We start from the raw sequence: 225,930 nt of genomic DNA, 5'->3' as shown, positions 1-225,930 counted from the left end.
TATAAGCCCCTGACTTTTTCTCTTCCCCGGAACACTCCTTCCGTTTTAATCAAATCTGTGTCTTCCGAATTGCAATTCTTACGACGCCAAATATACTCTTTTCTTATCTTCTTTCTTCGTTTCGTTGGTTGACGGTGGAAAACAGAGGAAAATGCTTTTGACTTCTGTGGTCTTTCTCATCAGTTGCTTCGTTCACCAACCACACACCAAGCCTGATCTGTGAGGAGTACTCAGTCTGTTGCCCTGATCCATGAGACGAAGGAAGGGCCAGGGCACCTAACCATGGTTGGGGCGGGAGGCACCCTTGCATAGTAAGCTGCTGATGTTCCTTCCCTACTATTGGCTCTCATAAAGGCCCCCTGTGGCAGCTAAAGCTAACAGAGGTCTTCAACAAAATGCTGACCTTCCTTCATCCACTAGACACACAGTGGATAGAGCCACCTTCCTTTGCTTCTTTCCTGCCTCCCTCCTGCCTTTGCCTGGGCTGGGCACCTAACCCTGAGGCTTTGCTTTTCTTCGTGGGTTGGTGTGTTGTTAAAAACAAGATACAAGCTCAGAATGGAGTCGCTTATGCTAAGCCTCATGTCACCAAACTGAGACTTAATTACAGTTTCGGCTCTCCCAGAAACAGAATCTTAAACCGTCACTCAGGAATCACCGGAACAGCACTGGTTAGGTAATCTACCTGAGAGACCCCTGCAGTCCCCTAAAGGAAAGTAACGTGGCAATAACCAACCCCCTTTTTTGCTGATATAACTTTCTTGTTCCTGTCCCTTTCTGCCTGTAAAAGTCATTTTGTTTAGCTCCTTGAAGCTCCTTCCTTTCTGCTAGATTGGGTGCTGCCTGGTTCCAATTGATTTTTGCTCAAATAAATTCTTATGCCTCAGTTTATCTTTTAACAGTGCGTATAAAGTATAAAATGCCTGCCCACCTTAACAAATTCAAATAGGATGCAAGTGCAGGAAGTAAACACTGAAAAGCACCACTCACAAAACTGCACACCTAATCCTACTCCTCAGGGCCTTGCTGGTGTTTATATTTCCAGATCTAGATCTTTTACACAGCACTATGAAGAGTTTTACATTTAAGTGGGTTCACACTAGACTTGTTTTCTCATTATTTTGCTTCCTTAACAATATGTCACAAACATTATTTCTATGGGATCATGGGAACGCCCCTGCTAATCTGTACTCTATTTAGGTAAGACCTGATACGAACATGTATAACTAGATTGAAGAACATGTTTGGTTGGAAGCACAAGTTGTCTCCACCTAAAAGTCAGCCACATTACACCTCGCTCAGATATCTGCAAATGTCTGTATCAACAGTTTAAAGCAACAATTCTACCCCATCCTCTCATCAAAGGAGGGTACTCTCTGGCCATTTAAATAAATCCAAAGTGATATACCTGCAAATATAAGCAGTATGTTTTGTGCTCCAGTTGGAGTGAGTGGTCTGACAGTCTGAGGGACTCTCTGCCCACAACAGAAGTGCCACAGGGGAACCGGCGGTCACTTCTCCAGCATGACAGAGAGGAGGAATCAAAACCTCTCTCTGCAGGTCCACACTCAGCCTCAAAACCTCTCTTTGCAGGTCCACACTCAGCCTGGGCCCTGCAAACCCAGTGATCCTGAAATATCACTGACCAACACCTTCGCTTTCTTCTACACAGCCAGCCACTTTCTGCCAGGTGCCTCCCACCCTCCCAGGAAAGGGGGAGAGGGCAGGGCAGCATCAGGTAGGGTTCTCACCAGTCACACACTGCCCAGGAGAACCACACCTCATGATAATATGGGCCTAATGTGTTATTTACCAAAGTTTATGTTTATTAACATAAATCAATCAACTTGTTTATGTTAATACCCAGTTTCCTCATCCATGCAGGCAAACAGCAGGTCTGTACACAGCTGGTGGAGGTGTTTTCATGCTGCTGTCAAGGGGTAGCAGAATGGAAGCAGCTGATAACATAAAAACTAAATGGAGAAAGGGGAGATTGGACAGGTAGACAGCTGGATGGAAGGACAATGTCCAGAAGAGAGAAAGGGCCCCCTTCCTGTGATGCTTTAGGGGCAGGAGGTGAGGGCGGAGAGCCTGGGGTGGGGGAACACCAGGCAGGTCTAAACAGCTCATGTCACAGGGCAGGAGCCTCAAGCAGCTGGAGCAGCTCCAGTAGTTTGCTCTGTCAGCATCCAGGGACGGCAAAAGTGCCGAGGCTGCAGGGGTAGTACGTGGCTGGCTGCGCTCATGGCTCTCCAGCTGCTCTCCCTCCTAGAACCCACCGGTCTGCTAACATAGGATCACCTGCCCTCTGGGCTACAGAGGAGCCACATTCTGGGCTGCCACTGTGGACACAAGCCACTGACCCTAGAAGGGTTAACCAGCCCAAAACTGGGAGGTTCTAGTCCTGGCTCCAGACCCATCAGGGGTGCCAAAAAGCAAAAAAGAAACAAGAAACAAGAGCTAATAAATTGTGAGTCAAAATGAGGCAAAAACACAATTTAAACATTAAAATTTGCTTTAATTTATATAAACAAAAGGAAAGGGCTTCCCAGGTGGCATAGTGGGTAAGAATCCGCCCTGGTCCAGGAAGATCCCACATGCCGCAGAGCAACTAAGCCCATGGGCCACAACTACTGAGCCTGTGCTCTAGAGCCCATGCTCCACAACAAGAGAAGCCACCGCAATGAGAAGCCCGCGCACTGCAATGAAGAGTAGCCCCCACTCTCCGCAACTAGAGAAAGCCCACGTGCAGCAACAAAAACCTAACGTAGCCAAAAATAAATAAAAACAGACAAACAAAAAAACACAAAAGGAAGTGCACTACTTAAATAATAATTCATCTGGGTCCTCTTGGATAATACAAAATTCTTCCACGGGAGTCTGATGATTTTGAGGCCAGCAACTCTTCTCACATGTGTAAATTAGAATGGTTCCGAATTCCACAGAAAGACCTGAAAAATACAACATATTCAGGATTCCAGCAAAGAGAAAACTCATGAGATACACTCAATATTCAAAGTTTGCCCTGTTTAGGGAAAGCATCTTAGGAACTTGTGTAGAAATCAGCGATTTTTAGAACATGGCTGCTTTCAGCTGCCGATGCTGGCCTTCAGCTGCAACATCTCCAGCCTCCAGCCAACCCTGCTCACTTCAGACTGGTCCCCACAATCTGAATTGGCTCTGGCCAGTCCATCCTGTTGCTAAAGGCAGTGGTTTTTGTATACTGACAGACTCCCTCAGTTTGTCTCACGTCTGAAGTCAAGGGGAGATTCTGTCAGCAACCAAAGACCTCTGTTCAGTCCTGAATGGCAGGTTTTTCTTCCAATTCCAGGGCTTGTTCCTGTACTTGGTGCTCCTAAGTGTATAGTCATACCACCCCTTAGATTGTCTAGTTGGTGAATATATTGTGCAGTGTTAAGTACATCACACCCTCAAAGCTGTTTGCCCATTTTGTCTTTATTTCAAAAATCTGAACAAATGGCTAGCATATACTTGAACTCTTGGTGAAATTTAAATGTTAATAAAATAGTATACCCATCAAAAAAAAAAAAAAAATTCAAAGTTTGCTTAGTGGATAGAGCCCAGACTCTGGAACAAGATTGCTTGAGTTTAAACCACAGCTCTACCACCCTGAGCAAGCAATTTCACCTCTATGTTATAATGACTATATTTATCATGATGATAAGATTGCTGTAAGGAGGAGTAAATAAGCCAATACATGTAAGGTACTTAGAACAGAGCCTGGCACATCTTAAGTGTTAACTGTTAAACAAAAAGGTTAAGCAATTAGAAGATAATACAAAGGAAGGAAAAAGATGGCTCAATATCAGGATAATTGGCGTTGCCACAGGGAGTGATTCTACCTTACACACTGAAAAAATAATTACTTAAAGCAAAAACAGTGCTCACTAGTTTTCAGTCACAATACAGTTGCAGTATTCCTATAAAAAGTGACTGCTGATTGCAAAAATAACACAGATTTATCAGTAAAATATACTATTTTTTTAAAAAATGTTTATTTATTTATGTGGCTGCATTGGGTCTTAGTTGCGGCATGTGAGATCTTTAGTTGTGGCATGCAAACTCTTAGATGCGGCATGTGGGATCTACTTCCCTGACCAGGGACCGAACTCAGGCCCCCTGCATTGGGAGCACAGAGTCCCAGCCACTGGACCACCAGGGAAGTCCCAGTAAAATATACTTTGAAAATAAACAAAAAATCTCAATTAGACTTCAATACAAATGTCTAGACTATCTGACATTGAAGACCATTTTAAAATACGTCACACTGACAGAACACTACCTCCAAGAAAGGATACAGGCAAAAAGTAGAAAATAAATCCTAAGAATTTATAGAAGTTTATTGATGGATGGAGCCACGAAGAATGTCATCAAGAGAACATGAGCAACAAGAACTCCTGCTGAAATCAGAACAGGAGAACAGGAGTCAAAAGGAGGAGCTGGGCAACTGGTTTGCAGCAGCAAAAGAAAAATACTTTTTAAAAATGCAGACAGCAATAATGGAAAGAAAATCAAAGACAGTACAAAGAAAGGCCAAAATAGAGCTGATTTTGAAAAAATAATGTGGTGAATTTGAGATAATTCCCAACTAGAATGGGCAACAGGCAGTTTTCAGAGGGCATTAGAAAGCTGAAACTCAGTACTAGTAACCACCAGGAGGGGCAAGAAGGAGGTGTAAGAAATTAGATAGAATAAAACACCAAGTAGCTGAGTATTATACATGAGTCCAGAGACCTGCCACATTTGGGGGATGAGGGAAGGGGAGGAGAAAGACACAGAATATGGAGATCAAAACAGTCCCATTACACATCCAATGAAAAACATCAGAAACCACAAGAAACAGAAAAGACAGGTGAAACTTAATTACAGGTAGAAAAGAAAGGCTTGAGAGAATCTCAATGAATGTAGAGGGAAAGGGAAAAGCATGCATTTGAGAGGAGAAAGGTGACCAAAGCAACTGGTGTTGCTTCCGTAGAAAAGCTACAAATTCAATAGAAAAGATACCCAGAAATAAAAAGGAAGAAAAACTAAATATATAGGTCGGAAGACCTATCCTGTCCCACAATAAAAGGATTACAGAACAATTGGACGGCAAGACATATGTTAGTTCAGTGCCCGGACTTCATAAACAAAGAAAATTCTACAGGCATCCTAGCATAAATGTTAGTTACAAAGGTGGCGGGTGGGGGAAATTAGTCCACCCTCAGACTTCTACAAAGCAACATTCAATGCCAAAACGTACTTCCTGGTGAGACGCAGCCATGGGAGATGACAGGAGGTACCAGATAAAAGGACTGGCGGGGCTCTCACTGTTGACAGCATGGGCGATTACAAAGTTTTGAAGAAAGAAAGTGGGGCTTTAGAACTTTATACATAAGTTGTCCTTCAAATATAAAGGCAAACCAGCACACACATTCTAAAGTAAGAACAACACCTACGAGCCCTCTTTGAGGCTATTACTTGATAGATTCCAGCTAGGAGAGAACAGTCAAAATAAAGAATTCATAGGCTAAACAGCTGTGAGAATTATGGCTATAGAATACAGACTTATAAACCTTGATAAAGCAAAAATGATACTAAAATATTTGGAGATGGAGTAGGGTATACATTTCCTTATCTATTATAGTAAAGGAGCCAAATGCATACTATTCAAAATTATAATACGGAATGAATATAATTCTCTTAATTTCAAAGGATCTTTTAGAAACTAGGGCCTCTTGAATAAAGAACCCGTTACCTAGAAACTTCCCTGGTGGCACAGTGGTTAAGAATCTGCCTGCCAATGCAGGGGACACGGGTTCGAGCCCTGCTCTGGGAAGATCCCACAGGCCACGGAGCAACTAAGCCCGTGCACCACAACTACTGAGCCCACGTGCCACAACTAGAGACCCTGTGTGCTACAACTACAGAGCCCATGCATTCTGGAGCCCACGCGCAGCAACTACTGAGCCCACGTGCCACAAGAGAGAAGCCCATGCACCGCAACAAAGATCCCGAGTGCCGCAACTAAGACCCGATGCAGCCAAAAAATAAATATTAAAAAAAAATTTTTTTTCCTCCATTAAACCTAATTGTTATAATTATCACTTTGCTGTCATAATTGTTGTTCCTGTCATCCTTATAAGGATCACCAAAGGCATTATGAGTTTGTGCAGCTGCTTACACGGTGTTTTTCTTAATTAAAATATGATTCCCATGCCATAAAATTTACCATTTTAAAGCTACAGTTCATTGGTTTTTAGCATATTCACATAGTTATACAAACATCTCCACTATCAGATTCCAGAACATTTTCATCACCCCAAAAAGACACCCCAGGCCCATACCCGTTAGCAGTCACTCCCCATTCTCTCCTGCCTCCAGGTACAAGCAACCACTAATCTTCTGTTTCAATGGATTTGCCTATTATGGACATTTCATATAAATGAAATCATATAATTTTTAGCCTTTTGTGTCTGGCTTCTTTCACTTAGCATAATGTTTTCAAGGCACAACTATTTGTAGCACATTTATCATGTCGTACTTCCTTTCTTTTCATGGCAGAATAATACTCATTGGAGACACCACATTTTGTTTGTACACTGATTTGTTGATGAACATTTCAGCTACTTCCACTTTTTGGGTATTTTGAATAATGCTGATACGAGCATTTGTATACAGGTTTTGGTGTACATATGTTTTCAATTCTTTTGGGTGGAATTGCTAGGTTACAAAATGACGTTTTTAACAATAATATTTGCAAAAGTTTTCCAAAATTTTGTACCAGATTTTGCAAAAGATGCCGGGACATCAACAACCTCCTATGCGGCTGATGGCAACAGAAACTGGTAGATACCTACCATGCAACAATTTGCTAACATGACTTAAATAATACTTGTATACACAGCTATTAAAAAGAACTCAAGGGCTTCCCTGGTGGCGCAATGGTTGAGAATCTGCCTGCCAATGCAGGGGACACGGGTTCGAGCCCTGGTCTGGGAAGATCCCACATGCCGCGGAGCAACTAGGCCTGTGAGCCACAATTACTGAGCCTGCGCGTCTGGAGCCTGTGCTCCGCAACAAGAGAGGCCGCGATGGTGAGAGGCCCGCGTACCGCGATGAAGAGTGGCTCCCACTTGCCGCAACTAGAGAAAGCCCTCGCATAGAAACGAAGACCCAACACAGCCATAAATAAATAAATAAATAAATAAATAAAATTAAAAAAAAAAAAACAAACAAACATGGAGCTGGATCTTAAAAAAAAAAAAAAAAAAAAAGAACTCAAAGGGACTTCCCTGATGGCACAGTGGTTAAGAATCTGCCTGCCAATGCAGGGTTCACGGGTTCAAGCCCTACTCTGGGAAGATCCCACATGCCACGGAGCAACTAAGCCCATGTGCCACAACTACTGAGCCTGCGCTCTACAGCCCGTAAGCCATAACTTCTGAGCCCACGTGCCACAGTTACCGAGGCCTGTGCACCTAGAGCCCATGCTCCACAACAAAAGAAGCCACCGCAATGAGAAGCCCGCACACCATAACGAAGAGTAGCCCCCGCTCGCCACAACTAGAGAAAGTCCACACACAGCAACGAAGACCCAACGTGGTCAAAATAAATAATTAAATAAATTTGTTAAAAAAAAAAAAAAAAGAATGCAAAAAAATAGGATTAGACAGGCACTTTTTCAACCTGATGAGAGCATTTACAAAAAACTTACAGTTAACAAGTTAACAAGTTACCTAACGATTAAAGACTGACTGCTTTACTCCTATGATCAGAAATATGACAAGGATGTCTGCTCTCATATTTACATTCAACATTGTACTGAGGTTCTAGTCAGTGCAGTAGGCAAAAAGAAAAAGAAGAAGAAAAGAAAAGAAAAAGAAAAGAAAGACAGCCAGCTAAGGAAAGGAAGAAGTAACCGTCTTCATCCCCAAACAATATGATTGTCTATGTTCAAAACCTGATGTAGTCAACAAAATAATCAATAGAACAGTTGCAGGGCACAAGATCAGTATACAAAAATCAACTGTGGAAATAATGTCAAGGAACATGGCAGAGTAGGAACCTCTAGGAATCTGACCTTCCACTAAAGCAGCTACTGAGCTGGAAGAACTATCTGAAACTATCTATGTTGGAACTCTGGAGTCTAGTGAAACACTTCATCATCTAGTAAGAGCTCGATTAAGACACTGGTAAGTTTTAGAGATTTCCCTTCTTTCATTTAGCAACTAGCTCCAAGACCATATCCAAGAAGCTCAACAAACTTCAAGCAGCAAAAACTCAAGAGATCCACACCAGACACACGGTAGTCAAATGTTAAATTGACAAACTGTTAAAACTCAAAGACAAAAGGGTAACTTTGAAAGCAGCAAGACAGAAGTAACTAGTTACATATAAGATAGCCTCAATAAGATTTAACAGTTGATTTCTCAGAAACCATGAAAGCCAGGAGGCAACAGGATGACACATTTCGTCCTAAAAGACTGTAAATAAAGAATTATGTATCTGTCAAAACTATCTTTCAAAATTGAAGGAGAATTAAGATATTACCAGATTTTTTTTTTTTTTTTTTTTTTAAAGCTGAGGGAGTTCATAACAGTAGATTTGCCCTGTGAGAAATGCTAGGGGCTTCTCTGCTGGCACAGTGGTTAAGAATCCACCTGCCAATGCAAGGTACATGGGTTCGATCCCTGGCCTGGGAAGATCTCACATGCCGCGGAGCAACTAAGCCCATGTGCCACAACTACTGAGCCTGCGCTCTAGAGCCCGTGAACCACAACTACTGAGCCCGCGTGCCACAACTACTGAAGCCTGCACACGTAGAGTGCATGCTCTGCAATAAGAGAAGACACTGCAATGAGAAGCCCGTGCACCACAATGAAGGGTAGCCCCCACTCACTGCAACTAGAGAAGGCCCATGCGCAGCAACAAAGACCCAACACATAGCCAAAAATAAAAACAAATAAATAAATAAATAAATTTATATATATAAAAAAAAGAAATGCTAAAAGGAGTTCTCCAGGTTGAAATTAAAGGATACTAGACAGTAACTCAAAAACAGGAAAAATAAAAAACTTCATAAAGGACAGCTTTATTATACTTCTGGTTTAGTTTGTAACTTCTTTCTCCTATACAATTTAACAAGCAAATGCATAAAATAGTAATTATGAATCTATGTTAAGAGACATACAAGGTATAAAGATATAATCTGTGATGTTAACAATATAAAAGGAAAAGAATAGAGGTGTATATAGAAGTAGAAGTGTTTGTATAATATTGAAAGAAAGTTGGTATTATTCAAACTAGGTTGCTAAAATTTTAAGACGTTAATTGCAAAGTAATCACTAAGTAAAATACCAAAAAATACAGTAAGTTCCCTACATATGAACCTTCAAGTTGTGAACTTTCAAAGATGCGAATATGTGTTCCATCAACATCAGGCGTGAGTGAAATTGCAGATTGCCCTCCATTTCCTATTGCTGACGATCCTTCAGCTCTACTATCTCCCACCTCCTCTCCCTCCTCCAGTCAGTATCTCCTCTTGCCTGGTCACTAAATGCCAGCCTCTATATGCCAGCTGTTGTACTGTACTACTGTACTTTTCAAGGTACTGTAAGATTTTAAATGTTTTCTTTATTTTTTGTGTTTGTTTGTTTTTTATGTATTATTTTTGTGAAAAGTATTACAAACCTATTACAGTATAGTACTATATAGCAGATTGTGTTAGTTGGGTATCTAGGCTAACTTTGTTGGACTTACGAACAAGTTGGACTTACAAACATGCTCTCAGAAAGGAGCTCATTCGTATGTAGGAGACTTACTGTATACACACAATGTAAGAAGGGAATCTAAATGGTATACTACAAAAAAATCACCTAAATACCAAAAAAAAGGCAATAATGGAAGAACTGAGGAACAAAAATATTATAAGACATACAGAAAATAGCTAAATGGCTGAAGTAAATCCTTTATCAGTAATGACATTAAATGTACATGGATTAAACTTTCCTATTTAAAAAAAAGCATTGACAGATAGGATATAACAAAATAATAAAATAAGACTAATCTATACACTATTAGAAATACTCTCTTTAGATAATAGGGACATAAAGAGGATGAAAGCAAAAGGATAGAAAAAGATATTCTAGGCAAACAGTAACTAAAAGAGAGCTAGGTTGGCTATCTTATTGTTAGACAAAACTTCAAATAAAAAAATGGTTACAAGAGACAAACAGGGACATTATGTGTTGATAAAAGGTTCAATAGGGCAAGAAAATATAATAATTATAAACATATAAGCTTCTATGTGCAGAGACCCTAAATATGTGAAGCAAAAATTGACAGATTTAAAGAGAGAAATAGACAGTGCTACAATAATACTTGACATCAATAACTCACTTATAATAATAAATAAAACAACCAGACAGAAGATCAATAAGGAAACAGAAGGTTTGACAATGCAATAGTTTGACAACTGGAACTAACAGACACATACAGAACACCCCACTTAACACCACATTCTTTTCAAGTGTACATAGAACATCTCTGGGATATACCATAAGTCTCAATTAATTGAAGAAGACTTACCTCATACTAAGTATCTTTACTGATGACAATGAAATGAAACTAGAAATCAATAACAGGACAAAAACTGGAAAATTCACAAATACGTGAAAAGTAAACAGAACACTTTTAAACAACCAATGGGTCAAAAAAGAAATCACAAAGGAAATTAGACAATACTTTGAGACAAATGAAAATGAAAGCACAACATACCAAACCTTATGAGATGCAGTGAAAGCAGTACTAAGAGGAAATTTTCAGATATAAACACACACAATAAAAACAAAGAAAGACCTCAAATCAATGACCTTAATGGTCTATACCCTAAGGAACTAGAAAAAGACCAAACTATCAAAGCCAGCAGAAGAAAGGAAAAAATAAAGGCTAGAGCAGAATTTTTTTTTTAATGGAGAATATAAAAACAATAGAGAAAAACCTACAGAACCAAAAGTTTGTTCTTTGTAAAGATCAACAAAATTGACAAATCTTTAGCTAGAATGACTAAGAAAAAGAGAAGACTCAAATTACTAAAACCAGAAATGAAAGTAGAAACATTGGGACTTCCCTGATGGCCCAGTGGTTAAGAAACTGCCTGCCAATGCAAGGGACACGGGTTCGAGCCCTGGTCCGGGAAGATCCCACATGCCGTGGAGCAACTAAGCCCATGCGCCACAACTACTGAGTCTGCGCTCTAGAGCCCTCGAGCCACAACTACTGAGCCCACGTGCTACAACTACTGAAGCCTGTGCTCCACAACAAGAGAAGCCACTGCAATGAGAAGCCCGCACACCACAACGAAGAGTAGCCCCCACTCGCTGCAACTAGAGAAAGCCCGTGTGCAGCAACGAAGACCCAACACAGCCAAAAATTAAAAAAAAAAAAAAGTATAAACATTAAGACAAATTTTATAGAAATAAAAGATTATAATAATCTTTTATGCCTATATATAATAAAAGATTATATATGAACAGTTGTATACCAACAAATTGAATAACCTAAAAGAAATGGATAAACTCCTAGAAACATGCAATCTACCAAAACTGACCCAAGAAGAAACAGAAAATTTGAATAGACCTATAGCAAGGAAATTGGATGAGTAATCAAAACCCTCCCAGTAAAGAAAAGCCTAGGAGCTTCCCCGGTGGCGCAGTGGTTAAGAATCCGCCTGCCAATGCAGGGGACACGGGTTCAAGCCCTGGTCCGGGAAGATCCCACGCCCGCACACCACAATGAAGAGTAGCCCCCACTCACCGCAACTAGAGAAAGCCTGTGCACAGCAACGAAAACCCAACACAGCCAAAGATAAATAAATAAAATAAATAAATTTATAAAGAAAAGCCAAGGACTAGAGGATATAACTAGTACATGTTACAAAACATTTAAAGAAGAATAAACACCAATCCTTCTTTAAGTCTCCCAAAAAATTGAATAGAAGGGACTACTTACTCATTCTCTGAGGCTAGTATTATCCTAATACCAAAGCCAGACAGAGATATTAAAAGAAAACTACAAACCAATATCCCTTATACGGATGCAAAAATCCTCAACAAAATACTAGCAAACCAAATCCAGGAGCTTATAAAAAGGTTTATATGCTATGATCCAATGGGATTTATCCCAAAAATGGAAAGATGTTTAAACATACCAAAATCAATATAATATACCACATTAACAGAATCCATAGAATTACCATGATCATCTCAATTGATGCAGAAAAAAAGCATTTGACAAAATTCAATACTCTGTAGTGATAAAAATCACTCAATAAACTAGGAATAGAAGGTAAATTCCTCAGTCTGAAAAAGGCCATACATATGAAAAACTCACAGCTAACTTAATACTCAATGGTGAAAAACTAAAAGCTATTCCCCTAAGACCAGGAACAAGTAAAGGATGCCTACTTTTGCAACTTCTGTTCGATACAGAAGTTCTATATAGAGCGACTGGACAAGAAAAATAAAAGGCATACAAATCAGAAAGAAGGAAGTAAAATTATCTCTACTGGGGACTTCCCAGGCGGCCAGTGGGTAAGACTCCGTGCTCCCAATGCAGGAGGCCTGGGTTTGATCCCTGGTCAGGGAACTAGATCCCACATGCATTCCACAACTAAGAGTTCACATGCCGCAACTAAGAAGCCCACATGCTGCAACTAAGAAGCCTGCATGCCGCAACTAAAGATCCTGCATGTCGCAACAAAGATACTGTGTGCTGCAACTAAGACCCAGCACAGCCAAAATAAACATTTTAAAAATAAAAAAATAAAAATTATCTCTCTTGCAGATGATCTGATCTTTTTTTTCCAAGAATGCTTGTTTTTTTAAATTTATTTCTTTTTAATTTACTTACTTACTTACTTATTTATTTTTGGCTGCATTGGGTCTTTGTTGCTGTGCGTGGGCTTTCTCTATTTGCAGCGAGTAGGAGCTACTCTTTTTTTTCTTTCTTTTTTTTTAATTTTATTGTTTATTTTTTTGGCTGCATTGGGTCTTCATCGCTGCACGTGGGCTTTCTCTAGTTGCGGCAAGCGGGGGCTACTCTTCATTGCAGTGCACAGGCTTCTCATTGCGGTGGCTTCTCTTGTTGCAGAGCATGGGCTCTAGGCACACGGGCTTCAGTAGTTGAAGCGCGCGGGCTTCAGTAGTTACGGCACATGGGCTCTAGAGTGCAGGCTCAGTAGTTGTGGTGCACGGGCTTAGTTACTCCGCAGCATGTGGGATCTTCCCAGACCACGGATTGAACCCGTGTCCTCTGTGTTGACAGGCGGATTCTTAACCACTGCACCACCAGGGAAATCTGACAGGGGGCTACTCTTCGTTGCGGTGCATGGGCTTCTCATTGAGGTGGCTTTTCTTGTTGAGGAGCACGGGCTCTGGGCGCGCAGGCCTCAGTAGCTGCAGCATGTGGGCCCTACAGTGCACGGGCTTCAGTAGTTGTGGCACGCAGGCTCTAGAGTGCAGGCTCAGAAGTTGTGGCGCACGGGCTTAGTTGCTCCACAGCATGTGGGATCTTCCCGGACCAGGGCTCGAACCCGTGTCCCCTGCATTGGCAGGTGGATTCTTAACCACTGTGCCACCAGGGAAATCCCAAGAATGCTTGTTTTTATTTTGTCTTTGTCTCCATGCTTACATTTCCACGCTAACAGATCAAAGTCAAATTATCTGCAACTCAAATATTCATATTAGAATAATGATAACAGAATTTCTGACCACAAAGATTCAGTGTTTCATCTTGATGTTTTCTAATCAGAATTGTTTAAAAAATACCTAGAACTCACCAGTTCCTAGGATAGTTACCAGAAAGTGACAAATTTTTTTTTTTTTTTTGGCTGCACCCCACAGCATGCAGAACTTCCCCAAGGAGGGATCAAACCCGTGCCCTTAAGCACGGAGTCTTAACCACTGGACCACCAGGGAAGCCCCCGAAACTGACAAATTTAAAGAAACAAAAATAGTAGACAATCCTGCAAGTGATTTTAGTTGTTGCTATATTTTGTCCCAGGAACAAGTTACCTCTTAGAAAAACTACTCCAAGATCAAAGCCTGAAATGATTTTCAGTATAGTAAAAATTACGTTATTATAATGTCCATACACCTAATGATGTAGGTAAAGAGAAAAAGTGATCTCTTCTTATGTGTTTAAAGCGATTCAAAAGAAATATATAAAGGACCTAAGAAATCAGGTTAGATCTGAAATACAGTAGGGAATACAAAAAGCAAACAATTTTCCTTGTTTCTGATTGTAGAAGAGAAGTAGGCCATGGTAAACAAATATGTCACATGACAAGGTATGTTCATGTTAAGAACACTTCCATAACCACAGAAGAAAGGTTTACTGATTGTTGAAATAAAAGAGGAAATGGATATGATGTACCTTAGGTAATTACTGGTAAACTGGAAAAAGATAATGCTGACATAAAAATGCCCTCATTGCAGATATTATACGAGTGACTATGGCAGTTGTGCAAAGAGACAGAAGCCATTACTTCTCAACTGTATATGATTATGCCAAACATGTGCTTTGGTCAACTCATAATCTTAAGAGACAGAATTTCTGCTTCTAAAATTAAACCATGCTAACCTTTTAAAATATTGTACAATGAATAAACATGTTTTGTGAATTCGATGAGTAGAGGGAATATTTTCATGTCTGTTCTAAAAGTACTTTAGATACACATAAGAATACTCAATGGTCATAAAGATCAAATGTAATCAGCCACCATCCCATGTAAAATCATTACATTTAGCAAATACTAATATGTGTGTGTGTATATATATAAAATATATATTAGTAAATACAGATAATCTGATCTTATATGTAGAAAATCCTAAAGAATCCACACCAAAAAATTTGGTTTTGAACACTTGTCTCTGTTGTTTTTATATTATCCTTTAAGATCTCTGCTCTAGCCTTTATTCTTCCCTTTCTTCTGTGAGCTTTGGTTGGTTGGTCTTCTTTTTCTAGTTCCTTAAAAGGTAAACAGGTCATTGATTTGAGATTTTTCTTTGTTTTCAATGTATGTGTTTACAGCTCTAAAAATGACCCAGCAATGCCATTCCCAGGATATACCCAAAAGAACTAAAAACAGGGAGTCAAACAGACATTTGTATACCAATGTTCACAGCAGCATTACTCATAATAGCTAAAGGATGGAAACCCCATCAAGTTAAAGAATTAAAAAAATTTGTATATACATACAATGAACTATAAAAAGGAAGGAAATTTTGATACATGCTACAACATGGACAAACCCTGAAAACACTATGCTAAGTGAAATAAGCCAGACACAAAAGGACAAATGTTGTATGATTCCACTTATATGAGGTATCTGGAATAGGTAAATTCACAGAGACAGAAAGAGATAGAATAGAGGTTACCAGCAACTAGGGGAAGAGAAAATGGGGGGTTAATTCCTTTTTGGGAGTGGGGGAGTAGTTAATTCTTAATGGGTACAGATTTTCTGTTTGGGATAACAAAGAAGTTTTGGAAATAGATAGTGGTGATGGTTACATAACATTGTGAATATACTTAATGCCACTAAACTATACACTTAAGGAAATGGCTAAAATGGTAAATTTTTTTTTTTAACATCTTTGAGTATAATTGCTTTACAATGGTGTGTTAGTTTCTGCTTTATAACAAAGTAAATCAGCTATACATATACATATATCCCCATATCTCTCCCCTCTTGTGTCTCCCTCCCTCCCACCCTCCCTATCCCACCCCTCTAGGTGGTCGGTCACAAAGCACCGAGCTGATCTCCCTGTGCTATGCGGCTGCTTCCCACTAGCTATCCATTTTACATTTGGTAGTGTATATATGTCCATGTCACTCTCTCACTTTGTCCCAGCTTACCCTTCCCCCTCCCCGTGTCCTCAAGTCCATTCTCCAGTAGGTTTGCGTCTTTATTGCTGTCTTGCCCCTAGGTTCTTCATGACCACAAAATGGTAAATTTTAAGTATGTATATTTTACAACACATCTTTTAAAAAATCAATTATATTTAAATATACTAGCAGCAAACATCAGAAATTGAAATTTTTTAAATGCCATTTACAATAGCATAAAAAAGCATTTAATACTTAGAGACAAAACTGAAAAAAGATGTGCAAGACTATACATTGAAAAGTATAAGACCCTGCTGCAAGAAATTAAAGAGAACCTAAATAAATGGAAAGACATATTATGTACATGAGTTGGAAGACTCAACATTAAGATATCAATTCTCCCCACACTGATCCAGAGAATCAATGCAATCCCAATCAAAACCCCAGAATGCCTTTTACTTTTTAAAGAAATTGACAAGCTGATTCTTAAAAACACAGAAATGCAAAGGACTTCGAAGAGTCAAAATACCTTTGAAAAGGAAGAATAAAGCTGCAAGATTGACACTACAAAATTACAAATCCTACAAAGTTACAGTAGTCAAGACAGTGTGGCAGTGGTGTCAAAACAGAAAAACAGATTAATGGAACAGAATGCAGAATAGAGTACACAAATAAATTAACACATATATGGACAACCAATTTTCAACAAAGGTAAAAGATAATTCAGAGAAAGAATAACCTTATCAATAAACGGTGCTGAAACAACTGGATATTCACATGGAAAAGAATGAACTTGATCCATACCTCACACCATATATAAAAGTTAACTCAAAATGGACATAAATCTAAATGTAAAACATAAAACTAGGAAAAAACTAGTGTCCTTGGGCTAGGCAATTATTTCTTAGACAAGACATTAAAAACACGATCCATACAAGAAAAAATTAATCAATTGTCCTTCAAAATTAAAAACTGTTTTTTGAAAGGACACTGTTTAGAGAATAAAAAGACAAGTCATTTTATTCTGACTGGGGGCAGAAAAAGGAATTGTTTTCAAGTGGAGAAACCTGAAACACCAGGTGATCAAGGCTAACATCAACAGTCAATGTATAAAGATGCACCCTTGATATCATGTGTGACATGAAGAAAAAGGCACTTTACCCCTGTGATTTTCCTCTCAATAACCCATAATCTCATTCTGATTATAAGAAAAAAAAATCAGACAAATTCCAATATAGCGGCATCTTACAAAGTAAGTGACCAGTACTCCCCAAAATTGTCAAGGTCTTCAAAAATGAGGAAGTCTGAAAATCCATCACAGGCAAGAGACACAACAACTAAATGCACTGTGGTATCCAGGACAGGCTCTTGGATATCAGGTAAAAATTAAGGAAATCTAAATAAACTATGGATTTTAGTTAATAATGTATTAATACTGGTTCATTAATTGTAACAAAAGTACCATATTAATGTAAAATGTTAATAAAGGGGAAACTGGGTATGAGGTATATGGGACCTCTATGTACTATTTCTTAATTTTTCTGTAAATTGAAAGCTTCTAAAGAATAAAGTCCATACCAAAAAAACAGAAATAAAAAAAGGCAAGCCACAGACTTGGAGAAAATATTTATAAATTATATACTAAAGGACTTGTATCCAGAATAGATACAGAACTCTCAAAATTCAACAAGAAGACAAACTATCCAATTTTTAAAGAGAGAAAATGATTAGAACAGATACTTCACCAAAGAAAACATACAGTGATAAATAAACACATGAAAAGATGCTCAAAATCATTAGTTGTTAGAGAAATGTAAATTAAAACGATGTGACATCACTACACACCTGTGAGACTGGCTAAAATGAAAAAGACAGACCATATCAAGTGTTGCCAAGGATGTGCAACTCTCATGTATTGCTGGTTGGGATATAAGTGGCACAACCTCTTTGGAAGACAGTTTGGCAATGTGTTAAAAAGTGAAACACACACCTACCATACAATTCAACCATTTTTCTCCTAGGTACTTACCGAAAAGCCTATGTCCATATAAAGACTTGTACACAAATGTTCATAGTTACTTTATTTATAATAGCCCCAAATGGAAGCAACACAAGTTTCCTTAAAATAATTCTAATTTCGTTGTGGGGCAACTAAGCCCACACACCACAACTACTGAGCTCGCACGCCTCAACAAGAGAGCCCACATGCCGCAAACTACAGAGCCCACATGCTCTGGACCCCACGTTCCACAACTAGAGAGAGAAAACCCACATGCCAAACTAGAGAGAAGCCCGCACGCCTCAACGAAGATCCCACATGCCGCAACTAAGACCTGACGCAGCCAAAAGAAATAAATTTAAAAATAAAATAAATATTTAAAAAATAATAATAATTCTAATTTCCCAAGTTTTCTGTAATATGCTTATATTTTATAAGGAAACAAAAATGAAACAATAGTCTTTCATTTTTAAAATAATTTCAAATTAGTGCTAGAAACCCACAAACTCAAATAAATAAACGGTTTATTACCTAAATTAGCACTTCTGAGCATGCTGACCAGCGCTGGCATAAGCTGAAACTCAAATATCCTTCGGATTCCACAGTGACTGCAGGCTGGGAGCTCAGTGACTTCTGATGTAGGGCAGGTCAAGAAAAGTGGTTCTCCACTCCAGGAATACCTAGAGCAAGGAAATAAAGAACCGTGAATCAGGGTCACGTACAAGTCACATTCCAACATCTAAGAGCACGCTTTGCAAATTTTGTTTCTTTCTTGGAGAGTATCCGGAGCAAAACCAGAGAGCAAAGAAAATCCAAAGGCCCAGAAAACTAGCTGCAAGGTTGTGTATCATAGCAAGATATCTGAATTCTTATCAATGGTTACCAAGTCTAGATGAAGGCACTAAAGTTAACGTTGAACTGAATCTAACTAAAACTGCAACAACGCCCAGACTCAGCTCAACTGCAGATTAAAAAGACTCAGCCCCCCACGGTACTGGCCTTACAGAAGAAGGGGCATACACCCCTAAGGAATAAATATTAACTTCAGTATCTACTGTTCTTCAACATACAATTTCCAGTAAACAATTTTTTTAAGTTACTAGATATTCAAAGAAGCAGAAAAAATTGACCCATAAAGAAAGTGAATACCAGGAGATCCGCAGCCAAAATGATGGAATTATCAGACAGATTTTTTTTTTTTTAATTTTATCGAAGTATAGTTGATTTACAAAGTTGTGTTTAACTGCTGCTGTACAGCATAGTGACTCAGTTATACATATATATATTCTTTTTCATATTCTTTTCCATTATGGTTTATCACAGGATACAGAATACAGTTCCCTGTGCTATACAGTAAGACCTTAATCGAAAATACTTTTAAAACCACCACCAGGTTAGGTCTCTCACTTCAATCACTCTTGTACTTTAATATGTGCAGATTCAGTTCTTATTTCATTTTGGGGAAAATTTCCTATTTCATCTTTGAATGTTGTTTTTCATCCATTTGTTGAGTTCTCTATTTTGGACACCAATTATCCTTATAGTAGTTATATTTATCAACCTTCCATAGATATCACCTTCTCTCTAATTGCTTTGTCTTTTTCTTCTGCATTCACTAGACTTTTACAACTCTTTTCACCACGTCAGTACTTCGATTTTCACCCAAGTCTATTATTTCTAAATTTATTCAATATGTACTGTGTGGCTTGGTTTCTTTAGCAATTCAATTTCCCTTGGCATCTCATAGTTACTTCATTTTCTCAACCTTGAGCTCTTGGGTTTTACTGAATGTATTTTCTTACAAAGTTCTTCTATATCTTGAAAACTCTGCTGGGAATTATGTGTTCTCAGATTATGTTTTCTTCCAGATATGGTTCTTGGCTCATTTTTGTTTGTACTATTCATTTCTTTAATTTTACTGTCGATAATATGATTACAGGAGTGGCATGCCACTTTTCATCTAGCTCATGCTTAAAGGGGGCAACTCTGTTTAGACCACCTGTTTTCTCCAAAACGGTGTGTAGGCTTTCTTACTGATTTCCTGTCTATCTCATATCAGAGGTCTGCTCTTTTCCCCTTCTCCAAGCATATTTTTCATTTCTTCTACTTTTCTGTAGGTGAAGTGGGGTGGGGATATAGTTCTGTAAGACTAGATGCAATCTACTAGAACACCTAGGTTTCACTTTTACTTCTCAGATGGTGTAAAATGTCTTACATGTTGGGAGATCCCATTTTAATGGGGAAGAAATTGCCCTTGACCTCTTTATCATTACTGTAACTAGTCAACAACTTTTGCTTCTGAGAGGCAATTCCTAATTCCCTGCATCATCACCCCACCACACCCAGTTCTCTGGCCAACAGCCCTACAGCAGAAGATACAGATTCTTTTCCTATTTGCTTCTTTCCAGATTCAAGATTATTACTGCAATTCTCAGGATTTTGTGGGCTAATCAGTATATTTTGAAGAGATGAAAGAAGAAGGCTGTATGGTTAGAACTCACACTAAACCATTCCAGAAATTTCTCTACCTTCCTCTGTGAAAAGTAAATTAATTACAAAAATAAATATTTAAATACATGTGAGGTACCCAGAACTGTATTAGACATTTAGTGATATTATATCCTAAGCTGTCACTCTGAGTTTTATGGTATTAAGTTCCTTTCCTTATTTCAATGCTGATGGAAGGGATTTTCTTTTTAATACTTGTTTTTTTTCTATTTTATTTTTGGCTGACTTTTACCTTTTATATTCATCGTATCAGGTATTAGGGGAGAAAGACCATTTGATTTTACTCTGTCCACTTTATCTGGACCCATTTTTCCAAGTTTTCCCCATGTCATTATTTTTATATACTATAACCTGCTGGGTATGTCATTTCCTCTGAGGCCTCTCTGACATCCTACTTATAATAGCTGTGTTTTATTTTCCTCATTTATCACTTGTGGAAATCATACAACACGTCTATTTATTTTTAACCTCCCTCACTAGAAAGCTAAAGCTATAAAAACATGGACTTTGTGTCATTTCCTGCTGTACCTGCAGCATCTAAAACAGACTCAATAAATATTTGCTGGATGAATGAATATGTTCACTGAATCCTTCCAAACATGCTGTAAAGTAGGTATTAGGCCCATTTTACAGAAGAGAAAATAAAGGTAAAGTCATCTGCCCAAGGCCAAGTCTTCTAAGACCTAAACCAAGGTTCTTTTCAACCGTACCACATTTGAAAAGGTGTTGGCTCCACCAAATACCTACTATACATGGGCACTATGTTTTGCATGAGAGTTATATACTGTCCTTACCGCCAAAGAATTTACAGAAATTAGGTGATTCAGTAGACCCTTGTCCTAAGATGATGAAGAATACATAAATATGCCAGTGCTATTAAGAGATCCTAGGGAATTCCCTGGCGGTCCAGTGGTTAGGACTCTGCACTTTCACTGCCGAGGGCCTGGGTTCGATTCCTGGTTGGGGAATTAAGATCCTACAAGCCACGCAGCACGGCCAATTAAAAAAAGAAACAAAACAAAAAGATCCTAACAGATCTCTGCTTCCCCAAAACATAGCATAGTGGATTTCAAACAACAGCCAGTATTTACGTATATTTTACAGAGTATTTGCCTCATCACCTCATTTAATTCTCATAGGAATCCTATGAAATAGGTAGTTGTATCATCATCCTCACGTTAGAGATGAGGCACTGAGGATAAGAAAGGTTAAGTGACTTGCCCACGGACCCACAGGTAGAAATGGAAGACCTGGGCAATGAACTTCCAAGACCTATGATTCAATATCGTATGAGCACTTGTTACTTACTACAAAGTATTATGTCTTCAATATATGAAACTTATAAAGGAGAATGCACAGGGGAAATAAAATCAAAACTATTATAACTAACAAAGATTTAATTACAAAGATGGAAGTCAAACTGATAAGGACACACTCTGTAGTTCAAGAAAAATCAAGACCCCACACCCCAGATAACAGCCTCCTAAACCCCCATCTCAAGAAGAGCATCAACACTCACCCAATTTCACAAGCCAGAAGCTCAAAACCACTTCTGTTGCCTTCTTTTACTCTCATATCCAAGGGTGACCAAGAACTGCCATTATAAAAATATCCCACAGGAACTTCCCTGGTGGTCCAGTGGGTAAGACTCCGCACTCCCAATGCAGGGGGCCCGGGTTCCATCCCTAGTCAGGGAACTAAGATCCCACATGCATGCTGCAACTAAGAGTCTGCATGCCACAACTAAGAAGCCTGAAAGCTGCAACTAAGAGTCCACATGCTGCAACTAAGAAGCCCGCATGCTGCAACTAAGAAGCCCGCATGCTGCAACTAAGAAGCCCGCATACTGCAACTAAGAGCCCACATGCTGCAACTTAACATGCTGCAACAATGATCCTGTGGGCCGCAACTAAGACCCAGCACAGCCTAAATAAATAAATAAATAAATTTTTTTTTAAAGAAAGAAAAGAGAAAAATTATAAATATTCTATGACCCCAATTATTTTTTTTTAAAAATACACAAAACCTACTTACATGTGTGCATCCAAATGCATAAAAAATAAGTGAACTTAATAAACTAAAATCTTAGCTTCATGGTTTGAGGAATACTGTAGATTTTGGTTTTCTTGTTATACTTTCCTGTGTTTCCCAAACTAATATACATTACTTTTACAATCAAGAAAAACAATTTAAAAAAATGTGCCTTTACCTCAAAATCTGCTCCTGACAAGCAGCAATTCTCTTCATGAATTTGTAAAACATCTTATCTCCACTTTTAATTATGGTCTTCTCATATTTTTCATCACCATCACTAGAAAGACTAAAAAGAGAAGCAAAGAACACTTTTGCCTGTATATATCCAGAGAATTACAGTATTTAGAAAAGTAAACAATTTTTAAAAACTTTACCAAAGTAATATATGCACATAATGTAAATATCATATATTTACTACTTTATAATGAATATCAGTAACCCCCTGCCACCCTTCTCTCAAGCCCTGCTTCCTAGCCATTTTCAACTCTGGATAATTATTTGCAATTTAAAAAGTCATTATGTCCACTGACTCTCTCCATTTCTTTCTCCATTATGGATTATTTTCAAACACCAACACTTCTTCACACACTCCAACAGTATTCTGAAAAAGCTTACAAATGATACAGCTCTGGTAAAGAACCAGGTCAACTCTCCAAATATCCTATTGTAATTCTATTATAATAGCAAAATGATTATTCTTACTTCTTTAGAGGGTTTTCGTTTATAAAGCCTTTCAAGACCTATTCTCTCATTTAACTCCAAAAACCATATGAAGAGATACACCACCCAGATATCAGTATCACTCCCATTTTACAGGGGAGAATTGAGGCTCTGGGAGGGTCTCTGAGGTCCTAGGCCAGTTCTTGAGCCACAGCCAAGAGTCAATAAACAAATGGCATTTTTCTAACTTATCTGTCTCCGTTATACATTTAAAAACAGAAAAGTTAAAGAGATAGTAAACACATCTTGTGTAAATACTTGGTATCCCTAACTTCTGTTTGTTCATTTTCCTGAGGGTCCCTATAAACAGAACAAAGTGTTTTCAAGCTAACTCAAGGGTGGCTGGTAAGATCCCTTGTCTGTCTCCCTTTCTCATCTGAGAGGCATGAAGCAGAAAGGTCCTACACACACATGTGCTGCCTGAAAAAGTTTCCCCGGATACGAGGGTAAAACCAAAGGGTACCTACTGTGGCAGCTTCCTGACCAAATCACCTCTCACGCTCAGCAGTACACACTCTCACCTGTGGGAAAGCAACTGTTCCATATCAGTTCCCTCTCTCTGCTGATACTCCCTCAGAAGGCTCTGAGCATGATCTAGACTGACAAAGTCCCTGTAGTCATCCTCGTCAACCACACAGATGTAGTAGGGCAGGAACTGCGGCACCACAGAAGGCAAGGCCACCCCTTCCCCAGGAGGCACAGCAGGAGCAGCACCCGGCACAGCATCCTGCAGGCGGAGGTCTTGGAGCTGGGCAGTCCAGTCTCTGTCTTTGGCACTGCTGGAATCATTTCCAAAATCTGAGATAACCTGTGGTGGAGGCGCCTCCTCACTGTCACTTCCCCAGTCATCTGCACCTTCACACCAATCCTCAGCTGTGAGGCCATCTTCCTGTTTCTGGAAAAATATCCAGTGAATGTGGTTCAAGCACACTTGGGTGATCTCACCTACTCCCTTGACTTCCTGAGCCACCCATCCCTTCAGCTTCCTGAGGGAGCCTTAACACCAGCACCCCCCGTCCTCCACTCTGGCACACTCTGATTCAACTTCCTGGACCCCGTTTACTCAAAAGCATGTTGGAGGTGACAAATATTGTGTTTTCTTTTCAGGGGCACCATGGCAAATGCAATACGGTGGTTTCTTCAACATCTCTTTCAGCTGTGCTTCATGTATTGCACATGGTAAGAAAGAACTACATTTCCCAGACTCCTAAGCACCTGGGGTCCTAGGTGTGATCAGGGGGTCTGTCTGCGTCTAGAGAGAGACACAAACTTGAGACAGAGTGAAGTGGAAAGAGGGGCCATGAAGCAAAAGGTAGCTGATCTGTAGATGGAGATAGAGCAAGGCTCTGGAGTCAACAGTTCTGACAAGGGCAGCTTCCATTCACCGGAACACATCTCAGTTTCCTGACTGCAAGAGAGGTTAGCAGCTCCTTGACAGGCCAGTTCTGAGGTGTGGTTCCGGAGGTCATTCCTGGAGTCATCTCCTCCAGGCTATCCAAATAAGTTAGTAAAAACCAAATTTTAAGTCTGTCTCAGCTTTAAAAAGTCAAAGTGCTTTTCTATTATCTGCAATTGAACCCTGACAAATATAGGCAGACACCATCTTTTTATTCCCAGTATTGCTAGTACTGTGCTTGGCACACATTAAGAATTCAGTGTATATATAAAGCAACATTCACAGGCAAAGGGAAGCTGAATTTTGTTCTGCAGCTACCAACTTGCCTGATTTTTTTAATTTAATAAATTCGAGTTTTGTCGTATTAAATGTTTGTTATATACACATATACTTATCACAGTAAGTATATTTACTATAAACACACACATATATAATGATGTGTATGTACACACCCATACTTTTTTCCAAACAGAAAAATCAGTAAGCTGTGTGCTTCCATACCTTCAGTGCATAATTAAAACAACTAACAAGACGTTAAGGAAGTACCATTTTATGGTTCAAATAAAAAGCAAATTGTGGTGTGATGAACTGGGAGATTGGGATTGACATGTATACACTGATGTGTATAAAATGGATGACTAATAAAAAAAAGTAAATAAATAAAAAATAAACATAAAAAAAAGCAAAAACCATTCCAAACTATTTCAAAGAACATGGCTTAAAGTTTGTCTTAAACGAAATTCTGGAAAATACCCTCAAATTACAGCAGATCAGAATATGATAGTCACAAGCGCTTTACCTGAGCGTCCTGTGTCTCTTTCTCTCGTATTTGCAGGCACTGGGAGCGGAACACCTTCCAACTTCATAGTAAAGAAAAACTGCGGTGAGGAGTCCATCGCCGACTGCCTGCGGACTGACCAGTCCCCTCCGGGTGCGCCGGGTGCTGGCCCCCCACCCCCGCTCCCGCCCACTCGGTATAAAGTCCCGTGGGCAGATCCGGGACTTCCCCGCCTACCTGCGCGCCCTGCCGCTAGCGCACCCCGGGCGGGGGCAAGCGAACACGTGCAGGAGCCGATGAAACGGGGAGCCTTCCAGCGGGCAGTACACCTGCACGACCAGGGCAAGCGGCTGCCTGCAAAGTTCACACACTGGCCTCGGCGCTGCCACGGCGGGCAGGGCGTCCTGAAGGCAAGGGAGGCACTCAGACCCTGACTCTTACCCGAGACCTCGCCCACTCCCTCACCCCGTAGCCCTCACCAGCACCCGCCGACCCCGGCTCCGGCGCCCCACCTCACCGGAACGCCGCCCAGCTTGCTCGCGGTCCAGGCGCCCAGCCCCGTGGGGCAGCCGTGCACTGCAGTATCTCGAAGCCCGAGCAGCACCGGCTTCCGAACGGCCGCCATGACAACGAGGCACCCACGTGAAGAGGCGAACTACGGCAGCCGAGATGGTGCGCCTCTCTGTGCACGCGCACCGCCTACGCCTGCGAGACGGCCCCGCCCCCTTCAGACCGTTTCCGGGGAAACAGTTTGGAGCCCTGAGGTGAAAATCCAGGAGCGGTAAGGCTTCTTGGCTCGTAGTGCGCGCTGCTAAAGGAAGTTGGCATCCTCTACTGTGAACTAGTCTTGCCAAAAAGTTTTATCTAAAGTAAGTGGGATATGGGACTTCTCTGGCGGTCCAACGGTTAAGGCTACGCGCTTCCACTGCAGGGGGCGCGGATTGGATCCCAGATGGGGGGAACTAAGATCCCGCATGCCATTCGGTGCGTGAAAAATAAATAAATAAATAAAATAAAATAAGTTGGATAATAGTACTGTCGTTAACAAGCCCCTCCCCCCAAAAAGGAAAAAACAAAGTCCTAAATTTTTATTTATTTATTTATTTTTATTATTATTTTTAAAATTTTTATTGGAGTATAGTTGATTTACAATGTGGTTAGTTTCAGGTGTACAGCAAAGTGAATCAGTTATACATATATCCACTCTTTTTTTTTTTTTAAGATGCTTTTCTCATATAGGCCATTACAGAGTATTGAGTAGGGTTCCCTGTGCTGTACAGTAGGTTCTTATTAGTTATCTATTTTATAAATAGCAGTGTGTATATGTCAATCCCAATCTCCCAATTTATCCGTCCCCCCCAAGAAAGCCCTAAATTTTTAGAGAAGACACATCGAAATGCCTATAGATGAAATGATATATCTGGGATTTGCTACATGATGGGCAGGACTGTAGATGAAATAAAATGGGCCCTGGGTTGATAATTGTTCAAATTTGGTGTCAGGCACAGGGTGGTCTCTTATACTATTTGACTTTTATATGTTCGAAATTTTCGGTAATAAAGTTTTTTAAATGCCTGTGGCACACATAGGTGAATTTCAAAAACATCGTGCTAAGTGAAAGAAGCCAGACACAAAAGGCCACATTCTGGAAAAGGTGAACTTTTTGTAATCAAATGGATGGTTGCCAGGGTTTGGGTTTAGGGGTTTAGGGGGCAGAGATTGACCACAAAAGGTGCCAGGAACTTGTTGGGGTGATGAAAATGCTGTATATCTCACTTGTGCTTGTTACATGACTGTATACATTTGTCAAAACTCAGAACTGTACACCAAAGGAAGATGAATTTTACTATATGTAAATTATACCTCAATAAACCGGACTTAAAAAAGCATGTTGCAGAAACACTATTTCAGGCTTCATACCATGGTATGTAAAAAAAAAAAAAAAAAAAAGAAAAAGAAAGTGACTTCCCTTGTGGTCCAGTGGGTAAGATCCTGTGCTTCCAATGCAGGAGGCCCAGGTTCAATCCCTGGTCAGGGAACTAGATCCCACATGCATGCTGCAACTAAAGAGTTCGCATGCCACAACTAAGAAGTCCAAATGCCGCAACTAAGAAGCCCACATGCCACAATGAAGATCCCGCATGCAGCAACTAAGACCTGGCACAGCCAAAATAAATAAATAAATAAATATTAAAAAAAAAAAAAAAAAGGTGCCTCCTGATGTTTGGCTCCAGCCCCAGCGAGGACCTGGAGGTGAAACCAGTTTACTTCTGGTTTATCACTGCCAATCTGATGGCTTTAAAGGTGCTATGAAGTCCAGTCTTGCTGTTCACTTCAGGTCTAGCCAAAGAGGCTGGATGACTTGGTAGACACTTGTTATTTTAGCTAATGTTTCCCAGGATACATTTCTAAATTATTGCAAGAAGAAACAAACTTCAAAATTCTTCTTGAGGACTTCCCTGGCAGTCCAGTGGTTAAGATGCCACGCTTCCACTGCAGGGGGCGCCAGTGTGATCCCCGGGTCGGGAACTAATAAGATCCCATATGCCCCGTGGTGCAGCCAAAAATTAAAAAAACCAAATCTTATTCTTGCTAATACAGCAAGATTTCCTCCAACAGTTACTGAGCTTTCTCCAACGTGTCATCTGTTTACATCCTAACGTAACCTATTACAGCCTCTTGATCAAAGTGTGATTGCAGCATGAAGCCTTATTACTTAAGAGGAATGTTCAAGATGTTAACTGCTGCCCCATTCTGGAATTTCAGAAGCAATTTAACAACAAATTTGACACTGACATTATCGTGGAGTCCTTGGAACAATGTAAGGAGTGCTTGCATGTGTGAGACTTGAAGTGTCTGACTTAATTCATGATTTTGTAGGCTTTGGACCTCCTGACAAACTCACACAAATCATCAAATTGTGATACAGTTTGTATTTGAGGAAGTACAGAATGAAGATGTTGAAAGCTGCTTCAGTCTCACCTGAAGGGCTGCTTGTGATGGTTAGTTTTACGTGTCAACTTAACCGGGCTAAGGGATGCCCAGATAGCTGGTAAAACATTTTTTCTAGGATTATCTGTGAGGGCGCTTCAGAAGAGAATAGCATTTGAATCAGTAGACTGAGTGAAGATCTGCCCTCAACAATGTGGGTGGGCATCATCCAATCTGATGAGAGCTTGAAGAGAACAAAAAGGTGGAGAAAGGGTGAATTCTCTCTTCTTGAGCTGGGACATCCATCTTCTCCTGTCCTTGTACATCAGAGCTCCTGGCTCCCAAGCCTTTAGACTCTGGGCCTCCCACCAGTGGCCTCTTAGTTTTCAGGCCTTCAGACTCAAACTGAATTATAGCCCTGGCTTTCCTGAGTCTCCAGCTTGCAGACAGCGTATCGTGGGATTTCTCAGCCTCCATAATCATGTGAGCCAGCTCCCATAATAAATCTCATAAATCTGTATAGAGATACATAGACATATCCTATTGGTTCTGTTCCTCTGGAGAACTCTAATATACCGCTCAAGACTTCCAACAACTGGCAGCCACAGGATAAGTGGAAGCTGTAAGTGATGACAGTGGCAGTGATGACCAGAACAAGGCAGGGCCAAGGGACACATGGCCAACTGACGTATGACAGGTGCTCCCGCCTAAGGGAAGACATGAGACTTGGCAGCTGGCCTAGAGGAACTCAGTGGGCCCACTGCTAAAAGATCATTCATGTGAAGACAAGCTAGCCTGAGAGGGTCTGCCACCTAGAATTTTCCTCTCTACAGACTTGTGTGCTTGCTCTTTTGTAATAGAGGAAGTGCCTCTGATGGGAATATAGCTCACTTTTCATCAGCTATATTAAGAAAGGAGGTGGGGGAATTCCCTGGCAGTCCAGTGGTTAGGACTCCACGCTTCCACTGCAGGGGGCACAGGTTTGATTCCTGGCCGGGGAACTGAGATCCCATATGCCGTGAGGCGCACCCCCCCAAAAAAAAATAAGAAAGGAGGTGGGTCAGCAGGGGCTTCAACAGAGCTTGACTGTTGAAAAGCATCTTTCTATCACCTCTGCAAAAGTGGGAGAGAAGTGGGCATTCACTTTTGGAATTAAAAAAAAAACAATTTCCACTTCACCAATAGGAAGATGAGAAGTGCTGACAATTTCTATTATTTAAGTGGACATTTACACCTGTACGGTCACTTTCTACAGTCAGGGTATTCCTTTCTTTGAGCATTCATGGGCGCGGTTTGTCTTCTCTTTATAGGAAGAAAAAATACAAGTCCTGACTTTTCCCTGTTTTGAGGAAGGCATGTGGCCAAGCTAGAGGACAACTCCAATGCAGGCAGCCCAGGAGAAGACGGGGTGAAGGCCGCCCTGATGACAGGGTTGGGGGCAGCAGGGCTTTGTGAAAGGGGCAGCAGTTTCCCAGTCCAGATCATTCTGTGTCATGGTCTAGGGTGTAGGTCTGGAAAGCTCAGCCTCTAGTCTGCCCATCGATTCTGCCCATCAACTTTAAATAAAATTCATTTTCTGCTAAATTGGCCAGAAATATTATTTAGTATCTTGAATAGAAGTACATTAAATAGAAGATAAAAGGATAGTTTCTTCAAAAATCATTTTTTTCAATTGTCTATCTTATAAAAGGAAAGAATTACCCGAGCATCTGGCCAGGAGTTAGTAGTCACCCTTGACCTGGGCCAGGAATTCACCCCAAACAGACAAAATCTCAATGTGGTTTTAAAAACTATCCAGTGAACAGAAGTATACAATCCCTCCAAAGCCACAGGGGTGAGAAGTGTAAGAAGATGTAGAAAAGATTCGATTACAGAGGCCAAGTTGCCCTCGTGACTTGGATTATGCCCCACTCCACCCATTCTCTTCTCAAGGGACCGTCCTCCATTCTGGATTTGCTCACCAATTACAGTCAAGCCTCAGTCAAGGCAAATACTCCTCCTGCTGGGCACCCTAACTCCTGCAGAGAGCCCCATCTCAGGACAAAGAAGAGGCTAAGCCCACAAGCTCCTTTGTGGCATCTTTATTTTCTACCTGGTATATGAACAATGAACATAGGTCGGAAAAATCAGCTGCACTGCAACAGTTCAGCCAACTGTAAGACAGAGGGGGCCTGGACATGGAGAGGGTGAGGCTGGCTGGCAATTCCAGACCAGCTTCCCCCAAAGGGCTTGTGGTCCAAGCCCGAAACCAGAGGGTGCTCTAGGCAGGACCATGCAGTGCAGACTCTGGGCAGGAGGGAAAAGACGGACCGGTCACAACAGGGACTGCTGCCGGGCACGAGTTTATTGGCTTCTGGCCTCACGCTCCTGCTTGATGAAGTTGATCAGCCCATTGGTGGAAGAATCGTGAGAAGTCACTGGGCTGCTGCCATCAAGCTCAGGTTCAATTTTCTTAGCCAGCTGCTTTCCCAGCTCCACTCTGCCAGGGCGAGGAGAAAGAATGGTATGAGGAAGCTTCCAACATCGCTAGTGAAATCCACCAGCCAACTCACAGGCATTCCCCACCCTCCCCTTTAGCCAGCAACTCACCCCCACTGGTCAAAGCTGTTGATGTCCCAGATGATGCCCTGAACGAAGATCTTGTGCTCGTACATGGCTGTGGAGGGAGCACGTTAGGGCTCTACCAGCCCAGTCCGACCTACCCGAAGCCGGGACCTTCCCCGCTCACTTACCAATCAAGGCTCCAAGAATGAATGGTGTGAGTTTAGTGAACACAATAGAGTTGGTTGGGCGATTTCCTTCAAAGACCTTCAGAAAACACCCAGAAATGTCCCCCAGTTAGTCGTGATCCCTAACTCCTCATAAGGGAAGCACATGCCGCCCCAGAGGCTGGGATGGGCAGCTCTGTGAGGACAGCCCCTCCTACTGTGCAAGACAGGCAAGGCACTCCACGAGCCCCTGCTCTGGCCACACAACTTTATCCTTCCAATTCCAGGATGCCACCCAAAGCCCACTTCAGGAGAAGTGCTGACCTTGTGGGGCAACAGCTTCTCAACGTTCTCTGGACTCTTCCCTGCAGCCTGTAGCTCCTTCCGGGCCTCCTCTGTCGACTTCCCCCGCATCAGGGCCTCAGTCTGGGCCAAGAAGTTGGCCAGGAGGATCTGACGAGAGAGACATCGAGTACCATTTTGAAGCGCTGTCTGAGCTTCAGGCAGATGGACGAGACTGCCTGGCACTGCCCCGTCGGGGTTCGTCTCAGCAGTCGGGGTCAGGCTGCTCGCCCCGGCTCTGGAGCTTACTTGGAGCAAGGGGGGCAACAGAGCACATCTGTTGACGCTGGAAAGTAGGTAACGATGATAACTACCCTTCAAGGACTACGTACTACTTGCCGAGGGCCCTGTTAAGAACTTTACCAACATCTATTTTTTAAGATCCTGAGGGGGAGAGGCGTCATCTCTTTTCTAGTTGAGCCTCAGTTTCCTCAAGTCAACAGCACTGAATCCCAGAAGGACAGAGGGGAAGAATTAGAATTCAAACCCAGGACTCCTGAGTCCAAAGCTTGTGCCCACAGTAACCCATGCTACTCTGCACACCCAAGATAAGGCAGGATCGGTCCTCTTCAAGGACTTTGTCAGGTCAGGAGTTGGGTGGGTTTCCCCTTTGTTGCTGTGGCAGGCAAGATCCTGGCTCCCTGATCTTTGCCCCCTGCTGTTAACGCCTGTGTATATTATATCGCATGGCAAAAAGGGATTTTGCAGACGGAGCTAAGGTTACAGACCTTAAGATAGGGAGATTATCCAGGTGGGCCCAATGTAATCACATAGCCCTTAAAAATAACAGAAGAGGACGGCAAGTGAGTCAGCCAGAGAGATGCAACAGAAGAAGAGGCAGGAGAGAATCGAAGCTTCAGATGGACTCAACCCAGGCTGGCTGGTTCTGAGACCAAGAGTCAAGGGGGTTTCTAGAAGCTGAGAACGACCCCCAACTGCCAGCAAAGAAACCAGGTCTTGGTGCTACAACCATATAGAAATGGATTCTGCCAACAATCTGAATGAATGAGGAAAAGGATTTCCCCCCAGAGTCTCCAGAAGGGAACACGGTCCTACCGACACCTTGACTTCAGCCTGTGAGAACCTGAGCAGAGACCCAGGAGAGCGTGATGGGCTTGGGACCCACAGAAACCACGATAATAAATGGGTGTTGTCTTTAAGCCACTAAGTTTGTGGTGGCAGGAACAGAAAACTAGTACTGCTGACTAATGCATCAGTCTTAAGAGGTCTGGGTGTAATGTGAGCCTAAGACAGCATGAAGAGGGTCGGGATGAGGGCTTTTACCTTGTGATGCAAACCCTTCCTTATCGGGTGCTGCGTCTGAGCAGGGATGAGGAAGTCACAGGGTATCATCTTGGTACCTGCGAAGGGCACTGTGGTCACCCAGGTGCCTATCCCCACCCATGGAAACCATCCATGTGGGCTACAGGAGAACGCTGACCTCATGGAGGAGTCTTTGCTGGCGTGCCCTCCCCGTCCCCAGCAGCACTCCTGCCCAGGCCAGATGGGCCCTACCTTGGTGGATGAGCTGGTAGAAGGCATGCTGGCCATTGGTCCCTGGCTCCCCCCACACAATGGGGCCCGTCTGGTGGTCCACACGGGTGCCGGACTTGGTGATGTACTTCCCGTTGGACTCCATGTCACCCTGGAATGGGGCCAGAAACCCAGTCATCGATCTGCAAGTCTTGCTCCTTCATGCACATGCCCAAAACCAGCCTGGGATGCACCAGGCACGCCTGCCCTGCCCTGCCCTGGCCCTGTGAGATATGGGCAGGCATGATTCTTTTATGTCCCCTCACCTGGGAGGGCACAGCTCACAAGCTTTATGGCTTCGACCGCGCTGAAGCACCCATGACCAGCAGAAGGTGTATATGGAGGTCCAGGGAGGACCTCCCTAAGAGCAGAAACGGGTCACAAAATCTTCAACTGATTTCTTAATGGAGAGGCAGGCTGGAATCCAGACTGTATAGCCTTTGAGGGCCGTCACCCCAACTAGACTCTGGGCCTTGGGGAGCCTCAGCCCCTCCTCCAGTCACAGGATCCACTGGGAGAGGGGCTGCTCTAGGGGGGCTGTGGAGATTCCAGGGGCAGAGGGCTGTGAGTAGCTCAAAGAGGCACCACAGACTGGGTGTAAACCTGCTTGTCTGGAGGGACAAAGGCAGTGCAAACCATGGGGGTCCCAGGCTATGGCCCCACCCTGTCGGGTGATGTCCAAGAAAGAAGTGACCTGGCTGAGGCACATGCCCTGAGCCAAGCCAGAGCCTGACTGGCCAGGGCACCATGAGAGCCAGTCAGGCCCCTCCCACGGTCGCCAAACTCAACTGACACCCATCCTGGTTACAAAGATTCTCCACGAGGTGGGGAGCACAGGTGGGCCTTGGACATGCCCAAGGGTAATGGAGGAAAAGGCCCCTGGAGGAGCAGGAACCTGGGCACCCAGGCTCATGGGCCCCCCAGCCCAAGGCCTGGCCTGGCAGCTGGTACCTGCTGGAAGTAGGCAGCAAAGCGGTGCAGGTACTGGTCATAGGGCAGCATGGCATGCGTCTCACACCCAAAGCAGTTGATGTACCAGACGCCCAGCAGAGCCAGCAGGACGGGGGCATTCTTCTCCAGGGGCGTCGTGCGGAAGTGCTGGTCCTGAAATGAGAACAGGGTGGGTGGGGGCTGAGCAGCTTCCCAGGAGGCAAGGAGTGAGGGCGAGGGGGAGGGAGCTGGGCCAACCACAAGCTTCCAGCCAGCGCCTGGCAGAGAACACAAGCCTCAGCACTTACCATCCAGTGAGCCCCTGAGAGCAGCTGCTCGAAGTTGTCAAATCCTGCGACACAAAAGCAGCGTCAACAGAAATGGTCATGCCCTATGCCTCCTGGACGTGGACACAGCTTCTTCTGGAACCGGGGAAAGGCTGGAGGGGGAGCCAGAAGAAACAGGATCTGGGAGGACTTGGGCCTGTAGAAAGCCCCTCTAATCAGAGTCAGCCCTGAGCACTGAGGCAGCTCTAAGGCCACCTGGCGTGGAGGAGCGAGCAGGACCGCAGTGGTTGAGGGGCGGGGAGAAAGGCCAACCCACAAAGCCGCAAGGAAACTCGGCCCTTCCCACCTGACCTGAAAGAACTGTTCCAGCCAAGGGCAGAGAGGCCAGCGGCCTGTGGGAACGGGAAGGTATTCAGGGACACAAGCCCCCAGCCCGACTTCAGACTTCAACACGGTCTCCCGAGACAGAAACACAAACAGGCACACTCACCCACGTGCAGGGCAATGGAGAGTCCGATGGCTGACCACAGCGAGTAGCGGCCTCCCACCCACTAGGAGAGACAGGAAAAGGCGCTGAGGGAGGGCTGGCACACCCCGCCCCCCTCCCTCCTGCCATGGAACTTGCCCCCTGAGAACCATGCTCTGCTACAGGTGAAGCTCCGCGGCCCTGGGGCCAACCCACCTCTGGGAAGCAAGACAGCAGGCCAGGCGCCAGCAACTGTTGGGCCGACCAACAGGGCAGACTATACGAGGGACCGACCAGAGCCACGAGACTCAACAAAAGACCTTACCGTGGCTGGCCCCACCTCCTCAGACACCGACAGACCCGGCGCCTCATACCTGTGCCAGGTCCGGCCTCCCCAGGCACCAACAGACCTGGCGCCTAGCCCACCTCCTTGGACACCGACAAGTCAGAATCCCATACCTGTGTCTGGTTGTGCCTCCAAGGACACCGACAGACCCAACGACTCATACCTGCGTCCAGCCTCTTTAAACGCTAACAGACCCAGCACCTCATACCTGTGCCCACGCATACTTCCTTGAACAATGAAAGACCCAGCACCTCCTACCCGGCCTTGGCCCCTGCTCCTCAGATACTGATAAACCCAAAGTCTCATACCTGGGCCTGGCCTTGCCACTTCTGACAATGAGAGATCCAGTGCCTCATACCTGTGCCCATTCCCGACTCCTCAGGCTGTACTGACAGACCCAGCACCTCCTACCTGTGCCTAGCCCTGCTTCCTGGGACACTGACAGGCCCAGTGGCTCACACCTAGGCTTGACTGATCTTCAGCCTCAGCCCAAGACACACTGAGGCCTACCATTCACACTGTGCCTTCTCATGCCACACTGCAGACTCCACTTTACCTTCAGAATCCTCAGATCTCCAGTCACGTCTTCCTAACAACTATTTCTGGAACACCTACCATGTTCCTAGCATAGGCAATACAAACAATCCACAGGGGAGAAAGATATAAATGAAACAATCATGCCAATAAATGTGAAAATGAGATGACGTGCTTGGGAGAAAGGAAACCAAGAATAAAAGGACTCTGAGGGTGCTTGAGCCTGGATGTGAAGGATGAGTAAGTGTTACCCAGGGAAGCACAGAGGGAGGAGAAGGATTCCAGCAGCCAGAACAGCATATGCAAAGGTCCTGCAGCAAGAGCAGCCTTTCTCAACAGTGAGAGAATTAAGCCCCAAAGAAAATGCTTTGAGTGACTTAATTTCTCAATACTCCCAAGGTTGGTCCAAGGCTAGCACCCTTCTAGAGGCAAAAGAGAGATGCTAATTCATTACATCCAATGGATGCCTTGGGGCATTAAGGCATTAATTCTATCCTGAAAGCCTGATGAGACAGGCTGGGCAGGAAGAAGTGTAGCACAATCTAGAAGATGAAGGAAGGCGTGAGAACTGGAGGGTAGAAGCTGAGAGGCAAGGCTGGAGAACCAAGAAGTCTGTGGGTGAGGGGAGAATGGAAGCAGGAAACCACCTAGGAGCCCCAGTGGTTGTCCAAAGAATGATGCTACCCTGAATGGGGGCGGCAGGGATGCAGAGCACTGATTCAGGAGGTTCAATTAAAAAGGATGAATTGGAAGAATGAGAGAATCAAATGTGGCCCAGATGTTTCTGGCTTGGATAATAAGACGAATGATGGGGCTCTTTACCTAGAAAGGGTCTGGGTTTGGGGGAACCTTACCTGACTGTCACAGTCCCACAGACCACACCATGCCTGACACTGGCTCTCAGATCTCACCCAATAGACTCAAATCCAGAAACTGGCCTGAGCAGACAGCCAGCACTCAGACCAACAGATTCCAGGCTGCTGACCTTGACTGAGGTCAGGTTCTCAGACTTCACTTTTGTTCTGGGAGAGCCCAGCGAAGCTAGTGTCTGATTTGAGCCTCTGAGACCTTAAGGACCTGAGGTCCTTAGACCTCACCTTCACCTGCAGTGGGTCTCTCACACCACACCTTAGAGATGTAGCTCTGCAGTCAGTTCCACGTTCTGTGCCTCACCTGCCCCAGAGCCTCAGACCTCACCTTCTCCAACCAGGTATAATCCAATCTCTTTCCCCACTTGATTAATTCAGACCCTGCCAGCCAGACCCCAATGTGACAGACCACACCTTGGACTGGTTACAGATCCTCAAGCCTCTGCAACACCCTGAGCTCCACCCATCACACCTGACCAGGGTGCTAAGAACAGGTGGCTGACATGGCTCAGCTCATTCTACCTCTCCTACCTCAACCCAAGGGATCCGCACACCTCCCCAGGCAGACCCAGGTACACATACCTACGATGACTCTGCCTTTCCCTCGATGAGAGTCCACTCTACCCACCTGACCGTGCCTGAGCCTACCACTGAGGGTCCCACCTGTGTCTGACCCACCTTCTCAGGCCTTACCAGTCGTACCAATTACGTATTTCTAGGCTAGATCCTGCCCCATTCATTTCATCTAACAAGCCCGGGGATGCCAATTTGTACCTGAACCAGGGGGCAAAAACCCACCTAAGATCATGTTTATACCTCTGCCATGTGACCCTGATCCATGGACTCAGTGACGAAGCCAGGTCCACATAGCAGCCCTGGGTATGGATGCAATGGCTTCACCTGGGAGGTTAACTCACCTACTTGTGTTCAACTCCAGTACCTCAGACCACAGGGTTATACACCTGTCAGAGGCAGGCTCCAGACAGCTCAGCTAACGAACCGGGCTTCACATACCTGTCTGTGCCTAACCTTGACCCCTCACATCTCAACTGACAGACCCAGGCCCACCTCCCTGAGCCCAACACTCAGACTCCTCACACCTTCCCAAGGGATCCAGCTCTATCTCCATGGGCCTGATCTCGGCTCCCAGGCCTACCATGAGAGAGCCAGGTCTACCGTCTGTGTCTGACTCGGCTTTTCACATCTCACAAACAGATCCAACACTATCAACCCCTGCTTAACCTGGGCACCAACACCTCAGTAAGGAGCCTCAGACCTCATCAGATGCAAACATCTCTGCGTATCTGTGCTCAGCAGACCCCACCAAGAGATGTGGTTCTATCTACTTGTGACTAACCCCAGGCCTAACTTCTAGGACCTGGGTCAATGTACCTGAGCCGGAATCATGCTCCAAGGATTTCACCTGCAAGACCCAAGCATACATACATCTGGCCCCAAAGTCCTTGCTTGAGAGAGCCACATCCACCTACTCATGTCTAACTTAGAGGCTGCGTTATCTGCTATGAGCCCCGCAGAGTCCCGCCTATCTGCAGAAGACCCCAGTGCCGTGGGCCTGAATTGAGGCCACTCTACCAACCCAGGCTTAACCCTTGTCTTTCAGGCATCACCAAAAGACCAAGGGTACATACCTTTGCCTGAATCCAACACCTGAAAGAGCTAAGTCTACCTACCTGTGTTCAACCGTAACTCCTTAGGTCTCCTCAAGACTAAACTTGGCAGCCAGGCTTTGCCTACCTGCCTCTGACCCAGGCTGCTCACACCACATTTGCTGGGCCAGCTCTGTCTACTTGTACATGACCCTGGATCCTCAGACCATACTTAGTGGACCAACTCTGCCTACCTGTACGTGACCCTGGACCCTCAGTCCATACCTGGCAGACCAGCTCTGCCTACCCGTACATGACCCTGGACCCTCAGTCCACACCTGGCAGACCAGCTCTGCCTACCTGTACTTGACCCTGGATCCTCGGACCATACTTAGTGGACCAACTCTGCCTACCTATACTTGACCCTGGATCCTCGGACCATACCTAGTCAGACAGCTCTGCCTACCGGTACTTGACCCTGGATCCTCAGACCATACCTAGTCAGACAGCTCTGCCTACCTGTACATGACCCTGGATCCTTGGACCATACCTAGTGGACCAGCTCTGCCTACCTGTACTTGACCCTGGATCCTCGGACCATACCTAGTCAGACAGCTCTGCCTACCTGTACATGACCCTGGATCCTCAGACCTTACCTAGTGGACCAACTCTGCCTACCTGTGCTTGACCCTGGATCCTCGGACCATACCTCGTCAGACAGCTCTGCCTACCTGTACATGACCCTGGATCCTTGGACCATACCTAGTGGACCAGCTCTGCCTACCTGTGCTTGACCTTGGATCCTCAGACCATACCTAGTGGACCAGCTCTGCCTACCTGTACTTGACCCTGGATCCTCGGACCATACCTAGTCAGACAGCTCTGCCTACCTGTACATGACCCTGGATCCTCAGACCTTACCTAGTGGACCAACTCTGCCTACCTGTGCTTGACCCTGGATCCTCGGACCATACCTCGTCAGACAGCTCTGCCTACCTGTACATGACCCTGGATCCTTGGACCATACCTAGTGGACCAGCTCTGCCTACCTGTGCTTGACCTTGGATCCTCAGACCATACCTGGTGGACCAGCTCTGCCTACCTGTGCTTGACCCTGGGTCCTCGGACTACACCTAGTGGACCAGCTCTGCCTACCTGTGCTTGACCCTGGGTCCTCGGACTACACCTAGTGGACCAGCTCTGCCTACCTGTGCTTGAACCTGGATCCTTGGACCATACCTAGTCAGACAGCTCTGCCTACCTGTATTTGACCCTAGATCCCAGACCATACCTTATGGACCAGCTCTGCCTACCTGTACTTGACCCTGGGTCCTGAGACTGTACCCGGTGGACCAGCTCTGCTTACCTGTGCATGACTCTGTCTCTCCTCTGACCATAACTAGTGGACGAGCTCTGCCTCCCTGTGCTTGACTCTGGGTCCTCAGACCATACTCAATGGAACAGTTCCGCCTAGCTGTACATGACCCTGGCTCCTCAGACCATACCTAGCAGACCAGCTCTGCCTACCTGTACATGACCCTGGCTTCTTATGCTGTACCTAACAGACCAGCTCTATCTACTGGTATATGACCCTCTGTCCTCAGACCATACCTACCCAGCCAGCTCTGCTTACCTGTACATGACGCTGGATCCTTGGATCATACCTAGTGGACCAGCTCTGCCTACCTGTACATGACCCTGGATCCTTGGATCATACCTAGTGGACCAGCTCTGCCTACCTGTACTTGACCCTGGATCCTCGGACCATATCTAGTGGACCAACTCTGCCTACCAGTGCTTGAGCCTGGATCCTTGGACCATACCTAGTCAGACAGCTCTGCCTACTTGTACTTGACCCTGGATCCTTGGACCATACCTAGTCAGACAGCTCTGCCTACCGGTACTTGACCCTGGATCCTCAGACCATACCTAGTCAGACAGCTCTGCCTACCTGTACACGACCCTGGATCCTTGGACCATACCTAGTGGACCAGCTCTGCCTACCTGTGCTTGACCTTGGATCCTCAGACCATACCTGGTGGACCAGCTCTGCCTACCTGTGCTTGACCCTGGGTCATCGGACTACACCTAGTGGACCAGCTCTGCCTACCTGTGCTTGAACCTGGATCCTTGGACCATACCTAGTCAGACAGCTCTGCCTACCTGTATTTGACCCTAGATCCCAGACCATACCTTATAGACCAGCTCTGCCTACCTGTACTTGACCCTGGGTCCTGAGACTGTACCTGGTGGACCAGCTCTGCTTACCTGTGCATGACTCTGTCTCCTCTGACCATAACTAGTGGACGAGCTCTGCCTCCCTGTGCTTGACTCTGGGTCCTCAGACCATACTCAATGGAACAGTTCCGCCTAGCTGTACATGACCCTGGCTCCTCAGACCATACCTAGCAGACCAGCTCTGCCTACCTGTACATGACCCTGGCTTCTTATGCTGTACCTAACAGACCAGCTCTATCTACTGGTATATGACCCTGTGTCCTCAGACCATACCTACCCAGCCAGCTCTGCTTACCTGTACATGACCCTGAATCCTTAGAACCTAACTAGCAGAATAGCTCTGCCTACCTGTGCTTGACCCTGGGTCCTCAGTCCATACCCCGTGGACCAGCTCTGCCTACCTGTACATGACCCTGGATCCTTGGATCATACCTAGTGGACCAGCTCTGCCTACCTGTGCTTGACCCTGGATCCTCGGACCATACCTAGCCAAACAGCTCTGCCTACCTGTACATGACTCTGGATCCTTAAAACATACTTAGTAGACCCACTCTGCCTACCTGTGCTTGACCCTGGATCCTCGGACCATAGCTAGTGGACCAGCTCTTCTTACCTGTACACAACTCTGGACCTTCAGACCATACCTGAAAGGCCAGTTATGCCTACCTGTACATGACCCTGGATCCTCAGACTATACCTAGTGGGCCAGCTCTGCCTACCTGTGCTTGACCCTGGATCCTCAGACCATACCTAGCAGACCAGCTCTGCCTACCTGTACATGACCCTGGCTTCTTATGCTGTACCTAACAGACCAGCTCTATCTACTGGTATATGACCCTGTGTCCTCAGACCATACCTACCCAGCCAGCTCTGCTTACCTGTACATGACCCTGAATCCTTAGAACCTAACTAGCAGAATAGCTCTGCCTACCTGTGCTTGACCCTGGGTCCTCAGTCCATACCCCGTGGACCAGCTCTGCCTACCTGTACATGACCCTGGATCCTTGGATCATACCTAGTGGACCAGCTCTGCCTACCTGTGCTTGACCCTGGATCCTCGGACCATACCTAGCCAAACAGCTCTGCCTACCTGTACATGACTCTGGATCCTTAAAACATACTTAGTAGACCCACTCTGCCTACCTGTGCTTGACCCTGGGTCCTGAGACCATACCCAACAAACCAGTTCTGCCCACCTGTACTTGACCTTGGGTCCTTAGACTGCACTGAGGGGGCAGCTGTGCCTACCTGTACATGACCTGGCTCCTTGTGCTGTACCTAGTGGACCAGCTCTGCCTACCTGTGCTTGACCCTGGATCCTCAGACCATATCCAAAGGAACAGTTCTGCCTACCTGTACATGACCCTGGACCCTTGGTCCATACCTGGCAGACTAGCTCTGCCTACCTGTGCTTGACCTTGGATCCTCAGACCACACCTAGTGGACCAGCTCTGTATACACGTACATGACCCTGCTTCTTATGCTGTATCTAGCTGACCAGTTCAGCCTACCTGTACTTGACCCTGGATCCTGAGACTGCACCTGGTGGACCAGCTCTGCCCACCTGGCATGACCCTGGGTCCTTAGACTGCACCTAGCGGACCAGCTCTGCTTACCTGTGTGTGACTCTGTCTCCTCTGACCATAACTAGTGGACGAGCTCTGCCTACCTGTGCTTGACTCTGGGTCCTCAGACCACACCCAACAGAACAGTTCTGCCTAGCTGTACATGACCCTGGCTTCTTATGCTGTACCTAACAGACCAGCTCTGCCTACCTGTGCTTGACCCTGGGTCCTCAGACCGTACTTAGTGGACCAGCTCTGCCTACCTGTACATGACCCTGGATCCTCGGATTAAAACTAGTGGACCAACTCTACCTACCTGTGCTTGCCCCTGGATCCTCGGACCATACCTAACCAGACAGCTCTGCCTACCTGTACACAACTCTGGACCCTCAGACCATACCTGACAGACCAGCTCTGCCTACCTGTGCTTGACACCGGATCCTCAGACCATACCTAGCAGACCAGCTCTGCCTACCTGTACATGACCCTGGGTCCTGAGACTGCACCTAGTGGGCCAGCTCTACCTACCTGTACTTGACCCTGGGTCCTCAGACCATACCTAGCGGACCAGATCTGCTTACATGTGCATCACCCTGGCTCCTCAGACCATATCTAGCAGACCAGCTCTGCTTACCTGTGCTTGACCCTGGCTCCTCAGACAATACCCAGTAGACCAATTCTACCAACCTGGCACCTTACACTGTACCTAGTGGACCAGCTCTGCTTACCTCAGACCACATGTGGCAAGTCAGTTCTACCTACTTGTGATTGGCCCTGGCTTCTGAGATTGCAGCTGGACGGCCAGCTCTGCCTACCTGTGCATGACCTTGGGTCCTCAAACTGCACATGGTGAGCAACCTCTGCCTAACTATGCTTGTTCCTGGCTCCTGAGACTGCCCCGGCAGGCTAGCTCTGCTTACATGTATCTCATCTCAGCTCGCCAAAGGTCATCTAAGACATTTGGTTCTTCTTACCTGGACTTGGCTGTGACTTTTGAGATTTCACTGGACAGACCCAGGTTCCTGAACTTGCTCCACAGACTTTACCTGACAGACCCTGCTCTACCCACCTGTGCTTAACTCACCCTGACAGACCCAAGGATAAAACCTGTACCAGATGCAGACTCCACAGACCTTACCTGAGAAACTCAATTCCACATACCTGTGCCTGGCCACAACTCCTCAACTTCGTAAGACATCTCTACAAGATAGGCAGAGATGCAGTTCTACCTACCTATCCTGACCTTACCTGGGAGATGCAGATCTACTCACCTGTGCCCAGTCCCAGCTCTCAAGATCTCACCTGAGACACCTACCTCTACCCACCTGCCTTCACTTCATATTCTCAGAGATCATCTAAGAGATCCAGGTCTTTCTAGATGAACCCAACCCTGACTCCTCAGGGCTTACCTGACAGATCTGTTCTACCTACCTGTGCCTGACCTCAACTGTGGGACAGAGTTTAATGAACCTAAACATGACTTTTCAACCTACTTCTGGCTTACCTTTGGCTTTACAGATTTTACCTGAAAAACTCAGTTCTATCTAACCGTGCTGAACCTCAGCTCCTCAAATCTGGAATACAAACCAGGGACTGACCTCAGCAGCTCAGACCTTACCTGTTCAAGAACCGAAAGTACAAACCTGTATCTCACCTCAACTCCTCAAACCTTACCTGACAGACCTGCTCTGTGTACCTCAGACAGACCCAGAATTCATGAACCTTCCAGATGGATGGATGCAACGTTCCATCTCTCTGCCTGACTCCAGCTTTTCAGTCTTTTCCCAGGGGACCCAGGACCATCTCCAGGACCACCGCCCTGAGCATCACCAGAGCTGCCTGGACAACACCTGAGGACACAGTTCTGACCTGCACCAGATCGTGGATTTCCAGTCCCACCTGTCAGACTCAGCTCTGTCTCTGCCTACCTTTGGCTTCAGTGTCCTTACCTGACCAACACTCTTCTGTCCAGATGTGCCTAATCTTGGCTCCTCAGGCCTCCCCTAAGACACCTAGTTATACACACCTTGTCTGATTCCAGCTTCTGAGACCTCAAACAGACGTGGCTTTACAGACCATCCCGGCAGACCCCACTATACAAACCTAACCTGAACCGACTCTTCCCAGAGACCTGACAGATCCCTGGCTGCTCATCTCGGCCTGAGGGAAGCCTGGCGAGAGCCCACTGGTGCCAAACAGTGTCTGAGTGACTTGGGCCTCTGACACTTCTAGAGACCTTTGTCTACCGTAAGCCTCTCACACTGCACCTTAGCGACATGGCTCCTAGGTTGGTTTACCTGTCTGTTCTTCACCCGTCCTAACTCCCCAGTCCTTACCTTTTATAACCAGGTACATTCCTAACTCTTCCTCATCTGGGTACCTCATACCCCAACCCATTCAGACCCCAATGCCACTGATCACGTCTTGGGCTGGTTATGGAACCTCAGGGGCCTCTACAACACCCTGAGCTCTGCCCGTCACACCTGGTCAGGATGCTGAGACCTACGTAGGGGACTTACCTCTGTTTGCCTAATCCTGAGTTCTAAACGCCTCACTTGAGTGATCAGCCACCCACTACCTGATGCTTAATTCAGAGCCAGTCAGAGATCCCAATGTTACACCTATCCTGAACTCACAGATCCAGGTTTAAGAACATGTACCTGGGCTTTCCTGGTGGCGCAGTGGTTAAGAATCCGCCTGCCAATGCAGGCGGACACGGGTTTGAGCCCTGGTCCGGGAAGACCCCACATGCCGCGGAGCAACTAAGCCCGTGTGCCACAACTACTGAGTCTGTGCTCTAGAGCCCGTGAGCCACAACTACTGAAGCCCGCGCACCTAGAGCCCGTGCTCTGCAACAAGAGAAGCCACCAAAATGAGAAGCCCAAGCACCACAACAAAGAGTGGCCTCCGCTCGCCACAACTACAGAAAGCCCGTGTGCAGCAACGAAGACCCAATGCAGCCAAAAATAAACAAACAAATAAATAAATAAATAAAAGAACATGTACCTAATTTTGGCTCCTCAGACTCCACTTGATAGAATAAATATCTGAATTCTTCCAGAATTCACAGACCTCACCTGTACCTTTACCTGTCCTGGTGCCTCCTCTTCAGATATCACCTGTACCTGTCCTGGCTCCTCTTCAGACATCACCGGCCAAAATTAGCTCTCCAATAATGTGTGCTGACTCTGCCTGATCCCGACATACGAGGCTGCCCCATGACTGACCACAGCTGACCAGGCCTCACCACTTACACATACCTATGCCAGATTGGACTCTTCAGATCTTACCTCAGAGCCAGAGCAATATCCTTGTATCTATTCTGACTCCTCTCTCTCACCTGAGAGACCCTGGGTCCAGAAATTTTACCTGTTCCTGTCCCTGGCTCCTCAGATGTCACCTTCTCAATTCAGCAATATACATCCTTAGTGAGCCAGGCAGGTCCTTCCAGGCATGTCTGGACTGGCCCTAGAGGCCTCCACTGTGCCCACCCTGGCCACTCGGGCCTCACTAGCCAGCCCCAGCCCCATGTTCTTGTGCCCAACTGTCATTCCTAGGCCTTACCTGGGAGACCCAGGTCTGTCTCTAAGCCACACCCCAACTCATCTCTGCAGGCTGGGAGGTTACAGGCAATGACGAGCCAGGCTGCGACACAGCCCCGCTGTGCTGGGCTCCTTGGCTAGCAGGAGCCCCCACGTGTCCCTGACCACCACCTGCTCAGGCTCCAGATCCCGGGGGGGAGGAGGATGGTGCCTCCCCTCGTTTATCAGGCATGCAACATTTGTTAGAAGCTGCACAGTCTCTCTCGACCGGCGTTCCTCATCTGAGCCACAGGACGCAGAAAAGGATTTGAGTGACTCTTCTCAATTCTTCCAAGGATGGCACATAACTAGTCCCATTCTAGAAAGAAGTTAACTCATTACACACAAAAGATGCCTTAGAGCGTGAGGGCTTAATTCTCTCCCAGACTCCAGGCCTTTGGAGCTTTCAAAGGAAGTTACATCTTCAGATGCTGCCACCAAGCAGAGAGCTTCCAGTATAAAGGCCTGGAAACAGCCCCACTGGGAAAATCCCCAACTGGACGATGCTCTCTTAGGACACCTGCCGAAGTCACGTGTTAGAGCCACACCCACTGCATTCAAGGCACCCACGCCACACCCTGCACTGCATCTCTGCCCCCCAACCCTCCCTGCATTCTGCGACCCGAGCCCTTCTCACACCACGGCTGCACTCAGGCAAGCTGCAAGGAAAGCTGCTCACTGCTTGGCACCAGCTGTGGCTCTAGCAGAGATGAGTCTATGTGACCGCCTGTCACTAGAGTGGCCCACAGCTCTGCCACTCAGCAATGTCGGCTTTGCGAGCTGCCCAGCGGGGCCCCACCCAGGCCCCAGCCTGGCACCTCCCCTCTGCCACCCTCCAGCTGCCCCTGCAGCTCCTTTCCAGGCCTGCCCAGTCACACCTCCTGCCTCACCCTGCCCTTTGGCCTTTACAGATAGCGGCTGTAGTTCAGAGAAAGGTCATCACTGAGAATAACTCACAACCTCAGCTTAGCGAGGGGGACAGGGGTGGCTCCGGTTACCCCACAGTGGGTGCTGCCGGCAGGCACCCAGGGAAATGTCACCCTGGCCTTGCAAGCCTGCCCTTGGTGGGAGTGGAGCCCTCATCCTGACTGAGCAGAGCTCTTCCTGCCCCACAAGCCTCTCTGAGGGCCTCCTGGCCTTTCCCAAAGCCAGGCATGCAGCAGGTGCTCAATAAATGTTGACCTGACCTTACGGGCCCCTCATCTGAAGCTTGACTTGGCAAAGGACACATGATTCACCCACCACGGGGAAGTGCCTTTACTTACATCCCAGAACTCGAACATGTTTTGAGGGTCAATTCCAAACTCCTTCACTTTGGCCTAAAAAGTGCAAAGGGAAAGAGAAGGAAGGAAGCGTGGGTTAGCTGCACAGGAACAGGAGCTCCAGGGCATGAGGAGTCGTGCCACCACTGGGGCTGCGCTGGAGCCACCTGCCAGTCCAGGCGGGACCAGGAGCCACCCACCCCCAGAGCCAGATGCCAGGCCAGCTCACGTCCAGCACACCAGTGGCCCAGTGCTTACAAAGCCCTCCTGCTGAGAGGGGCTGCACACCCGCTCTGAGGACCTGGCCCACACACTGTTCTGCAAGAGCCACCTCCTGGACCAGACCCCCTGGGACATCGGGGAAACTGAGCCTAGAGCTGGAAACTGAGCACGGGCAGGGGCAACCTCCCAGGCCAGGAAACATACAGCCCGGACACCTGCCCAGCCCTTCCAATAGTGGGATGGTGACCGCACCCCAGGAAGCCTTCAGGGAATGAGCGATCCTATTCTATCCCCTGGGCAGACAGGGTCAGCGACCCTTGCCTAGACCCCACAGGAGACGCCCCACTGACCAGTCTGAGCTCTACCCGCAGGAGGTGGACAGTGGCACTGTGGTTGGCCAGCCTTAGGATGTCCTCCTGTCTCCCCCCACAGGCAAGTCAGCACTGCAGGCACGGGTGGGGGTGGGGGTGGGGGGGACAGAAGGAGCGGAGTCAGGAGGACCCGGGTGTGGTTCCAGCACAAAGCCCACCACACAGCAAGTGCTCAGCCGGGTCTGCCTTCCTCGCGACCCCTGCAGCACAGCCCCGCCCTGCCCGCTGACACGCCCCCGACCCTACCTTGCACAACCTGGGGCCAGGAGGAGCTGGCAGGTGGGTAACCATGTTCTAGTCCCGTGTTCTAATCCTGGCATCACCGACTCATGCAATCACTGGGTGACAAGTCACATCCCTTCATTGGGGCTTAACGTCCTTATGTGAGAAATGGGATGCATCCCCCATCCGTACCCAGCATATCCCATCTGGGGAGAGGCCAGTGGCAGAAGCCAGGGGAGGTCACATGTGTGGAATGTTGTGGGCATCAGCCAGGCCCGGGAGATGGGTGGGGTTAATGTGATCCCACTGACTGTGAGCCCCTTCCTGGAGCAGCAGAGGTTTGTCTGCCTTGCAGAAAAGGTAAGGATGGTTTGCAACTCACATCCCTCAAAGGCAACCAACCCTTTTACCCCAGCAGCTGAGCCAAGATCCCTGAACCTGTGAAACACACCTCAGCTCATGTATTCGGAAAGGCCATGACCCTGACCTGGCCCGGGCCCTCCCAGGGAGGTAGTACGGGAACCCTCATGGGCACTTACAGTGTTGGTAGATAGGGCGACAAAGTGCTTCGAGACTGCGGAAGGCTGCAAGAGATGAGGCAAGTTACACCACACCCATCCAGGGGGCCCCCCAGGGGCAGTGACCCTCCCGTCTCTGGAGAAACCAAGGCCCCGGGGGGGACCCACTGCTCCCAGTCCTCGGTTCTGAGGCTGTCGGAGGAGCCCCATGTCAAGATGGAGAGGACAGAGGGGTCAGAGGCCAGGCAGCCCAACCTACCTCACAGGCACACAAGGCCCAGGGTGCCTCCCCTGTAAAGCTGGAGGGGCCACGGGTAGAGAGGATTCCATAGGGCCAGTGGCCTTAAGGAAAGGGCCCTCAGCACTTAGAGCAGGGCCTGCCACATTTGGCTTGTCTGAGCTGGCAAAGCCAAATATCTTTTTTTTTTTTTTTCAATATTTATTTATTTTGGCTACACGGGGTCTTAGTTGCAACACGCAGGATCTTCGTTGCGGCACGCATGCGGGATCTAGTTCCCTGACCAGGGATCGAACCGGGGCCCCATGCATTGGGAGCACAGAGCCTTACCCACTGGACCATCAGGGGAGTCCCAAAGCCAAATATCTTAACCAGAAAGGCTGCCTCCTGCTGCCAACTTCAGGAGAAGTAGGGCTACAGGGCTAAGCGTGGCCACGCAGGCTGACGGGCAGGCCCACCCTGTCCTGCCCAGCCCGCACACTGCCCACTGCCCACCCAGCACTCACATCCTTGGCTGACAGGAGAAACCACTCCTTTGCTGTCTCTGCATTGGTGATGGTCTCCTGGGTGGTGAAGGTCTGCAGGCAGAGAGTACAGGAGTTGGTCCAACAGCCAAGGTCGGTACGGCCCAGAGCCAGAGCTCAGCAGCGGAGGCCGTGTGGGTGCCCAGTTACCACACGGAGCAGTGCATGCAGGTCAGTGAGTTACTCCCCATCACCTCCACCCACGTGTCCACAAAGCCACGATCAGTGGCTGTGTCTGGGGCAGGGGCCTGGAAGTCGCAACGTCATCCTGTGATTCCAGGACTTCACAGACAGAGAAAGGGGAAACGCTAGTAAGAGCTACACCCCCACCTGCCCAGAGCCCACCCTCCGCCCCCGCCACCCCACCACAGGTCAAAGGCCAGAGCATCCTCCAGGAGAGCAGCTGTGGACACACCTGGGGCTCCCTTCAGTCCAGACTAAGCTGTATCTCAGATCTCAGATGGAATTCTTAATATTTAATGTGCATGGATATGAGTAAACAGGGCATAAATGACAAAAAAACAAAACGCTTACATTATCTATCTGGGCATGGCTCTGGGATCAGAAAGGAGCAGACATTAGAGACAGATCTCTGAGAAAGATGGGAACGGTCCCAGGCTGAGCACACCTTCAGCGAAGTGAGTGGGTGGGCCTAAGATGAAGGCTCATACGGACCAGTTCAGGCTTTCATCAGGTAAACTGTTTTTGCCACCAGATAAGGAACAGTCTGAGGGCAGCTATGCCCACCCGATCCACAAAGCACGGCTCATGCAGAGCAGTTGGGAGGGTCCAGCGTCCAGGGCAGTGGCAAAGCATCCACCCCCCCCGCACCCCAGCACACACAGGGCTGGGGGTCAGGCCGGGTATGAGGGCCGTACCTTGGAGGCGATGATGAACAAGGAGGACTCAGGGTTCAGGGCGGCCAGTGTTTTGGCAACGTGGGTCCCATCGATGTTGGAGACAAACCAGACCCGGGGACCTTCTGAAGAGTATGGCTTGAGGGCTTCAGTCACCATGAGGGGTCCCTGTGGGAAGACGCAGCATCAGAAAACAAGATTCCAGGGCCCACGAGAGGTGAGAACAGCCAGGTCCCATCTCAGGAGAAACCAAGGCCCTGGATGGGACCCCTCCTCTCCCATCCCAAGGCAGCCCCTTCCTTACCAGGTCAGAGCCGCCGATGCCGATGTTGATGACATCCGTGATGGACTTGCCTGAGTACCCCTTCCATTCACCACTCCGGACACGCTGGCACAGAGCGGGGAGATGTAATCAGCCCAGACCCCTGAGTATAAACTGCTGCTCAAATGCATCTTTACTTCTGTATCCTTACACCTCAGTCCCGACTTCCAGGCCCTATCAGAGGCCTACTGAGACCCAGTGTCACATCCTTGCCACACTCAGCCCCAACTAGACCCTTTTTCTCATCATTAGTAAGCGGGGTGACATCCCCACCTCACAGCAACATTGTCAGAATCTGCAAAACAAGAGCGAACTTTCAGCAGAACCTAACATGACAGAGGCCAAGAGATGTGAAATGCCAACTATTGTGACTGGTCTGTGCCAGGGACAGAAATGACAGACATGCAGCCAAGCTCCACATGGACCCCAGGGATTCCTGCCTCCCAGTATTCACATCCCCACAGGGTCCCCCATGCTGTACAGGGCTCACTATGCACCCATTAGGATACTGCAAAAATGATGGAGTGTGACTTCAGAAGCTGGGTCATGAAAGACCATGCAGCTTCTGCCTCGCTCTCCTGGATAGCTCACTCTTGGGGAAGCCATCTACTATGTTATGAGAAGACTCAGTTGTACGAAGAAGCCAGTGTGGTGAGGAACAGAGGCCTTCTTTCAACAGCCAATGCTAACTCACCATCCATGAATAGGAACTGCCTTGGAAGAGAATCCTTGAGAACCCAGCAAACCTTCAGATAACTACAGCCCTGGCCGACATCTTGAGTACAACCACAAGAGAGACCCCCAAATCAAGACCAACCGGTTAAGCCTGAATTTCTGATCCATAGAAACTGTGTGAGATAGTAAATGTTTACTGCTATTTTAAGCCAAGTTTTGGTGGAATTTGTTATATAATGATAAATAACTAATGCAGACTTTGGTACCACAAGTAGAGTATTACCATAACAAAAATCTAAAAATATGGGTAGGGACTTCCCTGATCCAATGGATAAGACTCCGTGCTCCCAATGCAGGGGGCCCGGGTTCAATCCCTGGTTGGTCAACTAGATCCCACATGCATGCTGCAACTAAGAGTCCGCATGCCACAACTAAGAGTCCGCATGCCACAACTAAGAAGTCCACATGCCACAACTAAGATCCCACATGCCGCAACTAAAAAGATCCCACGTGCCGCAACTAAGACCCGGCAGAGCCAAAATAAATAAATAAATATTTTTAAAAAATAAAAAAATTAAAATATAGGTAAAAGCTAAAAGAACCTTGAGGAGAGTTAGTGAAAGCCTAAAAAACATTGGAAGAGACTGTTAGCAGAGGTTTAATAGTCCTCGAGGGGGCTGCTGGTATAGATTTAAAGGAATGGGAAGAAAACACTACTGAAAATTGTAGGAAAAAGAATCCTTGTTATGTACTGAAAGAAAATTTAATAACACTGTTGCCTGCATTAATGGGGAAAGTAAAAGATGTATCTATTATGATCTGGATGATCTAGCTACAGAGATTTTCAGGCTGTGTTATAGGAACTACCTGGCTTCTTACTGCTTATAATAAAATACAAGAGGAGAGAAATAAGCTTAATGAAGAACTTTTAAACAAAAAGAAGCCAGGAATCGTTGGATTTGAAAATTCCCAGCCTCTCCAGAAAATAACTGATGCTAAAATTAGGAGATGGATCTTCGGCAAAGTTCAAATCTAGGGCACTGTAAGAAAAGCTTCAAAAGGTAAAGCAGAGAATGCAGCTGTAAAATCCTTTGTTAAGACCTCAGAAAGAACTAAGGTGGTAATACAGAGAACATTTTGGCTGAAGGTAAGGCTTCCAAAAAGCTTAAAAGTACTGTCTCTGTGGTCTTAGAAGCAATTGTAGGAAAGGACTTATCTTGAAAAAATTTGTGGGTATAGCTTTTGTCTAACGGAGTGGACCCCCCCCACCCCCCAGTAAGCTCCACAGGAGACCCACAAAGTTTTTAAGATAACTGAATTGTCAGAAACACTATCAGCTTGGACTGAAAGTGACAGAGAATATTACAAAAGGAAAAGAGACCTTTGGGACTTCCCCGGTGGTCCAGTGGTTAAGACTCGCACTTCCAATGCAGGAGGGCGCAGGTTTGATCTCTGGTCTGGGAACTAAGATCCCACATGCCATGCGGCATGGCCAAAAAAATAATAATAATAAAAATAAAAAAGGAAAAGAGATCTTTAATAATTTTTATGTTTTAGGCCGTGGCGTGTATATGTGTGGTCTTAGTTCCCCAACCAGGGATCGAACCTGCGTGCTCCTGCATTGGAAGTGCAGAGCCTTAACCACTGAACCGCCAGGGAAGTCCCAGAAAAGAGATCTTTAAAAACCCACATTTCTATAGGCAGTAAGCAGGCTGAAAAAACTAGGCAATTACAAACACAGACTACCTTTCATGTAAAAAGGATGACTAAGGACAAAGCCAAAAGCCTTGAGGAACAATTCCTAGGCCTTGAGTCCTAACCAAGCAATTGCCAACACGTGTCCTGCTCAATTTCAGAACTGCTTTGGACCAACGTTTCCTGTGTGCCTTCCACTTTCCTTCCTTTTTGAAAAGGAATTATCCTATAACAGTTATCCTATGCCTATCTCACCATTGTGTGTTGGGTGTGTAAGGGATAAATAACTTGTCTACTTAATTCACATATCTTCAGATCAAAAGGAACTGTATTTAAGTTGTATTAAAGAAAATACAGATATATCTGTACCTAATTTAGATTATGAGGTTCTTCACTTCTAGCTGATATGGTAATGGCATATGGCCTTAAGAGAAAGAGAACAGGGTATTTTGCATGTGGAAGGAACATGATGAATCACTGGGAGCCAGAAGGCAGACTATGATAACCAAATTCTAAGATGGTTCCCAGCTATCCTCACCTCCTGGCACTGCATTCATGTCCTTGTGTAGTCCCTTCCCACTTTGATCAGAGTTGACCTGTACAACCAACAGGGTATTACAGAAATGAAAGAGTAACTTCTGATGCTACCTCAAGGTATTCAAAGATATTGAGGCACTCTGCCTTGCTCTCTCTTGGATCAGTCACTCTGGGAAAAATCAGCTACCTTGTCATGAGGACATTCAACCTGTAGAGAGGTCCACAAGATGAGGAACTAAAGCCTCCCAAATGTCAGCACTAATTGCTAGTGAGCCATCTTGAGAGCAGATCCTCCATCCCCCATCAAGCCTTCAGATGAATGTAACCTTGGGCCAACATCTTGACTACAACCTTATGAGACCTGAGCCCGAACCAGTCAACAGAAATGTTGACTGCTGTTTTCAGCTGCTCAATTTTGGAGTTATTTGTTACGCATCGATAGGAAACTAGTATACATGGCTTTCCCAAAACCAGTAAGACCCAGTAACTTTACTTCTTTTAGATAATAATCACCTGCCATGAGCAATTTTCCATCAATACAGAAAGAAAATAAGTTGCTCAGTTTTTCAACAATCAATCTCACCGTGAAGGGCTTCCCTGGTGGCGCAGTGGTTAAGAATCCGCCTGCCAGTGCAGGGGACCCGGGTTTGAGCCCTGGTCCGGGAAGATCCCACATGCCGCAGAGCAACCAAGCCCGTGCGCCACAACTACTGAGCCTGCGCTCTAGACCCTGCGAGCCACAACTACTGAAGCCCGCGCGCCTAGAGCCCGTGCTCCGCAACAAGAGAAGCCACCCCAATGAGAAGCCCACGCACCGCAACGAAGAGTAGCCCCCACTCGCCGCAACTAGAGAAAGCCTGCACGCAGCAACAAAGACCCAATGCAGCCAAAAATAAATAAATAAATTAATTAATTTATTTATTAAAAAAAAAAATCTCACCATGAGTTTTGTTATAATAAAGCATCCTAGAAGGGAAACTTTGTGTATCTTTACTATTACTACATATACTCTTTATTTAACCAGATGGGGGATCTTACGAAAACACACCAGTTCTGCAACTTCCTTTTTCAACTTCACAGTATATCCTGAACAGCACAGCAGGTCAATGCAACTGTAGCTCCCTAATTCCTAATGGTGCCCAGGACTACGGTTTATGAACATATACTGACTTTACTGGTCAGTCCTCTGATAAATGAGGTCAGGCTGTTTTTGGTTTTTGCCATGACAATCAAGGTCATGGTGAACATCCTCACCCAATCTTGGCAACCTTCTGAGAGCACAGCCATGGGGAGTGCTCCTTACCATGGAATTGCTGCTATTCAGCAGCTTTTTTGAACTATAAATACCCCATCAGTCTGAGTCAGGTATCCAGCAGCCAGCTATAAGGGAGGGCTTTCCTGGAAACAGCTTCCCAGACGACCAGTGCCACACACTCTCCACACGGCATGCCCGAGCACACAAGGGCTGACCAAACAGAGCACCATGCTTCCGAGACACATCAGTTCTGCCACTCACAGCAGATGTCTGGAAATGCCCAACCTTACATCCCACCCAAAGCCCATCACAAGCACCAACCACTCTTAAGGGACATTCTGGAATCCAGATTCTCATCAGGATCCCAAGCCTTCCTCACCCTGCGAAGTCCCACTCACTTGCCTGCCTAGCCTCTAGGATGGATGCCCACATCACCTCCTGCCGTTTCAGGTCTGAAGATGACCAGCCACACGTGGGGGACACTGCTCTCAGGGACCAGCTGACTAGAGCCTAGATTATCACTCCCAGAGCACGCATACAGACATGCGTAACCCACACGTACAGACATGCACACGGCCACACAAACCGTCCAGCCCACAGACATCACCCTTGTACTCCAGGCTTGAGGACATCCACCAACTCTTGCAGAATCACCGTGGGATAGACACTGAGGCAATGGCAGGTGATGTGGGGAAATCTCTAGCTGGTCTCTGAGGCAACCCCTACACCCCCACACAGGAAAAGGAAGCACAGTTGTGTGCATTAACGCTGACACAGGGACAAGCTGCATGTGTGTGTACACGTGTGCCTGTATGTGTTTCAAAGAAGAGACGACAGACATGCTAGTACATGCACAGGAAACTTTTGGAAGATTTAACAGTAAACATTATAAAAACTGCCTCTGGAGAGCTGGCTGGGGTGTGGTCAAGAAAACTTTCCGTTTTAAACCTCATCTAGCTCTAGACTAGGCAATAAGGGCACATGACTAAAGAGGTTAAAAAAAGCAAGTCTCTCCCCGACTATCCCATCCCTCGGGGGCCTCACTTTTTTTTTCAGAACTCTGTCCTGGCCAGATTGTCACCGTGAGCCCACAGGTGTTAGAGCTCAGGAAGGAGGCTGCTCTACTGCTGCCAGTGGTGGGTTCCCTGAGAACAGGGTCAGGGAAATTCCTGCCTTAGCAGAGCCTCCACGGCTAGCTGTCACAGAGACCACCGCCACCTCAGGCTGCATTGAGGGCTGGGGTCCTCTCCAAGGAGCGTGGAAGGGCGGCCCATCAGGATCCCCAGATTCCCAAATACAAGCACACACACGGCCAAGGGGAAGTCCAGCCCAGCAGCTGCATACCTGGCAGAAAGACTTCATCTTCTCCAGGACCCTGTTGACCTCTGGCATCACATCCTTGCCATCCACCAAAATGGGTGTGTTGGACCGGTTCCGAAGGGCCACGTGCAGCACTGCCCGATCCTGGGGGCGAGAGTCAGCGTGTGAGGGCCTCCACCCCAGGGCAGCCACACTCCCAGCTGGGCATGATGCAGTGTGGCCCCAAGAGTCAGCTCAGCCCCTTATCCACTGGACACGCAGGCCCTAAGGTCTGCTAGTACCATGGTCTCATACACAAAACCCACTGTGTGCTCATGGAAATAGGCGCCACTCCAGGTCCTAGAGGCAAGGCAAGGCATGTGCCACTCCCTTATGTGCTGCAGACAGTCGCAAGGGGAGGGAGACCGGAACAGGCCTGGGACAGGCCCCAACGACCCACAGATGTTCAGGGCGTGAATAGTCAAGGAACGCTGAACAGAGTGAGCAAAGGCAGACTGGTAACAACACAGGTCAGAGACAAGCAATGAATGGCTACAGAGGACCAAGGCTCATGAAGCCCAGTCTCATCTTCCTGGTTAAAGTACACGGTGTTTGTTGGCGCCTTTTGAAAAGTGTCCCTGGCCCTTTGGAAGTGGAGCAAAACAGGCAACTCAAGCTTCCCTCACCAAGCATACCATCACACCCACTACTGGAAACCAAACCAGACCCTAAGTCTGTGATAGGCTCCAGGCAGCTGGCCTTATCAAGTGAGAGCAACAGTCCCATCAAGCTGGAGGCAGCAGAGGAGTCCTTGAAAGAAACAGGTCTGAGACTCCAGGGGGACAGAAAGGGATGATCTCAGGACTCCAACGCAGGGAGAGGCTCGCTAAGGTGGAGGGCTTCATGCCACACTGCCTTCACCCTGCCCAACCTCACTCCTGTGCCACATTCTGTAGACAAATGGACTATTCCAGGAAGCCCTCCTTGATTGCAGTCTCTCAGCCTAGCCCAGGAGTGAAAGACAGGGGTGTTTGAATAGTGGCTCTGCTACTTACAGAATGACACTGGATAAGTGACTTGACCTCTGAGTTACAGGTTCCTCATGTATAAAACGAGGATAATAACACCATGAGGATGACACCCTGAGTGCTCAGTGGTTCTTATGCCTACAGGGTCCCACAGCGATTCAGGCACAGGGTGGCCGAGGCCTGGCCTTGCCACAGCTTCCTGTTGACTCCTCCCACTGAGGAGGTTGATTTTGACATGAGTCTTCTTTTCACTAACAAAACTTGTAGCAAGGATCAGAGCTACTTCTCTGAGCATGCCTTGAGAAGCCCTCTCCCTGCAGCCTTGAGAGGTGCTGTCCGCAGGCAGACACCGGGAGCCATTCCACGCTCACCAGACCTAGACTGCAGCCTTGGGGAAGACACACCCCAAGGCTGTGCAACTTGCTTGAGGAAATAGGCCTTCAGGCCCCTGGTTAAGCAAAAGCATTGCCTAAGAGGAGGGGTACAGACACAGGGTGATGTTGCTAACAGTCAGACGAACCCCAAAGGGAAGGAAGAGGCTGTGGAGGGTATACGGAGTCTGCCTGCTCACCTCGGTGAAGTTGATCTTCTCACCACTGAACATGCGTTCCCGGGCAGCCTCCACACCCCTGGACTTGGCCTGAGAAGAGAATACACTGAGGCCTGGTGCCACCCACGTTGGCCACCAAGAGTCCAAGCACAAGGCTTGGTGCAGCCCCCGGTGGGGCTGACAAATGACTGCAGACTGGTGCCCTCCCCCACTGCCTGGGAAGGGTCTGCTCAGACATCAGGCACTGAGTCCCCTGGGATGCCGGTCAGAACCTGAGCCAGGGGCAGGGGCACGGGCACAGGGGCAACTACTGAGATCCACTAAGAGGAGAAAGTAAAGATGCTCAAGGACCTGAGGACGCCAGTAGCCCAGCTCGTCCTCAACACCGTGGGTCAGGGGTCAAGCCTCCCCAAGCAGAACATTACCAGGTCCACCAGCATCTGCATCACAGCCTCCGTCACAAGGTTCTTGGAATAATCCAACAGAATATGCCCATGGTTGGTGTCGAGGTTCAAGCTGCAGAAAGATGGCAGAAGCGGCTGACCACACCCCAGCCTGCTCCCTGACCAGAGATGCTTCCAAAAAAAAAAATCCTCCCTGTGCCAAATCCAAACAAGCCTCAGGTGGCCAGCTGGCACAGTGGTGTCGTCTGTCACCCGTCCGCCCCCCAAGCTGACCTGCAGCAGCAGCACAGGGCAAGATGCAGACCCCTGGTGAGGAGCCTTTCCTCTGCTAAAACTGAGCTGGGGGATGGGAAGACAGAGCTGGGTGCGCTGCCCCTGCCTAGGCCAGGGAGTGACCATTCCCTCCCAGAGCTTCCACTCTGCGACTCAACTTACTCAGGGAAGGACCCAGATGACAGGGCTGGCCATCAGGGACTTCCAGTCTGGAGCCACAGACCTCCCCTCCCGAACCCCTGCGCCAGTGACCATTCCCGACCCCCAAGATTTTCTCCTTTTCTGGTCGTTCATGGGTCTCCGGACCTAGCCTCCTGGGCAGGAATCACGGCCCCACCTCTCCACCCTTCCATCGCGGCTCCCCGCAAATACCCCGGGCCGGTCCCACCCTGACCGCACCCCGCAGAAGGTTCCGAGCACACTCTCGGCCAGGACCGAGTGGAAGGGGGCAGCCCTTCTGGGCCTGCTGCGTCGGCGAGGGCCCTTGCTCACAACCGCAGAAGGATGGGCTGCTTCAAACGGCAGGGACTGGTGGAGGGGGAGGGGAGAGAAATGTCCCCGTGGAGGGGAAGCGGCAGAGAGGCCCAATCCTCATGACGAAGCTGCCGGGGCCCCGAGACCTCCGGCCAGCACCCGGAAACCTGCTTCAAGGAGGCGTCAAGGACGAAGCGCGGCCTTGGCCTGCGCCCAGATCCGTAGCCGGGGGCCCCCGGGGACCGCCGCCCAGCCCTCCCGACCCAGGCCCTGCACAGCCGGACCCCGCGCGCCGCATCCGGGTCCGGCACGTCCGCGCCCCGCCCCTGGCCCCGCGCGCGCACCTGAAGTGGTTAAAGCGGTCCTTGTCTCCTTCGAAAAGGCGGCGCAAGTTGAGTTTAGAGCCGTGCTCGTGGTACCATGCCTGCAGCTTCTTGAACTGCGGGTTCTGGGTGAGCGCGGCCATGGCGAGAGCGGCAGAGAACACGGACTGGGACAAGCACGGAGGAGGAAGCTGGGCGGGTAGCGCGCGGCAGGCGGAGAATAGGAGAGCGCAGCGAGCTTTATGGCGCAGGCCCCCGGTTCCGCTCCGCCCCGTCCCCGCCCCCGCCCCCGCCCTCCTCTCTGCGGTCCGCGCCCGAGGGGCAACCTGGTCCGCAGCCGAGGCTCGGGGGCCTCAGCTCGTCTCACCTTGCCACCGGCGGCCTCTTGGGCTGCTGCTTTGCCGACCTCTGCCTGGAAGTGACTGAGGAACAGAGGCAGAGCCCCGGCCTGCTTCATTAGTTCGTTCATTCACCCACTTAACCCAACTCCTTCCAACACTTCAATGTTACAGGTGCTGCGGCTATGTAGGTGACAAATAAAATATACGGCATATCAGATGCTGGTAAGTGCTACGGAGATAAGGAAAGCTGGAAAGGGTGCTGGGAATAGGGGTTGCAATTCTGAATAGAATGGTCAAGGCAAAACTCACTCATGAGGTGACATTTGAGCAAAAGCCTGAAGAAGGTGAGGAAGCAAGCCAATTGGCTATCTGGGGGAGAAGTGTTCAGGCAAAGGGAAGAGCAACTGCAAAATTCCCGAGGAGAGCATGCTTAGATGTTTCAGCAACAGCAAGAGGCAAGTGTGGCTGGAGGGGAGTCAATGAGGGGAGAGTGACAGAAGATGAGGTTACAGAGGGAAGGAAGGCAGTAAGTCATCGCGAGGACTTTGTTTTTTATTCCGAGAGAGATGGGAAGCCATTGAAAGGTTTAAGCAAAGGAGGGACATCATCGGACGTATTTTACAAAGGATCAGACCAACAGTTCAGTAGGCATGAAAGTAAGGACAACAGATAGGACGCTACAGCAATAATGCAGGCCAGGGATGAAGGTGTCAAGGTAGCAGGAGTTGGCTGTGGTGATCTAGATATATTGAGTGAAGAATTAAGAGAAAGAAAAATAACAGTCAATGATGACATCCAGTTTTTTACCCGAGTTCCTGGAAAAATGGAATTGCCATTGCATCTTGGAGAAATACAAGTTTTAGGGGGAAGATCATCATCTTGTATTTTGACATATTAAGTTTTCCAAACCTATTAGACATCTAAGTGGAAGTGTTAAGTTCGGTGTTCACGTCTCTGGAGTATGAAGAGAGACGGTTCAAGCAAGAGGAAAAACTTGGGAGTCATGAGTGAATAGGTAGCACTTGAAGTCATGAGCCTAGATGAGAGTCTGGGTGAGACGGAGTAAATATAGTCAGAGAGAAGAGGTCCAAGAACTGGGCACTCAAACTGAGCTTCTCTGTCGCCCAGTTCCCCCAGAAATGCCATCCATCTAGGAGTGTGCCCTGTCCTGCTGCAGACCCAGGCCTAGGTCTTTCTCTGGCCCACCTCTCAGTTCCATGCAGTCGCTGCCACCTCTGGCCTTGCAGATGGCTTTTCTCTCTCAGCCCAGAATTATTTGAGTTCCTAAAGATAAAGAAGGAAAAAAGAGAGCGGCCAAAGACTGAAGAAATGAATGGTCACAGGACTTTGCAGGGAACAGCCCTGTCCACAAGGCCCTTATTTAGCCAGAGTTTTGGGTCAACTGTCAACTCTGAGATTTAACTCGGCTTCCCATACCCAGCACAACCCTGACAGTTGCTGAACAGCATCTGGTCTACTAGAGTTTCTGAGAAACATTCCAGAGTTTCCCACCCAAGCAGCTGACTGCACAGAACAGCACTCCCACCCCTCGATCCTGTGTTTCAGAACAGAACTTCATCCAATAGGAAGGCCAGTCTCAGTAGCCATTACCCCATCATCCACTTGCCCTGTGATTCCTCAGATGACTCTAGCCCAGCAGTAGCCACTGACTCCCTTTTTCTACTAGGCTCTTTTTGGTGATCACAGTGGACATCTGTTCATCTGTTGTCTTTGTCTGAAACCACTACCTCTCACCCTTAGGTTTCTTCCTCTGCCTCCCTGATTGCATCAGAGATGAACGCATGACCTAAGCCCGCCAAACAGGGTTCTTTCCTGGGACCCAAAGCCAGCAGGAGAAACTCAGTTTTCTGTAGTGTTAAGCTGCCTTTCAAAAAGGACAGACCCGAGGTTCAGTCCCTGGTCTCAAGGAAAACAATGGAGAGTGTGACCTCCAGAGAGATGTCAGGGTGAACCTCATAGGGCCCAAGTTCCTGGGGCCAGGTCACCTCTGTCTGCAGCTGGAACACGAATCGAATCAGTGATTTCCCTTAGTGTTGATGTTGTTCTGAGCTGAGCTGTCATTTACAACTCCAAGTGTTTCCAAAAATGTTATGGGTGTTCACCTGCCCACTGCCACACCGTCCTCCCCAGTGTCCTCTCTCATCCACCCAAAACCCATAGGAGCAGCTTGGGTACTAAAGAGGCAGGAGGTGAGGCCTCCGATGATTACCTTTTTGAAGGTTTCATCTTCTTTTTAACACTCTATAATGTACACCTCCAGCAGTTTGGCCTCTCTGATTCCCAGTAGCTTCAACTATTCCAGATTTCCCAGATATTCTCAGATTTCCCCATAATATTTTAACATTGTACTTTGAAATTCCAGGGACTTGGGCTTCCCTGGTGGTGCAGTGGTTAAGAATCCGCCTGCCAATGCAGGGGACACGGGTTCGAGCCCTGGTCTGGGAAGATCCTACACGCTGCAGAGCAACTAAGCCTGTGCGCCACAACTACTGAGCCTGTGCTCTAAAGCCCGCGAGCCACAACTACTGAAGCCCGCGCTCCTAGAGCCTGTGCTCCGCAACAAGAGAAGCCACCGCAATGAGAAGCCCGTGCACCACAACAAAGAGTAGCCCCCACTCGCCGCAACTAGAGAAGGCCCGCCTGCAGCAACAAAGATCCAACGCAGCCAAAAATAAATAAGTAAATAAATTAATTAAAAACTATAGAGTTTTTCAATTAAAAAAAAAATTCCAGTTATGTGGATTTTCTATGTTAGCAGAAAACTAGGTTCCTATCTGGAGGACCATAACTCACAGTAGCTAAGGAGAGAAAATGCAAAAAAGGAGTAGCTCAAAGGCAAGCCATTCATCATCCAACTACTAACATGGATACTTTACTACTCCCACCAGTTTACTGTGTGCAGAGCTCTGTGCTAAATTCTCTCCCACATAACCTTCATAGCAGCCCCATGAGGGATATCCTGTTGTCCTCCCCATTTAAGACAGGTTAAGAAATCTGAAAATAGCCATTCTGCTACTAAGTAGAGAATTAACTCAAGGTTGCCCCATTCCTGAGCCCTGTCCTTAATCACAACCCTGTCCTGCTTGCCACTTCCTGACTCTTCAGCCTTGGGAAGAAGGTACAGGGAAAGTGGAGGAGCAGGCAATCCCTGCCCTCCCCATTATCCCAGTTCTGTTTTAACATCAAGTAGGCCTTTGTGATATTAAATCTGATTGACAGGGTAGAATTTTACAAGTGGAAATGGCCAAGAATGACATCTCCAACGGAAAGGACAGCAGCATGGGCAAAGACAGAGGTAGGAGAATACAACCACTGGATTAACACTGGTCCCCTTGGAGTGGATCTAAGGATCTGTGTAGGGCAGTAGGGAGAAACCCACCAGGAAAGGTGCAGTGTGTGGAAGGGATCAGACATTGGAGTGTTGGGTGGCCTCTCTAACCACATTTGGGGAGTGGAGTGGGGTCTGTAATTTGGAAAAATAGTAACTTAAGGTAATTTTATGTTGACAAACGTTGAACGTGTTTTCTACCACCGTCACCACAATGGGCACCACATGCTGTGCTAAGCCCTGTCTGCAAACCGCACAGTAAAGGGTTCAGAATCCAGGGGAAGTGAAGCTCTCGGAGGGTTATCTGCGCCCAGGCCAAGGGCTGACAATCACAACCGAAAGAAAACCTGGCTCAGAAAGTTCAACAGACTGCTCCAGTCAGTCAGGCACCTTCAAGTGCCCTCAGCAAAATGGTATGACCCGGGAGAGGAGTGGGTTGAAGGGTAGACTTAAGTCAGGCCTCAATTCAGGGCCGCTGGACAGGGGTCAGGCAGGACCTGGAGACCAGGGGATCACCAGGACAAGGGCAAAGGGAGGTTCGGGGACAGGGCGACGGCCGGAGTCTGAAGGAGGTCGGGTGTGGAGCGATACACGCCGATGGATTTTCGCGAGCCGCTCCGGGGAAGCGCACCCACCGAGGGTGCTGAGTCACGCTGACCAGGAAAGGGCAAGAAATTGCGGTTCGCCAGAGATACGGGGATCTCCTGTCACTGGCTCCACTCTCCGGAGGTGCGGCGCGCATGCGTCTATGCGCAGGGAAAGCGAGATCAGCTCAGGTAGTGCGGGGGCGGAGGTGCGCACGCGTCTGCGTGTGGGCTCGCACGTCCGGGGGTGCAAGTATGCGCATGTCCCCGCGCCGGGACGGAAGCGGAGGGCAGTCCGCGGAAGTAGCAGACGCCTCTGCCCGCACGTCTGGGATGGACGTGTGCGCACAAGTGCGCATACTCCGGGTTGGGGCGGACTGCGCGTGCGCAGACTAGGAGACCCGAGGACGCGGGAGTTAGCGCCCCCAGGAGGCTCGGAGCTCGTGCTGCGTGCTTCGTGCTGTTCGCCTATTCGGCCGAGTACTGTCGCTTCGCGATGTCGCCACAGACTTTTCCCTTTGAATCCACTGTTAGGTTTTTAAAAAGAATTTCCCCACCGCACGTGGGCAAGGGTTTCCAGCAGAAGAGAAAACTCTGTACTTAGTTGAGCTACAGAGCCCTACCCGCAGCTCCTAGCGTCAGTCCCTTCTTGCAGCTCTAGTACAAACACTGGTCATAGTGTATTCTTTCAGCCCGACGTGAGAACGGATTTATTTTAAGTCTAGTTCTATTTTTTGCGCTGTATTATAATTTGCCTCTGGCCTTAGCAACACCTCGTTTCGTCTGGCTTGTCTTGAGTTGCTTCGAGCTGTTCTGCACCCTGCACATGTCGCCATGAACGAGACTCGCTCCTTGCTCTACTGAAGGCTTGGTTCAGGTGAGAGAGACACATACCAACACACATTCCAGCGGAGTGCTAAGTGCTGTAGTGAAAAACAAAGCTGGGTGGAGGCTGGGCTCTGGCCCAAGAGAACTGGAGAGGCCCAGGCAGGTGGGTGGGGGTGTGAGGCTTCCGTGAGGTAGCAGGGGTGTACGGGACACCCTGGGGCCTGAGAAGGAAAGGCAGGAGCTAGGGGAGGACCAGGTTGATGGCAATGGAGATATAAGAACGTGGTGGAATTTAAATGTGCTTGCAGATGCACTTGTAGGACTTGCTGCTTAAGTGAGTGAGGAGAGTAAAGATGATCAAGAATGTCTTCTAGGATTTCTGCCTGAGCGCTGGGTGGATGAATAGTGGCACCTCTTACCAAGATTGGGAAAGAGGGGGTTGTCTTCCCTAAAACACTGAGTTTTACGGTCACAGACTGCATCTTCTATGCAGCCCTGGCTCCCATCCTAGCAAGGGCCTCGCCCCTAGGTGACAACAGTAAATGTTGAAATGAATGACACTCCTGAAGCAATCCTTCCTCCTCACCTAGGTCCACATCCCCAACTCAGTCCCAATATAAGCCACATCCAGTCCCCCTCACAGACAAGCAGAGGCCTGTGCCCAGCCAGCAGACCCCTGTGGAATCATAAGGCCAGCTGTTTGTGTTACTTCCAGGAGCCTGTCCCTGGAGGTTCCTCAGACTCCCACGCACATATGGTTGGGAGCCTGACAGTCATGTTGTCCACATACATGGCTTTTTGGTAATTGAGGAGCTGTCACCAGATCAGGAAGCAGATCACAAGAGGGGTCACACAGAGCACAGAGGAACGTCCTTTCACAGCACCATGGTTGGAATGCAGTGTTTCAGCTACGCTCCTAGAGCTGGATGCCCCACTCTTCCAGCATCCCCCAGGTGGAAAAGGAGGGGCACCGTCCTCATAAGGACCTCACCTACCTGTGTGTCATCCTCCATTTCTCGGCTGAGCCAAAGCCTCCAAGGACCTTCTTGGGGCTCCAGTGAACATCTGTCCTGCTTCCATCCCCACCCACCTGGCATGGAGCTGAGGCTACGGGACTCCTGTCTCCACCACTGTTGTGAATCAGAAGTCAGGGAGCAGCAGCAGGTACTAGTGTTCAATAGGAACACGTTTGAATAAAATGTGTTTTTCTGTCTAGCATTTTAATATGAACTTCCAGTGTCTTCCTTAGCATACCCATGCCACATGGCTGTTCCTAAGCAGCCTTGTCCTGAGGTGCACTTAGAAGGCTCTAGGACTAAGTCCTCATGCTCAGCTTTTAGGCATCTCAGCAGAAAGAAGCCTGAGTGGTACTTGTACGGGTAGGTTATATATTAACGCTCACTTACTCCATTATCCTAAGTTTATGAGAAAAGTTTCAATCAAATGCTGTCTTGCTGTAAATGAAAATGAACTGAAATTCCCCTGTAACCCACCCGCCTTTTGTGGTTCCCATTTTGCCATCTTTCCTTCTCCATTAGCAGGATGGCATCATTCAGTGAGACTAGTCCTTCTTGCCCCTGTGAGGTAGGGTCTGTCTGCCACACAGTGGGTCCCAGGCAGAACTGGGGGAGACCTCATCCCTGCATCTGCTCCTTGGAAAGGCTGGCTGGGCAGCTCACAAGCGCCCATGTTTGGTGGAATGTGTGTGTTGGCAGATCACAACCGAAGGAGAGAGCCTGCATCCTTCCAGGTGACCTCCTTCACCACGACATTGGCTCTGCCCACACAGAGGCCTCTTCCAGCTTTGGCCTTCGGGAAGCTAACAGGAGAGGTGTGGTAGGTTGTCCTGCTTTCTGCCCACCCACCCCAGCTCATCCTAATACCCCCAGTGGTATTACCCTTGCAAGGGCTCAGAATCAGAGGACAGGCCGACCTAAACCTACTCGGGTGCAGCTTTTCAAAGTAATGAACCAGACAGGGCTGCTGACATGGTATCTGCTGCAGTTCATTTTCAACAGAGATACAAAAATTATTAAATGTATATTTTAATAAAGCCGATAGTTATTTTACTTATAGGAGCTTTAAAAGTAAGATACAAAATGTAGAGTTCCAGTTTGGAAGCGTTGTAACTAGTCACACGAGCAACGCAGCCACGCCCGGCCACACAAAGGACACACACACTCACACATGCACACACATGCGCTTTGGCGAGACCCCTCTGCCGAGCGCAGCACCTGGAATTACCAGTGTTCAGAGCAAGGCGGTGCTGAGAACACAGCACCTACAAGGAGACCACACAAACAGCTTCACACAGTCTCATAGCCCATGGAGATGCAATCACAAAATGTCTTCCTTACTTGAGAAAAACAGATTGGAAAGTGACAATTAGCAATGTTGACGTCACCTGCGCTGGAGCATCAAGGACTGACCTCTGTCCAGGATGAGGTCTTTGGGGAGGCACTATTAAAACAAGAGTACTTCAGTATAACAGAACTTGAAACACAGGGTACTGTAGACACATTACTGAAGGATATAGAATACCTTACAAGTAAAACAGCCACGGACAACTTCAACAGAGATTAGTGCACACACTGTGACAGCTAACACAGACAAGAGCCACGCAGGGTTGGCGCAAAGCACGTGCCTGAAAAGTCTATGTACAAAATAGTTCTCTGTAAACATGGTGAGGTGACTGTTCAGAACCCACGGTGAAAGAATCATGAGTACACGTAGCAGTGGGATCCGCACGCAGCACAAAAGACAACACCCGAGGCCTGGAAACAGCCTGGCAACACAGTACTAAAAATTCAGATGGCTGGGCTCAGACACCCTAAGGGTCCTCTATAATTAGTGTGTATACGTACATATATATATTCTTTTTGGTATTTTTAAATATAAATTTACTTATATCCATAGAAAAATGAGAACATAACTGTGTTATTACAATCTTTGCTGGAAAAGCTTATATGGAGTTAGAAAGAATAAACCATTTATTAGTAGTTAACATATATTAAAATGGTTTAATGATTTAAGAAAATATAAAAAAAATATTAATACTGTCAAACTTTCATACCAGAAAATATTATGGATTTTTCTCAATTAGACTTTTTCAAAGATGAAATATGAAAAATTTAAATAAGTTTTATATAAAGAACTTCTGTAACCTCAATTAATATACAGTGGGGTATGCCTAGTCTATATAGATATATTTATTATTTCTCAATTTAAGCACCATTCAATTCTTCTGGATCCATTCTGGCTGGAAAAATATCCCTAAATCCACAGGATGGTATCTATTTAATAGCACGTTAACTGAAAATGAGGTTTTTTTTTCAAAGAAAAAACTTTTAAATTAATTCCTATCTACATCCTAATTGGTTTGTCTTGAGCCAGCTCACAATGTTACTGCAATTTCAAGTGTCTCTCTGCAGCCCCTGACCACACCTCCACGTTCTGAGACTGTGTCGAAGCTCTGGCCACGTGTGGAAGGGCCTGAGGGCCGAAGGTGTAGCTTCATCCCGCACCGGACAGCAACCAGCTGGCTCATCTCCACGCACCATCAGGGCTGTGCCTCCAACATGTTTTATGATCCTGTTTTTGTAAATCTGGTAGAGGCTGCACCCCCTGGGTGCTGCTGTGGGGTGGCAAGGGGCTGTCCACCTACAGAAAACCCAGGTGATTGCTTCTGATCACAAATATTCTATACTTTGCCCAGTTCGTATAAGCTTAAATAAAGATAGTGTTGAACAAACCTCCAGCCACTCTATTTGTTATCTTAAAATATTCAATGCATTTTAGGCAGGAGATGTTTTAACTAAAAACCTATATGAAAAATAGCTATAAAATACAGTGATTGGTGTGTGGTCATCACTCAATGTGTTAAGGAGGGGGGAGGGGAGGGTTTCAGAAGAATGGTCAGTTTTGCTCTCAGCCTTCAGGCCTGATGCCTTCCCAACACACACAGTGGGACTACAAACTTAAGAGAGCTGTGTTTCTCAAAGTGTGGCCTGTGGCCCACCTGCATCAGAATCACCAGAGGTGCTTATTAAACTCGAAGATCCCCCAGCATCTCCCTGAGGAGGGTCAGAAAACTCCATCTTCAGCTGGCCCTCCGGGCGTCTGATGCCTCCAAACTTTTGAGAAGCCAGGCCTTAAAGGCTTGGAGTTGCCAACCATCCCCATCCCCAAGGATCCCTGCCTGGGACAGGGGTGCACTGGTCCTCTGGGGGGCTGGTGCCAGCTAGTCAGCCCTGGGGTGGGGACACTGGCCCCAACAGCTCTGAGCAGGCAGGCAGGCTGGTCCTGGGTCAGTACTGGGGCAAGTAGGCCGGCCTGCGCTCAGCCTTCCCGGGGAAGGCCTTGAAGCCCTTGGGCGCTGCCTTGTGTGCTGGTGGGGGTGCGGGCTGCGGCGGGGTCTGCACGTAGGTGAAGGAGGCGGCGCTGCAGTCGCTGGTGGCGGCCCACACTGGGGACTGCAGCATCTGCATGGTGTCATTCCACTGGCTGCCAGGGCTGGCGACTGCATAGAGTGGTGCACTTGGGCCAGGCAGGGTGCTGGGTAGCGGGGAAGGGTGTTGCCAGGGGGCTTTGGGTGGCCACGTTTTGGTTTTGTTATCCTGAGAGACAGAAGAGGGTTCTTAGTGGCATTTCTGGCAACTGATCATCTTTTCCCACCTCCCCAGATCTCTGGTCCTTATTCCCACTGAGGAAACAGGGTGAGAGCCCCAGCCCTCCCCACAGTTCTGGAGCAGCACGTCTAACAGAACTCGCAACATTTCAGACAGAAATGTTCTCTGTCTGCGCCATCCAGTACAGTAGCTGCTCACTGCACATGGCCAGTGCAACTGAAGCACTCCATCTTTCTTTATATTTCAGTAATTTAAATTTAAGTAGCCACATGTAGCTAATGGCTATCATGTTAGACAGCACAGCCCCGGAGCTTCCTCTACATGTGGCTCTGAGTCAGCTGAGATGGCTAATCATTTAGACAAAAATCACAGGAAGAAAGTTGTTCACCACAAAGAACCTCTCACTGAACCACAAAGAACCCCTCATTGCTTTGAGGCCCTCTTAAAACTTAAGCTTTGGAACCTTACTCATGGTCTGTACCCATAAAGCCAGCCCTCTGTGGAGAGAGCAGGGCCCACAATACCTGGTTCACGTCCTCCACTGTGGTAAGAAGAGGCGGTGAGGGCAGCGTGCTGGTCTCCTGCTCTCCACTGCTGTGCTTCCTGAAAGAACCAAGAGCTCAGTGCAGTGGTCACCTGGCTTCCCGTCCAGCTTCTCTCCAGGGGACACCCTAGCCACTTGGCTCGGGTGTCTTCAGGCACTGGTTCTAGGTGGGGAGGCCTTGGGGCCGCTGCATGCAGGGGACTAAGGTGGGTCACCATGGAGTGGTGCACTCAGCAGCCCGTCACAGGGCTGGGCTGGGGCAGAGGTGGCAGGCATGAAGACTGGCACTGGCTGTTACAGCTGCTGAGTCCACCAACTCCAGCCTTTTGTTAATTTATTCAACACGTACAGACTGTTTACCGTGCACTAGGGATAGGTGACAAAAACAAAAGGCTGTTAATTTTACTACTAACATGAAAACATTTCTGTTATTATGTTGAATGAAAAAGGCAGGCATAGCAGGCAGAGAGCCAAGTACATCAGTCTATCAGCGCTCCTACGTGCAGACAGCAGCCTCTGCAGAGGTGGTGCTACAAGTGCCTTTCTAGACGTCTAGTCAGTCTCTCTGATTTCCTGTGCCTAAAACAGAAGTCGTCAGATCTTTCCAAGGCTCAGTCCTGCTCTTCCTACAGTCCTCCATGTCTCAGTCCATGGCACCCCCTTTCACACAGATGCTCAGGCCAAAAACTTGCGTCTCACCCTTGATTCTTCTCTCACATACCCCACTGCCAGTTTCTCACCAGTTGCTCTATCATTTTGTTCAGCTTTCTGCTCATCAGAGGCCTCCCTGACTGCCATTCAGAACACAGAAAATCCACCTTTCCCCTCATTCTCTGCCCTCATACCCTACTTTATTTTTCTTCATAGCACCTAATCCAAACTGACATATTTGGGATTTTTTTATCGGCCTTCCTTCAATAGAATATCAATTTCATGAGGAAGGGGACTTTGATTTGTTTGCTGCTGTATCACCAGTGCCTGGTACATGATGGGTGCTACTGAGTAAATGAAGGTGTCCCTCCCCCGCCCAAATTCAAATGCTAAAGCCCTAACTTCCAGTACCTCAGAATGTGACTGTATTTAGAGATAAGTTGTTTAAGCAACTAATTAAGTTAAAATGAAGTCATCAGGGTGAGCTCCAACCCAATATGATTAGGACACAGACGACACAGAGGGAAGACCATGTGAAGATACAGGGAAAAGATGGCCATCTGCAAGCAAAGGAGAGAGGCCTCAGAAGAAATCAACCCTGCTGACACCTTGATCTCAAGACTTCTAGCCTCCAGAACTACGAGAAAATAAATTCTTGTCGTTAAGTCCCCAGTCTGCGGTTCTTTGATATGGTTGCCCTGGCAAACAAATACAGTGTTTGTGAGAATTAAGTGAGAAAATGTACATGACACTTAGCCCAGGGCCTGGCACAAAGAATGCACCCTAGCTTGTATCAGCAATCACTGTCATCACCACCGTAACTGCTCTGTGCGTCCTACTCTGTGTGACTCAGGTACCCTTCCGTCTTTATCTACCTGCTCCCCATTGCTTATCCAATGAAGCCTGACCCTGTGACACGAGGGCCATGCTACGTGGCCTCCCTGTCCCCTCCAGAGCATGACTTCTGATGCCCTGGTGACCGTGCATGCTCTCTATTCCTGCCCATGTCCTTTAGACCACCACCTCTGGGCCTCTGCTTCCTCACACCCACAACAGTCTCTGCATTTCTTTCTAAACAAATTCTTCTCTTATTTCAGGGCCCATTTTAATTTTTGTGACTACTTTTGAAAACTTCAGATCTGAATATACTATGTATCTATTTTTTTCAACTTTGAAATACCATTCGGGGGTCATTTTATCCAGTTCCACCTTTGACAAAGAAATAGAGGGTCAGAGAGGGCCAGGCCCATGTTTGGAGTTGCAAAGCCTGTTGGAGAGCCCTAGGTTAGAACTTGGTTGTCCTGGTCCTGCTCCTCCCACGGAAAGGGCTGCCTCCTGTAAGGCACAGACCAGCATCAGCAGACCTTGTTCTCCACAATACTCCCTTGCCTGTCATACTGGTATTTTGGGCTACCCCTTGCATGAGGCTGTTCTACCAGCAAAAACTCAACCCAACTTTAAGTCACCACACAAGCTTCAGCAAGACAGTACTGGAAGAGGCCCGCTGCCTCTTTCACACACGGCTGACTGGGAGCGATGGGGCTACTGAACTTTGTAGAGGAATAGCTGTGGTTCACATTTACAGACCCCTCTGTCCTTTGGTTTAAAATTTTCTTCATACCTTCTCTGCTTGACAGCAGCAACGAGGTCAGGCCCTGAAAACATGGAGAACAAGCTGTCCCCATTGGCGGAGGATGTCTCGTCACTCGAGCTGGCCGAGTCTCCCTGAGCACCCGACCAGCCGCTGTGCAGGCCATCCCTGAAAGCCAAAGAGAGAAGCTGGTCCTGGGCTTCCTGAAGCCAGCCTGGACACCGGCTGGACAGCCCGAGGCCAGCCCCCACCCCCGCCCCAGCCCTAAAACAACAGTCTTTTCCCTGCGCTCATCTCACAACCCAAGAGTGGTCTCTTGTCTCTCTCCTTCCTCTAAAAACTCCTCAGAAGCCTGTGGTTTATAGATGAAATTCATTTTAGACCAAACAAAAAGCTGAGATGGTCTTCAGCTGTGCAGAGTTATTAACCAGGTAGCAATAAGAGATGTAAAAAAAATCAGTCCTCAGATGTCTTTATCATGAAAATCCACAGTTCTCTCAATACACTGAACTGAAAACCTTTGCTTTTTGTAGGCTACAAGGATCACATTCCATAAATGATACAGGTTTCATAGCCATGCTCATTTCAGCTAAAGACCATGTTAAACATGCAATTACTTCACAAACACCACCAAATAAGATCCTTGTCTAGAGCAGAAGAGCCTGTCTCAAAAATCACCGATTTATACCAATGGTGTGTTCACAGGGACACAACATGCCACTTGGCATCCTACAGTCAGTCACAAAACTCTGACCCCCTGAGGGTTTGACCATGTGCCACTCTCTCACATGGGGGCCTAGAAATGAACTGCCTGATAAGGGTGCACAAAGGCCCCATGGGGAACACCCAGGTCCCAAACTCAGCTTCTCTCCCACATTCAGCACTCACCCTTCTGCAAAGAACTCTGGGAAAGGCCAGGTCCGATGGGCATCATCCATGGGTGGCCAATGGCCCCGGGGGTTGCCGGGGCGGCGACCGTGTTGGACTTGCCGCTTCTGCTGCATTGCTTGGCTCACTCCTGCCACATAGCGTGCAAACTCGGGGTCTGAACCCACTGTGTTAAGACAAAGGGATAAACAAGATTTGGGGCCAAATTGGTCTCTTGTTTTCTTCCCTACCTTCTGAGGATGTCTTGGTGACACACACAGTGAAAAGTGGTGAGGGGCTACCAGGCTTGTGGCCCAGAGACAGCTGCAGGATTTGCCCTGCCCTGCTGCGGTGAGATGGGGATTTCAGTACGTGGGTCTGAAGATGGGGTATGGTGTGTGCATAGGGACTGTCAGGAAGGGGTATGCCTAGGACTGGGGCAGGCTGAATGTGCACAAAGACAAAACAGAGAGAACAAAAAGGTTTGCTTTAGCCATGACTAAATTTTAAAGACAAATGTTAGTTACTTTAAAACCTCCCAGGGACTTCCCTGGCAGTCCAGTGGTTAAGACTTCGCCTTCCAAGGCAGGGGGTGCGGGTTCAATCCCTGGTCAGGGAGCTAAGATCCCACACATGCCTTGGGGCCAAAAAACCAAAACATAAAACAGAAGCAATATTGTAACAAATTCAATCAAGACTTTAAAAATGGTCCACATCAATAAAAAACAAAAAACAAAAAACTTTCCAGTGTGTGGCGCTACATACTTAACAACTAAGAAAATCAGATGATGACTTCAGCCAAGAAATAACCTGAAAGCTATAAAAGCATCAGGGTCAGATAGAGAATATCTGCCCTTCCCCCTTGGGCTCAACTCTGATCCAATATTTTCCTGGATATTGAAGGCAGCCCTGCTAATTCAGTTTGAAGATAATAAGAGCGGTAACGAATAAGATAAAATTTAAAAATGCATTAAGAGGTAGATGGAAACGTATTGGACAGAACTGAGTAAGGATGTGCAGGGCAGTACAAGTAGGAGGAAAAACAGCATAGGAGAAATTCAGAGAAAGTCAAACAAAAAGATACGGTAGGAAAACATCTATAGGTCACAAACTGAATATGACTCAGCAGTGTATACTTTTTAGTTTCAAGTTGGGAAAGACACTGGGCTCAGTCCCACTCTTAGCTTTTTCTCTCAGGGAGCTGCCCTGTGTGCACTGCACAAAGCTGCCCACACCGGGTAGAGCAGGGGCTGTGTGTGCCTGTCCAAAAGGGGCACTCTGTTCTAGCTGCCCCTGCCTGAGAGGGTGCCTTCTGTAATTCATCCATCCAGAATGCCCTTTCTTAATTTGCAAAAAGGGCTATGTAGACCTTACGCCCTTGCGGTGGCATCTGCAGGAAGCTACATTAAGGACTTGAAGATCAGAAAGGAACATCCAGAAGGAAAAGACAGTAGGATTCCTAGGCTAAAGACATAAAGGCTGTTCAGGCCGCAATAGAGATCAAAGATGATAAAATTCTGCCAAACACCATTTATACTCTGGATTTAATTATAGGACTGTCAAAAAATGTACACACTGTTCATCAGCAATTGAGAAAATGTGCCATACCCACCCAGCTGGCGGTAGGCAGGTGGGCTTGCTCTTCCATAGCCGGGTGGAACTGTTTGCCCTTCCCCACGTCCCCAGGGGTTCCCCACATCCACCCACCCAAGGAGAGCAAGAACAAGAGAGCGTGAGCAGCAGCATGCGGAATTCTGAGAAGACATACGAAATGCTGGGTTCATTTAGTAGGGAATCTCCTCTTCTGGTGGTTATTTATATAAATATGTGCTACATTTACTTACAGTATTTCACAGCCCTTGTGAATGAAATATATTTTCCACTTCCATTTACCATTTGCTAAATTAGAGAAAAAAAGTAATCGATTTCTATATATTTACCTTGCATCTACCCACCTTACCAGATTCACTTACTAATTCTGGAAATTTTTTATTGAGGAGTCTTGTTTTTTTAAATTCTATTTCCAGCAAAGAGATGTGCCTTTTTTTTTTTTAAAGATTTATTGATTGATTGATTGATTGATTGATTGCTATGTTGGGTCTTCGTTTCTGTGCTAGGGCTTTCTCTAGTTGCAGCAAGCGGGGGCCACTCTTCATCGAAGTGCGCGGGCCTCTCACTATCGCGGCCTCTCTTGTTGCAGAGCACAGGCTCCAGACACGCAGGCTCAGTAGTTGTGGCTCACGGGCCTAGTTGCTCCGCGGCATGTGTAATTTTCCCAGACCAGGGATCGAACCCGTGTCCCCTGCATTAGCAGGCAGATTCTCAACCACTGCGCCACCAGGGAAGCCCAGAGATGTGCTTTTTAATCTATTCTTTTCTAAAGTTTATACCACTTATCTCCTTTGTTTTTGTCTTGCTACATTTGCCAGAAAGTTCAAGACAAAGTTACATGCTATTGGTAGTAGCAATTGCCACCCTGTCTGGGTCTTTTTTTTTTTTTTTCCTGTCTGGGTCTTGATTTGAACTGGAATGCTTTTGTTTCACTATACAAAGTACTACTTGCTACTGGTTTTTGGTAGATAAGTCTTTCATATTCAAGACATTTCCTTCTATTTATGTTTTACTTCGAGGGGTTTACTTAAGAATTGCTGGTATCTTTTACCAAATGTCTTTATAGCATCTATTGCTGTATGAGTTTTTCTCATATTGGTTGAAATGACAGATTACTGTACAGGAGCAGAGTTCCTTATACTGACCTACCTTACACTGCTGAAGTAAACCAGATATAACTCCTTTGATACACTGCTAGATTTTCTTGCATCTATCTACACTCATAAAAAGTTTTTATGGTAAAATCATGTTGGCTTCATAACTCCCTTTCCAATCTCTTCTCCTGGAATAGAACTGGGCAGGTTTTCCACTTCCTGGTGCAATTTTGGTAATGTATGTTTTATTAGGAAAAAATCCATTTTCCATTCAGTTTTCATATATGTTGTCATCACGTCATATGTGGTAATGTCTTAAAGTTCTTTTAATCTCTCCTATACCTGTAGTTATGTCTCCTTTCTCTTTCCTAATCTTGTTTCTCTTTGCTCTCTCTTAATCAGCATTATAATAAATTGGTTTCTCTATTTTATTGGTCTTCTAAAGACCCTTCTTTTAGATTTATTTACAATGTCTATTATATTTTTCTTTTAAATTTAATTAGCTTTGGCTTTTATCCTTTTTTTTAAATTGAAGTATAGTTGATTTACAATATTATGTTAGTTTCAGGTGTACAACAACTTTTATCCTTAATTCCTCTTCCTAGTTTATTTTTGTTTTGTTTCTAAATTCTTTTTCTAATTTCCTAAGATAACTCTGGTGAATCTTCACACTGTCTAGGCCAGGAAAAGCCATATTCTATGAAAGCAGGAGGGTGCCTTACTACCTTTCACTGGTTCTAGAGTTTAGGCAAAAAAGAATCACAGAACAGGTTATGTAATCAGGAAAAAAGCAGCCCACGAAGGGCCAGCCATTTTAGCTCCCATGAATGGGAGAGCCCAGATTGGAGCCCTCTTGAACTATGGGACTTTGAGCCATTCAAGTTCTCTTAGCCTCAATTCTGCCCTCTATAAAGTGAGAAAATTAGTTCCACTTACCTGATCAGACTCATTCTAACCACTGCTTCCTGCCTTTGCTGGAACTGCCCAGTACTTGCCATCAGACAGTGAGAAAGGGTCTTTAGACGGGGATTAAGTCACTGCCTCATATAAGTAAGGATGTGGTAGATGGGCCCTATGAAGTCTTTGGTGATAATATTTTAAGTTAAAACCCCAAGGTGGGGAGGTGGGGGCTCACATACCTGCAGGATCAAAAGGCAGAATTTCTCCCAACATCCCAAAGACTCCATCGCTTTGGTCACGGTTTGGCCAGGTGTTATTTCTAGGTCCCTGTGGCTTCTGTCCCAAAACCTCCGACATCATATTATCCATATAACTGCTCACCAGACCCAAGCTGTACAAGTCAGAACTGAGATCAGTTATGCCAGGCCACTGGCCAAGGGGAGACAGACCAGCTCCAATGGGCTGTGTTGGCTGCTGGGATGAGCTGTGTACCCATTTCCCAGGAGCCCGATGCTGGGGCAGGGGCTGCTGCGGTCCAACGGGTTGGAGCAGGTGTTGGTAGTACTGGACCTGGGGTTGCTGTTGCTTTGGGGACTGCTGCTGAGGTGCCAGGCCTGGCTGGGGTGTCAGAGGTGTGTGTGCCCTAGCCTGGGGAGGCCGCGGTGGAGGGGGCACTGGCAGTGACGGCTGCTGTGGCTGCATAGCTCCTGCCTTCTGCTCAGTCACCATGGCTGTGGCAGCAGAATTACGCCTTGTCACCAGTGGGGAGCCCTGATGTGACTGGCCCATGTTAAAACCCGAGAGAAAATCTATCACCTCCTGCATTTCCTGATCGGTTGGTAAGTTCATACCCTTCTCGTCCTTGCCATCATCCCCTTGCAGGAAGTTGTCATGCCTCTCCATGAGAAAACCATTGGCCATCTGATTACTGGAATTCTGAGCTGACTGTGAAGGGTCTGCAGTCCTAGGGAAATTACCAATGTTCAAAATGCTTTGTAATCTTGAATCAATATTACTGGGCATTTTGGCCTTCTCTTCTGAACACCCAGCTATGAAGATATTTTTGGAAGGGGTATTTGGAATGGAATAATTTGTGCTGCTGCTAGAGCTGGTACATGAAGCTTTCTTGGTGAACCGGGATGTCAGTTTGGAGAAGGTCTTCTGCAGGCCACCTGAAGATTTGTTTCCATTCCCAGAAGGCAAGTCAGCCTGATTTCCAAAATCACAGATCTCCCTTTGAAGCTGGATTTGTATGCAGGGTAAAGCTTGTTCCCTATTTAAAGAGAAATGCATTAAAAAAAAAGGACAAATATACAAATTGGACAATGAAATGGATCTCTTTGGTATTTAAGAAAGACTTTAAGACTAAAAAGACCTCTTTGTTTGGTATCAGGTTCATTTATTTTATAGATAAATAAACACCCAAGAGTTTTAAGAGTACATAATTTAAGCACTTACTATCTATATTTATTATAAAAAATCTACCATGTCTAACGCAGCGCTGTGAAAACTACATTAGATTTCTGGCCTGAGGATTTTAAGTGAAACCCTCTGACCGCAACACAGGAGAGCAAAAAACACAGCTAGAGTGGGATACGCAAATGGCAGAGGCCAGCTCTGTGCCTGGATGATGGGGACTGGGAGCCTGGCAGATCCAGCAGAGGGTCAACGGACAAATCCACACAGCAGAGAGGGGCGAGCGGGCAGGACCCAGGGACACTATGCAGCACTGTTGTCCTTGGAAGTATTCATAGACAGTGCCAAGAACAGACGGTTGTTACTTCCGAAGTCTTCCAAGTACTTTTTTTTTCCAGTACTGAAAGGAAGCCCTAGAGATAGAAAGGGCATGGGTAGGAGCTGGGCAGGTTATGGCTGGTGTGCCCCTGGATAAGTCACCTCACTGATCTGGGCTCATGAATGAAGACATGGGGAGGGCCCACGGGCTAGATGTTTAAGGTCTCCACTGGTTCTAAAGTTAATTCACGAAGAGATAATCTTGCAACTGTCAGCTACTTTCAGATATAAATAAATGTCATGCAAGATATAAGTAAATTTTCTAAATATTTTTCTGCTCTTAGTTCATAAGGAGAATGTGAGTTGGGTTAAAATCCTCTTGATGTACTTAACTCTGAAATGATAAAACAAATGAAGGCAAAAATGTTAACACTGGGGAATCTGGGTAAAGGGCAATTCTTTGTACTATTCTTGCAACTTTTCTGTAAGTTTGAAATTATTCCCAAAAAAAGTTGCCGAATAGTTTCCTTTCTTGCCTTATTTACTAACATACTATCAGTGACATACTCTCACATGACCCTGTAAGTGGTCACACTGTCCCTAGGTGTGGACCTGAACATGAACCAATTCAAGTGCTGGGTGGGGACACCAACCTCCCTGCCCTCCAGCGGGTGAGGTCCAGCACAGCCGTGTAGAGCACATCCACCAGACCCAGGGTCTTCTCGGGATCGAGGCTTCTCTGCAGCAGGGACATGGTAGCGGGGTCTTCTTTCAGGCACCTAGGCATGAATCGGGTTGCGTGAGTCTGGGCTGCACTTGTCCGCAAAGGTGTTTCAACAAGCAGGCCTTACACAAAAGGCCACAGCTTTTGGCACCAAATAAAAATTTGGTAATTGTAAGAACATTGAGAGGATGACAGGGCTAACACTTGTACTTTTTGCTCCACAAAAGGAGGAGGAAGCAATAGGGCCTGGGGTCTCCACAGATTTCTAACTGTCTAGAGTCTGTTTAGTAGGAAGAGAAGAGTTCGGTGGAGGGTTTGCCTTCCAAGGGCCCTAATACCCTCTCACTGTCCAACATCGGCTTCGGCCCTTATTTTCCTCTCTACCCTGCTGAGATTCTGTGCTCTGGCACAGTATGTACTCCTTTACAAACTTTTTCCATAACGTCCCACCCCTCCCTCCCGCTACAGCACTTCACACCTGTACCTAAGAAACCAAGGGTCAGTGGAGGGAAAAAATCTGTCTGCCAGCCTGGCAAACTTCAGATAAACAATAAACATGGTTTTTCCGTAAATTAATTTTTTCCCTTTCCAAGATGACTGTTTTACCTTCCCCCTCCTCAAAGCTCTGCAATCCCTACCATCTCCCATTCTTTGCTATCTCAACTCTCACTTAATTGAGAAAACACACATAAGCAGATGAGATCTATTTCAACCACCCTCACCACTAATCCCACCAGTTCACCAGTGTCTGTGCCCACACACCCTGCCTTGCCCTGCCGTCAGAGCACAAGACCTGCTCTTGCCACGGGCTGACCCTCCACCTGGGCACCACATGCGCCGTACAGCCTTGCTTTTTTCCCAAGGACCTCACTCAAGTAATCACCCCATTTCTCTCCTGTGATATTCCCTTTGGCAAACAAACCAGTATCGCCAACCACCTTCTCTTAGCCCCACATCCACTCCAGATACTGCCCCACTTCTCTGCTCCCCATTTTAACAAAATCACAGTCTCCTCCTCTTCCTTACCTCTTATTCTCCTTTCATCACACTCTGACCAGGTGTTCATCCCTATAACTCCACTAAAATAGCTTTTATCAGACAACTCAGATCTTGCCAAAGTCAAGGGTCAGTTACCTGTCTCCACTTTACTCAATCTCTCAGCAATCATGCAATGTCTCCTTCCTCCTGGATCACTGTCTTCTGCAGCCTTGGTGACCCCAACCTTGCTCAATTTTCCTCCTACCTGGCTGGCAGTTCCTTCTTGGTCTCGTCCTGCTCCTCCTTCCCCTCCCTCTGCATCGTGGCACGTTCCAGGCTTCGTCCCTTCTTCTTAGAGGACTGCACGTGGTCCTGTGGTTTTATAGACCATCCCTACAATAAAGACTCTCAAGTTGTCTTCGCCAGTCTAGACCTTTCTCCTGATCGCCACCCTCACATATCTAAATGCACCTTTGACGGCTCTCCCTGCACACCTACCAGGCAGCTCAAAGGGAGCCTGGTCAGTACAACTCTTGATCCCTCTCCTCCTGCCAAAACCACTCTGAATCCTATGACTTCCTCAGTAAGTACGCAGCACAGCTGTCTACCTACGAGTCATTGCTAGTTTTCCCCACTTCTTACATCCAGTCTATCAGCAAATCCTGCCGGCTCTTCCATGACACAATCCGAATCCAGGCACTTCCACCACCTCTCTCGTTACTGCTCTACTCCAAGACACCACCAGCACCTGCGTCTCAGGACCAGCCTCCCATCTGGTCTCCTTTTCTCCAGTCCTGTCCCTCTAAGGCCCACCCTCCACATAGCAACAGAGCCTCCTGTAGCACAAATCAGAACACACCAATCCCCTGTGCAAAACCCTCCAGTGGCAACCTATCATGGCTGAAATAAAATCCAAACCCCTCACCACAGCTCTCTGTGACCTGGCCCTCCTGACTCTCTGGCCATACCTCTCTTTGCTGTCACCTCTCCTCACCTTGTCTCAGCTATGAGGCCTTCTCACACGCCCTGAATAAGTTGGGTTTGCCCACATCTCAGGACCTTTGCTCTTGTTGACTTTGCCTGGACTGTTCCCCACTGAGAGCTGCTTCTCACCATTCAGGTCCCCACTGCCCACCCAGGGCACCTCCACCAAAAGGCCTTTTCTGAGAGGGAGAACCAGGAAGATGCCATCTGTCTGTTCCTAGGCTCTCTAGGAGTTAAATGGTGAAATCAACACTTGCAAAGCCATCCTAAGGAGGCAGCAGCACTCCCCAACATGACTTTGGCTTGAGAAGAAATATATCTGTGAGGATGTAAGCTGGCCAGCCTCAGAAACATTGGAAAAAGCGAGCAATAAGGCAAGCTCTGGACTTCCCTGGTGGCGCAGTGGTTAAGAGTCCGCCTGCCAATGCAGGGGACACGGGTTCGAGCCCTGGTCCGGGAAGATCCCACATGCCGCAGAGCAACTATAAGCCCGCGTGCCACAACTATCGAGCCTGCGCTCTAGAGCCCGTGCTCCGCAACAAGAGAAGTCACCACAATGAGAAGCCTGGGCGCACCGCAAGGAAGAGTAGCCCCCGCTCACCGCAACTAGAGAAAGCCCGCGCGCAGCAACGAAGGCCCAACGCGGCCAAAAATAAATAAATAAATGAATTTATTAAAAAAAAAAAATAAGGCAGGCTCTGCCGGTGCCCAGTCAGACCCTGGGCTCCTGGGAGAGAATCTTGGCCAGTGGACCTGGCCGAGGTTCATGCACCTGATTCTCTCAGCCTGGAATCGCTGATTACCAGGAAACACTTGTTCTATGTTCCCAAGCCAACTTCTACTTGTGATCTGGCTGGTCACATGTTTGCCCACTAGATGAGCATTTTTTGGTCATGCAGAAAGGAGTTCCTGGTGATAACAATAATTTCTCTTTCTAAAAATCAACAAATTGGCATTTTTATTTTATTCATCAGTCTTGAGAGTTGATCAATAAAACCCCCTGAAGAGACTAAATCCATTCTTTTGACAAATCACTCAGACTGGCTTAAAACCTTCTACCTGTTCTTAGATAAAATCCAAGTCCCTCAGGGACCCTGCAAGTCCTGGCTTCTATGAATCCCCGTCTTCAACACCACCTAGCATAATTCCAGCCGTGCCAGCTCACTCCTCAGGCCTTTGCATTTGCTGTTCCTTCTGCCTGGGATGCTTTCCCCAACTGCTCTCTGCATGGCAGGCTCCTCTCAAATCACATCCTTAAAGAGACCCTTCATGACTGACCTCCTCATCCAAAATAGCCTCCTCCTGCCATCTTTACCTGTTAATCTCTATCAGATGATGTCACTCTACTCTTATTCCTTATTCATACGCTTGCCAGTGCTTGCAGTTAACTCCTATGCTTATTAGCTGTCCCCTCCCCAACCCCATGCCATAACAAAGCCAGCTCTATTAGGGGCAGGGACCCTGTCTGTCTTGCTCATGATTAAATTCCCAGAGCCTAGAACAGTGTCTGTCACATATTAGGTACTCAGTAAATATTTGTTGAAAGAAAGAATGGGTGAATAACTTAAATATGACAAGTTAAAAAAATCTAAGTAAGGTTTTACTTTCTTTGGGAAAAAAAAATGTATCTGGCAGCTAGACACTTCATTTTATTAAAAGCAAAGCATATAATAAATTCTTGACTAGTTTTGCTAATAATTTCATTTTTTCCAAAGGTGGAATAAAGCAATCACTTCTTTTTGAGTTCTTCTCAACAAGCACATATTCTGTAACTTGAAACAAAAACATAAAACTTTGCATTTTTACCAAAAGTAGCCAGCAGAGGGAGCCTCTCCAAGTAATTGCAGTCTATGAGGGCTTTCAAGGAGGTGCAATGAATTACAACGGAAATCAATCATACAGGGAGAGTTGTGGAAGTAAACTGCAGGGTTAACCATTTTAGTACTAGCTGTTTATATTCACCCAATTATCCAAGAGTTGAAAATGTTTTCTTTAACATGAGAATCCTGGTTAAGTTTAATATTTTTCAATAAGAACCTGCATTAGAAAACAAATTAAGAATTCAGGAACACAAAAATCTTACAAAAAAGTGAGCTTTTAATCTACTGCTTGGGGAATTCCCTGGCAGTCAGTGGTTAGAACTCCACGCTCTCACTACCAAGGGCCTGGCCTGGGAACTAAGATCTCATAAGGCGCATGGTGCAGCCAAAAAAACAAAAAAAACAAAAAAAAAACCCCACACAATTACTGTTTGACAGGAATGAAGATATGTATATAAATTAACATTATGCATTATGCCATATTAATAATTAAATTTAGAAATTTGGGGAAGAAACTCATAAAAGGGAGATTTGGGGACATGAAGTAAACTGCCAACCCTTACTTGATATATATCAACAAATTCTAAAACTTTCGGCAGAATCTCCACTGGACCCCTCCTCACATTTCAAGAAGAAATGATTTAAATACAATTCGAATGTATTACCCAGCTACCACTTTAGTCCACATGGGCACCAATAGTGCCACTGTTCCTCACTAACTCTATCTCTTCCTACCTAAATGCTTTACACATTTTCTATATAGTTAAATATTCACTCTGATCATAATTTTAATAGCAAAAGTCTTCCAATATAGGCTTAATTTTTCTTGTTTACTAGTAAAGCTGTGATGCCGATCCTTCAGCTGAATCTGTGTGCACATCACATGGATAAATCCCTAGAGGTGGAACTGCTGAGGTCATTGCCCTTATTTTAGGCATCTGACAAATGAAACTGCCCTCCAGAAAGGCTGTGTGATTTATTCAACAACATCTGTGCCTGTTTTTGTACAGCTTGGCCCAAATCTAGTACTGTTATTCTAAAACAATTCAACTATATGATGGGCAAAATGACACTGTATTGTTTTTCTACTTTGCCTTCCTTTCTTTGGTAGGTGAGGTTACACATGTTCTTCATCTCTTTGTTGACCATGTCTCTTCTGATTTACCTGTCCATGTGCCTTGCCCATTTCTTACTGATCTGTAGGAGTTTTTGTTTGAACAGATTAAGAAGAATACTTTATTATAAGTTTACAAATATAATCAAATAATTAAAAATAAGAACAGCTCAGTCTGCCTCCAGATTTGCAGTGACACTGGGTGTGTACTGACATGAGCTCCAGATCAGCAGGGTTGTTGCTGGAAGGAGAAGAAATGGAAGAAGAGAAGAAATTCTATGTTCTGTACTCAGCTTTCAAGAAATGCTGGGTGACTTAGAGAAAATGATATATATTCTGTTCAAAAGCTGTGGACTCAGTAACACAAAAAGATAATATTGCTCATTATGACCCATGAGTATATAACATTTTAGATGCATTACTGGTCAATGAGACTATTTTTCAGACATCTTGGCTTCCTTATCGTGTACCGATAATCATGACACAGGCATTAACATACCTCCACTGACCACAAACCCACACAAGTAGTAAGACCTGTTGTGTGAGCTAGCGTACGGTTTGTCCAAAACAATGCAATCTTTCCAAAGATGTGCAAACATCAATCAGAGCTTAGGCTTGTGTTAATGTAAGAGTCACGTTACCATGTGGATGGGACTTGAACCACAATTCTGGAGCCTTCTAAACTGATTTGCGGGGCATAGGCTTCTTTATTTTCAATCTGCGCCGTATCAACTACCACCTAACAGAGAAACAAAAACAAAAATCAGCTTTCAGAGAGGAAAACGGATCATAAACAAATCAAATGCATGAGCCTATCAATGCTGAGTGACTCTGGTAGGAACTATTCCCCAGCAAGACAGATATGCAGAGGCCAGTCAGGAGCCCCACGGAGACAAAAGCAAGTAATAAAGATGACTGAAAACAGTAATACTTCAATAAACAGAAACACATTCGAGGTGCAGGAGGTAGCGAACTCTGCAATCATTTTCAGTACTTCTTCCAAATTGTAAATATGTTAATTAGGAATTACTTTGTTTCTTTTGTTTCATTCCTAAGTATTTTTTCACTTTATGCACTTGAAAGAAGTAAAAATGTCATTAAAAATCAAACCAATGCTTTAGAAAAGCCTATCTGTAATGACTGAATCCAAGCCAGAAGTGGACGAAGCTTTTTGTAAAGACCATTTTATCCTCAACCATCAATAAAAACAAAATTACTTCAGGAAAAATGAAGAACCAACCCTTTTCTCAATGATTTCCTCTTATTTGGAGAAGAGTCTGTATTTTTTATTTTCCATATTTTTTGGTCATGCCGTGCAGCTTGCGGGGCCTCAGTTCCCTGACTAGGGACTGAATCCAGGCCACAGCAGTGAAAGCACAGAGTCCTAACCACTAGACAACCAGGGAACTCCCTGGAGGAGTCTTTAATACTACACAGATGATACAGTATGCTTTGTAATTTAAAGAGTCTGACAAAGTGATGAATATATTTTCAAATAACTAAAAGAATTTTAAGAAAATAATCATAAAACACTTTAAAACCAAATCTGTAACATTTCAGAAAAGGCAAAGTCATGCAGAGTTGCTTATTAGGATTCCAAATTCAGCCTCTAATGGAGTTGATTTCCATGGCTGCAAAGAGAGTTCTCACAGCTGGTCTGCAATGTCCTTTGGAAAAGACTTCCTGTCCAAGTAATAGCCATTGTTGGAACAGGCAGGTGTTTCCTCTCTCCTCCCATCCCCAGAACAATAATCTAAAGGTTCTTTATCAGTCACAAACAAAGGTGCCCTGGGATCAAGGCAGAGGGAATTAGGAAGAAGTTTTTGCTCTCTGAATAACATGGGACTTTTTTTTAAACGATGTTTTCTCAAAATAGCCTTTGGGGGACTTCCCTGGTGGTCCAGTGGTTAAGACTCTGTGCTCCCAATGCAGGGGGCCTGGGTTCAATCTCTGGTCAGGGAACTAGATCCCACATGCATGCTGCAACTAAGAGTCTGCATGTCGCAACTAAGGATCCCGCATGTGGCAACTAAGATCTGGCACAGCCAAATAAATAAATAAATAAATAAATATTTTAAAAACTAAGCTAAATCCTTTAAAAAAAAAAAAAAAAGCCAGGGCTTCCCTGGTGGCGCAGTGGTTGAGAATCTGCCTGCCAATGCAGGGGACATGGGTTCGAGCCCTGGTCTGGGAAGATCCCACATGCCGCGGAGCAACTAGGCCTGTGAGCCACAATTACTGAGCCTGCGTGTCTGGAGCCTGTGCTCCGCAACAAGAGAGGCCGCGATAATGAGAGGCCCGCACACCGCGATGAGGAGTGGCCCCCGCTCACCGCAACTAGAGAAAGCCCTGGCACAGAAACGAAGACCCAACACAGCTAAAAATAAATAAATAAATTTTAAAAAAAGAAAAAAAAGAAAGAGAGTCTTAGCTACAAAGAAAACAGGGTTTGAATAATTAAAAAAAAAAGCCTTTGGGTCCTCCTGCCTTATTTTACACACTCCTTTCTGGAGAGCTTATTGCCATGGTTCTCCTAGTTTCAGCTAAAATGGTCTTTGGGAATATGGATCAATCTACTAAAAAGGCAGTGGGCTCCTCCATACTTCAGCAGGGGGTCTCCAGTTTAATCTTTTTCTTAGGGGTTCCTATACTAAGGAACAGATCTTAAGGGAAACGTAACTCACCACTGTGGACAGGCCCCCACCTGGCCCTCTACAAGGCAGTACCACCCTGAGCTGGGCCACCTGAGCACGCACTCACACCAAACAAAAGGACTGCATCCTCCCAACAGCTCCTTTTATGAATAAAGTAGGAATTAAAGAAACAGTTCTTTAATTTTCTAAATCTCTAATTAGCTTCCTTTAATCTCTGAAATGCTATAACTCTTCAAAAAGCAGTCATTTAATTCTAGAAAGTGGGATAAGAACATAAGGTATACGGGTCAAAGGTACCTAACAAAAACCTAGATGTTGATTTCCTGACTCCACCCAACTTTGGCAAAAGTTATTCTTCTCACGAGAGGTGAAAAGACCAAACTTACCTGAGTTGATGTTGTTATTTTATTGCATAAACAGAGAACTGGTATACAAAGTGACTGGATGGGGGCACTACTTATACCATTGCAGGAGGTGATATTTGAGCTGACATCAGGAAAATGAGAACGAGTGAGTCACATGAAGATCTGAGAGGAGTATTCTCAGGAAAAAGGAGCATCAGGGGCAAAGGCCTGAGACAGGAAGAAGCTTCGTGTGTTTGAGCAACAGAAAGACATCCACTGTGGCTCCAGAGTAGTCAGCCCAGGTGAAGGGTCCTATCAAATCGTGACTAATGTAATGGTTTCCTTAAAATCAGGAAAGCCTGAGACATCATTTTGCAACTAGGTCCCCTGCTAATACATATTATCAATCTATTAAAGAAAAAAAAAAGACTGTTTAATGCTGTTCTTCCTTTACCTTTTCTATCTGGTCTAAAACCTGCAGCAAGCAAAGCACTTTTTAAATTCTCCAATGTTTTCGCACATGTGCCCACACCACATCCTCACGTGCCTGAAACGTCCTTCTCTATTCTCTCCCCCATCCATCACACGTGCTCACTCACCAGTCCAGCTTGGCCAAACAGCAGCTGCACGGCAGTCTTGCAGGCACCCCGCCACGTGGATGGGCACACCTGGTTCAGGACTTCAGTCACAGGAAAATCGTCCCTGGGTGTGATTCCATTATAGCAGCCTGCCTCCTTGATCAGCTGTAACATTGTATGCTACAGATTGATAAAAAGAGAGTTCGCACCTCAAAATAAAGCCATACCAGGTTCTAAGACTTGTAGAAATGCATTTACAGGTACAAAATAGTCCTCAAGAGAAGACCATTTTACATACTCCCATATCATGTCATTTTAATTTCTTAAGTAATTATCGTTAATTACCTTCAAGGATTTTCTCAACCCTGTAGCGTGACCGGCTAGATATGAATACACGTGCGTTAATATACATATGTGATTTCTATTCTAGCACAAAATATAGCATCATTTAGCAATGTGCTAATGCAAACTGGTTGAGGAATTTTGAAATTCTGAATCCCTCTGAATAAGGAGACAAAATCATCTGGTAAAAGTAAATACCAATGAAAACCTCATCTTTATTTTGGATGAACAAGTGGTCAGGTATGCAGACTCTGGAAACAGACTGTATAAGCTCCAATTCCAGTCTACAACTTTCTAGCTGTGTGGCCTTGGACCTTAGTTCCTCTATCTGTCAAATGGGGAGAAGGGCAGTACCCACTTTGTGGGTGAGCATTCACTGAGACAATGCACGGGAAGCATTTGACACAATGCCTGGCACACATGATGCTCTGCAAATGGTCCTAATTACTTCAGTATTACGACAAGATTTCTCCTCTTATTTAATTTATGAAAGTCCACTGAAACATTAATCATAAACAGCCTTTTATAGTGTACTTTCAAAACCCTGTATTTTACACATTTTAAACAAAATTATGAATAAAACTAATTTGGCAAATGTCTCATTAAAAAAGTCACCCTAGGAGCTTCTGATTTGGTGAACACATGGAGGTGCTGGGACAGCGGTGCCTGGAGAGAACATGGAACCTCCAAGCCCCTTGCCCATGCCTTGCCCTAGGCATCTCTTCCATCTGGCTGTTCCTGAGTTACGTCCTCTCATAATAAACTGGTGATCCGGAACTCTCCCAACAAGTTGGGGTTCACAGCATCAGTGTACTCAGATCAAGATACTGTAAGGAGAGTATGCTGTGGCAGACGTAGCACATTACTGAAGAAGTTCATTTATGGCCGTATAACTATAAAATGGTCACAGTCACTGCCTTAAATGCCAAAGTTTCCTTGGACCCTCTCCACACACTTCCTGGATCCGCCAGCCTCTCTTCTGGCTCCAGCGACCATCTGCCTCTGAGGACCCTGGCCCTGATCCCACTTCGGGGCTCCAGACCCATACATCCAACTGCCTGCTGAACAGCTCCACTTGGACATTTCAAAAGCAACCTTAAAATCACGTCCAAAAATATATTTTATGACGACTATCCCCGAGCCTCAATAAACAGCACCAAAGCAGCTGTCCAAGCCAGAAACGTGGGCCTCATCTCCTTTCCCCTCCCTCTCACAGCCAATTAATCGCTGAGTCCTGCTTGTTATAACTTCTAGATCGCTCTTGGATGCGTCCACTCGCCTCCCATTATCACTGGATGGGGCTACGGCCAAAACCCTTCAGTGCTGCTCCCCTCCCAGCCCCAGGCCATCCTGAAGTCAGGGGGATCTTTCCGAAATGCAAACCTCATTACACGACCTGTCTTGGTGGGATGTCAGCCACCTGGGGATGGAGTCCAGCCCTCACACTGGGGGCTTTCTGGACTCTCCGGGCTGCTTTTCCAGCCTTGGCTCCTACCATGTCTCCCCTTGTTCTAGACGGTGGCCCTCAGGTCTGACTACATATTAGAATCCCCTGGACAACTTTTACAAAATACCAGAGCCCAAGCCTTACTTCAGGACAATTAAGTCCGAATCTCATTAGTGACTGTCCTGGACGGCCAAGGGGCCCCCAGCTATAGCTCTAAGGAAGATCTTCAGCTCTTGGGATGGGCTCTCACTTCCTGGCCATCTCACAGCCTCAGCCCCACCCCCATACTTATTATTCAGGTCTTTCTCTGCTTAAAGTCCTCTTCTCAAGAGTCACATCTCTTAATCCTCCAGGTGAGGCCCCCTCGTTCTGTGTTCCTATCACAACCTAGTGGGCTGTCAAATCTCCTAGCCTGGCACTAATGGATGCTCAATAAAGACCTACCAAATGGAGAAAAAAAAAAAAAAAAAAAAGTCACCCTAGTCTGCTTTTAGACACCAGTTTACTGAGGAAGGTCAATGCCTCCCGTCTTCACTTAAGTTTTGCTTTTTAGTCTAGATTCTTTACAAGCCCTCAGGTTTCCTTAAGAACTCTATTTTCAAGTTCACACCCAGGTTGCTGGAACCCCAAGGAAAGCTACCGTCTTAAGTTTCAGATTGTCGGCGGCCGACTCGTTGAAGGAGACACCCTTCAGGAAGTTCGATCCTATCTGCACGGGGACGGTGGGAAGCTCACACTGCATGGGCTGCGGCGGGGTCTGCCTCCGCCCTGTCTGCTGTGCTTCTGCCTCGCTGCAGCAGCCCTGGAAAAGGGTTGGATAGGAGAGGAGAGGTGACCCACAGCTCACCTCTCAAGACATCTGCCTCATGTGGATGGCATGAATGCCATACCACAGCTCCCAGGAGCTACCAGAAAGAAAAGCGTACCTGCAAACTGGCTTCAATCGCCTTTGGATTCAGGTGGAAACCGGCTTTCATTGCATATTCACAGTGACCTAAGCTTTCCAGAGCTATTTTATATGCCTGCAAAGAAATTGTTTTCAAGAATCAAGATTACATAGATTATAAACTGACTAGGTTCAATGAAAACAGAAATTTAAAATTTCTATAGTTATTAAAAGACATGAAGCAAACTACCATCTTATTACTCTTTCCAATTGGTTCAGCATCACGACTTTAACTCCCTCCCTTGTTTTCATCCCTTAGATATTAATGTGCCAGTTCTGAAAAACGTACTTGCAGAGCACTGTCAATCTTTATGTTCAGTTCTTTTAGCTGGTGCTCAGGAATTGCTGCACTTTGAGAACAGAAGAGCTGTTGAACTTCAATTCCTGCCAGGCGGCCATCACAGCCTCTTTCTCTTAGTCTAGATGTTGCCTGCAACAGAAATGGTGACTGGTAGGTAAAAGAGGATGTTATAGATACTAGCAAAATTAAAAAACCAGAAAACAACAATAGTAAAGCAAGAAACTATCTAAGAATTAGATATAAACCAGACATTCCGGATCGTCTGTATTACGAAGTGAGCAAGCAGTCAGAAGTTCTGAAAGACTGAATCAAGCATTGAAGAGAAAGCAAACCTGACAATAGAACTACCTTATTTAAGAAACCCCTGGGAATTCCCTGGCGGTCCAGTGGTTAGGACTCTGCACTCTCACTGCTGAGGGCCTGGATCCAATCCCTGGTCAGGGAACTAAGATCCCACAAACCACGCGGTATGCCCAAAAAAAAGAAACCCTGGAAAAAAGACTTACCTACCTGTTAGTTAGTTTATATCTATATTACATATAAATTACATACACATTAAAAATATTCACATTTTAAATTTCCCTGCTTTAAAAAGACAGATACCCTAGTATATTGGCCCTTGGAGTTTCCAGAATTAAACAATATATATATGGTTGGGTGGTCCTATACACCAAAGTAAAAAACCTCACCAATAGGAAAAGAATAGGAAAAAAACATACACTGTAACATGAAAGGAAAAACAGAACTTTTGAAATCTGCACAGAAAAATGAAATACTTATTGTTTAGTCACTAAATATGTTTATGAAGAGTACATAAGAAAAACAAGAAGAAATTTATCTGTGTCTTGTGATGAAATGTTATCTATACATATGGGTCAGGACTAGAGAATACAGAAAAATATATATTTGATTTACTAGATGGAAGGAAGGATTCAGGATGAACTGTCTTTCAATTTTTCAATGTCTATTTTTATTGCAATAACATTTGTGCAACAAATAACATTTTTTTTTTAATTTTTAATTTATTATTTATTTATTATTTTTTTTATTTTTGGCTGTGTTGGGTCTTCGTTTCTGTGTGAGGGCTTTCTCCAGTTGCGGCGAGTGGGGGCCACTCCTCATCGCGGTGCGCGGGGCCTCTCACTATCGCGGCCTCTCTTGTTGCGGAGCAGAGGCTCCAGACGCTCAGGCTCAGTAGTTGTGGCTCACGGGCCCAGTTGCTCTGCGGCATGTGGGATCTTCCCAGACCAGGGCTCGAACCCGTGTCCCCTGCATTGGCAGGCAGATTCTCAACCACTGCGCCACCAGGGAAGCCCCCCAGATAACATTTTTTAACAGTTAATTTTTGTTCTTCTAGGCCAAGGCAGGAGTTGTAATATTTACCAAAATTGCAGGACTAAAGGAAATTAACTAGCAGCTATAATGCCATACATTTCCAAAGCTCCACAAATTCTGTATGAATACCAACCATTCCCTGAACCCTAACAGTCTCACAGTTTAAAACCATTTGACTCTCTTTCTAGAACTCTTCCATTTAGTCAAATATGTAGCCCACAAGGTCTTATGTTAGATGTCTCTGGATAGACAGTGGAGCACAAAACCTGGTCCCTACCATCTTGGAGCTGACAGCTTCATGGGTCGAAAAGGCAAACAAATAAAACATTTAAAAAATATAAAATGGAGAAAAACATCCCAAGGGAAACAGAGAACTGTAACAGGGAGTGCCCGAGAAACTGAGAGATCATCATTTAGGCTGAGTTTGAGGCAGAGGAGGCAGTCAACAGAAGTGTGGGGTGGGGGTAGGACAGGCAGAGATGTCAGCAAAGGAACTAGAACCCAGTGAGCAGGGGAGAGTGGCCACAGATGAGGCTGTTGAGGAGGCAGGGGCCAGACTATGTGGGACTAGGCAGGTCATGGGGATGGGTCCACACTTTACCCTAAGGAAATGGAGAGACATGAAGGACGGCAAGACAGAAAGGGGAGAAGCAAGTCCAGCCACTGAAGCTGTCAGGGGAGAGTAATGATTCCCTGAACTAGGTTAGTGATAGTGGACACAGAAAGAAAGGGACAGATTTGCAGTCATATTTTGGAGGTAGGATCTGCAGGGCTTTCTTATGGATTGGATGTAGATGTGACAGAAAAACTGGAGGATAAATCTCAGGTTCCTTGCACAAAGGACCCAGTGTGGGATGGCACTACATGCTAGCACAGGGAAGATTTGAGGAGGAACAGCGTGTGCAGAAAGGCTAAGGGCTGAGCCATCTGAAGACCTGAGGAGGGCAGCAGCTGAATATAGGGGCCTGAGCCCACGGGGGAAGCGAACTGGGCACACACATTTGTGTGCTTGTGGCCCCAGCCCACAAGCAGTTTTTAAAGTTCCAAGAGTAGATGAAGACCCTCTAGGGGAGAGAGCACGTAGAACTCAGCCTTGAGAAACTCATATTCATAAGTTATGTTGAAGAGAAGCTAACAAAGTGGATGGAGAGGCTAGCCCAAGAGCTAAGAGGGTACCTAAGAACACCTGGTTCTCCACAAGGAGAGAGGATTTCCAGGGCTCATGTCGCTGTGAGCTGCTGAATGGAGTCATCGGGATCCTTGCATTTCTGCCAATTATTTTTGGCTACATGGAAGGCACCAGTGACCTTGACAAGACAAGGCACGTTCTTGTGTAGGAGTGGAAGCCAGATTTTAGTGAACTGAATGATACCGTTTATATAAAGTTTCATATTGTGCAAAACAATATATTTATGGATACATACATATAGAATAAAAATATAAAAATATGCATAGGAATCACAAACTCCAAAATCAAAAGAGGTTATCTCTAGAGAGAAAGGAATATGAATAAGATAGTGGAGAAGTACAAAGGGAACTCAAGAGCATTTGTAATAATATTTTCCTGTTAAAAATAAAAAGTATGAGGGCTTCCCTGGTGGCGCAGTGGTTAAGAATCTGCCTGCCAATGCAGGGGACACGGGTTCGAGCCCTGGTCCGGGAAGATCCCACATGCCACGGAGCAACCAAACCCGTGCACCACAACTACTGAGCCTGCACCCTAGAGCCTGCGAGCCACAACTACTGAGCCTGCGAGCCACAACTACTGAAGCCTGCGTGCCTAGAGCCTGTGCTCCGCAACAAGAGAAGCCACCGCAATGAGAGGCCCGTGCACCGCAACGAAGAGTAGCTCCCGCTCACTGCAACTAGAGAAAGCCCGCACGCAGCAATGAAGACCCAACGCAGCCAAATAAATAATAAAATAAATGAATTTTTAAAAAAAAAGTTAAAAATAAATAAATAAATAAATAAAAGGTATGAGGACTTCCCTGGTGATGCAGTGGTCAAGAATCCACCTGGCCAATGGAGGGGACACGGGTTTGAGCTCTGTTCGAGGAAGATCCCACATGCCGCGGAGCAACTAACCCCATGCGTCACAATTACTGAGCCTGCGCACCTAGAGCCTGTGCTCCACAAGAGAAGCCACCGCAATGAGAAGCCCCCGCTTGCCGCAACTAGAGAAAGCCCACGTGTAGCAACGAAGACCCAACGCAGCCATAAATCAATCAATCAATCAATCAATCAAACAAACAAATAAATAAATAAAATTATAAAAAGATAAAAGGTATGAAGCAAATGGGCAAAAAGTGAAGATTCGTTTGACAAAGCTAAAAGGAATATAGATGGGTATGTATGACATTTTCTATATGCTTAAAATATTTCATAATAATAATAATCTTTTTTAGAGTGAATTAAAGGTGAAGTGAACAATTCTTTCAAGAAGTTGGCTATAAAAAGAGCAGAGAAACAGGGCAGGGCAGGGAGGATTTTTATTTGTAAGCATATTTGTGTACAGGTGGGAGCATGCCGAGGAGGAGAGAAAACACAGGGTCCCACCAAAGAAGCCCTGAGGTTGGGGGCAGGGTGAGGATAGGCAGACCCTGGACAGAAGGAGAGGGTACCTCCTCTGCTATAATGAAGAGGAAGGAAGAGAAGAGGGTCTGAATGGGGGGAGGGGTGTCATTTGGGCAGACATGAAAAAGAGGGGCTGCTGCCAGGTAGATTCTATTTTCTCAGTGTGTGTGGAGTAGGGTCACTGGTTGGAAGCAAAGTAAGGAAGGCAGAAAGGCCTGGGCACACAGAAGTGGGTGAAGGGAAAGGTCAAGGCGAGGTAGTCAAAGGAGCACCAGGAGGCTTCACTTGGGCTGGATTCTCAGCACGAATGATGCCAACAGGTGGAGTAGAGAAGACCTTGAGTCAGGTATGAAGGGTGTGAATGTGAGCTGCATGATCAGGAGGTTGCAGCCAGGAGGGCCCATAGCGTTGTAAGATGAGAAGATAAAGGTGTGGACCCCACTGCCCGGCCACATGCAATGAAGTCAAGAGGTCCCACTCCCACATTCAACCCCCAATTAGCATTTCAGGGCTGCTCTAATAAACACCAAGAAAGCAAAGGGGAGTCTTTAACATGAAAGAGACCAAAACAAACAAGCAAACAGGAAAAAGAAATTGAAAAGAAATAACAATGCAGTTGAACAGCACAAAACTGAAGTAAGAAAATGAGAGAATGTACAATGTTAAAATGTTGAAAAATCATGTTTAAAAATTTGATTAAAGGAGATCTCTAAAACAAAATGAAATAGTTTGCCAATTTAATTGACGAATGATTCAAACTAAATTCAAACGAAATGTTATATAATATAAAGTCTCTTTTACTCTGCGAAATGGAACAGTAAGTCCTAGTTAAAGTCCCGTCTTGGAAGGCTTTTCTTCTGCCCTTGGAAACAAAGGAGTATTAAAATGCCAACAAGGGGTTTCCCTGGTGGCGCAGTGGTTAAGAATCCGCCTGCCAATGCAGGGGACACAGGTTCGAGCCCTGGTCCGGGAAGATCCCACATGCCGCAGAGCAACTAAGCCCATGCGCCACAACTACTGAGCCTGTGCTCTAGAGCCCGCGAGTCACAACTACCGAAGCCCACAAGCCACAACTACTGAAGCCCGCGCACCTAGAGCCCGTGCTCTGCAACAAGAGAAGCCCCCGCACCGCAAGGAAGAGTAGCCCCAGCTCGCTGCAACTAGAGAAAGCCCACACGCAGCAACCAAGACCCAATGCAGCCAAAAATAATAAATAAATAAAATAAATAAATTTATTAAAAAATAAAAAATAAAATGCCAACAAGAAATGTGTCATCGCCTACTACATCCCCACCTAGCTAGCTGGCTGACCCCTGACCCTCCATATACCCTCCAGCCTCTTCTCCCTAGTCCCTCTTCCCAGAAGCTTTGCTGCACTTCTTGTCGGATGCCAGGCCCTTCCCCTGGGCTCCTGCACACCTCCATCACGGCCCCTCAAACCTGTTTTTGTAAGACTTTTCTCCTAGGAGGTTGTGAGTAGAGGCTACTACCTCAGGGCCTGCACATGCCTGGCATGAAGTGGGCATTTACAAAGACATTCACTGTTAAATGAATGAACAAGCTAATGACAGCAGTTGAAAACTCACACTTCTACATAAAATGGCTTTTTTAAGAACCAACAGGTAAAGGCCCTCTGGAGCCTCTCCTATCTGAACAAAGGGCACCAATCTCCCCAAAGTCAGGGTTACCTCAGCAGCCCCCCGCCAGGACCGCACAGCTTCCTCCAGTTCTGGTGTGTGGCCCATGCCAGATAAGCCACCGCCACTGCTGCTGTTCTTTTTTTCTGGCACAACCACCTCGGCAAAGCAAGAGTGAGCCACTGGCTGGACCTTCTGTAACGCCTGGGTCAGAAACTGGAAATGGACCTGCACCACTGTCAAGAAGCATCGCCCCAACACCTGTGAAAACAAGAGAGCCAGGGATTTTAAGGCTATGGGTTGCTACTGCATGACCGCAATCAATTCTCAACTATCAATTTGAGTAGAGGTAACAATTAACTGGAAATCTGAAATCATATGAAGTTAAAAAGTCACCATGCTTTAGAAGGATCTGCCTTTGTTCTCACGTTTGGACCTGGGTGGCCTGATACCTAGAAATCAAGATGTTTCAACCAAATAGCAAGCCCCAAGGTTCGAATGGGCCTTCCCACTTCCCATCTAGCCTCCCTCCACTCCTGTTCTCCACTCGCCTCATCTGGACTCTGGCTCACACCAACCCTGGTTGTCTTTGAGCTCCTGCTGAACCACAGCAACCCACAATTCCAATTCTGTCCACACAGTATTCAGAGGGCAGAGTAAAAGCCAGGTGATTAAAAATCCAAAAGGTCAGTTTGACTATAAGAAGACATTCCATTGGAAATGGAATCCAAAGATACAGGTTATTTTGGTAACAGTGTATTAACATAGTTATTACATAGTTATTAACATAGCTGTATGTCATATTTCCAGTCTTACAAAACAAAGCTCACAGACCTGTCTTCTAGGAGTCAACAAAACATACTGTTAAGTCCATTTGTCAGAACAGTAGAAACCCACTCACCTGATACGTATTAGTAGTTGGCTGGTTGATGCAGTAGTCCGTTAAAGTAGAAAATTCATTAAAAAAACTACCATATACATGCTATGTTAATATATACTATTAACATGTAATTATAACATATGTACTAAAAATATACTACATACCATAAACATTTTAAGATACAAGTGTGCCTTTATCTGCCAACCTCTGGCATTGGCTAAAGCTGTTCTCTGACATTACTTGTCGTTCCCCGTTTGCTTTCTTGTGTTAACTCCAGCTACAAGGTGTTCTCTATGATTTCCTACTTCTTTTTTCTTTAAAAGACAGCAAGAATTTGCTGCTTGCAAAGCAACTTGAGCAGACACTTTCCAGATTATTGACATGTCCCCCTAATCTTTTACAGTTGTTTTAGTCATACAAAATTCAACAACAGTAACAACAAAACCTTTTTGTAACTCCTTTATCATGTTCCATAACATTCAAAACATTTTTAATGGAAGGTATTTCATATTTCATTGGCCTATACAGTGGATTACTTACTAACAAAAAATTACTTATTTTATTGAGTTTGTAATCCAACTGGAGCATAGCTGAGAGGGCCCACTAGCTGCCAGCTCTCAGGGCGCTGCCTTGGGGAGGTGGTGAAGGTTTCCATTGCCTTTTACAAGGAACTAAAATCCAACCCCACTGCCCACACTTTGGCCCAGTCCTGTTCCTCGGAGAAGCCAAAAATAAGACTCAACCTTGGACCTATCACCTCCCAGCACACATTTCAGATGATGCCCTTTTCCACCCCCACTGGGCAGAGCTCTTCTTCCTGGAGAAAGAGAGTCAGGCAAGCTCCCAGTGGTGACATTTACTCCCTCTGAATTATTTTCCCCTGTGGAAATCACCAGGACAAAACTAAAGCAAACACACAAAACTCACACCAAAGCATCCTCCTTCTATAGGGAACCATCAGAAATACAGGCTGAATTCCCACTCAAACAAACCTTCTGGGTCTCCACTCACATCTCCCTCAAAGCTCCACCCCATCAAAGATGGGGCAGAGTGAGCCACACAGAATAAGCAGACCTAGCAACCTAGGAACTTGTGCCACAAACAGAAAAAAAGAGTATTTAATTAGCATTGTACATAATATCAGCCAGCCTGAACGAAACACTCAGCATGTACTTCACCTGTGCTAAAGATTTCACACTGATTATCTCATTTAATCCTAGGAACAACCATATGAGGTCATTTCCATTTCACAAACAATAAGACTAAGGCACAGAAAGGTTATGAAACTTTGTCAAGGGGACACAACTGGATGTGGCAGAGGGGTCACTTGACTCAAGTGTCTATGCCCTTAGCCATTGTGCCCCCCTGCCTTCAACAGGCTCTACACACGTGAAGACAGCTGTGGGCTGGCAGCACTGAGACCAGACACAGGACAGCAGCTCAACCTTAACTGGCTTAGGCCAGAATGATATGGTGTCCTGAGGCTCCACACAGAGCAAACCCAGGAGGAGAAGTGAAGCTGGGTCCTCAGGCACACAAACTCTTCCTCCTCCTACTTCCTTAGCCTCTTGGCAGGCTGTGGCTGAGGGAGGAGGAGGGAGAAGTGGAGATGCCATGTGCCATTTGCTCTAGGCTCACATTCTTTCAGCTTTTGACAGATCCAACTGAGTCATTCAATCTTTCAACAGATGTGTAATTTGTGAATATCTGATATGTACAAAGCACAAAAAAGCCAGAAGATACTATAAGAAAGACAGCGAACAAGTCACTGTCCTTGTTAGGGTTATCTTCTAATGGTGGGGAACAGTTAAGTAGATATGCAAAGTCAGGGGCTACTGGAGAATGAACACTAAGGAGTGAGGTGGGAAGGAAAAGGCTCTCTGAGGAAAAGACCAAGGGAACAGATGGAGTAACCCCTCTCCCTTCTAAAGGAAAATTCTGAGAAAGGCCTCTGAAGGCCTGATGCAGGGTCCTGGGCCCAGAACAGGACATTCTCTGATAATGCTGGTCGATGCTGGGCTGGGGGTTGGGGAGGGTCCTCTTGTTGTCAAGGGCAGAATGGTGGAAGGAGGATGCTTCTGTTGCAGGAGTAAATGGGGGGAGAGATGGTGGACAGTTTTAAAAGGCGGACATTCAGAATATTGTCTCCACCACTTATTACATGCTTGACCTTGGATGAGTCATTTAATATAAATTTCTTCCGTGTATAGAAGAAATGATGCAAACAAGAGCTCAGCATTTCCCTCCCCCACCCATGAGGTATGTAGCACAAATATGGGTTGTGACAAAATATTTGTGTTGTAAACAATTCATTAAAAGCCAATCAAACCAATGGTTACACCCTGGAGCTTGGAAAAGCTTATTTATTATTTTTTGACTGTGCCACGCGGCATACAGGATCTTAGTTCCCCAACTAGGGATCGAACCCGTGCCCCCTGCAGCGGATGCATGGAGTCTTAACCACTGGACCAACAAGGAAGTCCCTGGAAAAGCTATTTAAAAAATATCTATTCTACAAGTTTACCTAAACTAACAGACGTATAAACACCACCTTTTCCAGATAGAGGACAAAGCTCAATCTCCAGCCTGCCTCTGCCCCCCTTTTCTCTACAATATCTCCTGTCTTAGCCCAGCTTCCCTCCTGTAACAGACTCCACCCTCTCCATCACAGGGATGAGCCAGTCCTTGGGGTCTTCCTGAGAAACCTGGAAAGAAATAGAGACTCTAAAGTTATGAATTTGGAAGCATGTGACCCAAGGGCTGAGGACAGCTACTTTCTCTTCACAGGGAGAACGTTTCCTGGACTGCAGGATCCAGTGAAGCTGCAGAACAGATGTGGCAAGCTGGTGGACAAATGAGTGGAGTGGTCAAAGAGAGAGACATTTTAAATGTCAATGAGTTTAAACTGTCAGTGGAGCTATAGAGTTCCACGTCTATCAACCTGGAACTTCCAGAGTTCCAGCTATCATTTACTGAGTGCTTAACCCATACCAAGCACTTGACGTGCAGTGAAGTGACTCAGGGGGGTGATAGCAATTCATCCATTTTATAGATGACAACACCGAGGCTTAGAGAAAGAAAGAACCTTGCTCCAGTGTCAAGCAGGTAATAAGTGGTGCAGTACAGATCTGATGCCAAGTCTGTCTGACTCCAAAAACTGTGTTCTAACCATCAGGCTATGCTATCTTCATATGACAAGATCCAGGATGTAGTCACGACAGTGACTAAGGATACCAAGAAGGGGAGAGGAACCCTGTGCAGGAACCCTGATGTCTCCCATACAGTGTCAGGCCCCAGTGTCAGCCCAGTTCCCTGGGCTGGAAACGGAGACTGAGAGGCACGGCTCAGTCTTCTCTAACTGTGGGAAAGGGGCTGCGACAAGAGTAAAAAGTGGGGTAGCCTGTGGCACTTCAGGGTGGCATGAGTCTCAAAGTTCATGATCTGCACAGCAGACTGCTAAGACTGGCTGCAAACAGCAATGATAAACTGGGAGAGGACACACAGGGCTTGGGAAAAGAAGCAGCTTCTCTTACCTCTAGAGGAATTCCAAACCCCAAAACATCTGTTCAGGCCTTCAGCACATCAGTCCCATTCAACAGTTATGAAGAAAGCAATCAGATTTAATCTTACCCTTGGTGTTTGTATTAGTAAAAAAAAAATCCATTCATCCAAAGGCATCCCAAGTTGATGGAATCTGGGGCAATAAGAGGCTGTTATCAGACTTGCATTAAGAGAAACATTTTGGTGTGACTTAAATTCCTCATAAAGGCCCAATTCCTGAATACAGACAATAAGCGACCTTGCCACTTCTGCCTCCAAATATCCATGGAGCATTCTGGATTACTATAAACAGCCATTGAGGATCTACTGAAATGAAACCTTGTTTTCTGGGAATCCCTGATGGCAGAGGAAAAGGGTACACGTTCACTTTCCCATTCCCCTATAAACGTACCACATGTGCTGCTAAGGGGGTTATATTCATGGATATAACCAGGAAACCTTTTCTTTTTGGTGATTTTTATATTTTATTAATTAAAGCCAATTTTAGTTTAAGGTCATCCTATTTTGAACCCTAAAAGAACACTCTTTCTACACCACCACAGTCAACTCTACCTTCCTAGAATATTTTCACAATTTTAGTTACTCCTCTTCTAGGGCCAGGGCCTGACTCAGCCCTTACTATATCTGCACGTGCTGAAATCACGAAGTGCCCAACTGCACCCCACCTGCCACACACCTTGTGATTTTCACATCAATATACACAATGTCTAAGTTCATTTTTTGCTCAACCTCACTGAACAATTCGTCTTTCTCACATCCCTGCAGAGTGAAGAACAAGTAAAAGTGTCACATATACCATACTGTCAAGCATTTCCAGGGGTTCTAGCATTTACTTCTGATCAGTTTAAAAGTCGAGAATGAATGAAATGAAGTTGATCCGGACTGGCTGCTTTTATTAGAAATTCCAAACTCATTCAGTCATTTCTCTCTCTTCAAAACTTACTTGTACCTTAAACATTACAGTTAGTTCCACGTGTTCCCAATCTTTTATTCTTATGATAATTCCAGAGTTATTACATAATGACCTAACCAACAGACCAGAATGTGATACAAAGACCTAAATGTGTCTCCAGAGAAATACAGAATGCAGTAGACCATGCCTGGACTATGGAAAGTACCTTATGGAGATTAAATTATGGCATAAAAATGTAAAAAACAAGCTTACTGAAACTAACATGTATAGTCTAACCTAAAAACTGATTAACAGTGAGTGCTTAAATATTAAAAAAAAAAAAAAAAAAAGCAACTAACAGCAATAAAAAAAGCAACTAACAAAACAACAATCTCTTTGCAGTCAGTATTAACCTAGAGCACAAAGAAGCTGCCATGCTATGTACAGGAGAAAGAACTAGTGAGGAGAGAAAGCTAACACATCCCCAAGGGTAGATGAGCCAACACCAAATGTTAATCATTTGGACAAGATTACATTCTGCCCCTAGACATGCTGCTTTACTGCTGGTAAAAATATCAACAGACACAGTTTCTGAACTCCTACTTCATGGCCCAAACACTGTGGTGCATAAAACCTTTTATACCAGTAATACATATTCATTGCAAATAAATTACGGGGAAAAGATCAGCTAAATAAAGAAATAAACAGTATCAAATATTACTAAATAGCTATAACCACTGATTACATGTTTCTGATACAGCCTACATTTGTACCTGTAGATTTTTTTTGTAAAACTAGATCATGTTGTATGTTATTTTATAGCCTGCTTTCCAAAATAAAATATATCAAAAATTTATTACATGCAACACACATAGGAAGTTATTTATTTATTTATTTATTTATTTATTTATTTATTTATCACCACACTGCTCGGCTTGCAAGATCTTAGTTCCCCATACAGGGATCTAAACCTGTGCCCCTTCAGTGGAAGCACAGAGTCCTAACAACTGGACTGCCAGGGAATTCCCAGGAAGTTGTATATTTCAGCTACATTGCTATCAATGGTAGTAACTAACAGGATAACTATAAACTATCATCCAGGACATGAAAAAGTGAAAGGCCAGTGAGGGGAACTAAGTCTATGGTAGACAAAGGAGGAATGGTTGTTATTGTTCAATAGGTACAGAGTTTCAGTTTGGGAAGATGAAAAAGTTCTGCAGATGGCTAGTGGTTGATGGTTGCAAAAAATATGAACATACTTAATGCCACTGAACTGTACACTTAAATATAGTTAAGATGGCAAAATTTATGTTATGTATAATTTACCACACACACAAAAAAGTACAAGTGCTTCTAGTCACCCCCTCTGCTACCATTCTATTCCAAGCTACAATCATCTCTTGCTTGGATTACTGTAACAGCCTCTAAACTGACCTTCCTGCTTCCTTTCAATTAGGATTAGTTTTATCTACACATTACAACAACGACAACAACAACAACAACAAATGCAGTGGTTTAAATAAGAGCAACGTTTACTTCTTTCTAAGGTAAAAATAAATCTAGGGTTAGGCAGTCCAGAGCTGGCATGGAGGCTCCCGGGTATCACAAGGAGCCCAGTTCCCATCTTTCTGCTCTTCATCCTCACACAAGGTTTACATACTGGAACTACCTCATAGTTCTAAATGGTTAAATGACCTTTAGCCATTCTGCCTGCATTCTAGATAGTAAAAAACTGGGGGGGGGGAGTGGGGAAGAAGGTAGCACCCTTTTTCCCTCTAAGGAAACTTCCCAGCAGTCTCATCCAAAACCTCTAGTTACATCTTCATGAACCAAAACTTAATTCAAGTGACCACTCCTAGCTGTAAGGGAAGCTGGGAAGTATAGTCTCTTTTCCATGCAAAATATTCCTGAAAAAACAAAAACAAACAAACAAAAAACTCTCCAGAGTTTTTGTTGTTGTTGTTTTCTGGCCGCGCCATGGCAGCTTGTGCGATCTCAGTTCCCCGACCAGGGACTGAACCCAGGGCCCCAGCAGTGAAAGCACCAAGTCCTAACCACTGGACCGCCAGGGAATTCCCCAGAGTTTTGTTATTAAGGAAGAAGGTGACACTAGATATTGGGAGGCAACTAGCAGAGTCTCCTCTCTCCCCTAGAGGCTACTTTCCACACAGGAAGTCTTATAAAACAAAAGTCAGATTATTTCACTCCCCTGCTCAAAGTCTTCCAATGGCTTTCCATTACAATCAGAAGAAAATCCAAACTCCTCATCTGTCCTACAATACCTTACATGATCTGGCCCCTGACTAGTCTCTGAACTTATTATTTCCTATCCCACCTCTCTCTACTCTTGCCACACCGACCTTCTTGCTATTCCTCAAAAACCGTGAGCACAGCTCCGGTCTCAAGTTTTTGCACCAGCCAGTTCCCACTACCTCAGGGTTTCTCAACATCACGACTACTGACACTGGGGGCCAGAGACTTCTCTGTCGTGGAGGGCGGTCCTATGCAGCGTAGGATGTTGTTAGCAGCATCCCTGCTCTCTACTCACCAGATTCCAGCAGCACTGGTTGGGAGATGCAGCCACCACAACCCCTCAGATCATACTGTTTTGAATAAAATGTCATATCCTTACTGGTAAACAGACAAACAAAAAACAAAAATTAAAATTAAAAAACAGTAGCGGGGCCTCCCTGGTGGCGCAGTGGTTGAGGGTCTGCCTGCCAATGCAGGGCACGCGGGTTCGCGCCCTGGTCTGGGAGGATCCCATATGCCGCGGAGCAACTGGGCCCGTGAGCCACAACTACTGAGGCTGCGCGTCTGGAGCCTGTGCCCCGCAACAAGAGAGGCCACGACAGTGAAAGGCCCGTGCACCGCGATGAAGAGTGGCCCCGCTTGCCGCAACTAGAGAGGGCCCTCGCACAGAAGCAAGGACCCAGCACAGCCAAAAATAAATAAATAAATAAATAAAATGCTGGCTTAACTCCTAGAGAGTTTCATTATAAAAAACAACAACAACAACAACAACAAAACCAAAAAAAAAACAGTAGAGAAATCTCTTCCTCCTAGGGTGACTTTTGAGCTGCAAAAGAGCTGCAATAGCGCTCAAATGTGGCAGTCGACAGGAGCTTTTGAGTATCCAGGCATCTGTTTTGCTGCAGGACTAAAACATAACCTCAAGGACTACAAGGAAGAGATATATCAAGACTCTACCTTCTCTAAATCAATTTGAATTAAAAATCAGAAATCTAAGAGCTTTGTGCTCCTGCAAACTTTTGCTTTTCATGATCTGGGGTCTGAGTCTTGTCACCTAATGTTCTAGACTTCATGCAGAAACACCATCTGGCCATGGGTGTTTATGTGCGGGGTAGGGGGGATGGGATATTGGTCAGAGGCAGAAAGAGAAACTGAGATCCTAAAAGATGACAAAAATTGTCCCCTAAATACATAGTGAGTCAATGAATTTCTGATTCCCTAACATGCAAGTCCAGCATCTTTTACTCTATCGTGCCTCCTCCTTCAAATCACTGCAGGTCCTCTGGTGTAACACTCGAGTTCTTCTAAATGAGTAAGATTCCTCTCACTCTAGCCCCAGCATGAAAAAAAAAAATGCCATTTTTCTGACAATCAAAGAAACTTCCAGACATTGCCAAGTGTCCCCTGAGGGAGAGCCCACCCTGACCCCATTTGCAAATGAACCACTACCTTACCTGGAGCATCCTTTCCCCTGGAATTGTACAGCTATCGCTTGACAGGCATTGCTCAAATGTCCCATCCTCAGAGAGGCCTTTCTTCTACCTCTCTTTCTTCATCATTCTTTATTTCTCTTCACAGCACCTCTCACTACCTGACATTATGTTTGTATGTGCCATTTATTTTTTCTCTGTTTCCCTACCTAGGAGTTGAGTTGGATGTGGACAGGGTCTTTGTTTTGCTCTGTTGCATTCTCATTGCCTGGCACACAGTAGACAATCCTCCTATACATATTTGTTGAAAGAAGAAAAGAAAGCAGTTGCTACTCTCCACATAAAAGCACCAAACTAGGTCAAGAGCAGCATGGTGACTGCAGAGCTGAGGGCAGGACATCATGATGTCTGCATCTATGCGCAAATGACAACTCATTCTTCCCCCCAAACTCTTCCTGCTTTCTTTCCCTGGACAGCTCTTCTGCAGCCTGCCCACAGACACCAGCTGCAACCTTGAGCTTACTTTGAGGGTGATATCACCAACAGGCATGGGGGAGATCACGACTCTTCTGGAGAGAGAAAGTCCATAAACCACGCAAGGCTTTCCTGCAAGTGACACACTCATCCCTTGAATGAAGAATCAAGTATAACATTTGTTACGCCTTGGAACTGTATGCTTATTCTTTCAAACCGAGAACCAATGTAATAATTAACGGGTATGCTGTTGAGGGAATAAAGGGTATATATAATGGAGTAAAAAGATGTATTTTCCGGATATGTTTGCATATGCATGTCTGCTGCTATCTGCACAGATACATAAAACAATTAATAGTGGTTCTGTCTGGAACTGGGATGGAGTTGGAAGAGAGAAGCATTACCTTCGGAGAAGGGACTTATGCCATTCAGAAGTGTTAGAATTTTTTACCTAAGCATGCATCATATATAAGAAAAACTAATTTGTTAAAATTAATAATCAATAGTAATATATCCAAAGTATTCCCATTAAAATGAGGACCAAAACAAAGATGCTCATTCTTTTTTTTTTTTTTTTTTTAATTAATTATTTATTTATTTATGGCTGTGTTGGGTCTTCGTTTCTGCGCGAGGGCTTTCTCTAGTTGTGGCAAGCGGGGGCCACTCTTCATCGCGGTGCGCGGGCCTCTCACTGTCGCGGCCTCTCTTGTTGCGGAGCACAGGCTCCAGACGCGCAGGCTCAGCAATTGTGGCTCACGGGCCCAGTTGCTCCGCGGCATGTGGGATCTTCCCAGACCAGGGCTCGAACCCGTGTCCCCTGCGTTAGCAGGCGGATTCTCAACCACTGTGCCACCAGGGAAGCCCAAGATGCTCATTCTTAACACTGATTGTTTTATACATTAAAACCTATGATCAGGGAGTTCCCTGGTGGCCTAGTGGTTAGGATTCTGGGCTTTCACTACCATGGCCCAGGTTCAATCCCTGTTTGGGGAAGGTCCCACAAGGTGCAGCCAAAATAAATAAATAAATAAATAAAAATTAAAAATAAAACCTATGGTCAACGCAACAAGATATATAACTACTGGAAGGGAGGAGATACATGTAGATGACATGACCATATATACAAAAATAAACCAATTGAAACATTAGAATTATTGAGTCCAGTCACATGGCAGGAGACAAGACAAAAATATAAAAATCAGTGGTGCTTCTGTTATAGAAGAAACTTTTAAATATAATTTCATTCATGACAGCAACTAAAATAAAGATTACGTAAGAATGTTAAGAATATACACAGCCACTAGAAAGGAAATTATGGAACTTTACTAAGAGACATAACAAAAGGCCTCATAGAAGACATAATAAACTGCTAAGATCCTGAAAACAAAACAATTTAGCAGGTGTATCCAGGATCATAAATATGTTCCCCATCACATCCTTTGACACGCACCAGCTGGTATTTGCAGTGTGGCCTCCCCAACATCTAGCCCCGTGCCTTTGGAAGCAGCCCTCAGGGAACCACTCCCCCTGCACTCTCAGTCTGGTGGTACCCCAGCCCCAGGAGTGGGCGCACAAGTCAGGCCTGACCAGTCGGTGCGTTAGTTTAACCTTTCTGGCCACAAGGTCCAAGGACAGGCAAGTGACCCAAGCCAAGCCAACCAGACTGAGTTCTAGAATTTTGTCAGAACCTGGGGGAAAGCAGAGGTGCTCTTTCTGCTGAGTTGTTGGCCACTCTGGCATGGAGACAGTCTGAGTCTGTTCAGCACTGTGTGAGCCCCTGGATCCAGCCCTGCCCGAAGAGCTAACTTTCTTCGGTTTCATGGAGTCAATACATTGTTTTGTTGAGAGGCAGTACAGTGCTACGGTCAAGAATTGGTACTCTATTATAGAGTCAGACTGCCTGGGTCTAAAGTCTGGATCTGCCATGAAGCTTTTGATAAGCTGTTTAACCTCTCCACACCTGTCTCTTCGTCAATAAAATGGGAATATGAATAGTACCTAACTTACAAGGTTATTAACAGAATTCAGTGAGTTAATGTGTACAGTCTCAGAACAGCGTATAGCATAAGTACTATGTAACTACCAGCTTCTTTTTGCTTTTATTGTTGTTTAAGCTGTTCTGAGTTTGGTTTCTGTCACTTGTAGCCACAGTATTTTTTTAAAAAAAAAACAAATCAATTCATATCAGTCAAAATCCCCCTTTAGGACTTCCCTGGTGGCGCAGTGGTTAACTCTGCCTGCCAATGCAGGGGACACGGGTTCGAGCCCTGGTCCGCGAAGATCCCACATGCCGTGGAGCAACTAAGCCCATATGTGCCACAACTACTGAGCCTGTGCTCTAGAGCCCGCGCGGCACAACTACTAAGCCCACACACCGCAACTACTGAAGCCCGTGCGTCTAGAGCCCGTGCTCCGCAACAACAGAAGCCACTGCAATGAGAAGCCTGCGCACCACAACCAAGAGTAGCCCCCACTCGCCGTAAGTAGAGAAAGCCCACGTGCAGCAACAAAGACCCAACGCAGACAAAAATAAATTTAAAAAAAAATCCCCCTGAAAAAAATCCCATCTCATTCTGTATAAAATCTAAACTCTTATCAGGGCCTACCAGGTTCTCTCACAGGTTAGGTAGGCGGTTCCGGTGTGGGGGCTGGGTCCCCTCACAGTGAGCTGGGTGGGGGGACACTGAGCCCACAGGCAGGCCTGAGGCTATTTTCCATCTGCATCACAGCACTGCTCACACCTATGGTCACAGTCTACTTATTTATCTGTCTTGCCCACCAGGCCTAGAGTGCTTTTTCTTTTTTTTTTACATTAATTTTTATTGGAGTATAGTTGATTTACAATGTTGTGTTAGTTTCTGCTGTATAGCAAAGTGAATCAGTTATACATATACATATATCCGCTCTTTCTCAGATTCTATTCCCATATAGGTCATTACAGAGTATTGAGTAGATAGAGTTCCCTGCACTATACAGAAGGTTCTTTTTATTTTTTTTAATTTGTTTTATTATTTTTGGCTGTGTTGGGTCTTCATTGCTGTGCACGGGCTTTCTCTAGTTGCAGCAAGCGGGTGCTACTCTTGGTTGTGGTGCGTGGGCTTCTCATTGCAGTGGCTTCTCTTGTCGTGGAGCACGGGCTCTAGGCACGTGGGCTTCAGTAGTTGTGGCATGTGGGCTCAGTAGTCGTGGCTCGTGGGCTCTAGAGTGCAGGCTCAGTAGTTGGGGCACACGGGCTTAGTTGCTCCGTGGCATGTGGGATCTTCGCGGACCAGGGCTCGAACCCGTGTCCCCTGCATTGGCAGGCAGATTCTTAACCACTGTGCCACCAGGGAAGCCCTCTTTTTCTTTCTAATTAATTTATTTTTTATACAGCAGGTTCTTATTAGTTATCTATTTTATACATATTAGTGTATATATGTCAATCCCAATCTCCCAGTTCATCCCCCCACCATCCCCCCACCCCCTGCTTTCCCTCTGTGGTGTCCGTACATTTGTTTTCTACATCTGTCTCTATTTCTGCCTTGCAAACCGGTTCATCTGTACCATTTTTCTAGATTCCACATATATGCGTTAATATACGATATTTGTTTTTCTCTTTCTGACTTACTTCACTCTGTATGACAGACTCTAGGTCCATCCACGTCTCTGCAGATGCTTTTGATAGTCCTCATTCATCTTTGCCAGCTTGCAGCCAGCTCATCTGTATTCTACCTTGGAGGGTGGGTGGTAGCAGCTACGTGAAGAAGAAAGCAGGCCAGGTGACTGGAGCCTCCTCCAGGAGCTAGTGGGGTCTCAGAAAGGATTGGGAGTGAGCAAGGACTCACAGCGGTTCCTTTACTTTCCCATGTCTGGGCACTTCGGCATTAGCTAGGTCAGAAAGGCCAGTCTCTTGGAGGGATGGACACTGCAAACAAATCCCTTGGCACAAAGACTGCACTGGCCTGGAACAGTGGAGAGGTAAAGGACACAATCCCTGTGTATGTTGGGCCCAGAAAGATTTCAGGCAAATGTCGTCTTTACAGACACTCAGATTCCTGATCTGTAAAGATGAGGAGGCTGCCAAAACAGGCTATTATCCAATTCTGTGAAATCTCAGAAGCTGACCAGTAACCATAAAAATTTAGAATAGGGGGCTTCCCTGGTGGCGCAGTGATTGAGAATCTGCCTGCCAATGCAGGGGACATGGGTTCGAGCCCTGGTCTGGGAAGATCCCACATGCCGCGGAGCAACTAGGCCTGTGAGCCACAACTACTGAGCCTGCGCGTCTGGAGCCTGTGCTCCGCAACAAGAGAGGCCACGATAGTGAGAGGCCCGCGCACCGCGCTGAAGAGTGGCCCCCGCTTGCCGCAACTAGAGAAAGCCCTTGCACAGAAACGAAGACCCAACACAGCCATAAATAAATAAATAAATAAATAAATAAATAAATAAAATAGCTTTACCTTTAAAAAAAAAAAATTTAGAATAGGAAGTAATTCAGGAAAGGTAGTCCTATGTTAAATTACATTCCATGAACTGTTTTATTTCTGTTTCATTCTAATTTGCCCATCAAACCTCATTTTTCCTTACATTCACTCAAGACTTTTTAGTAACTATGAAATGTTAAATCACATTCTCCTAAAAGAAAGCAACATTGCCATTTTAGTCACCAAAATTACGAGCACAGCATTCTTTCCCTGACTCCTACCTGCTGCTGGGGTCCTGCCTTCAAAGGTTTCTTTTCTCTATTCTCATTTTCTTCCTTGATTCACTTTTATTTTCTTCATTTTTCTGAAAAGCACCTGCCTTTCTTCTCATCACTATACCTTACTCAGTGACACTCTCTGTGATATTGTGATTTATAATAAATATATATTTTGGTATTCTTCCAAGGTTTCTGGCACACAGCTCCTAAAAACCCTTGGAATTTTCTAAGTGATAAGAGAGAGAAAGTATCTTTTGTTATTCATAACAAGCCTCTTTCAACCATACCTGAGTTTATGTCAACAAGGTGACTTTTGGAAAGCTCCTAAGGATGCGGGCTGGTTGCCAGGGGAACCAAGTTTGAAACTTTCAGACCAACCCCTCTGAAGAGGGGAAGAGGCTGGAGACAGAATCAATCACCAATGGCCAAAGATTTAATCAACCACACCTGTTTAATGAAGGCTCGAAAAAACCCAAAGGACGGGGTTCAGAGAGCTTCTGGGTTAAAGAACAGGTGGAGGTGCTGGGAGGGCAGCACGCCTGGAGAGGGCATGGAAGCCCACACCACTTCCCACATACCTTGCTTTATGCATATCTTTCATCTGGCTGTTGCTGAGTTACATCCTTTTATAATCTAGTAAGTAAAATGTTTTTCTGAGTTCTGTGAGCTGCTCTAATAAAGTAATCAAACCTGTGGGGTGGTCATGGGGACTTCTGATTTGTAGCCAGTTGGTAAGAAACATAGGTAACACCCTGGACTTGTAACTGCTGTCTAAGGGGGCAGGGTGGGGGCGCAGTCTAGTGGGACTGAGCCCTTACCTGTGGGATCTGATGCTAACTCCAGGTAAAAAACGTCAGAACTGATCCAGAATTGCTTGGTATGGGAAAAAACCCCGCCAACAAACTTATGACCAGAATGCCAGAGGTGCAGTATTCTGTGAGCAGACAGAAAACAGAGGAGTTTTCCTAAATACTTCCCTTTCTGTTAGAAGACCACTTCACACGCACAAATCACTTATGAAATGGAATCATTTATTGGGTGTTCCTGATACATTACTTCTATCATGTGGTCGAAAGTTTCTCTCTCCCTTTTTTTAAACTTGGAAAATGTCCCAATATACACAAAAACAGAATATAACAAACCCCCATGAACCCATCAAAAAGCTTCAGTAACTATCAACATTTTGCCATGTTTTTTTCATCCTTCTCCCCAACTCCACCTTTTTCTGTGGAATGTTTTGAAGCAAATCCCAATTGACCAGGACACAGTACATGTTCAAAGTTCCCAACTTATCATTTTTTTTTAAAATTAATTTTTATTGGAGTATAGTTGCTTTACAATGTTATGTTAGTTTCTACTATATAGCAAAGTGAATCAGCTATACAACTCTTGGGAACCCTGTACCAACACTGAGGCCCCGAGGTGAAACTGGAGCCCCAGAGCTGCCACGGGGTGAAGAAAGCAAGGGGAGAAGTGTCATCACTTCATCTTGCTGCCCTCCCTTCACCTTCCCTTCAGAGGATGACCTCTTTACCTGTCTGACCTCACACCTAGTGTCTCTGTTTTGCTCACTGTTTCAGCCACAATAGGCCCTCACTGCTCTTCAAACACTCAAGTTTGCTCCTGCCTCAGGAACTTTGCACTAGCTGTCCCCTCTGCCTGGAATCCTCTTTTCCTGGTTATTATTGGGGCCTACTACTTCATCTCCTTCAGTTCTTTACTCACATATCATGTTCTCAGTGATGCCTTTTCTAACTATCTTATCTAAGATCACAGCCTTCATCTATCTATGTGAAGGGAGGAATTTCTGTCTTGCTCACCGCTGTATCCTCTGTGCCTGGAACAGTCCCTGGCACAAAGTGTGCAATAAATATCTGTGGAATGAATGCATGAACCACCAGTCAATTTGATTCTTTTATTTACATTTGCACTGAAAAAGTAATTTTATTTAAGACACATGATAGATGTTTATAAAAAGAAGTTAACATCTTTGATTTTCTAATAAATAGAAAACCTAATTATGGAGTTGTCTATACTTCTTTAATATGAACTACATGTTTTACTTGCAAATGATCCTTAGTTAGGATACCAGATTTCTAGGACAAATAAAATTGAAGTAGATAAAAACAAAGAGAACTCACAGCCACTCAATTCATGTAGCCTGGCATGTTACAGGAACATTAGAATTAACACACCAATGGAGATGCCCCTAGACTTGAAAAGAAAAGATAGAAACATCAGGTCCCGTATGGTCTACCTCTAAAAAATGTTGTGGGGTGTCAAAGCTTTGTATAATGAACAAATTCAATATGGGAAACCATATTTTTCCTGAGTTCACATTTTGGCTGGACTGGCAGTTCGAGACTTACACAAAGGAATCCCCATGAAGCACTTGATTAAGATCGTATTTCTCATTTTAGACAACATTTTAGACAACATTTACAACAATGTAAACTATACATTTTCTATAAATCCAAAGGGGGGAAAATCCCACCTAAACTATCAACTGGCTTGCTCAAAGATTCCTAGCTACAGCAAGTGGACTCCAAGACATCCCCCACTCCACTTCCTTCCCTATGTACCCCCATTCTAGGTGCAAGGGAAATAGAGCAGTGACTATTAGTACAAGAGGTCCCCTAGGGCTTTTATGCTGGAAACGTCCTGGCAGTTTCTACATCAGGCAAGGTAATACTGCTGCCACCTTACAACACGAAAAGAGAAAATAACACAGAAGGGAAAGGGAGGTGCTCACCTCAAGAACCAGGAAAGAAATGAGCAGAGCAAATGTTCTAGGAGTGGCAACTTTTTCCAACTAAAAGGGTTCCAGTGAGACTAATCTGCTGTATATTTCTCTCTTTTGTTGGCTCTGTACATAATTGTGCTCTGTACTGCAGAGAAGGACTAATAACACTTTTCAAGCCATGTTGGAAGCAATAATAATAAGTGATGATGATGACAACTAACTGGGTACAGTGTTTCACACACACTAATCGCTTCTGATCTTCACCAGAACTCTGGAAGGTGGGTGGTAATTCCATTTTGTAGATGGGCAGACTGAGGCTTAGAGATGTTAGAAGATTTGCTCAAGGCCATACAGACAATAAGAAGCAGAGTCGGGGCTCTGCTGGTGGTCCAGTGGTAAAGAAGCTGCCTTCCAATGCAGGGGACACGGGTTTGATCCCTGGTCGCGGAACTAAGATCCCACATGCTGCGAGGCAACTAAGCCTGCGTGCCACAACTACCGAGTTCGCGTGCCTCAACAAGAGAGCCCACATGCTGCAAACTAGAGCCCACGTGCCCTGGAGAGAGAAAACCTGCACGCCACAACTAGAGAGAAGCTCATGTGCCGCAAAGAAAGATCCCGCATGCTGCAGCTAAGACCCGTCACAGCCAAAAAAATAAATAAAATAAAAATTAAAAAATGTAGATAATTAAAAAATAAATACAACACCTTTTTTAAAAAAAAAAAGCAGAGTCACTTTCTACTCACAACTTATTTCTCTAACAGAGAGATTATGAGGTTGAACCACCCGGGGTAAGGGGCAAAGTCACTGCTGAGTATAGACAGGACAGGACTCATGTACACCCTGCCTGCCCCAGAGCACACAGTTGGCAACTGCAGTTCCTAGACACAGGCACCAGGATCTGTCAATCAATGAGCATATCCGAAACCTGGCTGCAAGTAAGGGAGCATTAGAAGCACGCTTTGGCTACCTTCAGGGGTGGGACAGTGGAACTGGTATTTTGTCTTAGGTTTCAAATGGTCAAGCGTTTGAATACTGAATTCAGGGCTTTTCTCAACCGCAGTCCTGGGCTAAGCTCTTGAGCAGAGGTCCTTGTCTAGCCAGTCAAGTTCATCAGTGTTAGGCCACAGACTTCTTTCCCCAAGGATGAATGCTAAAGAGCTTCTCTGGGCCTTGCTGATAAAATCTTTAAAACACCAACAGGAAAAAAAAAAAAACCAAATGCCCAGCTATTCCATCTGAGTTGGTGAATATCCTGAGAGAGAGACCACGTCAGTACATAAATTCCAGAAACAACAAATACTGTTCTGTGGAAAGAGCAAAATGTTAAGTCTGCAGGCCTACATTTCACAATCACATTTTAGGATTTACTTATAAGTCAGCAGTTTGAAACCTAGAATACACTATATTCTAAAACCCATCAACAGCACTTAGTTTCCAGTTTAGCCTCTGAAAGCCTGTTTAGCCCATTATATACAAAAACATGGTAGTATTCCAGCTATCCTAATCGCATTTCAATGGGGAAAGTCAAGCCAAAATTCCAAAACACAACAATAAGAAATATTTCCCCTTCTCAGCTCAAATGGTCCATGCTGGTCCCAGGAAAGCAGAAAGGACAAGGTAGGTGCTACTGTGCCCAGTAGCTTTACTAAACCCAACTCCTCAGGGTTGGTTCATCCTTCTCTAGCTGTTCTGACCTGGGGAACAAGGGCACTTGCCCTACAGGGTTGGAGGGCAAACAGGCCTAGCTCTGTCTCCTCCAGCACCTGGAGGCATGGACTGAAGAAGAGCCCAGTAACGTTCAGGTTAAAATAACAGGCTTTGGCCTCATTTTCAAACCATTCTTGCCTGACATTCTAAATAAAGCTAAAGGTGCTTGTGTCATTGCAGGATGGGAGCTGAAACAGCTTGGGTCTAATATTGTTCAGCACATTCTGAGAGGGCAGAGGCCCTAACTGCTCTGCTGCCACATCTCTGCACAGCAGTGACCAAGCATCCTGCGGGCTGAACATGGTTCTTCACATAAAACAAACAAAAGTCAAAGCTGTACATCTGTGCCTATACACACAGTAGTCTGGAATGGCACAAACCAACCAGTTAACAGTGGTCTCCTCTGGGAAAAGGAATGGGATGGGAGAGTAGAACAGTAGTTTTAAGTTTCACTGCTTGAATTTCTTTTGAGAAGTACGTTTTTTAAAAATACGCTTTATATGTGATTTACATGTGTAATTTAAAAACTACTTTAAACTATGACAAGCCATTTTAAAAATACTTCAAAATCATAATTTCTCTGAATATATGATGTGATCATAGAAAAAATCAGAAAATAAAAATAAACTTGGATAGGTTCAAAATAGAATGAGCCAAGGAGGATATTATACATTTATACCAGCAGATTCAGCAAACTATAACTCATGGGCCAAATACAGTCCAACAGACAGGTCTACAAGGTAAAACTGGTTTCCGCATTCTTAAAGGGTTATTAAAAAAAAACAAAGAAGAATGTGAAAGAGACACATGTGGTCCACGAAGCTTAAAATTTACTTACAATTTGCCCTCTACAGAAAAAGTTTGATGATGCCTAACGCCTGATATACACCAAGACTATTGTGTCTTTTCAAAAATAGTTTCTGGGCTTCTCTGGTGGCTCAGTGGTTAAGAATCCGCCTGTCAATTCAGGCGACACGGGTTTGAGCCCTGGTCGAGGAAGATCCCACATGCTGTGGAGCAACTAAGCCCATGCGCCACAACTACCGAGCCTGCACTCTAGAGCCCACAAGCCACAACTACTGAGCCTGCGTGCTACAACTACTGAAGCCCGCGCGCCTAGAGCCTGTGCTCCACAACAAGAGAAGCCACCACAATGAAAAGCCTGCGCACCGCAATGAAAAGTAGCCCCCGTTCACCGCAACTAGAGAAAGCCTGCGCGCAGCAACAAAGACCCAAGCAGCCAAAAATAAATAAATAAAAACAAAAATAGTTTTAAATTCCTCTTATAAATGCCTTCAAAATCACAATATGCCTTTTAAACACAATAAAAAATGAGTCATAATACTTAATAGCCTAACTTTTTTTTCCCCTAAACCCACAACAGTGTAAGTTAGCTTATTCAGCTACCACAATCATCAGATTTACTTCAGAAGACTAGTGATTTCCTAAAATCAAACACAACCCCAGGATGGGGAAAGGAACATTCTCCCTCCTAGCATCCAGAAACCTAACCTCTAATGTGCTGCTAAAACGTACAAGGACACATGGAAAAATCAAACTCAGAAGAACTCTCTGAGCAGGTAAAAATAATTTAAAAAATCTAGCAGTGAAGTTAATTTAACAGATGACAGTTTAATAAATTATTTCCTAAACGAAGGAAGGAAAAACATCATCTTTATTCTGAATGAAATTTGTATTCCAATCTTACACTCTAACGTAGAGTCCTGAAAAAGGGAGAATATTTCATTTTGATTACCAAAGACCCTAAGAAATGTACTGAATAAGAATCAAATGCATCCAAATATAAACAGATGTAAATTTAGAACTGAAAAAATAACTTATCCTGTAAACATGTGTAGAACTTTCTACATTAAACCAATGGTTCTATATAATGACAATTCACAAAGAAATCTTCATAATCATATTTAGAATTCTCAGTCCCTACTATGTACTTTAACAGTAATGTTATTTGGAAATTAAGTTCCAACTTGAAAATGTAAAGAATATAAAACATAGGCTGATTTGTTTGTTTAATAATCTTCTATCTTACTTAATTTGAAATGAAAGCAATTCAGAACCTGGCATGCAAAAATTTTTTACAAGGACAGGGTATCAATGGAAAGAGGACGAAGACCATCATTTCAGTGATTTGAGAAAAAACTAAGACAAACATTCTCACTTACCTCTGGAATACATTTTCCTACCCAAGTATGACACAGAAGATACTCTACCTCAATGTCCTGGAGACTGAATTCCTTCTGATCTGTAAAGTTTGCAGCCCCGGCACTAAGTTCCATCAGCATCTTGGCGATCTCGGGCTTTATGGCTGAAGTCAGCCGACTGGCTGCTTCCATGACGTGCTCCTGCACATCTTTGAGTTGCATGGCTGCCTTGGAATAGTGAGAGTTCCTGAACACAGTGCTGAAGAGATCTGTGAGGAAAGTACTGGCACGGCAGAAGACGTTGAGGGCGTCCAGGTACTTGGAGATGCCCTGCTGGATGTCAGCAATGGGAGTGGAGTGGGGCATGGCATGGTGGCAGCTGCCTGCAGCAGTCAGACTGCCCAGGGGGGCGGTGGTGGCCGTAGATGCCAGGGGAGCACTCAGTGCTCGGCCGAGCTCAGGCATTGGGTACTGCTGGTGCTGCTGCACCTTCTGCTTGGACCCGCCAAGCAGGAAGCGCCGCTTGTAGTCCATTTTACTGTCCTGGGCACTGCAGCAATACATGCGGGAACGGGAACTGTCCCAGTGACTGCGAGAGGGTCAAGGTCCTGATTCCTTTTTTTTCCCCCCTAAAACTGTAGCTAGGTATAAAAATAGTGGAGTTCTGCAAATCTAAGTTTTAAAAAAGGCATTTCCATGAGGCAGGTAACCATGTGATCCAATGTAGTTGTGAAAAGGACAACAGGTTTATATAATTAATATTTTCAGTGTAGGCAGGACCTCTGACAAAAAATAAAAGTGTGTCCAAAATGCTATACAAGAAATGTTAGCATTCCACTCTCTTAATAAAAAGATATGCTTGCTGAGAAAAATGTTTACCTAGAATTGCTTTGCAAGAATATTTTGATACTTGTATTTACAATGGCAGAAAAATAACTTAACTTTAAAAAAGGTAATATAATGTAATATAATGTATCTTCAATATACCAGAAAAGTTAGAACCCCAAAACCCACAAGCTGATCAACAGCAATTTAAAAAGCAGTACAGAATTACTTCACACTAAGTCCTCAGTAAGGAAGATCAAATCTCTGCAGAATTTTGACAGAGCCTGCCTGCCAAATCCATTTACCTGTAAAGTGTCTTCTCAATGCGAAAAATTTCCTTTAATATCTTCTGAAAACAAGGGTTTTTTTTTTTAAAAAAAATGGCATTTATTATAAGTCCTCTCCTTCTTTTCTTTTGTTTGCTGAGGTAGCAGTTTCCTTAGAACATTAATAAGAGGTGCTTCCAGACTGGGTTGGCCCTCAATTGTAAAGTCTGAAGCAAGAATGCACAGATGTATTTGTAAGGCTTCTAAGTCATTTCCTGTAAGGGGGAAAAATAAGACAGAGTTAGGAAAGTTACAAGACAGTGAGTAATTCTGGAACATTAACTCCTGAAATGCTATTATCCACAAAGGTGGGCTCCAAATGAATATGAACTATATAAAAACCTTATAAAAGCAGGTACAATAGTGAGAGTGCAACTATGATATGACGACTGTTAGAAAATTCCTCAAGTTGTAGTACAAAAGTAATGCAACAAAAAGTTTGATTCCCCACTAACCACTCCAAAACTCAGGCTGACAAGTGACACATCAAGCAGGGCCTGGACTCATGTTTGTGTTTCCTCCTCAAAGAGCTCACAAATCCACAAGAGGATTAGAAGAGTACACAGATTAGGTGAGGGCTGTTGACAAGTAGCGCACTCACAAAACCTTAAGGGGGATTTGGAAATGGAGCAATGAACAAAGATTGAGAGAAATCAGGAAGGTTGTTATGAAGAAAATGTTACTCGGAGCTAGGCCTTGATTGTAGGATAGGTTTTGATAAGTGCAAAAGGGATGGCTGGGGCTCACCAGATGAAAGGACCACCACAGCAAAGGCCCTGAAGCAGGATGGCTTAAAGTCTGTCCAGGATACCCATCTGGGCTGAAGTGCAGCATACAGAAAGACAGAGCCTGGAGAGGTAAGTGGCTGGCAGGTTTGTAGACAGGATGCTTCTCATCCTCACCCAGGTACCAATTTCCCCTCCAGATGTTTGAAAGGAAGCCTCGGAGGGTGTGCAGGTTCTTACACCCTGGGGAAGCTTCTATAGAACCCCTGGCTCTGGATAGGTGCAAACAGCAAGGTCTGAACACCTCTGGTTGCAGTTTCTGAACCTACAATAGTAGAGTAATGTGATTCTTCCTACACAGCTACAACTAGGTTTACACTTGCCTAAACTATCTATTCTTCCAAACATAACAACAGTTCAAATATGTTTTATTGAATGATACATGCAGTCTATATTAAACTTCAATATACACGATGTCTGTATATAGTTTGGTTTACTTATTGATAACTAGGCTTTCTTTCCATTTTCCTTTTTTGATAGATAAAAATAAATATGTCATACCTTATCACTCATCACTCCTTTACGGTTCTACAATTGCATTAGGAACACAGGAAAGCAGGCAGGTTATAAGAGCAAGAGATGAGAAAAGTGTTATGGATACAAACATATACTCTAAAAGTATAGCAATCCTAACCCAGCTAGCATATAAATCCAACTAAACCAGCCACCATTTGCAGCTCTGTGTTCAAGAGAATCTTGACTCTTAAAAACTCTCATAACCTTTTCAAGAAACAAGATATCAAACAGCTATATGTAAGAAATCTGTTCCCAAATGTTCATTTTTAAAATTCATTACAATAAGGCAATCATATCTATTCCTACCCAAGTGCTCCATTGTTATCAATGTGGCTGTACAAATTCCAACGTACAAAAGAAGCACTCAGCAGGAGTGCTGAAGGACGGAAGGCTGCTCACACAGAAACTGTGTGGTCTGTGAAGGAAAACCATCACCTTGAATTGGCCACAGTGAGTGTCTTGAGCAACCCTGAGGAGAACCTTCCTTTGTTCTGTGTTGTACACTGGTGCCCCTGGCTCTGAGAGTTCACCCTCATTCCTCTGCCAGATGATCCTAGAAGGTCAAGTAAGACCCATATACTTACTAATTTTTTAAAAGTCACCATAAACATTAAACTTTTTTTCTGCTTTACATGCTTCCAAAGTTTATGTAAATGAAACTTGTAATACTTAAAAATATACTTCACCAAATTCATCTACAAATTCAATGCAATCTCTATCAAAACTTGAACTACCTTTTTTACGGTAATAGGCAAGCTGATCCTAAAAGGCATATGGAAATGCAAGGGACCCAAGACGACCAAACGAATATTGAAAAAAATATGTTGGAGGACTCACACTTCCTAATTTGAAAACGTACTGTAAAGCTATAGTAATAAAGACAGCAGAGCACTGGCGTAAGAAATGACATATATGTATCAGTGGAACGCAGTTGAGAGTTTAGAATAAACCCATACCTCTCTGGTCAACTGATTTTAGACAAGGGTGCCAAAACCATTCAGTTGGGAAAGAACAGTCTTTTCAGTAAATGGTGATGGGACAACTAGATATCCACATGCAAAAAAAAAAAAAAAAGAAAAGAATATGAACCCCTATCTTATATCATAAACAAAAATTAACTCAAAATGGATCAAAGACCTCAATGTAAGAGCTAAAACTATAAAGCTTTTATAAGAAAATACAGGGACTTGAAAATACAGGGACTTCCCTGGTGGCGCAGTGGTTAAGAATCCGCCTGCCAATGCAGGGGACACAGGTTCAAGCCCTGGTCCTGGAAGATCCCACATGCCATGGAGCAACTAAGCCCGTGTGCCACAACTACTGAGCCTGTGTTCTAGAGCTCATGAGCCACAACTACTGAGACCTTGTGCCACAACTACTAAAGCCCGCGCAACCAGAACCTGTGCTCCACAACAAGAGAAGCCACTGCAATGAGAAGCATGCACACGGCAACGAAGAGCAGCCCCTGCTCGCCACAACTAGAGAAAGCCGGCGCACAGCAACAAAGACCCAACACAGCCAAAAGTAAATAAATAAAATAAATAAAGTTAAAAAAAAAAGAAAGAAAATATAGGTGTAAATCTTTGTGATCTTAGATTAGGCAATGGTTTCTTGGACACATCTCTTTTTTTTTTGCTGCAACAGACACATATTTTTTAATGTTTCAATAATTATCTCTTCTCGCCCAGTGTTTTCAAAATTGGTTGGCCAGTCAAATTTGGACCAAGCTGAAAGGCTGTCTCAGGGTCTCTATACAATTTAAGGTCTTCTGTAACTTACAGGATTTATATTTCCAGTGATACTACTTTGTTTCTAGCTACCTGAAATGAGTTTTTACTTACATTTGAGAACTTAAGAACAATAAAAAGGCTATCACCTTATATAAACACAATCTGATTAGGTAAATCCCAGTCCAGTTCTGAGGTCAGCTATAGGGTTAGGTGGGTGTGGACAGTATCTGGGCCCCACAGTTTGACCAGTATCCCTGGGGAGTTGTTACCATAGTAAATTGTTTTAAATACGTTGCTTTTTTTTTTTTTTTTAAACCAAGTCCATCAAGTGACACAAACTCAAGTTGATAAAAGTCTTGGCCCTCAGATCCAATCTCTGTCTCCGATGGTGCAGAGGTCGGGAAATTGCACCCTGTGTCCTCAGGCTGACTCCAGACCCTCACGCCATCCTGCTCCTGCGATGGCTTCCTTTGCTGTCACTACGATCACTCCTGCTACTTCAAGGACACGGCTCCAGCAGCTTCATCACTAGGCACAATGAGATCTTCTTCACCTTTTAGTGCCCTGGACAGGGGTGTTATCCTCTGTCTTGGGGACCTCACTGCTAGTGTCCGGCTGGGCATGGCCAGTGCCAGGGTCACAGCCTGGCTTGAGGACGGCCCCCTCCATCTTGCTTTTCCTTGCCGGTCCCCTGCTCAGGACTGTGGTCGCCCTCCCCTCCTCCAGGATGGGCTGTGGGGGGGTCTCCTCCCCCACAGCTCCCTCCTCCAGCCCCTCTGTGTCTTGGCTCCTCTGTCCGGGCTCCTCCTCTTCACTGGCCACCCTCTCCTTCACCTCTGTAGGCTCTTCCGTCTGCTCTTCCGGTTTCTCCTCCATGGGGCTCCCACACCCATCCTCTGCCTCTAGGCTGGAGGCTTGGGCTGGACGCTGGCTGGCCCCCTCCTCGGAGTTCCCCATGGCCGTTTCGTGCTGCTGGGCTACCCCCGAGGCCCTTCCCTTCTCCTCCTGCTTCTCTGTCCTGCTGGGCGTCCTCCTCAGAGGAGGGGATCCTGGAGTCTTGCTCTTGGCTGGGAACACCTCGTCCCCATTCTCTTCCTTGGCACCATCCTCCTGGGAGGACTCCACGGCCCTGAGTTCCCCCAGGTCCCCACAGTCCGACTGGGGCCTTCTGAATCGCCTGGAGGGAGGGCACCTTTTTATGGAGCCCCTCGTCTGCACCTTACTGTAAGAGGGCAGATGACTGCCTTCAGGAGGCTGGTCAAAGCTGACGGGCACCTCCTCTGGCTCGCTGGCCTGAGACCACACGCCAGGGCTGCTGGGGGTAGAAAGCTGGCTGTGAAATGGTGATACCATGGCCTTGAGTCCGGGACTCTTGGGTGAGGCCCCAGGCAGCAGGGCCGCTGGATCAAAGGCTAAACTGGCCTGGAGCGTCTCGATCAGAGGCGAGCTCTTCACCTTGACTTTAGGAGGGTGGTTTGCATTGGGCGGTGACTTCTCTTCACCATTCTGGCCCAGTTCTACCCTGGGGAGGAACAGAGAGAGGGAGCAGGGCAGTTTCCTTCTTGTTGGTTTACTGGCTGGTGTCTCCTTTGCAGCGGCTGCCTGTTCCCTGAATCGCTCGGCCAGCTGGGCCACCGAGGGGGGCGCCGAGTCGTCCACACTGGCGTTGGTCTCTGCCGGCCTTTCCTCCATGTCCTCCAGGTGCCAACTCGGCAGTGGCTGCACGCGCTCACTCTGGCCAGGGCTCGTGATCCCTGCTCTCTGCTCGGCTCCCATCGGGCTGGGTTTGGCTGCAGCAGGCACAGCGCAAGTGGGCGGCTGCATGCCCGGCTTGCTGGCTGCAGAATGCCCTGGCCGCCCGGGCCCTGTGCTAGGGGAGGGGGGAGGAGGGAGGGGGGAGGAGGGAGGAGGGAGGAGGGAGGAGGGAGGAGGGAGGAGGGAGGGGAGGAGAGGGGGGAGGAGAGGGGGAGGGGGAGCTGGATATGACATCTTAAAGCACAAACAACAAAAGAAGAAATAGATAAACTGGACTTCATCAAAACTAAAAACGTTTGTGCATCAAAGGTCACTATAAAGGTGAAAAGAAAACCCACAGTATGGGCAAAAATACTGGAAAATCATATATCTTGTTAAGGGTCTAGTATCCAGAATACAAAAAGAACTCTTAAAATTCAACAATAAAATGACAAATAACCTATTAAAAGGTGGGCAAATGATACTAAAAGACATTTCTTGAAAGATATACAACTGGCCAATAAGCAAATGAAAGGATGCTCAACACGGATAGTCACTAGGGAAACACAAATAAACCACAGTAAGATACCACTTCATACACGCTGGCATGGCTACAGTAAAAACAAACAAAAAACAAAACAGAAAATAAGTGTGGGTGAGAATGTGGAGAAACTGGAACTCTCATAAATTGCTGGTGAGAATGTGAAATGATGCTGCTACTGTGAAAAGCAGTTTGGCAGTTCCGAAAAATGTTAAACAGAGAGTTGCCATTAAGACCAAGCAATTCCACTCTTAAGCATATACCCAAGAAAACTGAAAACATATATTTATATAAAAACTTGCACATGAATGTCCATAGCATCATTATTCATAATAGCCCCAAAGTGGAACAACCCAAGTCTATCAACTGATGAATGAATAAACAAAATGTGGTATAGCCATACAATGGCATATTATTCAGCCATAAAAAAGAATGAAGTGGGACTTCCCTGGTGGCTCAGTGGTTAAGAATCCGCCTGCCAATGCAGGGGACACGGGTTCGAGCCCTAGTCCGGGAGGATCCCACATGCCGCAGAGCAACTAAGGCCGTGTGCCACAACTACTGAAGCCCGTGCACCTAGAGCCCGTGCTCTGCAATGGGAGAGGCCACCGCAACGAGAGGCCCATGCACCGCAACAAAGAGTGGCCCCTGCTCGCCGCAACTAGAGAAAGCCCGCGCACAGCAACAAATACCCAATGCAGCCAAAAATAAATAAACAAATAAATAAATTTATTAAAAAAAAAAAAAGAATGAAGTATTGATAAATGCTACAGTGTGGCTGAACCTTGAAGACATTATGGTAAGAGAAAGAAGCCAGAAACAGAAGGTCATATACTGTGAGATTCCATTGATATGAAACATCCAGATAAAGCAAATCCGTAGAGACAGATAAAAGTAGATCAGTGGTTGCCAGGAGTTGAGGAGAGGAAGGGAATGGGGAGTGACTATTAATTAATACAGAGTTTCTTTCTGAGGTGATGAAGACATTCTAGAATTAGATGGTGGTGATGGTTGCACAATTTTGTTACTGTACTAAGACTCACTGAATTTCACACTTTAAAATGGTGAATTTTATGGTATGAGAATTATATATCAATTAAAAAGGAGAGAAATAGGGAAAAATATATACTACTGGCCTCCAGAAATGTCTATTTAGAATAGATGAACATCTGCTACATCTAAAAAATGATTTACTGGGTAGATGGTCAGCTCTGTGGGTGGCTGCCCACTAACCAGGGTGGTGATTATCTGGGTGTTTACTTGGAGATAATAAAATCAAGCATAGTTACTATAATTTGTGTACTTTCCTATGTGTTATTCTTCAGTGAAAGTTTAAGGAAGAAACAAAGGATTAACTAGAACAAAAAGGAGGGAAGCTTGGGTAAGGAAAGTTTCATTCCAAGTGGAACAGCATGAGGGAGGGGAAACCCAGAAGGCAGTACTGCAGAGACTACCAGATGGCTGGTTTCAATCAAATCTCCTTCCTCCTTTACAACAAGCCAGCGGGGCCAAGAATATGTGCACCGCACTACTCTGAAATGTACATGCTTACATGACTAACTGGGGTATAATAAAAAGTTCTAGATGAAAAGCCTTGGCAAACTTTAAGATTCAGATCTAATCCAAAATTATAATTTCAGTACTAAGAAGAAAGCAGCAGATTCATGAAAATAAAAACCTAAAAAGAAAGGGGAGGGAAGTAATGTCATAAAAAATGGCAGAGTAAGGACCTCCAAAAATTCTCTCCTCCATAAAAACAGTGAGAAAACTGGCCAAATTGGTCAGAATCAACTTTTTTTTTTTTAACATCTTTATTGGAGTATAATTGCTTTATAATGGTGTGTTAGTTTCTGCTTTATAACAAAGTGAATCAGCTATACATATACATACATCCCCCTATCTCTTCCCTCTTGTGTCTCCCTCCCTCGCACCCTCCCTATCCCACCCCTCTAGGTGGTCACAAAGCACTGAGCTGATCTCCCTGTGCTATGCGGCTGCTTCCCACTAGCTATCGATTTTACATTTGGTAGTGTATATATGTCCATGCCACTCTCTCACTTTGTCCCAGCTTACCCTTCTCCCTCCCCGTGTCCTCAAGTCCATTCTCTAGTAGGTCTGTGTCTTTATTCCCATCCTGCCCCTAGGTTCTTCATGACCTTTTTTTTTTTTTAGATTCCATATATATGTGTTAGCATACAGTATTTGTTTTTCTCTTTCTGACTTACTTCACTCTGTATGACAGACTCTAGGTCCATCCACCTCACTACAAATAACTCAATTTCGTTTCTTTTTATGGCTGAGTAATATTCCATTGTATATATGTGCCACATCTTCTTTATCCATTCATCTGTCGATGGACACTTAGGTTGCTTCCATGTCCTGGCTATTGTAAATAGTGCTGCAATGAACATTGTGGTACATGACTCAGAATCAACTTTTTAAAGACTCTAGAAATTAACAGGATTGAAGCAAACTGGGGAGCATTTATTCAAGAGAAATGGCTGAATCTCAGTGAGAATACAGTAGTACCCCCATCCATGGAGGATATGTTCCAAGACCCCCAGTGGATGCCTGAAACCTCGGGTAGCATATACAGCGTGGATACACTGGACAAAGGGATGATACATGTTCCAGGCGGGATGGAACAGGACAGCATGATATTTTATCATGCAACTCGGAATGGCGTGCAATTTAAAACTTATTTCTGGAATTTTCCACTTAATGTTTTCAGGCTGCACTTAACTGCAGGTAACTGAAACGGCTGAAAATGAAACTGTGGATAAGGGGGGGACTACTATAGTCAGCTTTGTAGCATTTTAACTTGATCTAGTTCCATTCCCTGCTCTCTAACTCTATGGTAACCTTGAAAAATCACAGCTGCATTTGCAGTGAAAACCAGAAGGCAGGCAGCAGAACTGGAGGGAGCAGAACTAGGTTAGAGCTCCTTCAGAGTCTCATTCCTAGAAAATTATCATTATCTAACTTATCTGCAGGTTCCCTGGAAGATCCCACTTGCAAGGATCTCTATTTGATCTGACTTGGAACTCACTTGGAGAGGGAAGAGAATCTGATTTCCAGTTGCCACATTATATCATAAAAAATGTTCAGTTTTCAATTAAAACTTAACAAGACATGCAAAGAAACAAGAAAGTATGGCCCTTACACAGGAAAGCAAACAAACAAACAAACAAGAGAAACAACTGATGAGGAAGCCCAGATGTTGGACTTACTAGACAGACTAAAATCAGCTATTTTCAATATGTTCAAAGAACTAAAGGAAACCATATCTAAAGAACTAAAGGAAGTCAACTATACTTCTATTTTTTTTAAAAAGTAAAATCATTAAAAAGAAAAAAAAAAGAACTAAAGGAACATATGAGAATGATGTCTCAGCAAATCCAGAATACTACTAAAAGAGAGAAATATTTTTAAAACAGAACCAAATAGAAATTCTGGAGTTGAAAAATACAGCTAACATAAAAAAATTAACTAAAGGCTCAACAGCAGATTTGAACAGGAATCAGTGACACTGAAGATTAACCAACTGAGATTATCCAGTCTGGGGAACAGGAAGAAAAAAGAAAAGAGTCTCAGAGACCCGTGGGACACCATCAAGCATACCAGCATCATATAATGGGATTTTCAGAAGAGGAGAGGGAGAAAGGCACAGAAAAAAAATATTTGAAGAAATAAAGGCCCCAAATTTCTCAAATTTGATAAAAAGCACATGAATCTACACATCTATGAAGCTCAACAAACTCCAAGTAGGATAAACGCAAAAAAATCAACCTAGGCATATTATAATCAAATTGTCTAAAGCCAAAGCAAGAATCTTGAAAGCAACAAGAGAAAAGCAATTCATCATGTATAGTTGATTCTCATTACTTACAGGCAGTTATAAAAAGTTGCCATGTACACTGAATTAGCAAATACTGAATCAGTACTCCTAGATCCTGTGAGCCTCTAGTCAAAACATTTTCACCAATCAATATATAACCTTGTTTTATGTGTGTTTCTGTTTAAAGACACCTTAGTTAATATTTACTGTTGATTCATTAACAGTGAACTCACAGGTAATGGCACTATAACTCATGCCTGAATGACACTCATCTAACACGTCTTTTCTCTGTTAGGTACCTCACGGCCTTCTTGGGCTTAGGAACACTAGAGAGCACTTCAGCAATACACTTAGGGGCCATTTTAAACAGTGAAACTGCCAACAAAAAGTATAAAAATGCAAAAAATGTGGCACTAAATAGACTATGAAAAGAATACTTGTTTATAGTCTGAGAGCTGAAATGAGAAGGCAGAGCGTCACCCTGTTCATCCCCAGCTGGGGGTGTGCATGTTGTGCAATTCAAATTTTTTGCCACTCTGCACATGTCTACAACTGACCACAAGAGCTCTACAAGTATTGATTTTGTGTTGCAAATAAATTTTAGCCAGTAAGCTAACCTGCAAATACAGGATCTGAGAATCGTGAGGATCAACTATATATAACACTACTTGAAACACTTGTGTTCCCAACATAATGGGATACTCCTCTTTTTAAAAATATAATATAAAAAAACATCAATCTATGAAACAAATAATCAGAGGGTTACTGACCATCTTACAAGATACAGAGGTTCCTTTAAGTACTGAACCCATGGTATATTTAATGTAACAATTCAGCAATTCCATAATGTACAACCTTTCAGGATTTCATTGTGATTTTTAAAGGTTCAAGCATATATACTTAAGGTACACTCTATGTGCCAATTTAGAAGTATATAATTTATAAAGACAAATTTATGCTTTAAGAGAACAATTACATTTGGTGAATCACATTCACTCCTTTTTTTCCCCTTCTAGAACGCATTATTTTAAAAATAAAAAATAACATTTGTAAAAGCTAAACAAGTTGAGGAGTTATTATTCATTAAATTTTTTATTTTAGTGCTAAGCTCATGGTGAAATTTTTTTATAAAAATGCCAATGGATATTACAAATGCTTAAAGAACAACTTAACAAGGTAAAATATATATTAATATCTCTTCACTGACTAGCTTGCATATAGCTGCTTCATCAAAGATGATTCCTTCAATCGAAAAGACAAACAATAACAAGTGTTGGTGAGAATGTGGAAAAATTGGAACCCTCATACATTGCTAGTAGGATTGTAAAATAGTACAGCACTTTGGAAAACAGTTTGGCAGCTCCTTAAAATAAGTATAGTGTTAGCACATGACCCAGCAATTCCACTCCAATGTATATATTCAAGAGAAATGAAAAATATAAATCCACACAAAACTCTATACATCAACATTCACAGCAGCATTATTCAAAACAGTCAAAAAATAGAAACAACCCAAATGTCTATCAACTGATGAATGAATAAACAAAATGTGGTATTGCTATACAACGGAACATTAAATATATATATTATGTACATATAAAGGAATGAAGTACTGATACATGCTAAAACATGGATGAACTTTGAAAACATTGTGCTAAGTGTGAAAGAAGCCAGACACAAGAAGCCACATATTATATGCTCCCACTGGTATGTAATACCCAGAATAGGCAGATCCATAGAAAAAGAAAGTAGATTTGTGGAATGGAGAATCACTGCTAATGGGTACAGGGTTTCTTTTTGCGGCAATGACAAGGTTCTGAAGTTAGATAATGGTGACTGTTGCACAACTCTAAATATACTAAAACACATACGGTATGTGAATTATATCTCAATAAAGCTGTTATTTTCCCTATGTAACTTCATTGCCATTTTCCTTATGTAACTTCTCATTTAACACCAAAAGGTACATAATAAAAAATAAGTTTTCGGGACTTCTCTGGTGGCGCAGTGGTTAAGAATCCGCCTGCCAATGCAGGGGACACGGGTTTGAGCTCTGGTCCGGGAAGATCCCACATGCCACGGAGCAACTAAGTCCGTGTGCCACAACTACTGAGCCTGCGCTCTAGAGCCCGCGAGCCACAACTACTGAAGTCCGTGCACCTGGAGCCCTTGCTCCGCAACAAGAGAAGCCACCGCAAGGAGAAGCCCGCTCATAGCAACAAAGAGTAGCCCCCACTCGCCGCAACTAGAGCAAGCCTGTGCGCAGCAATGAAGACCCAACGCAGCCAAAAATAAATAAATAAAATAATTAATTTAAAAATAATTAGTTTTCCAGAGATACCTTTAATGCCAGACTTAGTTTCCTTTTCACACTTCAATTAGAAATCTGGATTTAAATGCTGCTATCCCAAATCTGGGAATGTGAGTACTGAAAAGGCCCTTAAAGGTCATCTAATTTAAGCCCTTCAATTTACAGATGAGGGAAGAAAAATCTCAGGATACTAAATGTCTTGCACTAGACCGCATAGCGCCCGTATCTTGACTCTCAGAACTCTAAATATATACATAAATATTCTGTTCAGCACCATCCAGACTGACACATTAAGCTACGCTACAGGAATAAATCCTGAAAGGAGTGGCCTAACCTAAGATTTATTTTTTGCTCACATGAAGTTCAAGGCAGCCCTTCAACTTGTAGGGACATCATTGGAATTTGTGTTTTCCACAGTCACCTTAGCACAAGAAAAGAAACTCATATCGACTCTTTACTGCTTCCCACTCTAAGTGACACACATCACTTCCCATCACAGCCCTTTGCCAGAATTAGTCACATGTGCTAATGTAACCACAAGATAAACTGGGAAATGTAGGGGGACACATGGAATATTGGGTAAGCAATACAGTCGGTCACAGCTGCCCATCCAGCCCAGCTGTGGGTTGCACGGTTTTTACAAGACGGTGAAAGCAATTCTGATTCCACACAGGAGAGGCTGTTTTGCAATGTGGAGTCCCTACAGTTGCTTTCCAGAGGCCAGGTGATGCTTACATAGGCTGCTCCAGGACATGGTTCTTTGCTGAGTGTATGTGTGCAGGGTGGGGGAGTGGAAGGAGGTAGGGAGGGAAAGGTCACAGATTCCTTTGAGAAACTGTTGACAAAATACTCCATAGTCTTAACACATATCCAAAACACCAAAGTTTTCATTCAGTTTTGGATTTAGAGCCCCAGGTGAAGAACCACCTGCCGTCCACACTCCCCGTGCTTCCCTTCCCTACAGAGGAATGCTACACAAGAGCTGGAGGCAGCAGGTGACTGCTGACACAAAACACAAAACTGAGCCTCTCTTCCTGCACTTAGTGTTGGTCCAGCAATAACCAAATAGGGGAGGCCAAAGGCTCAAGCTAACGCAGTCAGGGGGCACCAAAGAGAAATATATATTGGACCCTCTGTGGGGTTTTTTTGCTTTTTTGCTTTATTTTTTAGTTTAATTTTTTGTTTATTTGTGTTTTGTTTGTTTGTTTTTTGGCTGCGCCACATTATTTGTGGGATCTTAGTTCCCCGACCAGGGATCGAACCCATGCCCCCTGAAGTGGAAGCACACAGTCCTAACCACTGGACTCCCAGGGAATTCCCACATTGAACCCTTTGTATCCATATCACTTATTACCTGTGCACCTGTATCTTTGAGGTGTGGTCCTCTGGCCGTGAGCATCAGAATTGAACTGCTAAACACCAAAGGTGCACCTGTATTAGGATGTCTGTCTATAGGCCATATCAGTGTACAGGGTGTGGTTATAATGCCCACTGAACATGTTATTAAGAATGGAAAAATTTTAAGCAATTTTTTATGAGATGTCATATTAACATTAACTTTGTTAAGACTAGGATGAAAAGAAAGAAGCCAACCAAAGCTTAAGGACTTCCTTTCCTGACATTAGAATCAGAACATCCCTTTTAATGGAATGACTATTAAAATGCTGATTCCTGGAATACAATCCAAATCTAACGAATCAATCTTTGGAGGTAGGAGCAGAGAATATGCATTTTTTACAAGATCCTCAGGTGATTCTAGATGCATGCTATAATTTGAGAATCAAACTGGTCAGCTAAAAACCTGCTAAAAGCTACAAGGATGAGGACACCTGAGCATGGACATCTGAAGTTGCTGACTATACAAACACCACTTAAGGCAACTCAGGTATTTCACCAATATTCCTATTTATCAAGAATCCAGAAAGGGACTTCCACCTCCATGTGATAAATGACTCTATTCCTTAGAACCAAGGGGCTGGTTGGAAAATTCAATGAAAACTTCTGTTTGTATCATAATTGCTTCTAACAAGACCACTCAGGTCCAACAATCAAGCCTGAGGTTCTTCTCCAGGCAGAAAGAACAAACAAGACCCTGAAGAAAACAAAAATTGGTTTTTACTTATTCTTAACAGATCTGGTGTTCCTGTGCTGACCTTTGCTGTAATCAAAACTAGACAGTGTTGAATTCAAGGAAATATCATGGAATTGAAATACCATTCAAGTTCTATCATTTCCAAATAGGATTTTGCCAAGAAACAATATGCAAAGAAGGTGGTGACATCCGTCTAAGGAGTCATCTTCATGGCAGTGATCATAATATCCCCTGACAAAATACTGATGGAAGCTCGGTGATGGGTACACATGAGATTCATCATATTATCTGCTCTACTGTTGTATATGATCAAACAGTTCTGTAATGAAAAGTTTAAAATGCACACAAACAAGTATATAAGCACCTGGATATATCCCTTTTATTTTTTTTAATAAAATTATTCTCAATACTTGTCTTATTGTTTTTTGAAAGCTTTTCCCCCATATTTATCTCCCTGAAGGGCTAAAATATGTTCAATCCATTTAAGGACATTTCTGCTGTGTATTTTCTTAAAAAGAATTTTCACTGGGAAAATATTCACCATTTATGAATCCACTATTCATGCTACATGGAAATAAATATGCATTGTGAAAGATCTCAGAAGTTAGTTGTAGCCAAGACTTGTAAGATTTAAGTACGGTATTCATAAGTTTTAATCCTGCCTAACATTCTCAAACACATGGCAGAAAAAGACATTTTAGTAGATATCACATCTTTTCAACACTACAATAATTTGCAAAAATTCTCAATAGATTAAAATTGAACTCAGACCTGATTACATCATTTAAAGCATTCCTTTCTGCATCAAAGTCAACAGGAATTTGTATTTCAAACGATAACAAAGAACATGCTTGAAACTAGACAAAAGTTAAGTATAAAAGGGTTTTCTTATACCCATAACAGATAAAAGTTTTAAAAAGTGGTCATCCTGAGAAAATTTGAAGAGCTTCCCTTTAGAGATGCAGTGGAAAAGAGAGTGGCCCTGGTGGCTGACTAACTGGGTGAGATCCTGGCTCTGCCACTTACCAGCTATGTGACTTGGGCAAGTTCTTTAACCTCTGTGTGCCTCAGTTTCATCGTCTGTAAAATAGGGATAATAACAGTAACTACTGTTATTGAGTTAAATGAGTTTATACATACAAGGCATGTAGAATAATGTCTGGCACATATTAAGCACTAATTGTTTGATGGTCTTATTATTATTATCATTCCAGTAAGTGAAAGTAACCAGGCTTTATTATCTTGCTTGTCTGGAAAAAAGTTACTGACAAACAAGAAACATCTTGTAAAGTCACCCAATCCCTAAACTGAGTAGAAATCTATGTATTCTAGGGTGGGTGGCATCACATGTTTCAGTGATGTGATAGTTATTATTTGTGAACACAGAGAACAATTTTAAATCCATTTCAGTCATTAAGCCAATAGAGAAAAAGGAGTGAAAAGCAGTCCTGTTGTCAGAAATGGTATGGCACAAAGTAGCTTCATTTCAAGACGACAGGCTAAATAAACAGGCACATATACTTACCTCCCCACCTAAGGTTTCTTTTTGGAGTGATGAAAACGTTCTGAAATTCTGGTGGTAGTTACATAACTCTACGAATACATTAAAAATCATTGAATTATACACTTTAAATGGGTGAACTGTATGGTGTGTGGCTTACATTTTAATAAAGCTGTTATTTAAAAAAAAAAAGTGAACCACTCCATAAACAACTCCTTCTTCAGAGGAAAAAAATACAGAAAATTCTGTCCTCTCTAGACAACAACAATGTAAATCTAAATATCCACCCTTTATAATCTGGGGACACTACAGGAAATTAGGGAGGTTAGGGAAGTTATTGCCCATGAAGTTCAAAGCCCAACCACTTCCATGGTGTTTTTTCGGTCAGTTCAGAATGACACAGCCATATTTAGAAATGCACTCCAAAAAAATGCTTTGAAGATTTTTATTCTCAACATTCACGAATTTAAAGTATCTATCCAGACAAGAGAAAATGCCTGTAAGATTCAGTTCTTAGTTCTCTCTCTCGTTAGGGCTCTACTCTTTTGGCTCCCCTTGTGTTACCACATTAAAAAGAGTGACATGAAAAGATGCTAGTTCTCCTTCCTTTCCTCCTGTCCCTCTGGCCATTCTTAGTTGTCTCTTTGAGCCACTCCCCATCTGACAGACCTGAAGTGCTGTGGCTCCTCAGAGCTCTATGCTGTGCCCTGTTTCTAAGATCAACATATTCTCACTGGGATGATCCCCAAATCCATTCCTCTAGCCCAGATCTTTCTCTTGGACTCCAGATCCCAAATACTCAACTGCCTAATGGACAGGCCCCCAAGTCAAATGTCCAAAACCAACTCTCCCCAGTCTTTCCATATTCCTTCCCTGTCTTGGTGAATGGCATCACCATTAACCTACTTGAACAAGCCAGAAACCTGGAGTTATCCTCTACTCCTTACTCTCCTTTATATCCAATTAATCATTTAGTCATATCCTTTCTGCCTCCTTAACATCTTGCAAGTCTTTTTCCTTCTATTTTCACTGCCAATCCAAAGTTCAAACCTTCTTTACCTCCTGCCTGAATTACAGAGGAGCCTCCTGAGTGATCTTCTAAATGCCTGGACTGCTCCTCTCTGGTTGCTGTGTGATTAATCACGCCACTCTCCTGCTTAAAATCGATTATGGCTCTCCATTACCTTCCCAACTTTCTCCCAACTTCCCCCCACCTCCCTCACCCCATTTCTGCCTAGTTCTTGCTTGTGCCATCTTTCCTCTCACCATCTACACATTCAGCTCCCTCTGCATGGAAAGCTCTCCCGGCTTACTCTCACTCCTCCTGGGTGTCTAACTGAGATGTCACCTCCTCTGGGAAGCCACCTTGACAAAGACTGAGGTAGAAGCTCCTCTGTGTGCAACCATAACAGCCTGTCTTTAGCCCTGTCTTAGCACTGTCTTTGCTGTATTGTAACGTACTGCATCACAACTGCCAGTTTCCCCTGTGTTTCTCTGCCACCTCCAACCACCAAGATCACCGAGCTCATTCAAGATATTAGAGAGTGCCAAGCACAGATGTCTGCTGAATGATTAGTTCATCCTCAGTATTTATTTAATGGTTATTTCTATACAGCATTCACACGGTCAGCCTTGCTATCCACAGAGGCAGTAGCTAAGTGCCAGATAAAAGGTTCTGCTTTGAAAAAAAAAAAAAAAAAGCTGATGACATGCGATGTTCATGCAAGTACTCCTCAACAAAACTACCACTCATTAAGTGACTACAATGTGTCAAGCATTATACCTGGAGCTTTGGATACATAATCTCATTTAATGCTCACTAGAACTGTAAAATAAAAACAACTGACATTAACCGAATGGGTACTGAGTGCCAGGCACTGTGCTATGCACCTTACATTTGTTACCTAATTTAATGCTCACAAGGACCCTGTGAGGCAGTTAAAGAGCTTGAGTGAGTTCTTCAAGTTCCTGCCACATGGGTAAGGTAGTAGTCCCCAACAGAGCTGGGTTTGGGGCCTGGGAGTCTGCCACTAGCAGCAGAGGTCTCCATCACTGCATTATTCCACCTCCGTCAATGATCTAGACCAGGACATTCTGTTTATTACCCTTAGGAGATGGTTTCAAGCTGTAGGATTCTTGGCAGGAATTGGCAGGAAGTTGAGCTGAAGCAATGAAAAGAAAGGAAAGTGGTCTCTCTTTAGAAGATCATAGCCATATGCATTGCTAATGACCCAAATTCACCTCTCCAGTCAAGACCCCTCTCTCCAGGGACTTCAAATGTTAGTCCTCCTTCCATTCCCCGGTCTTCCTCCTGCATTTACTGCCTTGGTTAAAGGCACTACCAACCCTGCACCTAAACGTTAAGGTATTATCCCAGATGGTCCCTATCTTGTTCCCTTTCCTTACAATCCCTTACATTCAGTCCTGCCAATCCTGTTCACCACAGTTCATGGTTCAATCCTGTTCACCTAGTCTCACCTGGTCTATCGCAACTGCTGCATAAATGTTGGCTATTGTTACTGTTACATCCTAAATGCCTCTCGCTCTCTCCTTTATGCCAGCACTGTTCAGCTTCCAAAGAACTAGCCTTCAGGAGCAAGCATGTAAGTCCAAGAGAGAATATCTTCTATGAGGACCAAAAGCCAAGTTTCCAGATGCTCAGGTCCCAGATCTTTCAATGAAAGCATAATAGATAGACAATAGCAAAATCTAAGTAGCACGCTAAAAATGTATGAGAATGTCAGATACTGGAATAGAAACTAATAAATAGCTCCAATCCCAAGGAACCATTCTATTTTATTCCATTTCACAAAATTAGTAAGTCAGCATTCAATCTTTTAACACAGTGGCTCTCAACAAGTGAAGATGATGCCACACACACACACACACACACACACACACAGACACAGACACAGACACACAGAAACACACACAGACATCTGCCCAGGGGACATTTAGCAATGTCTGGAAACATTTTTTGGTTGTCACAACTGGGAGAGTGCTAGTGGGTAAGGCCAGGAATGTTGCTAAATATCCTGCAATGCACAGGACAACCCCCCTGTCCACCTAAAGACAAAGAATTATCCACCCAAAAGGTAGATAGTACCGCTATTGAGCAACTCTGCTAAACAAGTTCCTTCTATATTCAAGTACCTAATACATAAAAAAGTTACTTCTTTCTGGGAAGATGATACAAACTTTCCCCATAAGTTAAGCTACAACAGGTCCATTTGAGGTATCACTGGAAAAGAGGCAGGTAAATGCTAAATACCTGGTTGAAAAAACAAATGCCGTGAGTTGGGAGGAAGAAGAGCACCATAGGGGCTGAGTCCTTGTCAAAGATCTCAGAGAGCAGATGGGCTGCTCACTTCACACGCCAAGCCTGACAGTCAAGGCCCGCCCAAATCCAGAATCACCTCTCCAGCCTTACTTGCAACAGGTCCCTTCAACCCACCTTTCGTTCCTGCCACACTGTCCATCCACAACAGCTACTTCTCCACAGCGCCACTATGTTCTATTGTTACTGCTGGAACAACCTCTCACCTACTTCACAAAAGCTCTGCCCTCCAGCTGAGAGGCACCCAATTCCCCCCAACCCCAGGCTGACAAGGACATGTCGTCATCTCAACCCAATCACCCAACCATAAGAGCATGTTCCTACGATTCCTGAAGAAGGAGGCAGTGCAAAGACAAAGGTGTAAAATGCTTTGAATGGCTTCGGCCCTAAGGCCTTGTCCTCTGCCACCTAACACCAGAGCTTAGCAGCAGCCAGCCAGGAGCCGCCTCACTTCCCGTAGTTGCTCAGTAAAAATAGGAAGTGGGGGAAGAAATTCACAAAGCAGAAACAAAAGTAATCACTGCCTAGCTTCCTGAACACAAATCACTGAGCAGGGAGGGTATCATTAAAACATCAAAACGGAAGGGAGGCATGGAGAGCCAAGGCCAGAGGAAAGGAAGTGACACTTGTGGGTCCACCAAGCCCAGACTACTTCTGTGCCCAGGAGACTGCTCCCAAAGAAAACTATGTGCAAAACTGGACACTAGTTTATAGAGAAGGTTTTCAAGGAACACTAACGCATTTTAATTTAAAGAATCATGCACAATTCCTGAAACATTAAAGTTCTATCCGAGTGAAAAAATGTCAATGAAAAAGTTTTAAGGAAGTCAAGATTAAACTACATTTTTCCTAGTCAAGAAGTGGCTGCTAAAACTCCAAATAAAACAAAACAAAAGGAAAATTACTAAATAACTGACTGGTTGACAAAATCTGAAGCCCATGCTTTCCTATACTGAGGTATGAAAACTCAAGTAGATAGAAAAAACCCTACTAAATAAAAATTCTATTCATAGAATTCTAAAAAATTCTAATCATAGCTAGAATCTATCATAGTTAAAATAAAGATGCTTCTACACCTGTGCCCACAAGCATGGCTCAACCCTGTAAGTCGTGCCTGAATGCTCCAGGCACCCAGGATGTAGAGGTTAACAGTGCTGATGTCAAGGAGCTTCTGGTCTAATGGAGGAACCAAGTGCTTCCACGTGGTGACACCTGACTGCCCCTTGTACTGACACTTGCTCTAAAACAATTTATCATCACAAAATAGGACACCCCTCTATAAAAACAAAGCAAGTTGTCATCAGCAGATTTGAAGAGCTTTTATATTTGGTAATCTACAAATAACTGATAATTTCAGTTAAGCTGAAGAAATAAATTTGCTAACCACAAAGTCAACAGAGTTGAAATTTAGTTTCAAAATAACACAGGTTAAAAACAAAATAGGCCAGGGAATTCCCTGGCGGTCCAGTGGTTAGGACTCTGCGCTTTCACTGCCAAGGGTGCGGGTTCGATTCCTGGTCAGGGAACTAAGATCCTGCAAGCTGAGCAGTGTGGCCAAAAAAAAAAAAAGAACAACAACAAAAACAAAACAAAAAACAACAACAAATTAAAAATTAGAACTTCTGAATTTTATTTGAGAAACACTCTAAGCCAAAAAAAATCTTTGTTAAACAGAAATCTTCAAAAGAAAAGGAAAAAGGGGGGGAGGGTGGTGGTCAGAGCCTTGCCAAGAAAAGGTTTATCTACAAGCAACTACCATACACCACCAAAAGGTGAACAAAGTTGGCTCCTAAACATCTGAAAAAGTTTACTCAGGTGAAACAAAGTTTTCATCTGTAAATTGAAATGGTCTCGGACCAATAAAAATTTGCACATCGGCACCTTCCCTGGCGGTCCAGGGGTTAAGACTCCGTGCTTCCAATGCAGGGGACGTGGGTTGGATTTCTGATCAGGGAACTAAGACCCCACATGCGAGTGGCGCAGCCAAAAAAAAAATAATGATAATAAAAAAATTTGCATATCAAAATGCACCCAAGCACTATGAAAACGTTTGTGACAACAAACTGTGCTGCTGAAGGAAATTTGAGTATAAATCAAGGAGTGAGAATAACTTAAAGTAAATCATTACTTTAAAGTAAAAATCACAAAACATTGATTAATTTTTCAAATCCAATTTGTTAAAAAAATTTTTTTTAATCTATACCTATTAAAAACGTGCAGTTTATTTTTGTTCCAGTGTGTTACAGCATGAAAAGGCCTTGATCTACTCAGCTCTGTTAAAGTCTGGTTTTAGCTCAGTTATCCAAAAAGTTTCCAAACTGGTAAAAAAAAAAAAAAAGCATGTTGAACTAGTTAAAACTAATGTATCCATTAGAAAGTTATTTAAGAACCCAAAGTTGTATAGTGTTACTCATTCTTAACAACTTGCACTGTGGAACCTATCCAAAACAAACCTCAAATGGGGAAAAACAAGTATTTATCAAGAAGCTTATATACAAACAGGTAAATCAAACCGTAATATGGAAGTTATTTCTCTTACTACAGAGAGGAACTATATAAACTTCAGACAAATACACTTCAGATTCAGGACCATTTCTGAAAATTTAAGGTACCCATGAAAAATTTCATCAATGGATTAATTATAGACGCTCCCTCCTCCAAGCTGGGAACATTGACTCCAATTTTGCACACCCAGCAAGCCTTTCCATCTCTCAAAAAGAACAGCAAATCAGAGTTACAGCTAGGGAGCTCATTCTTCTCCACAAACATGTCAGCAGTTCAAATATTTAGCAATGAGGATATTCAAGGAGCCTCCTGCCCATCTCACCCCCACCCCCACCGCTTCCTGAGGCAGGGAAGACAGCCCTAGAGAGCTGGCCTGCAGTGGCTCATGTTCCTACCTTGTGGGTAAGATGAAATCTCTCAATGTTGAGAGGTTATGCAGTAGTTATGGGTATGGGTTTGGGAGACAGATTGACCCTAGATATGAAATCCTGCTCTCAGTAACCATCAGTTGAATGAATGGCACTTACTAACTCTATGACCTCAGGCAAGTAGCCTGAACTCTTGTGCCTCAGTTTCTTCAGTACTGCGGTGAGGATTAAATCCATAAAGGACAGCACTCAATAAATGGAACTACTGCTCTGAAACAGGCCAGGAACCAGTCAGAAGGCGGCATTTTATCTTTTTTTAAAATTCTTCATTCTGGCCTACTATCAGTAAAAATACAAACTCCCTCTCCCCACCCCCACCCCAAATACCACACAGTTACAACAACTTTCAAAAGTATTTCTTACCTTCTTGCAGCTCTGGCCCCAACTCCCAAAGTCCTGGCAACAAACTAAAAGGAGTGCTGCCCTGTGTTCTCTAGACGGGAAGGAGGTCATGGCTCCTCCCATTTCCCTGCCTACCACTCCCTCTTGCAGCCCCAAACTAGAAAAAGAACACGGACAGTGCTAAGGAATGAATCACCTCGCTTTACAAAGCACATTACAAAGTGGCTTAAGCACAAGGACAGGCACAGTACATCCTTTCCTACCTGGAGACCCAGAGACAAGATAGGTCCTTGTGAGCTGGTGAGAGGAACCACTTTCACCTCTCCCTGCCTAGGTTACCAGCCTACGGCACTCAAGTCTGGGAGCCAGCCTTCCTCTACCTGTTCTCAGGCACATACATCCCCCTCTGGGACCTGGGAGTGGGGTAAGGGAAGACTCAGGTGTTCCCAGGTTCCCCAGTCATATGACCATCTCACTAGCACCTAATCCCAAAATCATTTTCAATAAGAAAATTCTATTTTTTTTTTTCAGGTAATATCTAGCTCTAATTCCACACTCAAAAACTTTCACATTATGATTCTTTGCAGCTACCAATTTGGAAAAGCACGTATCTGACAGTGGCCTAGACACAAGGAATAGAGTCAAAATGGCTTAAAAAAAAGAAAAAGCGATACCATCTAGGAATGAACCCTAGAAACAGACTCAGTAAATGTAGAGGCCTGCCTCCAGGATGCCCACTGGCAGCACTGACTATAAGCACCAACCTGGAAGTAACCCACATGTCCTGCATGAAGGGGTTCATTAAAAAAATTACACAGGAACATCTCACAACCACTTGAAAGTTCAAGGTAGAGCTACCACATTTCATCAAGCCTAAACTCTCGTCGCTATAAATCCCATCATTATTTTATATATGCTAAGAAAAACTCTGCCAGCTAACGATGACCTGCCATGGCACGACATATCCCAGTTTCAGGCTCCCTCAAGGCTCTTTCCCGTCTCATTTCTCGGCCTCAGTCCATCTGGGACACACATCACACCTGGAACAAGCCTCTTTGCATCTTTTCTCTCCTTTCACTTTTTCTAGAAGTTACCCATACTTAAGATCCACTGTTTCGATGACACCATCTTAGGCCCCTTTTGTTCCTATGGAGCCTTTCCTGAGCTCCTGCAGCCTCCACTGCCATTGCTCATCATTAGTTCTGTGTGTCTTCCCTTTCCAGATGAACTGTAAGCACACAGAGAGAGAGACTGGACACATCTTCACATTCACTTTGGTGTAAAACACAGGGCCATAACACTACTACCACCACCAACAAAAACCCACACCTGTCAGGAACTGTTCTAAGGACTTCACAAATATTAACTCCTTTAAGCCTCACTATAACCCCAGGAGGTAGGTACTATTACTTCACCCATTTTCAGACAGGGTAAATTGAGGTAAAGAGAGCCTATATGATTTAGAGGTTAGTGACTAGTTAAGTGGTAGAGGCAGGACTTGAACCCAAGCAGTCTGGATATAGTCCTTGCCCTTAAACTCTACGCTACATTCCCTCTCTAAGTGACTGCTATGTATATAGCAGACATTTAGATTTTAATTCCTATTACTTTTTAATTGAAAATACACATACATATGGGAACATATGTATATGTATAACTGATTCACTCTGTTATAAAGCAGAATCTAACACACCATTGTAAAGCAATTATACTCCAATAAAGATGTTAAAAAATTAAAAAAAAAAAGAAAATACACATACACAGTGGAAAAAATTCATAGTGTACAAAAGAGTATGCAAGAAAAACCTAGGTCAGTCTAACAGCCTAGATTTCTGGGGACTCATCCCAAAGGCAATCACTATTTCTTTTCTATCATTCGAGAATTGTTTTTCTGCACTTAGAAACCTATTTCATGTGTATCCCCCCTCTCTTTTTTTTTTACACAAATGGGTGCATACACACATTGTCTTGCATCTTGCCTTTTTCACCGAAATGATATTTCTCTGAGTTTGATGCATACCTGCACCTATGCTGCTTTTATTCAATTGTAAGACACATATTTTCACACTTTAACTAAAGATGATTTCATGAAGTCAGAGAATCTTGGTGGGCTTGGACTTCATCAGGAAACAGAGGTCACAAAAGGCTTTTAAACATACAGCAGATATCAAGGGTTAGCCCTGTAGCAATGTGCAGGCTGAATCGAGGGGACATCCAACATGTCATTTCTCTTATAATAGTAAATACCTACATCAGAGGGTTATTATGAGGACCAAACAAGGTATTATACACAAAGCACTTCACACCAAACCTGGCTAGCACAGTGAGTCTCAGGGATGAACATAGCACCTGACACCCTGTTATGCCCAATAAGTTAGAGACTGTTATTAATTGTATCTTCAAAAGCTGGCCCCACTTTCCAATCTCATTTCCCTCTACTCCCCTATTCATAGCTATCCACCCTTCACCCTAAATCTCCTGTAACTCACATACCTCAAACTTGCTCAGCTCTATACCTTTACAGCCATCGTGGCCCTGCCTAAAAGTCCTCTCCCCTTCCTGTGGTTCTGGACTCACTATTTCCCACAGTACTCAGCTCAAGCACAGCCTTCACCTGGCAGTCTTCCCTAACAACTGCAGCTGGATTCTCTGAACAAGCAGTTTGGAAAGAGCCTATCTGTCATGACTTCCCACCTTCTGGTTCTCAGTGCACCCAGGAGCAAGTAGGTTCAGGGGGACTGATTCAGGCTATCTAAGCTCAAAAGGTGACTGATGTATTAACCAGAAGGCCAGTCACAAAGTTTATAAATAATGATGAGAGCTAACACCTATTGAGCACTTACCGGGGGCCAGGCAGCAAAGAGGACGGTGCTACTATTTTCCCCATTCCTCGGATGGGGAACCAGAGAGGTTAGCCAGCATCCCAAGTCCAGGATCTGACCCAGGAGTCTGGATGCAGACCACTCTCAACAGGAAATCTCCATGTGAAGCCATGTTCTAATCAAAGGGCATTAGGATCATGGAAGCAAAGCAAAGGAAAGATTCTCTCCACTAGAGGCATCAACAGAGATGCACCCATCTGTTTGGAAGAGCAAAGGCCCAGTGGAGGACTGCACAGAGCTCCTCTGGCCCGGGTCCCCAGACGGTACTACAGACACATCACCCAATTCTTCTCTTGGACCCACCACCCCAATTTCCATAGACATCATCCCAACCCTCTCCTTCTAGAATCAAAATCTTTCTTCTGAGGATATAAAATTAAATTTAAGCATCTGGCCACAAACACATTCCAATCATGCCTTCCTAGGGTTATAGCTGGGTCATTTTGGTTGAACTTAAAAGTTTTCCCTGAAATTCTCAAAACTACATTTACAAAATGTCTCTTGGCTTGTATCTTTTCTACAGATAGCTGATTTAACATTTATTCTGATTTCATTCTCAGATGATCATTGATTCATTCAACAAATACTTAATTGTTCCCCAAACACTGTGTTCTAGGCCCTGGAGATAGCAGCAGTGAACAAGACAGGCAAGATCTCTAAAACCTGTCTCCTGCTTCTAGGCACTTACGATACTTGATGGCAGCTGCTTATTTGGTTTTCTTTCCTAGGCTGTGCCTTCCAGCTCTGTATTCCAATCCTCCAGTACAGTAACTGGCCTATACTGTAAATACTCCATAAATGTGAGATAACTAAATTCATGACTAAATTCATTGGGTCTCATTTTTCTAATCCAGGGTGGGATCAGATTATGTCTGAAGTCCCTCAGAGCAAAGGTATAAGTTTAAATCAAATTGTAGGAATAGAAAGCAAATGGCAATAGAACCCAAATCAAGAAGGAAGAAGAGGGAATTCCCTGGCGGTCCAATGGTTAAGACTCCTTGCTTCCACTGCAGGGGGCGGGGGTTCAATCCCTGGTTGGGGAACTAAGATCCTGTATGCCGCATGGTGCAGCCAAAAAAAAAAAAAAGAAGGAAGAAGAGTTGTGGTAAGTCAGCTGGTAAGAACTTTAGAGTCATGAAGGACAGGCCACCTTGGGAAGCAATGAAGGGCTTCATCACCTGGAGAAAGTATGGCCTCAGAAACATGTCCAGGGGTCAGTTAGAGGAAGAGAAAGAAATTACTTGCAGCAAAGTCTGAGTTGGGGTCACCGACTGGAAACAGGATGAGGGGGTGAAATGGGTCTCTACCTAGAAGTCACATGCTGGACAAGTGGGAAGGAGCATGCACTGGGGGAAAGAGGTAGAGATATTAAGCTAGGCCTTAGAAAATGCTTCCAGGCAGATGTGGGAAGAAGAGAAGCAACAAAGACAAGTGAAAAAGCACAGTCACAAAGTTAAGCTAATGATCACAATAGCTTAAGTCAAGAAGGCCAACCAAGAGGAGATGCACAACAGCAAGAAAGTGTGGCTCACCATGCCAAATACTTATGGTCTAGGTCAAGGGAAATGAGAAAGCAGCAGCCACTGCATCTATCAATTAGAGGACCCTCAGGAGGACAGTTTCATTATGGATAAAGACATTTGAAGCACAACCCCTGAAACATTCAGGCTCTTGGTGAACTTATACTAAGAGAAAATGGCATCCTGCTTTTTCTGTAACTCCAAAAAAGCAATTCCTTATTCAAACCAACATTCTCTCTCCACCTTGGAAGGTCATCATTTTCCACTAAGCAGAAAGTCACAGGAGGGAAAAGGAGAGACTGGACACTCAACTCATGTGATGCCCCAGTCCACTAGCTCTCAGAAACAATCATTTTCCTATAGACTTGTTAGACCCGCCTGACAAAAAGCTTCTGGTGTATTAGGCTTCGGGTTTTCAACAGAATAAACACTTAGTAAAATTTTCAGCAGAATCATGTGCAACTTGTTTAAAAATTTTTAAAGAGGATGCTTAAAACATGTTGTCTTCCAAAAATCCAGAGATAATTTTAGATTGAAAAATCTAGGCTTGCCAAGGGAATCTGAGAACTTTTCTATCTTGGTCTCCAATGCTAACCTACGTATTCGTGTGCAAAAATAGAGGAAGATTAGAATCTCAAATGCCAGACTGAAAAGTTGCCACAACAAACCTGAACTCTTCATATGGAGTTTGTTATCTTGTCAGCAAGATAGCAAATGAAACAGCAATAACTAAACTTTTTTTTACTTCAAAAGAAAAAAGCCTCAAACATGAAATACATCCTGGACTTGCAAAGGAAAATGATTTTTAAAAAAGATACTGTGAATGGAATTATGAAACAGCATACACAAAATCTAAATATCAAATCTGTAAGTAGTCCTTTACAAACACAAACTCAGAACTTTAGATCTAAAATATGATAAAACAGCAATTATAGTTTATTCAGTAAAGTTGGGAAAATCAACCTATTTGGAAAATAACTTCATATCTTCAACCAAAACCAAATTTTAAGTAAATTAAAAACAGCTAAAAGTAAAAATAAAACCATGAAATGAGAAACAAATATGGATGGATGTTATGAATATTGGGATGGAGAATAATTTTTGAAGTGTCAACAAAGGAAAAATAATACTATGTATTTTTTAAATGAATGTTACCTATGACCTCATTTGTAAATTTAACCCAAAACAACAATCAGACAAATCCTTTTGGCAGAATTGTCTATCTTGTGACTAATTAGAAACAATCTACATGTTAACTTGGTATATGTTGGCTTGGTTAACTTATGATATACAATGGTACATTATGAAGTCCATAAAAGTGATAATATCTGTATTTATTGATATCACCAAAATGTTAGCAATGGCTGTCACTGAGCGGTAGGCTGGTGGATGACTGTTACTTTAAAAACTATTGTCACAACACTTTTTGTGCTGTCTTGAATGTGAAGAAAGGAGAACGAATTGCTTTTATAATGGGGGTGAAAGGCGGAAACAAGCTATTTTCACATTAACTGCCCCCCCCCCAAGCTGAGTATTTATCTGGCAAAATTTGTGAGGAGAATAAACAAAATTCTTATCATGCCAACCAGGCATGCTTCTTTCCTCGCACCGCGCGGAGCAGGAAGACACACCCCTGACTCTCCGCTCGCCCCTCAGCCGTGGGTCCTTCATCCTCAGCCCCGGCCCTCCGGCGGTCCCCGCGGAACCTCCCCTGGCCTGACTGCGCCAGCGGGCTCAGCGGGGCCGGAAAATCGTGTTCCTCGGGGCCCGGCCCGGCGGGGAAGGTGCGCGCAGCCGACCGGCAGCCGCGGGGCGGCGTGAGGGCCGCGTCCCTAGACAGTCCCGGTGGACCCCGGGACCCACAGGCCGCCGTCCCTCCGATGACTGCTCCGCGGGCTTCCGGGAGCGGGTGCCGGCGCCAGCCCGACCTCCCCGGCTCCGGCGGCCCAAGGGAGCGCCCCCCGCCCTTCCTGCCCCGCGTCCGCGGGGTCCCCGCCGCGCCCCCGGTCTCAGGCACGAGCCAGGAGGCCCCTCCAGGCTTCCGTCCGGTCAGCCAGCGCTCCCAGAGCCCGGCGTCCTCCACAGCGGACGGGCAAGGGGCGGGAGCCGACGGCCCTGAGCCCTGCGGCCCCACGCGGAGCGGCGCCCCACGAGCTCGTCCAGTCGCCAGCCCCGGCCGCGGCCCACCGCCCACCCACTACCCCCTGAGCCCGCCCGCCTGCGCCAAGCAGAGCCCGCTCGCGCCCGCTCCTCACCTGCGACGCGCCCCGGCCCCCAGCTCACCGCCCGAACCGGCTGTGTACACCGGAAGTGACGTCTCCGCGCCGGCCCCGCCCCCGCCCCAGGCGGACGCCGGGTGGCTGCAGACCAAGCGGCTGGGAGCGGACCCCAACCATTCCCTGCGCGAGCGGGGCGGGGACGGCCCTGCACCCCCTTGCCTAGGGACGGAGGACCTCCAAATGGGACAGCCAGGGTGGGGGTTGAGGACCGGCGGCCAGAGCCCGCAGGGTCACCCTGGTTCTCCACTGTGACTTGGCCCCCGGGCGGGAGGGGTCAGCTGCGTCCTCACAGACTTATTATGAAAATTAATTACTGAAGAACTGAGCACTTACTAGATGCCAGGTCCTCGCAGGAGCTGTAGGAACTGGATAATGCCCTCTCCCTCATACGTTTATTCTCCAGTGGTGGAAACAATCATTGTTATAAATGCGCTTGATGATACAGTGCCAATTGCGACAAGCGGTAGGAGGGGAAAGTGGAAAAGGGAGGGAGAGTGTCCCTTGACCTAGTGAAGGAGGGTTATCAGGGAATTCTTCGCTCAGGAAAAGAGCAGGAGTTGAGGTCCTAAGAGGGAGAGGAGTGGGGAAAAGAAAAAGTTGAAGAAACAGGGAGGAAAGGACATTATGGCAGAAGTAACAGCAGGTGTCTTTGGTGGCTTTGTGTTCAAGAAACGAAGGTAGTGAGAAAGTCTTACCTGAGAGCAAGGGGTGATTTTACCATACTTGTGGGTTTAAAGGGATTACTTGGGCTCCGTTGTGGAGAAGGACTAGAGAAGCAAGAGTGGATGTAGACTTGCATGCCCATGTTCATAGCAGCATTATACATAAAAGTCAAAAAGGTGGAAGCAACCCAAGTGTCCATGGATGTATGAATGGATAAACAAAATGTGGTATATCCATACAAAGGAATATATTCAGCCTTAAAAAGGAAAGGAATTCTGACACATGCTACAAATGGATGAACCGTGAAGACATTACGCTAAGTTAAAGAAGCCAGTCACAGAAAGATATATTCTATAATTCCACTTATATGAAGTACCTAGAGTAGTCAAGTTCACAGAGACAGAAAGTAGAATGGTAGTTTCCAGGGACTGGGAGGAGGGGCGCATGGGGAGTTTGTAATTAATGGGTACAGAATTTTGGGGTGGAAAGATGGATGTGGTGATGATTGCACAACAATGTGAATGTACTTAATGCCACAAAACTGTACACTTAAAAATGGTTAAAATGGGGGACTTCCCTGGTGGTGCAGTGGTTAAGAATCTGCCTGCCAATGCAGGGAACACGGGTTTGAGCCCTGGTCTGGGAAGATCCCACATGCCGTGGAGCAACTAAGCCCGTGGGCCACGACTACTGAGACTGCGCTCTATAGCCCGTGAGCCACAACTATTGAGCCCGTGCGCCACAACTACTGAAGCCCATGCGCCTAGAGCCTGTGCTCCGCAACAAGAGAAGCCACTGCAATGAGAAGCCCGTGCACCGCAACGAAGAGTAGCCCCTGCTTGCCGCAACTAGAGAAAGACCCCACGCAGCAACGAGGACCCAATGCAGCCAAAAAAAGAAATTGGTTAAAATGGTAAATTTTGTGCATATTTTACCATGATAGATAGATAGATAGATAGATGGATGTAGAGATCGGTTAGTAGTCTATTTCAGTTGTCCAAGCAAAAGATGATCCCGATGTAAACCAGGACCTCCACATTTTTTTGTTCTTGAACATCTATCAGGAAAAGTGTTTGAATATCGTCCAGATTTATTTTACTTATAAATTATATTATATGCACTACACTACTAATATACTATTTACATAATGGAACATACATAAAAAGAATTTTAAAAGATAAGTCTTAAGTTCTAATATTTTCTTCCTCTACCCCAATAGATTGCCTTCTTACATTAGTGGCTGTGTGAATCTCATTTTGAAAGCCATTCACAGACTATGGTAGTGGCAGTGGGGAATAAAGTCAGTGGTTGAACTAGACATGGAGGGTTGGAAAGAGGAGGGAATCCTAAATCTCTCCTGGGTCTCTGGGATGAGCCATTGGAGTGGTGACACTCAGTGCTGGGAAGCTCCTGAAGACCACATCTGGAAGGGAGGAAGACAGGAAGAAGGCCATGAGTGCCGTTGTGAACATGACATCGAAGAGGAGGCATCAAGTAGGCAGTTGGGGCTGGAGGTCTGGAGCTTGGGAGAGAGATGGAGATGCCGCTGGGGCTTAGGGGGCTGTTGAAGCTGTGGGTAGGAGCTGAAGGTGGGTGTAGATTGGGGGAAGACTTTTTTGTGGTTGGTTTTTTAAGGTGGAAGAAACTTAAACATGTTTCAATGTCAGAGAGGAAGATCCAGTTGACAAAAAGAGACTGAATATACAGGAGAAAGATGATGTGATTCATCTTGTGAGGTTCTGAAAAGGCTGGAGGGGGTCTAAAATGCTTGGCCATGGGTTTACCTGAGGCTGCAGTAAAGAGTGAGGGGAGCTTGCGGACAGAGGTGTGAGGAGAGTGAGAAAGGTCTGAATGCGGAAAGGAAAAATGTGGTAGAATTTCCAAATTGTACTGAGGATCTATTTCAGGTTGATAGAGCCTTCTCTCATATTAAGTGCCTTGCCCCAGCAGCTTTCAGGTAAAAGTAAGAAGATGGAGAAAGGCTTCACCTGAGGGTTGAATAACAGAGAGAGGGGTGAGTGTTACTGACATAACAGGCTGTGGAACCCAAGCTACAGGAGAAGGGATGTGACGTGGAAGAGGACAACTGGGTTGGAGGAAGTGTCCCCGGGTACTGGTGTCATCGTACCTATGTAGGCTGGAAAAGGGATCAGAGATGATGGTACCCGGCTTCTGAGTGGGCCAAGTGTGGCTCCTGCAGTCTCAGGACAAGCCCATCTCTTTTTTTCTTTTTGGCATGCGGGATCTTGGTTCCCTGACCAGGGATCGAACCCGCCCCCCCTGCAGTGGAAGCACCGAGTCTTAGCCACTGGACCACCAGGGAAGTCCCAGGACAAGCCTATCTTTTGTTCAGAGGTTCTCCTAGCTCCTAATACAGGCCCCTCCAAGCTTCCAGTGGCCATGCCTAGAGGTACCTGATAAACACTGGATGGGGGCTTTAAAAGGGCCCCCTGGCAGGCTCTGACCTGCACACCCAAGCACCGTTGCTCACTTCACTCCAAGCTTCATGGTCCCAGAGTAATGTGCTGGAAACCACTCGTGCCTGGCACCATCTGGGCCCTTCTCTAGACTTCAGTCCAGGGCCAGGAGGTTCCGGAGACCTATTCAGCCATGCATGCAGTTTTGTTTTGTTTTTTTTAATGTTTTTGGCCGTGCTGCGTGGCATGCGGGATCTTAGTTCCCTGACCAGGGATTGAACCCGCACCCCCTGCACTGACAGCGGGGATTCTTAACCCCTGCACTGCCAGGGAAGTCCCGTGTGCACTTCCTATTGGAACTCAGTATGGACATTGCCAATCTTGGGGCCCCTTTGGTGGCGTCTGTGGTGCTCTGAGCACCAGGCTGTCTTGGACCTCTCAGACTTACCTGAGGACATCTTGTATTGTGGATATATCAAGTCTGCTTTGTGAGCACATCTATAACTATCATACCCACCTCCTAGAGGTTTGAACTATTTTCGTTCATCAAACGCACATACATATGGAGAGGAAAGGAAAAAACATCCATGTACCCACCACACAGGTTTGAGACATTTGTCACTTCATGTCACCTCTTTATTCCAAGCTCCCTTACACCAGAGTGCCAAAAAAGAGGATGGAGCCCACAGGTCTGGAGGTGGAGGCTGGACCTTCCTGGAGCCCCCACGTTCTCAGGTACAGAAGCTTTGACCCAGCTCTGCAGAGAGGTCTACGGTTGGAGACTCAACATGCACAGGGGGATCGGATGGTGCCTCAGAGACCACCAGACAAACACCTCAACTTGCCCCTCAGGAAGCCAAGAAGGCCCAGGCCAGGAAACAAGGCCTCTCCCTGAATCCACCTGCCCTCCTGTGTATTGGTTAAAGGCAAAGTTGGAGCCAGACCCCATGGAAGGGATGGGAGTCTCGGAGGTTGTTCTCTGGCAGGAGTGAGCAGAACAGGGTTTCAGGAGCTCCTCAGTGACCCAAGAGCTCTGTGTTAGTGAGATGGGCCAGAGATGCACCTTGGCCATGACCTGAGATGCCTCCCCTTGCCGAGGAAAACAAAGCCTATTTTCTACGTCTAGCTTTTATGAGGGCTCCACATTCCTAACATCAGAAGAGCGGCAGAATAGGAGCATCCCACATAGAGGGGCTCATAAGGGATTAGAGAACTGATCTTCTTAAACAGCCAAAGTTATTACTGTTGGCTTGTGTGCTCTTTATGCAGTCAAAGCCAGGGCTTCCAGGCTGGGCTTTTACCTGTTGGCTTTAGTGGGCATGTCTGAAAGAAGGGCGTTCAGGGAAGAGGTTTTCACAGCCAGCCGAGTGTTCTTGGTGGTGATGGTTGGGGGGAGGGGGTGGGCAGGGGCAATGGGGTTGAGTTTGGAGAGTAACTTTTCTCCTTTACCTTATTGGTCTCCCTTGGGCCGAATATGAAAGCTGCAAGATGGGCTGTGAGCCCCAGGAAGGGTAGCTGCATTCCAGAATCCACAGCATTTGGGAGCCAGTCTGGAGCGGGCTGGCCAGACATTCTGGGCAGAGCAGCTGGCTGGCTGCTGAGTACGGAGAGACCTGGGGCAAGGCCAGTCTAGTCTATTGGGTGGTGTGCCCCAGGCAGGAAAGGGGGTGAGGGCAGCATGGGTCATGTGCCAAAGGGGAAACTTCTGCCCCAGTCTCCAGGTGGTCTCCCTGAGGAAGTCGCTCCGCACCCCTCCCTTTCCCCGTAACCATTTGAGCATCCTGTTGTTCTTTCTCCATTTCCACCCTCCACTGGCTGGAAATGGCTGTGCTGTGGCCAAGAAGCCCTTGTCAGGCTGAGCTGTCTGCTTCTGTCTCACCCCCACCTCTCAGATCCCAGGTTGCCTTTGACCCTTCTGAGGGTCTGGGGCTGGCCAGGGCCCTGGGAGATCCCTGATGGGTGGGCTGGACCCCAGGATTCCAGGACCCTTCCCCTGCAGCCAGGACAGGATACCTGGTACCACCTTAGGGAGCACGTAAGATACGTGTAGGCAGGGGGAGCTGCTGGGGGACTCCCTGAGGGCTCTTCAGGGTGTGGTGAAGCAGAGGGGGCTGGATGTGTGTGGGGTGGGGGAGGGGGAGCTGCTGGATGCACTAGGGACCACCCTAGAGGCTGTGCATACCACAGTTGTCAGCTGTGAAGGTCTGCACAATGGAGATGGATGTTTTCCAGGACTCACAGACTGTCAGGGATCCAAGGACTTATGAGCAGGAAAGGAAGGAAAGGTGCGCTGGGGAGGGAACCAGGCAAGGTTCTGGTGCTGGCGGAGCCAGAAGGGCTGCACAGCTTGAGGTCAAGTTATCCTGAAAACCAGAGGGAGCTCCAGTCCATTCTATAGCTGACAGACAGCCAAGGTCCGGCTCTCCTCAGGTTCCAGTATGTCGACCTGCTGATGGGCACCACGCTAGCTCAGAAGGTCTACGCTGTGGTCTTGGTCCAGAAAGATGTGTCTCCCAAGCACTGCGGGAGGGTAGTTTGCGGAGTTGATTCTGTGGCCTTGTAAAGAGTTCAAACTTGAACACTTGGAGTTCTGAACAATTAAATTTATGAGCATTCCCTCAGATTTGTAAATCTACAAGGGGGCCAAGACTGAGGGGCATGAGTCCCCCACATGGGTCCATCTGGTTGAAGAAACCAGAACTCTGTCCCCTTTCCTGAGTGTGGGTGGACTCTCCTTTTGGTTATCAAAATGTAATAACCCCAACTCACTGTCACTGAAACAAGAGTGGATTTATTAGCCCAAACAAAAAGAGCACTGTGGCCACTAGAATGGCTGTCCTTGGCAGCAGTCCTGATGCCTGGGAGTAACTTACAGGCTGCCACCCTGCAGCTTGTCTGCTCCTGCTGGGCTCAGTGGGAAGGAGCGCCTCAGGGGCTGTGTTGTTTCTTCCGTTTCTTCAACACATCATGTCAGAGTCCTCCGACCCGACGACTTTGAACTTGTTTAGGCCTCCAGAGATTTTTACACGTGGTTGTCCCTAGTTGCAGTTCATTTAGGGCATCTCAAATGGGTCTTCAATTTGTAGCAAGCAGGGACAATAAAGCTGCCACTGGTTGAGCTTCCAGTGTCAATGTTGACTTGACAACCTTGGGCACTGGTCACAGAGCCTGGACTCCCTCCCAAGACATCTGGGATACTCAGCTCATGTTATTTATTTATTTATTTGGTTACGTCGGGTCTTAGTTGCAGCAGGCGGGCTACTTAGTTGAGGCTCGCCGGCTCCTTAGTTGTGGCATGCAAACTCTTAGTTGTGGCATGCATGTGGGATCTAGTTCCCGGACCAGGGATTGAACCCGGGCCCCCTGCATTGGGAGCGCAGAGTCTCAACCATTGCACCACCAGGGAAGTCCCCTCAGCTCATGTTTGATGTAGGTGCTGGATGGTAGGACCACACAGATCAGACTCCCGTTCTCAGACAGCTGGCTGCCTCCCATGTGGAATTCGGGGCACCCGGTGTTCCAGCCAGGTAGGAGAGCAGTGTGTGTGAGTGGTGAACAGTGAAAGGGGTTTCTCCCCACTCACTCCACAGGGAGAAATGGGCTCGGGGCCCAGACCTCTAGTTTTCTCACTGCTCAGCAATGTTGTGCCTAACCTTAACCCTAAGCCACACAGCTGCCAAATATTCATGCTTTCCATTTAGGGGCAAAACTGGGCAGAACCAAATAACATTTTAAAGCCAAGTTACTAGAAATATTTGAGAAAAGGCTGAGTTTATAAACTAAAATTTGGCTCTTAACCTACAATGATTTCATTGCCATGAAACATTGCTGTTAAAGTGCAAAATAATGAACCATGCTCGCTCTGCACTGCAACAAATGAGTCTGGGCAGCTCTATCCAGTTCTGAGACTACAATGAGGCTCTCAGAAGGAGCTGATGAAACTAAAAGCCACCTTTGACTTATAAGCCAACACTTATAAGAATCACCAAGGAGGGAATTCCCTGGTGATTCCAGTGGTTAGGACTTGGCGCTTTCACTGCTGGGGCCCGAAAAAAAAAAAAAAAAAAAGGAGATTGGGTTTATTGAAAGGGAGCTAGGTTGCCTTAAACATATATGGAGAACCCTGAAAGTGAAACTTTATCTCACATAAAGCCTATCAGATCAGTAAGAAGAAATGAGATTACTTCTCAAAAATCCTGTGATCTCATCAAATTAGCAGTTTCCACATCTGCATAGGCATAGTCACAGGCAAATCCAAGAGAACCATGAGTCCAGAAGCTGTCACAAGCTTGGTCTCCTCTCGGGACAGGTCTCTGGTTGTGGGGCTCTTTAAGTTGTTTGAAAGCATGAATCATGGACCTCCTCTTCCAGGAAGCCTTCTCTGAAATCCCCAACGCTATATTTTCCCAGACATGGTATTTATCTCACAGAACAGTTAAGTTTTGCCCCTCCTGGACTGTGAACTTCTATGATATTCATCTCATACCCAACTGTATCTCCAGCACTTGGCACCGCATATAGCAAACAGCAGGCATTCATAAAGTAACTTGCTCACTTATTCAACAAGTTTCTAAGCACCCACCACGGGGCCAGGCATGGTGCCAGGTTCTGGGAATGGAGTGGTGAATAAGACAAAAGTGATCCTTCCCCAAACAAAAATGACAAAAGGTAAAACATAGACATGCAAGCATAGTGAGGACATGTTGCAGTGAAGAAAAATAGTCAAGGAGAACTTAACACATTCTGGAAGGTCCTGAAAATGTAATGTTTAAACTGACATTTGAAGAATGAGAAGCAATTAGTTGGGGGAGAGACCTCCAGGTGAAAGGAATTGCAAAGGCCTTTGGAATTTGACTCATTTTGGAATTTGGAACTAAGGGAAAGCTAAGGGTAGTTCCCCAGGGACTAGATCATATAAGGCAGGCTGGGAAGGATGAAACTCTTAAGAGAAACAGGAAGTCGCTGGAGAGTTTGATGCAAAAATTTGTGTTTCCATAGCGCTGGGGTGGGGAGGGCAGAGGCAGAGGGAGTTATCAAGGCACTCAGGGGTCTCTGTGTGGTCTCAGAGGGCAGAGCAATGGAGAGAATCTAAGGTCCCCTTCCATATATCTTTTATCTTGATGTTTAATTTACATAAAATACACAGATCTTAAGTGCACAGTTCAAATTTTCACTTACGTACTGTGCCCACCACCCCAATCAAGATATAAATACTTTAGCAGGCCCTGCCTCCTCCAAATATAACTACTAATCTCCATCACCAAGGTTAGTTTTGCCTGTTTTTGAGTTTCATGTAGATGTAATCATACAGTATATACTCTTCTGTGTCTGGTTTCTTTCACTTATCATGATGTCTGTGAGATTTATTTATGTCGTGTAGAGCAAGTTTGGTTTTTTTTTCACTGTATTCCATTGATAAATATACCACTATTTAGTCATTCTACTGTTGGACATTTATTTCCAGGTTTTGGCTATTATGACTTACACTATGAGCATTCTTACATGTCTTTTGGGGGACATAAGCCAATCACTTCTACTGAGTATGTACCCAACAGTGAAACTGCTGGGTCATAAATATACATATTTAGCTTTAGTAGATCCTGCCCATTAGTTTTCCAAAATGGTTATACCGATTTACACTCCTACCATTAAAGTCTGGAACGCTCAGTTCATCCATGTCCTCACCAACACTTCACATTATGGTCGTTTTTTTTTTTTTTTTTTTTTTTTGTCTGCGCGGCTTGTGGCCTCTTAGTTCCCCAACCAGGGATCAAACCCGTGCCCCCTGCAGTGGAAGCATGGAGTCTTAACCACTGGACAGCCAGGGAAGTCCCAACATCATGGGTCTTTTATGGCATCTCATTGTGGTTTTTTTTTTTTTTTTGGCGGCACCCCTCAGCTTGGGGATATTAGTTCCCCGACTAGGGGAACTAGGGGAACCACTGAACTGCCAGGGAATTCCCTCCTTGTGGTTTTTTTGTTTTGTTTTTTTAAAATTTTTTATTTATTTATTTATGTTTGGCTGTGTTGGGTCTTCATTGCTGTGCGAGGGCTTTCTCTAATTGCGGCAAGCGGGGGCCACTCTTCATCGCGATGCGCGGACCTCTCACTATCGCGGCCTTTCTTGTTGCGGAGCACAGGCTCCAGACGCGCAGGCTCAGTAGTTGTTGCTCATGGGCCCAGTTGCTCCCCGGCATATGGGATCTTCCCAGACCGGGGCTCGAACCCGTGTCCCCTGCATTGGTAGGCAGATTCTCAACCACTGCGCCACCAGGGAAGCCCCCTCCTTGTGGTTTTAATTTGCATTTTTTGATGACAAAAAGTATTAAAAACCTTTTCATATGTTTATTAGATATTTATTAGACAGAACTTATTGTCTGTTCAAGATTTTACAAATTGAATTGTTGGTCCTTTAAAAAAACTGATTTGTAATTCTTTATATATTCTGGATTATGAGCCCTTTGATGGCTAATATTCCATAATGCAAGTATCTTCTCCCAGGCTGTGGCTCCCATTTTCACTCTCTTGATATCTTTTGATAAAACAAATTTTTAGTCTTAATGAAGTCCAATTTCTCTTTCATGGTTATCACTTTTTTTTTTTCATGGCTATCACTTTTTGTGTCTTTTTTGCCTACTCCAAGGTCTTGCATATATGCCCTTATTTTTTCTCAGAAATGTTTTGTAGTTTTGTAGTTTCCAGTGTAGAGATCTTGCACATCTTTCATTAGATTGCTAGATATTTGATTTTTTGGCGGCTACTATTATAAATGGTAATATTTTAACTTTTCATTTTCTAATGACTTGTTGCTTGTGCATAGAGACAAGCAATTTTTGTAGCTGTTGATAATTCACCTATTAATTGCAGCAGTTTGTGGATAGGTTTGGATTTTATACATACCCCACTGTGTCATGTTAAAAATGATAGTTTTCTTTTTCCCAATCTTTATACCTTTCTTTCTTTTTCGTTTCTTATTGCACTAGCTAGGACAGCCAATATAATGCTGAATATAAGTGACGCTAACTGACACCAGTCACAAGAGGAGTGTTCAACATTTCACCATTACATGTGATGCTGGTGTACATTTTTTGTAAATGTCTTTTATTAGATTAGGAAGTTCTCATCTATTCCCAATTCCCTGAGTTTTTAAAATCTCTTTTTGAAAGGCTGAAGACGGTGTGCACACCCAGTTTGTTCATGGGGGGTGTAGAGAGGATTCAATGTGAAAAGATGTCAGCCTGCTCCATTAGGTACCCTGGGGCTCATGCCAGCAATTGTTGGGATACTGCCAGCCTTTCCACCAACAGTCTCTGTGGCTCATCATTGCCAGGTCATCTGTAGTTGGCTGTTACAGACATTACTTGCACCCACTAATATTGGTTCTATACTTCCCTGCCTCCTTAAGTGAGAACAAGGGAAGTTCAAGTTGGGATAATGCAAAAATGAGCATGTCTGACAGTTCCTTTCTATTCCTGGGAAAAGAAAAAGCAGCTATCTTCTGACTGTGCTAGGAATAGACACCAGGACAGTGGCCTATCTCCGTTCAATGGAAGTCTGAAGACTGCAGGATTTCCAGATTTAAACCAAGTAGCAGCTGAAAGAAAAAAGTAAGCTGGCTTAGACACTAGGTATGCTTTGAGCATAAGTCATGACCTGGGATGATGAAAGCTGCAGAGCAAATCCATTGACAGTCTGGAAACCAGACATAGAGAGGCATCTGACCCAGGAACACATCCAGGGAGAGGATATAAGAAGTATGGACAGGCTTGGCATTTCTTGCTTTGTCAAGAAGCCCTCTAGATACTTGCAGAGAATAGGCCTGAGGTTCTGATCATTCACAACTACAGATAAACCCAGTGCCAGGTTACAGGCAGCTCCAAGGCCTAGTCCCTGCGGGAGCTGAGCTGGATCTCCATGCTGTCTGGAGCAGCAGCAGTGCTGGACGCAAATTCACTGCTGTTGAACACCAGCTCACGGCCCTGCAACTTATTTTTACATCTGTGACTCAGAGGCCTAGACCAGGACTGAGGCCTTGGGGAGAGAGAGGCCCTGCTTCGGGGTTGGCTCTTGCGAGCAGCATGGGTCTGGCTGTTTGACACCATGATCACATCCATTTCAGACCATAGTTGCAGTGATACCATTGCCAGTAGGACACAGTCTCTTGAGGCCTCCATATTAGATGCCTTCTCTAAGACACGTGATATAATCTGGCAGTCAGATTTGTATTCCCAAAAATTCATTCTGGCTACTGCATGGAAAATGAATTGGAAGAGTGTAGTATGGGTGGAGGGTGACCAACGAAGAGGCTATTACAGTAGTACAGGCAAGAGTTGATGGTGCTGGACTTCTCTGGTGGCGCAGTGGTTAAGAATCCGCCTGCCAATGCAGGGGACATGGGTTCAAGCCCTGGTCTGGGAAGATCCCACAGAGTTGCCTCAGAGCAACTAAGCCCACGTGTCACAACTACTGAGCCTGCGCTCTAGAGCCCGTGTGCTACAACTACTGAAGCCCGCGCGCCTAGAGCCCATGCTCCGCAACAAGAGAAGCCACCGCAGTGAGAGGCCTGCGCACTGCAACGAAAAGTAGCCCCAGCTCGACACAACTAGAGAAAGCCCGCGCACAGCAACAAAGACCCAACGCAGCTGGGGGGGGGGGGAGAAAAAAAAAAAGGGTTGACGGTGCTTCACACTCAAGTAGAGGCAAACAGATTTCTCATTCAAGACAGTAAACCAACTACAAATGTTTACCTTTTCCTTTAAGACTACATTAAATTGTCAGTAAATGACTAAGATGATATTTATAATATAAATAGAATTGGGCAGGGAGGAATCTGTGAGGTATTTTTCAACAAATTTCTAGATTGATTAGAGCAGATGAAAGAAGTACGGTGACCCAGGGCAGAACAGAGGGTGCTGTCGCCTGGACCACACCCGGGGGTGCTATTGTGCAGGAGGAGCCACTTGCCTGAAACTCTGAAATGCTTCAGACTCTGAAGCAGGAGGTACGACAGAGGGCAAGCGTGAGAAGGGGGCTTGGAAACAGGAAAACTAATCTAAGGTCTGTCTGCACAGCAAGCAGTGAACAGTCTTGTTTCTCACTGCAGTTAGAATGACCTATAATTAGACAACACACTCCTAGGAAAAACAAAACAAGTACAAGGAAGATTCTTTCCTGCAGGTACGGTGTTTCTGTGGATCTGGAAACATTGGCACCTCTGAACAAGCCCTCAGAGACCTCAAAGATAAAGATCACAACTTAGAGCATTTGTCAGATGACAAATCCTGGCCACACCCAGAGCTCCAGGGCAACTCTTCTGCTTCCTTCCAATAAGAGATAAGCAAGAATTGTCAGATATTTGAATAAAGTCTACTACAGGAAGTCTACTACCAAGATTAACAACCTTGGTTAAAAAAAACTAAGAAACACAAAGGTTCGATTTGATAGTCTTTTTTTTTTTTTTTACTTTATTTATTAAAAAAAATTTTTCTGGCTGCACTGTGCGGCATGCAGAATCTTAGTTCCCTGACGAGGGATCGAACCTGTGCCCCCTGCAGTGGAAGCGCAGAGTCTTAACCACTGGACCACCAGGGAAGTCCTCCTCAATTGGACAGCTTCTACATTTGAGTAAGAGGGAGATCTAGCGAAAGAACAGGGTGGGTAACATCAAAGAAATTATCTAAGAAGTAATAAGAGAAAGAGCTAAAGGAAAGATACGAATCTTTAAGTCAAAAGGGTCTACATGGGAGTTCCCTGGTGGTCTAGTGGTTAGGATTCAGCGCTTTCACTGCTGTGGCCCAGGTTCAATTCCTGGTCAGGGAACTCCCACAAGCCATGCTGCACCCCTCCCCCCCCCCACAAAAAAAAAAGAGGAAAAAACACATCATCTATCAGGGGAAAAAAATCAAATTGGCATCAGACTTAGCACCACTGCATGTAAGATGAACAGTCAGCAATTGAGCTAAGAATGATTTTTACATTTTTAAAAGGTTGTTAAATAAAAAAAAAAGAGGAAGATGTGACAGAGAACCTACTATCTGGTCCTGTATACTTTTTAAGAAAGCTCCCTAAGTAAGAATTCTAACAAGAAAATGGAAAACATAGCATCCAGGAAACTGTGACTCTAACCCAGGAGAGCAATGAAGAGAAATCCCAGGATCCTAAGTTTCCTGAAGATCTCGAAAGCAACATGTTTGTATAACCTTTCGCAGAATGGCCAAAGTTTATAGTACAATAGTCTCTAGGAAAAAAGGAGACTTCATAGACTAAATCAAATGATAGTTAACAGTTTGGAAAAACTTTATTATATGATGAAGGCAACAAATACAAGCAAAAAAGAACATTCAGAAACTCCCGGAAAATCAAAAAGCTGTAGGGAAAATAATGGTCCAAGGAAAAAGTGGTCTAAATGAGATTTGAAAATTGGTGAGCTCAAGAAGAATGGAGTAGATCCCAATTAATAGAGGATATGAGAGAGAGCACAAGAGAACAAATACACACGTGCAAGAGCCAATCAGAAATTCTACAGATGGGCTTCCCTGGTGGTCCAGTGGTTAAGGCTCCACGCTCCCAGTGAAGGGGCATGGGTTTAATCCCCGGTCAGGGAATTAAGATCCCGCATGCCGCCAGGTGCAGTCAAAAGAAAAAAAAATTATATGGAAAAATATTGTGAACAAAAACAAAACCAAGATAAAATACAGACTTCAGGATAGTGGTTTCCTTTTGGGTGAAGCAGAAATGGAATAAGGGAGTGGTAATACATAGATGCAGGTTGTTGGTAATGCTCTAATTTTTGGGTTAAGTGACAGGTTCAGTTACTCATATTATGGCTCACATATCCTTTTGCATATATGAAATGTGAAAAAGATAAAGGAAAAACAATCTAAAAATTGAAAAAAGGCAAGGTCCAGTCATGAAGCAAATTAAAATGAAACTGATGGAATCCAGAAAAAGACAATTTATTTAATCTTGATCATAGTAATATATATGTATTTTTGAAAGGTACAGTATTTATGGTTCTAGAACTGTAGAGAAGGCACATCACTTGGCTCTGTGAAGAAGAATTCTTATAAAATCATATCAGAATATTATTGGTCTTCAGCTTTTAAAGTCAACCAACATGTGAAAAAAAGGCAACTTTTAGTGGCGGGAAGAATAAAACGTTCTGTAAAAAGGAAATACAGACAGGGTTTGTACTACTTGGCTCATCCATAAAAAATATTTACTTAGTTGCAATGAGTATTACTAGCCGTAATTAAGTGTTATAGTAAGTATATTAAGAGGATACAGAGCAAGGATGTGTGAATTTCTGTGTGTGTGTATGGGGGGAATTAAGAGAGTAAATCTATATATCAGGAGGTCCGTAGTTGATAAACACATGAAAATAACAAAGTAAAGAACAGTTTACACAGGCTCTTCCTACTGACATATTAACAAAAGGGGGGACGTGGGTATGGTGCGCACACACACATACACGATCTGGAGAGGGTCACTTTCTGGAAGAATACGGATAAGCTGTTAATAGTATTTGCCTTTAAGGAAGAGAAGTTGACAAACTGTATACTATTTTGTTTCATTTGTAGTAACTATGCACAGGTATTATTGAATTAAAGAAAAACTTTTTTCCCTTAATAAAAAAAGAGCTCCTGTAAATAACCAAGAACACTAACATCAGAGGAGACAAATAAAGAATATTTATAAAAAGTTCACAGAACAGGAAATATTAATACCAAACTCATTTAACAATGTTCAACCTCCCTCAAAGTGAAATGCATGGGGTACTGAAATAACACTTTTCGTTCATCAGACCGGCAAACGTACTCAAAAGTTTGCTAATGCCGTACTGGTGATTGTATAGGGTAATAAGCACCCTGAAAAACCAGTTGAAGTGTAAATTGCCATAATCTCTATCGAAAGGGACACAGGAATATTTATTAGAATTATGAAGTTATGTCTCCAGTTATTCAGAATCTCCAGTGATTAGTTTATCTTACAGATACATTCATCTATTTGTGAAATGACTCAGGAAGGGTCATTCCAGCACTGCTCGGACTAGCAAAAATTGGAAACAACCTGGCTCCGTGTGAAGAGGGTATCTGTGGGTCTGAGGGACAGTGAGAAAAGGGAAACAGCTTTTCATTGGAAATCCTATTAAATTATTTTTGAACTGTTTGAATGCATACATTAAAGCCTCAGCCAGAGGAACAATCCACTGAGGAGACCAAACCACAAAGGCCTCTGCAGCAGATTCAGTACTGGAAGGCTAGGCCATATGTTCTAACTATCAGGGAGCAGGGAGAACCACTCCGGGTTACTGCACTGGCTTCCTAACTGGCCTTCCTACTAATTTATTCTCAACACAGCAGCCAGAGATTCTTTTTATTTTTATTTTTTAAAATTTATTTATTTATTTTAAATCCAAAGATGTGTATTTGGAAGAGATTCACTGACAATTGTAGCAGAAGTGCCAATTTTTTTTTTGGGCTGCACCTCGAGGATTGTGGGATCTTAGTTCCCTGACCAGGGACTGAACCCAGACCCACAGCAGTGAAAGTGCTGAGTCCTAACCATTGGACAACCAGGGAATTCCCCAGAGATGATGATGATTATTTTAAAAAATATTTATTTATTTTGGCTGCACCAGATCTTAGTTGCAGCACACAGGATCTTCGTTGCGGCACGCGGACTCTTAGTTGCAGCATGCAGGCTTCTTAGTTGCGGCATGCATGCGGGATCTAGTTCCTCAACCAGAGATCAAACCTGGGCCCCCTGCATTGGAAGTGTGGAGTCTTACCCAATGGACCACGAAGGAAGTCCCAGAGATTCTTTTAAAATGTAAGTCAGATTCTCACTCTTCCATTCAAAACCCTACAATTGTTTCCCATCTCGGAACAAATGACAATCATTACAGTGTACTCCACTATTCCTTCCCTGTCCAGTCTCCACTGACACTTTAACCTCATATTCTACAAGCCTCTCCTCCCTCACTCCACTCCAGCAATACTAGGTTCACTCCTGCTTCAGGGTCTTTGCAGCTAAAATTTCTTCTGCCTGAACATCCAATCAGCTTCTTGAGTCATTTCTCAAATGTCAGCTTCCTAACCTATTTTAAATTCACGCAGCAATCCACCCTCAAGCCCACACACCCTTTCTTGTCCCCCGCTTCTTGGCTTTTTCTCCATAGATCTTAAGCATCTTTTTTTTGGCCACACTACACAGCTTGCGGGATCCTAGTTCCCCGACCAGGGACTGAACCAGGGCCCCTGCAGTGAAAGCGCCGAGGCCTAACCACTAGACCATCAGGGAATTCCCTTAAGCATCTTCTTAACATACTTTATATAAATTTTACTCATTTCTCTCCTCCCAGAATACAAGCTCCAAGGTTTATTTTGTTCACTGTTGCTTACCCTGCAAATGAACTATACCTCTTCTACATAAGGGCTCAATAAAGATTTGTTGAATAAATAATTTCCCCTTTTCCACAGAAAATCAGTAAAACTAAAAACAAAAGACTAGGGGTAGCAAGGGATGATTGATTGTTAGCATGACTGAGGGCTTTCATTATAAGCCTTTGTGAGGCATTTAGATTAAAACACATGCATACACATCTCTTACCAAAATAATTAAACGTTTTAAAAATAAAAGCGGTATTAGATATATTTAGAAAGTAGAATTTGGGACTTCCCAGGGGCTTCCAATGCAAGGGACACAGGTTTGATCCCTGGTCGGGGAACTAAGCCCATGCGCCACAACTACTGAGCCCGCACACTCTGAAGCCTGTGTGCTACAACTAGGAAGAAGCCTGCGCGCCACAATGAAAGATCCCGTGTGCCACAATTAAGACCTGACGCAGCCAAAAATAAATAAATAAAATAAAATAAAAGTTAAAAAAAAAGAATTGATAGAAGTTGGTAACAGGCATGAAGCTGGTGCAGAACTGAAGATAAATGGAGTGTCAAAGGTGACTTCCACATTTCCAGCACAGTCGGGTTAGTAGATGGTGTTGCTACCTACTGGATCAAGAACATGGAAGAAAAGCAGAGGGAAGATCATCACTTCAGTTTGGGGAACGTTACATTTGAGAGGCTACTATAAGACCTTCAAGCACAGGTATCAAGAAGTCAGATCCAGGGACTTCCCTGGCGGTCCAGTGGTTAGGACTCAGCGCTTTCACTGCTGTGGCCCCAGGTTCAATCCCTGGTCGGGGAACTAAGATTCTGCAAGCCTTGCGGCTTGGCCAAAGGAAAAGTCAGATCCAGACTCAGAAAAGATCTGTGCTAGATAAGTGAATGTGAGAATAACTCCAGGTAGTTAAGGCCAGAGAGAGTATGCAGCTTAAAAAGAGGGTGGAAAAAAAAAAAGCAAACTTATCTGGCAGGAGAGATAACAAGATCACAAAGCTGGTTTTCCCAGGGTGAGGCTTTTCCAGATGTGCTGACCCCTGTGATTTCCCCAAATGTGGGAAACTCCACTGCATAATTTGTGGTAGTGTTGTGTGTGGGGAGCAGCGGGGAGAAGAGAAAAAAGCTAAAGTTGAACCCTGAGGAACACTGTTATTTCAAAATGGGGTGACTGAAGAAGCAGAATTAGGCAGACCGAGGAGCAGTAGCTAGAGAGGGTGGGAGGAAAAGCAGATGAGTATCGCAGCCAGGAGGACCAGAGTATTTTCAGAAGGGAGAGGTAGACTGTATGGAATGCTTCTGTAAAACAAGTAAGAGAGGAAAACTTTGAAAGGCTCACTGGAGATCATTAGTGACCTTACCAAGAACTGTTTTAGTGGTGTATGAAGTAGAACAAGTGGGTTAAGAAGTGAAAGGGAGATCAGGCATCTAGATAGTTCAAGAGCTAAGGAGGAACTGGTAGGATGTAGGGTTCAAGGATAATTTTCTTAAAAAAGAAGTCTGTAACATAATAAATGCTACATAGTTACAATTATAGGCATACTTCATTTTATTGTGCTTTGCAGATATTACTTTTACAAATGGGAAGTTCTGTGGCAACCCTGCATCAAGCAAGTCTATCGGCACCATTTTCCCAACAGCATTATTTTAAAATAAAGGTACAGGGCTTCCCTGGTGGCGCAGTGGTTGGGAATCTGCCTGCTAATGCAGGGGACACAGGTTTGAGCCCTGGTCTGGGAAGATCCCACGTGCCGCGGAGCAACTAGGCCCGTGAGCCACAACTGCTGAGCCTGCGCGTCTGGAGCTTGTGCTCCGCAACAAGAGAGGCTGCGATAGTGAGAGGCCCGCGCACCGCGATGAAGAGTGGCCCCCACTCGCTGCAACTAGAGAAAGCCCTCGCACAGAAATGAAGACCCAACACAGCCATAAATTAATTAATTAATTAATTAATTTTAAAAAAAGGTACATACATTGTTTTTTAGGCATAATGCTATATTATTGCACATTTAATAGACAAACGTACAGTGTAAATCTAACTTTATATATACTAGGAAAGAAAAAAATTCGTGTGACTCACTTTATTGTGATATTTGCTTTACTGGGGTCTGGATCTAAACCCGCAATATCTCCAAGTTACGTCTGTATATATAAATATATGAATACTAACACATTAATATGCTATATAATATGCTAGCATTATAATTAAATGTGAATGGAAAGGATCCTTTATCAAGGAAGAAGTTGAAGACACAAAGAGGTAATTCAGTAATGGGAATGGTGGGAGTTAGGGAGCCAGAGCACAAGCAGTTTTTTGATACGTGGTCTTTTCTCTGTTTTTAAAGGACAGCCAGGAAAAGGCTGGATGCATATGTTAGAGAGTGTGGTAATTGCCTGAGGCAGTTTCCATCCAATGTCTTCTAGTTCTCTTTGAAATGGATAGCAGGGCCATTTGCTGACTACAGAGAGGTGATTACAGAAAAGTACTAAGTTTTGCTGGCAATGTTGAGGGCCAGGAGAGAGCAGTAATCAGATTTAGAGTGGTACTAATGTAGTCAATTGTGATTCTCTCCTGCAGGACACAACCCTCTGAGTGAATACTGACCATGTGGATGGTTGGATGCTTTCAGGGTTGAAGTTTCTCTAGGCAAGAGCACAAAAAGCTCAAAGGAGGAGCAAGGGAGTTTAAGGTTATTTGTAAGATAATGATAGTTCAAGGAGTCTAGGCTGGTTGGAGATGGTGGTAGGGAAAGTAGAAGAAAGATGGAAGCTAACGAATCCAAAGTAGAAAGATTCCTGACCTGGAGATCTGCACCAAGCTAAAAGCAGTTACTGAGCAAAGGAGTGGTTAGGTCACTCTATGTGTGTATGTACTTATTTATTATTTCTTGAGCAAGCCAGTTGGGAGATCAAAGTGTAGGGTGTCTAGATCCATGATTCAGAGATGATGCAGTTGAGGTTGACGGACAAGGTCCAGGTGTGTCTACAGGTTTGGGCAGAAGGAGGTGAGAAGAAAAGGTCAGAGGGAAAGGAACAGGGGCCAGGGTGTAGGATGGGTCCAGGAAAGTTAACACAGCAGGCCTGACTCCTATCCTTTATAAAGACTGCTTACAAGTTTGGCCCTCGGCTGACATCTGGAAACTAGGATTTGAGGAGGGTTTCCATCATTCCCAGAACTGGTAAGAGTGGCTCACTGTGCCTAAACTGTACAGTCAACGTAGTGTATTTGTGCTTTACTTCTGGGAGTCTGGGATTTTAGTATGTGCCACGCAGAAGATAGCTAAATAACCAGACCCCGATCAAAACCCTGGGCCCGTGAGCCACAACTACTGAGCCTGCGCGTCTGGAGCCTGTGCTCCGCAACAGGAGAGGCTGCGACAGTGAGAGGCCCACGCACCGCGATGAAGAGTGGCCCCCGCTCGCCGCAACTAGAGAAAGCCCTCGCACAGAAACGAAGACCCAACACAGCCAAAAATAAATAAATAAAATTAAAAAAAAAAGAAAAATCCTTGGGCCCTCAGTTGCTGATGAGCTTCCCTGGTAGACAACATTCCACACATATTGGAACAATTCTTTGCTGGGGGAATGAAGTACATCCTCTGTGACACCACTTTCAAAGTCCCCTCTGAAAGTCTGAGCCTGGTTTACTCCAGACTTTGCCCATACACCCTTTCCTCAGCTCAATTTTGCTTTGCATCTTTTTGCTGTAAGAATCATAGCCATGAGCATGATTATCTTGGGGACTCCCAACACAGATGGGTAAGCCACACAGATGAAGTCAGATGGAAGGATGGAGGTATAGAGGAAGAGAAAGGAAGGAATAATTTTTTTAAGAAGATGGGAGTAATCAGGTAACCAGGAGAGTGAGAGGATCACATAAGCCTGAACGGAGTTAAGTAGGGGTTTTACCAGAAAGGCAGGGAGCAAGGACACCAAGTCTACATCCTGAACGTAGGTTTGTAGGGCAAGCAATACTCCAGTGCTGCCACTGGGAAGGGTGGTAGGTGGAGCAGCATCCTTAGGGAAAAGGCTGGGCCCACAGAGGAGGATTAACCCTGCATCTGCTTTAACATACACACCTGTGTCTACATCTATAGCACATCAGAGTTTGCTAGTACTTTTTTCTTAGTTACAAATTCCTTGCTGTCGCACACTAGTGGGGAGCAGCACCATAGCTGGGTACTACCATCTTTCACAATATTCCAAGTCCTTAAGAGGTATAAGTCAGTGTTCCTCTTACCTACTCTAACTTCAGCTTCTCTTGTGGAGGAAAAAACTGTGTCAGCATTATTTTAACAGCCAAAAGCTAGAAATGACCCAAATGCGGTATCAACAGCAGAATGGATAAATCGTGGTCTGTTAACACAATGGAATATTACACTGCAACGAAAACGAACGGTCCACAGCCAAATGCAAGAATATGGATGGATCTCACAAACACAATGTTGAGCAAAGAAGCTAAGCACAAAAGCGTATATGCTGTATAATTCCATTTATGTAAAGAACAAACACAAGCAAAAGCAATCTAAGCTGTTAGAAGTCAGGATAGTGGTTACCCTTGAGGGGGTGGGGGCTACTGGAAGGGAGTTTTAAGGGGGCTTCTGGGTACTGTTTACATAGGTAATCATGATATGTGTGCTTTTCTGTGTGCATAATCATACTTTAAAACAAAACAGTGCTACTCAATACACGAAGTGAAAAAAGCAAGTTTCACAATAGTACGTATACTATGAATCTATTTTTGCTGAAAAGCACATGCCTGTACAGAACAATGCCAGGTTGAATATATAGCCAAATAGTGTTACCAATGGTTAGCCCTGAATGGTGGGATGGTAGATTTTCTTTCTTCTTTTATCTATTTTTGAAAACCATCTTCCATACTGCCCATATCCTTTTTACAGTGTATTACTTCTACAAAAATGAAACTATACCTCATTCCTTTGTAAACTGAAATCTGCAAAGCTCCAAAACCCATTCTGGGACAAAAGAAATGCTATTAAACACTGGGGAATGGAGTAAGGGATAACTGTCACCCAACAAACCCATTAAAAGAAATTTACAAAACAATTTCAGCACAAGCAAAATCCTGAACTGCAATGTTGGGATTTGCATTCTCATCAACAATCCTGTGTGAGGCCAGCACCCGAGGATTATAAGGATTAAGTGAGTACCAGGAAAACAGAAGCACACTCCAGACATCTAGTAAACATGTTCCTGTTCTCTGTGCTGGGATGACTGTAAGCCATTCACTGGAATTCATTACAGCCTCGCCTTGGCCCAGGCTTCTCACACTTCCTCAAATTGGCATTCTTGGCTCTCCGCTCTTCCACTCCCAGGCTGCTCTTCAAGTTTAGAGGCAAAGGCAAGACTCTCTGGGCCATGAGCTCCTTGCTGGCCGCTCTCAGTTGTTTCTGTGCACCTAAACTATGAGTCACTCTATGAAAGCCTTATTATTAAACTGAAATGTGCTTTGGCCTCACAGAGCTGCTTTGTTTCTTTATAAACTACAACACAGACACCAGTGCATTTTAAAGCATTTCCCTAAAAATCAACATTATGAACTAGAATCAGATTCAGGTTGATTTTGATATGTTTATGAGCTAAACCTGAAAACATTTTTATCAGTCAGCCAAGTCTGTTAAAATACGAACCGAACTGGAATTTAAAGAACACCCATATAACGGGCACAGCTTGGCACCATCACTGAGAACAGAAACCACATTAGATTCATAGTCTCATCATGTGCTCTTGGAGCCAGATTTCAAACTGTCTCAAAAACCACAAGCTCGCTTTTACTAACCCTGGCTTTGAAGAACAGGATAAAAACTTCTGCGTCACTCCTCCTCAGGAGGGTGGTTTGACCCCAAGAGCAGGGCCTGGGACCTGCATCTTTAGCTTCCCCGTGTACACACTAGCTGACTGGCTGGCTGCTGCTGGCCTCCAAGTCTCTGCTGCTCAAAGCTACACTCTCCCTTACTTCCCTCACCTGACTAGCTCCTATGCCAAGAAGTTGTCCCAGTGTCTCTGTATTGGGAGAAGCTAAGGCAGCCTGCTCTGAGCAAATCCCCATTAAGCACACCCAGATTCAGAGATTAACGGTGCTACTTTACTTCCTTAAGTTTGATTCCGATTGTACTCATACTTGTCTTTTTTTTTTTAATGTTTTTAATTAATTATTTATTTTTTGTCTGTGTTGGATCTTCGTTTCTGTGCGAGGGCTTCCTCTAGCTGCGGCAAGCGGGGGTCACTCTTCATCGCGGTGCGTGGGCCTCTCACTATCGCGGCCTCTCTTATTGTGGAGCACAGGCTCCAGACGCGCAGGCTCAGTAGTTGTGGCTCAGGGGCTTAGTTGCTCCGCGGCATGTGGGATCTTCCCAGACCAGGGCCCGAACCCGTGTCCCCTGCATTGGCAGGCAGATTCTCAACGACTGCGCCAGCAAGGAAGCCCCTTTTTTTAAAAAAATTAATTAATTTTTATTTTTTTGGCTGTGTTGGGTCTTCGTTTCTGTGCGAGGGCTTTCTCTAGCTGCGGCAAGCGGGGGCCACTCTTCATCGCGGTGCGCGGGCCTCTCACTATTGCGGCCTCTCTTGTTGTGGAGCACAGGCTCCAGACGCGCAGGCTCAGTAGCTGTGGCTCACGGGCCTAGTCGCTCCGCAGCATGTGGGATCTTCCCAGACCAGGGCTCGAACCCGTGTCCCCTGCATTGGCAGGCAGATTCTCAACCACTGCGCCACCAGGGAAGCCCTGTCATCTTTTAAAATCACAAAGTAGGTAAACTAAGCAAACTGGTTGACATCTGAGCTCTTCTAAGAGCTCACTCACCTTCATTACTTTATTCTGTGACACTCTCCCCACTGTCACTACTTAAACCAGCTTATAGTCTCTGAATTAATAGGGCAGGGGGATCCTGTAACAATGAATCCAGACATGATTAGATGTGAGCTATTACCACAGGGCTGTGCAGAAAGAGTAGCTTTTCTTTCAGGCAGACAACCCATGGAGACAGGGACAAAAGCCATGTAAAATTGAGACACAGAAACAACCAACACACACTCATTTCCTATGTGCTAGGAACGGAGCCTCGGTACTCAAAGCAGCCTAACCCTAGAGGAAACAAGTCTCAATTTTCCTGTTTCCCCTTAGATTCTGTCCTGCAGAAATGCTCCCCTGTTCCATTTAGTTCTTTCCCACTCTTCATGCTGGAGTCACAACTTAGATATACTGAATTTGGAAGGACAGAGAAATGATAAAATAGTTCTACATGGAAACATCACCAAGGCCCTTACAAGGAGGGGGACTAGATTAGTTGAGTCAGCTGTGATGTTTTAAAATTGGCTTTCTAAACCTGGCTGATCAGAACTACCTGTGGGACTTAGGCAGATTCCCCGGTTTCACTGCAGAACTTCAGAATCAGACTCTCCAAGTGCGGGGCATGGGAATTTGTACTTAAAAAAAATGCTCCTCAGGTGATTCTGGTATGAGATTTATGAACTACTGACAGAGAACAGGATGAAATGGTAATTCCTATGTGATAATGAGTTTCCAAAATGTTGACAGTACTCCTGCAAGTAAAGTCCTTTTCCTTTTATATACCATGTAAAGATTCTTTAGTAAAGTTTTATTAAAAATTTTGGGGGAAAAATTAATTCCCCACTCATTGTCTTTCCATGTAGAGGGACTTTAGTCAGTATTTCTCAAAGTGGAAGGGTCACTGCTGCACTTTGGGCTGGATAATCAATTATGGCACCGTCTAGCATAGCACAGAACATTTACCATCCTGGCCCTTACTCTTAAATGCCAGTGGTGGTCCCGAGTCATTGTGATAACCAAAACACCTGCTTTCTCATTCCTAAATGCTCCCCGAATGTCAGTTCACTCCTGATTAAGATCCATTGAGCTGAATTAACATTCCTGACCACTCTCCCTACCCCTCACATTAAGTCGTGCTTTTGGAAGGAGAAATGGTCTATCCAAAGACAAGTTTCAGCGGAATCAGCCCTTCCCTTTTTCGCCTTTTGCACCTGCTTGCCCACAGAGGGTGCATTCTAGCCTAAGGTTTCCAGCTTGGCCTGTGCCTGGTTGGCTTAGTCTCCACACATCATGGATTGTAACTCAGGAGCTGTCTGTACTCTAGGAGGGGGAGAAAGGGCTTCCAGCTTTAAACACAACACTGTATAAATCCTAGGAAAACAAATTAATTTAGCTATTTTAGGGAATATAAACATGACCATAATTCCATTCTTACATGTTAAAGATGCCCTTCACTATACTTCTTTCTACTGTAAGAAAATATTAGTGTTTAAAGAGAAAGAACTTTGACGAACATTTTTTATTGAACAGTTTTATTCTGTCTTAGAATGAAAACCTTTTTAATATTGTAAGGTGCACTGCAGGTATGTCATGCTGCCGGTTATTACTGGGGTACCAAATGCCCTAGTCAATGACCAAGAGGGCTTGGAAAATGCATGAATTCATACTTTCAGAGCATGTAGAACTGGTATTTACAGTTTTTTTTTTTTTTTTCAAACCAGCCCAGGACATCTCAAATAGTCTACACAGGCATTGCCATAGCACTTGCTTTGATGTTCAGAATGCCTCAGAAATGTGTTCAATGCCATGATTTGTGGGTCCTCCAAAAGATTTTGTTGTTAAAATGCAAGCAAACAGTATTAAACAATATTATCTAAACTATGGCTGCCAAGTACTGGACCTTAATAATGAAACCAAATTACAAAACATTTTCTTGTAGAGCTACACAAAAGATATAAAATTAAAATTAAAATAAAAAATCTCAACCACCTTTATATACTCCAATTCTCCTACAGTGCAGTTTTCCATATCTTTATCACTACTGAATATTTTAAGGAGAAAGTTAACAAAAATCAAAATAGATAAAAGTATTTAAACTTTGGATCCCTTTATTCCACGGCCTTCATAAAAACACGAAGTGGCCAGATTTTTTTTTCCACTATAGCTTAAAATATCAAAAAGATTTACTAATAATTTTAGCAATGAACTCTATACTGAGTCATTTGTGGGTCACAGGCCTAAGGACCAGTGTTATGATATCTTATAGGTTGCCAAAATAATTTCTAACACTCTGAATCCTCTTGAAATATAATGGAAAGAGTCAAGGTATCACAACAAAATTCCAGGCATATCAGGAAGAACAGGTTAATTGACACCTAGTTTTATTGTCTTAAAAAAGGGGGGGGGTTACTTATTTGAAAATACAGCTAAGTACATTCTTATCTATGATTATTTACATTTGTATACTGAAAATATCTATTATGTGGATAAATCCTGTGATATGCCATTTGCTACAAAATAAAGTTCTTACAATGAGCATAAGTAATTTACCCTTTTTAGATAATGAAAGAATGTATCAAATCTTCATTTACGTTCCAAACATTTAAAAAAAAAATCAAAATCAACAATCTTAAGCCTGAAAAGCTATGAAAAAAAGACCCACCCATACCTCTGCTCCTCAGCACATCAACTTCTGCAAGGACACAGTATGTTTGCTGACTTTAAAATGTTTATTCTTTAAAAAATTAGTTGCTTTTTATACAGCTATACAAAGTTCTTAATGTTTCTTTGGCAATGGAATATAATGGAATTTTACAACTATATAAAAAAGTTACCTTTGCCTAAGAAACAGTATTTACTGTGTGTACATAGTTGACTGACAAAATTCTCTACCATCCAGCACCCTAATTGACGAAGTAAGCTACCTCAGAAGGGTTATTACAGGATTTCCAAAAAAAGAAAGAAAGAAAGAAAGAAAAAGAAAGATATAGACAGACACACAGACACATAGACACACAGACCCTTCCTTCTGTGGCTCAAAACAGTATCACGGCCCTATCTGCAGGCAACTCACAGTAATTGCCAAATACAATTTAGTGATAAGAAAAATCCTTTTAGTGATGAAAAAATACTTGTAAGTTCCACTGGAGTACTGCTTTAGTTTAACTATACATAAGAAATTACTTAACCTTCTGCTATTCCAAATATATTTAATGCTCATTTATTAAGATGAGCCTTCCCTCCCACCCCCAAAATTAACTGTATTGTATCTTTGAAATTAAGCAGAAAAACAAACAAACAAACAAACAAAAACCCAGTGCTGGTGACAAATATACAGCAAATTCACTTTTTCATTCTTCTCAAAGACTGAAACCAATTCTCAGGACCACGAAGAGCTAAAAATCCATCTATTTTCAAAGACTTGTTTGCAGACTATGCAGCAACTTTGTTGTCTTTCTAAAAAGGAAAAAAAAAATTAGCTCATGTTTCAAACTATTGGGGTTTATTAATAAGTATTTCTTTTAAATTTGCTTTAAGTATATTTTTCATAACCTTTAAATATATCCTCCTCTTACTTTCATGTATAAATTCGTTTCACTGATTTCCAGGAAACACTTTTTATAACTTACACACCCAGCAGTAGCTCATTATTTGTTAACTGTATTTTCCAGTTAGTAGAGGTTAAAGCAGTGGTGCTGTGGGCTTGTCCTAGCAAGAAGGCCCCCTGCTAAGATACAGGCACACCCTACTACCTTTGGTGCTGTCCTAATAATTAAAAAAAAAAATTAAGCCTTCAACATAGTAGTCAAACTCATCAAATACAACTGACAACATATTTTGGAAGAAGATAAATAAAATTCCCGAGTCTTTGATATCTTTACTAAGCAATAAAATATCCAGGCGGTAAAATAACATTTCTCTTCTCCAGTTTCATGTCAGGAGAAAGCAATGATTTGGAAATTCATTTCAAAAGGACAACATTTAAATCTGAAATAAGTTCTGAAAATCAGAGCGCTGCCTGGGAAATGTTTTTAAAGGCAACCAGGGAGAAAGCAATAAAAATCTCAAGGAGCCTCTAGCTTTCCAGTGAGATTAATCCTAAACCAAATGACTATACACAGAGCCAAGGGCTTCTTTTTTCCTCAGGACTAGTTGCTACCACGTACCTGATTTTTACTGCTGATTCTCACCCTGCCTGTTAGATATACACACTGCCTATGTTAAAAACTTAATTTTATCTGCGTATACAACACCAAACCATTTGTACAATGTTATTAAATTAGAATACAAATGGCATGGTATAAGTTGACGCAGAAAGAAATAAGCTGAAGATGATCCTGATGTCTGTCCCCCACCAATGCCAACCTTCACATGCCCTGTTTTGTTTTGTTTTTTTTTTTTACCTTTCAGAAAGCTGTATGATCAATCCAGACCTTTTAGGGTTCAAAAGCTGTGATTTTCTGAAAGGTAAAAAAAGAAAGCGAGAAAGAAAGGGAAAGAGGGAGGGAAAAGGGAGAAGGAGATAGAGAAGTAGCAGGAAGGAAAGGAGAAAATAAAAGGGGAAAGGGAGAGAGACAGTACCATGCTGAGTCATTTCAGATACCTTGTCATCTCTGAACCCTCTCTGAGGAAACACAGACTCAAATGAAAGGCAACCTGTCTCACCCACCATGGCGGCTTAACCTCCTTAGAAGCAGCATATAAAATAGGAGTGGGCCACTCTCTCATTTATCCCCAGCCTGATCTCCCAGCCCCCAAAAAAGAAAGAAAAGAAAAAGCACCATAGGACCAAACTCACCACAAGTTTATGTTTCTAACATTATCCTTAAGGAAAACTCAGAAGCCAAAGAGTAAATTTTGGCTAAGCTTATACCTAGATCAAGAGAGTTAACTCCTCTGGGTCCTTGGTTTCCTAACTATCTATTGGAGTAGGGTGGGAGAGAAGTTCTAGTTTGACTGATATTTCTAAGGAGTTCTAAAAAAATATATATGATCCTATCTTTACCCATGTTTTCATTAAACAACCAGATCTGCTTATAATGTTCATGTCAGTGGAGCATAAAGCACAAAGCTAACCCATTACATGAAGGCTGCTGCAAATGCCACTGTACTTCATCTCTGAGAAGAAGTATTAGATGCTTCAGAAGCAAGTATAATCTTTGAAGGTAAATTTCCTTTATGTAATAGTGGTCCATCACTACTTCCACCTTTAAAGGCGCCAGATGCTATGATTTAGAAGGAACAGGCTGCTGAGAAGGTCCGGGATCTAGTGGCAGACAGAAGGATCATTCAACTTTGGAATGGACAATCAATGGCTAGCCACACTGATGGACCTTCAGCCTCACTGAAGTAACTTATTCCTAATCAACATGCTAAGTACTTACTTCAAGCCCACTATGGCTCCATGCTGAGATAGGTGTTCTGGTGGAAAGAAAAGTAAAATACATATTCACTAATGCCAAGAGGCTCCCATCTAGTTGGCGATGCAGAACAAAACAAAACACATGAAATAGGGAATATAAGTATATGTAAAATGTGTGGTGATGAAAGCAGATACCACAGGAAGTCAGAAAAGGAAGAAATCAGTGGAGGAAGGAAGAGAAGTTTCTAAGGATAGAGCAAACCTTCGGCAAGATTGAAACGAAGCCCCTGTCTTTCAGCTATGTCTGTCTTCCCACTGGATTATAAATTTCAAGAAGGCTGGGACTGCATGTGTTTTGTTACCACCAATGTCCAGCATAGAGCTTGGCATATACGAAGAATTCAATATATTTGGTCAATGAATGAAGTCAGAGTTGGAATCAAGCAGTGTGTATAAAGAAATGACCATGAGTCAACTGCTTGAATCAGATAGGTTAAAGGGTAATAATAAATGAGGCTGGATATATCCAGTGGGACCCTTTCAGAGTAAAACGAGCAGGCAGTGCAATGTCACATTAGAACTTTCTAGCCATCAGCCTGAGGTCTAGTGAATCTATCACTCCTTGAAACACCCAAGCATAGGTTGAACTATCTGTCAGGGATACACTAGTGTGGATAAAGCCTCATGCAGACAACCTCTACAATGCATTCTAATTCTACAATATATATGATAGGAGTTTTAACTAAAGGCTCAAAATGGCTGAACAGTGAGACACGGCCTCAAAACGAAGGTTTGCATTAATAAGTGCATATTCTATGCACACAGTGGTTATTCAAAGGTTTACTGATGACTGCTCAGATAAAGGGAATTAATGGTCCAGTCTTAGACAACATGACAGCTAATTTTTTCAAATATATGAAAAATCATCATGAAGAAGAGTATATATATTCTGTGTATAGACAAGGGTAGAGTTAAACTAATAAGTTTAGAAGATAGAGGGAAAAAGATTTTTGTTCAAATTCTGTGTGTGTCTGTGAAATCCTAATAATTAGAGCACCCTTGGGGTGGGATGGATGCTCTTAGAAAGAGTAATAAGTTCCCAGCCTTCATAAAGGACACCAACAGAAGAGGTTTTTGGTTTGGCCAGGAGGTCACAACTCTCAGATGCTTTCCAACTCTGAGACTTTAATGGTCTTTAAAAGGTGTATCTGAAATAAAACTGTGCAAAACTGAGGGCCAGAAAGGTTTAACAACTCAACTGAGGTCATACTAGCAAAAATTACTAAAATTCTCATCAGGATCAAGGTCTAATTTAAACGTACTTTTTCTCAAACCAAGCTGACTCAATGTGGTCTTCAACAGGAGTTGCCATAGGTTCTTCAACAGGTAGCTGATATGCCTGAAGTGAGGTAAAGAGAAACTGAAGGTCTAAAGACCAATCAGTGGGTTATTATGGTAGTTGGCAGAAACGCCTCAAAGGAATGAACGTGGTGATGTGGAAATGGCCCATGATCATGGATACCTCCACAGCCTGGGAGACAAAAAGAACACCAAACTGAGATGATGGGAAAGTGAGAAGATGATGAGGACATTCTGAGGAAGGTTAAGTTGATCACAGGACACAATGCAAGTAAATATAGAAAAATATAAGTGAAAGCATACAGGGTCCAAGTTGAAAAACCGATTAGAAGCTATGAATAGACAAGCTCAGAAATGGGAGAGGGAAATTGCTGCAGGAGAGGAGAGAGGGAGAGCTCAAGCCTATGCTAGAGTGCAAACATGAACACAATGGAGCAAACTGAACATTGCAGGCAGAAGGAATGGGTAAAAAGGTCGTGAGATAGGAATAAGCTTGGCACTAAACAAGAGCAAGAAGACCCACATATCTGTAGCAGAATGAATGAAGAAAAGGGCAGTCCCACTGGCAGCAAGATCTAGAGCAAGTACTAGACCTCTCATCTGGAGAAACAGGCAGATCATGAAGCACCTTATAGGCTGTGTTGAGGAACATACGTTATTTTTATAAAGAGAAAAATAACAAAAGTGTTAAAAAATCAAAAAGCAGGAAGAAAGACTCCAAGTTGGGTGGGCAGTTATCAGTGTCAAATATTGCAGAGTAGTTAAGGGCAAATATTTGTGAAAAGGCTACTGAATTCTGTAAGCAAAGGTCACTGGCAACCTCAAGAGGAGTAACAGTGGCAAGGAAGAGGAGTTCTGTAGTTCCTAAGACACAGTCCCCTAGCTGGAATGGCCATTTTGCAAGTTAGAAGTGCTGAAGCTACATCAGGCTGCATCTACCATGGCTGGATATCCTGAGCTAATGACTTGAGGCTAATTTTCAGCAGCCTTGGCTGTGATGACACAATATCAAAGGCATCAAAATTAACAGAACAGATCCAAAAGCCACTAACAATGACCCTTCAAGAAGGATCTCAACAATGACCAGTTTTAAATATTGAATAATGAAATTCCTGCTAGTAGGTCTTTTTGTTGCTTTTCCTTTTCTTTTTATTTTTTTAATAATTTTTAAAAAAAATTTATTTTTGGCTGCTTTGGGTCTTTGTTGCTGTGCGCGGGCTTTCTCTAGTCGCAGCAAGCAGGGTCTACTCTGTTGCGGTGCGCGGGCTTCTCATTGCGGTGGTTTCTCTTGCTGCAGAGCAGGGCTCTAGGGTGTGTGGGCTTCAGTAGTTGTGGCGTGCAGGCTTAGTAGCTGTGGCTCACGGGCTTCAGCAGTTGTGGCACACAGGCTCAGTAGTTGTGGCACACGGGCTTAGTTGCTCCGCAGCATGTGGGATCTTCCCGGACCAGGGCTCGAACCCATGTCCCCTGCGCTGGCAAGTGGATTCTTAATCACTGCGCCACCAGGGAAGTCCCGGTCTTTTTGTCTCTAGCTGCCCTATGTAATTCCTAGTAGACTTCTTTATGATGGGATTTTGATCGTTTCTTTGATTATATACCTTCCTCTCCACTATCCCTAAAATTGATGACTAGGATAGTAACACTGACTTAAAGACCCCTTTAAATATGTTCTTCCTAGATTCTCTTGGTATTGAAGCATACTTTGTAATATGAAATAAAGGTGATACAATATGGCTCTTTTTTGCACTGTATAATATCTTTTAGTGATCCCCTGTGCCTCCAACAACAACAACAAAATTTTTTTAAGGAAAAGAAATTAATCCTAAGTCAGTCTCTTAATAGATTTTTGGAAGAAATTTTACCAGTCCATGAAATCTGAAACCATGGTTCTATAACAGAAAGATAAAAAAGAATATCACATTTCTATCTCTTTACTTCTTCTAACTGAAAAGAAAATAGTTAAAAAAGAATTAGATTCATTAACCAATAAGTTACTGCTCCTTAAAATTATATAAATATCCTAATCAGGTACATCCTCCACTGAAAAGTCAAATGGAAGTTATACAAATGCCCTAAAAATATTCAGCTCAAATAGATAAAAGTTTAAAACATTTTGAATTTCATACAACTGCAAGCCAACCCCAAAGCACGTAATAATACTTACCCTATATTCGAAATCTGCAAACTCCCTGCCCCCACGACCTCCTCTGAATCCACCACGAAATCCTCGAGGAGTGGCAAAGTTACCACCTCGGCCACTACCACGTCCTCGGCCACCACGGAAACCAAGACCTCCCCTGCCTCTGTACCCTCCACGGCCACGGTTTGGACGAAGTGGGATTCCAAATGTTTCTGCATTTAATCTTCTTTCTTCAGCCCAGGTTGGTCTCCGTTCTCTATTATGAGAACAAATAATCTTTAGTGTATCAAGTTTTAAAGAACATTTTCCAGCAAAACTATGCAGCACTGATTCCCAAATTAAGGCTAAGTAATTCCTAACAATCAAATAAAAATAAGCACCTTATCTAAGTCATCACAAGCTGTCCATGGCAATATGTTCCTATAATTCATGTGAAAATATGACTGGTATTAAGCTTCTTGCAAAAGCAGTTGATAATACAAAGAAACTGACAACAGCCCCAATAAATGGGATTGGCAATTGACTCTACCCTCCAATCAGCCCCAAAGGAAGAAAGGGCAAAACCAGGAAAGGAAACCCTGTCTCAGGATGTGAGGAGATGGAGGATAGATCCCTGAGTTCCTAGTATGCTCCTGGCCCAACCTCTGAACCTGACGTCTGAAGCGTCTGAATTGCTGCTGCTGGCCCACAGCCCAATCAGAGGATTCAGAAGCATCCCCATCCACGTTTAAAGTGAAGTAGAAAACTGCCACAAGGTGGCACCAAACTACAGCCAGGAGGACAATTAGGATCAGGCAGCAGAAACCCTGGAACTCCTAGGTTGTTATGTTGGATCCTTTAATTAACCAGTTTTCTGGATCCACATTTACTGCAATATAGCAGAGTGTTACTGTATCAGCAAACTTCATCTGAACTACATTGTAGAGGGGTAAAGTAAAAGGTGTTTAGATGTTAGATGAATGCCTCTATTTTTAATTACTAATTTTCAAATGTGAATGCATCCCCAAACAAAAGTATATGATTATTTATTTTTCTCAAAGAGTAATATCATTTAAAATTTTAGTATAAATTATTTTATTTTAGCAAAATAAAACATTAAACAATTGTAGTCATTAGATTTTTTTTTTTTTTTTTTGGCCACACCATGCAGCATATGGGATCTTGGTTCCCTGACCAGGGATTGACCCCGTGCCCCCTGCATTGGAAGTGTGGATTTTTAACCACTGGACTGCCAGGGCAGTCCCTAGATATTTTTAAATATTCATTAAACTTTGTGAATTTATAAGAAATCATTTCACACTTCAACCTCCTAAGAGCATAAGAGCAGCTTAAAAGACTGTACCTATTATCATCACAAGAAATATTATCAAAGAAAGATTTAGTTTTGTCATAATAGCAGTTAGGTCCAAGTGGATCTTCTTCATCTGCATTTCCTTCACTGTTTTGGGTATCAACTCCTGAGTCTCCTTTATCTTCACCATTTACAGGCTTCTCCTGTTTCTCAAGTTTATCTTCTAATGAAAAACAAGCACATACCATAAAAGTCAAGACTTGTACTAAACATCCATAATTCACAAGTCAAATAAGAGTATTTTTTGAATAGAAAAATAAAAACTCACCTTTCAATTTAAGTTTATTATGAAATTCTCTGTCGATTTCCTCCTTGTTAAATTGTGCATTTGCACTTTCAAAGTCAAAGTCTTTCTCAAATTTCATTGGACCATCTCGTCGAATACCAAATCTTCCCCTGCCACCTCGATGACCCCCACGCCCTCTCCTTGGAGCAGAAGGAGCACCTGGAACTATGTTAATAAAGAAAGAACAAGCTGGTTTAGAGCAGAAGTTATTATTGTGGTCTTTATGGTCAACAAGAGAAATGCTTACAAGTCTCTATACACATGACTATATTTGTATTTTTTAATATAAAAAAGAGATGAAGTTTCACAAACATTTAATACATAAGACTGAGAAGAGCACATATAAAATTTATAAACATGAAATTTATAAATGGCACACATGAAATTTATATCTATGGGGTTTAGGCTCATACATGCTGCTGATACAGTATACAGCCAAACAATTTGGGAGACTTCTGTACTAAATTACTTTGTTCTGCTTATATCCCTAATACCTACAAAATGTCAAATATATATTGGGTTTTCTCATAATTTAGGGAGACTTTTATGGAAAGGATCATAGAAATCAAGATGTATAGTGAGAAAAATAGATGAACATTTATCAGCACAAACTGCAAGATAACACAAAAGACAAGAAGTACATGGTCTCGGACTTCCCTGGTGGTGCAGTGGTTAAGAATCCACCTGCCAGTGCAGGGGACACGGGTGCGATCCCTGGTCCGGGAAGATCCCACATGCCGTGGAGCAACCAAGCCCGTGCGCCACAACTACTGAGCCTGTGTCTAGAGTCCGCGTGCCACAACTACTGAAGCCCGCACGCCTAGAGCCTGTGCTCCACAACAAGAGAAGCCACTGCAATGAGAAGCCCATGAACCGCAATGAAGAGCAGCCCCCGCTCACCACAACTAGAGAAAGCCCCCGTGCAGCAACGAAGACCCAACGCAGCCAAAAATAAATAAATAAATAAATTTATATATTTTTTTAAAAAGAAAAGTACATGGTCTCAACCACTCCAACCACTTCTTGCTTCAACTTTACTGTCTCCCTCTAAATGGCTCCGTATTTTTCAAGTCTTCCTGTATCTATTTTTTCTCTACCATTTAATACAATAACAAGATTTATGAGGTATGATAAAGCAATACCAAAGTAGCATAAATTATAGTGAAAACTTGAGAACCCAAATATCCAACACAAGAGGAACAGTTAAGAAGAAAAAAAATTAATATGGAATAGTATTTGATGTCAGTTAACAGAAAAATATAGAGCACAAAGCACTATGAATTCAATGATTATAATTATGTGAAACGTTTAACATATACTGACAAAGATCAGAAGTGACTACAGAGTAATAGACAGGTTTGTGCTCACTCTTCATTAAAATTTGGCAAATTGTCTAAGTTTGAGAAAACAAACCACAAAAACCCACAGCAGTATATCCAGACACTTAAATCTAGACAAGCAGGATGTTTAAATATTCAACTCTACTACTGAAAATGTCCTGGCCATAAGCCAGAAAGTACAGCACAGTATTTCTGTCTTAAATTTTGAAGGGCAGTGAGAGATACTTTTATTTACTGCTTTACATGATTTATATTTTATTTATTTTTTAAATTGAAGTATAGTTGATTTACAATGTTGTATTAGTTTCTGGTGTACAGCAAAGTGATTCAGATAGATAGACACACACACACACACCACACACACATATACATATATTCTTTTTATATTAAAATATGCAGTGCTTCACGAATTTGCATGTTATCCTTGTGCAGGAGCCATGCTAACCTTCTCTGTATCGTTCCAATTTTAGTATATGTGCTGCCAAAGCGAGCACTACTTCACACGATTTTTGAATGATGGAAGCATGGCAATAATTTTGTCTTGAGAAGAGAGGGGTTCTTTTTCCAAATTAAAAAAAGTGAAACATAGTAAACCAAACCAAAACCTCTGTAATTCTATGGTACACAGCACAAATAAAAATACGTATAGGGAATTCCCTGGCAGTCCAGTGGTTAAGACTTTGCCTTCCAATGTAGGGGGTTCGGGTTCAATCCCTGGTTGGGGAGCTAAGATTCCACATGCCTCACGGCCAAAAAAACCAAGACATAAAACAGAAGCAATATTGTGACAAATTCAATAAAGACTTAAAAAAAAAAAGTCCACATCAAAAAACAACAACAAATAAAAACATAAACATATAAAAATGTACAGAAGAAATAAAGTGTTTATACATTTAAAATTGTATCTAGCTTTCTAAAATTAAATGAAAGATCATCTTCCAATTATTATGTAATTAAGGAGATCACACACTGCTTTTATTTTTTAATTTGGAAGTGTTTATAATTATAATTTATTCTCTGCTAATAAATTTGAATAAAATGGATGGATTTGGGGGAAATGTCATAGATTACAAAACAGACAAAGAAAGTATACAATCATATTAAATCAATAATAATGAAAGAAAGTTAGAGTTCTTGAATAATTACTTCAAAAAAAAAAAAAACGGAGCCCAGAGCTTAATTTTAATGAGAAAACTTCTCAATTTTTAATGTACAGATAATTCCATTCTTTTTTAAAAAATTTATTTTATTGAAGTATAGTTGATTTACAATGCTGTGTTAACTTCTGTTGTACAGCAAAGTGATTCAGTTATATATATTCTTTTTCATATTCTTTTCCATTATGGTATATTACAGGATATTGAATATAGTTCCCGATAATTCCAATCTTTTTTTTCTTTTGGCCATGCCACGCAGCTTGCAGGATTTTAGTTCCCTGATCAGGGATTGAACCCAGGCCGTGGCAGCGAAAGCACTGAGTCCTAACCATTAGGCCACCAGGGAACTCCCAATTCCATTCTTAAAAGCACAGAAAACAATTTTATAATGCTAACATGAAACTGACACAAAAACATAAAAAAATACAAAAGATAGTACAAAAGAGAAAGCCATAAAACAATGTAAATATAAATATAGAAGTCCTACTTGCAGATAACATTCAAGAATATATCAATAGACAACTGCCTACCATCAAGTAGGGTTTATTCCAGACAAGTGATGATTAAAAAAAAAAAAAAAATCTTTTGAAATAATTAGGTTAAAAAAAAATTGAAATAAAAAGTAGAGTGGTCCTGTGTGCCTATCACCGAGCTTCCCCTCCAACAGTAACGTCTTGATTATCTATTGTACATTATCAAAAACCGGGAAAAACCAGGACACTGGCACAATATAATTAACTATACTACATCTCTCATATTCAGATTTCAACAGTTTTGGAGGTTCTCATTTTTTGGTATGTCTTTATGTACAGTTCTATGATATTTTGCTACGTATACAGATCCACAGTACCCCCACCATAAGATAAAGAACTGTTCTGTTACCACAATGAAACTCCCCTGTGCTATTCCTTTATAGTCACCAACCCTTGCTATTCATTTTTTATAGTAATTATGCATCATACATTTCAAATGTTCCCTCTATTGAAAAGCATAGGATAAGGCTTTCAGATCCAAGTAACAACTTACCTATTTGTCTCTTGCTATCATTTCTGAGTTGCTCATTTTCTGGTCTTGAAACCTTGTGAACTTCAGCTATAGAACACATAGAAAGTGACAGTTAACTTAGGACACATAATCAAAAACTTCTGGAAAGTTAGAAATGGAAAAACAAACAAACCCAGAACAAAACCAAAAATCTATATATCCCCACCAACATCACTACTTTGAGTCAAATTTGAAAGACTAAACACTCTATCAAGTTCAGTTTAAACTTTCTAGGATCATTTACATAGAGTAAATGTTTTTAATGAAAGTAAGTTGAATGGAAGATGTTGACCAGTCAATTAAGAAATAGTAAATAGCTAAAGTTCTACCTCGCCTGTGCTCTTGATTCTCTATTGCTTTTTGGCTGGTTGATGGTAAAGGCCTGGTTGATGATACAGGGCTCCTTCTCCCAACAGATGCTGGAGCAGGTAAGTGGGCCGAGGCTGTCTGCACTGCTTGTTCCATGGTTGGGCTTTTTCTCAAAGGGTCTAACTGAGGGCTTGAACGACCTGAAACGTAACCAAAAGATAAGAAACTATCCCTATCCTCTGGGGGTTTCAAAATAACCTAGACCCTAAAAAAAGGTCTAGAGTTTTACTTCTACCAATTCAAATCCTCAGCACAATTTGAATCCGTCCACTCATTAGACCAGAGTTTAAAACTGTTTATCTTTAGTGGGCTGGTCACTTGATCGGTACAAAAAATAAAATAATATAAACCCCAAAACAAACAAACAAAAAAACTCTGGTACAAAATCCCCCAGGAATATTATCAAAGATAATTTAGGCAGGTCAGATGTAGCCTTTCCCCAATAACCACAACCATCAGATTACACCGAGACTTTAGCCATTATTTCTAGAGGCTTTTTTTTTTTTTTTTAAATTGAAGTATAGCTGATTTTTTTAAAAATTTATTTATTTATTTATTTATTTTTGGCTGTGTTGGGTCTTCGTTTCTGTGCAAGGGCTTTCTCCAGTTGTGGCAAGCGGGGTCCACTCTTCATCGCGGTGCGCGGGCCTCCCACCACCGCGGCCTCTCCTGTTGCAGAGCACAGGCTCCAGACGCGCAGGCTCAGCAATTGTGGCTCACGGGCCCAGTTGCTCCGCGGCATGTGGGATCCTCCCAGACCAGGGCTCGAACCCATATCCCCTGCATTGGCAGGCAGATTCCCAACCACTGCGCCACCAGGGAAGCCCAAGGCTTTAACTTTTTTTAAAATTTATTTTTGGCTGCGTTGGGTCTTCCTTGCTGCGCGTGGGCTTTCTCTAGTTGCGGAGAGCGGGGGCTACTCTTCCTTGTGGTGCACGGTCTTCTCATTGCAGTGGCTTCTCTTGCTGCGGAGCACAGGCTCTAGGTGTGCGGGCTTCAGTAGTTGTGGCTCCAGGCTCTAGAGCACAGGCTCCGTAGTCGTGGCGCACGGGCTTAGTTGCTCCGCGGCATGTGGGATCTTCCCAGACCAGGGATCGAACCCGTGTCCCCTGCATTGGCAGGCGGATTCTTAACCACTGTGCCACCAGGGAAGTCCTAACTTTTTTAGTACTTTCTGAAGATATGTCTAAAGTGATACCCTTATATCTGTAAGTATTATCTGCATTAAATTTCTATTATAAAAGAAGTAAAGAACTAGAAAGTCAGGTGAAGTTCTTCGATTCCTCAGAGGCTTGGGTAATTAAACATCAATACTAAAAGGCCAGCAACAAATAAACCCTTCAGATAATTACACAGTAGCCATACTCACCCTTTGCTGTTTGAATGATCACTTGGCAAATTTTTGCTTAATATGGGTTTTGTACTTACAAATTCCATTTTTTCTTTCATGAGGTCAGAGCCTGGTCACAGTATGAACAGAAGAATGTAACACTGGGTGCTCCCATCATGCTTTTTGTCTCTAATGTTTGCCATAAATCTCTGCTCAAGGTGCTCTCACATCCCATGATATTGCACCAAAATAGGTTTTGCTTTAAAAAATTGTCCTCATTTTATGTAAAAAAAAAATATTCCCAAATATGCTGCAAATGTTACTACCCACCTGTGCTATCTGCACAGGCTCCAAACTGGGGAACTGGTGAGTGCTGACAGCACATTGGTTGTTGTGCACCAGGTGCTTCAGGGACTGTTTATTAGTAATACTCCCCAAATATATGGTTAACTAAAGTATGCAATTACAAATGTGTGTCACTATTTCCAGCATTAACGACAAAGTTTACTCTGCCATTAATAGAAACACTGTAATTTTCCCACTGATTATAATGGGAAATCATGGTGGTTTATATAAGTTTTGGTCTAAGAGAAAACATTTTGTAATCACTTATCACCTTATAAACAGATTTATCTGTCAAACAAGTGTTAAGATTTTGGAAAAGCCTATTGTTTAGGTAATTTTATAATAGTACATTAAATGACCTTATAAACTTACAAAACTTTACTTCATTAAGGCTTTTCTTTAAGATCCTGTGACTCACAATATTACAGAACTGCAAGTGATAGCGCAATCACAGAAAGTAATAACTCACTGCTGTGTATTTTTTTTTTTAATATTTATTTATTTGGCCGCACTGGGCATGCACGATCTTTTAGTTGCGATATGTGGGATCTAGTTCCCTGACCAGGGATCAAACCTGGGCCCCCTGAATTGGGAGCATGGAGTCTTAGCCACAGGTAGGTCTCTGCATTTTGAAAACATTTGTAATTAAAGTCTAGTACTACATCATGATGGCAATTTTGTTATAAATAGGGAAATATACGTGATACTGGACATAGTAGGAATAAACTCATGAGCTCTTTTATAATAAACACACCCCCTCGAGTTATCTTCACATTCTTATTCTTACAGTTACAAGAAAATTCTAGGTGTTAAAATTTTATAAACTTCAAAAATTTTAGTTGGTGAAATTAAAATGCAGATTCCCAGGCCTCCTCTCCCACTGTTTTATTTAAACATACTTCTTTCTTCTAATAAATATGTAATTAAATTTTTAAAAAACATTTTAATCTATTTAAAACTTATTTTAGTCTTAAGTATGAGGGAAGGATTCTAGAGTTACTTTTCCAAATGATCAGGCAGTTGTCTGTTCACAACATTTATTGGATGGATCATTTAGTAGTCTTTTTCTACTAATTTAAAAATAACATCTTTATCATATACTAATTACTTATTTATACTTGGATCTATTTCTGACTTTTGCTCTATTCATCTCTAAATTTATTCCTGTACTGCTTTATTTTATGTATACTTTATTAAGGAGGTAAGCCCTATCTCATTACTTTTATTTTTAAAACAAAAATACATGTCTAGGTATACTTGCATGCTTATTTTTAAGATAGTCTGTGTATCTGTTTATTAGGTTCTCTTACTATTCCATGTAGATTTATTGAAAGTACAGTAAATTTAATTATTATGAGAAAGTCTTCCTAATACTAAATCTTTTTATCTAGGAATCTTTTTACTAAATCTTTTTATCTAGGAATAAGATATGTTTCTTTGATTACATGTAACTTCTTTTATGTCCCTCTATTATATTTTGTATCTTTCATCATAGAGGCTGGCCATATTTCTTACTATGTATTTTATATATAATTTCGATTTCTTATCATTGTGAACATCTTCTTTTATCCCCATTAATAATCAGTGGGTTAGGTTTTAGGACATCTATTTTTTTTTTTTTTTAATTTATTTACTTTTTGGCTGCATTGGGTCTTCACTGCTGTGCGCAGGCTTTCTCTAGTTGCAGTGAGCAGGGGCTACTCTTTGCTGCGGTGCACGGGCTTCTCATTGTTGTGGCTTCTCTTACTGCGGAGCACGGGCTCTAGGCACATGGGCTTCAATAGTTGTAGCATGCGGGCTCAGCAGTTGTGGCTCGCGGGCTCTACAGCACAGGCTCAGTAGTTGTGGCTCACGGGCTTAGCTGCTCTGCGGCAGGTGGGATCTTCCTCGACCAGGGCTCAAACCCGTGTCCCCAGCACTGGCAGGCGGATTCTTAAATCACTGAGCCATGGGGGAAGCCCTAGGACACCTACTGATTTTTATACTTATTCTCTACATTTTACCTCTATCTAATTTAAGTTTCATATTAGTTCTAGTTTTTCAGTGAATTCTCAATTCCAAGTAGGAAGTCAGAATTGGCAAATAATGCTATTCTAATATTCATACCTCTTATTTCTTTTTCATGTATTTCTGACATAGCTAAAAATTCCAGAACAATGCTAAGTAGCAATGAGAAAGGGAATCCTTACTTATGATTTTAATAAGAATCCTTCTGGTGCTTCAATATTAAGGTTAATGTTGGCTATTAATTAAGCTAGCTAACATCTACTGAGCACATTCTATGTGTCAGGCATTATGCTAAGGGCACTGCATACATTTCAAAAAAATTTAACCCTTACAATAAGTCTGTTGGTTTATCAGTGAAGTCCTGTTTTATAGTATGGAAAACTAAAGCTTAAAAAGATTAAATATCTTCTCTAAGAAGGAAATCTTAAAAAAATTAACAAACCAATACATACACACACAAATATACACTTATGTTAACCCAGATGAAAGTCTGGATGTAAATATTTGTTATTTCTGGGTGGTGAGATTATAGGTATTTTTATTTTCTTCCTATGCTTAGGGTATCTCTTTTTTAAAAAATTTATTGAAGTATAGCTGATTTACAAAGTTGTGTTAATTTCTACTGTACAGCAAAGCAATTCAGTTATACATATATACATACACACATATATATTATATATATATACATTCTTTTTCATATTCTTTTCCATTATGGTTTATCACAGGGTATTGAATATAGCTTCCCGTGCTATACAGTGTGCTTAGTGTTATTTCTATTTTACCTACCAAAAATCCTTAGAATGTTAAAAAATTAAAAATTAAGTTTTTTAAAATCAATATGAATAAAAGTAACTACAACTATTTCAAAATATCTAAAGTGAGATACACAGGATTATGTTTAGCATTGGCTTGATTTTACCCTCAATTGCTTTAAAAAATACTGTCCTGATTATAATAGCATCTTTCTGAAATGACTTTACATTGTTTTAGTTAAAAGTAAACATCCATATAAAGCAATGGGCCAGTATCACCCACTTTAGCAGCAAATAAAGATAAAGAATCCTGGGACCACTGAAGGTTATGAGACTAGTTGGTGGAAAAACAGAATTAAAAAGAAATGAAACAGGATCCTTTAAGCTTATTAAAATGCAGATCTCCAAGCTCCAGTGATTCTGATGTAGCAGTTCTCAGGATCTACATTTTTAAGAAGCATTCCAGATCAGATGATTTGATTGTGGGTGGTCCACACTGAGAGCCACTGCTCTAGATTCTATGAGGATGCTAGGAAAGATGCAACAGCATAATGAATAGTTTGTTTCCTCAGCTACTATTTCAAATTCATCAAGGATAGTTCATCCTCAGTGGTGAGTCTGAGATTGACCAGTAATATTTAAGTATTATATACAAGTAATGTAATTGCTTTGTAAAAAAAAAAATGTCAAACTTAGACAATGTTCACCATTTCAGTTTTATGATCTAGGAATTATAAAAAGTCTGAACAGTGGAAGTCATTCAATAATGTACTTATTGAACAACAATTTAAAAATTTTTTTAAAGAACTAAATAGAAATTATACATGTGAGTTACAAGCTGCAAAAGCTCTTACATTCAGAGGAAGACTACTATCTATAGAAATTTAGAATGGAAAATTTTGAAGGAAAAAACAGCTTACCTTGAGATAACTGTGTTTTTAGAGATCTTGTATCCTGTGTAAAGGCAGAACCAACTGCACTACTTTGGGATAGGGCACCGCTGTTCGATGCTTCTGTTCCAAAGGATGTCAAGGAGCTTCCAGCTTTAAGAAAATTTTTTTGAATGAAAAAAATTTTTTTTTAAATTTTAAACCTTTCAATTATATAAAGTAACACAGCATTTTAATAATTGTCCCTCCCTGTAGCACCTGTGTAAATTAATAATACTGGAAATTAATGAAACTGAATCAAAAAATAATTTGAGAAATTTTTGACCATATATGAAAAGCAAGCCCATATATACTCCAGCATCTTTGGATGCAAACAATTTTTTTAACATATGCAATACTCTCCTGGATAGTTATACAGATGGGACAGCAAGGATGTACATTAGATAGAGAAGTAGCAGAAATGGTACATTCAACACCAACATTAAGGTTCAATTATCTTAACACCAAATATCTGCACAAATAGCCAAATCAGCAGACAGGTCTATGAAGAGCTTTTCCAGCATTTCCAAGGCAATGGACAATTGACTCCAGTCCATTTTAATGCCTCCCCTCAGTACAGTATTGTGGGGCTGCATTCTGCCTAAAGCAACCACAAAAAGTTCTGGTAATATGAGGAACAAAATCCCTCGAAAGGACCTTTGCTATACTAGGTTATGTCAATCTTCTTTTCTACATTTCTTCAGAATTTATGGATCAATCACTTTCCATATGCTGTGCTCTCTTCTTAATATTTAATCTACATAGGTTTTCTCTAGCAGGAACTGTTTCAATAGCCCCTCTTCCCCCACCTCTAAATCCAATATAAAAGTGGTACTGAGAATAATCTTTTATGAAACAGAAAAATAATCACATCACTACAGTGCTTAGGACTCTCTGATGGCTTTCCACTGCCCTCAAGAAAAAAGTTCAAACTATTTACCTTAGTTTATAAGGTCCTCCCCCTTATCTGCCTACCTCTTTTCTCATTACTCATTTACACCTCTCTACTCCACAACAGAAGTTTAACTATCTGCTTTTAAATTACTTGAAGATTATGATCATGTTCCTCACATCTTCTCATTTCCAAGCTAAGCAACTCTAGTTCCTTCAACAATTACTCACCTTCACATGCTCTTTAAGCCTTGCCTCTTTTGATTTCTCCTAATTTAATGAATTCTAGTTGTTCATATCTCTCTTAAAACGGGGCATCAGAACTCAGCAAAGTACCTCAGACAATAAGAATGAATGGGACTCCTTTAGAGGTGTAATCCATTCAGGCTGCAGCCCCAGCCAGCTAAGGAGAGGCCTAACATAACCTCCCACAACATCCCCAGAAATGTTGAGACTACTGCTCTCAATAATTCTGTGGGATGCTGAATCTATCCCATTATCCCTAGTATTTCTGGGTAATGACCAAGACATAAACCACTCTGATGATGTGTATTCAACCTCCATCCTGCTCTGACTCAACCTCCTACTGCTTGTGCCTGTCTCCCCCCCGCACCCACCCAACCCCATGAGCAAACTCTTCTATATCCTCCGTCTCTTTTCTGAGTTCCCGGTCATACTACACCCACCTCCCTCATGCCATTGCTGCTACTGATTTATCTCAAATTATTTTTTATGTATAGTGTGAGGCAGGGGTCACTGTTAATTTTTTCCAAATAGATATCCAGCTGCTGCAAGATCATTTGTTAAAAAGATTTCCCCTTCTATCCACAGGAAAATAAAAGTGAAATTTATAATCATCATTCACAAAAAAAAAAAAAAAAAGATTTCCCCTTCTCCATTGAACTGCACTGGCATCTTTGTCTTAAATCAGCATTTAAGTAGGTCTATTTCTGTACTCTCTATTCTTTACCCTGGTATATTTTTGTATTCTTATATCAATAATTCCCTGTTCTGAATCTTGAAATTGGGTGTATACCTCAAACTTCCTCTTTCTTCAAGAGTAGCTTGGCTATTACAGATTTTGTATTTCCATACAAATATTAGAATCAGCATGTCAATTTCTAATTTTAAAGTGTGATGGGATTTTGATCAGGATTGTGTTCAACCTGTAAACCAATTCTGGGGAAAGTGTCATCATAAAAATAATACTGAATATCCTAACCCATAAGCATGGATTAACTCTCCATTTATTTAGATTTCTAAATTCTCTCAGCAGTGTTTTGTGATTTTTATTGTAGAGCAGAGTATTCTCAACTTCAGCACTACTGACGTGTTGGGCCAGATAATTTTTTGTTGTGAGGGGTTGTCCCATGCGTTGTAGGATGTTAAGTAGCATCCCTGGCCTCTACCCATTAGATGCTAGTAGTATCCCCCAGTTGTGACAAACAAAAATATCTCCAGGCATTACCAAATGTCCCCTGAGGGAGGGGGGTAAAATGAACTCCCCTCCACTGAGAACCACATAGAGATTTTTAAATACTATCTTTTGTTATATTCATTGCTGGGTATCTGATGTTATTGGTGCTATTGTAAGCTGTGTTGCATTTTATATTTCATTTACCAATAATTTGTTCTAGATCAGCAAACTTTATCTATAAGTAGCCAGACGGTAAATAAAATATTCTAGGCTTTTCAGGCCTTATGCTCTCTGTTATAACTATACAACTCTGCCCTTGTAGTGTAAAAGTAGCCACAGACCACATGTAAATAAATGGGTATGGCTGTATTCCAGTAAAACAGGAGGCTGGTGGGATTTGGTCCACAGGCCATAGTTTGCCAAACTGTGTGTTCTGAATACAAAAATACAGTTGATTTTTGTATATTTACCATGTATTCCCTTACCATGCTAAATTCACTTATTCATTCCAGTAGCTTGAATATTCCTTTGTATTTTCTACATACACAATCATGTCACCTTCAAATAATGACATTTTTAGTTCTGCCTTTCCAATCTCTAAATCTTTTATTTATTTATTTTTTTCTTGCCTTATTGGACTGACTAGGCCACCTCTAGAACAACACTACACGAAATAAGACAATTCTTTCGCTTTATTCCTTACCTCAAGGGAAAAGCATTCATTATCCCACCATTATGTGTGTAAGCTTTTCATTTCACTGATCAGATTAGGAAATTCCCTCCTATTCCTTTGTTGTTGATAAATGGGTATTGAATTTTACCAAATGCCTGTTCTGTATCTCTTGGGATTGCAGTTTTTCTCCTTTATTCTGTTAATGTGGTAAATTACTAATGATTTTCAAATGTTAAAACATCTTTGCATTCCTGAGATGTCATTATGTAATATCCTTTTTATGAACTGCTGGCTTCCACTGCTAATACTATGTTAAGGATTTTTACATATATGTTCAGGGAAATTAGCTGTAATTTTAATTTCTTGTATTGATTTCATTTAGATACCATTTAGGTTTTGGTATCTCAGCTTGCCTTGGTTATCTGGTTAGGAAGTGTTCTTCCTTTATTCTCTCAAAGAGTTTGTGTAAGATTGGTAAAATTATTTCTTCCTTAAATGGTAGAATTTATCAGTAAAGCAAATAGTCTAGAATTTTCTTTACAGAAGATTTTAAATTAGTTTCAACTTCTTTAACAGGGTGATACTGAGATTGTACTTCCTCTTGTGTTGGTTTAGGAAAGTTGTATTTTCAAGGAATTTGTCCATTTCATCTGAGATGTCAAATCTGTTGACATAAAGTTGTTCACAATATCTTCATATTATCCTTTTAGGATCTATAGTGATGCCTACACTTTCATTCTTGATATCAATATTTGAGTCTTCTTTTTTTCCTTGTTTAGTCTTGCTAGGGGCTTATTAATTTTATGAAATTTTTCAAAGAACCAACTCCTGGCTTTGATGATATTATATATATTTTTTGACTTGTTTCTATTTCCTTGATTTCTGCTTTAAATTTTTTCTTCCTTCTAGTACTTTTGGGCTAATTTTCTTTCTTTTTTTTTAGCTTCTTAATAAGCTGACAGCTTAGAGCACTGATTTTAAAATATTCTTGTTTTCTTATATATGTATTTAAAGGTATGAAATTTCCCCTAAGCAATGCTTAAGCTCCACTCACAAATTTTGATACGTTGTACTTTATGATTATATTTAAAAATATCTTATTTCCCCTATGATTTCTTCTTTAATTCATTAGTGATTTTTGTAAGTTTGCTCAATTTCTGTTTGAGCAAACAGAAATATACAACTATTTGTATATTTTTCAAGTTGTCTTTATTAATTCCAAATTTAATTTCTTTGTGGTTTGAGAAGATACCACGTATGATTTCAATCCTTCTGAATTTAATGTAACTCGTTTTATGGACCAGGATTTGATCTATCCCATTGATTGACCAATATTTACTTAAAAGAATCTATATTCTGCAATTGTTGGTGTTGGTGTACTATTTTATAAAAGTTACATACACATTTAGGATTGTTACAGCTTCCTGATGTACCGTTATAAAGAATCCTTCTTTATCTTTGGCAGTACTCCTGATCTTTAAGCTGTTTTGTCTGATGTTAATTTTCCTAACATAGTTTTCTTGTTATTAGTGTTTGTATGGTATGTCATGCCTTTTTCTGTTCTTTAACTTTCTGTCTTTTAATTCATATCTTATAAACATCACATAGCAGGGTCTTTTTTAAAAAAATTCAGTTTGATGATCTCTGCTTTTTAATTGGAATGTTTAATTCCTTTACACATTACCAAAGTAGATATATATATATTTATTTATTTATTTATTTAGGCTGTACCAAGTGGCATGAGGGAGTTTAGTTCCCTGACCAGGGATCAAACCTGTGCCCCCTGCAGTGGAGGCAGGGAGTCCTAACCAATGGACTGCCAGGGAATTGCCCCCAAGTAGATGTTTAACAATCCTTAGTCTGTCATCCTTAACGTATGAAACACCCTCCTGGTTTATGCTAACTTTATTTATTTATTTATTTATTTTTGGCTGTGTCAGGTCTCAGGTGCAACACATGGGATCTTCATTGCGGCATGTGGGATCCTCCGCTGCAGCGTGTGGGCTCCAGAGCACGTGGGCTCTGTAGTTGTAGTGTGTGGGCTCTCTAGCTGTGGCCCGTGTGCTCAGTAGTTGCGGTGTGCGGGCTTAGTTGTCCCGCGGCATGTGACATCTTAGTTCCCCGACCAGAGATCGAACCCGTGTCCCCTGCATTGGAAGGCAGATTCTTAACCACTGGACAACCAGGGAAGTCCCTATGCTAACTTTAAAGTTCATAAGCATGTTAAGTATTCATTAAACTCAGTGATTAAAAATTAATGTGTACAAAACACTAGAGACCTAAGAGAATCACTGTCCAATATGGTTCTGCTATTTAAGCAGCTAAAATGTACCCACTGGCTGAACCCATGTTCAGCCACTATGCCTCCATCTTGCCCACAAGAGTAGTATGAGACTTAGCATGTCATGGCTGTTTTGATGCTTCAGTTTATTGTGAGATAATTAATTTTTCCTAATTAAAGTCAGTAATGACCTAATCTTTGCACATAAAAATTATTTGTGCATCATCTTAAAAAAAACAACAGTGCTTTAATTCTACGCAGTGCATCATTCCTTTCAAAGTATGAGAATATCTCTTTCTTCACAATCTTGCCAAAACAGAATATATTCAAACTTTTGGGTTTTTGTCAAATTGATAGTGAGAAATGGTGTCTTGGTGATGACTTAAGTTGTATATCTCTTATCATAAGCAAGATTTAAGCATCTTTCCATGTTTGAGCACCATTTGTATTTATTTTTTTCTGAAAAAGGCAAAGTCAGTTTCTAATCTTTACAAACTTTTCTGTTGGATTGTAGAGCTTTATTTTTAGAAGCTCTTTAGATATTCAGGATATTAACCCTTCATGATATAAATTGCAAATAAAACTATGAAAATTAAAATAGAAAAAATTCCCCCCAAACAGCAATAGTGTAATCTTGATTTATTTAAACTTTCTCTTTACATCAGAATACTAGGCACAGAAAATGAAAACAAAAGGCTTAAATTAAAATCTGGCTTAATTTGTACCAACACAAACTAATCTGAGTTAATTCCGTTTCTAAAAAACATCTGCCACCTTAATCAACGCTACAGTCTTCCTCCTCCTCGTTTAACTACTTCTAAATACTATATATAGTTCTCTCTCTATATAGTTCTTCTATATATAGTTCTTATTTCTGTGTGGTTATGTTATCTGATATATACGTAGTACCAGTTGTTTCTGTTTGTATTCATTCAATTTTTGGATTTACTTTTTTCCCATTGTTTTTTATTTTGTGAATAAGTAAAACATTTACATACTTGGAAAGTCACAACTATATAAAAAATATTCATAGAAAGGAATTAATTTTAACAAAACCTGTTAACATACTAATGAGTTTCAAGATAAACCTGAAACTGGATTTGTGATCAGTGAAATAAACTGATAAGTGATTATTTCAATGGAATTAAAAAAGATTAAGGGCTAGAGTTTGAGATTTAAAACTCTTCTTTACTGTGGAAATTTCAATAAAGGTGTACTTAAGAGCTAAAATGTACAACTATAAAAATAAACACAAAAAAATCTGATCTGATTATACCTGGCTTTTGCACATGATAGCCTTTGTCCTCCAATCATAAATAGGACTGTTATTAGCCTAGCCCTCCTATATTTTCTCCTTATAGTGTTATATATTGATACTGCTCCCTAATAATGGCATTATCTCTACTTCCCTTTTTGAAAACCCACAATGTTGGAAAAAATGCTTATTTTAAATGGATATATCTTATGTAAATTTAAAATAACATTCAATAAAATTTGGTAATTGGATATATCTAGATTTAAAAAAAATGTTAGCATTCTAAGAGATGGCCTTTATAGAACCACTAATCATTAAGGACATTAAAATAAAGTCTTTAAAATAATAGGCTACAAAAGGAACACCAAACAATATGTCTGAAAATTTGTGGTTTTATATATCTTTGTGGTAAAGACAAGGAAATTACAAAAAAGAAAGAAAAAAAAGGAAAAAAGCACAACATACCAACACCAACAGCCCCAAACTGCTGCCCAACTAATGAACTTGGACTGAATTGACTGTATGTTGGCATCCTGCCGAAAGGTCCATAGGAGCCCACTGACTGGAATGAAGAAGTAGATGAGCCTAGTGAAGACTGAAGAAAAGATCATGGGTTAATTTTCCAGGCTCTAAACAATATGTACATAATGGAAAGAAATTCGGATATTTACATTTTAAAGAAAACTATTAAATTACAACTACTAGACACAAAAGCAATTATAACAACTTGCAACACGCATTTAATGTTAAAACAGCTGAATAACCTGATTGCAGTATTTATGTACATGTGTCAATTGTACGCAATGTGATTTATAAATGCTTTTTTCTATAATGAACTCTTCCTCTGAGTTCAGTTTTACAACAGATTTAGGAAAGAACCGAAGAAAAGTTACCCGAACAAGTAAACTAACTTTGCTTAAAGAAAAAATATGAGAAAAATCAAATTTCGTTATAGTACTAAGTTTCAGTCTGGTGATGACATAAGTAAGACATCTGACTTTTGATTTTACTCTTATTTGCAATCACTTGAGGTATACTATTAAATTTACGGGAAAGAAATGCAGAAACAAACTATCCTGTACAAAACCACTTACTACTTACACTTATAAATATAGTTATTATTACGTTAAAGAGCACTTTATAAAAAGCTTCTTACTAAACCTAAAATATATATATATAAATATATATGTATATACATAAACTTTTATACATTAATTTATCTTAACATAAAATGTTTTATAATATAAATATGAAGTGTACTAACAGCCACTAGGATACAAGTTCACTGATGGCAGAACCCTGTCTGTATGTTTGCTGCTAGTGTCAGACACATGGCAGGTATTCAATAAATACTACTGAACGAATGAATCAAAAGATCAAAAGCCAAAATTTACAGTGGTTGGAAGAAGGTTTTAAAAATCATTTTGAATTGTGCTCTCTAGGTTATTCTCATTCCATAAAACTGATTGATTAAATAAGTTGTTCCCTGGAGAGTTATCAAAAGATATGAGAGTCCAGTAACATGGCTCTTCGGTGTAGGCAGCTATTTCTATGAGAATGTGTCTCTTCTCCCTCCATTTAAGAAGTTCACATTTTCTCAGGATTCTTTCAGACTTAATTCCTCAAAAGTAAGACTTAAAAAGCAGGGGATAGATAAGAGTAGAGAATTTCTCCAGTTTATGTTGCAAGAACCAAATTTATTATTTCTTAATAAAAAGCTTATCTTATATTCAGAAAAATAGTAAGTAAATGTTAAAAGGTACTTTCTCTTTTTTTTCCCATTTTAATTTTATATAGCACTTAATATTTTCTTCAGAAGAGTTCATTAGGTATTTCCTTTTAATAGCTGGAAGGCACATTCTATGCAAGATAATATTTATTTTAATAGTCAGTTTTGTGAAAACCTAAGATTTTTATCACTCACAGCATAAAAAAGAGGAAGTTAAAAAAAACCAACAAGCATATTTTACTGCAAATGACCAAAGACTTCTGACAAGAAAAAAACTTGAGAAGAAAATGGATTCAGCAGGAAAACCATATGGGGGCCACAAAGTTTTTAACCATCTATGCCTGCAACTAAAAATACTCTTTATGTTAACCTGCTTCCTCTGCTGCGATAGTAGAAATTCAGAGTTTCTATGTGCTTCCAATTAACATATAAACAGGTACTATAATGAACATCTTCTTTAATTCATAATTTACAATCGTTTAGACATCATGTGTTTCTGTTTTAAATAAAATATACAAATTTTACAATTCCTCGGGCTTCCCTGGTGGCACAGTGGTTAAGAATCCGCCTGCCAATGCAGGGGACATGGGTTCAATCCCTCGTCCGGGAAGATCCCACATGCCATGGAGCAACTAAGCCCGTGCGCCACAACTACTGAAGCCTGTGCACCTAGAGCCCGTGCTCTGCAACAAGACAAGCCACAATAATGAGAAGCCCGTGCACCGCAACGAAGAGTAGCCCCCACTCGCCGCAACTAGAGAAAACCTGCGCACAGCAACGAAGACCCAACACAGACAAAAATAAAAACAAATAAATAAATTAACTGATTAAAAAAAAACTTCTCTTAATTGAGAATACTTAGGATCGTCTTCTTTAATACTTTATTTAGGGAATTGAACGACGTATCTGTACATGTTAAAATCCTTTTCTGTTTGTGCATTGCATGTATTCTATAACAAACATATAATATATAATGTGATTTAGCATTTTTTTCGTTAAACTCAGTCATCTTACCTAAGAGTAGCCATCACCACCCTGGTTTGTAATATGAACCACGTGTGAATAATATAGTGGCATAGATCCTGGATTCTAGAGCCAGAATTCCTGGGTCTGTTCAAATTATGGGTCTACTTCAATTTCCTCACTTATAAAAATGAGGATTATAAAAAGGAGAATAACTATAATAATACCAAGCTGAGAGGGTGTTGTGAGGATTGTCCTATTGTATATGCAGTGCTTTGAATAGTGCTTCTTATAAAGTTAGATCTCAATAAATGTTAGCTATTGTAACCATTGTTGAAATCAGAAAGTATCTTTTGATAAAAATTAATTCCTCAGCTATTTCTTACTCTATTTAGTCCCAACTTATTATCTAAAGAGAAAAACCTGGATGAGAACATTATTCAGTTATTTTGGGTATCCAGGTAACTAGAAAATGGTAATAAGCTATATGAACATTTAATCGAGGAAATTTAAAAAACAAAAACAAGGAGAGGCAAAATCCAAGGCTAGTTACGTGCATGAAATTTAGTTGAACTCCAAGACAAATTTACTATGTTACCTGAACGATAGCTGGGTCCTGAGGCAAAGAACATTGTGGTTTTGGTGGCTCACAAACAGTGAGATCTTTAATATCACTCCCACGGAATATAATGTATTCAAAGACTTCATCTCGAGGTGGTATTGGACGATCTGTTGGTCTGTCTTCTGTACCAAAGGACCGAACTGGTGAGAAAACAGAGGATATGAGATACATTTCTACTCACTGTATTCAGGTAGTGCCTCTTACAATGAACCGTTTCAAGTACTAAACAGCAGTTCTTAAATGCCATCCATGAGAAAGTATTCATTAATTTGTAGTTAAGTAAATTTTTTTTTTTTAAGTGGAAAACAGAGTGGGTTTTGCATAGAGCTAAATGTGTTCAATTTAAAAGACTATTGGCAGGGCTTCTCTGGTGGCGCAGTGGTTAAGAATCTGCCTGCCAAGGCAGGGGACACGGGTTCGAGTCCTGGTTCGGGAAGATCCCACATGCTGCGTAGCAACTAAGCCCGTGCACCACAACTGCCGAGCCTGTGCTCTACAGCCCGTGAGCCACAACTACTGAAGCCCGCGTGCCTAGAGCCCGTGCTCCACAAGAGAAGCCACCACAATGAGAAGTCCGCGCATGGCAACGAAGAGTAGCCCCCGCTCACTGCAACTAGAGAGAGTCCGCGCGCATCGACGAAGACCCAACACAGCAAAAAAAAAAAAAAAGTTATCTTTAAAAAAACAAACAAACAAGACTATCGGTATTATGAGGTTGTGTTCTTCCTACATTTTTATTTACTTATATCTTTGGTGGTGGTGATAAGAGGTGTTAAAAATGTCCTTCATTGTTATTTATTTTTAATGCCCTCATTCAGCAAAATAAAAAACTGGCAACCTGTGTGATATTTCGTGTGTGTGTGTGTGTGTGTGTGTGTGTGTGTGTGTGTGTGTGTGTGTGTGTGTGTAGTAAGTGAAGATGTGAAGATTTTCCCAATCTACAAAAATCCCAAAGTTTGGGAAACTGAGCTTCGGGTTTAAGAGAAGAAAATGGAAAGAATATCTATCTTGGTGAATAGTACGTCCTCTAGAAGCCAAGGAAAGCAGCTGTCAACTATTCAGCTCCATGGGATAGCCTGAAATGCCCTAGTTACCTAAAATATATATCTCATAATTAAATCTGATTATTTTAACACTTAAGATAGCATTACTCAAAGGTGAACTGTGGACCACCTGCATCAGGGTAAGCTAGAAAGATTCTCGAATCCACTGACTCAGATTTTCTGGGAAGAGGGTACAGAAATCTGCATTTTAAACCAATTCCTCAAGAGTTTCTTATGAATACTAAAGTTTCAGGTTCACTATCTTAGAAGACTTCTGATGTTGACATCCCTATAGAAACTCCAAATAAGAAAGTTTGCAATATCAGATATTATTCATTTAAAGAGTGTCCTAGAGGAAGTAAACACCTTAACATTGTGCAAAGTTTTGAATGTATGCATTTTTCTGCAGAACTGATCCATAGCTAGATAGAAAATAAAGATTTCAGTTTAAATAATGCCTTTTTTTAAATCCTAAAAATTCTTTCTAGTACTTATGAGACTTCCAGGAAAGATGATGGCATAGTTGTAGGTTTGCAGAATATGCCTCCCTAAAAACTAAAGAAAATTAAAAAGTTAAAATATCCTTAAACCAGGAAAATACCTCAAACCTATACCGTAAAGCTTTATTAAAAACTATCATTCAGATACTGAATAAGTTAGTGCAAACCGGAAGACCAACTCCAGAATCCATATGTAGCATGCTGAGAAATTTTCCCAGGCACCCTCCAACTTGGTGGATGGGGACACAGATGTGATAAAGGAAAAGATGTAGAACGTCCTAGCTGAAGCATCCCTTCCTCTGGTGGCCGAACAATACTTTATCAGGGTGGGAGCAAGTGACAAGGTCCTACATCTTGTCCTTTAACCAAAAGGAAGGCCAAAAAGTATTAGAAAAAGCAAGACTAAGAAAATTACAAGTAGGCCAATCTCACTCCTAAACTTAGCACCATCACTATTGCCACCATACAATGCTTTATAAAGTCCCAAACCTCCAAAGTAACAGATTAGCTCATCCTGAAGCTGCAGGCAGGTGGGGTGGGGTTTAAAGGTCTTCCATCTATTTACAAAACCAAAGAGAAGCTCTACTAGGCTTTCTAAGGCATAACAAAACCATTCAAACTATACCCATGTAGTCAAAAGAAAGATGAAAAATCCATTCAGGATTAATTTTTTTTTTTTTTAAAGAAATTCACGTTCTTTTATTTATTTATTTATTTATTTATGACTGTGTTGAGTCTTCGTTTCTGTGTGAGGGCTTTCTCCAGTTGCGGCAAGTGGGGACCACTCTTCATCGCGGTGCGCAGGCCTCCCACCACCGCGGCCCCTCCTGTTGCGGAGCACAGGCCCCAGACGCGCAGGCTCAGCAATTGTGGCTCACGGGCCCAGTTGCTCCGCGGCATGTGGGATCCTCCCAGACCAGGGCTCGAACCCGTGTCCCCTGCATTGGCAGGCAGATTCTCAACCACTGCGCCACCAGGGAAGCCCCCAGGATTAATATTTATCACAGGAAACAGAAGAAAATTTCAGAAAGAACTGCTTTACATTCTCAAGAAAAATAAAACTCTTATGATCAAAATGATACTGAAAAGAAAAGGTAGCATAGTTAAGGAAAGAAAAAATAGACAAGGCAAATATAACAGCAGAACTAATAAACATATCAACAATAAAGAGAACAGTCTCTGAGAAAGACAACAGAATAAGAGAAAATATAACTAAAGATATAACAAGTATCCTGACATAAAGACCTAAATTTGATCAGGTTTCATTGTATTTCCAGGAAAAAAAAATTTAGTGCACTATAAGCCATACAGACTTATCCTTTGCTACATCAAAATAAAGAACTCACAGAAACAGTGGCATCAAAAAATAAGAGATGGACAACAAATCCATTTAAGCACATAAATATATGTGACAATTTACTAAGGTGCTAGAATAGAATGTAAATTTAATAGTTCTGAAAAAGACTACAAAGTTACAAAGTGTTGCAAAAATTAGGATGGTACCTATTTCACACAGTATTCTAACAAAAATTGGGAGATGAAAATGACAAGAAGCAGAGGAAACACAAAAGGAAATTCATAAACTAATACTCATCTTTTATAGTAGGAGTCACCTGATAAAATTTTGGGGGACGTTGATAAATTAACATATGTAGGCTTAAAAATTTGTTATTTGCAGTCCTAAAGGTAACCAACAATAGAGTTGAAAACTAAAGGCATACTTTCCAAAATATGGTATGAAGAAAACCGCTACCGGGCTTCCCTGGTGGCGCAGTGGTTAAGAGTCTGCCTGCCAAGGCAGGGGACACAGGTTCGAGCCCTGGTCCAGGAGGATCCCACATGCCACGAAGCAACTAAACCCATACGCCACAACTACTGAGCCTGAGCTCTAGAGCCCGCGAGCCACAACTACCGAGCCCTCGTGCCACAACAACTGAAGCCCACGTGCCTAGAGCTCGTGCTCCACAACAAGAGAATCCACTGCTATAAGAAGCCCACGCACCGCAATGAAGAGTAGCCCCCGCTCACCGCAACTAGAGAAAGCCGGCACAGCAACAAAGATCAATGCAGCCAAAAATAAATAAATAAAAATAAAAGTTCCCTTTAAAAAAAAAAAAAAAAAAAAGCTACCATACAGCAAAAGAGGGAAAATGAAAAAGTATGAAAACAGAGACCATGAAGAATGATTTGCACACACTAAGAGTTTGAGAAACAGGCTCTAATGATGGAAACTGATTTGATCAGATTTAATGTTTTCAACAGTTTTTTTTTTTAATTTTTATTTATTTATTTATTTATTTATGGCTGTGTTGGGTCTTCGTTTCTGTGCGAGGGCTTTCTCTAGTTGCGGCAAGCGGGGGCCACTCTTCATCACAGTGCGCGGGCCTCTCACTGTCGTGGCCTCTCTTGTTGCAGAGCACAGGCTCCAGACGCGCAGGCTCAGTAATTGTGGCTCATGGGCCTAGTTGCTCCACGGCATGTGGGATCTTCCCAGACCAAGGCTCGAACCTGTGTCCCCTGCATTGGCAGGCAGATTCTCAACCACTGCGCCACCAGGGAAGCCCAACAGACAGTTCTTGTAGCATTATAAAGAATAAGTTAATTAGAAGAGCAATCAGAAGGGAATACATGTCTGGAAGATAACAGAACAAATGAGAGGTGGTGAAGGTTGAAACCTGGACATTGAGAGTAGAAAGAGAGAAGGCTGGACAAACACAGAAAAGGTAGAAAATTACTAGTACTATTCTGCTACAAAACATTTCAATACATGAATTAGCTCACGTGCAACTGGTTAGTAAGGGACTTATGTCAGTACAGTCAAAAATCACATTGTTTCATCCCTAATTTTTTTAACCTGTTATTTTTATTTATTTATTGCACTTTAGGGGGCAGCAGCTAAACACAGAAAGCCACAGAGTAACAGTATATGATGCCCAATCACCCCAAGTTTCCTCTTGGCTCAATTTGGCTACATAATCAGTCTTATAAGTGCTTATTGCATGGTTCTCCCTGATCCTGATGCACTCTTTCATTGTCTCCAACAGCAGACTCAACTCTTTTTTATACTTTCTTCCATCAGGCTACCTTACATTTTTTTCTTTCAAGCTGGCAGATGACTTCATTGTTAGGTATACTTCACCAGCATTTTTGTTAATGCTATCATTTCGATTCATTTTCTTTTTCTTCTTTTCTTTTTTTTGGTCGCGCCACTTGGCTTGCAGGATCTTAGTTCCCTGACCAGGGACTGAACCTGGGCCCCAGTAGTGAAAGCACCAAGTCCTAACTAACCACTGGACTGCCAGGGAATTCCCTATTTTTCTTAATCGTGGTAAGAATACATAACATGAGATCTACCCTCTTAACAAAATTTTAAGTGTACATCACAGTATTGTTAATTATAAGTAGAGCTCTACAACTTTACCACCTTGCTTAACTGAAACTTTATACCCATTGAACCACAATGTATCATTTCCTCCTACCCCTAGCCCCTGGCAACCACCATCCTCCAGTATTTTTTCTTCTGTGACTTGGAAAATAAAATGAAAAAGGAAGCAGAGGGCCAGTTTGGAAATTACTGGGCAAGTGTTGGTGAAAAGGTACCTAAAGAAAGAGGTCAAAATATAACATGGTTTATCAAATGTAATTTCTTACTTAGAATTCTACAACTCTGTCCACTCTTTTTCAAAATAGACTGCTATATTATTTGTGACATCAAATAATATATTTGATATACAATAATATATTGTATATTAGGTAAATATACAATAACATTAAACATGCTATGTATGAGGCAGATTATAAAACTATTATTTTCAAAAGATTACAACTGTCTAAAATAAAAACATATATGTGAGTGACATCATGAAAGATGGTAGAGTAGGAAGCTCCAGGAATCGGTCCCTCCACCCAAACAACTATTGGGCTGGCAAACAGTCTGAATTAACCTTTTTGGAACTATGGAATCTAGTCAAATGCCTGTAGCATCCAAGGGAGCACTTAATGAAGAAAGAGGCCAGTAACCTTTGGTGAATTTTGGCATTTTGCAGAGCGGCTGGTTATTACCATTCATCATCTCCCATCTCTGTAAAGGGCAGCTTTGGGGACAGTGGCCCATGTTTCTGGTGCAGCTTGCTGATGCCAGGTGGGCAACAGGGATCCTGTCCTCCAAAAAATTAGGGCTGTATGACATGATTTGCCTGAAAATTCACTGAGGGGCCAGCACAGAGGCTGGCCATTGTTTCAACCCTCAAGGGCAGGGCACAAGTGGCTTCCCTAGTAGTGCTGGTGAAGGCATTTAGAAGAGTTAGCATATCCTTTCCCCCTCAACAACAGCAGAATGTACATTATTCTAAATGGCACATGGAACATTTTTCAGGACAGACCAAATTTTAGGCCCAAACCAACTCTCAATAAATTGAAAAGGATCGAATTTTATGAAGTATTCTCTCTGAACACAGTGGAATGAAGCTAGAAATTAATAATAGAAGGGAAACTGGAAAATTCACAAGTACGTGTGAATTAAACTGACTCTTAAAGAACCAATAAGTCAAAGAAGAAAGCACTAGGGAAATTAAGAAAAATCTGAAGACAAATGAAAAAGAAAATACCACCTGCCAAAATTAGGGGATGTAGAGAATGCCATACTCAAGCAGGAAATTTATAAATGCTATATTAAAAGAATCTCAAATCAACTTTATTAAGAAACTAGAAAAAGAGCAAACTAAACCCAAATCCAGCAGAAGGAAGGAAGGAAATTATACTGGATTAGGGCTGAGATGAACAACATAGAGAACAGAAAAACAGAATCATCAAAGCCAAAAATTGGTTCTTTGAAAAGATCAACAAAATAGACAAACCTTAAGCTAGACTAGACTGACTAAAGAAAAAGATGAGCAGATGTAACTAAAATCAGATGAAAGCAAGGACATTACTACCAACCTTATAGAGATTAAAAGACTCAGGAGAATACTGCAGACAATGTATGCCAACAAAATAGATAATCTAGACAAAAAAGAAAAATTCCCAGAAACATACAAATTACTAAAACTGACTCAAAAAGAAATAGAAAATCTCAACAGATCTTTAACAGGTCCAACAAGAGACTGGACCAGTAATCAAAAACCTCCAAACAAAGAACCAGGTCCAGTTTCACTGGTGAATTTTACTAAACATTTTAACATCAATCCTACTCAAACTCCTCCAAAAAAACAGAAGAAAAGGGAACACTTCCTAACACATTCTATGAGGCCAGCATTACCCTGATACCAAGGTCAGACAAAGATACTGTAAGAAAACTACAGACCAATATCTCTTATGAATACAGACACAAAAACCCTCAACAAAATACTGGCAGGCTGAATCCAGCAGTACATTAAAAGGACTATAAACCATGAACAACTGGGATTTTATTCTAAGAATGCAAGGGTGGTTTAACACACAAAAAAATTCAATGTAATATGCCACATTAATAGACCAAGGTAGGGGGGAACCCCACAGGTTTACTGCAATAGATGCAGGAAAAGCAGTTGTTAAATTTAACACCCTTTCATGATAAAAACACTTAGCAAACTAGGAAAAGAAGAAAACGTACTTTATATGATAAAGGGCATATATGAAAAACCCACAGCTAACATCACATTCAATGGTGAAAGACAGAAAACATTCCCCTAAGAACAGAAACAAGACAAGGATGTCCACTTTAACCACTGCTATACAACAATGTACTAGAAGTCTTAGCCGGCACAATTAGGCAAGAAAAAGAAATAAAAGGCATCCAAATAAGAAAGAAGTAAAACTCTTTTTGCAGATGACACGATTCCATATATAGAAAAGTCCATAAAATCTATTTTTAAAAAAACTACTAGAGCTAATAAATGAAGTCAGCAAAGTTACAGGTACAACATCAGCACAAAAATCAGCCGTGTTTCTACCTACCAACAATGACCAATCCTAAAAAGAAACTAAGAAAACAATCCCACTTACAACAGCATCCAAAGGAATAAAATACCTAAGAATAAATTTAACCAAGGAGGTAAAAAACTTGTACACTAACAATGACAAAATGTTGCTGAAAGAAATTGCAGACCTAAATAAACAGAAAGTCATCCCAGGTTCATGGATTAGAAGACTTAAGATTACAATGCTCCCCAAAGTGATCTACAGATTCAGTGCAGTCTCTATCAAAATTACAATGGCCTTCCCCCTTCCCCCAGAAATGGAAAAGCTAATTCTCAAATTTATATGGAACTTCAAGGGAGCCTGAATAGACAAAAGAATTTTGAAAACACTGGAGGACTCATACGTCCTGATTTCAAAAACTACTACAAAGCTACAGTAGTCAAAAATAGTGTGGTACTGGCATAATGATAGACATATAGATTTATGGGATGGAATACAGAGTCCAGAAAGAAACCCAAACATCTATGACCAATTAATTTTAGACAAGGGTCCAAGACTGTTCAACAGGGATAATAGAACAGTCTCTTCAAAAAATGTTCTGGGACAACTGGATAACCAAATGTGAAAGAATGAGGGTGAAATCGTACCTTACTCCATATACAAAAATTATCCCTAAGTGGGTGTGATATTAAGATATGGTAAGAAATACACACACACACACACACATATATATACATACATATATATATATATATGTATGTGTATATATATATATATATATATATTTATATATACATATATATATATATATATATGTCTTTGTCTCTAGCTCCTGGCCAGAGTGCCTAAAACTTCTGTAATTTCCTAAGAGACAAAGGTACTAAGAGCATCTTTTGTTCTTATGTTTGGTCTTTGACCCTGGCTTCTGACATAGAGCTCCTAAATCTCTTGGAATTTCCTGGGTGATATCAGAGCATCTTTTGTTCTAATGAGGAGACTCTTGGTGATCTCCTGCGTAGCTTCAGGAAGGGGGCTGGACATCAGAAAGACGAAGCTATGATAAGGAGCTTGAAACTTTCAGCCTCACCTCTCACCCTCTAAGGAGGGAAGAGGGACTTGAGATTGAGTTAATAATTGATCACGCCTATGTGATGAAGCCTCCATAAAAATCTGTAAACTATGGGGTTTGGAGAGCTCCCTGGTTGGTAAAGATGTGGAGGTGCTGGGTGATGTGCCTACAGAAGGCACGGAAGCTCGGCACTACTTCCCATATTTTGCCTTATACATCTCTTTCATCGAGCTGTTCCTGAGTTGTATCCTTTTATAATAAACCAGTAATCTAGTAAGTAAACTGTTTTCCTGAGTTCTGTACGCTGTTCTAGCAAATGATCAAACCAAGGAAGGGGTTGTGGAAACCCCCAATTTATAACCAGTTGGTTAAAAATACAGGTCACAAGCTGGGACTTGAGACTGGTGTGGGGAGTGGGTGGGGGGAAGTCTTATGGAACTGAGCCTTTAACCTGTGGTATCTGACACTAACTTCAGATAGACAGTGTCAGAATTGAGTTAAATTGTAGGACACCCAGTTGGTGCCCAAGGGGTTGGAGAATTGATTGATGTGGGAAACACTCCCCCCCCCCCACAATTTGGAAGCCAGAATGGAGGAGAAACACAGAATTTTTCTTTTAGTGGGTCAATGACCTAAATATAAGAGCCAAAACTATGAAAATATTAAGAGAACATAGGAGTAATCTTTATGACCCTGAATTTGACAATGGATTCTTAGATTTGACACTAAAAGCAACAGTAACAAAAGAAAAAAACAGATGAATTGGACTTCATAAAAATTAAACCCTTCATAAAAATTAAACCCCTTCTTAAACAGTATTAAGAATATTGAAAGACAGGCTATGAAATAAGAGAAATGTTTGCAAGTCATATATAAGTGCTTAATATGTAGAATATATAAAGAACTCAACAAATTGTTAAAGACAAACAATCCAATTAAAAATGAGCAAAAACTTGGAGACACTTCTCAAAAGAAGATATACAAATAGCCAACAAGCTCATGAAAAGATGTTTAATATCCTAAGTCATTATGGAAATGCAAATCAAAACCAACATGAAATACCACTTCACAACAACTAGGATGGCTTTAATAATAAAATCAGAAAATAACAAATATTGACGAGGATGTGGAGAAATAGGAATCCTTGCACACTGCTGGTAGAAATGTGAAATGGTGCAGCTGCTGTGGAAAATAGCTTGGTGGTTCCTCAAAAAACTAAACATATAACAACCAAATGACTCAGCAATTTCACTCATATATATAAAAAACCTATGTCCACACAGAAATGAATGTTTCAAGTAGCATTATTCATAATAGTCAAAAGTTGGAAACAACCCAAATGCCCATCAACAGATGAACAGATAAACAAATTGTGTTTTTTACACACACACACACACACACACACACACACACACACGAACGAGTATTATCCAGCCATAAAAAGGAACAAAATGCTGATACATGTTACAGCTAGAAAGAAGCTCCAAAGCATTATGCTAAGTGAAAGAAGACAGACACAAAAGTCACCTATTATACAATCCCTTTTACATAATATATCCAGAATAGGAAAAGCCAGAGAGACAGAAAGCAGATTAGTGGTTATTGAGGAAAGGCGGGGAAATGGGGAGGGAATTACTTAATGCGTAAGGGGTATTTTCCCAAGGTAGAGGTAGTGGTTACACAACACTGTGACTAGACTAAATGCCACTGAATCATACACTTTATAATGGTTAATTGTATGTTATATGAATTTCACATCAATAACATACACAGGGACTTCACTGGCAGTCCAGTGGTTAAGACTCTGCACTTCCACTGCAGGGGGCACGGGTTCAAGCCCTGGTCTTCCTGGTATGGAAACTAAGATCCCACATGCCACGCAGTGAGACAAAACAAAAACAAAAACAAAAAACCACACCCCCCCCCACAAATATAGCTGGTAAGAGAATACATAAAATGATAATAATAGTTGGATCAGAATGTTAAAACTAGGGGTGGTTGTCCTCTATATTCTCAACTTCATCATGTTGTTACCTTGCTTTAATAAGTATTCTAGTTTTTCTTATTCCCCAAACTAGAAAAGCCCAAATTTTAGGCCAGTGTTCAAAAGAGGGGGAAGTAGGGAAAATACTTTTTTTTTCTATTAGTCTTAAAAGAATATAATCAATTCCCCACTCTGGCTATAAATAGCAAAGATTTATTAATAAAAATGTATACCATGATACTCTTTTTTTAAAAAAGAGATAGGGTCAAAGTTCTGGCAAAATCATTTATCTAAAATATCTCTATCTCTAAATCAAGGCAAGCTCAAATATCACACTGTCAAACCTGGTTAACAGTATATTAATACCCATACCCACAGTCATAGTACATGACTACAGGGAAGAGCTATAGTGACCAAATTCCCAATACAATACCTCCATTATAAAATACCCAAGCTTTCTAAGTTTAAATGATAAATATATCCATAGTTAAGTATGGTTACCATCCTCAAAATAACATTAGTATTTTCCAAAAGCCTTAACTTTTTTTTAAAGTCTTTATTGAATTTGTTACAATATTGCTTCTGCTTTATGTTTTGGTTTTTCAGCCCCGAGGCATGTGGGATCTTAGCTCCCTGACCAGGGATTGAACCTGCACCCCCTGCAATAGAAGGCGCAGTCTTAACCACTGGACCACCAGGGAAGTCCCAAGCCTTAACTTTTGGACACAAACTAAAAATTATAAATTAGGCTCTAATACTGATTGATGAAGAAGAAAAATAAGTCTGTTGAATACTAAAATGGGAGAGCAATAAACAAAAGGTTGAATTATTCAAGAAATGTCCAAAAGTTAGTTGCGAAACTAAGGCTATGTTCAAATGGAAATCTAGAATAACATTTATACTGTAGTTTTTTTAAAAATTATTTTTTAATTAATTAATTAAATTTATTTATTTTTGGCTGCGTTAGGTCTTCGTTGCTGCGCGCGGGCTTTCTCTAGTTGCGGTGAGCAGGGGCTACTCTTTGTTGCAGTGCAAGGGCTTCTCACTGCGGTGGCTTCTCCTGTTGCAGAGCACGGGCTCTAGGCACATGGGCTTCAGTAGTTGTGGCGCACGGGCTCTAGAGCCCAGGCTCATCAGCTGTGACACATGGGCTTAGTTGCTCTGCGGCATGTGGTATCTCCCCAGACCAGGGCTCGAACCCGTGTCCCCTGCATTGGCACGCGGATTCTTAACCACTGTGCCACCAGGGAAGCCCCATGATGTAGTTTTAAAGTTAAAACTCCTGTCAAGTATCAGTTGTAAGACCTGGTCCCAGACACTTACCCAAACTTAAGTTCCAACCAAGCTCATTATTCTCCATACACGGAGCAGGTTTTCTGTCCTCTACCAAAGCTCCTCCCCACATCTGACCTATCCTAAGTTTCAGCTTGGATACTACTTGTATTCATCATGGTTCTCCACAGAAACAGAACCAACAGGATGCACGTATACAAACAGACAAAGAGAGATTTATTTTAAGAAATTGGGCTCATGTGAAAATCCAAAATGTGCAGAGTAGGCCAGCAGGCTGGAGACCTGGAGAAGAGTTGTGTTTGAGTCCAAAGGTGGTCTGCTGGCAGAATTCCTTCTTGCTCAGAGGAGGTCAGTCTTTGTTCTATTAGGGCCTTCAACTTGACTGGATGAGGCCCACCCACGTCCCACATCATGGAGAGTAAATATGCTTTACTTTAAATCCAGTAATTTAAATATTAATCTGGTTCAAAAAACACCTTCAGAAAGGTCCAGAATATCTGACCAAATATCTGGGCACTGTGGCCCAGCCAAATTGACACAACACTAGCCATCACACAACTCCACCAGTAATATTCCCAGGTGGAAGTAACACATTCTTCCTCTAAAAATCACACAGTATTCTACCATTGGATATACCTACCTCTTCTAAAAGTGAAAGATCTTCAGTACAAAGATCTGTATCTTTGCAACTACCACAGTATCTAACACAGCGCCCTACATATTGCTGACATTTGAATATTTCTTTTTTTTTTTAAACATCTTTATTGGAGTATAATTGCTTTACAATGGTGTGTTAGTTTCTGCTGCATAACAAAGTGAATCGGCTATGTGTACATATATTCCCATATCTCCTCCCTCTTGCATCTCCCTCCCACCCTCCCTATCCCACCCCTCTAGGTGGACACAAACCACCTAGCTGATCTCCCTGTGCTATGCGGCTGCTTCCCACTAGCTATCTATTTTTTTTAAATAAATTTATTTATTTATTTATTTATTTATTTTTGGCTGTGTTGGGTCTTCGTTTCTGTGCGAGGGCTTTCTCTAGTTGTGGTGAGTGGGGGCCACTCTTCATCGCGGTGCGTGGGCCTCTCACTGTCGCGGCCTCTCTTGTTGCGGAGCACAGGCTCCAGACGCGCAGGCTCAGTAGTTGTGGCTCACGGGCCCAGCTGCTCCGCGGCATGTGGGATCTTCCCAGACCAGGGCTTGAACCCGTGTCCCCTGCATTGGTAGGCAGATTCTCAACCACTGCGCCACCAGGGAAGCCCCTAGCTATCTATTTTACATTTGGTAGTGTATATATGTCAATGCCACTCTCTCACTTCGTCCCAGCTTACCCTTCCCCCTCCCTGTGTCCTCAAGTCCATTCTCTATGTGTGCGTCTTTATTCCCATCCTGCCCCTACGTTCTTCATAACCTTTTTTTTTTTTTTTAGATTCCATATATATGTGTTAGCATACAGTATTTGTTTTTCTCTTTCTGACTTACTCCACTCTGTATGAGAGACTCTAGGTCCATCCACCTCACTACAAATAACTCAGTTTCGTTTCTTTTTATGGCTGAGTAATATTCCATTGTATATATGTGCCACATCTTCTTTATCCATTCATCTGTCGATGGACACTTAGGTTGCTTCCATGTCCTGGGTATTGTAAACAGAGCTGCAATGAACACTGTGGTACATGACTCTTTTTGAATTATGGTTTTCTCAGGGTATATGCCCAGTACTGGGATTGCTGGTTTGTATGGTAGTTCTATTTTTAGTTTCTTAAGGAACCCCCATACTGTTCTTCATAGTGGCTGTATAAATTTACATTCCCACCAACTGTGCAGGAGGGTTCCCTGTTCTCCACACTCTCTCCAGCATTTATTGTTTGTAGATTTTTTGATGATGGCCATTCTGACTGGTGTGAGGTGATACCTCATTGTAGTTCTGATTTTGAATATTTCTTGAATAAATTCCACAGTGGAAAAAGCTACTAAGTAAGCTATTTCCAAAATTGCTGAGCATTGTTTAATACCAAAGGAATTGAATTAAGTTACACAATAAACCTACTTAGAATAAAATGGGAAAATGACTATTTACAGCAAAAAGTAATAGCTGGACATCAATAGGATGGGCAAACAGAAAAAATAGCACGTGGATTTAAAAGCTGTACTTGGTATTTTTCTTCTCCTTCTGATATTTATCCTTAAGTACAGTTCTTGGTGCAAATCCAATATCATATATAAACTTTTGCTGAAACTATTTGAGATACTATATATTTGGAATAGCTGTTATATAAGGGTTTAATACAAGGTTTAATTATTTAAATATTAAAAGATCTTCACTCATCAAGCTATCTCTTCTACAACGTACTACCCTGCACAGACCCTGACAGCGGGACAGTAGTAAGCAGGCTCTAGATTTTTTTTACTTGGGTGGGGAGCTTTAAAAAATAAGATTGCACAGGCCTGGTCTTTGAATCACACCACAGCCTGTCACCACAAACCTCCGCTTTCTGCACACCTGCACTTTCTCCTTTGGTCCATTCTTCACACTACTTTCCTTCTATTAGGGAATATTATTGTGCCGAATAAAAACATCTGTCCCGGGGCTTCCCTGGTGGCGCAGTGGTTGAGAGTCTGCCTGCCAATGCAGCGGACACGGGTTCGAGCCCTGGTCTGGGAGGATCCCACATGCCGCGGAGCAACTGGGCCCGTGAGCCAAAACTACTGAGCCTGGGCGTCTGGAGCCTGTGCTCCGCAACGGGAGAGGCCCGCACACCGCGATGAAGAGTGGCCCCCACTCACCGCAACTAGAGAAAGCCCTCACACAGAAACAAAGACCCAACACAGCCAAAAATAAATAAATAAATAATTTAAAAAAAAAAAAAATCTGTCCCCAGCCTCCGTAATCTCTTCCTGTACCAACTACATCCTTGTCATCCCTAATAGAGACATTACTACTGACCTCTCCGCAATATTCTCAATCTCCTCAGCGCTGTCACATGCCAGTCACTGGTGACCCTAAGATAACAGAGTTCACGGCCCAGATGACTTTCCTCTCACCTTTTCAAACACATTCTTAAAACCAACTCCTTATCACTTAATTCTAAAAGTGAAAGTAAACTCCTGTTTGACTAAAATGACTCCAAATGATCTTGTCTTTTTCATTAATACATTTCATTATCTTCACTCATCTTCTCCCCTCTTCCTTGCAGTCCTGGGGGAAGTAAGACCCATACATTTCTTTTAACCCAATGTCATCTTCCACGATTATAGGTTTGAGACCTTGCTCAGTCTTATTTGCAACTTCACTTGCTTCCTCCTGTTGGATTACTAATACATGCAGATTTACTCAGACATATCTTTGCTCAACCATGAGAATTTCAGACTGAGCTTAAGGGAATAACGACTAGTGAGAATAAGAATTTAGAAAGAGTGCCATGGAGAGAATTCTAAAACCAGAAAGCAATTTGAAAATTTAGATGGTGATGCAAAACAACAGTAATAATGCAAAACACATAAATAAGGACCTCTTTGAAATTGTAGATCCTGAAACATTTCTATAAAGCACAGGATAGCAAAAGAAAATTTGTTTATACTTATTATTACTAATCTGAGAGAATAAAATATTCTCAATACTGTCTTAATTTATCATACTGTCTTTTCCTATTAAATGTCAAGTTCAACCACACATTTTCTGACCAAGGAGAATTTTCAGAAATAATAATTCTTTATGTGAACAACAGTTAATTTGCTATGCACAAGGGATACAAGGGGGGGAAAGATGCTGAGGTCTAGTAATGATAAATAAGAAAAGCTTGATATGCACAAAAAGAAAATAGAAGGTAAAACATGAACACAGAAGATGCAATGAACACTCTCTGACTAGGGTAATCAAGGCAGGCTTTGCAGGGGTGGTGATACTCAAGCAGAATCTAGGAGTATAAACCTGATTCCCTCCTGATCCATTCCCAATTTTGGTCAATAGGAACCATTATAGGTACCATCATTCAATTCCTCCCTGTTCCTTGTTCAGTTCTTTAAAGGCCAACCCATTCTCCTAATTTCTCATGTACTTGCTCTTTCTTCTCTATTTTAACTAGTTTAGGTCTGTATTTCTTCTTTCCCAAACTCTTAAAATATTCCAACTGAACTCACTATTGTCCGCTCATGTTGTCCCTCACCCCCAATTTTTGCACAATGCTGTCAGCATAAACTTCCTAAAGCTGGAGTCTGACACATCACTTTATTGGCTAAAAACTTTCCGTGGCTCCTTACAATCCAACAAGAAAACTCAGACTTGTTCGCATGCCATTCATATGACAAATGGAATAAGCAAAGATAAATGTAGCAGTGGAAGCAAAATAAAAGGGGACGAAGTGCTTGAGTCTGTTATCTGACACATTTTCATTGGGACTTGAGCCTTCCAGAGCGGTCAGTCCTTCTCTTTCGTTTGTGACTTCATTCTCAATCTGTTGCTTTGTCCCATTTCTTCAACAGCCATGTAAGGAGTAAGGGAAGAATATTCCAGTCAAGAGAACCTTGTGAAAAGGCCCCAAATCTGAAGGAACTTGACTGATCTGAAGACCTAAGTGACAACTAGTGTGGTCCTACCTTAGGTGAGTTGCAAGGTGTTGTGGGTCAGGATAAGTCTTGGACTTTGTGCTGTAGTTGTCTCTGTGTTCACTTCCCTGACAGACTGCAAACTCCCTGTGACCAAGGATTGGACACTTCTTCCTAGATATCCTCTTCATGTGGCTAATTGTGACTATCTGTCAGGCCCTAACTTAGCTGCTGGGTCCTCAAGAACCTTGTCTCTGTTGCTCTCTTTTGTTTACTAGCACCTAGCATAGTGTTTAACATAGAGTCATAGTAGGCACTCAGTAATTCTCTTGAATGGATATAATAAGCACCAGGCAGATACAAGCTTCCCTTATGCCCCATGTGCTCCATGCTGTCTTTAGTGTGGTAGGTACCTCTGCTCCCATATGTGCTAAGGTTTCTCCAGAACCTCTAGTTTACCCTCACCAGAGAGCACCAGGGTTGGAAAGGAATGGCTATCCAGTTGTGTAAAATGCAAAAGGGGCTTTGGAAATCTGACCACTGTTGAAACAAATTTTAAGTTAATCTTCCAGTTTTTACCTCTATCTTACCCAATTACTATAGTCCTTGTTTCCACTGCACATAATGATGCCAATTCCTGAGACTTTTAGGAGTTTGGGTGCAAATCAGGTTTACTTCTTGGCTTTACCCACTGCCTACTTAGTCTGCAGCTTTCTAAATTCTGCTAAGAAGACATTTAAACTCATCCATTTGTTTTTCAGCCTCCAAAATTTTGTTGCTGTTGTCTCCTTTCCAAATCTACTTTGTCCTTTATGGGTTTATGTCTTTAAAAAAAGGCCTTCTCATGTAGTTTTAGTAGGACTTATAAACAGGAAGAAAAAGTAAAAGCATGTCCAATCTGCAGTCTAAATTTAATCTTGACTCTCTAAGCTTGCTTTGGGCATTCTTCCTTGTGGTTGGTTTTTCTATTTTAATCTTCCAAACATATAACCCACAGACAGAGATATAAAAATATTTCAAAGAGCAAATTAATTAATTAAAAATAAATGTATCCAATAGGAATGAAAAAACAAAACAAAACAAAAAAAACCGGGGTGAAAGAGAAACTAATCTGAGAGTCAGACAGAGAGAGTAAATTTATTAGGTTACAGTAAATTTATTATGGTACAGATGAACCGGTTTGCAAGGCAGAAATAGAGACACAGATGTAGAGAGCAAATGTATGGGCACCAAGGGGGGAAAGCGGTGGTTGGAGGGGTGGGATGAATTGGGAGATTGGGATTGACATACATACACTAATATGTATAAAATAGATAATAAGAACCTGCTGTATAGCACAGGAAACTCCACTTCGCTGTACAGTAGAAACTAACACAGCATCGTAAAACAACTATACCCCAATTAAAAAAAAAAAGATTTTTTTTTTCAAGATTTACAAGATTCACAGAGAACCACTCAGGAAAAAAACATACCAGTGTGGCAACATTTCTTAACTCCAGGAGTAAAGCTTCCAGAGAGAAAAGTGACAGAATCAGACTGGCATCAGCAACACCAGCATGTGAGAACACAACATTCCAGTAACTTCAAAGTTCCATAGAAAAAAATTTCTGAATTTGTAACAATATAGCCAGCCAATCAAGTAATCAACAAAAACATAGGTTCACTAAGAAAATTTGCCACCCACACATCACCCCCTGCCCCCTGCACTTTTTTTTAATGACAAAGATGCACTTAAGCAATACTGGGGGAAAAAGAGAGTCAACTAAGAGGTCAACTTGTAAACAAGAAACAGGAATCCCTGAATGTCTCTGAATAGACTGGTGAGAGATAATGGAACAGAGTAAAGCAGTAGAGGTCGTTAAGAAGTAAAATTCTGCATATATTTTGAAATTAGAGCTGACAGGGTCAGAAACACGTATGAGCTGTGAGAGGCAGAGAAATTAAGGATGACTCAAAGGTTTTTGATCTTACCAACTTAAAAGAATAAGTTGTCATTCGATTAGATGGAGAAACAGGTTTGGGACATGCTGAATGGGAGATGCCTAGTAGACATCCCTCCAGGTGGAGATGTTAAGGAGGCAGATGGATATACAAGTCAGGAGTTCAGAGGAGGGGTACAGGTTGGAAATAACAGTAATCTATAGATAGTATTTGAAGTCATGAACTGGATAAAATCATCAAGAAAAGAGTGCAGATGATAAAATAAGGAAATAATTTGTAAACAACATAAAAGAGAAAAGAGAGAGGAGAGAGAGAACAAGAGAGTGAAGTTACGAACTAAGCCCTGGCACGCTCCAACATTTGGAGGTTTAGGAGTTGAAGAATCAACAAAGGAGACTGAGATGCAACCAGTGAGGTATTAGAGAAAACTAGGATAACATCAAGTGAAAAAACTGTTACAAGGAGAAGAGATCAATTGTGCCATATACTGCTGATCAGTCAAGTAGACTGAGAATAGGAACAAACCACTGAATTTAGCAACATGGAAGTCTTTGGTAACCTTGAGTAGACAACTCCTTCAAGGAGTTCTGGTGCAAAGGGAAGGAGAGAAATGGGGCAGTAGATAACAAAGAAGAACTGCATTAAGAGTAGTAATGCTTTTTTGTTGTTGCTGTTTTTAAGATGCGTGAAATAACAGCATATCTGTGAGTAGACAGGAAGGATCTGGTAGAGAAAGAAAAACTGAATACATAGGGGAGAGAGAGTAGAGAACTGCTAGAGCAATGTCCTTGAATCATCAAGAAGGGATGAAATCTTGCACAAGTGGAAGGGTGGCCTTAGAGAGAACAGTTTATCTATATTGACCAGAGAAAAGGAGAGGTTTGGGGCAGATGCAGGTAACTAGGTACATGTGGGATGAGGTGATAAAACTTCTTTTCTGTTTGCTATTCTCTTCTCAATTAAATAGGAAGCAAGATTCACAGGCTGAAAGTGAAGATCGGGGAAGAGGTGGTGGAAGTCTGAGGAAAACAAGGAATGGAATAGTCATGCAGAAAAATGGAACGAATGGACTATGGAAATACAGTATACATATATGGGAAGTAGCCATGACTGCTGGGCTTAGTGAACATAAATGTACAGTGAAATTGGCCAGCATGTCTGTGTTGACACTTGTACAAGAAAGTGGGAGAGGGAAAGGGGGATTGACAGCATATGCTCTGTACTGACTGTAACAACTCCTTGTGGAATTAAAGCAGGAAGTAAAGTTATGAGGGGAGTGTGGGGCAGTGAAAGGTAGTAAGATCAACAGACTATAGACTACAATAGATCTGAATGACTGATGGAGTTGGGGTACCTAGACAAAGATGGAGACAGTGGTTGGAAATAACACTGAAATAGCTACTCTCTATTAAGCACCTACAATAAAACAGTTAACTTTTGATATTATCTCATTTAATTCTGAGAATGACTCTGAAAGATGGACGTTATTATCCTTATTTAAAAGATGAAGTTAAAGCTAAGGTTAAATTACTTGTCCAAGGTCAAAGAGCTACTAAGTATTCCAACTGGCCTTTTGGGTCACATTTTCTTTCAGAAACGAACACCCCACAAAACTAGAATAAAATCCTTGTGAATAAAATATTTTACAGACTAACTCACACTTTATCCATTAAAAAAACTTACTTCAATGATATCCAGTTTTTAAAATGGCTAACTGAAGTATTACTTTAAAGCATCATAGAGAAAATAAAAGGTAAATTGTTTCTATAGAAAGCACCTTCTATCATGGAGTAATAAATTCAAGCTAAACTATCTACAGTTACTGCTATTATTACTTTGGCACTGAGTTAAATATAAAATTCTTGGTATGTGTCATGCACAGGTAAGATCTCTTTACTCTTAATATTTCCTTCCTTCTCCTATTATTTTCTTCAGGCTTTATGTGGTTTTCTTTACTTCTGATTCAGAAAGTCATGGCTTATTTTACTCCACTGGAAAATGTACAGTTAGTTTTTGGCACTTGACCCGAGACTCCCAGGATTACCAAGAATTTCTGCGGACTATGTATGCAACAACAACAAACTGTTTCCAAGGCTCCAAGTTCTGGCAACCTCACTAAATAGGGCGACCAAAAGAAATTGCAGCATTAAGTTTCACTAGATCTTTGCTGTTCTAGGTAGTGATTTTGTGAATTGCTAGATTTGGATCCCCAACTCATGCGAGAATGCAAGAAATCAATAAAGCACTTCACAGGCATTCATCCATCATACAAAACTCTCCCACTCTCTGAAGTTTATGACTATGTGACTAATCAACAGTCAAGAAGTAGGTAAGCTATGCCAATGGGCAAGACTTAGCAGATGAGTAAGGAAGTAATCCATTACCAATTTACCCGCTTTTATATTCCTCCACCAATCACTTGATTTTAAAAACAAATCATTTTAAAAGCAGCTGGCTTAATAATCATTCTTCTTCACAGATTCTCTTTTCCTAATTCAGTGGCAACCTGGTTTTCATTTGAGGGGTATATTATCCAGGTACAGCTAACTAAATATATGTTAGATAAGAATTTCATTTAATTTTATTTAAATACTTTTAAAATCTACATATATAATGCTTATAGGAAATGTAAACTTCCTCCAACTTTGAGATTCCCATAATTAGAAACCTTCAATAACTACAAGTATACTTTTCATTTATTCAAATATTTACCAAGGGTCTGCTATGTGCCAGGCACTGTTCCAGGTACTGAGGATAGAGCAATGAATGAGACAAAACTCTCTGCCTTCACAAAGCTTCCATTCTGTGGGAAATCTCTTGGTATCCAGTATCTAGTATGTGTCTGGGCATCATATTCACAAACACAGGTGCAAATACAATTGGAAGTATCCCACAAACTATTGATGCATGTCATCACTTTGCAATTCCCTCAAACGTCCTGAACTGATTCTTCTCCTAAATTTTAAATGAAAATTATAATTGAGCTTGAGTCATAAGGTGAAACTCTGTCTCCCCAACAATGTCATTTAAATCATGTCATAAGATTTTATCCTCTTATATCCCTATTCTCCAAAATTTCTTACTGTTCGGGGAGGGAACATACCTATGTATTTTAATTTTAAAGAGAGATACAATTGTGAACATGGAATTTGGAGATATCCCCAAGAGACTTCTATAAGATTAATAAACTAAAATGCTAATTAACTTCCATTTATTCATTCATTTAATAAATATTTGTTCATCCCAGAAGCTCAGACTCTACGTGGGGAGCGAAGGTGGAGACAATAAACACATGCAAATACACAAAGATGATTATGTGTAGGTCATGATCAGTACTAGGAAGAAAAAAACGCAGAGCTGTGACAAAGACTATAAGAAACAAACTACAGCCCAGGTTATCTACTAACATACTTAGACCTACATTAAAGTCTTTCTAGGTTGCCTTTAAAACTTCCTGACATTGATTTAGAAGACTGAGTATTAAAGTTCATCAAACTTACCTCAATTTCACTTTATAGAACTAGAGCTAGTCTGTGAAATCTCTAGCAGAAAATAAAAGACATCACCCATTCAGCAGTACCTCTGGGATCGGGCTTTTGATTATATACAGTGTGACCATACAATTTATTATCCAAACTGCAACATTTTCAAGAGAGAAAAGGGATGTTTTAACCATTATGCCAGAATAACAGGCACAAACAAGAACTTTCCACCAGGGCAAACCAGGCCATTTGGTCACCCTAATTACATACTACATCAAACAGACCTAGTCCAAAATTTCAGGAGTATTTTATAGTTCCAGATGGATTTAAATTGTAAGTAGTATCCAAGTAAAGAATCTAAATTATAATCTGGACCACATAAACCAAGTGATTCCCTTACTAAATTTAAAGATTTAAATACCTCACAACATATACAAAATTAATTACAGGCGTATTATAGACCTAAATGCGAAAAGGCAAAATAAAAAAGTTTTGAAAAGATAATCAAAGTAACTCCATGACTTGGGATAGGGAAAAACTCCTTAAAAAAAAAGGAAAAGAAACACTAGCCATAATGGAAAAGAGTGATAAACATGTCTACATTAAAAGAACTTCCATTCACCAAAAGAAACCATTAAATGGGAAAAGATACTTGTAACAGATACATCTAGCAAAGGATTCATAGTCTAAACACTGAACTCTAGAAAAAAACATGCAATTCAATAGGAAAATGGGCAAAAGATTTCAAAGGCACTTCACGAAAAGATGAAATCCAAATGACCAAGATATGAAACGGTGTTCACCTCATTAGTAATCAGGGAGATTAAAACCAGGTACAAATACATACCCACCAGATTGGATAGAACTAAAACATAAAATACCTTATACTAAATATTATTGTTGAAGGATGTGGAACAACTATAACTTTCATATACCGTACTAATAATTGAAATAAAAACTAGTAAACAACTACTTTGGAAAACTGTTTGTCACACACAATCCCCATGATCCTGCAATTCAAAGTATACACCATAAAGAAAATTACATAAACATGCATCAGTAAACTCAAACACAAATGTTCACAAAGGCATTGTTCATAATTGCCAAAAACTGTAAACAATTTAAACAACTGTAGAATATCCAAAACAACTGCAGAAATAGATAAACATATAATATGCATGATGGAATACTATCTCCCAACAAAAGCCAAAATAAATATATACAAGATGATTCCATTTATATAAAGTTCAAACACGGACAAAACTCTACCATTCAGAGATGTAAACTTAAGTGATAAAACCATGAATGTCAGAATAACATTTATATCTAGCTTAAGAGGGTAGTAGTTGATGGGAAGATGCAGGGGTGGAAGGCTTGTGGGATGTTGGCAATGCCTGCCTTACCCTGGATGGTAGTTACAAGGATCTTTGTTTAAAAATATTTCATTTTTATCTACTTATCTTTTCAACATGTGCGGTTATATTTCACAATAAGAAAAAAAAAAAAAAAAAACAGCTCCTTAGAGGGAAAAAAATTAACATCTTAAAAAGAATTCTAAGAATGTTAAAGAGATTAACTCACTCCATAGTTTAAAAAGAGTTAACAAGGATCTCTAAATCCAAATACACACTGTATTCTAAACATACTGTATTCTAAAATCCATGAATAAACTTTTGGCTTCAATCTGTTATACTGCCACTCTTCAGACAAATTTTGAAAAAGGTGGAATTTCAGATATCAAATTACTCAACAAGTCATGTAAATTCTAAAATTTTAAGACCAAACACCCCACTTCTAATTTTGAAATTTGAAATAAGTGCCCGGTTGTTGACTGGACCGTTATAAAGTAGTTTTAGATTAGATACTGCTAGGTAGAATAATATCAAGATTTGATAACTCCAATTTTTTGCAAACACAAATTCCCAAACCTCTGTTACACATTAAATAACTTATATTTCTTAAGAAAAAAGAATATATTATGTATGTGGGTTTAAATATCAAAGCCATAAGTACAGACATAAATTCAATGATTAAAAAAAATCTTTTCATTGCTGTACTTATATAACATATTTATCAAGTCATGATAAAAAGGACAAATTATGTTTTGCATATGATTTTAACTATTAAAGACTAACAAAATGTTCACTGACCCTAGAAGCTGTTGAAAGGATAATCTGTAAAAATGTGGATCGTTATTAAAATACAGACTTTTTAGGTTCTTGCATAAAAGAGTGTACACATTTTTTTAAAAGACTGAAATGAATACATTAGAAATCTTCACAATGTACAGATTTTTTTCCTTGTGAGGAGTGAAGGAACTGGCAAGACACCTTAAAATTCAGATTAGGTAAAACAATGCCTTTTTAAAAAGTTATTAAACCACTTTAATGAGAAAAACTGTTTTCAGCTTGTATGTGACTCTCACCAAGAACTTCAGAGGACCTTTTTCACAATTTCACAAAGTCATAAAAATTAAAACATTATACAGCTAAATATGCACGCGGGGGGGGTGGTCAGTGGGAGGGGAGAGGAAAGAAAATTAAGATAAAATAATTTAAGGCTCCCTACCCAGGTATAAGATTTGTCCCAACACGAGTGCTATTAAAAAGGATGTACCAGAGAATCAAAAAAAATGTCATTAAATACTTGCGTGATACCGCCAAATGACTCTCCTGGGTCAAAGATTAATCTTTTTTTAAAAAAAATAGATTTAGAAAATTTTTTTCCTATCGCCGGACCTCTCTCCTTACCATGCTATTCATTCTATAACTCTACCATGTGATGCGAAAATTATCAATACCTTAGTTATCTTGCTTCCCTCTCCTAAGTGTTCCAAAAACTTGTGAGGTTTCTTTTAAGATCAGGAGCTAAAGTTTATTTTCTTCCTGGTTTCCTGGCGGAGCTAAAGCCCAGACGTGTGAACGGAAACAAAACCCACAAGGCTGTGGCGATGCTAAATATTTGGGGGAGGACACCTTCCTCCCCGACCCCAGAACTCTCTGTCCCAGGGAGCCTCCACGGGGGTCGGTCAGCGCCCACTGACCACTCAGATCTGCCTTGTGAACAAGGGTCCCGGAATAAGCTTGAACACTTCTTCCCCTCGGGCTTCCAGAAACAAGGCCGAAACGAGAGCAGCAAACATTTTTAAAGAGATGGTTGCACAACAGGTTTGGAAAAGGATTCCGGTCTAACAGGTAAATACCACACAGGAGACAAGTGGGATGTGATCTGCTCCATGGTACCAATGGCATTTCGAGACCGTCTGCGTCGCAGAGGAAATCCAAAGTTTGGGCACATCACTTACAGTTCACCTGAGGGATATGCAGCGAACTGAAATTAAGAACGCGAGAAAATGGGTGCCGGAGAATCAACAAATCAGCACTTTAAACTAAGACTAGGCGGAAAAATTCTTTGAATACTCAGGCTTTGTTTGATGCTAAGACGACAGAACCACCGAATTTAGGAGTTGGAAGACGCGTATCTCCGTGTTCTTCGGCCCGTTCTCGGACTTCAGGGCCGCCGTACCCGCCCCGCTCCCGGTCCTTAGTGCCCGGATTGACGGCGCGGACTTTGGGGCAGAAGCCTGGGAGCCCAGGGAAGGCCGCGGCCCGGCCCAGCCCGCAACGCCGGGGCCCGGAGGGAGGGAAGGGGGCGGCCCCCCTCAGGAGGACGGCGGAGGGAGTATGGAGGGAGCGAGGAGGTCGGCAACCCCGAGCTCGGCAACCCCAAGCGCCCGCCCCGGCGTACCTTTGGCGAGAGCTACGGTAGAGTTCTCGGTGTCGATAGTGTAGAGGATGCCCTCGTAGCGGATCTCCGCCTTGGAGATAAGGCTGATCTTGCTGCCGATGTAAGGGGTGCCCCCGCTCATGGCGCCGGCGCCGCCGCCGCTCCCGGCCGCTAGCAGAGAGGCAGATCCCGCGCCGCTGTGGCCGCTCCGCACGCCCGCTTGCTCCGTAGGCGCCTACAGCAGCCGCCTCAGACCCAACATGGCGGCGGCGCCGGCTCCGCTACCCTCCCCCAGCCTCCCGCCCTCAAGCCGCGGCGCGGAGGCTGCGGCGGCGGCGGCGGCAGCACCAGCGGCGGCGGCGCGGTGCATGCTGGGCCGGGGAGGCCGCGCTCTCGCGAGACTCGGCCGGCTGTGGGCGGCTCCGGACTCCTTGGCAGCCTCGGTAATTCTAGCTACGCGGTTTGGTCTGGTCTGTCGCTACCGTGCCCGGGTGGCCTGAGAGGAGATTCACGGAGAGGCCGAGTGCCTCGAGACGCCAGGTCACTGTGGGCTGGAGTGGCGGTGCGCGCGACCCTCTTGACCTCAGCTGCGGCCTCCGCCATTTCCAGACCCCTTGTATCTTGTCCTGAGTCCGGTGTCATTGCAAAAGCGGGTCCCTCTACCTGGAAGGTTTCCAACCCGCCTCCAAGCTCCTGGTGAGCCCCTTTAAGACCCAGGCACTTCGCCTTTGAGGCAACTGCGCCCCTCATGGAACCCTCATGGCCCCATTACAGCATCTGTTACCCAGCGAGTCTCCCTTCTTCTCCACTTCGCTGCTCCTGGAGGTGGGATTCTGTCCAGCACTTTCAGATTGCCTCATCCAGGCTCACTGCTTTCAATGCCATTGCACACAGACCAATCCCAAGTGTTTGTCTGCAGTTTTGTTCAGTTCTGTGGACTCTGGATTCATATAAGCCATAGCCTTGTTAACTAAAAAAAAAGAAAGCACAACCTAAAGGTTGAGAATTGTCTTTTATTCCGGGATTTTGCTGAGGATTTAAGCCTGGAGACAGCCTCTGAGATAGCTCTGAGGGCCTACTGGGAAGAGGTAAGGGAGGAGCCAGGATATATAGGAGTTTTTGAAAAAACGAAAACAAAAGAACAACCCAGGTAGCCTAACATCAGAAGATTACTCTTAACTGAAGAAAAACCAGACATCTCAAGTTAATGAATTCACCACTTTTCTATGTACGGGAAGATGTAAGAGTCTGGGCTCATTGAAATCATTCTTTTGATATGCACCTTAACTATCTAGGGTTAGTAAACTGTTTTTCTCCGTCCTGAACTCCCTCAGGGTGCACAGTTGGGGGTGGCTACTGTGGCTGACGGCTTGATAGCTGTAAAATCCTTATGTTTACTTATATGGCAGGCGACGTCCACAGCCTCTTCAGCATCAGCAACTCCAGTTGAATGTCTAATTGGCAACTTTGTGTGTCCGAAGCCATAATCCGATTTCCCCTGTAAACCCAACCTTTCCACTCAACTGTTCACGCCATCTGTTCTGACTGCAAAATCCTGTCCATTTCACATATAGAATATATCTTGAATCTGAGCACTTCTCACCGTCTTCACCCCTACCCTACAATAAGCCACCCTTACTCTGGCCAGAATTATTGCAGTAGCCTCCTAAAAGGTCCTTCTACCTTTGCCCGTGTCCCCAGTAGTTTATTCTCAACACAGCAGCCAGAGGGATCTTGTTAAAAAATCTAAGTCAGATCATATCCCTCCTCTATTCAATACTCCTCTCCCCAGTGATCTCATATCACACAAAATGAAAGCCAGACTCCTTACTTTGGCCTATAAGGATGTACATGATTTAGTCCCTTGTTACCTCACTTCACCATTCTGTTCTAGCCACCCCTTTTTCACCCAGAACTTTCCCACTTCATTCAGATCTCTACTCAAGTGTCACCTCTAGAGATGACTTTCCTTACTGTTTTGTTTAAAATAATACCACCTAGGACTTCCGTGGCGGTCCAGTGGTTAAGACTCTGCGCTTCCACTGCAGGGGGCACGGGTTTGATCCCTGGTTGGGGAATTAAGATCCTGCCTGATCCCATATGCCACGTGGTGTGGCCAAAAAAAAAAAAGATAAAATTATACCACTGTCATCACTTTACATACCCTTACTCTGCTTGCTTTTTCTTCATATCTCCCTCCAATATCTCTACTTATTTGTGTCTGTCTCCTTCACTAGAATGTAAATGTTTTGAGACAGGGATGTGACTTTGGTCACTGCTATATGGTCAGAACCTAGTACAGAGCCTGGAACAGAGGAGCTTTTCAGTAAATTGGATGAAGTTGGATAAAGGCAGAGCACAGGCAGGATGTCTGGTGAGCTGAGTGAACAAATGGTGAGAAGCCTGGCAATAAAGAGTGGGAAGCAGGAGAGAAGACTAGAGGCTGTGTTGGGTCTGGTGCACAATAGCTT

General features: G+C 43.1%; 4 protein-coding genes, 2 long non-coding RNA genes and 1 pseudogene across 18 annotated transcripts; 1 reads left to right on the top strand and 6 right to left on the bottom strand.

Moving 5' to 3' along the window:
* Positions 1–2,497: 2,497 nt before the first annotated feature.
* On the bottom strand, positions 2,498–26,409 carry PDCD2L (programmed cell death 2 like). Its single transcript, XM_082366536.1, has 7 exons — positions 25,841–26,409; positions 25,561–25,727; positions 25,345–25,405; positions 23,671–24,044; positions 22,605–22,715; positions 18,419–18,567; positions 2,498–2,951 (listed from the first exon to the last, which is right to left on the bottom strand). The coding sequence occupies exons 1-7, from the start codon at positions 25,946–25,948 to the stop codon at positions 2,821–2,823; spliced, it is 1,101 nt and encodes a 366-aa protein (XP_082222662.1). The 5' UTR covers positions 25,949–26,409; the 3' UTR covers positions 2,498–2,820.
* A 3,911-nt stretch (positions 26,410–30,320) lies between these two features.
* On the bottom strand, positions 30,321–58,541 carry GPI (glucose-6-phosphate isomerase). The gene is made up of 18 exons (XM_082366515.1): positions 58,331–58,541; positions 57,261–57,351; positions 56,857–56,925; positions 55,303–55,422; positions 49,779–49,862; positions 49,496–49,642; positions 48,600–48,671; positions 47,877–47,921; positions 46,526–46,579; positions 34,545–34,605; positions 34,076–34,119; positions 33,789–33,941; positions 32,820–32,949; positions 32,589–32,665; positions 31,287–31,415; positions 30,987–31,062; positions 30,844–30,910; positions 30,321–30,733 (listed from the first exon to the last, which is right to left on the bottom strand). Exons 1-18 carry the CDS (start codon positions 58,450–58,452, stop codon positions 30,598–30,600), a joined length of 1,677 nt encoding a protein of 558 aa, XP_082222641.1. The 5' UTR covers positions 58,453–58,541; the 3' UTR covers positions 30,321–30,597.
* Positions 58,542–58,635: 94 nt separating this feature from the next.
* LOC309616229 lies at positions 58,636–66,850 on the top strand. 2 transcript variants are annotated; one of them, XR_014237370.1, is made up of 2 exons: positions 58,636–62,412; positions 63,351–66,850. It is a non-coding gene; the product is annotated as an uncharacterized lncRNA (long non-coding RNA). The 2 variants fall into 2 exon arrangements; XR_014237371.1 differs by lacking the exon at positions 58,636–62,412 and adding an exon at positions 62,436–62,775.
* GARRE1 (granule associated Rac and RHOG effector 1) lies at positions 65,441–116,160 on the bottom strand (the record flags this gene model as incomplete). Its single annotated transcript, XM_082366474.1, has 13 exons — positions 65,441–68,027; positions 68,564–68,642; positions 70,856–70,993; positions 71,714–71,879; positions 75,537–76,570; positions 77,685–77,810; positions 83,293–83,390; positions 86,249–86,407; positions 88,657–88,818; positions 88,943–89,038; positions 89,252–89,392; positions 94,861–95,070; positions 115,666–116,160. 13 exons carry the CDS (start codon positions 116,158–116,160, stop codon positions 67,719–67,721), a joined length of 3,213 nt encoding a protein of 1,070 aa, XP_082222600.1. The 3' UTR covers positions 65,441–67,718.
* Positions 116,161–116,889: 729 nt separating this feature from the next.
* LOC309616209 (capZ-interacting protein pseudogene) lies at positions 116,890–131,312 on the bottom strand (annotated as a pseudogene). Its single transcript, XR_014249820.1, has 2 exons — positions 118,484–131,312; positions 116,890–116,962 (listed from the first exon to the last, which is right to left on the bottom strand). The product of XR_014249820.1 is annotated as a capZ-interacting protein pseudogene (transcript).
* A 39,419-nt stretch (positions 131,313–170,731) lies between these two features.
* On the bottom strand, positions 170,732–223,766 carry LSM14A (LSM14A mRNA processing body assembly factor). Of its 11 annotated transcripts, none has more exons than XM_082366516.1 (13): positions 223,481–223,765; positions 197,952–198,115; positions 195,127–195,256; positions 188,136–188,258; positions 182,742–182,921; positions 182,395–182,460; positions 178,854–179,036; positions 178,577–178,748; positions 177,259–177,490; positions 175,058–175,163; positions 173,758–173,794; positions 172,777–172,833; positions 170,732–171,829 (listed from the first exon to the last, which is right to left on the bottom strand). In XM_082366516.1, exons 1-13 carry the CDS (start codon positions 223,599–223,601, stop codon positions 171,787–171,789), a joined length of 1,614 nt encoding a protein of 537 aa, XP_082222642.1. In that variant the 5' UTR covers positions 223,602–223,765; the 3' UTR covers positions 170,732–171,786. The 11 variants fall into 11 exon arrangements, with proteins under 11 accessions (XP_082222642.1, XP_082222648.1, XP_082222650.1 ...); XM_082366522.1 differs by having other exon boundaries at positions 175,058–175,134; positions 223,481–223,762; XM_082366524.1 differs by lacking the exon at positions 182,742–182,921 and having other exon boundaries at positions 223,481–223,766.
* LOC309616237 lies at positions 207,875–223,470 on the bottom strand. Its single transcript, XR_014237383.1, has 2 exons — positions 223,153–223,470; positions 207,875–223,063 (listed from the first exon to the last, which is right to left on the bottom strand). It is a non-coding gene; the product is annotated as an uncharacterized lncRNA (long non-coding RNA).
* Positions 223,767–225,930: the final 2,164 nt, after the last annotated feature.

This window comes from Balaenoptera borealis (assembly GCF_965194805.1).
Source record: "Balaenoptera borealis genome assembly, chromosome: 19".
Classification (NCBI taxonomy): Eukaryota; Metazoa; Chordata; class Mammalia; order Artiodactyla; family Balaenopteridae; genus Balaenoptera; species Balaenoptera borealis.
Note: the sequence above shows the minus strand (reverse complement) of the source record. Positions and strands in the feature narration are given on the sequence as shown.

What these genes read in the sequence shown, in the direction of transcription:
- GPI (XM_082366515.1), bottom strand. Translation starts at nt 58,452, where the DNA reads ATGGCCGCGCTCACCCAGAACCCGCAGTTCAAGAAGCTGCAGGCATGG. An exon ending in TTCTCCTGTCAGCCAAGGAT is followed by an intron (nt 47,922 to 48,599) that starts GTGAGTGCTGGG and finishes CATCTCTTGCAG; the next exon opens with CCTTCCGCAGTCTCGAAGCA. An exon ending in CTACCAGCTCATCCACCAAG is followed by an intron (nt 32,666 to 32,819) that starts GTAGGGCCCATC and finishes TGCCCTTCGCAG; the next exon opens with GTACCAAGATGATACCCTGT.
- PDCD2L (XM_082366536.1), bottom strand. Translation starts at nt 25,948, where the DNA reads ATGGCGGCCGTTCGGAAGCCGGTGCTGCTCGGGCTTCGAGATACTGCA. An exon ending in AAGAGACACAGGACGCTCAG is followed by an intron (nt 24,045 to 25,344) that starts GTAAAGCGCTTG and finishes ATATTTTTCCAG; the next exon opens with AAACAGGAAGATGGCCTCAC. An exon ending in GAACAGTTGCTTTCCCACAG is followed by an intron (nt 22,716 to 23,670) that starts GTGAGAGTGTGT and finishes TTCTCTTTTTAG; the next exon opens with TCTTTCTAGTGATGGTGATG.
- LSM14A (XM_082366516.1), bottom strand. Translation starts at nt 223,601, where the DNA reads ATGAGCGGGGGCACCCCTTACATCGGCAGCAAGATCAGCCTTATCTCC. An exon ending in TACCGTAGCTCTCGCCAAAG is followed by an intron (nt 198,116 to 223,480) that starts GTACGCCGGGGC and finishes TTTTCTCACCAG; the next exon opens with TTCGGTCCTTTGGTACAGAA. An exon ending in AAAAACACAGTTATCTCAAG is followed by an intron (nt 182,922 to 188,135) that starts GTAAGCTGTTTT and finishes GTTACGTTTCAG; the next exon opens with GTCGTTCAAGCCCTCAGTTA.